General features: G+C 41.9%; 18 protein-coding genes across 34 annotated transcripts; 12 read left to right on the top strand and 6 right to left on the bottom strand.

The window, feature by feature from the left end:
- The first annotated feature begins 2894 nt into the window (after positions 1-2894).
- On the top strand, positions 2895-12449 carry wdtc1 (WD and tetratricopeptide repeats 1). Its single transcript, XM_063488630.1, has 16 exons — positions 2895-3044; positions 3550-3692; positions 3774-3857; positions 3955-4001; positions 4988-5099; positions 7436-7623; positions 7725-7907; positions 8046-8140; positions 8244-8359; positions 8474-8549; positions 8628-8724; positions 8823-8993; positions 9091-9326; positions 9570-9735; positions 10616-10808; positions 10967-12449. Exons 2-16 carry the CDS (start codon positions 3627-3629, stop codon positions 11162-11164), a joined length of 2028 nt encoding a protein of 675 aa, XP_063344700.1. The 5' UTR covers positions 2895-3044; positions 3550-3626; the 3' UTR covers positions 11165-12449.
- Positions 12450-13008: 559 nt separating this feature from the next.
- On the top strand, positions 13009-17262 carry LOC134638017 (transmembrane protein 222). Its single transcript, XM_063488632.1, has 6 exons — positions 13009-13189; positions 13362-13446; positions 13769-13800; positions 13898-13994; positions 14267-14397; positions 17153-17262. The coding sequence occupies exons 1-6, from the start codon at positions 13071-13073 to the stop codon at positions 17238-17240; spliced, it is 552 nt and encodes a 183-aa protein (XP_063344702.1). The 5' UTR covers positions 13009-13070; the 3' UTR covers positions 17241-17262.
- A 1122-nt stretch (positions 17263-18384) lies between these two features.
- Positions 18385-20338, top strand: LOC134638016 (trophoblast glycoprotein-like). The gene is made up of 2 exons (XM_063488631.1): positions 18385-18644; positions 18893-20338. Exons 1-2 carry the CDS (start codon positions 18385-18387, stop codon positions 19854-19856), a joined length of 1224 nt encoding a protein of 407 aa, XP_063344701.1. The 3' UTR covers positions 19857-20338.
- Positions 20339-22639: 2301 nt separating this feature from the next.
- On the top strand, positions 22640-25000 carry kdf1a (keratinocyte differentiation factor 1a). The gene is made up of 3 exons (XM_063488549.1): positions 22640-23651; positions 24067-24141; positions 24915-25000. The coding sequence occupies exons 1-3, from the start codon at positions 22640-22642 to the stop codon at positions 24998-25000; spliced, it is 1173 nt and encodes a 390-aa protein (XP_063344619.1).
- A 3724-nt stretch (positions 25001-28724) lies between these two features.
- Positions 28725-29616, bottom strand: nr0b2a (nuclear receptor subfamily 0, group B, member 2a). Its single transcript, XM_063487837.1, has 2 exons — positions 29082-29616; positions 28725-28966 (listed from the first exon to the last, which is right to left on the bottom strand). The coding sequence occupies exons 1-2, from the start codon at positions 29614-29616 to the stop codon at positions 28725-28727; spliced, it is 777 nt and encodes a 258-aa protein (XP_063343907.1).
- A 7217-nt stretch (positions 29617-36833) lies between these two features.
- Positions 36834-41340, top strand: gpatch3 (G patch domain containing 3). The gene is made up of 7 exons (XM_063486241.1): positions 36834-37258; positions 38299-38759; positions 38918-39092; positions 40301-40360; positions 40441-40562; positions 40652-40779; positions 41123-41340. Exons 1-7 carry the CDS (start codon positions 36844-36846, stop codon positions 41313-41315), a joined length of 1554 nt encoding a protein of 517 aa, XP_063342311.1. The 5' UTR covers positions 36834-36843; the 3' UTR covers positions 41316-41340.
- A 373-nt stretch (positions 41341-41713) lies between these two features.
- gpn2 (GPN-loop GTPase 2) lies at positions 41714-46010 on the top strand. Its single transcript, XM_063486152.1, has 5 exons — positions 41714-42489; positions 42647-42803; positions 43083-43243; positions 44906-45036; positions 45235-46010. Exons 1-5 carry the CDS (start codon positions 42070-42072, stop codon positions 45305-45307), a joined length of 942 nt encoding a protein of 313 aa, XP_063342222.1. The 5' UTR covers positions 41714-42069; the 3' UTR covers positions 45308-46010.
- Positions 46011-48008: 1998 nt separating this feature from the next.
- Positions 48009-65272, top strand: arid1aa (AT-rich interaction domain 1Aa). Of its 2 annotated transcripts, none has more exons than XM_063484633.2 (20): positions 48009-49226; positions 51623-51841; positions 51930-52532; positions 52637-52732; positions 54420-54660; positions 55592-55681; positions 55767-55937; positions 56520-56853; positions 56998-57143; positions 57252-57337; positions 57455-57664; positions 57775-57979; positions 58158-58293; positions 58390-58559; positions 58647-58860; positions 59718-59843; positions 60522-60615; positions 60827-61670; positions 61830-61960; positions 62048-65272. In XM_063484633.2, exons 1-20 carry the CDS (start codon positions 48312-48314, stop codon positions 63902-63904), a joined length of 6888 nt encoding a protein of 2295 aa, XP_063340703.1. In that variant the 5' UTR covers positions 48009-48311; the 3' UTR covers positions 63905-65272. The 2 variants fall into 2 exon arrangements, with proteins under 2 accessions (XP_063340703.1, XP_063340702.1); XM_063484632.2 differs by having other exon boundaries at positions 58140-58293.
- Positions 65273-66253: 981 nt separating this feature from the next.
- pigv (phosphatidylinositol glycan anchor biosynthesis, class V) lies at positions 66254-69282 on the top strand. The gene is made up of 3 exons (XM_063486181.1): positions 66254-66596; positions 66764-67930; positions 68021-69282. The coding sequence occupies exons 1-3, from the start codon at positions 66534-66536 to the stop codon at positions 68300-68302; spliced, it is 1512 nt and encodes a 503-aa protein (XP_063342251.1). The 5' UTR covers positions 66254-66533; the 3' UTR covers positions 68303-69282.
- Positions 69283-70514: 1232 nt separating this feature from the next.
- Positions 70515-78054, top strand: zdhhc18a (zinc finger DHHC-type palmitoyltransferase 18a). Of its 2 annotated transcripts, XM_063486937.1 has the most exons (10): positions 70515-71107; positions 71216-71376; positions 71670-71819; positions 72534-72671; positions 72760-72811; positions 73325-73427; positions 73540-73652; positions 74584-74689; positions 75575-75645; positions 76311-76421. In XM_063486937.1, the coding sequence occupies exons 1-9, from the start codon at positions 70875-70877 to the stop codon at positions 75614-75616; spliced, it is 1098 nt and encodes a 365-aa protein (XP_063343007.1). In that variant the 5' UTR covers positions 70515-70874; the 3' UTR covers positions 75617-75645; positions 76311-76421. The 2 variants fall into 2 exon arrangements, with proteins under 2 accessions (XP_063343007.1, XP_063343006.1); XM_063486936.1 differs by lacking the exon at positions 75575-75645 and having other exon boundaries at positions 76311-78054.
- Positions 78055-90643: 12589 nt separating this feature from the next.
- On the top strand, positions 90644-95802 carry tent5ba (terminal nucleotidyltransferase 5ba). Its single transcript, XM_063485639.1, has 2 exons — positions 90644-91652; positions 93996-95802. The coding sequence occupies exons 1-2, from the start codon at positions 91503-91505 to the stop codon at positions 95022-95024; spliced, it is 1179 nt and encodes a 392-aa protein (XP_063341709.1). The 5' UTR covers positions 90644-91502; the 3' UTR covers positions 95025-95802.
- Positions 95803-116916: 21114 nt separating this feature from the next.
- Positions 116917-128676, top strand: tcea3 (transcription elongation factor A (SII), 3). 8 transcript variants are annotated; one of them, XM_063486582.1, is made up of 14 exons: positions 116917-117135; positions 117876-117938; positions 118033-118138; positions 118270-118375; positions 124932-125003; positions 125125-125181; positions 125278-125340; positions 125462-125536; positions 126547-126707; positions 126816-126877; positions 127041-127190; positions 127299-127445; positions 128088-128159; positions 128270-128676. In XM_063486582.1, the coding sequence occupies exons 1-14, from the start codon at positions 117067-117069 to the stop codon at positions 128276-128278; spliced, it is 1212 nt and encodes a 403-aa protein (XP_063342652.1). In that variant the 5' UTR covers positions 116917-117066; the 3' UTR covers positions 128279-128676. The 8 variants fall into 8 exon arrangements, 7 of the variants coding, with proteins under 7 accessions (XP_063342652.1, XP_063342653.1, XP_063342655.1 ...); XM_063486583.1 differs by lacking the exon at positions 124932-125003 and having other exon boundaries at positions 128270-128675; XM_063486584.1 differs by lacking the exons at positions 116917-117135; positions 117876-117938; positions 118033-118138; positions 118270-118375 and adding exons at positions 123750-124003; positions 124105-124176.
- Positions 128677-155454: 26778 nt separating this feature from the next.
- On the top strand, positions 155455-160309 carry oprd1b (opioid receptor, delta 1b). Its single transcript, XM_063486044.1, has 3 exons — positions 155455-155995; positions 157277-157632; positions 157806-160309. The coding sequence occupies exons 1-3, from the start codon at positions 155784-155786 to the stop codon at positions 158333-158335; spliced, it is 1098 nt and encodes a 365-aa protein (XP_063342114.1). The 5' UTR covers positions 155455-155783; the 3' UTR covers positions 158336-160309.
- A 7784-nt stretch (positions 160310-168093) lies between these two features.
- Positions 168094-174613, bottom strand: rcc1 (regulator of chromosome condensation 1). Its single transcript, XM_063486343.1, has 10 exons — positions 174526-174613; positions 173224-173320; positions 172717-172904; positions 172425-172604; positions 171927-172023; positions 171704-171826; positions 171431-171571; positions 171207-171326; positions 170965-171117; positions 168094-168864 (listed from the first exon to the last, which is right to left on the bottom strand). The coding sequence occupies exons 2-10, from the start codon at positions 173300-173302 to the stop codon at positions 168689-168691; spliced, it is 1257 nt and encodes a 418-aa protein (XP_063342413.1). The 5' UTR covers positions 173303-173320; positions 174526-174613; the 3' UTR covers positions 168094-168688.
- A 1607-nt stretch (positions 174614-176220) lies between these two features.
- phactr4b (phosphatase and actin regulator 4b) lies at positions 176221-201142 on the bottom strand. 6 transcript variants are annotated; one of them, XM_063485469.1, is made up of 16 exons: positions 200987-201142; positions 194462-194576; positions 194160-194204; positions 189295-189465; positions 188095-188175; positions 186420-186926; positions 184810-185130; positions 182349-182480; positions 180805-181330; positions 180186-180487; positions 179866-180064; positions 179628-179683; positions 179299-179360; positions 179070-179207; positions 178791-178867; positions 176222-177821 (listed from the first exon to the last, which is right to left on the bottom strand). In XM_063485469.1, exons 3-16 carry the CDS (start codon positions 194170-194172, stop codon positions 177806-177808), a joined length of 2601 nt encoding a protein of 866 aa, XP_063341539.1. In that variant the 5' UTR covers positions 194173-194204; positions 194462-194576; positions 200987-201142; the 3' UTR covers positions 176222-177805. The 6 variants fall into 6 exon arrangements, with proteins under 6 accessions (XP_063341537.1, XP_063341538.1, XP_063341539.1 ...); XM_063485470.1 differs by lacking the exon at positions 200987-201142 and adding an exon at positions 199992-200097; XM_063485472.1 differs by lacking the exon at positions 182349-182480 and having other exon boundaries at positions 176225-177821.
- Positions 201143-213930: 12788 nt separating this feature from the next.
- LOC134638033 (endothelin-2) lies at positions 213931-216495 on the bottom strand. Of its 2 annotated transcripts, none has more exons than XM_063488661.1 (5): positions 216211-216495; positions 215588-215744; positions 215248-215361; positions 214565-214618; positions 213931-214441 (listed from the first exon to the last, which is right to left on the bottom strand). In XM_063488661.1, exons 1-5 carry the CDS (start codon positions 216428-216430, stop codon positions 214363-214365), a joined length of 624 nt encoding a protein of 207 aa, XP_063344731.1. In that variant the 5' UTR covers positions 216431-216495; the 3' UTR covers positions 213931-214362. The 2 variants fall into 2 exon arrangements, with proteins under 2 accessions (XP_063344731.1, XP_063344733.1); XM_063488663.1 differs by having other exon boundaries at positions 213931-214438.
- A 5768-nt stretch (positions 216496-222263) lies between these two features.
- Positions 222264-259557, bottom strand: LOC134638032 (transcription factor HIVEP3). Of its 2 annotated transcripts, none has more exons than XM_063488659.1 (9): positions 259309-259557; positions 233184-235533; positions 232558-232844; positions 230395-232422; positions 229908-230056; positions 225001-225176; positions 224746-224847; positions 223318-223979; positions 222264-223116 (listed from the first exon to the last, which is right to left on the bottom strand). In XM_063488659.1, the coding sequence occupies exons 2-9, from the start codon at positions 235180-235182 to the stop codon at positions 222457-222459; spliced, it is 6063 nt and encodes a 2020-aa protein (XP_063344729.1). In that variant the 5' UTR covers positions 235183-235533; positions 259309-259557; the 3' UTR covers positions 222264-222456. The 2 variants fall into 2 exon arrangements, with proteins under 2 accessions (XP_063344729.1, XP_063344730.1); XM_063488660.1 differs by lacking the exon at positions 259309-259557 and adding an exon at positions 240880-241002.
- A 4215-nt stretch (positions 259558-263772) lies between these two features.
- On the bottom strand, positions 263773-275109 carry serinc2l (serine incorporator 2, like). The gene is made up of 10 exons (XM_063487665.1): positions 274998-275109; positions 274094-274255; positions 272403-272590; positions 272200-272279; positions 271930-272064; positions 271522-271691; positions 269689-269779; positions 266296-266446; positions 266004-266213; positions 263773-265515 (listed from the first exon to the last, which is right to left on the bottom strand). The coding sequence occupies exons 1-10, from the start codon at positions 275034-275036 to the stop codon at positions 265377-265379; spliced, it is 1365 nt and encodes a 454-aa protein (XP_063343735.1). The 5' UTR covers positions 275037-275109; the 3' UTR covers positions 263773-265376.
- Positions 275110-275619: the final 510 nt, after the last annotated feature.

The following is a 275619-nucleotide window of genomic DNA, read 5'->3' as shown; positions in this document are numbered from 1 at the left end:
CTATAAAAGATAGACATCAAAATTACACGGATCTGTACGTAGGGCAATAAAAACAACAAAAGAAAACGTTACAAAAACATTAAATACAAGCGAACACGCACACACAAACACATACAGTGTAAGTCTATGAAAGTAAAAAGGGTTTTGAGTCTGCTTTTGAATGTAAACACACTTATAATTGACCTCAGGTCAGCGGGCAAATCGTTCCAAAGAACAGGACCACGGTTTCTGAAAGCACACTTTGATGTAATACCAGGAGTAGTTAAAAGATCTGCGCCTGATGACATGAGAGGTCTCACTGGGTTAAACAGAAGGAAGTTAAAGATAATTCAGCGTGGAACTGGGAGCCAATTAAGTTATTTCAATAGATGTTCAAGTTTCCATGTGCGGTTAAGGACTCTGGTAGTGGCTCAATCCACTGATCCTTTGGATAATCTGGTTAACAGAGTGTTACAGATTAACCTGCTTGACATGAATGCATAGACCAATCTGTCAGAGTCAATTTGATATAAAAATGTTCTTATGTTTTATTTTATTTATTTATTTAGTTATTTTTTCAGTAGTTGAAAACAGTTCTGGTGACCTTATTGATACTATACTATTATTTCTTTTTTATATACAGTACTGTGCAAAAGTTTTAGGCAGATGTGAAAAATGCTGTAAACAAAGAATGCTTTCAGAAATATAAATGATGGTTTATTTGCCCCAAATGTATTCTGCAGCAGGACAATGACCCCAAACATACAACCAATGTCATTAAGAACTATCTTCAGCGTGAAGAAGGACAAGAAGTACTGGAAGTGATGGCATAGCCCCAACAGAGCCCTGATCTCAACACCATCGAGTGTGTCTGGGATTACATTAAGAGACAGAAGGAAAATAAATGATTAACACTTCCATTTTTGAAAGCATTTTTTGTTTCCAGCATTTTTCCTCACCTGCCTAAAACAATTGCACAGTACTATAGATACAAAAGTAAAAATAATATACTATACTACATACTGCTAGAACGTGAAATTATCAGTTAACAATCGTGCCAAAACTCTGATTTCTCAAGTGTCAAATTTCAAAAAGAAAATCCTGATTTGCAGCACACGTTACACTATGATGGCAGATGTTGAGTATTACAAATGTCAGTTTCTCAACTTCCTGCAACAAACAAACTCAGCATATGTAACACTTTCACTTCCATTTTTTGAGCCGAGTTTGGTAAGAACTGAAAAAAGAACCATAGTATTGTAGAGTAGAGCAGAATCGAGTATTATTGACCCCTGAAAAAGCACAAGTAATCATTACAAACTTTAAAGACACTATTATTACAGCTGATGACTTTTATGTTCTTTTAGAGTTTCGAAAGTTTCTGAAGAACTCTAATATCTGAATATTAAACTTACTGCTTTGCTGCATCTTTATTTAAGGGTTGTAAAAACACATGCAATGAGATTCAGGCTTAACAATCTTACTATTAAAGAAAAACTAAAACTTGTAACTGTGATCTTTTTTTAAAGTAGTTCAGAAAAGACCTAAAAACAAAAGAAAGCCAAATAACAATAATAATAATAATAATAATAATAATAATAATAATAATAATAATAATTATTATTATTATTATTATTATTATTATTAATTAAATTATTTATTTATTTTAAGATGTAAGAGAGTTTGTATTGTTTTTATTCATACCATAATTCACAAAGTCAGATACTTTATCACTCAATGGGTTGTAAATACCCCAGGTTGTTTTAATTGAACCCAGACTGTTCCACTCATAAACACATAGGTCTGCTTGGTCACTTACAAACTCTGCCCGCCCTCTTAATTTGACTGCTTTTTTGCATAAGGAAACTCTCCTTCCTCATTCACTGTGTGAAGTACATAAAATTACTTTTATTGTTTTCACTCATTAATTTGATGCTGCCTTTAAGGGTCATCACAGCAGATCATCTGGCTCCATCTCACCCTACCCCCAGCATCCTCCTCTGTTAGCCTGACCTTCTACGTCAGCGGTCCCCAACCCCCGGGCCTCGGACCGGTACCGGTCCGTGAGTCGTTTGGTACCGGGCCGCGAGAGTTGAGGCTCAGGTGTGAAATGTATGGTTTTCAGGGTTTTTATCGTTTTTATCGTTAACTCGGTTTTCCTGGGTCTTTTCATGTGTGTTATGAATAAATCTTCTTTTTTTTCGGTACCGGTACTAGTTTTATTTTGTTGTATTTATCCGCGACACCTTAAAGGCCGGTCCGTGAAAATATTGTCGGGCATAAACCGGTCCGTGGCGCAAAAAAGGTTGGGGACCGCTGTTCTACGTGACCTCCTTCACTACATCTATAACCTCCTGTGGGGTCTTTCTATTTTCCTCCTTCCTGGCAGATTTATATTGAACATCCCACTATCCCTCTTCTGCTAACCATCTGAGCCTTGCCTCTCTAACTTTGTCTCCAAACTGCTCACCCCGAGCTGTTCCACTGATATACGTGTTTTTTAATCCTGCCCATCCTGGTCTCTCCCAATGAAAACGTTAACATCCTTAACTCTGCCACCTCCAGCGCCACCTTCTGTCTTTTTGTTAGTGCCACCATCTCCAAACCAGACATCACAGCATCATAGCAGGTCTCACTACCTCATGTAAACCATCCCTATTTTCAAAGTCACGATCCTTACTTACACTTGATTCACCTGCACAACACTATTCACAAATTCCTCCTTCAAGATTACCATCAAATTACAAAATAATACTATGTATTGCTTAAACATTTGGCAAATATATGTTACATTCTTTGATGTAGTGCTCCTTTATTAAACGTTACTTGAAAATGCTTTTATTCTGGAATGCTTTTATTGTGATGTCCAAACAGACCGGAAGAGTTTAGTGTGTTTTTAGCTGGCGGAACAAAGTTGCGTGCTTATGTGCAGTGGGAGGAGGGTTGTGTTCAGGTCTGCGAAGGTATTAGCGAGTATCCTGTCAACAAAGTCACACAGAGTGCAATTTGTGACTTTTACTAAATGGACATTTCTTGACAGAGGCTTCCTTAGCTCGAGGGAAACGGTGAGTTTTGTTTAACGGTTGTAAATTATCACCAAAGCGCTGCAAATGTTAACGTTATATGAAGTGGATGTTTTGTTTAGCTAGCAAGGTAACGCCAGTACGCTAACGCCAGCTTCTTGGTGAACGACAGGTCTCTCAAAGGCCCTGTGCACGGGTCGTTAACCATTCTCGTAGGCTAATGGGGCTTTAGATTTTAAATAATTGTTAGTTTTTTACAAAACTGTCAGTTGTTGTATTCCCAGAGCTGCGTTGCTAACATTAGCCTGGTTAGCTAATGAAGTCGCTTTGTAGGTGACGGGAGCAAATACTATCTGTAGACCAGCTAGCGCTATGTTTTGTGCCTATGTCAGAGGAGCAACAAAAAATCGGTGAATAACTCATATGCCTGAGTATAATGTCGACTTTTTACCTTTTTTTTTAAGCTGACATTGACGCTATACCTGTGTAAGATCTCTGTCTTCTAACAAGTCTCTGCTCTGCCTTAATGCATTTTGCGTTTTTACAGCTTGGTCACAAGGAAAAAAAGAGTAAATGACACCTGACCTCTGACCCTTGGAAACCTCCAGCCTCGGAACCTAATTTATGTTTTGCGGTGAGGCCATGACTACTGCCAACATCTCCAGAGATATCCTGCACAGGCAGATCAGGGTACGTAAGAACAGTCCAGAGCCAGTGTGATCATCCCCGTCTGATGGAGAGTCTGATGGAGATGTGCTCTTTTATCTTTAGGACAAGAGAGCTGCAAGCTTCCAAAGGTTATACCATGTGACCGACCCCTTCATCAAGAGACTTGGACTGGAGGCTGAGCTTCAGGTCACTGATAACATGACATATTTTTCTGTAAACACATTGGGACACTTTTTTTCTTTTGTTATCTTCGTCTGACCCTCAATGTCATTTATTTCAACAGGGCCACACAGGCTGTGTGAACTGTTTGGAGTGGAACGAACGTGGAGAGTAAGTCATCAAACATCTTATCGCGTGATTCACTGTGAACCCTGTATGTACAGTGATTTTCTGTTGTATCTGTCCAGATAAGGTTTGCATCCTGTTCACTTCCCGCTTGGATTTTATATGTCGCACTTTTACTATCAGTGTTGGGTCTAACGTGTTCCAAAGTAATAATATAATCACATTATATTTTATTTTAGTAATGTAATGCGTTACTCACTAATTACAATACAGTTACAGTTATGTTGTTACTTGAATTACAAAGGCTCTTCAGTTATTTGAGCAACTGGCTGCTAGAAAGAAAAAACTTTTTTAATGCTTTTAAGGAGCAGAAATATGGTTATTACTTTTATTTTTATTGCACCAAAGGACAAGAGTGCCATGATGAAATGCAAACTGCATGTAGGACAGAAACATCTGCATTATACACAAAGCTAGACAAGCTTTGAAGACCCTTTCAACTTTGTTTTGTGTTGTTGACTTTGTTTTCATATGTAAAAACTAAAAGAAAGATTGCATTTGTGTCCTCATTAGAGTGAGGTTTTGTGTTGGTGCGTGGAACTGTAACCTCAGTTTTATATTAGTTACCTGGTAATTAATTATGTGACAGTGTGTTTCAGTAATTTTATGTACTACATAAATTTTAAGAAAAGTAACCAGTAATGTTTAATACATTACTTTTTTCCTTGTAACAACCCCAACATTGTCTACTAATTAGTAAAAGTAGTCTCACTCGCCATGTTTATCAGTGGTGTGAGTCTGCTTCTTTCGTAATCTGACACTTTCAGCACACCAGGATGGATCAGTTTAACATAAAAATATTGCATCCATTCTAAAGTGAATCTAGCAACACGGATCCAGCTGCTTATTAGTTAGTTCTAATACCTGTAATATAACGTGTAAATGTAATAAATCAACAAAAAAAAGGTGCATACCTTAAAGAAATGCTGCTTGGCTTCTTTGAATTGTTATTATTTTTTCCTTGTACTCAGTCTGCTGGCTTCAGGCTCGGATGATCAGCATGCCATCATCTGGGATCCATTCAGGCACAAGAAGCTAACAACTATGCACACAGGTCATGCAGCTAACATATTCTCTGTAAAGGTAAGGAGAACACATTCTACAGTGTACTGGATGGTGCCTGAGCTTAGAAACATATTAATACTGCAGTCATTGCACAATTGAGGCTGCCTTGTTGCTCTTCCTCAAGGTTAAATACTAAAATACGGCAGAGAATAATTTTCACTGTGATCTGCAGTAGGGCTGGGCCATATCATACCGTTCACGGTAATACCGGTATAATGTTAGGCAATGATAAGAAAATTAAATATCGCGATAGAATATGGGTAAAATGCGCATGCGCAGTGCCTTTGTTTTTATACGGCGATGGAGAATGAGAAGGGCGAAAGCAGATCATTGAATGAAACAGATGAACCAGAATTGGTTTGTAAAAATGCTGCAACTTCAGTGGTGTGGAACTGGTTTTTGGCTTTCGTCCATCAGATACACACCAAAGAACAATTCTTGGCAGAGCATGCAAGCGGGCCGTCGTTATTACTGTTATTACCGAACCGATTTTATGTGGTACACGGCGCTCAAAAATCTGTCAAAAATGTTTTAGTACGACTTTGCTAAGCTACGAAGCCGCACCGCTTGATGGATTGTCGGAGCATTACGGCTACCGTAGTCGGGAACCTCGCAGAGTGATACGTACTGTGCTTCAACATAATATTACCGCATTGTGTGTGTATAACCTCTTTTTAAGTTTTGTGGATATTATACATGTTATGCTCAGGATCTGTCGGCCAATTTCCACTGGAAATGCCTTTTGGTTAATCTGTCAGCAAGGAATTTGCATTTGCACTGTTAAATTTTTATATAGCTTTAATGCACATAAAAAACAGCTGCTTGTTTATGTGAAAATACATTGATGGGGGTTATTTTTGAACTAATAAAGTTGTAGAGTTGTAAAGTATTTTGTCTCATGTCAATTGTACCGTCAGTTTTATCGTTATCGCAAATTTTCAAATATATATCGTTATAAATATTTTTGGCCATATTGCCCAGCCTTAATCTGCAGTGTGATCAAAGCTCACAGCATGTTGGTGCATTCGTAGCCTGCAGGTTTGTAGACCCACATCTACATGTTGTAACTGTTTACTGTCACTTGGGGTCAGTGTTAGAAATATGTGGGACAATGAGTGTGTTGTGTGGATCACTCTTGTTTGTTTCTGCAGTTCTTTTTTAGCTTAGTACCTGCTGTGAATAAAAAAAAAAAAAAAAAAAATGGTGTAAAAAACACTTTTTAAAAACGTTTTTTTTAACTTCTTTTTTTTTTTTACCGTCACCAGTGGTGGGCCCACATCTCTTAAACGACCGTAACTCTGTTACCGTTTGTACTGGAGACAAAATTCAAACAATTTTGAAAAGAAGAGAAGGCTAGCTTTATGGGGATGTTCAGTGTATCACGGTAGCGCAAAGCATTCTCAAGGTAGCCCCTAGATTTTACCATGTGAGCCTCACATTACCGTGAGGTAACACAAAATTACCATTTTGGGCTACAAATAAAAATCATTGGTTCCTGAAATATGAGAATTAATATGCAACTTTCCCAAAATTACAAAACAAGTCCAGGCATTCTGTATGATGCTTGGATGTAGAGGGGTTATAAAAAGGGGTTAAAAACAAAACTTTCCATTGTAGTCGTTGTCTTTGTATATATATAATATATATATATTTTTTGATGTCTTATTTCCTTTTCTTCCTACTCGTGATGAACTCCACTGGTGTTCGCTTTCCTGTTCGATACATTTTACACACTGTGTCATCTCCGTCAGCTGACATGCTGTTGGCTTTTGTGGAGAACTGCAGCAAGTGTGCCTCTGCACCCTCTGTTTTGGTTGAGTTCCCATAATCCTCTTCTCTGTATAGCCATACAGCTATGTAAACGGATACAAACATTGGACTATGAATTCAGCTTAAGAAGTCTTTGTAAATGCCATAACAATGTCCTGTGTGTGACTATTGACAATTATATCACCATTTATTTCAAAGATAAGCCTTTCTCAAACATTGTGTGTGTATACTTAGTGGGGATGTGCTGTTTGTAAGATTTTGGGTCAGTGCCAGTGTTTACAGCTCAGGTTTTCAAACGGCAGTGTAACAAATTGATCTTCATTATTAATAAATACCTCCTATTTTAAAGTATATCGACCTCTATTTTGTACTTTTAATTGAGTACAGAATCAAACGCAGTCCTTATATCTGTCTCAGATATGAGGACTATTAAACCGAACATGCCCTACAGATGATCGTTGGACTCTGTCAGCTTATTTACTAATCAGCTGGTCGCCTGATGTCAACAGTGCCAATATGAGCCAATAAAGTGTTGCATCTCAGTTCTTATCAGTTCACTTTGGTATTTTTATTTGTCCATGCAGTTCCTGCCTCACTCCGGGGACAGAATTTTGGTAACAGGTGCAGCGGACACAAAAGTCCACGTGCATGACCTGACAGTGAAGGAAACCATCCATATGTTTTCTGATCATACAAACAGAGTTAAACGCATAGCCACAGCACCCATGTGGCCCAACACCTTCTGGAGTGCTGCAGAGGACGGCATCATCAGGTTAGACCAAAGAGATCAATAATGTATTAAAGTCAAATGTTATATTGGTAGTGGGTGGTTTTGCCAAGGTAATATGTGCATGTTGTCCTTGTTCACTGCAGACAGTACGACCTGAGGGAGAACAGTAAACACTCGGAGGTGCTGGTTGACCTCACAGAGTTCTGTGGTCAGCTCGTCGAGGCCAAATGTTTAGCTGTTAACCCACGGGACAACAACTACCTGGCTGTGGGAGCCAATGGGCCTTTTGTACGTCTGTACGACATCAGGATGATACACAACTACAGGTGAGTTTGGCTTTTTCATGCTATTCTGTGGTAGTGAGTACTCGGCAAACTGTCAAATAAAGCGCTTTGTAGTTACTCTGTGGTGCGTTCCAAGTTTTGACAAGGAAGTTCAGAACTTTTTTTTTTTCCCTCACACAGGAAATCTTTGAGTCAAAGCACATCAGCAGCTGTGCACACATTCTGTGAAAGGCAGAAGCCCATCCCAGATGGAGCTGGGCAGTATTATGTTGCAGGTGTGTGTACAGATAAATTGTCTGGAATCAGATTCCTTTAATGGGGTGCATTTATATTCTGGACTGTGGTTTAATACCATTACCATCTGACTGAATGTTTCAGGTCACCTGCCGGTGAAACTCCCTGACTACAATAACCGCCTGAGGGTCCTGGTTGCCACCTATGTTACTTTCAGTCCTGATGGCACCGAGCTGCTTGTTAACATGGGCGGGGAACAGGTAATGCATCACCAAACAAACAGGGAACCATGTGAGAATCGCAGTGGCCTTCTTATGGGATCCTTTTACTGTCTGTGTTAAAATGTTTTCCTTGTGTGTTTATGGTTCTTACAGGTGTATCTGTTTGACTTGACATTTAAACAGAGGCCATATACATTCTTGCTTCCGAAGAAATGCCAATCGTCAACAGGTAGATACTAAACACTGAGTTTCACACTAACTCCAAAGTACGTGAAGGATGCCGATTATTGAATCTCTCGCTTTCCAGGAGATGTGCAGAATGGAAAGACGACAAACGGCGTCTCCAATGGAATTCACCTGCCAGCTGGCCACATTCGCTTTACTGGGGGCAAAATGCAGTCTAGGTAAACGTCGGCTCTTTCCACTAGATGTCTATTGAGTCTTTAAAGGTTATATATTTGAATTTATTTCAAAATATCTGCTTTTCCCTTTTCTCTTTCAGTTCTAATGACCTCCCTCCTCACCTGGAGAAGGTAAAACAACAAGCTAATGATGCCTTTGCACGGCAGCAGTGGACACAGGCCATCCAGCTGTACAGTTTAGGCATTCATCAGGCGAGCAGCAACGCCATGTTGTACGGGAACAGAGCTGCGGCATATATGAAACGCAAGTGGTACGCGTTGTTGTTTCAGTGCAGAGGAATGATGGGTTTTCTTATTCTAAAAGCTTTGGAAACCCTGAGTGTTTATGTTTTTCTATGTGATTCTTAGGGATGGAGACCATTATGATGCCCTCAGGGACTGTCTGAAGGCTCTGAGTCTAAACCCCGGTCATCTGAAAGCACATTTCAGGCTGGCACGGTGTCTGTTTGAGCTAAAATATGTGGCTGAGGCTCTGGAGTGTTTGGACGATTTCAAAGGGAAGTTTCCAGAGCAGGCGCACAGCAGTGCCTGCGATGCCTTAGATAAAGACATCAAGGCTGCTCTTTACTCCAAGTCAGAATCAGGTGGGAAAGAAAGAAATGGCTCTTGGCTAATTTTCAGTAACTCTCAGAGAATTTACACAGATCTTGAAATAAACATTTATATCACACTTCATTGGATAATTGCCATTATTTACAATGATTGTATGCTCACTAAAAAAAACAGCTTTGTAGTACACGTGCCGTTTCTTTGTGTATATTTTAGTTTTAAAATCTGTGTGAATTACAGTAAAAAAAAATAAAAAAAATTTTTATCTTTAACTGCAGAAGATAAAAAGGCCAACAGCTCCATCCGATTCCACTCGTTCAGTCGGAAGGAGTCCATTCCTGAAGATGAGCTGGAGCTGAGAGAGCGCAGCTTTGACTACAAACACAGATACTGCGGTCACTGTAACACCACCACTGACATCAAAGAAGCCAACTTTTTTGGAAGGTGGGTGCATCTCGTTGCCAGGCTGCTGTGTCATCACTAGGGGGCAGTCGTGAGCTCTCAAATGTAATGTGATCTTTATCTAAATGACACACTGTACTGAGCGATTATAAATAAAGCCGAGCCTTTAATAATAACTAGTCAAATCTCTTTTGCAGCAAAATGCTCAAACAGCTTTGAAAGTAGCTACACAGAAGTAAAGTGTTCTTTATTACAAAGCTGCGGAATCTCAGCCATATTTTTAGCATGTGTGAGCAGCTTTTTGGGGTCTGATTAACAGCTTCTCTGTTTTACTACTATTTGGGCTTTTTTTTTTTTTTTTTTACATAATTTTGTTCTACTAGTTTTACACAATCAACAGTACCTCAATCTAAACAAGTTGTTTGTTTAGTTTCTATAGAGTCGTTCGTACTTTTAGGAGATGTTGGCCTATGAAGCAGTTGTTTGTTTTTGCTGTTCAAAAGTGTGACTAAATCGTCTACTTCCCATGACATTATAACAGTCAGAATATATTCTAATCAACACCAACTCACGCTGTGGCTCATTTAGTTTACCTTTAAATAAACACAAATCTTTATGATGTGTTTGATTAGTGAGTGCAGTTCCAACAGCTTAACGAGACTGGTTTTTGATACCATGGGCCAAAAGAGGTACTGTATGCTGAGTGACGGTAGAAAATGGCACGCTGCTGTTGCTTAACCTTCACCTCAACTGTTCTCAGTACTGTACACATCTGCGCAGTGAAGTCGACATTCTATGAAAGAAGTTCAATGTAAAACGATTGCACAATTTTCCAAGTAAATATTTAAATTCCCTGTAAAAGGTTTGTGTCCCAGGAACATGGCTCATCAGGCAGGTCTGAATGGATTCTTTTTCTCCGCAGCAAAGGCCAGTATATTGTAAGTGGCTCGGATGATGGCTCTTTCTTTATCTGGGAAAAAGAAACAACCAATCTTGTGAGGATCCTGCAGGGGGATGAGTCCATAGTCAACTGCCTACAGCCGCACCCCAGCTACTGCTTCCTGGCTACTAGCGGTATCGACCCTGTCGTTCGGTTATGGAACCCCAGGCCAGAGGTAAACAGAGGAAACTCCTCTATGTGCAGACTTGGCAGACTTGGTCTTGACATGCTTTGGGAGTGTGTTAAGGAGATGGCATTAATCAAAAAGATGTGTCATGCTGTTGGAATTATATTTGATCACTTCTTTTGTTTTTTTCTTTTTGAATACTGCAGACAGACAGCGAAAATGGGCGTGTGGTGGAAGACATGGAGGGAGCTGCTCAGGCTAATCAGCGGCGCATGAACGCGGATCCACTGGAGGTCATGCTGCTTAACATGGGCTATCGCATCACAGGCCTGCGCGGTGTCGGTCCAGATGGTTCAGACGATGAAGACAGCTCAGAGGGACAAGTACAGTGCAGGCCCAGCTAAGCAAATAGTCATCCATTCTGCAGAATGGATTTTAGGAAGCAAAGCACTCTACTAGCTCCTGTTTGAATCTGAAATCCCCTCGCCCTCCTCCCCAGCCCCGTCTGACAGAACATTGAGTGAATGTCGTGTCACATCTCTGCACTATGCATCACCCTCCCCTGTCCTGTGAGAGGACTGGTGGAGACCACTTTTGGGAGGAGAGGAATTCATGGAGGGTTGCGACAGCACCCTTCTACCCCTTCGAAGCACCTACAACACCTCAGCCCGTCCCTCCCTCCACCCTGCGGTGGCAGTGGGATGACTTTGAGGAGAGCACCTTCAAACTTCACTCCCCCACTTTCTCACAAAGAAGGAGGAGTTCAGCACGTATCGCTCCTCAGGTTTATGTTGGAGAGGCGCGTATCTGGTGACCTATTTTCAGGTCCGCGTGTGGCCGCGCGGTCAGAATAAGATCTCTGACCCGAAAACGGTGTATTTGTTACAACTCCTGTCTGCTCGGCAGATGGAGCAAAGCGTCACAGTACCCACTCATCTCGGAAAGGCTGCACACCCAAGTTATTTAAGTTAGCCTCAATCCAATTTTCCGTTGGAGTTTTGGCCACTGGAAGGCTAGAATTAACTTGTTAACTCTTTAAGTTGTGAACGCTGCCAGAGTTGCTCTAATGAAATGTATTTATATGCTTTGTTTAGTTTACAACTGTCAGGAGGAAGAAAAAAAAACAAGGGGTTCTTCTGCCAAAGGTTGCCATCTGTCACGTAAACAGCCAAGGATTAATGTTAGACTTCTTTGTTTCACTGAAACATAACTTTGGCTCCTTTTAGTTAAGAGGTTTTCTTACAATAGATTATTGACAGGTCAAAGAAAGCAGCTTTCTAATACAGTTTTTTTTTTCTTCTAGTCCTGTTGATTACACATCATTTGAGATGAAGTGTCAATGTCATTTTTGGGGGGGAGGGGGCAGCGTTAGGGTTCCTGCCTACTAGCTGCGTGGCTCTAGCATTAGTCCTCTGCTGCAGCCAGGTGTTCAGTCCTGCTTGCATGAGGCTTCTCTGAGCATAGATGCAGGGCAATAAAAGAGCACAGCCACAAGCCATCCAGTGCTCGCTGGGTCTTCTTTACCCTTAGATAGGGTAAATATTCATGAATGGAGTCCTCAGCTACATGCATCACTAAGGCTTCCATGCGTTTTCATTTGTTCATTAATTTGAGATGCTCTGTTTTCTTTGAGGAATCCTGTAAGACCTTTGTGGCAAACAGAACAAAGAATAAAAATTATTGAACACCACCTCAGTATCCTTTTGATTCATTGTTTGTTTCATCTGTTTGCCCTTTTTAGCTTGGTTACACAACGCGTACAGTAGCACTTAGTTTTATCTAGGTTAGGAGGATCCCCATTCGTCAGTGTCCGCACTTTTTGCTGACTGTCGGGCAACAAATGTGAGCACGGTACATCACAAGCAAGTTAAGTGAGTATCTCATGCCCCCGTATGCTTCGCAGTAATGAGGTGACCCATCTGTGGGAGAAGCTACTGCAGGTAACTCTGTAGCAGCAACGCTGGGCTGGAAAAGCAGTGTTTTGCAGATGTTTCATTTATGTGGTGAATTAATCGCAGAATCACAAAGCAGTCAGTTTTACAGTAAAATTAGACCATTACGCATGGATATAAAGACTATCGCAATACATGAAAACGACAAAAAATTAATTATTTTTTTTAGATTTGTTATAGAGGTAAACGGCTAGGGCTCTGCAGCTAATATTAATCCCTCCTCGCTGACCGTAAAGGCCGCAATCGACGAACAGATGGCCCGTGCTGCGTTCACGGACCGACAGTTGGAGGAGGTGGCTGCGTACCTCCGCTGCTGTGCGTCACTGCCGTTCATCTCCCTCTGTCACTCCAGGCTGTGATGGCGGAGGCGAACGATACCGACGTAATGATGAGCTACCACGGTGATTTCCCAAAAAACGACAGAAAAAGCAGCCGCTACCCTTTCTGCATTGTCTGGACACCTATTCCCATTTTAACGTAAGGGGCTACTGCAGTATTGATGCTCCTGTGCTGTGGCAGCAGATGAAACGAAGCTATGTTTATCTTATCCGCTAATACTGTTTCCTTTTAATGGTATTGCGTTAGTTGTTTTGCTGGACATTCAGACGTACAGTAATTGCCTCGTGTGTTATTTGCGTTCGTCTTGCAGGTGGGTGCTCCCCTTCATCGGTCACATGGGCATATGCACTTCTGCTGGAGTCATACGAGATTTCGCAGGGTCATATTTTGTCTCGGTGAGCACTGCTTTTACATCGAGTTTATCATATCACCGCACAGAGACTGATATTAAAGTGCTAGACCTTCTCAATAGGAGTCTCAAGGATAGATTCGCATTAGAGGTGGGAAGCAATTTGAATATGGTACTGGTATTGGATCAGTACTACTGTGTTATAAACTATGTTCAGATTTAGTCTTTTTCTACCTTTATAAGTTTAAAGTATCAGTATCGGTGTTGGTATTGTCAATACTGGCCCTGTATTTACTTGGTATTGGATCATACAAAATTTGCATTATCGTACAGCACTAACTCACATGCATGATTTCCGCTCTTTCCAGGAGGATAACATGGGGTTTGGTAGACCCACAAAGTAAGTTTATTGATATTATTGTCTTTTAACAAGTAGGTGGGAGCAGAGATAACACATTAAAGGTAACTCACTGTTTTCTTTTAAAATAATACTGCAGGTATTGGAAGCTTGATGTGGATAAAGTGTGTGGTAATGGTGCAGCTACATGGGACAAAGCTGTGCACGATGCATCAGAGGAGTACAAATGCAGGCCGGTAAGATTGTTTTATTTAGCGTTCTCTTATTAATTAATTAACACATTTCTGGATTGTGTTTATGGAAGGCCTTCAGTGCCAAAATGAATTAAATGTTTGTTTAATTAATTACAATTAAAATATATTTTTAAATATGTAATAATATTTAATTATAGTTTTAATTAATTATATAATGATGTATTTATTTAATTCATTTTGACACTAGTGACCCTCCTTACGCATTAGTGATTTTAATAATAAATACTTATTTATTTATTTACTTTTTGTCGAAGCACAATCTGTGCTTTGATAACTGCCATTCCCACGTTGCCATGGCCCTCAACCTGATGCGCTACAACAACAGCACATCCTGGAACATGGTAAACCTGTGTGTGCTGTCTCTCATTCACGGGAAACACGTAAGGTAAATATTTTGGCCACTTATTCCAGCACTGCAGGAATAAAACACATGTATGAATGATAAGAGCGGCTAGAGACAGATCACTATTCACACTCTCATTCCTACTACAGCCTAACCCAACATGCATGTCTTCGGACTGTGGGAGGAAGTCTGAGTACCCAGAGAGAACACGTGAACTCTACAAAGAAAGGCCCCTGTTGGTGGGTGGAGCAACAGTGCTAAACACTGCTCTGCCCTCCCGCCACTCATACTACATGCTAGCATTTAGAGTCATCCAAGGAAAGCTGGAAACCAAAAATGAACGGGCGTGATCTTTTGGCTTGGTTAACTTTCACATTTGTCAAGCTATTATTAATGCTGAAAGATTTATACAGGTTATGTTTTTTAGTAACATTGTGCAATACAGAAGACATTCTGCACATGCTGCAACAGCATTGCTTCGCAGTGAAAGAACAGAGCTGTGAAACTCGTCTGCCTGCAGTCCAAACATGCCACCCTCCGGACAATATTTAGTGTATTTTTAGGGCCCTTAACTGTTGCACGGGTGAAATCCTCTTTCAAACTTTCAAAAGTTATCAGCTGATCTCCTCAGCTCCCAAACCCTTACACAGTGTTGCTAAAAGAAGAAATGAGGCAACACGGAGGGAATCATACCCCTATCCCACCTCTTTTGAAACATCTAGTTAGAATCAAATTGAGCATGAGCTATTTATATTGTAAGTTTTATTTATATTTTACACAATGTTGCATCTTTTCTGGAAACAGGTTGTATAAAATTAATGATTAATTTGCTAGTGTTTATAGCTCGAGCTATGCTTAACATTCACTGGGCAAATCTTTCAGTTTGGTTTTTCTCCCTGGTTTTGTACATCAGGAGCAATTCTGGCTTTCAAATGTGTGAGTCAAGGGCACTTAAACCTTTTAACACAAGCTGTTTGCCTACCCACTCTACCACTTGACATGTAGTAGCCCCACCGGTGCTTATCTGCAATAAATCCTCTATTGTAAACAGGAAAATTTAAGTTCCAGTCATACTGGTTTTGTTTGAGCCAATTGGTTTAGGTTGTGAAGTTTATTTAGTCAGTTACGACTGTGTAGAATACATTCACCAACTACTTTGGTAGGTACACCTGTTCAAAACAAGCTGCTGAAGTTCAAACCAAACTTCAGGACAGGAAAAACAGGTGACTTAAGTGAATGTGGCGCAGTTCTTAGTGCTGGACAGGCTGCTTCTAAGTATTTCAGAAACTGCTGATCTACACAGTCATCTCTTTACAGCGTTTACAGAGAATAATCTAACAAAGAGAAACTACCCAGTAAGAGACATGTTCTTTGAAGCCAGAGGTCAGAGGACAATGGCCGGACTGCTTTGAGTTTATATAAAGGCAACATACCTTGGTTGTAACTCATTACAGCCAAGGTGTGCAAGAGAGCATCTCTGAATGCACAACATGACGAATCATGAAGCAGATGGGCTACAAGCAGCAGAAGATCACACTGTGTGCCACTCCTGCCAGCTAAAAACAGGAAACACATGCTCCAATTCACACAAGAGCTCACAAAATTTGGACAATAGAAGATTGGAAAAATGTTGCCTGGTCTGATGAGTCTCAATTTCTACTGTGAGATTGGATAGTAAGGTCAGAATTTGGTGTAAACAACATGAATGCATGGATCAATCATGCCTGGTATCAGTGTTCAGGCTGCTGCCTCTTAGTACCAGCTGAGCATCATTTCAACATCATAGCGTACCTGAATATTGTTGCTCCTGTTAGGACCACAGTATGCCCCTCTGCTACTAGCAGGGTAACATGCCATGTCTAAAAGCTAGAATCACGTCAAACCAGTTTCTTAAGCATGACAATGAGTCCACTGTGCTCAAAAGACCTCCACAATCACCAGATCTTAATCCAGTAGAGCACCTTTGGGATGTGGCGGAACAGGAGTGTCACACCACGGGTGTGCAGCTTACAGATCTGCAGCAGCTGTGCTATGCAGTCACATCAACATGGACCAAAATATCTGAGGAATGTTTCCAGCACCTTGTTGAATCTTTGCTGTGACGAATTAAGGCGGCTCTGAAGGCAAAAGGGGTTTCAACCCAATACTACCAAGGTGTACCTAATAAAGTGTCCTGTGAGTGTACTAAACCCTCTATCATGGCAGGTTTCACTCTTTCAGACATAGGTACTACAAAGGGTGATACGAGTAGCTGTGCTAGGATTACAGTTTAACTGAAGGAGAACATTACTGTGCAGCACACCTGAAGCATCTTCATCACAACAGTCTGAACACAGTCTGTTAAATAGCTCTGCTGCTGGATGCTGGAGAGCATTAAGAGACATATGGCTCAGAGATCCTCCCTCATTATTCTCTGCTGACCCACATAGAGATTGCTGGCGTCACAGCTTGTGCTGCCTCTGCTCGTACGATCCTGTGGCACAGGAGTCTTTTAAACAGAAGGGGAGTCGCGCAATTAATCACAGACGGCAGCGCTCCCCTCTGTGTAACAACTGGAGGTCAGTCCTCCGCTGGGGCTCCCCTCACACCGGCTGGGTGGACGGGGACAGTAGGACACAAGCTGGGGCTGTAGACACTATGTTAGATTGCACCATGTTACACCCCGGCACACCTCACATGTCCTTGTCTGCTGAAAGTATACCGGGAAAGAGCGCCCGCCCCCCCGCTCCTCTGCTGCACATCATCAATATCCAGGTGTTGAGAAGTACTCTAATTACTGTGTTTTTCCATCCTCCAGCTGGGCCGCTTTCCTCAAGACCTGGCTGCCCTTCGTCATGCTCAGCGGAGTCCTCGCCACCTTCATCCTCACGTTTAACCTACAGTAGTGCGGCGAGCAGTAGAACCAGCTGACTCAGGCTTTTTGGTTATACTTTATACACAGTCATTGACGTGAGTGGTGCGTTCTGATGGAACATTTGTTTGTGCACAAACTGAGTGACTGCCTCTTCATCTGTTGTGATGCATTTTCTAAGAGTATTAAAGGGCAAAGCCTAACTTTTGTTTTTGTGGGGGGGTGGCAGTTGAAATGAACAATTTGTCCTTCAGTTATCGATATTTTGATTATTTCTTATTGTGTATTATGCTAGCCAGGCACGCTACAGTGTCTGCATTTGTGTTTTTGCTTTATTTCCCTTTGTTAATATTATCATGAAGGAGACGACGTCCAGATTAGACCCAGTAGAGTAATGCATTTCAGTTGCAGAGATGTATTTTTCATGAACGGCAGTGATGAATGTGTTTCCAGCGGGCTAATATATATTTCAGTGACGAATCCATAGAAAACGGATTGCAAAATCTTCAAGCTGGAAGTATTCATCAATTATTTGTCTTAGAAATATGAGCAGCTAGACCAAAGATAGAATGATGGAAACCCACATGTTAAAAATTAGGGTATTGCGCTCCCTCGAATACATTTTCCTCCTGAATAAGACGCTTCTATGTTAACTGACTTCTTTTTTTGTTTGTTTTGGCTTTTCTGCAGTAAGATTTGAATGATTTCCTTTTGTGCATCCTCACACTTGATCCTGCCAAGTTATATAAGCAATATTTGATCACTTGTTTATGCATTATGTTATTTTATTGGATGTTTTTGGTACTTGAATAAGTATTATTTATTATTGTATGTCTGTAACCATTTAATATTTCCATTTTTGTACCTGCATTTTGGATTTGCTGTGTGCAGAGCTCTTTTGTTGTCTCCCCTGGCAGACTGGGATATAGGTGACCGGCTGTGGGTCGTCCTCTGTACCTTTAAGGGGACTGCGTTTTCATCCAGCAGACTCTGTGTGATATGAACTACCATCACTTTACGGGAACCTTTATTCCCACAGTGCAGCAGACGACGACTGAGCGAGCAGTCTTTGCCACCTCTGCAGTGTCCGATCACTTTTAGAAAACAAAGGATAACAGCTAAAGTTTGATTTATGAATACACGTCTGTAGTTTAAACTTTTTTAGCTTTTATTTAGAGATGTGTTTTTCTGCTGTTTTTGTGTTTTTGGGGATTCTTTTCTGCGCTCTGTGCCGCTGCTTGGAGTGTCCTTTTGGCTGTGAGTGTTTCGCTGTGATCCGCACGGTAAAATGTGTTTCTAAAGATCTGCTCACAGCACCAGAAAATATTCCAGGATATGCCAGGACTGTCATTATCACAGGGAATAATATACACCAAATTGGACCCAGTTCGTTTACGGAGCTGGAGAACGTCACTAACATCATTTTAAGCAATAACAGGTGAGAATGTCAGTGTTTTTTATTTGTTTCTTTTTCAGTTTCAACCATGTATATATTAAGCTGTATTTGAATAGTTTATTTCTTTATGTTTACACAATAAATAAATAAAGATCTGTTTCTGTGAGTTTTGTTTTTCTTATTTTTAACCTTGATAGTACAGTGAGATTTCCCAAGGTTTCTTGTTTCCAAGCAGGAGGATATAATCAGATGTCTAAAACCTGATGTTAAAGTGTTAGTCGTCTCCTCAGGTTAACAGAGATGGCGTCCCACACCTTCTCCTCCCTGGTCAACCTGCGCTTCCTGGACCTCAGTGGAAACCAGCTGGCACTCATCCATCCAGAGGCTCTCAGCATACCTGGTAGTCCCCTTCAGGAGCTCAACCTGAGTCAGTCACTCTACAACTTTACTGCCCTTACAGACCTGACCACAGCTCTGCGCTGGGGGGGCCTCGCGGGGCTCCTCCGCCTCGACCTCTCGGGGAACAAGCTTGCGCTGCTTCCCCCGGGCATGTTCTCTCACCTTCCCAATCTGCAGCAGCTTTTCCTCACCAACAACTCTTTGGTAGCAGTCTACAGTGGGACCTTCTCTGGCATGAATCACCTGGAGGTGCTCGACCTGACACACAACACCTTCAGCACATTCAGAGCCGATGCTCTGCTGGAGATGGACAAGCTCGGGTACATCAGAATCCTGCTCGGTAACAACCCCTACACCTGCTCCTGTGAGATCAATGAGTTTGTCGCGTGGCTGAATAAATCGAGAGCTAAGGTTGATGTGGATGCTGTGAGATGTGCCTCACCTGGCGCATTAACTGACGCCCGCCTAAGAGGGCTCAGTATCCAGGATATCGGGTGTGTTGTTCCAGTCCTGGCAGAGGTCGCTGATCTCACCCTGCAGACCTCTTATGTCTTCCTGGGGCTGGTTCTGGGGCTTGTTGGCATGGTTTTTCTCTTTGTGCTCTACCTGAATCGCAAAGGTATGAAGAAGTGGATCAATGAAATGAGAGACGCTTGTCGGGATGTCCTGGAGGGCTATCACTACCGGTACGAGATTGACTCAGACCCTCGGCTGGGGCACATTTCTGCAGACAGCAGAAGGGCACAAAGGCAGTTAGGAATATCTCTGTCCCAGCAGCTGCCCAGTGACACCTCTGTTGCCCCCACAAAAACACAAGTCAAACAGCTGACAACCTCCCCATCTCTAAACTTATGATAAACTGATGATTTGACATATTATGGTGTAGCTGTAAATAGTTTTAGGAGGAAATTTACAATTTTGTCTCGAGCATTCTGTACATATCGGAGTTATAACCTAGAAACCTAAAAAAAAAGTGCCTTTGTGTTGTAGATGCTCTAGATCCTTGTATTTGTAAGTTAGTAAGTGTGTGTTTTTTTTCTTATAGATTTTTATAAGGACCTTACACATAGGCTACTTGGAAATGGATGTCAGCTTTTTCAGTGTGCTTTCTTTACTTTTATATTAGCTTAAATATCTTTCCGGTAAGCAGAAGATAAAGAAAAACATAAATAACATAAATTATAGATGACCAGTGAATGGTAGGGTAGGTCTATTCTACTGTGTTCTTCAGTAAAAAAAGCAAAACCTTTAAATTTACTCAGCCCTATATCTTTATAGGAGTGGTAATAATGCGATTTGTATTATTCGAATGAATATGTCTTGGTATTATATAAAAACCTGTGTTTACCTTAATTAGAAATAAAAAGAAATGATGTAATTAATTTCTTGTGCTGTTTTATTATAAGTGCACTGAGGAAGGCACTGCTACACAGGCTCATGTATATCTCCACGTGAGATTGCCATACTATTTCAATTCAAAGAGTGGGTGATTAAGTGTTTCTATACAAGGAAAAAGTAGGGCAGAATGAATGATATCACCGGGAAATACACCTGCTGGCTCTGCAGCTGTGCACCTCTGTGTCCCTGCCGGAGCTATCTACTTATTGTATGTGCACGTTAAAGAGGATTTATATAGAGAAATTAGAAAAGTGCACTGCTGCAATTTAAAACACAAAAATTCTCTGCTATCCTGCATCACATGGCTGTTTATCAGGGGTGTCAAGCCCACAGCCTAAAGGCCATAACTGGCCACCAAGGGTCCACTGGACAGCTTTGGAAAATGTGAAAGCTGCAAAGACGCTCTCATTCGATTTATCCTTAAGAATGGTCTGAATCATCTGCACTTTTTCGGCCTTCTAGCCAACAAACACGTTGCCTACAATCTGCCCTACAACACCAAATAAAGAAAGTAATAGATACACCGTCAAAAGATAGAAAATGATTTTCCCCCCATAACATTTCTACTCCATTAAATATCAGAAAGGTATCTGTTTTCATTGTAGAAACCACTCACGTGAAGTTTTGCTGGGACTTTCTTTTATTTATTTCTTTAAATTTTCCCCTGAAACTCTGCCTTAAGGCATTGTAAACCTACACAGGTGTTTATGTTTTTATGTTTAGTCTTAAGCACATTCTGCGTAAAGCAGAATATATTAAATAATTAAACTTGCCATTAAAATCCTTTTATTTTTATTGTTTTAATTTTGTTCCCATATTCCTTTCTCCATTATACTTTTCGTGGAGGCTAATGAAATATTCTTCATCAAGCTTCACTCGCTTTTTCGACTCACTATGTGCTTATACACCACTCTGCATTTAATCATTAGTTATTATGAATCTTTGGCTCTCCTCCACAGTGTGTCTGTTATCCTGTCTTCCTTCCCTCATCCCCAACTGGCCACCCTCCCTGAGCCTCATTCTGCCAGACGTTTCTTCCTGTTAAAAGGGAATTTTTCCTTTCCACTTTCACCAAGTGCTTCCTCATACGGGAGTTTTCTGTCTATTATTCTAGAGGGTATTTACTTTAGAGTATAACGCACGTTATAAAATTTTACTGAATAATGATTTCTTGTTGTAATGAATGAACTTTAAACTGAACTACATGTGTAATGTTCAAACTTAAATAAAATGCAACTTTAAGAATATCAATTTCTTTTTTATAGTGGGTCCGCAGTTTTTAAAACAAACAAACAAAACGAATAATAAATAAAATAAAGAATAAAGAAGGAAAATCCAGAATAGGGCATTTTGTGTCTCATTAAATTCCTGTTCTTTAAGAACTCTTTAATAATTCACGAAATGCGTATTTAAACATTTTTAAACTGAAAGAAAGCCGACACATTTTTTATGAAATTAAAAAAAAACATACACGTTATTATGCAATAGTTTCCCCTCGGATCACCCCCCGCCCCCTCTTTCCTCCCCACATCTCTCGTTCCGTCCCCTGCACGTTCAAATCCGCCTCGTGTGACGTCACGACTCACCTGTGGGTGGGTGTAGGATCTGGGATTAGCTGTAGCCGCAGGTAATAGCCAAACATTGGGAGACTCTCGGCAACGCAAGACTGTAAACTTCTTTTCACTGAAAGACAAACGACGCCGATGAGCTGAGCTGTGTTTTTCCCCTCGGACTGCGGGACTCTGTTTTGGGTTTGCAAACTTTGTTGAAGTACACCAACCTAAAAATCTGTAGGCGGTTTTGTTTTCTCCGTTTGGAGCGTTAGCGTAGTTTTTTTTCTCTCTCTCTCTTTCTCTCTAAGACTTCCGCACTTTGCTCGTTGAACAAGTTGTTTGGGATAAAAGTGTTTCCTCTTATGCGGTAAGTGGGCGATTTGCAAGTAAAATGGAAAAACAGTTGGATGTTGAATGAGGTTTGGTCTCACCTTTTCTCCTCCGCGCGCACTATTAGGCAAAAAAAAAAAAAAAAAATCAAGGGTGCGACAAAAGTTATTGTTAAGATAGAAATCAGAACACTCAGCTTTATTTACACTCTCCGAGCTTCATGTTAGGTTACTTTACTGAAAGCTATGTTTTTCCTGCTCCAGCTTTAAATGCAGCTTAGTTTAATGTACTGGGGGGCTATGGAGGTTGTACTAAACTGTCCTCTCCTACTCCTCCAGGTCCCAGGCTTTTTGAGCCATGCCTGGCCACAGCACAGGGGCTCCCCGCCACAAGTACCCCAACTGTAGCTCTAGGGCGGACAACCATCGACCCAACCGGACTATATCCAGGGACAGCACGACCAGCCAAGACTCCTACAAGGATCCTCATGGGGAGCAACTACGTGACCACTCCCGCTATTCAGAGGGCAGGTATGGTCGAGGAAGAAGCCACCCTCGAAACGGCACTGGAAGGGGTTCAGAGACAATAGGATTTATTCCGGGGTCGGCAGACAGCGTGCCGAGCAGCAGGCAGTCCTGTGGCTCCTGTGCCTCCATGGGCTGGAGTAGCTGTAAGGCTCTTATCTGTTGTGTTCTCACCTGTGGATTTTATGGCACCCGGGAGCCCTGCCTCCCCGTTAACGAGAGCTCCACAGACCATACCCCCAAAACGGGCGGTGACCCTCGACCTCCTAACGGCATAGCTGTGAAAAACCCTGGCATGTCTTTGGAGCCCAATAATAAGCAGCCCAAGACCTCCAGATTGCCCCTGAATGACAGTTTCCGTTACCCAGATGTGCACATAGCAGGTCAGAAGGTAAAGTACCCAGTTGCTGACTCCAAACGGGGTCGCACATCAGGTAAAGGGGATAACCAGCGGCCGGTCAGCAACACCAGCCTTCTATCCTACGAGGACTACGACTTGGATGAGCAGAGCGACAAAGACATTGACTCTCTGATCACCAAGAAGCTGCTGGAGCTTTACGCCCTGCATCAGATTGACCAGCTGGCCAAGTGCACCTCTGATTCCTCCTTCTCCCGCAAGACCAACGAGATCAGCGAGCTCATCTACAGCATCGCTCAGGACTACAACCTGGAGGAGCAAGAGGCCGAGTGCAAGCTGGTGCACGGGGTCATCCGCATCAGCACGCGGAAGGGCAAAAGGAACAAGGGCTACCTGTCGACCGGGCAGCGTCCTAATGGCAGGAGTGACAGGACCCTCCCCGACAGTGGCAACGAGACCATGACAAACACCTTCATGAGCAGTGATTGTAAGAATCTTTTCTTTTTCTTTTTCTTTTTTGCTAGAGCTGTATAAATATTTATAATGCACAAGGCAACCTTGCTCACCAGCACCTTGCAGCAACATACCAAATATACCAATCATCTGACCCATCTTTTCTTAATGACTCATAGAGTCTGTTGGAACACCGGCTGTGCTGAAGCTCTTTTGTTTGCCTCGTAGCTGCGAGCTCTAAAACTCCAGGTATTTTACGTGCAGTAGCCTCATAACAATCGCTTAATCTGAGGCAAGTCGATGCAGGTGCGGCGTCTGCTAAACTCAAACACGATAACAGAGATGACCGGATGAATTATAACGTTTGCTGGATCTCTGTTTGTTTTCTCTTGCCTGTGTTCATTTTGTCTTGTCTTTGTTTTTGCTTTGTTTTTTGCCTTTCGCTACAGTTCCAGAGGTGAAGGTGTCGGAGCAGACGCCATCAGACGAGCTGGCGAGAAAGATGAGAAATTACAGCGGGCGAAGTGAGTGCATGCGCGGGGGTGGTGTGTGTGGGGATTTCCCATGAGTCTGTCTTCTTTTGGTTTCATATGGAATTAAGATACTTGGGAGTAAATAAAGTAATTCTGCTTGACTGTGTGGCAGTCCATCCTGGGCATTTGGGTGTAATAACCAGCCTGCTGTCTGTGTGTGTGTGTGTGTGTGTGTGTGTGTGTGTGTGTGTGTGTGTGTGTGTGTGTGTGTGTGTGTGACCCATTGTGCCTGCTGCAGCTGTAGGCATTTTCTCACCTCCTCCTCCACCTTTCAGTCACATCCCACTCTCTTAGCAGTGAAAGCACCGCATTCCTGCACTTTTTCCATTCCCTGCATATTCTTTCACCTAACACCTACCTATCTGCCTGCCCTCCAGCTCCATGGTAATGCTACACCACCTGCTAGATGAGCAGATCAAGTCACATTAAATATATGTCACATAATGTTCCCAGATCTGCTAAGTAATTTCACCAACTTGGGTTACAGATGGATTACGTAAACTAAGCTCCTCTTTTTTCTCTCTCTCTCTCTCGTTGTTCGGTGAAGAGGTTGGTAAAAGGACGGGTGTCCTGTTACATGTCTGTGAATGAGGGTACGCCACACCGTGTTTTCACAACTTTAACACAGTGTTCGGGGAACGTGTCCGGGTCCTGGGTTTGTCCAGGTTTTTTCGCTTAAGGATAAATAAAATTAGAGCTATGCTTTTTAACCTCACTGCATTAAACAGTCCTTCCTTTTTTTTTTTCCTTTCTCTTTTTTGCAGCATATTCCTCCAGCACTACTACGGCCTACTCGGCGTACCACCACGACACTGAAACCTACTCCTCAGGCGCTCCTCTGATTCTCTAAAAGTAAAACAAAAACAATAAGAGATGTAGCCAGTTACATGGGCTATTTCATCCTCCTGCTGTTACCAAGTTGAGCACCTTTTATCCTGGGTGGTTGTACTTCTGCCTTTAAGTGGTCCAGCTACTACCTGCTGTTTTCAAGCATCTTTATGTTTCAAGCAAAAGGCCCACTGAGGAGACTCTCCCCCCCTATTTCCCCTCCCCACACACACACACTAACACACACACACACACGTTAGGAGATGTAGGTTTTTATGTATTTTTCTGTGCAGTGTTTAAAGATGAAAAAAGTGACTCCACTCAACAGGATGCCATAGGAAAGAGGCAGACGTTTGAACAGAGCCGTCCTCATTCTTGTCCTTGTTCTTGTTTTTATCTTAATTTTTTTTTTGCTAGCTGTTGTGCATGTGCCATATGTGTGTATGAGCTTGTCGACCTCCTGCCATTTCCCCAGAACCCTAAGACGTGTGTTTTTTACCTGAAATCTGTATTAGCCATATTTTGTAAATACCCTTCTGTCGATGTTACTTTGTGGTTTTTTTAAACCATATGTGGTGTTTGTCCACATTTTTTTATATATTGTTAGCTACTAAGTCATATTTTTAACAAAATAATAAAAAAAAAACCTTCCATACCTCTTTATGCTTGTGTTTATTCAAAAGTCTAAATCTGTGCCTGGAAATCTTTCTCTCTCTCTGTATATAAAGCAGCTCCATTTGTTTGGCAGCAAATGATTTTGCTCATGTATATCAACAAGTCTTTACCTTCACGAGCTTTTCTGGCACTCTCTCTTCAGCCTATTTTTTTCCTCTTTATCTCTGGGATTATTGTCGTCAGGCTCATCTCCCCGAGGTCACTGTGTTACAGCAGGCAGGCTTTTTCCGCCCTCAGCAAAAGAAGGAACTTGTTTGGCTGGTTCTTACAGAAAGGAAATAAAATCCACGGCTTTGTCTTTGTCATTTATGGCAAAGGCGAAGGAGCAGCGCAGAAAGTCAGCCTAATTTTCTTGAAGCGGTTCAAATTTGGGTTAAACAAATGAAGCTGCATTTGTCAATAATCATTATCTTTTGTTTATTTTAGGAGCCCGTACAGTTGTTTCCAGCTGTGACTTACAGCTTTAAAACGAGGGGCGGGGGGTTAAACCGGTAGCCAAAATTGCACCAAGAAAACGCACAAACAAAGTTACTGAAACAATTTTGTTTTTATTCAGAACCCAGTAAAATCTTGCATGAAGACAATTACACTTCTTAACTATCTGTTCTTCAGCGCCACATGCACAGCTTTTTTTTTTTTTGCTTTTAGGCAAGTTGTTTCTGTGTGTGTTGCATTTGGCCTGTGTAACCCCATTTCCTCTGGCTCACTCCCCCACCAGCACATTCCTGTTTTACCTGTATGTAGGTGTCATGTAAAGGCTCACAGTTTCACAACTAACATACCACAGGACAAGACCAATCGTGAGCTTGCTCCATAAGTGATGCAGCCTGCAGATTTCCAAGAACCAGTCAAGAGTTTCCCGTCGCAGCTGATTTAGCCTTTTAAGTTTTTCCTCGGCTGCTTTCAGGTGCTGACCATTTAAAATCACTCCGAGTGAGGCTTTTGCACTCATAAGGGTTTGCAAACGCAATAAAGTTTAGGCTCAATTTTTATGATTCTCTCTGTTGGGAAAATGTGTGACTTCCACAGTTTTCCATGAGAGGGGGACAGAGAACCATTAGAGAAAAAAGAAAGCACATTACGTAGACTGCGTATAAAACTGTGCTGCTACATTTAAACATAGTGTCTCCGTCCTCAGGTCAAGATACATAACTAATAATAACATGGATATATTTATGACCCCTGATAAATCCTAACAACCGATTAAAAAGAACGTGTTTTTGTTTTTCTAAGCTGTCATCCCCCCACCTATTCTATAATGAATAAATAAATAACTCTGCTTTAGTAATAGTGTTATATCCCCTAAAAGCTCTTTTTTGATTTCCTCCCACCAGTAGAATCATTTTCATGCTCTCCAGAGATTCATGCAGCAATCTAAACTCAGTGATTTTGGTCCACACTGACATAATAACATCACATAGTTGCTGCACATCTGTCTGCTGCACATTCATGATGGAAATCTCCCATTCCACCACATCTCAAAGATGCTCAATATGACTGAGATCTGGTGACTGTGGAGGGGATCTGACTGCGGTGAACTCATTTTCATGTTAAAGAAACCCGTTTGAAATGATGTGAGCTTTGTCACATGGTGCGTTAACCTGCTGGAAGCAGCCGACAGAAGATGGGCACACTGTGGTCAAAAAGGGATGGATGCGGTCAGCAACAATACTCGGGTAAGCTGTGTTTTTTAAACGATGCTCACTGGTATGGGTCCAAAGTGTGCCAAGAGAGTATTCCCCAGACCATCACACCACCACCAGCCTCAGCTCAAAGCTGAATGTTGTTTATGCCAAATTCTGACCCTACTACCTGATTATTGGAGCAAAAATTAAGACCCATCAGACCCCACAACATTTTCTAGTTTTCTATTGTCCAGCTTTGGTGTAGCTTTATTTTCCTGTTCTTAAAAGTGGCACTCCGTGTGGTCTTCTTCTGCTGCTGCTTGTAGCGCTGTCAGAAAAGCTCTTCTGCACAGCTTGGCTGTAATAACTGATTATTTGACTTGCTGTTGCCTTCCTGTCAGATCGAAGCAGTCTGGTCATTCTCCTCTGACCTTTGTTATCAATGGGACATTTTCACACAGAGAACTGAGATATTCTCTGTAAATGCTTTTTTCTTCTATTTTTTGGCTTCATTAAGGTCTTAGATTGTTAAAGCAGTGTAAAATTCTTTATTCCTATTATTTTAATATGTTCAGATACTATTTGTTTTTCTGTAATACAGTTATCTAAACCTATTTTCAAGAAAGTCTTCTAGCAGTTAATTTATTTAAAATCAATAAGCACTCATGTTAAATGTAACATGTAAAACATTTCCTGACATTTTAATGCAGAGGTTATTTAGGTAAAAATGACTTGACAAGTATTTTTCTTAAGGAGGCATCTGGTTGACATGCTAGGCTCACTACTTCCTGGATTAAAGAAGAAATACTACCATAAAAAACAGTTTTCTACTTCATTCCAACGTTTGTTTAAAGACCACCAAAGTCATCCTTTTACTCCCATTTTCAAGGTATTTGCTTTTTAAGAGCTCTGGCAACAACAAGAATTTAATGTGTACATGTTGCTCTGCACATATCACTGATGGGCCTGCCAATGGAGTGCAGGGGTCAAATGTTCAAACCGGACTGTCAGTATCAGATGTTCCAGCTGGTACATATATTACAAACTCAGTGTTTGATTTGGCTTCCCTTTTCAGGTGACTGACACACAATTTCACTCTTCATTCGTGTAAAAAAAATAGATTTATTTGAAAGGTTTTGTAAATGCAAACAATAATTATTTACAACAGAGAGCTCCCGTCATGAGATCAAGCAAATATATGGACAGTAGGTACACTCTGTCCTAATGTAGAAAGTCAAATCCAGTTCAGTTGGACGAAATCTTGTCAGACTGGGCTTCAGTGACCTCGGCATTATTTTCAGTGTAAGCAATTCAAACCCCATCTTCAACAATTCACAGTTTTTGTTTTCTTTGAGTTTTGTTTAATAGTAAATGTGTTTTAGAGCAGCCCACCATCAGGCATTCCTTCATTTCACAAAGACGGAAAAGCTCTAAAATCCACTGCTCCTATCTGCAGAAGAGCATGTCGACCAGCAGCTCCAGCAGGTTCGCCTGTCCTATCACAGGCCGGAAGAAGAGTTCAGCGATGAGGCTGGGGGTGATGCTCTGCAGCACGGAGGCTGTGAGGAGGATTCGAGCAAAGCGGTCCCCATCCCCTGGGTGGAGGAGCTGAACCACCTTGCTTAAGGCCTGCTGAGCTTCCTGTTGCAAGCCTTCCACAAACAGGGCTGCCTTCAAATCTGGTACGTCTGTTGGTGGAAAAACAAAACTGTAAAGTTACATGAATGCTTAATATTGCACACCATTATTAAACCACTGAAAATTGACCAGAGAAAGCTGAAGCTGAACACTTCGAATACATACCTGGATTAAATATCGTGGTCCCTTTGAGGTATGCGTACTCCTTGGGGCTCAAATCCAAACTCCAAAACTTTTTGAGGCAAGACACGAGTTTGCTGACACCGGCCATAGTGGGCTGCTCCCTTTCCACCTCGGGGCTCTCGGGTCTGTTCAGGAGGATCTTTTTCAGCATGCTGTCAGTGGGGATGTCCGTCACCTCAAAGTCCACGTGCTCTTGGGCCAGACCCAGAATGAAGAGTGGCGCCCAGCAGCTTTTCAGAAGGGCGAACTGGTCGTTTGGAGGCAGCTGGTTAAAGGCGGGCAAGTTTTTCATAAAATTTAGGGTTTTTACCAGAACCGCTGAAGCTTCTTTGCAAATCTCCGACGGCCTTTTCAAGCACACTGTCCGTCGCGCCTCACATTTGCATCTGTGAAGCACTGAATTGTAGCTGAAGTTGCCTTGGCTCGGTCTGCTGCCATCCATTTGGCTCAGGATGTTGTACAGGATAGGATTTGAGGTCCTATCACTGCTTGTTGAACAACAACACGCGCTGTCCATTTTAACCGAGTCACAGATTGTGTGGGCAGTTAAATGAATCCTCTCGCAGGATGGGCTCTTCACGAGCGTGTGAGCACAGCTGCTGCTGCTTGGAGTCTCCCTCTATTTATAAGGCCAGCCCAACCTGCTTTAGTGGACCTTGACTTGTCAATACGTTCCATATGAAAAACAACTGTGTGCTCTGCCAGGTGACTGGAACAACCCTGGGAAACTGATAAGCTTTTCTCAATGAAAAGGAGCTGCTGAAGTAAAGTCTGGCTATCAAGAGGGCTGGGTCTTATCTTGTAACCGGTGTCATTAACCCAGGCAGTACCAAGCTACCAAGGACTGCAAAAGTAATCAGCCCCACAGTGAGCCCCTGCTTGCTGCCAGCTCACACCTGTAATACTGGAAACAGGCCAAAGTAGACTTGGGTCACTGACCTGCGAGATAACTTCAAATAAAGTGTTTCATTTTTTTCCCCAAATAAAAGAGTAAAATCCCAGAAGACAGCTGGAATTTTAAAACTCTAATTTAGTGGAAACTGGTTGTAAACAGCCACTTTGGTGTTATTGTCTTTACCTGACAATGTAAAGTGCCCTGAGGCAACTGTTGCTGCGATCTGGCACTATAAAATTAAACCAAATTATTTGGCAAGGAATCTTGACTTTTAAACAAGCTGAGTTATTACTATTTATATTGTGATTTTAGCCAGTGGAAGCTTTATATAAGAGAAGTGTAATTCAGCCACCTCCAGCTCACAAGGGTTGAAAGGCTGGACATGTGTTTGATAGAGCAGACATTTATTTTCAGTGCCACATTGCAATGTAAAGACTACAAGCATCCAGTGAAAACGCAAATTCTGCACAAACCTGTGAAGAAGAGCTAGAAAGCCTTCTTGTGTGCCACAGGACAACCTTGAATATGGTTCTATTTATGGTACAGAAATAGCGTTTCAGCACTATCACAGACTGGTAAATGGACTTTTACTTGCATAGGATCAGTTGAAATCAAATTCAAACTGCTTTCTACAGTCTCACACATCCACACAGCACTATTATCTGTGCCTAAAACACCCGCTCACACTCTGATGGATACATCAGGGGGGACTCAGGATTCAGTATATCACCCAGGAGTACTTTGACACCCAGACTGGTGGATCCGCAGCTGCCCAGTGGTATTTCATGTATTTCATGTTTTGTATTTGTAACGGATGTTCCAATGAAAAGACCGACACCACTAAAAGTCCAGATCACTGGCAGTCTCGAGAATCCCTCCCTCCTGTAAAGATTAATCTGCAGTTTGGGAACAGGCAGAGATAACTGGTTAGTGGATCACAGGTCAAGCTTTGTGAAACACGGGGACTTACTATTAAAGCAGGGTCAGGTGATTATGATGATTCTGAGGCGACTGGAGTGGGTGCGTAGCCGTTTATCTATTAGCTGGAGAATCCACAGCATCTGTACAAAATGACCGCTGAGATATTTCAGCCTACACCCAAGAAGTAGACTGCACCGTACCTGCAGCCCTCCAGCTCTGCTCCATCCACTCAATAAAAAAACAAGAAACTAATGTGTGAGAAACCGCTCTATTGACACAACTGCTACACACATTTTTTTTCTCCCACCACCCCCAAAAACAATTATTTTTCACAATTAAACACAAAACCACCTGCATAAAACTGTTATTTATTGTTTGTTATTGGTTATTTTTTGGGGGATTTGGTTTATTATTTGAGGCTTAAGTGTTTTGTTTTTTTCAGATGTATGTAGGGATTTACTTAAAATTGACCTTGGAAGTTATTCATTTTTAGGGCAAATCTGGAACCAGGAATTTTTAGAAGTGTTCTTTATCATTGTGTGTTGGGATAAAATTGGAAATTGTGTGTCTTATATTTTCACAAATACACACACAACTATTTAAAAAAATATTCTCAAGTCAATATAAAAGAAATCCAGATCAGTCTGGATCGAACTCCTGTGTACTGTGAAGGGAATTTCCAGCCCTGGCTGTGGTGTGCAGACTTTACGGTGATTGCCCTGATACGTGCTGTACTACTGTACTGCGAAAAAATATCTAGTAAACATTTGTACTGGCCTTGGCAAATTATTGTACTCATGAGGTTGATCTTACTTCAGTCTGTGACATTCTTATATCTCTTTATATATCAAACTAACTTTTATGAATTTTCTTTTCAAGTTTATGAAACTTGAAATGAGCACAACAAAATCCTGTACGTGGAGTTCATGGTGTCCGTAACAAGTCGTACACTTTTCCACTTGTCATTTAAATGCATTTATCCTATTTTGTTATCTTCCCCGTACCTGGCACCGAGCTTTGGGGCCGATAAGAAAATGATTTTATTATCGTAAGAAATAAACAAACAACCCAATGTGGAAGACCTCTGGTTTGAACATCCAGTGCCATGAACTATAGACAGTAAAACATTTATGATAGTCAGTGATCCCGGGTGCCACCATATATGATGTACCATCCTCGTTATTTATTGTTATTTAGTGACACATTTGCCAAAAAGCCTGACAAGCCCAGAAGCTTGAAACTGGAAGTTTAAGAGGAAGATCTGAACTGCAGGGTACCTGTGTCAAGGTCAGTCCATAAAGTGAATGACCGTAATAAAGAGATTACACACCAGACACAACTGGCAGCGCCAGTCACCGAATATTTGTTTTACGTTATCAATGCCTTTACTCATTCCTTGAAAGAATACATGAAAAATGTTTAACAGCCCTGTTTTTTTTCCAGGATGATCTCATTATGATGGACAGTATCATATCAATCATATGGGACACGATGTCCGTACTCACAGAAGCCTAATCGAAATGGACCACAGCTTCAAAACATGATAAGACGCACGGGGTTATCTTCAAGAGCGCGCTCCCTTCAGGGAAGTGACCTATAATGCACTCAGCAGCCCTCAGGCTTCATCAAGCATGCTGACAGTTGTAAATGCTTTTGATAAGGCCCGTGTTTATAGAGGTTTGGAGCAGGCACAGACGGGCACGGAGGACAGACGCTTATCTCTGCCAGGACAGTAAAACGAAACGTCCTTCATACTATAAGTAGAACAACCACTGTGTTCGGAGTAAAGGGAAGCAAGATGGTGATGAAGTATGATGTAATAGACAGGAGCTGAAGACTGTTTTCCTAATATTTTCAATATTCATGCACCTTAAAAGAATTTTTTAGGACACTTTACTGTAATTGCATTATTGGATTTGTGGGAATATGTGTCAACAAGTAGCTCAGACTCATCTTCACAGTTTTCCCAAAACACTGACTGACTGCCTGAACTTCCACTGCTTCCAGTTTTTTCAGGCCACTGAACGTTCCGTGCTACCACGTGGGTGCATGATGGACGTCATGTGTTGAACATGACTTTTGGCCTTGACCTACTGCTAATACAGCGGAGGTTCATTTGCCTGGTTCCATTTTAATAAGGTCATCAACCCAAAGATGATTCACACAGGGTGGCCTCATGGGAACATGTACTCAGGAGAAGAAAAAAACAAAACAGAATCACTAAATTAAAATTCAGATTGAAATTGCATTTATATACACACTGAACTTTAATTGCAGTGAAATAAAAAAAACAAAAATTTTAAAGATGTTTTTGAAGATGTTTTTTGTTTTTGAAGCCCTTCAGTCTCAGATGCCATCTGATCGTTATGGGTCTGAGTTGGCACCAGTAACGGCCTTAATTTGGGTCGAGGATCATCCACAGTCAACTGGATCCTCTGGCTCAGTGCTTGTGAAATTTTTTTGGGTCTTCCACTTGACTTTTTTGTTCCATAACCTTCAGGATCTTTTAAGAAATGACTGTCTTACTGCATCCCACCTCAGCAACGATGGCGCACTGCGAGAGACCCCGCTTGTGCAGTTCAACAACCCGACCACGTTCAAAAAGAGAAAGTTTTTTTGCCTTTGCCATCAGAACGTTATGACAGTGTGACTACCTGACAGAAAATGTCAATGAATCCACATTTCTGCACAGATTTGGCCTTTTAAAGGCATGTGGTCCTAAACTTTGATCAGCTGTAAAACAGCTTGTTTCAGTTTAAGCGTTGTTTTCAATAAACGCATGCTCAAAAACATGTTTTATCTCACTCCCATTTCTTCTTGTTGCATGTTGAAGCTCTACTTGGAACCTTGCTAAGATATAAACATCAAAATATGATTTTTTTTTTTTTTGCCATTTTTCAAGTGGTCTTAAGCTTTTGATCGGGACTGTATATAATAGACACCCAGCAAATTCTTTGATTTATAACTGCTTCATGCATTTAAAACGTTTGATTTCTTTTTCTGTGTATTCCTTAATAAATAGACTGAAATACTTTGTTTCATTAATATTTGAAAGGCTGCAGCAGGATATATATGTATATGTGCCAAAGCTTTTATTGCATTGGCAGTGTGTTTGGGATCATTGTCACGCTGAAAAATGAAGCTACTGCCAATCAGATGCTTTTCACGTGTTATTGAATGGTCGTTCAAAATCTGACTATACATGTTCATAATTTCACCAATTGTGAAAAGAGCCCCAACACCACTGAAATTTTAAGGACACACTGCACACCATGCTGAGATATGCCAAGTTTTGAATGGCCTTGTTGGTGCGCAAATACTATTTTATGTATTTCAAATTGTGTTATCTTTGGCATTTTTCATAGGTTTGACTAAACAAGTGGGAACTAATCATGTGTTCTTTGCCACTTAAAATTGGTTCTTTGCTTAGCTGTCTCCTACAACACAGGTTCATCTCTTGAGTTAGGTGGCTGTTTTATGATCTAATCACATATTAACCACATCTACTGTTGTTTAATTTTTATTTATTTTTTTACATCACACACGTTCACACAAGCACATTCTCAAGAATTTCTTTGAACTTCCACTAATCAGGGGGGTGATGACTAATGCACGGTGTGTGTGTGTAATATGATGTGTGACATAATGTCAGAGTCCAGACACCTGAGTCTAGTTTTACTGCCCATTACTATAAAAATACAACAATAAAAGCTGAGGTGAAGGACAAAGCAAGGGTTAACTTTGGGTTAATGAACTCTGACTAGATATATTTCTCAGCTGCCTCTTTCTCTTTTATCCTTTTACTAGTCATGTTAACTTAAACAGTTTTGAACAACTCTTGGTGTATTTCTAATGAAATGAAGAAGGTTTTACTGTGACCATTATTAAAGAGGCGGAATTGGCAACTTATAGTCAGTGTGAAAAGAAATATACCTGTGCAGCCAAGTGAGACATGATTAAACCTGTTGTCTATCAAAGCACATCGATGCCACTTTGATGTGACCTCTTATAATATATACTGTATGAAAACATTAAGACCATGCTTAAGCAGTTTTATTAATCCAATGGTCTATTTACTGAGCTATCGGTATTGGCATGTATAATGGCAGATAAAAGAACATTTTAAAACTAAAGGAAAAATTGGAGAAAGACAGATCAACCATGTAAAGAGTGTTAATTTTAGCAGCATTTGAAGGAATCTGAATGCAACTTCTGTGTTCATAACTTACCTGTTTGGGATGCCACAAACACAGCAACCAGCTGACCTGTGTAGAATCGAGCGGACGGTAAACAACTTAATATAAAATATCATATAACAAATTTGGAATATCAGACTTTTAAAAAACAATAAAGACAAATGAACTTTGTCCTTATGTCAAATGTCAGTATCAGTATTAGTTGGGCTCTATTTTTTTAACTTGATGTTTATGATTTGGGATTTTCCATCATTTTGTTTTCCACAAATTACACAGCACATTTATATACAGACTTTAAACACCAAAAATTCAACCATTAAGACCCAATATGTGATTTTAAGCAATCTGATTATATATATTGAGCAGCACTGGTTACTGGTTGTGTGGATGTCAGGGGGGATTTCACAGTGAAAATATAAAAAGGATCAAGACTGGTGATTGTTTGGATATGGTCTGGATTTTTGTGACGATTGTATTTTGGGTCCCTGCATTAGTTTTATTATTATATTGCTGCTTTTCTTTCTTTAATGTTTATTTGGATTTCTGTTAGTTTCTGTTTTGGACTTTGAATTCAAGCTGATTATGAAAAATGCTTTTTATTTTTTTCTGTCTGTCTGTAGTCAGGTGTTGGTGTCCTGAAAACGGTGACTGACAGACATACACACTAGCTGGTACATGTGAATTTCCACTGTATCTACATTGCACACTAAATAAATAAATGTTTAAATACTGACATTCAAAATTGAGCTAACCGTTTCTGTAGTCCTTCCTTTACTCCACTGCATTTGTCTGACAGCCTTAGTTACTTATTAAATTTTGAGATTACAGTGAAAAACTGTGGATCTCTGGATTCTGTGATTTTGAATTTGATATTTTCTGCTAAACTGAATGAGGACGTGTTCCTTTATGGGTTGAGAGCCTTCTCCTTCTGATATATAAAGAGTTAAAAACGGTCTTGGATTAGCTGTAACAAGCTATGTTCAAAGGTAAACAGGGTTGTTTTCTGAGTCCATAAAAAAGGCTGACTTTTAAGAGCTACCTGGCTTTGACCGGTCAGGGACGCTATAAACGCAGCACTCATATATATTATGATGTATTGATGTATATTAAACTGTACGCACATTATAAAAAAAAAGCGAGCTTAAATGAGCTCAACATTAAACATTTACATCCGTAAAACATAAACAATATAATGCAGCAGTCTCATAAAACCAAAAAAAGCATATGCAATAGTAGAAAGAGAAAAAGTACTTTCAGAAAAGACGTTAGGACGAGAGATATGCTCTCCAGATATCCTAGATTTAATTATGATGGACAATTCAGCAAAAGGGAGTAAAAAGGAGGGATTTCCCGGGCTGATTTTATTTAATCAGATTTGATTAATTAAAATGTTTTGCTCATAACACCTAAAAATTGCGCAGGAAAAAATATTAGTGTTCATTTTGAGATTAAAATCGAATTAAACTATAATATATTCCGACTTTTAGAAAAAAGGTCGAAAAATTATTTTCAGATAATTCTTTCAAATAACTCCCTGAAAAAGTTCCTGCAGGTTTTGCCAAGATGTCTTCTTGCGTTTAAGTTTAATACCTTATGATTTTTTTTAACATGCTTAATAATTGTTATTTGTAATTATTACTAATGAACGTTTATGAAATGATGAGCTTTACTTCGTAACGTCTGCGGAAGCGGATATGACGTCATTTACGAACGTTCCTGAAGATAAACAATCATGGCGGACGCTGAAGCTGACCCTCCGGTGTATTTTGCAATAAGCAACATTCCCGTCGCGTTTCGCTCAGCGGACCTGAGGAATTATTTCAGTCAGTTTATAGAAAGCGGAGGTTTTCATTGTTTTCACTACCGACACAGGCCGGAGGTTCTCAGGGAGTCCGGAGCGCCTGAGAGCTCGGTGTCTGGAGATGACTCGGAGCCCCGTTCCTCATCTTCTGAGTCTGCTGAGCTAACAAAGATCACAGCCGAGCCAAAGCCGGCGGTCAGGTCGTGCTGCTGCATCGTCTCAGTTCGCGCTAAGGACGCTGAGAGGTTCGTGAGGATGTATGCGGGGAACCACTGGATCGACGCGAAGGGAAACTGGCTAGCAAGACGATGTGTTATCAAGAGAGTCAAAGTTTCCTATGACAAAGGTGAATGATGTCATATGCGACGTATTAATGTGGCACATGACACATTAGTCATTGACAGGTCAAGGTGAGGAGTATTAGTTATCATCCAGCGATAAAAGCTGTAGCTCCTGTGCCTCTGCTGTGAGCCTTAGTAGAAAATCACAGCCTGAATTATAAAAATAAGAAATTATTTATTTATCTTATATTTGGGGAAATGCTTTTAAATCAACAAAGCAAAACTGAATTTTAAAAGATGTGGAGGATTATTAAAACGTATTACGTCCAGGATGATTTCCTGGATCTGTCCTTGTGGCAGTGAAGCTGACATGGGTGGTATATTTTGCTGTTAACTGTAAGGTAGCATCTGCCTCTGTCTCCTATCCCTTGAAGAAGATGCAAAGGACAGGATTGAGATGGAGGGAGATGAGCTGTGGTGACCCCCTAAGGAGAGCAGCTGAAAGAAGAAGACAGACATTACAATGTTAAATTGGCTGGGTCTTATATACTTTAACTTTTTTCTTCTACCTGAACACTTGCTGTACTTCCTACAGCTTGTCTCCTTCACCAATTCATAGAAGCACTTTTTAAATTGCTTTCTGTCTAACACTGACACTCTGATGGATGAGAGAAACTTGGTTAGTTGCTGAAGCTGCTCAAAATACAACTGTGTTGGAGAGGGATTCCAAAAGATCCGCCGTGGGCAGCATTTAGTGGAGAGAAGACAGGAAAGCTGGGACAAAGAGCATGGGCAAGACACACAGTAAATGGCCGTGGGGCAGATTTGAACTTAGGCCTCTCTTAGGCAATAGCATTACGGCACACGGGTCTCTTATACTGGTGTCTGAAAGAACTTGATTTTATTTTGAAGAGACCTCCAGCTGAACCAGGCTCAGGCTGGAGCATATAGACAACAAGCAGGACTAAAAAAAGTTAAGATCATGCAGTAGTGGCATATTTAACATATGGGGAGTGAAAAGAGAAGTAAGAGATGCATGAACTTTTCACATCATGTGGTTTTTGTCACTGTTTGTACATGTATTATTATTTTTTCTTTCTTTCAGATGACGGATCTTTCCCCTATAAAACAAAGTATGAACAGCGGCACCGTGTTTCCTTAACAGAGCGATTCACAGAGGCCGACCTCAGAAGCCTCTCCGAACTGAATCCACCTGCTCTGATGCAGAACGGGAATGTGGGAACACCCGTGAAAGTGTTTCTCCAGCTCATCCAAGCCTGTCGCCTGCCTCCACGCCTCATTCGGAAACTGGGGCTCACTTTCCCCAAGACCAGTTCCAACCGTCGCTATGGGAACGTGCCCTTCCAGTACCATGACACTTGCACACTTCCAGCCACAGAAGAGACTGTATTAACAGCTGCTGGACATGAAATATCAGGACCAGGTACTTTGCCTGGTTCATCCTTAGGATCGAGGCAGCTGGGTGATAACACAGAAACCACTGAGGCTGATGAAGCACAGAAGGAAGACACAGAGGAAGAGGATGCGCAGTCGAATGCTGATGATGTAGGTTCAGTTCAGACCTATCAACCAGCTGTCTGTCAGCGTGTTGGATAAATGTGTTGGTTTTAGTTTGTGTCGGCTGTCCACTAGGCGCAGCCTAACTAAAATCATCATCATCCCTTTATTGTAGTTTGCTAATTCCTTCATGTGATTGATTGTAGGATGATGACTGCTGTGAGGAGTGGGAACGCCACGAGGCTTTGCATGACGATGTAACAAGCCAGGAGCGAACCAAAGAGAGACTGTTTGAAGAAGAGATTGAGCTGAAGTGGGAAAAAGGAGGCTCAGGTCTGGTGTTCTACACTGATGCTCAGTACTGGCAAGAGGAAGAAGGAGGTAGGCACCAAAAACACTAATGCACTTTGAAGAAAAAGGCTTGCATACTATACTAAGTTAATAAACGAGCAATGGGGTGTGCAGGTTATTAAGCAAACTTTAGGTAAAATAGGTGTGGAAAGGCAAACTGAAAGTTCTGTATGTGTTAATTAGTATAAGAAATCAATTCAGTCGAGATGCTGACAAACAAATTCCGCTCTACAATAACATACATTAAAAGATAATTGCAAATATACTCACGCTGGCCGCTTTGTTAGATACACCTCTTCAGTAGCTTGCTAATTCAAAAATTCAATCAGCCAATCACATGCCAGCAACTGAATGAGTTTAGGCATGCGAACGTGGTCAGGACGACCTGCTGAAGCTTAAACCAAGCATCAGAATAGGGAAGAAAGATGGTTTAAATAACTTGAAACATAGTTGTTGCTGTCAGACAGTTTGGTCTGAGTATTTCAGAAACTGCTGATCTTCCGGCGTTTTTCGCAAACAACCATCTGTCGGGTTTACAGAAAACGGTCCAAAAACAAGCAAATATAAAGTTAGCAGCAAATTGTGGGTGAAAATGCCTCGTTTGGTGTCAGAGGAGAACAGCCAGACTTCTTTATGAGTGAAAGCTACAGTAGCTCAAATAATCACTCGTTAAAAAAAGGGGGGGCAGAACAGCATCTCTGAATATGTTAAACCTTGAAGCACATGGGCTACAGCAGCAGATGTCTGCTAAGAACAGGAAACTGATGTTCACAAAAGTTCAACAACTCCGGACAAAAGAAGACTGGAAAAAAACGTTGGAAACATTGGAACATCAGAATTAGGAGTAACCAACATGGAAGCATGGATTCATCCTGCCTTGTGTCAACTGCTGGGGTGTGGAATATTTTCTTAGCACACTTTGGGGTTCTTAGTACCAACTGACCATCATTTAAATGTCACAATCTACTTTCATGTTGCTACTCGCCATGAACATCCATCTTTATGACAACAGTGTACCCATTTCCAGCAGGATAACATGCCACGTGAAAACACTGAGATCATCATAAACTGGTTTCTTGAACATGACAATGAGTCCACTGTTCTCAAATGGCACAGTCACCAGATCTCAATTCAATAGAGGGATGTGGTGTAACCAGAGATTTACATCATGAACAAATAGCTAACAAAACAACAGCGACTGTGTGATTACATTCATGTGTGTTTCTCTCATTTTTCAGACTTTGATGAACAAACAGCCGATGACTGGGATGTTGACATGAGTGTTTACTATGATAAAGGTAACTTTTTTTACCCTAATTAACTAAACTGTGCTCTATTAATGCAGAGTCAGATTTCCTATAACCAAGTCCTTTTACAGATGGAGGTGACATGGATGCTCGAGATTACGTCACAATGCGGTATGAAAAGAGGCTGAGGGAGGGTCATGAAGATGGATCGGGGCACAATCAGTCTATTGGCCGCTTTGAGAGGTTCACTAAGGTGAGGAGGTTGCCATCACATATAACTTAATCTAATCTTTTCTCTTGTTACACATCAGATAAATGCACATATATTTTTTCTCTGATTAGGGCTTTGGGCGTCGTGTGATGGAGAAACAGGGCTGGAGGGAAGGTGAAGGCCTGGGAAACAGCCAGATTGGAATTTCTGAAGCACTTGAAAATGAGGGGCAACATCCCAACTGTAAAAGAGGCTTTGGGTGAGCATGAGCACAATCAACGGAAGACTTTGATCGACTTTGCTCTCCAGCTGACGGCAGGTCGCTTGTTCCAGGCTCAAGTGTCAATCAATACTGCTATTCTTCACTCTCATTGGTAGTTGTTTCGATCCTATGGAGGAAGTTAAAAGAAGTTAATTTTACATCCAACCCACTTCCCAACACTATTCCGCCCTTAGTCACTTGAAATTGCAGGATGTCACTCACTTTGCTTCCAGTGTGGTTGCAGCTTAACAGCTAATATATACTAATGTAATTTTAAGCTTTGGTATGTGAGGTAGGTGATGCTGATGCTGTGTTGTTTTTTTCCTTTTATTTTTTGCAGGTATCATGGAGAGAAATTGGTCTTACATCCTATAAAAAAGGCCAGAACAGATTATCATATAACTACAGTGTATGATAAACCCAAAGACATAGACAGAGGCGATACCTTGCTGAGACGGCAGCCGAACACAAGTATGAAGTACAGAGGCTGGCAACCAGGTGGCAGCATTGGCCCACAAAGATCACAAAGATGACTTTAATAAAATTTAATTAAAACCATTTTAACATCATGGAACTCTTTTTTTAAACACACACACACACACACACACACCTATATCTATCTATCTATATATATATATATATATATATATATATATATATATATATATATACGTTAAAATCCTTTTTTCATGTGATTAGTGTCTCTAATTTTTAATCTCACACAAAATCTAGTTTTCCTATATTAACTATACACATGTGTATGAATTGTACCAAGCTATTAATGACGGAATAATGTGGTGTGTGAGCAAGGATGAGATGATTTAGAAAGAAATGTAGTCTGAAATTAGTCCTGCACGTCGCGCCATGTTAACAACCGGCTTTTATTTTGACACGCCAGTTACGTAACTTGGATATACTTCCGAGTAGCGTTAGCATGTGTTAGCGACTTCCATACGCATGTAAATATAACATCAGTAAACGGTAAATATCAGTCAGTATTGCTGTAATTTACAGTAAAAGTCAACATTATATTAAGGACCTGCACATATGTTTTGAGTAGACTTACGATTTATCGTACATAAACATTTAAATAGCTACTTTGTACAAGTCTTGTCTGACCGGAGTGGATGGCAGGTCCAGGTTTATTTAGTGTTTAATGAGTTTTTAATGTAGTTGGTGGAAGAAAAACTGAACTCTTGATACCAAATCCTGTGACCCTGCCAGCCAACACCCCAGTTGGTACCCTGCACAGGACATCCTAGCACCATCTAATGCGAGTCTGAAGCCATGTCCAAGCAGACACAAGTGAAGCCCTCCCTGCGTTTCGGTCAGGTGGTTATTGGGCCCCCGGGTTCTGGGAAAACCACCTACTGCCAAGGGATGCAAGAGTTTCTGACTCACCTGGGACGCAAGGTGGTGGTTGTGAACATGGATCCAGCCAATGAAGGGATACCTTATTCCTGTGCGGTAGATATCTCGGAGCTGGTGACTTTGGACGATGTCATGGAAGGTTTAAAGCTGGGGCCCAATGGTGGACTTCTCTACTGCATGGAATACGTGGAAGCAAATCTGGACTGGTTGGAGGAGAAGCTGAAACAGTACAGTGACTGCTACTTCTTGTTTGACTGTCCTGGACAGGTGGAGCTATACACCCACCAGAACTCAGTGAAGAACATCTTCTCACAGCTGGCCAAGTGGAATTTCAGGGTGAGCTTCATCATTAGATAATTATCATATGTCTGCTGAGCCTTCACAGCTCCTACCTTACCCACACAGCCATCATGTAGACACAGCTTTAACACAACAAGGTGAATTCATATTAACATCATAAGATGAATCTTAGGGCTGATGTCCTCTCTTTTAGCTCACAGCGGTGCACCTCGTGGACTCGCATTACTGTGCTGATCCAGCCAAGTTCATTTCAGTGCTGTGCACCTCGCTGTCTACGATGCTGCATGTCGAGCTTCCCCATGTCAATGTTCTCTCCAAGATGGACTTGATTGAGCAGTATGGCAAGCTGGGTGAGTTAATAAGGGTTTGCTTTAAACAGATTTTACAGGCTGTAGTCAGAGATTATCCGATGAATCACATTGATTTGTGCTGGATAAATGTTCTAAGACAGTGAGATTAAGACATTAAAGGTCTTTTTAGAAATCATATTTCTTTGTTTCCCTTCTAAGAAAGTAGGATGAAAGAAAAAAAACTATACCGGCATTGATTGTCAGCTGAATTGTTGAATTTCACAACTGGTTGCTTTTCATCATCATCCTTGGTAACATTTGTCTTGTATTCTTTTCCAGCCTTCAACCTTGACTTCTACACAGAGGTCATGGACCTGACCTATCTTCTCGATCACTTGGCTGCAGACCCCTTCTTTAAAAAATTCCGCCACCTAAATGAAAAGTTGGCAGAGGTCGTACAAGATTACAGCCTTGTGTCCTTTGTCCCTCTCAATGTACAGGTACCAGCGCTGCTTTTTGGTATTAACTGCAAAAGAAGAGCCAGTAATGTCTGTTTAACTCCCAGTAAATTAGAATATGCTTTGGTGAATTAAATAAATAAAATAAGCTGCTTTCACACATGAAGTTCTGGCAGTTTTGGGAGAATCTAGTGGGGATAATTTCCACAGTTGTCCTTTCTCACAGTCTCAGTCTGCTTCAGATGTGCTTGCCTGCCTTATTCACACATGCCAACATCACACGGGCTTTGCACTGGGGAGTTTGTTGGTTAAAGACCAGTGGAATGTATAATTGCTCTAATGTTGAGTGACTAACAGTATCCAACATTTCCTACACTGATATCCAGAATTGACACCACAGGATTTCAGTTTGGGGGTGGCACTGTCGCCTCACAGCAAAAAGGCTCCTGGTTCCAACCTGACGGCCAGCTGGAGCCTTTCAGTGTGCAGTTTGCATGTTCTCTCTGTGCTCGCGTGGGCTCTCTCTGGGTACTCCAGCTTCCTCCCACAGTCCAAAGATCTACACGTTAGGTTAAACTGGCTATATAGTGTGAGTGATTGTCTGTCTCTGTGTCAGGGACTGGGGACCTGTCCGGGATGTACCCCATCCAATGATAGCTGGGATACGTGCCAGCCCTGACACAACCCTGAATTGGATTAGTGGTTAAGAGAGTGTGTGGATGGATGGATGGATGTGTTCAGTTTGTGTGGACCACTAACAGGTCTAGAGAGTACACATAAAAACAAATGCCATGTCTTGCCAGTGAACTCGACAAATTTTCATTGTTATTACTTAATGTATCTGCGTCATGCTTCTGTGAGATGTTGAGTGCAAAACAAGAGTTCTTTACTTTCTTCTGAAGTAGTCATAAAGCATCCATACTGACCAGACGTCACGGTTCGTTTCCGTTAGCCCTTTAAGTGTTTCTTAAAGTCACATGCCTCATATTTCATTGTTTGAACCGTTAAATCATAAATCGCTTTTAGCGTTTCAAATTGAAGGTTGGATCAATTTTGTGCAGATGGATTGGGGGAGAGGGCTGTCTGCACTCTGCACTCGTTCCCTGACATCGCTTCTTTATAAAGAGTGATTTGATCCTGTGTGTGCACAGAGACAGGAGTCTAGACCATGTGCCATCACTGCATGTGGCACCAGCAAGTTATACGTGAGGCAGGTTGGCACACATGCTTTGTACATGTTCTTAGTTTAAGCAGCCATCAGTTACCTTGGTTACCCACTTATGGTGCCTAAAGCAGCCAAAAATAAAAGAGCTTTCGACTTTGAGAAAGAGCTGCAAAGTGTTAGAGGTCAGCGAAGTTTGAGGATTTATTGCTTTGCATGTGCGTGCTGCTTATGTCATTATGACAACACCTTATAACACACAAAGAAGAATCTGAAAAATCAGTGCTTACACATTTTCAAACAGGCTTTGTCATCCTCTTTCTAAAGTGAATCTCACTTGAGGGGAAAAAGTAAAGAGATTTAGGACACGTGAACCGCATAAGATATAATTAGATTTGTGAATTTTGCTTAGAAGCAATAAATACAAAGATGTTCAAAAATAGCATATAGAGGTTTTGGGCAAACTTGTTTCTTATTTTTCAGTGGGTAGTTTCTCTTTGTGGGAAAGCCCCGGATCAAGCACTTCTCTTTTTGGTTTCCAGGACAAAGAGAGCATGATTCAGGTCTTACGAGCAGTGGACAAGGCCAACGGCTACTGCTTTGGAGACCTGGAGGAGAGGAATCTGCAGGCCATGATGTCAGCTGCTGTGGGGGCAGACTTCCAGTTCAACTCGTATCCTTTCCTGATCGTCGTGGTGACTCACAGTGACTCATCTGGTTTGATGCCAAATATAAAGATTTACAGGAGGTGTCTGAAAATCATAATAGTATCATAGTGTTTACAGTTTTATTGAGAGGATTTCTTATGCCAAGAAATAACAGCCAATTTATGTGTAGTTTGTCAGGTTTTCCTTAACATTTAACCAACCAGTACTCTCGGGGTGCAAGAGAGGTATGTTGAAACCAGTGGAAAGACTGTGGAAGAGGAAATGATGGAGCTGTAAATGGAAAAGCTCAAATAACAGGATGAAAGCGGTCACCCCTTCAGCACCAGTATACGAAGGGGATCCTGGGAACATCCATCTCACTTGGCCTGAATTCTTCTCAGCCTCTCTGCAGAAGCAGTGGAGACATGGGAACTAAATGTGGGTGCTGTAGATGCTTCACGGTCGCACCGCACCTCATGAAAGAATCACAGTGACGAAGACTAAAGAGAGCAAATGTGTGGGCTGAGTAATCTTATTTTTTGTACTGTTTTGTAGGCAAAAAAGAAATGTCTTCTTTACAAATGCATAAAAAATAAAGTCATTCAGTTTTTTGTTTGAGTTTGATACATGCTTGGGAGCCCATGTTTTGCCTTGTAGCCTTGATACGATCATCGAGCTGAAACAACAACGTGACTGTAATGAATATGGCCATTTATTCTTATTATGGGTGCAAAAATTAAATGTTTTGTGTGAATTATGGCAGATACACACAAACTGGAATGATGAGGAAGATGTCTGATAAAGCCTGCATGCATAAAAACATGACACGCAGTGGAATATAATTTCCAGAGCCTCAGCTGCCTCCTAACAGTTGCACGGTTTTCTGCACAGTGAAAAGGGAAGTTTTGAGCAGTGTTTTAGGGTAAAGGAAAAGGTGGATAATCCTATAAACATTTATAAGACAACTGCATATTATCCAGAGATGATTCTTTTATGACAAAGACTGAAATGGTTCAATAAAGCCCTTAAGTAAGGCATCATAAGTAGTTGAGTCCTTGTATATATGGATCTGCTGTTTGACCAGCAGATGGCACATGTGCTCGCAAATGCTTCTCCCTGATCCACAAAAGTCTGCTCCAAGTCTTTCCACCAGCCAGAGCCGAAAAAATTAAGTCAGGCGGGGAGAGGAAGCCACATTAAATCTGTGTTTCTGCACAACTGGCCCTGTGTCTGGTCTCTGGGATGGAAGATCCCTTGTCTTTCGAAATACAACTAAAACTTCTCCCTATTGACTGTCCCTGACTTTGCTGTCCTACTCCCAGTTCACTCCCCCCAGCTCAACATCCCACATTTAAAAAAAAAAAAAAATCGTAACCCTGCCAACTTAAAAAGGAGCCCATAGACGCGGGTCTTAACACGGGGGGGCCTCGGTGTGCCAGCGCTTTCGTGCAAAGTTGGAAGTCAGACTGAAATAAAGCGTGATCCACTTTGAGAGCTCGCATTGGTGTGGGAAATCGCATTAACCCTGTGTGGTGTGACGTGGCTATGAAATTATATGTGTACAGTCCTTGCTTGCAAAGCTCTGTGTCTAAGTGTACGTGTTTGTGTGTGTGTGCATTAGGGGGGTGTGTCAGGCAGAATGTTAAATTGTGTTTCGATGTTTGTACATGTGATCAAGTATGCCGTCTCAGTGGTACTTCCTGTGCCCCCCCCTCTCTCTCTAAGCCCCCTAGAGGTAGATGCGTGTGTGTTTGTGTGAAAGAGAGAGAGAGAGAGAGCAAGAGACAGTTTGCGTGTGTGTCGAGAGTGAGAACAGAAACCGAAAGGCAATGTCGTCCCATTTACAGCCCGATTCTGAACTGTACTCAATACACAGTCCGAACTATTAAATGCCTCGTAAACTGTCTAATAAATTCGCATTTAATTATTACTACCAAAAAACAAAACCACAAAAACTCCCTCAGCCTCGCACACACTCTTTTCATTACCATCCTACCCCTGCTCAACACTGTGCGCAAACACCCTGTGTGTGCCAAAAAAAATGTCTGCTTCATTTGACTGAGCAGAGGACGAACGTTTTTCTAACGCTCGTTTTTCTAACTGTTTGGGAGACTTTGAAACTGTCCATGCATCCTCTTTCTGATAGATAAGGTCTGCCTGATTTTTCCCCCTTCCTCCCTCCTCTGAACGGTGTAGTTCAATGTTAGTGGGGTGAGAGAGGGAAGCTGGAGCCTGCGCGCCCATCCCCCCACACTCGGCAGAGAGTGTTTCTGCTGGAGTGAGAGACAGACAGAGAGGAGAGAGGGGGTGGTAGAAGAGAGCAGAGCAGAGCAAAGCAGGCAGGGGAGGGAATAAGGGAATGTGCGTTGGTAGTCTCGTTTGCTGCAAGGCTTCCTCCTTCTGCTGTGGAAAAACCTGTGCGTGTGCTGCCTTTCTCGCCTAAATACCACTCAGAAACACTGTTTGGGGGGAACACAATTACGCCAAGTGCACAAAGGCGCATTTAAACGAGCTGAATGTTACAGCTTTTTGCTTTTAAAGTCTTAAAAATATAACTGGGTGTGTGGAAGGCAGGCTAAATGAATGCAGTGCAAAGTTTGCAGCATTTATGTATCCTGCTGTGCGTAATAACGCCCTTTACGCGCGCAGCTGTGGCACCCACATATATGCAAATACTTGGAAAAATTATATATTTTTTTACGCATTAATTAGTTTTCCCGGGTACTGATGAGTCCATGAAACCCTCAAACGTATTCACCAAGCCTACAGCCCGTGATCTATATACAGCCTCTTGATTGGCGGCTGGTTTAAAGTGCATTGTTTATGAGTTTGGGCACACATTAAGACTCTCGTCGTGTGCAGAAAATATTCCACCTATGGTGGGGAGAAGGGAAAAAAGATAGAGAGACAACGTGAGGTTTTCTGAAGACAAAAAATCCAGTCCGCGCTGTGACAGCTCCGCTCCGCGTTTTGTGGCCATCTGTGCGGCTCAGTAAAATGGCTGTATCTAGCGGAGCCTCGTGTTGGTTGGGTTCGCTCCCTGCCTCTACCCGGGCTCAGTAACACAACTCCCACAACAATTTCTGTCGCTTTTTTTACGCATTGTATGGAGCCTCCATCATTTCTCTAACCCATTTACGGAACCGGAACCGGGAGGATGGAGGCCGGATTCGGTCCGGTATGAGGGGTGGGAATGCATCGGCAAAAGGATAAATGGTTCTAAACAATTATTTATATTCAATGCTAGCTTTTGATTGTGACTGACTCGCCGAGAGAGGGAGAGAGAGGTGGGGGGTATATCATGGCCGCTCAGGTCGCCAGCGCCGCCACTCTTAACACTAGTCCGCCGTCCGAACTCAAAAAGCCGGATCGAGACGCCAAGGACGAGTCGGTTCCGGGAGAGAAGCAGCCAGACAAAAAGCAACCGGGCTTGGACGGCGGATCGCCGGGAAGGGGGGATCTGCAGGACGGGGCCGACGGTGGAAATGTAGGGGGAGGAGGGGAACCTGAGATGAAGAACGGGAATGGGAACCCGCCCAGGGCTAACAATAATACCCAGAATGACTCTGTCGGACCGGAGGGAAATAACCACCCTGGTTTGGTGCATCACCACGGCGCCGCTTTTCCTCCACCTTCGTACGGATACAGTCAGCACTACGGTCGGGCCCCTTTTCATCAACATGGCGGACAACAAAGCCCTGGCATGGCAGCTGCTGCGGGTCCGGTCGTGCAGTCGAGCAACATGATGGACCCTTATCAACATAATTCACACGACCATGGCTTTTCAAACCACCAGTTCAACAATTATAACCCATTCCCGAACAGGACTCCGTATCCCAGCCAAGCGTACGCAATGAACTCCCCTCGCAGCGCCCAGGCGCCGACAGCTGGGGGGCAACCAGCTAAGCAGCAGCCACCAGCGGGAGGACCCACGGCAATGGCTGGATCTTACAGTAATCAGAGATATAACATTGGAAACCCTCAACCTACATCCACACCGACACTCAACAAGCTCCTAACCTCCCCCAGCTCAACGCGGGGATATCCAAACTATCCGTCTAGCGAATATAGTAGCCAAGAAGGAGCTAGCAAGGGACCAGCAGACATGGGCAGTAGCGGTCAGTATGGAGGGAGCAATCCGGCTTGGCAACAAAGGAGCCATCACCCATCGCCTATGAGCCCTGGAAGTGCTGGGCAGCCGTTAGCAAGAACCCAGGTAAAAGCCATTTTAACAGGAACAAGGCACGAGCTTTAGCACGTCTCCTTCCCTTCTCCTAGCTAGTTCACAACGTAGCAGGCCAGCCATTGTCTGATACTAGTTCGCAAAGACTCTAAAATGGCTGCCTCTTGTGTGTAATTTTTTTCTTTTCACCACACCATTAAATAAGAGTTGTTTTAACGTATTTATAAAGCTGGCTAGCTACAAAGAAGCGTCGCTCGAGGCGGATATAAGTTGTTGAAACGATGTAAAGGACGGTTCAGGGGAAGCCAAGAAGGCCCGACTTTGAAAAGGGGGCGAAAATAGTCGCTGAAGAGCAACGGTTCGTTTTTTCTCTCATAGCTTTGCTTCTCCTTTTACGTGCTGAATTTACAATGAATTTTTGCTGCGAACACATCCGTGTGATGGTGCATAGCTACAGTAACGTGTTCTTATACGTGTGAGTTTGTGGCGGTTGCTCATACCTTCGTGTTTGTGTTGTTTTCTTGTGCGATAAACTGTATTTCGGTGGCCATGACGGAAGGAATGCGTTTCGTGTCGAGCGAGTCTCGCACAGTTGGTTAAAATGGCTCATGTTGGTCTTGTTTAAATTGCGTAAATATCACAGTTTGCTCGCTGGGGAAAGGTTAAAACTGTTAGTTTGGGTCATATATTGATTAAGAAAGAATTTCCCCGTGCTGAAAAGCCGCTCGGCTTCCCTGCATGCACGCCGCCTGTAAACAATCATCCCTGCTTTTTATGAGTGACTTGAATGCAGTCAGCAGATTGCAGTTTGCACTGGGATTTGAATTGTGGAGGTAAAATCCTACTGTCAAAGCCAGGAGATAGTTGGTCTTGGGTTGACATGCTAGCTGAAATCTGATTGGCTCCTCATCCGCTGCTCATGGCCATTTATAATTACATGTGATGCAAGGCAACAGTTGCTGATAAGAGCACATAGCATTAACTCATCACAGGGTCACCAGAGATTTTATTTTTTTGCTGCTTCTCTCCTTCTCTAAGCTCCACTTCTTACTTGCAAAAAAATCCACTGTTGGAGCAGCTCGCACCTGAATGATGTGTGGATTTGTAGTTTTGCTCCCATCATTTGCTAATATTGACCAAAAATGCGAAATGTGTTGCTGTGGGCTCTGGGTGCAGCTTGTTACACCAAAAAGGGGTGTAAGTAGTTTGTTTTAGTGTTTGAATGTAATTCAGACACTATTAACACAGTAAAGTTCACATCATGCGTAAATGGGATCTTATTTACTGATATACCATATTTTTTTAAATTCTCGAGCTAATGCTATAAACACATGGCTGTTTTTTGGTTTGTTTTTTTTAATACACACACGGTAGAATAAAAGATAAATTTGAGCTTTCCCCACGAGGGTGTGTGTGTGTGTGTATGCGCTCTCTTTGCTGCTGTGTCTGGCGTGCCACACAAGTTTAACTGCAGAAAATTTCCCCCCAATCCTCCCCCGAAGCCAATCAGAAGGCAGTCCACCATCTCTCACCCGCCAAGGGAGTTTCCTCTGTCTTATGCAGATTAGCCATGTGCTACTCTTATTCACTTGATTATCTTGGATGTGCAAAGTGTCACATAAGGCTTTTTATTTTTGTTTATTATTTGGACAGAGGAGTTGCCATTGAGTTGAGGATGCTCTTGTCAGCAAGGTGCGCTTGTGGGGATTCACCCAAAGTAGCTCATGGGTCTACATTTATTTGTTTAAGCAGATCATCTTGGGGTGCCTAATTTTTATCATGTGACACAGTTTTGATGGAGCGTGAGGTCACCAGAATGTGACCTCTATTTCCGCCTTTTTTAAAAACTGAATGTGCCAGGTTATAGACTATGTACAACTATACACAGTTTTTACTCTCCACAGCTGTTGTGAAATTACTTCCTTCATTTCTTGTGTCATTCATCCAGAGCCAAACTGCCTTCAATGAAGGGTGGAAGGGGGGGCTACTTGGAACAGACTCAAAACAGGAGCACAGCTGGGATATGTTTAAGATTGGGCAGACTGCCCTCCATTCGAAAGTGTATATATATATATATATATATATATATATATATATATATATATATATATAGCTCTGTTGACTTCCGAAACTATGGCAAAGTGAGGTGAAAAAAAATCAGGGTAATGACCGTGGGAAATAAGTTGGGGGAAAAAACACAGCTTGCCTGTTTGCTGGAGTTTCTTTTTCTTTTCTTTTTTTTCTTTTCAGGTATGGAAATGTAAGACACTGCAGTCAAGTATTTTACAGCTGTAATACTACAATTATCTGTGTGAGGACGCTTGCTTGAAACTTGTAGGATTTGATGACTTGATTTCCTGTGTTGTGCTGTTATCAACTGATTTTTTTTTTTATAACTTTTCTTTGCTTTCTGTTCTTGCCATGTCCAGCCTCCTGGTTCCATGGACCCGATGGGAAAAATGAGGGGTCAGCCATATGGAACAAGCGGCCCATACGGTCAGCAGTCACAGCAAGGGCCTTCAGCAGGTCCACAACCAGGGCCTGGTTACCCTGGACAGGGTTATGCCCCGCCAGGTCCCCAGAGATATCCAGTGGGAATGCAAGGCCGGACCTCTGGAGGCATGGGGGCCATGCCGTATGGTCCACAGGTATTATCTTTCATTCTGAATCTTCAGTTTTATCTCTCATTACTGTTGGTGTGTTTGAGGCCTTAGTGTGTTTGTATATTCTGTTTAGATGGGATCTTATGGCCAGCAGGGAGCAGGAGGCTATGGCTCTCAGGGCCAGGCACCCTATTATGGCCAACCAAGCCAGGCTCCTCACCCAAGTCAGCAACAAACCCCATATTCACAGCCTCCACCTGGACAACCCGGCGGCCAGTCACCATACCCAGGTCAACCCCATCCTCCTCAGACTTCTACTCCACACACCCAGGGAGGGCCACCTTATCAGCAGCCCCACATGCCCCCACAGTCCCAGGGGCCACTGCCAGGCCCATCCCAAGGGCCCCCACAGTCACAGCCCCCTTATACTCAAGCATCAGCCCCACAGTCTGGCCAGTCTCCCTACGCCCAGCAGCAGGGTCCTCCCAGTCAGGCCCAGCAGCAGCCCAACTCCCAGTCTAACCCTGGATCGCAAGGCCAGTCGAGCTACCCAGGATCAATACAGGGGCCCCAGCAGCCACCCTCACAGCAACAGCAATCACAGTCTCATCCACAGCAGCCACCAGGACACAGCCAGCACCCACAAGGGCAGCCTGCAGGTTACCCCCAGAACCCTCAACAGCAGCAAGCACAACAGTCACCTTATCAGCGCTTTCCTCCTCCTCCTCCTCCGCAGGTACCAATCTCAGTCTTGGCTCATATTCATCTTGGTTAATGAGTTTTCTATGTGGTTCTGTATCTCTGGCAGTATACTTAAGCGCACGTTCTTTTGTTTATCAGGAGGTATCCCAGGACTCATTTCAGTCCAATGCGCCTCCATCCACTCAGCCTAAATCTGGTCCAGAGGACGGTCAAGGCCGCCCCTCCAGCCTTCCGGTCAGTTATGCTTCTTATAACACCGCCGGGGCATTGCTTTTTCACAGTTTTGCATCAGATATTTTTTTCTTGCAGCTTTATTATATTTATCATGCTGGTTTTCAAAAACACGGCAGTTTATGGCACATTACATTTAAAATTCATTTCGTATTATTGATGATAATGTAAAAATTTTCCTTTGCTGTGGCTGCTGCGCGTGCTGCTGTTCTTCAGTTGTTGAGACACAGCTCCATGGCTGATGCTTTTTGGAAAAGGGTGCTGTGCAAATGAGACGAGAAATCTGACAATCGAGCACTTGCGCAGATGAAATGGCTGAACCGAGACAATTCGAAAACACGTTTTCAGTCTGCTTCCATGCGTATTCTGTTTTTGTTTGGGCTGTGAAGGCAAATGGACCAAACCGACTGTTTATTTTTTTTAGTGCGAATTCAAAAGTTATGTAAAAAAAACACCTGTGATGGTTCTTGAACTGTTAAGACCGCTTTCTAATCGATGCATTTCCATCTAAAACTGAAAACATTTCAGTACTGAACCTTTTTTTGCGTGCAGTCCTCTTCTTTGCACACGATCGATTTCCAGCCTATAGTAACAACCTCTGGATGGTATTCCCGTTATTTCTTTTGAGCTCTTTTGTGCAACCAGAGAGCATTAAAGTGCACACTGACCTGCTGCCATTCAGCAGAATTTGATTTACCTGTGCGAGCCCTGATGATGCAGGATGACGTCACCTAAACGATGCAGTGAGTGAGTTACCAGTCTGAAAGACTTGATGTTATGCAGACTTGTCCTGTGTTAAAAACAAAAACAAAAAAACTGTGTGAATACGAACCTGACTGTAACTAAAATGCAGCTCTCCCGTCATCCGTCCGGATCAAACTTCCAGGTTTGTAAATGCCCTTCATCTGAACTGAATCTTGGCTGTTTGTTTGTGTATTGAAATCACATGGCAGAGCTGGCGCTACACGCTGACTCGGCTTGCATCCTACAAACCTTGGTAACCATGACAACCCCCGGCACTAATGCACACTCACTTTTTCTTTGAAAAAGATAAATAAGGACAAAGGCCTCCGGGTGTGTGTGTGTGTGTATTTGTATCTCTGCCACTCATGTCTTAACAGCAGAAGGATGAAATTGCAGCGTGCTGATACTACAGCTAATGTACGAAGTAAACATTACAATACTGTAAACCAGAGGGCTCCGTTGGCTTAAATAAGCAAAGGGACACACATCGGATAACAATTAAACATGCTTGCAGGACGCAATGAAAATATTAGCGTAAAGAGAAATCCACTTCAGTTCTTTATCAGCATTTAATCTAGTCTAAGCTTGCAGAGTGTCTGATATGTGCCACCACATACGTCACTGACTGAAAACACATTGCGCTGGAATCAATTTAAATAGCAGCACAGACCCATTGCAGTCATTCGCCTCTAGATTCCTTAGTGCTCTTATTACATTTTTGTGGGTTGTCTTGATTCCTTTTAGGACGCTGTAGGCCGGATGTGGTGGTATTTTTGCCCATGTATGGCTATAAAAAGTTGAGAGAAATCAAGAGAAAGGAGCATCTGTGTCAAAATGCACAAACTGTCTTTTTTTTTTTTTTTTTGCCCTGCTAAATGTTCCTGTCTCTCTGCAGTGCAGTTCCTTTACTCCTTGTTCTTTCTTTTCTCCCTGTATGTGTTCTCAGGACCTGTCGGGGTCCATCGATGACCTGCCTACCGGTACAGAGGGCGCCCTGAGTCCCGGCGTGAGCACGTCAGGGGTGTCGAGCAGCCAGGGCGAGCAGAGCAACCCTGCTCAGTCGCCCTTCTCTCCTCACACGTCCCCACACCTGCCAGGCATCCGAGGGCCTTCACCTTCCCCGGCCGGTTCCCCTGCCAGCGCCAGCACATCCCGCACAGGACCGCTGTCACCTGCCAACATGCCAGGTGGGCCTTCACAGTGAAATTGGGCATATGATTATTAGCGGTCTTCTTACATGTCTGATTGCGACAGCGATGCCAGATTACTGACCAGTGCTGCTTAAATTATTAGAGAAGCTGTTGATTTTTGCATATTTTTGGGAGATTACGTTTACCTTTTTGGTGAATTTTGTTTGAAACCATCTTTGCCATTTTTGGAAATGTTTCCCAAGCCTCGCTGAAGCTATATGTCCTATATTTGGACCCGACAGTAAATGGAAACATTATAGATGGCCTGCAATTGCACATTTCCTCGAAACTCAGCCTGCTGTGTTTAGTTTCCTCGGGCACCTCAGGATCTTTGCTGCACACTAAAATATTAGTTTTGTTTGGTTGTTCACAAAGCATAAATATGTGTGTGTTTGGCATGGTCTGCATATTTAGAATTGTGCACCTTCTAAAGTTTAGCCTGTAAATATGCTCTCTGCTGTTCTGGATTGATTCATCTCTCTTGGATGTTTGGCCTTCACTGTGAGGGCTGATTTTTGTCTCAGAGTTTGACAAATTTTTCTGCTGAAAGTGGAAAGTTTTTCTCACCCCCCGTTAAGAGTCTGAATGGATTTATAACCTCAGAACTAGATCAGAAGGCTTTTCTGGGCCCATAATGGGCAACAGGCAGTGTAGAATCTTGAAGCAGTGGGAGACATTTTTGTATTCTGTGGTTCGACCCAAATACATCAATGTTATTTTCCCTTACTATCCAGTTCTGAATCTCTCTGTGGTGGAAGATGTGTTAATGGCACTTTTAAGAATGTCTAGTAGTGCAAAAAAGTTTTATAGTTTTATGTATCTTTAAGAATGGAAATCACCCTTTGTCTTCAAATTGGAATAAACATAGCAACTACTCGTTGCGCCTTCCCTGAGCTCTCACTAATTTAACTTAATTATTACTGTTTAGGGACCCAAATGCCTCCCAGACCGTCAAGTGTGCAGTCAGATGGGAGCCTACACCCTACAATGAGCCAGTCTCCTATGGCCCAGGACAGAGGTATGTTGCCATCTGAAGTCTGCTTTGAGATTAACATGTCGAGTGTTTGCCGTGGCATCTGAGCCTTTGTCTTTGTCTCTTTTAGGGTTTATGCAGAGAAACCCTCAGATGCCCCCTTATGGCTCCCCCCAATCAGCCTCTGCACTGTCACCACGCCAGTCCTCTGGGGGACAGATGCACCCTGGGATGGGCCCATATCAGCAGAACAACTCTATGGGAGGCTACGGGCAGCAGGGAGGACAATATGGCCCTCAAGGTTTAAACTTTTGGATTGGTTTATCTCAAGAGAGGCTGGGGTTTTTTTTTTTTTTTTTTTTTTTTTTTTTTTAATTATTTGAAATACTGCTAAGACAACTGTCTTCTAAAAATTGATTATATTAAGCCTAAATATTGCTTAATAAAGGCTTTCCACTCCATTTACAACCTGTCTAAAAAGTTTGCTGTTTACAATGTATCAGAAAATCCTTAGGAATATATCTCCCTGCCTCATATGAATACCATGCTATCGCTGGTCCCTCCCTCTGACTCTGTTGCAGCTATTTATAGCTGTGAAGCAGAGAGTCAGCTGACGTAGCAGAGCCTCCTGTCAGTAGAGCTGAAACTGTGACAAAGGCTTGTTGCTCAGGCTGCATAGTGCACTCTCTCTCTTTCTCTGTACTAGCAGTCTGTAAGGAAAAGTCTGCCTCACGCACTCTTTAACAAAAGACTACTTTGAATTATAAAAACCAAGAAACTTCTGGGTGCTGCAGTGAGATTTTTGTTTTTTCAGAGTACTGTTCAGTTGCAACCATGTGATTTACTTGAACCTTTTTTTTTCATCTTATCATTCCCATCTTAGGTTATCCTCGGCAACCTAGCTATGGCAACATGCCTAATGCCAGCTACCCTGGGACTGGCATGGGCTCAATAAATCCCATGGCAAGCCAGGGTGGAGGTCCTCCATATGCTGGCATGCCTCCAGGAAGGATGCCTCCTAATCAAATGGGGGCACGGCCCTATGGCCCCAACATGGGTCCCAATATGGGGCCTAGCATGGGTCCAAACATGCCTCCCAACATGGGCAACATGCCCCCCCAGGTGAGCTCAGGAATGTGTCCTCCACCAGGAATGAACAGAAAGCCCCCGGATCCCTCAGCCATGCAACACCCTGCCACAAACTCCATGCACAACAGGTTGGTTACCAGTGGATCCTCAACTCCCTGCATTTATTCACCAGGCACAAGTCTGCTGGTTATCACTCATGTCTAAATATGAAGTAGCTGCACAGTGCCTCGTCCCACTTGTACATAAGATGACATGTATTTCTCTCTCTCCAGGATGTCTGGGTACCCCAACATGTCTCCAGGCATGATGGGCTCTGGCCCGCCTTACGGCCCTCCAATGAACAGTATGCCTGGAATGATGAACACTCCAGGTGGATCACCCTACCCTATGGGGCCAAACATGGCCAATAACACAAGTGGTAAGTTGTACTGGCATAACCTCATAACTTAGTGTTGTTCTTTTTTTCTGTTTGTTTTCTCTTACGTGGATGCTTCACAGCTAATTCATTCCCCACCATTGTTTCTAGGCATGGCCTCTAGTCCAGAAATGAACAATAAGATGAATAACAAGGTAGATGGGAGTGTGACGCCCAAGCCAGAATCCAAATCAAAGGTAGCCCCTCTATTAAATATAATTATTATTTTTACAAGTCTTTTAAAATCTGTGCACCTCACCTCATGTCCTTTGTCATTTTGAAAATTGGTTTCTTCCTCCTCTCACACTAAACAGAAGTCCAACTCTTCCACCACAACCAGTGAAAAGATAACGCATCTGTACGAGTTAGGACCAGAGCCAGAGAGGAAGATGTGGGTGGACCGTTATTTGGCCTTTATTGAAGAGAAGGCTATGGGCATGACCAACCTGCCTGCTGTAGGACGCAAACCTCTCGACCTCTTTCGGCTGTACATGTCTGTTAAAGAGATCGGAGGCATGACGCAGGTTAATATGGAAGTTTTAAACAACATGAATCCCAGAGTAAATGTTTTGCTTTGTCTTTGTTGAATCCTTTCCTAATATCCCTGTATTTTGTGTATGTGTGTGTATCTCAGGTGAATAAGAATAAGAAATGGCGTGATCTGGCCACTTCCTTGAATGTGGGTACATCCAGCAGTGCTGCTAGTTCTTTAAAGAAACAGTACATCCAGTGTCTGTATGCTTTTGAGTGCAAAATTGAGCGTGGTGAAGACCCCCCACCTGAGATTTTTTCAGACAACAAAAAGAACCAAGCTGCTAAGGTCCAGCCACCCTCTCCAGGTGAGAGCTGTGCTCATGTAACCTTTTCTGATGAGTGTGCCTTTTCAATAATCAACCCCTTTGAACTTTAAAACTGACAAAAATGCCTGACTTGCTCTTTTGCAGTGTTATTAAAGTCATGTACTATATCTATCTGTTCCTCTCTTATTTCAAACTGAAGCGTCCCTCTGCTCCACAGCTGGGTCAGGCTCTCTACAGGGTCCTCAGACTCCTCAGTCTACCAGCAGCTCCATGGCTGAGGGGGGAGACTTAAAACCCCCTACTCCGGCCTCGACTCCTCACGCTCAAATGCCCCCCATGCCGCCCGGGTCCAGGTGACTCTCATTTAAGATTTTAACAGAAGAATCTTTGCTTTCAAGAGTCATTAACATTAGTTATACTAATCCTTCTTCCTTTTGCCTCTTTCCTAGGAGCAGCGTTAACCTGCAGGACCCCTTCTCTGACGGAAGCGACCCTGCATTTCCCCGGAAGAACATGACGCCCAACTCCAACTATCAGTCTGGCATGAACACGCCTGACATGCAGGGTCGAATGGGCCCGTACGAACCAAACAAAGACCCCTTTAGTAACATGCGGAAAGGTGGGCACACTGAACAGTGTTGTTAATCTCAGCTAATTAACCAGTTACACATTTCTAAATGCTTTGTAACTCTAAATATATTTCCAGTTGGGGAGCAGTTTCTACCTGCTAACCAGGGTCCCAACAGCGGGATGGGTGATCAATCACAGCAGCCGCCGCAACAACAACAACCACCACCACAACAACCGCAACAGCAGCAGCAGCAACAACCTCCATTCAACAGGGGACCGCCTGGGGCCATGGGCACGATGCCAATGGGGCCCAGACAGCAGTATCCTTATGGACCAGGCTACGACAGGAGGTAAGGCAGAATTTTAATGGTCCTTCAACACAACTGGTAAAAACAAGTACTTTTATGATTAATCAAACAACAAAAGTCACCATTCACCTCAAAGAAATTGTAATGACTGAGTCGAATATATTTGATATTTAAGAAACTGGCTAGCTTCTTACACACTTAATTAAGCTCTTAGGTTATTTTAATGCTGCCGTTGATTCACATGTTTATATGGTGACAAGAATGAAATGTATCCCTAAAACAAGTGTAATACGAGTAGACATGAGAAGAAAGGTGACGTTGTACAGTCTCCACGGGCAATCCTTTTTCCCCACGATTGTATTATTTTTTGAAATTTTTTTTAAAATTAGTGATACTGCACACTTGCATGGTGGGACCAATATTTCATTTATGCAGTAGCTACTTTGACAGTGACAGTAGTAGTTCATCTTCTGCCTGGAGAAACATTTTGGCGCTAATGTGGGTATACAGGTGTCATAACCTATTGTAGTAACAGCAAAACACTTTCCACCAGCAGTATCTCACTTTCCTTCCCCGGGAATTTTCCTGGTTTGTTAGTTCTTGTATGTGGAGTACTGGCATTTTTGGATTACAGTGTTCCGTCTGAGCCTGTTTTAGTTGCTGCTGTCACTTTTGTTACCATTTTCCTATCAAACTGGATGTTTAAAGTAGGCCATTCAAGATATACTTCCTCACTGTTAGCAGTCATGCACTGAGAGCCACTTATAAATTGTCTTGACCTTGTGCTTTGTAACATTTCCTATTAGTTTTTTCTTTTCTTTTTTGGATGATCTAGCATAATCTCTACGATGCGAAATATGAAACAAACCACACTACGTGTATTGTTCCACTTTTCCCAGGTCAGAGCAAGGAATGGGCCCAGAAGGCAACATGGGATCTGGTGTTCCTCAGCCAAACCCGATGATGCCTGCCAACGCCGACACGGGGATGTATTCGCCAAATCGCTTCCCACCACAGCAGCCACGGTCAGTTCACAAAGCACTTCGTGGCTGGCAGCCTTTTAGATTTTGAAACTACTGTCAATTGGAAGTCATTCTTCATATATAACAAATCTACTGTTTTAGTAAAACTTGAATAACCTTCAACTCTTCAGTCTCGTTACAAAGCCAGTCCTCAATGTCATGAGACACTGTATTTTGATGTAACTTCTATATTTGTCATTTTGACAGTGTGATCGCTTCATTAATGTAAGACTTTTTTTCATCTTTGAGTAAATATTCACTTGGCATTTACTGCTCTTTAGTTTAAGCTTTATCCTGTGTGAATATGAATTTTATACAGTTGCATTGATTTAAACGTATTTTGCCTTAATCCAACACAAATTCTCTGTGGGCTGGTATTTTTCACCAAGTAGTGAGCCATGCAGTTAACAAACACAGGCTTGACATAATAATACAGTAAATGTTTTATAGAAAAATGGATCATGTTGAAGCACCAAAGAGGAGTATAAAGGGTATTAAGTATAATGTAATTCACTGGGACACGGCTAGAGGAATCTACAGCTAAATGCTCTTTGGGTGTGCATTCATCGACGTATGCTGTGATGTATCAGTGGGGCTTGTTGTAACTTGGTGAGAGATGCATAAGATTTTCATGGTCAAACTGAACAGGCATTTGTTTTGTTTTGTTTTTTTTTTTTGCAGGCATGATTCCTATGGTAATCAGTATCCTGGACAGGGAACGCCCCCTACTGGCTCTTACCCAAATCAGCAGCCTGGAATGTACACACAGCAACCGGTAAATGATCCATCTGCACTACACCAACTCCGTGTTCTTAGTGTGTATAGGTCAAACAATGTGAAGGTTATAACTTTTACTTGTGTATTTATCTTTTTTTTTGTCCTTGATGGATTTTTTTACATTTTTGTGAATGACTTTATTCTTTTTACAGTTTGGTTTAAATGGTAAATGATAAATGTGTCTGTCTGCACTTTTGTATTTTCTGTAGAGTTACAAGCGTCCAGGGGAAGGCGGTTACCCACCATCAAAACGTCACGAGACTGACTACAGTGGACCCTTCCCTGGCGGACAGCAGCCACCGCAGCAACCGCAACAGCAAGGAGGCGCCTCTGCACCCTCTTCAGGACAGCAGGAGCCATACAATCAGTACAGCAGCAGCGGGCCCTACCCTGGCGCCGATCGCCGTCCACCCGGCCCCAGCAGTCAGTTCCCCTTTCCCTTTGGTCGTGAACGGATGCAGGGGACAACTGGGCCCAATTCGCAACCTAACATGCCCCCTCAGATGATGCAGTCAGGCCCTCCTGAGGGTCCTCAGGGAGGCATGTGGCAGGGACCTCGAGATATGAACTATCAGAACTACCCCAGCCGACAGGGTGGCCCTGGGGGTCCTCCCCAGGGACCTGGTTACCCCGGCATGAACCGGGCAGAGGAGATGATGCCGTCAGAACAACGCATGAATCACGATGGCCAGTGGGGGGGTCAGATGGGCCCTCGGCAGCCTCCTTACGGTCCAGCCGGGCCTGGCACACCTATGCCTCGCTCGGTACAGTCCAACTACCAGCCCCCTCAGGGGGTGCAGAACCACATTCCACAGGTGCCGAGCCCAGCATCCATGCCCCGCCCCATAGAGAGCAGGACATCGCCTAGCAAGTCTCCCTTTATGCATGGAATGAAGATGCAGAAGGCTGGTCCCCCAGTGCCTGCATCCCACATAGTGCCCCCTCCAGTGCAGTCACCTCTAATAAGGCGAGACATGCCTTTTCCCCCAGGCTCTGTAGAAGCTACCCTTCCTGTCCTGAAGCCACGTCGAAGACTCACCATGAAAGATATTGGTATGAAAAGAAATTCTAGAACTTAAAAGCAGCTTATTACCCTTTATTGTTCACAGTACTGTTTAATACTGCAGCTGTCCTCAGTTGTAAGTTATTGATCAGAGAGTAGTGGTATTCATTAATTTATTTATTTTTTTCTCCTTGATTTTTCTCTTTTAGGAACCCCAGAGGCCTGGAGAGTTATGATGTCATTAAAGTCCGGTTTATTGGCTGAAAGCACGTGGGCCTTAGATACTATCAATATACTTCTCTATGACGACAATAGTATTTCCACCTTTGATCTCAACACGGTGAGATTCAGTATTGAGCCCTAATAATGTTTGTAGCAGTTTGCATGGTGATCATTTCTAATATTTTTCTTTATATTGTTTCTTCAGTTGCCTGGTCTATTAGAGTTGGTGGTTGAGTATTTCCGACGCTGCCTCATTGAAATCTTTGGCATCCTGCGGGAGTATGAGGTCGGCGACCCTGGCCAGAGAACACTACTTGATCCTGAGACCTTGAAACGAGACTGGGATGGCACAGAGGAAGAGGAACCACGGGTGGATGATATGGAACAAGAGGATGAAGATGACGATGAAGAGGAAGAACGAGAAACGGAGGGGTCATCTCATGTCAAAGAGGAGGAAGATCAAAAGCAGTGCTCTCAAGGTCAGGACGAGAAGAGCAAGGGTTCATCATCTGAGCAGACGGGCTCGTTGCACACCCCAACTGCCCACGAGAGACCCAAGCAGGCGAGCAAGTTTGACAAGTTTCCCCTGAAGTTGGTACGAAAGAAAGACCCATTTGCCGCAGCCCAGGCAAATAATCATGGCAAAATTCAAGAGTTTGACAGTGGCTTACTTCACTGGAGCGCAGGAGGGGGAGACTCAACAGAACACATCCAGACCCACTTTGAGCCACGAAAAGACTTCTTGGAACCACGCGAACGAATACCTGTGCCACCGGTTTTACTAAGGCGGAGAGTCCTAGAAGAAGAGATACGGGAAAATGGTTTGCCTGCCGAGGAGGAGAGAAGGAAGCCTCAAGACGAAGAAGAAATGCCAAAAGAGACCTCCTCTTCAGAAAGATCAGCAGTCTCAGAGAAGTCCAGCTCCTTGCTTGGCAGCGAGGAGGAGAGGAAGACAGATTGTGACTCCAAGACGGTTGAGAAAAGCTCTAAAAGTCACCTAGAGAATAATAGACCCATTCCCTCCTCTGGCAGTTTCTTTACCCAGCAGGCACAGCAGAACGGCACCATCCTGGAGGACGAGCCTCACAGTAAGGATGAGGGGCCGCTCGTTGCACTGACTAACTGGCAGGATTCTTTAGCCCGGCGCTGCATTTGCGTCTCAAATATTGTCCGCAGCCTCTCCTTCGTTCCAGGCAATGACCACGAGATGTCCAAGCATTCGGGACTGCTGCTTATACTGGGCCGACTAATCCTGCTCCACCACCGGCACCCGGAGCGCAAACAGGCCCCGCTCACCTACGAAAAGGACGAGGATTCGGATGAGGGCGTGGGCCAAAGGGACGAATGGTGGTGGGACTGCTTGGAGCTGCTGAGGGAGAACACACTGGTCACTTTGGCAAATATTTCAGGCCAGCTGGACCTCTCCATCTACTCCGAAAGCATCTGCTTGCCTCTGTTGGACGGCCTCCTTCACTGGGCTGTGTGCCCCTCAGCAGAAGCCCAGGACCCTTTCCCCACTCTGGGACCCCACGGTTCTTTGTCACCTCAGAGACTTGTCCTGGAAACGCTCAGTAAACTAAGCATCCAAGACAACAATGTGGACCTCATCTTGGCCACTCCACCATTCAGTCGGTTGGAGAAGCTTTACGGGAACCTGGTGCGGCTAATTGGAGACAGGAAGGTTGCGGTCTGTAGGGAGATGGCTGTAGTTCTACTAGCCAACCTGGCCCAGGGTGACACTCTGGCAGCCCGAGCAATCGCTGTTCAGAAGGGCAGCGTGGGCAACCTGCTGGGCTTTCTGGAGGACAGTCTGGCTGCCACACAGCTGCAACAGAGCCAGAGCTCTCTGCTACACCTACAAGGGATGCCCTTTGAACCCACGAGCCCGGACATGATGCGGCGAGCAGCCCGGGCCCTGCACGCCTTAGCTAAGGTGGAGGAGAACCACTCAGAGTTCACACTACACGAGTCCCGACTCCTCGACCTTTCAGTGTCTCCCCTCATGAACTCGCTGGTTTCTCATGTTATCTGTGATGTACTCTTTCTGATCGGCCAGTCATGACAGCTGGAGGGAGCCGTGGCTCCACTTGTTGGGGGTTTTGTCCCCAGTCCCCCTCCTTCCTGGTAACCTTGGCTTATGTGTGTGTAACAGGGCAAAGAAAGTTCAAGTGACTGTCTGTATTTTAATTTATGAAAATCCTTCAGATTCCATTTTCCGTGCCTCCCCATCCTGGGCCAGCCTCACTCGAGGAGACGGAGGAGCAGGGCGGGGGTTAATCACGGAGCGGTGGTGGATCTACAAATCGGAGAGATGCCGACAAAGTGACACTACTTGCAAAGCAAATGCCCACTGGATGACACAGAGCAAAGCACCACGGTTGGGAGACTGTGCTGCACTCGGGTGGGGCGGGCAGGGGGGGGAAAGTACTTTTTAATAAATAATAAATAGCTGAAAAAACAAAAACTGTAACCAAAGTTGCTGTCTCGTTTACAGTGAGTTTGGGAGACACAGTGTGCCCTAGCTCTCCCCTCGAGGGCACAATGAGTCTGTGACTGGTTGATGTTCAGAGGTGAAGCAGACTGATTAAGTGGCCTACTGGTTATAGTTGCTGTAGTTGGATTCTCACCAGTCAGCCCGACAGTAGACAAAGTGCTGTCAATAGACACCTTCACCGGGGAGGCCTGTGCAGTGTGCAGTAGATTGTAGGACATTTTCTGTACCGTACTGCTCTTGAGTGTAAGCATTCTGTAACACACGTTTCCACACAGAAGCTGGCGATGCAGCTCCTCAAGAGTTTCGAGGTCAATTTAGTTTGGTGTTAAAACAGAAAATGGCTTTCTTCCCCAAAGTATCAAGAACCTACAACACCCTTACCTCCTCTTATCCCTTGATTGTATGAATACCCTTATGAAAAGAAATCACCTCTTAGGACTGGTTTTCAACTTCAGATACAGCTTTGCTGTGGTGTATATATAATGTTGTACATTATACTTCCTTTCTGTGTCTGTCTCTCTCGCTCTCTCTCTGTGTCACTATTCTCACACTTGTTTATTGGCGCGGGACGGAGGCTGACGTGAGTTTGGTCCATGACCTTCGGTCCCCTCCGATAAGACCCACATCTCTGGTCTCTCCACAGCTCCGTAGTATGGCAGACATGGCTCAGACCTGTTATCTCCTGGTACAATGAAAATAAACTAGATGAAGAACACGTTTGACAAATTTTCTCCAGTCATGGATTCTGCATATTTGTATTTCAGACTATGTAGCTAAGACATCATGTAAATTCCTCCCTTTCCCTTTTTTGGCTCAATGAATATCATTTATTCAGTATGAAATCTTTATACTATATGTTCCACGTGGTAAGAATAAATGTACATTAAATCTTCGTAAGCTGTTTGATGGTTTTGTTCTTTTGCAATAACGACCTTCTTTTGGGGGGGAAAAAATGAATGAATTCACACAGCACTGTTTAAAGATGCTCTTTAAACCACATGTCCAAGATTACCTGCTCAATAAATGCTTCACTTATATTTAAAGACTCCTAAAACTCCTTAAAAAGGTGTTACAACATGAATGTCAAACTCACTTTACATACACACAGCTCACTTTTATCTGAAGTGGGGCAGATGAGTAAAATGTTTTGTCAGATTATAGATTTTTACTAAACATTTAGTCCCTGGGATATCTTAATATGAGATTAAGACATCACATCTCAGCACATCTCAGTTTTTCTACATGATGAATTTTTTACAATTACAAAAAGTTCTGGTAGCTCACTGTCCAGACTGTCCTGTATTCAGTTTTTGTTTAATCACAGAAAACTTTTTTAAAACTGAAATTTCTGTAGTAGAGAGTGAAAAACAAGAACTTTTGTGTTATCTAGTAACTATTTTCGTATAATACAGATGGCTGTGAGGGAGGTCTTTATCAGCAGGAAAAGCTGTAAGCTGTATTATTTTTATTTTATAGTCTTTTGGTGGGCCGGATTAGATTCTTTGCAGGCCACCTTTGGCTCCCAGGCCTTCTATTTGACACCCCTGTGTTACTAGATTGTCTCATTGTACTTTATGAGGCTGCAAAACACAAAGTTATGGGCTTTCTTTTACACGAACTTAATCTAAATAGTTTCAGGCCATCAAACCCAAATATCAGTGCAGTAAAACAAAATATTCAGAAATGTGTATATCAATAAAAAACTTCTAAATCCTTATAATTCTATTTATATTGAAATGAAATGAAAAGGGGAAACAACAGCGTTTGTGGGCATAAACCAGTCCATGGGGCAGTATCGAGCGCCGCCTGCTGGAGCGGACATGTGTGGCGTGTTAGCGATATTACCGCAACGATGCGAACTTTTATTTTGAAATAACGTTTGCCCTTACGCCGGAAGAGAAAAGTGCCATTCGAAAAGAAGCTGCAGGATGAGGATATGAGGACAAAGAGTTCAGCCGAGCGACAAACAAACGCAGCTCGAAGACCATAAAATATCATTTGTGTTTACTCTTTTCGTTTCGTTTCCTAACTTCAACGCCAAACTTCTAAAAACTAATTCACCGACTACTTATTTTTCCGTTGTAGCTATGTTTTATAGAAAATATGCCGACTCCAGCAGTGAGAGTGTCGTATTGGCGGCAGAGCTGATGCCTGTCGTAACCGGCTTTCTCGGCTTTTGTGTGTCGCATCAGTGACTATGGATGTGAGAGCAGTTTTGGAGTTTGCCACAGTAACCAGGGGCCTCTCTCTGGTTCTGCAGGTAAGTTTGGCATCCTTAAAAGTCTCGAATGAACGAGTCATATTTGACAACAGGACGTTTCTACCTACAGGCTGTAGTGAAAGTCACTGTATACTTTAAAATCATACAGCTGACATGTGTATTTATCACGAATGTGTATTTTAATAATGATAAATGTTTCTTTTCAGGCTGTCTTGAACGCTGCTATCCCTGACCATGACGCCGATGCGTTCAGGCCCCCTCGGACAGACGACTCCCTGTACTTGGACTCGATGGTGGAGTGGTTGTTTGGCGGCCTCTCTCACTGGGATGCTGAGCACTTCCTCTTCATTGCCGAGAGAGGATATCTTTACGAGCACAACTTTGCGTTTTTCCCCCTCTTCCCCGTCATCCTCCGGGGCCTGGCAGAGACGCTGCTGTGGCCCCTGAGCAGCTGGCTGAGTGTGCGGGGGCGGCTGCTGGTTGCTGTGGCCCTGGGAAACAGCGCCCTCTTCCTGTTGAGCGCCGTCGCCTTCCATGCCCTCAGTAGAATAGTTCTCCAGGACAGGCGTCTTGCTCTGCTCTCCAGCCTGCTCTACTGCATCACACCCGCCAATGTTTTCATGACTGCTGGGTACTCAGAGAGCCTGTTTGCTGCTCTCACTTTCGGTGGTCTTTATCTCTTGGAGAAAGGATTCATCTTCCGAGCCTGCCTTGCCCTCAGCATAGCTACCGCAGCACGATCAAATGGCCTTGTCAACATAGGGTTTCTGCTGTATCTTCCATCACTGCATGCCATCTCCCAGATTCGTTTGTATCGCGCCACAACAAAAGGCCACAGTAAAGTCTTCCACTACATCTGGGTCATCATCTGTCTGCTGCTGACCTCCGTCTTGGGAACTGCAATTATTGCCCTACCCTTCTGTGCTTTCCAATACTATGGTTATAGGACGTTTTGCACACCATCCACCTCCTTGGAGAGCATCTCTCCTGCTCTCCTGTCAATAGCTGAACGGAAGGGCTACCGGGTTCCGGATGAAAACGGTCCACCACCCCTCTGGTGTATGAGACCCCTGCCCCTGCTTTATTCTCACATCCAGGATGTATATTGGGATGTGGGCTTCCTCCGTTATTTTGAGCTGAAGCAGATACCCAACTTTCTTCTGGCTCTTCCTATGGCCACCCTTGGAATAATTGCTTGTTATGCATACTTTCAAGCTAATCCAGAGCTGTGTGTGAGACTCGGCCTTTGGGACACAAGTGCAAACAAAGGGCTTGACAAACCCACGCCTGGATTCTTCAACCCTCGAGTGTTCGTGTATGTGGTGCATTCAGCAGTGCTGCTGGTTTTTGGGACATTGTGCATGCATGTGCAGGTAAGGAAGTTGTATAATGAGTGTCTTGCAAAATGTCTTGTTTGAAGCTATTCAAAGCTTCACCCCTCCTCTCTTAATCTGCCTTTGTAGGTACTAACCAGATTCATGGCCTCCTCGTCTCCTGTACCATTCTGGATAAGTGCTCACCTGCTCCTCCTCAATGAGCCACTCCTTCATCGAAGGAAAACATCAAACCCCAACGTGCAGCTGCATTCTAGAAATAGCTGCAAGCACACACCTCAGAATCCTATTGTTGCGCTCCTGCCACACTTAAAAGCCTGTTCTTCTACCACACAGAGCATCCTGGGATACTTCCTCTCTTACTGGCTACTGGGCCTTGCACTGCATTGCAATTTCTTGCCGTGGACTTGACTTAAGACATTGTTTCAAGCTTTACACGCTAAGGTTCTGTGCAGGACTAGGCTGTAAAGTCAGTGTTTCAGCAGGCATCCTTTGGTATTTCAATAATAACCATTAATTGCAATAAAAGGACAGTGATTTTGTCAAAGAGATAATTGTACATATAATGCTACATTTTACATAATTAAATTCACACTTGACAAAAACATAAAGCCAACACAAAGTCCAAATAGTTGTGTCTTACTGGAATGACTTTGCCCGGTCCTGCACAGAGCTTTCTGTGACAAGATTACATTTTTAATGCCAGTTCTTGATCATGATACAGTTGCCAGGTTTCATTTGCACATTTTAGTCAAATGTGTTTTTGTGTTCTTTGAGAACAAATGTAGAATATAACTGAAATTTTAATGGACTCTGGTTGGGTGTAAATATTGGGAGACTACGGTTGTACGTGGGAGGGGAACACTTTTTATTTCATATTCAGTTCTTCCTGAGGCCACTGCTCTTTGAAACCGCCAGCTTATGTCTCGGGACTTGAGTGAGAATAAAAAAACAAAACAGGAACCTTAATTTTTTTCTTCATCTTTTATTTATTTATTTATTTTTTTGTGTAAAGGTAATGGTTCTTTCATGAGGCATTGATGTAAAATTGTCCATAATGTGCAATTTTATTTTAAAGAACATTTGTTGCCAAAGTTGTGTTAACATGTCAGATAACACGCGATAAATCTAAACAAGGATGACATTTGTGCTGAAGACCTTTTCTTTCATGTAAAAGTTTTAAATTCTTTACTGTAGTGCAAAGTAAACTCATGAAACAACTTGGTGCAGAACTGCTACACTTATTTTTATGGAAAAATCCTTACTAACACCACCAACTCAACTGAACCCTGACAGTTATCTTTATATAGTTTCCAAACAAGTGTCCATTCAGTGCAGCCTGACAGCTATTATTCAGCACATGCCACAAGTGAACAATGGATTTCTGTTATTTTAAGCCACTGACACTGTGATGCACACCTAGAATCACTGTCTAGCTGTGGTGTAAAGAGACTAATTCAAAAGGAAAGGAAATATAAGTGCACAGGTGAGAGTTTTGTCAGATTACATTACCCCACTACTGTAGTAAAGCTAAAGGACGTGGATGAGGAACATCAGTTTTCATGTAATGCTGTAGAGCTGTAGCGAGTGGAGCTACGATTTCTTGTTCTTTAAACAGAATTGAATACGAGCTATAAATGTGACTGATCATGCTGACCTCTTTCTGAGGAAAGATGACAGAATATGACATGAGAGCTAAAAGAAGATGAAAAAAATGGAAACACTCTGAATGACATCACAGCTGAAATGACAGAGCAGGTGTACAACTATTTGAAGCAATATGTTTTTTAATCTGTCAACTATCACAACATCCTGTTGACAACTGCAATCAGGTGAGATACTAAAATAGGCTATAACCTATTTTCTCCAGAAAATATGAGGTCAGGCAGAAGTGTTCATGGACTATGATGTTCACAGATGACATTGTGACCTGTAGTGAGAGTAGGGAGCAAGTGGAGGAGAGCCTGGAGAGGTGGAGGTATGCTCTGGAGAGGGGAGAAATTAAAGTCAGTAGAAGCAAGACAGAATATGTGTGTGTGAATGAGAGGGAGACGGGTAGGAAGGAAAACATATAAAGAGTAGAGATAACGAAAGTAGTTAGACAAAGTTAGAGAGGCAGGGCAGAGAAAGGATAGTAGGGGTGGTGGATATACTGGACAAAGGATGTTGAAGATGGAGCTGCTAGGCAGAAGGGCATGAGGAAGATCACAGAGAAGATTTGTGGATCTAGAAGGGCATAATGAGGTGATTAGAGGGTGTTACGGATAAGACAGGGTGAAATGGAGGCACTAAAGGAATATGATTTGCTTTTTTTTGTTAAATACAATTTTCTTTCATTCACCCAATCACAAACACACTGAAACAAAAATGTCATATTTTAAACAAATATTTGTTTAAACAAATTATGCAACATTTTTTTTAATGTTATTTTCGGCACGGGTATATATTAGTATAGAGAAAACACAGCCTGCGTCAATAAAAACAGATTATCATCGCGCCTGCCACTGATCTTCCTGTCATCCCCGTGCAGAGTAGACGCGTTTTCCCCATTATGGATCATCAGGACGTACGTGATGACGTTACGATGACGCCATGACGTACGGTAGCTGACTGTGAAAGAAAAAGGAACTCCCGTGAAGACGTTGGAGTCGAAGCTCCTCTGTGAGGGTTGAATTTTTAATAAAGACTAGTTAATTTGACAGCATGAGCAGTCATATTTCTGTTTGGCTTTAATTTAACTACCAAACATGGTAGTTAACCCCGCGCCAACCTGGGGGTTGATTCAGACTGTGAACTACGGAGAAGAATGCCTTTGTTGGTACGCTAGCTAGTGTTAGCTTTCATGATGGGAAAGTAAGAAGCAAAATATAAAGTTACACTGACTGACCCTTGAGAGGACTGTCGTTTTTTAAAAGAAGAAACACGACGAGAAAAGAGAGGTCTGTCTGTGTGTGCCTTTAGCTACCTCCGAACCGCTTACACGATGAAGAACTGCGAGTACCAGCAGATAGATCCACGGGCACTGTCGGTGACCCCGCTGTCGGCGCAGAATCTCGGGGAGAAGAAGGCGCAGTCGCCCCGGAGGAAATGGGAAGTGTTCCCCGGGAAGAACAGGTTTTTCTGCGATGGGCGACTCATTCTTTCCCGACAGAGCGGTGTCCTTCCTCTGACAATGGGCCTTATTGTTGTCACCTGTGGCCTTTTCTTTGCATTTGAGTGAGTCGAAATGTACGTGTTTATTTTCAAGGGTGTCTTGTGACGTTTGAGTTTATACCCCCCCCCCCCCCCCCCCCCTTTTTTTTTTATGTGAATATACATTTATAGTTGCCCGTTCCTGGTGAGGCACCTGACCGTCTTCATACCTGTGATCGGCGGGGTGCTTTTTGTGTTTGTGGTCATCTCCCTGCTGAGAACCAGCTTTACCGATCCAGGCATTTTACCCAGAGCCACTCCAGATGAAGCTGCAGACATAGAGCGGCAGATAGGTGAGGCATATGTAGTTCCAGCTTACTAGCTGTGGGACAGATGGAATGAAAGAGCTTTTCCATCTGTGTGTGTGGGGTGTGTGTGTGTGGGGTGGGGTGTCTGAGGGACATGTTTGTTGCTGAGCTGCAGACCTAAGCTGATTACTCTGGGTCATGGTTGAAGAGCACAAAGGCCTGGTATAGTTTGATTTCTACTGACTTCCCCATTTTTATGAAGTTACTTGGTTGAGCTGTTTTGCTGAAATGCAAGCACCTTAAAGAAGTGTCTCCCCCTTGTACATGTCTATTTTAAGATACCTCAGGATCCTCTACATACCGCCCTCCTCCGCGGACCAAGGAGATCCTCATCAACCAGCAGGTGGTAAAGCTCAAATACTGCTTCACCTGTAAGATGTTCCGCCCTCCTCGCACCTCCCACTGCAGCCTGTGCGACAACTGTGTGGGTGAGAATTAAACTACACATGGAAACCCAAATCCATCTACCTTAAGTGCGATGTGCAATACTGCTATTATATCCGGTGCCTACCTATGCCATTCTTAAAGCTGCTTTTATTAGGATTATTACCCATTTATTTATGATTGAATAGAACATATTATTTTTTTTTATGACTGTTTCATTCTAATAGTATGACTGTTTATGTTTGCCTCTATGCTTGTGCTTACAATGATAATGAAGCTTGTCTTAGTGGGGAACACTGATGTTTAAATATCAGAATGATAATATATTTCCTTGAGCGTGTTCCAACATTATACTTACAATGGACTGAAACCTCAAATTTACCAAGAGCCTACAAAAAAAAAAAGAAGTGAAACCCATAAACACATGACCTGACATTTGTTTTTTAAAGTAACCAAATCAGTTTAGCCATATATGAAGGATCTATGCCACTGTGTTGATCATTTTGTAGTTTTTTGTTTGTTTGTTTTGTTTTTTTAACCAGCCCTCTCGCTCTCTGCTTACACTTTACATGAATGTGTAAATGTGTAAATGTGATGTGTGAATGCAGATAGAAATCCTGTAAAAGATCCACTAGATTGATCCACGTTCAAGCTCATCTGCTCAGGAGATTTGTAGTGTGTCACTGAAATTAATGACTGTAACTTTATGTATTCTTTGACATTCATTACTTTTTTTTTTGCTTTCTTTTCCTCTCCAGAACGATTTGATCACCACTGTCCATGGGTGGGAAACTGTGTGGGAAAACGCAATTACCGCTTTTTCTACAGCTTCATCGTCTCCCTATCTTTTCTCACGTCTTTTATATTTGGCTGTGTCATCACACACATCACCCTGCGTAAGTACTAAAACACATTTAGTATCTGTCACGTTACCAGCAAAGACTTTAACATGCCTCTGTCTCTGATGTTGATATTTCTCTCCAGGTTCTCAAGAAGGTAAAAGCCTCGTTCAAGCCATTCAAGAGAGCCCTGCAAGATATCCTTTGTGTGTCACTCTGCTGTGTTAGACAGTCGAGGCACTTCCCACTGCTCCTCAGCTTATGCCCACCCTTAATAGGATAAGAGTGTTAGAGGTGCTTTTAGTGTGATTGCTGTCTATTAGTAAGTTTGCTGCCTCATGTCTTGTGAGACAATTATAGACGTAACCATTAGTCACAGTCACAGACGACTGTGGATTGATTTCCACATGCTGTGTATTACATATAAGACATTATGTTATTGCCCTAAACATTTCTGTGTCTAAATAAGAGACATACCTAATATGTTTTTTTTCTGTAAAAACTGACTTATATACTTATAGTAGCTAAGGTATTTGGGATATTTAGATTATTTTGAAGGGAAAAATGTTCCACACAGATTTGAATGTAGCAGTGGGAAGATATTTTCAATTTACAGACATGCATGAATGACAGTTGTTTATCTTTAAACATCATGGATCTTTGGTTACCATTTCAAGAACTGATATTATGCCTTGACTTTCTTTGTGCACTGTGGTGGAGTTGGTGATTTGTTTCTTCTCCATCTGGTCTATTTTGGGCCTCTCAGGCTTTCACACCTACTTAGTAGCTTCTAATCTCACCACAAATGAAGATGTGAGTAGTGCTATTCTGACGTGGCAAAGCTGAATTCACGATTGTTTGATTTTTGTTAAAATACACATAAAATGCTGAAAACTGTGGAGCTCACAGCTTACTTGTCATGCAGATAAAGGGATCCTGGTCAAGTAAAAGGGGTGCAGAGGAGTCTGAAAACCCATACACTTATAACAGCATTATAACTAACTGCTGCGTAACGTTATGCGGCCCCATGCCTCCGAGGTGAGTAAAGACGTCCTCCTCATCACTTCACACATTTTTATCAAGTTCACCCTTGTGTCTCACTAATCACCTTAACGACTCGCAGTCTAGAAACACAAAGCGGCCTCTGACCTTTTTGATGCTTTAGGTCAGATTAAGATTTGGTACCCCGCCGTTGGCCGCATCCCTCCAAACTTGCCCTCTGATTACCAGATGTCTTGTTGTATTCCAGGGAACATGTTCATTCACATCTCGTTTAATATCTGTATGTGCTGATTTAGAGCAGCTTCTGCTACTATAAAATGTGTTTTCATCTTGACATGACTACCTCTTGCTGTGTTTTGGTAGATGGAGAGTTCGCTGGACACTCTGTTTGTTTAACCTGTTGATGCAAATATCTAACAGTCTGTATGGTTTACAGAGAATGGTCCCAAAAAAGAGAAAATATACAGTGAGCGGCAGTCCTGTGGGTGAAAATACCTTGTTGATGCTAGCAGAGAATAGCCAGACTGCTTAAAGCTAGGAAAGCAATAGTAAGTCAAATAGTCATGGAGTTTAAGCAGAAGAGCGTGTCTGAACGCATAAAACGTTGAACCTGACACAGCAGCAACAAACCACACGGGTTGCTGCTTTTGTCAGCTAAAAACAGGAAGCTGAAGTTCACAGAAGTTCAATATTGAACAATAAAAGACTGGAAAAACAGCAGTGACTCTATGACTGAGTGTTCAAAGTCACTGTAAAGATTGGGATTCACTCTTAGGTTCTGACCATAAGTCATTGTATTATTTCAGGCCATTTTTGTATATCTTGCTTTGAATACAGTGGCAGCATGGTGTCTTGTAGTTGTGCATTGTTGCAGCTGTATCATTGCAGAGACTTCATGAACGGTGCTAAAGTACACATGCAGTTCACACCTGGGTGTATCATAACAATCTTGTGTTCTGGTTTCCAGTCTGATCGACAGAAGAGGTTTCCTTCCTCCGGATGAGCCGATCCCTGCTGCTTCTGCCTCAGATTTAGAGCTGCCCCCCTTCAGGGCCAAGAATGATGCAAACATGGTAGGGATTAAAAACCTTGTGATCCCTTCCAAATACTGACTGTCCCATAGTTCCCAATGTGTTGCTCCTCCATCCTTTAAACTTCCAGCTATGGTTCCTCAAATGCAAAGTGGCCAGAGCTGCGCTTTTTATTGTTACCAGAGAGAAGCTGTATCTATTTAGTTTTTTTATTTGAACCGTTACAGGGCTTTTAACGGCAGCTTCACTAGAGCTCAGTTTTTATGGTTCAGAACTGACCCACAACACAGAGCCAGACAGTCACTGCAGAACTGATTAAGGAAACTAAGAAGAAACTAAATCGAAAACTCACCAGTGAAGTTTCTTTTAACTGTTTGGCATCATGACCAGTTAACTATGCGTTAAAATCACCACTGAGTCCTGCGGATGTACATAACGGTTAATTTGTGCTGTTTACACTAAACGCCTTAATATGTGGTTATTTTTGCCAGAGAATTCAACATGTTGTTTTGTCTGCCTCCGTGTTACTCTGCTGCGAGTCTGGTTTTATGCTGTAATGACAGTTGATGGACAGAATTGCTGCTTTCTTTTAAAGTGTTGGGTAAATCGTGCCTTGATTATATTTATGTATTATCTTATCAAATGCAGGTTATCAGCCATTTTTAAAGAAAAAAAAAAATCTTAAAACAATTTCTATTTTTTGCACTCATACAATAACAGTTGTGTTTTTTGTGTATTTAAATAAACAGTATTTTTGTATTTTGAGATTTGTTTACTTTTTATTTTGTGCCTGTCTGTGAGTTTTTTCTTTGGGAATGAGGGGGTTGTGTTGTCCTTCTGAATGAACATGTGTATATATACGCCTGTAACTTTACTTTCTATATAAAAGCGTTAACACTCAGTGTTGTACTGTATCCACCCTGCCAGGAGGAGAACTGTCAGGACTTTTCTTTGTCCTGCACAGCCTGAAGGTCACTGCTGCATATAGATGGTCGATGGTAAGACTAGGGTTGAACCTTAAACCACTCCCATCATCTCTTCACTTGCCTCCGCTGTGTGCCTCCGTCCTTCACATTACAGTTGCAGTTCTGTTTGCGGTAGCTGCCATCTCTGTGGTTTTTAATATAAAGCTAAACAGGAGCAGATATTGTTACTTGTTTGTGGTGATGGTGTGAATAATATTTGTGAATATGCATGCTTCACTACCATTCATTAACATTTGCTTGACTCACCCACCTCTTAACGGTTGATTTTTTTTTTCCTCTTTGCCATGAGATGCACGGAGACGTAGTCGAATACAAGTGTGCGTAATCTTTACCCTCCTCCTTTTTACTCCCAATTCAAGCCAGAAGAAAAGACAGGAAGCAGCTTCTCCGTGCACATCTATAAACCTTTTGCCATATTTGGCTGCCTTCTAATTGCATTTTCTGCTTCGAACTCACGTCCTCCAAGCTTCTCCATCTTATCACAGCACTGCCATCAGAGCTCCATTGCTTTCACTGTTATTATGACTTCCAAACTAATTCTTTAAATCAGATTGCAGAATTTTGTGTACACGCCTGTCCTGTTTTCACTCTCATGCCATTCGCAGCTTGGCTTCTTTTAACACATTTTGCTCCTGCCTTTTTCTGATTTCTCTCTTTTTTTCTTCTTCTTCACACAGTGCACTCAGAGCACAAAGGATGTGCTGGAGAGGGTGGTCCACTCCTCAGACTTTCCTGTCCTTTGCTCCCCCGGGACCCCAAAGACTACCCCTCAGGTCCTGAATGTTTCTAGCCGCGCAGCCCCAACCACAGAGCCTTCGCCGTCTGTTGGCTGCACACAACAGCAAGCTCGCCAGCCAGCGGCCACTGCATGCCCCCCATTCAGCCGAAGCAACAAGAGGGACTCGCTGCACTCGATCAATCCAGCCTTCCGTCTGGCTTCTCCTTCACCCACGCTTAGCCGCACCACACTGATATTAGGGGATGCACCCGACACTGGCTTTAATCCACTGCACTGAGCGGACTCCGGCTGCACTGCTCATCGCTGGTCTGGCTATAACCTCTTTCGTTGTGGTGGTCATGATGCATGTTGCGATTTGTTTCATCAAGACGTCATTGTGAGGAGTTGTGGATTAAGTTGCACCACCAGTGTCACACTGTATGTGTCCTTCAGAATTTAAGTAATTCTTAGTAACACTTGGAAGCACAATATAGAGAGATATTTTTTTAAACACCTTTTTTTAAGACGCCCAGAACATGCCTCCACAACCTCAGCAGAACCTCAGTGTTTAAGTTCCTGCTATTATCTTATGCAAACGGGTATGAAAATCTGGGTTTACGTACATTTCGACTGTGGATGCAAGAAGTTTGGACTTGCCGACCTGGTATGCTCTGGATAGCGAGCCATTTCAGGATTATTTATTAACTATATCAGGATTATCAACTCAAGAGTTGGCCTTATGTCTGATTCGGTTATGTCCTGTCATTTCCTGTCTAGATGTACATGATCGCAGTGTAATCAGGCGGTTTAGCAGTTTGGAGATAAATTAATAATCAGAGCGTGAAGGATGGGCAAGGTACAATTTAGTTGTTTTTTTTTTAATGTCTTTATTTCAGGGGTTTTGTTTTATTTATTAATCACCTCTGCATGTCTTGCATATCAGAAATGACATTTTTCTGGAGGTTCGTCATGTTTATATGGACAGCTATATTCAACCTGGGCAAGGTGAGGTAAATTTGTTTGGGTTTTACCAGGAAATAGCTTCCACATATTATTTTTTTATTCTTCAGTCTGTTGCTCATACTTTAGACATCAAAGTATTTAAATCAAATTTGCTGCTTCCTGCCAGGATATGAATAGTGCTATTTATCACTCTTTTTAGTGTTACTGTGATCTGCTGGGCTGCTTTAGGGACGGGTGAGCATCTGTTCAGTCTTTGCCTAAGGGCAGGAAGACTGTATATTACTGCAGGCACTATTTTAGCAGAACAATGTTTGGATGGATGGATGGATGAGACCTCTTTCATGTCTGTGACCTTCGTCCACATTGACAGCATGAAACCTGCTCCCCTTTCTGTGATGGTGGAGAACAATTTATTTAAAAGAAGAAGGCAGGAGCTTTGTGCCACTAGAGGGCACCATATGAGTACAACAGTTTGAGTGAAACGGTTAGGGAGGGGGAAAAGGCTTTTCTGTGTGTTATTTATTCATTTTGTAACTGAGCTTTGGAGCTGTATGTAGGTTGTGAGTTTGTGAAGAACTACATCGCCATAGTGGGTCATTCATTTATCAAATATCAGTATCAAGACCCATAGGTAGAGTAGGCGACTACAAGCAGCGCTTGTATGAACAAACGTTTGTATTTTGTATGGTGTAGCAGTGCAACTGTAACATTTGATCAATAAATATCATCAGACTTGGTGATTGGGACTCTTTTTTTTTTTCTTTTTTTTTCTTTTTCCCGTCTTCAGTTAAAAAGAAAACCTACACAATGACATTACAATAGCTTTAGGCTAATGTCAAAATCTAATCTAAAAGCAGGTTCAGTCTTTCCTTCACTCAGTTAATGTGATCAGACAGCCAGATATGCAGTAATAAAAAGCATGTGTGTGGTGTGTTTATCAGAAACACACAGCATGTACAACAGCTGACACAGTCCTGCAGTGAAAGACGGATTGGGGGGTTTTGCGTTGGTTTATTTTTTTATTGCTCATATGATAACAGAGCTATAGAGATGTGATAACACAGAGGTGAATGTATTGGTTAAATGAGGAAAAAAAAATCAGACATGGATAACATACTACACTGTCTGGGGAAACAAACATGATGTCTGTACTCAGTCTATCTGAGCTAAAACTCACTCCCACCAAATCTATATCAAATATTTAAACTGCAGCCACGAAGTGGACTGTCATAAAATCCCCCAAGTGCGAAGAAGAAAGTGTTTGTTTGTTTGTTTCTGTTTTTCATGCATTTAAAGAAACTATTTTGTCTGCAATTATTAAAACTGAAATCTGAAATTCAAGAAAAATTGCTTGATGGCTATAAATGGATTCACAATGGATTGACAGTGACAGCCGAGGCCAGAGAATGACAGCACTCAGCTGCCACTGCTGTGCAGATGAGTGCAAATGTTGCTCTGTATACACATGCACATATATTTATATACATACGTATGTGTGTGTATAAATATATGTATATACAGTGTCTGTGACAATTAGTGCTTTCCTGTTTAACCCTTTATGTAGCAAGGAACTGCACGTGATAAGTTGACTTAGAGACTAATGAGAATTTTTGTCACAAAGTAAAAAACAAAAGCTTGTAATATTTGCTGGTAACATCCTCAGGCAGAAAATTTGAATTTCCAATCAGTGATCGCCCTGCAAAGACTTTGGGGTGAAGTAGAAGTGACGAGTTTAAAAAAAGTAATTTTATTTAGGTTTGGGTAAAATTTCAGTGTTTAACATGAAATAATGGGGAGAAATGACCGACTCAATGCATAAAATCATGCTAAAGCACTTGCTGGATAGAGATAAAGGATTTTATACAAATTACAGACTGTTGCAAAACTGAACAACATATTTGCGGTGAAATATGATAGTTTAAATGGATTTCTTGAATTATTTATATACAGTTGAAATATTACCTCATTTGACTTCAAGGGAATTTGGCATGGCAGTACAACAACCTGTATCTTAAGTGGACTTAAAGCAGATGGTCAGACTTGTGGCTCAGTGTCAGGCGGATGGAGAAAGTTAAAGAATCACAGCCTCAGCAGCTGGGTTGCATTTTGACCACAGCCCTCGTGGCGTAGAGGACTGAAAATTGTTTGCAGGAGATGAAAAAATTAAATCAGCATTTGGAAATTAATGTTTAACAAATCTAATGAGGGTACCAGGTCATCAAAGTGTAGCTGGTTTATGTGAGTCCTTGCTGGCTGCAGGTGATTATTCGCTTGCTGGGGTTTATCACGCTCTTTAACCCCAGCTGGTGTGGCACAGAGGCAGGCCACCCAGTTAGCAGTGGTGAATTCCCGATTTTCAGAATAAGAGCATGTGTTTTATTGTTTTGTTTTTTAAAATTGTGCTTTTTGTTTTACTTTATAGAGAAATTAAACTTGTCCTTTTACAACAGTGAGCTGAGATCTGAAGGCTCGACTTTTTCTTAGTTTCCATGAGCAACACCAGGGAAAGTTCGCCCCTTCACTTAAAACTAATAAATTCCAGGTTCTTTAAAGAATTTGTCCACCATGATTTATCTCTGGATGTCCTCCACTACATGATTCACTGTGCCTTGTTCCTCTTCCCTGAGCCAACTTTGGTCCTGTTGTCATGTGCACAGCTGTGTGTCACCCTCTCACAAGCCTTTTTCTCATCGCTCACCGGCCTGACCGAAGCAGAAGTGAAGTATCTCTGTGAACACAACAGGTGATTCACAGTCAGGACTGCTGTCAGCATCACCGCTGAGCTAAAAGTGCATCTCCGCGCTGGGCAGTGAAGCTGGATATAATTAACCCTGCGCTGAGCTGAATAAACCAGGAACGTGCAGCTGCCAACGAGAATAGTTTGTTGCCACTGCAAGTGAAACATGAAACAACCGTATCCAGAGAGTAACAGGCACACGGTGGTTAACATTTCTGAATGCTCGATGTATGCTGCGAAAATGTCTCAAGAAAACTAGGAGCTGTACTACGTCCTAACACATGTTCCAACCATGTGAAGATTTTCCAACTCATGTGTCCTGGCTGACACTAAGTGCTTCTCACATACCTTACATGAGGAGTTTGGTCAGTATTTATTCACGTATTTGTTTACTGGGACTTCCTTTGGGTGTAACAGTGGTGTGTTTGATAATCTGAAGCTTTAGTCTGCTTCACTCAGAAGCTATGCTCAAAGAGTGGAGATGGGTCAAATGGTCAGTACAGGGCTACAGGTATGAATGTACAGTTAGGAGGATGCCTTTATGTCCACTTCACGCTGACTAATGCTTGTTATAGACTGGGCCACATATACAAAAAACAAACAAAGTGTCATTGTCCCAAAACCAATGGTAATTTTTCTCAAATGAAATGATTGGAACGTGATTTTAGTGCAGACTTGGACAGACCTCATGCACATCGCCAAACGCTGTGTTTTCTCCCTTAAGATGCTCTGCCAGGCCTTTTCTTCAACCACTCACAGATAGTGCTTGTTTGTGGGTCTCTCTGCCTTCAGCTTTGACCTCAATAATTGGAAACCTGCTCTGCCGGCTCGAGATCAGGCAAGTAACTGAAGAATATAACACTTCTTTGCCTCGAGAAACTTTGCTGTCTGATCAGTTTTGCAGCATTTGGATGAACCTGAGCAGAGTGCATAGCTCCGCATACTTAAAAATTCACCCTGCTTCTTCTAACAGCAGTTAAATCATCAATAAACACAGGCAGCCCATGGCATAACACTGCCTCCACCATGTTTGACAGATGATGTGATATGCTTCGGATCATGAGTTGTTTCTCTCCTTCTCCAAACTTTCCTCTTCCCAACATTCTGATAAAAAATTAATCTTGCATTCATCTTTAAAAACCTGACCTTGTGTTTCTTTGTTTTCTTTCAGAGTTGTGCAGGCTGTCTGAGATGTTTTCTGGCGAAGTCTAATCTGCACTTCTTGTTCTTGAGCGTGAACAGAGGTTTGCACTTGGTTGTAAAGCCTCTGCATTTCCATTCAGGAGGGTGTCTCTTGATCGACCTTGACATTTACCATTTACATTTACCTCCTTGAGAATGTTTTTAAATTGGTTATATATTGTGAGGTTGTTTCTTGTAACTATGGAAAATAATCCTGTCATTGTGCACTTTAGTTGTGTTTTATGTTATCTGAATTTGCCATTGAATAACCTGGCCAATGACCTCTTTGGCAGTCAATGGACTGAGCCTCTGAGAGTAGGGGGACTGTGTATATAAATGTCCAAAAAACCCTTTGAATTAAACCAGAAAGTCAGCACTACAGTCACATCTTGATTGTTTGATTTAAAATTCACTGTGATGATGTACAGAAGCCAAATTACATAAAAACACCCCAAAACTAATGGACTGTAGCTCTTGATTAAATGCTTCTGTTATCATATCTCACTAAAACCCCTCATCTTTTTTTACCAGGTCTTTTCAATCTTAACATCTGATATTTTATTCTGTGTACAGATTGAAGAAGTGAATAAGTAAAAACACGGGAGACATCATTGCAGAGGAAAAACATCGGCTCTGTGTTGTGAAGTGGAAAAAGCTTCGGCATGGAAACCTGAATATGTGCCATGGAGGTGGATTAGTGTACCAGGGTACCATAGGGTCAGACCTTATCACAGCAGCTCTTATCATAAGGACTGTTTGATATGGCCTCAATCATTGTTGAGAAACGCTTCGGTTGCTTAGTCTTTTTCTTTTTTCTTCACACAACATTAAGGCTCACCGACCAGTAGTTAAACCGGAGGCCAAACTGTTTCTGTAGATAATGTTTGGATGATCTCACTTCATGTCCACACATCAATAACACAGAAAGAAAAGAGAAAAAAACAACCTTTGCTTTTAGGCAACAGACAGAAATGTGTCTATGTTCACATTCCTCGGTACCCATTTGTCCATCAAACACAATGTTAGTGCTAGAACTAAGAATATTTGTAGTGATGTTGAACTATAGGAGGAATGAACAAAGACTGAGTATATCAACTGCCAGGGTACAGTGCCCTTCATATTGGATGATGATGATGATTGCTGCTGTTATTTTACTGTTGAAGCTCTGTGTTAGTCCTAAAGAAGCCAGACAATTTTTAAAAAGTTTATTTGAAAACTACATGGAAAAAAATGGAATCAATATGTAAAGAGAATATTGATTGTTACATATTGCAGTTTTTGCATGCCTTTATTGTATGGAGTTACCTGCTACCTGAAGATAATTACAATATTTACTTAAACTTGAATACTTTTCCTCAACTATTGTAACTTCTTGTGTGTAATATAACATGTAACCGTGCGTTGCCTTCTTATTCATTTATAATTTCACAGTTTAACACTGAGAACATTTTCCTGGTTGAAGTCAAATTCTCAGTGCAGGATTTGTTATTGTATCACATAGTAAAAGAGCTGCCATGCTGTAGAAATGCACTGGGGTCACATAGAGATGAGGGCTGCACAACAACTGGTAAAGGGCAGCTGAACTTTACACTCTTGTTCATGGCCCAGGTTTGTGGAGCAATGACAATAAAGTGACACGGTAGAAAAGGTGGGTCAAGGTGACAGATGGATAGATAGTCACTCAGACAACATGTCCCGACGTATTCCCAGCAGAGTCCAGCACAGCTTAGGAACACCTTCCATGCTCCATATTCCTTATCATGTTTGCCTGTGTAACTTATGTAACAAAGGAAAGGTTACAAAAAAGGATGAAGAGACACAGAGAAATGTTATATATATAAAAATACATGCTGCAGGGGGTTTTAATTGTACCCTATAATGTTTTTGTGACTCTGGGATGAATGGCGAGTGGTTTGTTGATTTAAAACGTGGAGCACAATGTCTGCGCTCCAGTCTATAGCTTGTAACTCGGGACAGCTTTGGGCCAAGTGTGCAACAAGACTGCCTGTCTGCTTTTGGTTACAGCACTGTGTAAATCACCCAGAAAACCTCACACGGAGCTTTAAAACCAACAAACGAACAAGCCAGGTTTGTTTTCGTTCAGACGCTTGTTTTTTTCTCGATATTCATAAACACCTCATAATCTACCAAGCGTACTTTGGCCTTTTGGTCATAAAAGTTCTCGAAACATCCAGCTTGGCCCTCTCTGACCTGAAGAGCAACTTCTTCAAAAGCTTCACTAAGTCAGATCTAGCCTGATGATCTAAGAAACTGCTGCCAACATCATTTTTTATTCGTTTGGGTAACTATATCGACCGTTTGGGTAAAGCTGCTCTGCTGTATCCATATACTGTATCTCCGCTTTGCTTAACCCCAGAGATGAACAGTATGCTGACACAATTTGTCTCTGGCATGCTGTTTTTAAAAAAACAATTAAAAAAAGTCTCCCCTCAACCAGAGTTTGAGTCTGTCAGCTACTGGATAGGGGCACGAGGAGCAGGATTTCTGGGAATGAAATCAGAGCTTGCTGCTAAATAGGGGTTCCCTCTTCCTTCTGGTAAATGCAACCGGGAGTGTAGGCAGCCAGCTCTTTTCCCCTGGTGGCTTTTAATATAAAGCCAGGCACATGTGCTGAGAAAATTACAGAACATGTTTATTTTATATGCTTTTATGGTTTGGGATTTGTTGACTCAGCAGTGGATGTGCATTCTAGGCAGCTGTCGAGTTGTTTCTATGTCCTTCCAGTATAGTTGCTTGTGTTTGATCAGTGGAGAATGATACCAGCCATTCACCATCAGAGAAACTGGGAAGTGAAGTTAAGCAGTGTTTTTTTTCTTTTTCTTTTCTTTTGTAAGGAAAGCTGCATGTGATGAGGACATTTGTAACATTTAGGGACCCAGTCTGTGTGCTGAGGTTGGGACAGGGTGACGGCGATTTAAGTTTCGGTGAAGCTATTTGCACGTCCGAGACACTCGTACATTCCTGCATTTCCACGTGGGCTCCTGCCCGTTCCTACAGTTAACTAGGAATCCATACAAAGCCATCCATATGCTTTTCTCAGACTTTATTACATCACGTAAAGAAGGAAGTTGATTTCCTGGAAAGATTTCAAGTTAAAGGAGTTTCCTGTCTGGCTCTGTTGCTAGCCTCCATGCACCTAATGTTTCCAAACATTGGATGCTGTTTGATTTAGATTTCCCTTTTTTTCTTTTATAGAAGTGCCTGAACCTCCCAACCACTTTATCAGGCTTACCTCGCTTTATCAGAGAGTAACGTGAGACAAGGCTTACATAACACATAGTCCAAGAATATTTCTGACCTCTGAGCTTCAGAGCACTTAAACTATGCAATAACCGCTCCACCAAGTTACATCCTGGACTATGACCAGACAGGACCCATGTGTCAAAGCTGGCCTAAAAGAGGGTTGTGCCCTTTGCAACTTCAAAAGCAAGACATATTCTTGGCAAATGTGAAAGCAAATGTGATTGTAGATGATTGTGAATCATTGGGAGCCCTCTTGTTTTTAAAAAGAAGGTTTTTATTTACTTTATCAACATGTGTAAAATACAGTCAGAATGTCTTTAAATAGTTAAAATGCTGTAAAAATGTAAATAAACCTGAAAGCAAAGATTTTTAAAACTCACAAACCCAAATATTTATTCACAATAGAAAAAGAAAACATATCAAAAAAATGTACAATTTCAAGAAAAAAATTGACATTTTTAGTTTGATGACAATAATGTGTCTCAGAAAAGTTGGTATAGGGCCATGTTTGCTACTGTGTAGCATCCTGTAAACATCTGGACACTGAGGAATGTTGTCCCATCCTTGTCTGATATGTGATTTTAGCTGCTCAACTGTCCTGGGTCTGCTTCATTTCACTCCAAATGTTTTTGCTTGGTCAAAGTTCTGGACTCCATGCAGGTCAATTCAGCAACAGGACTCTTCTACTTTGAAGCCATGCTGTTGTAACAGGTACAGTACGCAGTTTAGCATTGTTTTTCTGAAATATAAAAGGCCTTCACTAAGAAAGATGTCATCTGGATCGAAGCATATGTCGATCTAAATCCTGATTGGTCTGACCACAGAACAGTTTTTCTACTTCCAGCCCATTTTCAATGAGTTTCAGCTCTGAGAAGACAGCAAACTTTCTGGATCATGTTCACATGTTTTGTCCTTATTTGCGTGGTAGAGTTTTAACCTGCGTTTGTGGATGGCACAGCGAACTGTGTTCAAAGACAGCAATTTCTGCAAGTGTTCCTGTTTTCAGTCCAGTACTGCCTGAAGACCCAACGATCAAGGGCATTCAATATTGATTTAAAGCTTGTCCCTCAGATATTATATACTGGAGATGCTGAGATACTCAATGTTTTCACAATTTTACATTGAGCAATATTATCCTAAAACTGTTCCACAATTTGCAGACACAGTTTTTTTGCAGATTGGTGAATCCACCTTTCAAAGATGCTCTTCTTAAAAAAATAGTAAATCATAACTCAATGAACCTAATTAGTTGAAAAATATTCCTCCAGCTGTTTCTTTTTAGAACCACTTGCTTTTTTAACCCCGGTAACACCTTTTCATCAAATTTAAAACGAGATAATATTTTTCCTGAAATAGTAAAATTACTTAGTTTAAACTTTTTATATATTTTCTGTCTTTTATAGGGAATTAGATATTGTTTTTTTTCTTTAGGTTTCATGCCAAAATATTCACCCTAATTCACGAGTTCTCACTGTAAACACAGACGGAGCCCAAATGTAAATCTTTTCTCCAAAAAGGAAAAAAACAGCCTGCTCTTTGCTTCATTTTAACATTTCCAGCTGTAATTATCATTCACAAGTGAAATACTATGACAGTTTAAATAGTGTGTACAACAAAGGTGTTTCATTACTTGTTTAGAGTAATTTGCATTTTTGTTTTAGCAAATAGTGGAAGTTTCTCTGGTCACTTTTGCACTTTAGGGAAACGTTCGCACATTTTGACACATGAAAAATCTAAAATATTTATTGATTACTTATCGAGCAGCTATTCAGTGTATGGTGGATAAAGACTTTCAGATAAGGAGACAACATTAGCCACAAAAATAACTGATTATCACATGGTTGAGAAAAGTGTGGCTTTTTGTTAGCATTACTGCTGGTAGAGGCCATGAGTGCTCCACAGAGCTGCCACGTTAAGCTTGTAAACTGAAGCTTTGATAAGTAAAAATAACAAAAATTGGACTGTACTCTCCCTGCAATGATTGGAGCCCTGCTACTCCATGGTCATTCGTCACAAGTAGTGTTAGGAGTGGGATCCACGCAGCAGAGAAAGAATATGATGACGAGACGGTGAAAGAAGCAGAGTCAAGAGGAAGAACCTGATGATGGAGTAGAGATACCAGCTGACCAGGTTGCCATGGCAGCAGGTAGTCCTCAAGACACACTGGTGGAGCCTTGCTGCTCAATGGCCTATAAAATTTGTGTCTGAGAACTGGTTTCACTCCTGTGTTGATCTCACAGGATCGGTGTGTTGTTCACCATACAGTGTTTGTAGTCCTGACTTATTAAGTACACCAGTGGGAAGACAAGCCTGGTTACAACGAGGCAGTGTAGGTCTGCCACAACAGAAGATGTAAAGTAAAAGGATGTGTTTACTTTTTCAAAGTTTCGCTTTTTCCCTATCTGACAGGTGCGTGTGTGCACAGAGCAGAGAGTGCATGTGCGGCAAAAAGCTCCTTGAATGTATTTTGGCGTGTCTTTATTTTTTCCAGGTGCACTAGAGTTCACTTTAGTACTACTGTAATCAATCAAGCAGGCAACAGAGGGAGCCTGACGTCAGCAGCACGGCCGCTTGCGTAACCTTGCTCCGCAGTGCCATAGATTTTTTCATATGGAGCAATCTGGAAAAGTAAACTTGCTCTTATCACACATTCCCTCTATCTCAGGTAGGTCCCGGTGTCCGGCTTGACTGGTCAGCTCAACCAGGTTGTATAGGCAGGTTATCTGCCACTGTGGCAGGTTGATCTTAGAGGAAAACCTAAACGGAAACTGGGTGAATTCATTTGCAACAATCCAAGCAGATTTTGATTCAAAATCACACTTGCAGTGTCATGTCACACACGCAACAGCTGCATCGCTTTTTTTAGCCACACTGTCCAAAGTTACATGTGATGCCCTCTCTAATAATAGCAGACACTTGGTGATCTTGTATAACACGTCTGAATGTGCTCAGTGTTAAATGAGAAAAAGAAATCTCCTATGGGGGAAATAATTCACTTAGACTTTGGGGGCCCTGACAGACACAATTCATCCACTGTGACAGGCACACTGTTATCTGTGTTCACACACAACTGATCACTGTGGCAACATCAGTTTCCAGCCGCTTCTTACGACATCCTGTGACGTCCAAACGTGTCCCATTCACTTGAGACGAGCTCACTCCGCTGCACTGTTCATCTTCTACTCGCTGAGGCCTTTGACAACAACAGCAGCCGCTATCTGATGCCTCTTAGGATGGAAGTAATTAAGGATAAAAAATCACAAATATCTTGAATAGAGTTTCATTTAAATTCTAATAATGTGCACTCATGCCTGCCAGATTTCCTAGTAATGTTTGATTGTGGTTTAAAGTGGAAAATACACCTGTCTTATGTGTCATTTGTTTAAGGTGTGTTTAAATACAGGCTATCTCACCACGCCTACAAGACTCACAGTCTCAGTTGCCGTAGTTCCACCAGGATGTCAAACTTGTGTGCAAGTGCAGGCTCCAATAACAATAACACAGACATGAATGAACAAAAGGTGAGGTAGGAAATAAAAGCTGCTGTACAGATACAGGGGGTTTGTGTAAGATGTGCTTTTGTTCCACTGCATTAAAGTCCTTTCTTCTCATCCAGAAAAGGCTCCCCCCACTGACACAGGGCTGTGAGGGAACCTGAGAATGTCAGGTGAACTGACATTTATCTGCCTTCATTGTTCACTCGTCGCCAAGTGTTTCACATTCAGGGGGGATGCTGGCTCCGCTCCCAGGATGCACAGCTGCCGCACGGTGGGCTATTTATAGACGCATGACGCAGATGTCTCACCTCAGTACCCGGCAAACACCCTCAGCTGGGGACGCTTCTGCCCAGATGTCGACATCACGATGTGTTAAATGAATGAGCCCGACTCCCGCTTTGACCTCTGGGAGCTTTTGTGAGGCAGGGCTGCGCATCTACTTCCGGCTGTGCATCTGCTGGCAACACCCGAGTAGTGGTCGAACCCAAACACAAGTACACATACGTCTTGGGAAGACGTTTTAATGTGCGTGCCTGCCTGCGCGTGTTTCCAGCCATCCTGTTTTTTTACTGCTTCATTACTAAAAACACATTCAGGTCGATCCTGAAATGAACTTTACTCTCTTGTAAACATTTTACAGGTGCACAAACAACCCGAGTTGACAGACAATGTGACGTGTGGGATTTTATAAATGATGATATATCTTAAAAAGAGGAAATTGCAAAACTTATTGCCTGTATTGTTCACTGACAAATTATATACCCAGAAAATCTGAGGGCCTTCACTGAGAGAGTAACGTCTGCTATTGTGCGTAATGTCTACATTTGCGTGAGGACTCTCATTAAAGGTTATTTAGTGCATTTAAACACATAATAGGCTGCATGCAAAACAGGATATACAGTTAAAGGCAACAATAATGTGGCAGTTGTCCACACCAGTAAAAAGCGGAAGAGTTTGTGGATGGTCTTGACTAGCGCAGAGAGCATTAGGCATGAAAGACTGCAAATGTTCTGCTGAGATCAGTGGGATAACTCTGTATCTGTACCAAATCACATAAAAACCCAATCAGCACAGCATGGAAGGAGACTATAGTAGAAAGCAATGGAACTGAAAAGCCTGATGGAAATCTAAAAAGATCATTGGGGTTATCTGAGTCTTTTCATAAACACCAGCACAGCCATGAGCAAATTAAATGGGTGAATGAGTAAATGACTCTGATATCAAGTCTCCACTTTAAACTTTCTCTAAAAGCGATAACAGCAATAAATAAATGGGTGCCGAGCAAGCAAGAACTTTGAGTGTTCACAGCCTGCTGTTAGAGTTCAAATACTAACAAGCAGCCTCTGGATTTCAAAAAAAAAAAAAAAAAAAAATAGATTAACATGTTTTATCAACAAATTCTTGGATGGAAAAAAGTATTTTTGTTGGCTATAGCAGAGGCCTGGGTGAAGAAGACTCACAACTATGTGAGAAGACTGTAGACTTATGTCAGAAACAAAATCTAAAAAATGTGTTACAGTCTTTTGCCTTGTCTTCCTCTCCTCAATAACAAACCGGTTGCACACATAGCTGGCCTTCCCTGAGCCTGGCTCTGCTGGAGGTTCCTTCCTTTTAAAAGGGCGTTTTTCCTTGCCACTGTCACCAAGTGCATGCTCATAAGGGGGTTGGCTGATTGGTGGGGTTTTCTCTGTATTACTGTAGGGCCTCGACCTTATAGTATAATGCCTGGAGTTGTTAGGATTTGACCCTATATAAATAAACTTGAATTGAATTGAACTGAATTGAACTCTTAGGAATTAGGAGGGTAAGCAGCAACCAGGTGGTGCAGATTAAATGAACTCTGTTAACTGATCATCAGCAAGTGTGAGCACCTCTACAAATGCAGACGTGTTCACAGTTTTCTGGTCTGGAACATTCACAGTTTTCCCAGTTGTGGATGACTCAGAATAGGTCAGAGAAACCTCAAAAAAATCCATAAGCTCATCTCAGACTCTACGGGCCTCAGCTAGCAAGTTAAATGTCAAAGTTCATGACAGCACAATGACAAAAAAACGGTTGTTTGGAAGGGTTGCCAGGGTGTTGGCAGGGGTGGTGGAGGGGCGATAATTTGGGCTTGTTTTGTGTCCACAGGATCTGGGCACCTTGCAGTCACTAAGTTGACCAGCTCCTCTATATACCAAAGTACTCTGGAGTCAAATGTGAGGCTGATGCTGTGTCACACAGCATGGCAATGATCTTAACCACAGCAGCAATTCCACAACAGAATGGCTGAAAAGGGAAAATATTCAAGGTGCGATTATGACCCGGTCAGATTTCAGATCTTAACCTGAATGAAATAATGTGGCAGACCTTAAGAGAAAGCAAATGTCTGCTAACCTCAATGAACTGAAGCAATGTTGTGAAGAACAGTTTGCAAAGATGATGCAAGAAACTGATAAAGTCACACAGAAAATGACTATTTTTAAGTTGTTGCTGATAAATGTGCCTCTACAAGCTGCTGAATAATGGATGTAGTTTGTCACGTTTTTCCCAAATTGGGAACTGGAAGTAAGAATTTGCAACATAAAAAATTAATTTTGCGCTCCTTCTATTGTTTGTAAATTACTACTTTTTTTTGTTTAGACAAAGCACAAAAGAGTAAGAGCTACTAGAAGATATACAACTGCTGACAGCTAGACTCGAGGTTGTTTTAAAGGACCACAAGCCAAGAAGGAATGAGTATGAGAGTGCTTTTATCACTGCAAAGATACAAAGCTGAGTCCGCAGAGCTTCCAGGAAAATCTCAGACTTTGTTCTGTTTTTATGGTTGCTCTTAAGGCTTGCATGATCATTAATTGCATGATTAATTGCACAATATAGACGCAAGCATACAGGAAAAACATCCTGTATGCTCTGCAAATATTTCCCCATGAAGAAATTTGAAAAAGTTGTAAGGTGAAATGCGTGTGCCGTGTTTGCACAACTGTAATCTAATCTATGACATGTCACTAATAGCTGTTATTTCTAGCAGCACCGGAGCTGAAGCGATGCAGATCACAGGAGTGTTGGTTTGAAGGAAAACCCTGATGGTATGCGGGGTTGCACCGCAGATGGAGCAGAACTCACCGAGCTGTCAAGTACGTCACATGAAGGGTGTTCCCTGCGGGCAGGGCAGGGCATCCATAATCAATGACCAAACACAGCAGCCAATCACAGGGCTCATGCTAATGAGGAGCCTTTAAACCCTCTGGACCTCTGCAGACTGACCGGATTTCAGCAGCACGCACAGAGAAAGGAGGAAACTGCAGCTCCCACTGAAACCTCCACATCTGAGAAGAAACTTTTTTTCCCCCTCTTTCTTTCTTCCTCTCCGCTCTTTTGCCTCCAGTAATAATATCCGGATCTGCTCACTGCTCACACAGGAATTATCGCACTTTGAAGACACCGAGCTGAGCTGGGAGGAAGCGCTGATTCACACTCTGCTGATTTCTTTCTCGGGGTGGGGGGGGACTTAAAAGTTCACAACGCCATGTCTGGTGAGTCGGATCACAGTCGGCGGTTCTGCGTGCTGTCTTGGGATCAGGTGCAGCGCTTGGACTCGATCCTGGGCGAGGCTATCCCCATCCACGGCCGAGGAAACTTCCCCACGCTCTCCGTACAGCCCCGCCAGATTGTCCAGGTACCAAGAGAGAATTAAGAAAAAATTAAATAAAAAAATAATAAAATGTTTCACTTTTAAATTGACAGTTCAATTTGAGCCAAATTTATGATATTTAAATTATTAATATCAATCAGGACCTCTCAGTCAAGCAACGTCTTTTTAAAAAAAAAAACAAAAAACAAAAAAACATATAGTATTTTCGTCTCTCTAGTTTCATGTGAAATACTAATGGCACAATAAACTACCACAAAGCAAACAGTGCTGTACTCTGTTGAACACTGGAAACCCCTCATCGTCCTCTGGTGGCCTACTGATCCATTCAGGATGTAACCCTCTCGGTTCCTTGGCTCCTTCCTTGCTTAATTGTATTTCCATAACATAATTTTGTTTGCTTTGTTTCCTCATTCTGGGGCTAACTTTGAGTTTCCATTTGGAGCAGTGCTGTTTATTCCTTAGCAGATTACTGTGTCAAACGTTCTAAAAGTTTCCTGCATGTCTGCTTACTTCATCCTTTTGCTTTGTAGCATTTAATGTTGATTTACTGGCACATAAAAAGTAAAAATGCAGCGTTGGTTTCCATCATATTCAAACAGCAGACAGGGGGAAATCTGTTATATGCTGGCTTTAGCATGGCCCCGAACGCCTTCCACATTTCCAGCCTCTTATGCATTGTGGCTGGATCACGTTTCACTTCCCCTGTGGTGTCTCTGGGCTTGTTGGCAATGCATTAAAGTGCTGAGAAAATCCCATGCTAGAGTTTCAAAATGTACATACAGCTGTTAAAGAATCCCCCCCCCCCCCCTTTTCTGTAATTTACTCACTGACATATTCTAGATGACCTCAGCAAACATGCGAGCCCAGGAGCTTCATGGTTGTGGTTGTGGAAAAGATGAATGCTCCATTTAACATGCAGAAAGGCCTAAATGCAGGTTTGAAACCCAGATGAGGGGACTCTCAGGCTTGCTCTGGATTCATGGAAACCCCGTAGAATGCATCTATGAGTCATGTAGGGAAAGCTAATGAACCTCCTGGCAAGATGTATAGAGTAAGGCTATTTATCCTTGATGTATTTTTAATTGATCTGGGTGAGTGCCTTTTATGCTATGCATCACACAAGGCACAAGTGAGTGTGGGGCTTCGTCTAGGTGCGGGGTTGGAGGTATAAACATTCTGTGTCCGATACAGCATCATGAAGCCCTGCAGGAGTTAGAGTCCTGCATCAATTAGGATAACAGCATATGCTCTTATGAATAAACAACACACATTTTCACATGCCCTTTCTTCATTATTATTTTAAGAAGAGAGACAGACTAGTTCAGATAGAGCTGGAGTCTTCTTTCTGGAAGGATTTGATCCTAAGCCAGCAGAGTAATACCTGGGCTTCCAGGGGAAGCGAGGGGATCTTAACTACTCACCTGCATCCAAGCATGTAGGAGCGAAGGAAGGAGTTCAGTGTGGGGCTGAGTGAATTTTGCTCTGTGTGATCTGGCAGATCAGGTAGGTCACAGAAGAAACTAGAAACATTATCATTGCTTCTGATTGGAATTTGAACCCAATTGGAGCTTCTTTATGGCCAAACAACTGCAACGCTTCTAGGTTTCAGTTATAATTTTGTTCCTCCGCCGTGTGATGGGATGACTTGTCTTCAAGTGTTTGTCAGTCTGTAGCCTGACCCAGTATGTATAAATAGCACTGTCATGTTATCTGATCACCATGGGAGGGATTGTCAACAGACACTAATCTGACAGGTTAGTGCCGGTAGGAAGATTTAGGATTGCATGCGAGGCGTAACAACTAATTTGTGTAGCGGGTTTGGCTGTTTCAGTTCCCAAAATGCCGTGGCGTCCAAGTGCAGCTAACACATTTAGTCAGCTAGGCACATATTTACACTCTCTTATCCTAATCATCTCTAGCGTCTGCTGTGCATATGCCTAATTAAAGTGACAAACTTCCCAAATAGACTTACGGATATAACAAGGAAGCTGCAGCTCTTACCACTCGACTCTTTAAATATTTCCAAATGTTTGAGAACAGAATGTTTTATGGCGCATGTGGGGTATCATTTCCCTTTGGGCATGTAAGCTGAATCAATCTTTGATGACTTATTTGAGGACTCCGACCCTTCCCTTCGCACCTAATAGCGATGATGTAGATGATCCTTTTCAGATGTGGCTACACAAAGAGAAGATGCCTCTGTTTAAATATCGTGCTGATCACTTAATTGACCCTTAATGCCAGCTATTGATTTGACTTGAGTCTTTTTAGATGACATTTTTGATCCTGTGAAGCAATTACTTTTGCCTCCTGTTCAAGGAACCTGTATGTTATTAATAAGATTGTATTTGTCTTGTCCCTGTCCAGGTTGTGCGAGCGAGGCTGGAGGAAAGAGGTGTGCATGTTAAGGATGTGAGGTTGAACGGCTCGGCTGCCAGCCACGTGCTCCATCAGGACACGGGACTGGGCTACAAGGACCTCGACCTGATCTTTGGTGTGTCGCTGAAAGATGACCAGGCCTTCCGTCTGGTGAAAGACGTCGTGCTGGACTGCCTGTTGGACTTCTTGCCAGCCGGGGTCTCTAAGGAGCGCATCACAGCACTGACCCTTAAAGAGGCCTATGTGCAGAAACTTGTGAAAGTCTGCAATGACACGGACCGTTGGAGCCTCATCTCGCTGTCCAACAACACAGGCAAGAACGTGGAGCTTAAGTTTGTGGACTCTTTACGGCGGCAGTTTGAGTTCAGTGTAGACTCCTTCCAGATTTGCCTTGATTCTCTGCTCTTGTTTGACCGCTGCTCTGAGACGCCCATGTCTGAGAGCTTTCACCCCACCGTAATTGGCGAAAGCGTGTATGGGGACTTCAAAGAAGCTATGGAACATCTGTGTCAGAGGACCATAGCTACTCGCACCCCTGAAGAAATCAGAGGGGGTGGCTTGTTGAAGTACTGCCACTTGCTCGTGCGAGGCTTCAGACCCTCGTCAGAGGCGGACATGAAACAGATGCAGCGCTACATGTGCTCGCGCTTCTTCATTGACTTCCCCGACATAGGTGAGCAGCAGAGAAAGCTCGAGGCTTACCTGCAGAACCACTTCGCCGGGATGGAGCACAAGCGGTACGAGTGCCTCATGACTCTGCACCAAGTAGTGAACGAGAGCACCGTGTGTCTGATGGGCCACGAGCGGCGCCAGACGCTCAGCCTCATCTCCATGCTGGCGCTGAAGGTGCTGGCCGAGCAGAATGCTATCCCCACGGTAACCAATGTGACCTGTTACTACCAGCCAGCGCCGTATGTGCAGGACATAAACTTCAGCAATTATTATATTGCACACGTGCAGCCGCCACAGGTCGCTGCGTGCAGTGCTTCATATCAGACGTGGCTGCCCTGCAGTTGAGCTGGTGTCAGGGCGCGGAGGTCACTGTGTCTCCACTGCATCGCTCTGTCCAGGATGTGGACTGAAAACAAACAATAAAGAAACCCATTTGCCAAATGTGACTTGATGAAAACAATCCTGTACTGCTGTACATCTGATTGAGCCGACAAGTTTTGTTTTTTTTTTCTTTTCACTTGTTTTCTCTTGCAAGACGTCTGTAAGATTGCTGGTCATTTCTGAGATGTAGTATAATATCTTATTTAAATATTAAAAAAAACAACTTTATGTCAGGTGTGCATTTTTGAGGAAGCAGACAATGAAGCTGGTGGTGTTTTCATACCCTGGCTTTTATTTTGTTTTATTTTTTAAATTGCATACGGACCAAAGATGTGTGGTTTTTCTTTTTTTTTTTTTTTTTTTCTTCCTTTTTTTTGGTTCTTTGTTCTGAAAGGGAATGTAATCACACTTCCAAGTGCCTTAAAAAACCAAACAAAAAAACCCACAATGTTCTGAAAAAGTCTGTAAAGTGAGAATTGTGCATCCAGTGTTTTCTAGATTACTCTGTTTCTCTTTTCAAGAACAGAAGCATTCATTTTTGTGAGTTTTTTTCCCTTCTTTTGTATTGTGGTTATTTTCTGCTGGCCTGTAATGATTGTTGATATTTTAATCTTTGGTTTTTAGGGCTGCAGTTAGTTCAAACTGGTCATTGTCTGAGCTGCTTCAAAATTCACACAGTCGAGTTTTTATATTGTTACGTGTCCACAATAAACAGTGTGCTTTGGCCAAGACGTGACACACACAGTGACTCAAAAGTCTGTCCTCTTTTCCTCTCGATGTTTGTCCCACGCTTAATAAACTGATGAGTTGGTTCATTTGCAGTAACCAGGACCATTGAAATGCATACACTGTTGGCCGGAGTCACTTGCATTTGTTAAACTGGGGCTGAGGATCCATTACAATCTGAGGACATGAACCATAAGGAGGCTTTTCTAAAGCACAATGGCTGCTCTCTGTGATACTAAAGCTTTATAACAAAGGCTGGCTTGTTCTCCCAACCCATGTTACTGCTGGAAACGCAGCCCAGTTTGCTTGACTGATACTATATCCATGTCATTTTGTCTCAGTCAAAATCAAAAATCCTTAAACACGGGTCTTTTTTTTTTTAAACACTGAGTGACGGAGCCCGTATAGATTCATAGCAGACCACTGATCTTCTTATTTGGGCCAATAATTACGTCTACTCAGAAAACTGAGAACAAAAAACATCATTTTGCCATATGTGACTCTCACACACATGTGTTCTTTTTAAACAGAACTACTCACGCTGATGCTGAAAGGCAGAATTAGACATGTGGTATTATTAAAGCGATGCACAGCCCTGTCTTTGCAAAAATCTGTTAAATGCAGGGTATTGGTCTTGGTCACAGAGTCAGGTCGCTGTGGAGTAACAGTGCTGGAGCCAAGATAAAGTACAGTTAGCCTGATAATTTTTGTAATATGAAATTCTTTTACTTGTGTCTTATTCTCTTTCACACATGGCCAGAATAGCCTGTTTAGAGACTGTGGACTCCCAGTGCCTTCAAATCCTTAGAAAGTCTTGAAGTTCTTTTCCACTCTGCATTTAATCATTAGTTATTTATCTCTGACTTTTTTTTTTTTTTTTTTTGTACCGTCTTCCTTCCATCATCCCGAACTGGTTGCGGTAGAGGTCATCACCCACTGGTTTGTGGTCTCGCAACTATGGTGGTCCTGAGAGGTCAAACACTCCATCTTAATAAAAAACTGACCAATAGACAAATGGAACAGAAGTGTTTCTGGGGGCACAATAAGGTGATGGAGCAGCTGCAGAGGTAGAAACCAAAACATGCAAAAGATAACACTGAAAAAGAAGTGTAAGATTCATTGCTGTTGTGACCGAGAAAAAGACACAGGTAGTGTGTGTTTTAATCACATGATTCATTTAATCGTCTACATACATCTTTGCTTTTAGCCACTTACTGTTAGCTCTTCCACCTCCAACATTTGGTCTATTTTTGTTTCGTTTTGTTTTGTTTTGAGCTCTCAGGGCCACCATACCCATCTCTCTTTCTTGAAAGCAAGAAATGACAAATGAGAAGTGAGAAACCGACTCTCAGTCACAATGCAGAAAAAACTGTTTAATGGTACATTTGACTCTAAAATATCATTTTCCACAAGATTTTTTTTTTTTTTTTTTTTAGCTCTGAGTGACTTGAGCGTAAAATCACTTACAAAATGTTTCCTGGTGTAATAAAGTTTGACATTTAGGGGTTAAAAAAGTCTCCTTAATTAAAATTATGATGCTACTTAAAAGACAAAATATAACATTGAGTTTCTCACAGATCTGATCTGTGTATAGTTAGACACCGCCAACCAGATTTCTTCCTGTTAAACGGGAGTTTTTCCTTCTCACTGTTGACAAGTGCTCGCTCAGAGGTGGTCGTCTGATTGTTGGGGTTTCTCTCTATTATTGTAGGGTCTTTACCTTACAATGTCACGCACCTTGAGGCGACTGTTGTTGTGACTATATAAATAAAATGGAATTTAATTGAATTCAGTCATTTTACAATAAGGGCAGGGGTAATACAGTCATGTTTCCTTGATTTTCATTGGTAGACGAAGGATTTAAGAGTTGAGTAAGAGATGAAGGTTACAGGGGAAACATGATGCTGTCATGGTTCGCACTATGCCTCAATGCAAAAAGACCCTGGGTTTGAATGCACCAGTCAGCTGAATTCTTTGTGTATGTACTTTGCATATAGGTACTCCAGCTTCCTCCCACACTGTGAAGACATGCATGTCATGTTGCCTGTGGTCCTTGTTAGCCCTGCAACAGACTGACTCCAGCGCAGCCGCCACCCTGAGTAGAATAAGTGGAAGAAAATGGATCGTTACGGTGTTATACCATCGCAGGTTGCTAGAGGGTTGCGTCCTCTCAAAGGTGCACATAAATAACCTGTTTTTAAAAACCTACACTCTTCATTCATTGTCTTTTCTGCATTCAACCCTGAACATGATTATCTTTTCTTACGCTCTATAAAATGAGAGCTTCAGGAACATTGAAATTTAAGAGCCACAGAGCTACATTGGGTGTAAATAGCAACAAGGAAATGATTTCTTGCTGGTTTGAACCCCTCTCCAATGACAATCCCCATTAATCTGTCATGATCACTGGCCCTGCTTGCTCTGGAACACTGTGTGCTCTCTTTTTCTTTTTTTTGTTACCCACGAGTGATTCACCGCACGTCCCAAAGTGTGTGTTCATTTCCCATTCCTATAATGTTTGCACACTAGTCAAGCGGCAACACAATCGTTCAGTGGTTCTAAGGTCAACATTAATCCTTGTGTGAAGATATTGTCAATGGCTTCTAGCTAAAATACTGACCTATTATGGTATTATCATATGAAACATTAGGATTCAAAGAAAGGAAAAGTGAGCTACGTTGCTGATAGATTTATAATAATAGTGGCAGTAGTTGAAATGAAACAGTTGATTTATCAGCTGTCAGAGGACAAGGGAAGACATTTTATCATAGAAATAATAAAGCGATTTCTGTGAGAGATTTAATTCAGGCTTTAATTAGGAGTTTGTGTGTGGGCTGAGGTTCTGTGCACGCCTGTGTGAAACCAGGGTGAGGACAGGACAGAGACGCAGTAATGACAGAGATTTCGCAAATTTCTTGCCACAACACAAATCAAACTCACCCTGTCCTGGTATGTGTGCTATTATCTCGCCCAAGAAAGGGTTTATTCGCCCAAGGGAGCGATTATGAAGTCCCACTAACCCATTATCCGCAGGAAGTTTCTCACTCTGTACCTCTTTCTGTTGTTGTTGTGTACTTTTCCCTTCATGTTAGCTCTCTGATGCAAAACAAAAATTTAAGAGAGGGTCACACTGACCTGACTCAGGGATGTGGATATGTTTTAAATTAAGCTGTACTTGGGGAGCACATGACTCTGTGGATGTGACATCATCCTCAGGGTGCAAAAGGGAAACACATGTCTCAGTTGAACTGGATGATTGGAGCACACTGACAGTGCAGCTTCAGCTGGTGGAGCTATGTGTTGCGATCTGTGTGTTGCTGGTTGCTGGGGTACAGTGCTGAGAAATCCATGAGCTCAACAAAAGTTCTGCACGAGGTGAATTTGTCCGAGCGGCTCTGATCTCTGCATCCCATTTAACGCACTTTAAAGTGCCATCCGGTTACGACTTTAAGCATGTTGCTGTTGCTTCCAAAATGACAAGTTTCAGACATGTGGGTGGTTTACTCTCTGCTTAGAAAGTGTTTTATGAGCATATTTCAGAAAAGTTGGGATGCTGTGTAAAGTGTAAATAAAAACAGAATGCACTTTCAAATCTCATAAAGACCCCGTATTTTATTCACAGCAGAACATAGAAAGCACATCAAATGTTTAAGCTGAGAAAATGTATCATATTAAGAAAATATTAGCTCAGTTTCTATTTGATGGCAGCCACATGTGACAAAAAAGTTAGGACATTATCATGGTACATCTGTGCACCCTGTCAGTAAACATCTGGGAACTGAGGAGACCAGCTGCTGGACTTCTGGAGAGAAATGCCATTCTGGTCCTAAAGGATTTTTAGCTGCTCAACAGTGCTGGGTCTGCTTTCTCACGTTTTTCATCTCCAATGTTTTTTATTGGGTAAAAGTTGTCGACTGCAGGCCAGTTCAGCACCCTGACTCCTCTAACATGAAGCTATGCTGTTGCAATAAATGCAGTATGTGATTTAGCATCATCTCGCTGAAATATGAAAGGCCATACCTGAAAAAGACATAGCCTGGATAGGAAACCTGTATTTGCCTTTCAGCATTGATGGTGCCTCTTCAGATGTGCAAGCTGTCAGTTCCATCGGCACTGACGCGCCCCAATACTTTCAGAGATTGAGTCGTTTGAACTGAGTGCTGATAAAAAGCTGGATGGTCCTTCTGCTCTGTAGTCCAGATGACATGGGATCCGTGCTTTCCAAAAATAATGACAGATTTTGATTCATCCGACCACAGAACAGTTTCCTGCTTTGCCTCAGTCCATTTTAAAGCTAATGAGCTAATGAGCTACGTAGCAGAAACGGCAGCATTTCTGGATCATGTTCGCATACAGCTTCTTTGCAATGGCAGAGCTTTAATCTGCATTTGTGGATGGCACGGTGTTCACAGGAAGTTATCCTTACTTCATGCAGTGATTTACATCACAGAATCATTGCTGTTTATAACGCAGTGCTGCCAGACGGCCTCAAGGCTGATTTTTGACATTATCCCTATGGCGCAGTGATTTCTCCAGATTCTCTGAGTCTTTTGATGATATTTTGAATGCAGATGATTATATATTCATTCTTGACAATTTTTTGTTGTTGAACATTATTTTGAAATTGTCCCACATTTTAAAGATGCAACCTTTCTTTTCTTTTTCTTTCTTTCTTTCTTTTTTTTTTTTTTTTACAGATCTGCCCATCTTTACTTCTGAGAAACTCTCTCTAAGATGCTCTCGAGCCAATCATGTTACTGACCTGCTGCCAATTAACCTAATCAGCTGCATAATGTTCCTCCAGCTGTTTCTTTTATAGCCTTTTGTTGCCCTCATCCTTTGGGGTTTTTTTTGACATGTTGCTGGCATCAAAATCAAAATGAGCTAATATTTTTTATGAAATAGTTTAAACATTTCAAATGTTTTTATGGTCTAATGTGAATAAAATATGGGGTTATGAGCAAATCTCTTCTTTTTATTTTCATTTTACACAACGTTCCAACTTTTTTGTGTGTGGATTTAGTTTCTTTTTTAGATTTTATGCCAGAATGAATGAATAAATAAATGAATAAATAGCAAGCTTGCAATTATTAAGTTGCCAGATCTGGAAACACAAGGTTTTCACAATAAGAAGATGAAGAAATGACAGTCTGCCCTGAGTATTTATTGATTTCTTTTATTTATTTTTAACCCAGACTAAAGTTTTTCACAGCTGACTAGGTATCCTTAATAACTTCAAATTGCTCTTAAACTCCCCAACACAGACTTTCGAAGGAGAGAAGCAAGATGTGGATTCAGGACACTACTTTGACCAAAGCTGTGAATCATCAGAGTGGCCTGAACGATCGTGTACATCTGTATGTGCATTCGTTTAGAGAGTGATGTCATTATGGGCTGGTGGAACAAACTAGAAAAGCCAATGCAGAGTTTAAAGTGAACAGTCTGGGTTAGCCGGCTAAAGGATGGGCTAATCTGAAGGAGCGTGTTGAGGTACAAAGATAGCTCACAGGAGAGGAATAGACTCTATGATTTCACCTCAGGGTTCAGGGAGCATGAGTTGTCACCACAGCTGCTGGAGAGGCAGAAGTGTGAGAGACACTCACACACACAGGGGGAGGCAGCCCTGAGCATTCCTGGCATTACAGCCCACTGACAAACAATCCTAACTTTATCCAGTGAGCCGGTCCAACTGAATGGCTGCAGTGTGTAGAGTTTACCCACTGAGAGGGGCAACGCAAGGGCCGATCCTCCACTCTGTCCCCATCCGAACATTATGATGTCTCAGGTGGGACTGTCAACTCATTTTATTATCAGCAATTGATAAGCATTTAGTAGGCTAAATTACTACAATCACTGCTAAAATCCTCTTTCAAAATTGTATTTAGTTTTTGCAAATAAATCTCCTGTGTCCTGAGATTTAGTGCACAAATCTTTAAAGAGATTTATGCACTAAATCACATTCATAAATCCCAAGAGAAACAAATAAGCACATGACTGTGTCTATAAAAATAATATTATAATAAAAAAAAGTTCTGTCAGCAGGAATTTAAAAGATTTGAAAGCAAACGTTACCACTTGTTTCATTCAGCTATAAAAATGATTTTATGAGAACACAAAGACACAACACCCTTCAGTATGAGGCAAACTATCGCCTGTTATTTTGCAATCACATGCCCAGTCGCACACACACAAACACGCACACGAAAAAATCCACACTACAAGGATGCCGCATAATTTATACTGACGCTGGGATAAAATGTTACATGTTACTAGTAAAATAAGCAAATACTGTAAGATTATCTGCATTTTTTTAATAATATTTGTAATATTATATTTGGAACAAAGGGTCTGAAGGCCAAAGACTACATACAAAAAAACAAAGTGATCTCACAGGACCTCGCGCTGAGGAGTGGTGATTTGAATCATCCTGCAACAGGCTACAAAGTAATAGTGTAGAAATAGTTAAGATGAAATCAGTGTTTCACAACAAACTGTGATGTGCCAAAAGACAAAACTTGACAAAATCACAGGGTTTTGGTAATATTTACCCACTTCAATAGCTCATCTTTGACCCATCATCAATGTCACATTTCCTCTACCTTTTATAAGTATGCACCACCTACTGCTCTTACTGGACTAAAAAGGATGACACGTTTGTTGTAATTCGAGTTATGGCTGATACTTAATGGCACAGGATCATTGATGTGTTTGTCACAGCCAACTTTCAAACCTGACAGTTTTTTTAAGCAGAGGTAAAAATGTTAATTTTGTGATTTTCTCCAGTGTCTGTTACCCCCCGTGTTAGTCATCTTTGGTCCGTTCAGTCTTACTGGATGAATTTGGGAGGCTTTTTAAGATGGAAATTTTCAGCCTGGGAAAAGGTCTATAATCTCAGAAATAATATTAATTTTGACAACTACTATTTAAAAGCAACTGGGCGAACTTCCATCTTCTGTGGAAGTTCACATGATGAGATCAACAGCTCTAGACGAGCCACCAAATGGAGCTTGTGGTGGCAGTTTTTCTAAAATTTATATTTCCAAGATTTTTCATGTGAGAGCCCATCAAGAAAGCTCCTTTCACTGGTGTCCCCCTTCCCGCATTCCCAAAGCAGGACAGGAAGTGAAATGTTGACAGAAGGGCTTTGTCGCACTCTTCATCAACGCTAGCCGAACATCCTCGCAGGAGGGGGTTTCCAGGAGAGGCGGGTGACGCATGTGTACCTGGGTCCAAACTGTTGTGGATTTGTTTACCCACAGCCCAATAAAAGTCATTGTTCCACATTTCAAGTTTTCCACATCTCAAAGCAGTTCTGTATTCCCAACCACCGCCGCTGTCTGGCTGCTCAACCCCCACAATCTGCCTCCTGCTGCGAGTGGCTGGAGTTTTTTGGCTACCAGTTTGCTGAGCACATCAGCCTGATCTGGTTATAATAATTCCATGGCTTTGTGTTGATATTAATGTGAGCAAAATCATTAAACGCTCCACGTCTTGGTGTTGCTCCAAGGTCATTGGAGAACGTCTGAGGATGGCAGTTTCCCCACTCAAACCAACATTTCTATCAAACTGCGTTTCTTCTCCATCTAAAGCTGAGATCAGATGGAAAACGAGGCCTCATCAAAACACATAAATCAGACATTTGTTTTGGCAATGCGCATTTTACTTTTACTTTTTTTGTTCCAACCATGTCCATCTGTAACACGGATCAACATCAGTATCGGGACTCTCAAATATATCATGTGAGTTTAAAAAAACTAAATTGTAAGTTTTCTTTGATTTGACATGTGAATGACAATGTTTTGAAATCTAGTGGGACATTGGTTTTCACTGATTTAGATCAGATTTGGAAACGTTTCTTGACAAACTGTATTTTTTTTTTAAATTAAAAAATAAAACTCTATCCATCTTCACTACCGAGTATAAATTTCATAAATGGCAGAGGCTGTCAGAGGAAGAAATGATTCCAGATGCATTTAAGAAATCACACAATTCACTTGAATTAATTTTAAGAAAACAATATAAAAATGAGTTTGAATGAGACATTTAATGCTGAGAAATCTGTTCCTGGTGACACAGAGTGATGACTCCCAAGATAAACCTTTTCTGGTCCCTGGGATGAACACGACGGATTTTCCATTTTATTACTTGAACGCTTTTCGAAACATCCAGCCACACTTGTTAAACAGTCAAAGGGGAGTGAGTTATGAGCATGTAATAGCCATTGTGTGTTCCAGCTGTTTTGTTGATAATTTTAATTCTTGTACTGTCGAGCAGTTTTTATAGTGAGATATAAAACCGAGCAGTTCTCTTTCTCATGAAATCATTTTGTCTCGCCACCAAAAAGGTTTAAAGTTCATCGTTAAAAGCTGTGACATGAGCAGGAGAACCCCAAGAAAAATAACTATTCGAAAACACAATTTTCCTTTATGCGATATGGTCTGTAACTCATCATTAGCTGCTTTTTCAAATACCCAGCTGACACAGTGTTTCCTTATTCATAAGAGGATTTAATATTTGAGTTATCCAGTATGCTCTGTTGACTTTGGTCAGTCTGTTGAGTGCTTTGGATGCTGTGTTTTCCAGTGCTTAGATATTTATCTCCCTGGCAGGAAGTGAGGACCAGAAACACAGATATGAAAACAACTTTCTTCATTCACTGGTATCAGACTCATTGGATACAAGACTGTAGAGACTAATACCATCAGATCTGGACAGAGTAAGGACACGGGGCACATGAGGATTCAGTCGTGCTTTCGCTGGATAGTATTAGCATGTCCAGTATTGCTGTTTTCCCCCCAGATGGCTTTATTTTAATGGCTCTCCTCCACAGTATGTTGTTTGTTCTATCTCTCTCCCATCACCCCCAGCAGGTCGCAGCAGATGGTCAACCCTCCCTGAGCCTGGTTCTGCCTGAGGTTTCTTCCAGTTGAAAGGGTTTTTTTCCTTCCCACTGTCACCAAGTGCTTGCTCATAGGGGGTAATCTGATTGATGGGGTTTTCTCTGTATTATTGTAGGGTCTTTACCTTATAATATAAAGTGCCTTAAAGAAGCCGTTCTTGTGATTTGCCACCATATAAATGAAATTGAATTGAACTTGCCTAAACTGAATTGACAGAAAAAAGACCTTTCTGATTGTATCTACCTGCTACTTCCTCCTGTGTTGTGCACCAAGTTCTCTTAGAACCCTGTTAATTTGCTATCTACATGCTTCTGTGAGCCAACTATAGAAGCTATAGAAAGTGTCAGTAAATGCATTACTGACTACCTGATAGATGGGCCACAGTATAATTCTGATTTGGCGATGGGCCGCGCACAGGAGATCCACAAGAAACTGTCTCCATTTCTGTCCACCTCGTACACCTTAGACCATGCCAGCTATAGAAATACTAAATTAGATGATTTTGCAGTGGATGGATGTATCAGTGATGCACTGGTGGATGATTTTGTGGAGTTGTTTGGGAGGAATCTACTGCTTCTGAATGTGAGTAAGACCAGAGAGATGGAAGAAGGAAGAGGATAGTCGCAAGGCTCATGTCTGTTGTGGGAAAGGATGCAGTGGAGTGCAGTTACCTGGGTCCTCTGAACTGGAATACAAACACAGGGGCTGCAAAACAAAAATGACGAGGGAAGAGCAGGATTGATTTCCTAAGGAAGGGGACAAATGTACAGCTAAATGTTAGAGATTTTCTGTCAGTCACTTGTGGTGAGCTCAGGGAGCAGCATCAGATATGGTGACACCAGGAAACCAAAGAAAGTGATTAGGAAGGTTAGCTCTGTGAAATGTTTGTTGCAATTCAAACATTGAATCCTTACTGGTACAAATAACTGACCTGAAATGAGGTTTGTCCACCAGTTACTGGTGAAACTGATGTGATTCTCCTACAATTTATTTTTGTTTTCATTGCATTTAACAGCCTTCTCTTAAACAGCTAAGTAACAAATAACTACATTTACACCAAAGTTTTCAAAGTCATTTAAAGTTACAGGGCGAGTAACACAGCCCTGCTAAAGCATGCTGTGGCAGACTTATGGTATCCTTTGGCCTTCAGCCAAGTGATGTAACCCAATAACCTGGTTTCCCCAGCTCTGCAGACACAGATACATTAATGGTTTGATTGGATAACATTGCTTTTCCTTGTCTTAATAATCTTTTTGTTTTCCTGTTGCTTCACTGTGTCCTCCTGAGGACGAACAGATATCCTGTATCTGTCTTCATGCATTCTTAATAATCCAAGTAAGGAAATCCCTGAAAGTTGTTCATCTGGACATTACTTTGTCTCTCTTCAGTATGTGTACATATATATATATATATATATATATATATATATATATATATATATATATATATATATATATATATTAGGGCTGGGCGATATGGCCTAAAATCCATATCGCAATATAATTTGAAGCACTTGCGGTAACGATGTATATCACGATATATTCTTTTCTTCTGTATAACGTATTTTCCACACTATAAGGCACACTTAAAATCCTTTAATTTTCTCAAAAATCGAGAGTGTGCCTTATGTATGAATTCTGGTTGTGCTTACTGACCTCGAAACGATTTTGGCGTGCAGAAATCTGTTAAAAATGTTTTAGTACAACTTTGGTAAGCCGCACTGCTTGATGGATTGTCAGAGCATTACGGCTGCCGTAGTGAGGAGCTTCCTGGAGTAATCCGGGTCCAAAACTCCGTCCCCTTCAGGTCCCAAAGTCAAATGAATACTGAGAGTTAAAAACGGTCTAAATTCTTTCATCTTTAATAAAATCATCAGCGTTGCTGCTTTACCATGTGTAACAATTAAGTTTAACATACAGGCATCCATGAAAACAGAATTTATTAAATTTAACAGAGTTACAAGTTAACAGGAAGTTGGCTCGCTAGTTTCCATCTAAACATGACATACCATGTTCTGACTGAGAGATTTTTGAAACCAATTAAAACGTACAGCTCTGCTACCACTTCCAACATAAATGAAGACAGAAAACTAAACAGCAGTGACGTTTGCAGGGTTACTGAAGTTGGGCTAGCTGGTATGTAATGTTGTGCTACGTGATTGCTAGCGACACAGCTATGTTAGCATAACATTAGCACAGTGAAGCTGGAGGATGAACACCAACTTTTTTTCCCACTCGATAAAAGTTAACGTGAGGGATTCTGTATGGACAAATGCAATCGCATAACAGGATGCTATACACGGGCCAAACTTCAGTCAGGAGAACTGAGATTATTCATCCACAATACAAAGTTAGTTATTAATATACTGCAACAATATCGGAATAGAACAGCTGCGAGAGAATTCAACATTAATGAATCAATGGTAGGGAAGTGGAGGAAGCGCAGTGTTTGGCTTTCCCCATATTTCAAAAGTGCTTCATCTCTTTGCTATGACTGTCGCCCGGCATAATTTGCAGATGATAATGGTTGTAGCCGCTGCCATGCTTTCGACCAAAACAGGCGCAGCTTGATGACATCATCAACATGCGCTATCGCGATAGAGCGGTATAGTCAAAATCTCTATCGTTGGCCAAATTTATATCGTTTCTATCGTATATCGTTTCTATCGCCCACCCCTAATATATATATATATGTATATGTACACAAAACATACAGAAACACAGCCCTGGCATACATGTACTCTCCGTCACACACACGCACCATTTTTTCAAGTTAGCTTAACCCAGGTTAACCTTGGGGTGACCTCTAAGGCCATTAGAAGGCTATTTTTTTCCTCAGTTTTTTCCTCAAGTTCATTGGACAAAATTCCCTTTCCTCTGGGCAGCTGAGTCTCATGTGGAAACAATAAATCCACCACAGACTTGAAATAAGCTAAGCCAAAAGATGTTTGGATAACTAAGCTCATTTTCTTCATCTTTTTCTTTTCCATATCATATCCTGATTTTCTTGCTTTTGGATGTTAGTTTTTGTCCTGTTAGTTTTTTCTCTCCACAAAGCAGTGGAGAGAAGAAGTTCACGTTAAATAGTCAGTGTAGAAAATATATTGTGACATGTCAGTATGGTGCATTTACTAAGCTACCGTGTAACGTTTCAATTAAGAAGACAGAGAAAAGTTTTAAAACAGTTTTCATTTTAACAGCTAAGACAAAGCAACCTGGCAGATGAAGCAATGAAGCTAAAAGAACAAACAGTGTAATAAGAGACCAGATAAACCCCCAAGGAGAGGAAAAAAACTCTCATACCCTGAGAGCAAATATACAAAGTTTAAGGGGTAATTGGTTTAAATAATGTTGTCACAACTGTGAATGATATCATTAGTCAGTGTTTTGTTTCAGCCAGTCTCAGATTGAGGCTGTTCATTATCTTTTGATCAAATGTTTTTTTCATTATTTTCACACATCTTTTCCCCCCAGTTAAGCGCGAAAGGCCTAGTGACTAAACCACTGTCTTTTTTTCTTTTTTCTTTTTTTGCTTTTAGTCATTTTTGCATTTCTTTCCTTAACGCTTGGAGAAACTTATATGTTTCACAAACATGCAGGAGCACAAAGTTCTTGCTGTAGCAGCTTCTTTCCATGCAGCAGATCCTGAAGATCCATTAGGGTTAAGTAATTGGAGACTCAACTCTTCTGGACATTATGTATGATTTTCCACAGGTTTACCTGTACTCACTCTGACCTGCTAACTGACATTAAAGAATTAATGTGGATTTCTGTAAATGGGCATATTCAGTAAGAGAGCACATGTATGCAAGCTGCGTCAGAAAATTGATTCTTCTTGTTCTTCTGGCTATTATTCAATTCAATTTCAATTCAGTTTTAATTATATAGTAACAAATCACAACAGCAGTTGTCTCTAGGCGCCTTATATTGTAAGAGAAAGACCGTGCAATATTACAGAGAAGACAGAACCAACCCCAACAATCAGATGGCACCCTTATGAGCAAGTGCTTTGGTGACAGTGGGAAGGAAAAACTCCCTTTCAACAGGAAGAAACCTCCAACAGAACCCAGCTCAGGAAAGACAGCCATCTGCTGTGACTGGTTGTGGGTGAGGCGAAGAAGACAGGACAAATTACTTTGGAAGAGAGCCACAGATGAAGAGGTAATGATGATGAGGGACATCACAGCAGATGATCTGCCTCCATCTCATCTTAACCCTCTCATACTCTTCACTCATACCAACATCCATGAACTTTCTCTGTGGTCCTGTTTTCCTCCTACCTGGCAGCTTCATCTTCAGCTATGGCAGCTATGAAGCCACAGACCCCCCCCTCGTGGCTTCATAAACCAGTGTGCTCTTATTGCCTGTCCTAAGCAGTGATGGGAATAACGGCGTTACAAGTAACGGCGTTACTAACGGCGTTACTTTTTTCAGTAACGAGTAATCTAACTAATTACTATTCCTATCCTTACAACGCCGTTACAGTTACTAACAAGGAAACGCGGTCCGTTACTATTTTTCAACAAACAGACGGTTGAAGCTGTGTTCAGCTTACCGCATCTTATATCAGTTGCACGGAAGTAGCTGACTACGTAAGTACAGCTTTAAGCAGCTGCGCGCTCCCGCGGACGGTAATCACGATCACTGTCTAGCACAACACCTGGAGCTAAGGGGGCAAAACAATCGCATGAGTGCTGCTGTTTGACTGAAGCAGAAGAATAAAGTAGTCGTGGTAAGCCAATCACATGACCACTTAAAGACAAAGCAACAAGGTGATATATACCAGTTTATAAATTGTGTTGATAGGCCACGTAAAACCAGAGTCATGATAAACAATATATACGCGGCGTTTTTTCCTCAATAGTTTCGTCACGTTAGCGCTAGCAAGCACTCTCTGCTTATGATCAAAAAAAACAAAAACACAAAGCACAGCGGAAGTTTTAGGAGTGACGGAGAGAGAGAGAGAGAGCAGAAAAAGAGAGAGAGCGAGTTTTGAGATGTGAGAGATTTGTGACGTTTAGCGTGTTTGGAGTGTGTAGTTCATGTGTTGTCTTGTGTAGTTAGTGTGTAGTGTTGTGTTTTGTGTTGTGTGTCAGAACAATGAGGTGACTGCTGTCTCCAGGTAGAAACAGGAGTGATACACCTGCTGCTGTCAGACCTGCAGGTATCAGGCTGTGATGTTCTCCCTTATAGCGGACAGAAATTATTTTTTTGGAGTGGCACAAATAATTTGTGTGGCATCTTATTGAAGAACAGCTGATTGTTCTGTAAATAGTTTGAAATGGTTATTTAAAAAATCAAGGTAAAAGGTAAATGGATGCAAATAACTTTGTTGTTTGCAAAACTTGTGCATAGGATTTTAAAATTGACAATTTATATTTGCATTTAAAGTTATGAAATATGATTCAATAAACATGTTTGTGGTTGTTACGGTAAAATATATAACTTTTTCTACTCTGATTTTATGGTTTGTCTGATTTTAGATCAATTGTGTTAACACAGTATGTCAACATGAAAACATAACTGTAAATTCAGACACGTGAGGTTGTGCTGAAAAGGATGATACCAAACAAAGCAAAGTAAATAGTTTTTAAAGGTAAAATGTGGAGGGAAAATCAAAAGTAGTTAAAAATTGCCAGTTATACCCTGGACCCCAGAGGGTTAAACGTTTTTTTTTTGTTTTTTTTTTAAAGTAACGCAATAGTTACTTTTCCAGTAATTAATTACTTTTAGAATATTGTAACTCAGTTACTAACTCAGTTACTTTTTTGAAGAAGTAACTAGTAACTATAATTGAATTACTTTTTCAAAGTAACTTGCCCAACACTGGTCCTAAGCCTGGATAAATGGGGAAGGTTGTGTCAGGAAGGGCATCCGGAGTAAAATCATTGCCAAATAAAAACATGAGCTGCTTGATTAGGCTGATGGATAAAAGACATCCTCTCTCAGATCTGTTAACTGTCAGTCACAAATGAGGAAGTCCAGTCCAGACATCAGCAACTGCACTCATGTTATGGGAAACTTTTTTAAAATTTGTATCTAGTTGCATTAATCAGCTGATAAAGGTCTGCCTTTCAGCTCTGCTGATAACTTACGCTCTGGATGTTTAAACAAAGCCAGATGTGCTATTGTGTATAGCAGGAAGAGATACTGCACAAAGTTTCCATTCCAGCTTCTCTTAAAACACAGTAGAAGGAGAGTTCAACAGAAAGTTCGGCAATAGCTGCAAATACAGGAGGAAAGGTGTAATAGATTTTGTAGCTTTTGAACTATGGTGCAGTAACTGGATTAGTGAGCATTTGAAAAGGAAATGAGACTAAGAAGGGATTTACACACTAACACAATTTAGCCTGCTAGCATGGGAACTCAGCTTTGTCAGTTTCACAGGTTCATCTAAAGGGCTCATGCATTGGGATGTTTGCAAACAGCCAGGTTCTCCGGCACCGAGAGTGGGGATCGAATCCCACCATAGAGATATTCAGCTCCAATAACTGCAGCATCCGTCTAAGCTGTGCTTCCATTCACGACTAACTGATTTGTTTCTGTGTTTTGAAGGACTTTCCCCATCCCTCTTTCAGTCTACAGTGAGAGGCTTTATGAACTTGTTTGTCAGCATAAAGCAGAAGCTCAAACACAAACGAAAAAGAGCTCAGAGATCAAATCGCAGCCTTTGGAAGAACCACAGGATCTTTTTGCAGACACACTATACAAATGACTCAGTGTCTGTCCAGAGTGCCAGTGTGTAATTGATGGTTCTGGATAAGTTATAGTACATATTTTACATATCCCTTTCCAGTTTTTTTTCTGTCTTTGAAGGCATCTTTGGAGTATTGACCCTACTTCAATTGCAGACTGAAAGATTTCTTTATAATCTGCACATGAAATAATGCTACATTTTGTTCTCAGAAATTGGGTCAGTCATCTCCTTCTCCTTCTAGTTTATTCACTCATTTGGTTATTTTGGCTGGATTGTGTCTAGCAGTGGCACCACCAGTTATTTTGGTCAAAGGTAGCCTGAAACTGCTGCACCTGCCAAAATAGTGTTGGATATGGCAGATTTGGTGTGTGTGTGTGTGTGGCGGTAAATAGAGACTTACACACAGCTGAAGGTACAAGGATGTTCTTAAAGTCTTTGGGTGGTCCAACCTCTCAGGGAGCTTGAGCCTACTCTTTGCGAGTGCCGCCACTGAACACTGGTCATTATTAACAGACAAACCAGCCTCACCAGCCTGGGATTACCTTCCAGCCAACTGCAGATGTGGACGCCTAAACATTTCTGCCACTTTGTTTTGACATGCTCTATTATAGGTTCTGCATCCTACAGCAGATCCAGAAAAAAAATTGACAGCTAAATGAAATCATTCATTTTCTGGTCTGATGTCATCCAAAAATTGCCATAATTGCCCAGGCCTGGCGTCTCTGGTCTGTGACTGGCAAAGACACCAGTGCTGGGCGAGGTGCACGGAGAGGAAAGCAGACTGGTGGATGTTCCCTGTTGGATCTGTGGTGACTCTTTGTCTATTTAAACACAAGTGCAGTTATACACTGCACTTTCTTCCATCTGCTCGAAAACTGACATCTCACTTGTCTCCACCAGCTCCTTTGGGTGGGTGGGGGTTCCAATGTGTACCTAAGCCTAAGGGATGTAATCTCTCCTGTGTGTCCTGCATCTGCTCCAGGGCAAAAACCCCCATCCCTAAACGCAGTCAGTAACAGCTCCACAACTGGAAGACTAAGCTGAACAACACAGGGCCCTATGGATAAGAATAACTCTCCTCACCTGGCCACAGTTTTCATTTTTGCTTCCACCACATTGAAAACTGTACATTAGAAGCTTGATTAAAGGCTCACAACAACAAACCAGAAACCACTTTTGGTAAATATTGTCAGATTTGACCCAGAACAAAATTTCCCTCATATCAAATTTTGAAATACAGATCTATTTAGAATATATAAGTAGATATACATTGATGAAAAGAAGGGGTGTATTTACTGGGTTTTGGAGAAAAATGTCTTCTTTTGAACAACACAATGTTCTTTTTTACGTAAGACATGAAAATATGGCAGGCATAATGATTTCATTATATTTTATTAAGAGGGAAATGAAAAGCGCATTCTGGAACTGCTGGGATTTATTATATGACCACATATAACCACTAAAACCATTTAACACTATCCTCATTCATGTATCATAATTGTTAATTTAATATTCATCAACACTTAGAGCACAAAAAATACATATTCCAGGCTAGTCTGTGCATTCAAAGCACTGATAGGAAATGTTGCTTGTGTGGGATTTGATGGTTTCCCGCACTCACTGAAATGGCAGCACAGGTGCCGTAATAATATTAGGACTTCTCTAACCATTCCTTTGATCTCATTTTTTATTCTCAGTTGGATCAGAATAAATAAACAATTAAATTACAAATAATTTGTTCATTGTTAGAATATTTTCTTGCACAGTGGGTTCTTGTACTTGTAATGTATTTGCTACTCAAAGCACTTTTAACTGCAAGTTACTTTTTAATCATACATTCATGCAGCAGTACCTCACAAGTGTGGCAATTAACCCGTGACATTGCTCCAGACTGTGGGGGAAGCCCAAATACCTGTAGGAAACCCACTCCAGGCACTCTAGCATACTTGCAAATTCCACACAGAAAGGTCCCACTCATGATTTGTTAGGCAGTGCCACCATGCCACCCTTTTTCAGATGTCATGTCTGTGTCAAGGCACCCTCTGACCTCTGTTTCTTATGTGTGCCATAAACCATCGCTCCTGTGCTGTTTTACTGTTAAGCTGTTTGGATATTCCCCCATGATCCTTTAAAGAGCAGCAGGTGCCTGTGTCTGTGGGAACCTGGGCTAATGTGGTGGGAACACAAACATTTACCTTGACAGTAACAAGGTTCTCCTTGAACTCTATCACTATTGTCCCATAAAAAAGCACACACGCACACACACACACACACACACACACACACATCACACATCACACATCACACATACAGTTTTACAGTTTCAAATTCTCTGAAATCATCATTTTTTCCTTGACCCACACTGGTGGATTTAAAATGCATCTGAACAGATACGGGATAAAATTTGACCTAGAACGGCTTAAGTGTATAAACATCTGCAACAGCTGCACAACAAGGGTTTTAATTTTTAAAAAAAAAATGTTTTCATGTTTATAAATTTTGGGTATATGTAAGAAAAAACATCAAATTTCCAGGTAAAAAGAAATAAATTTAGGGTATTTTTACAGATTTGAACTGAACAGTATGTAAGGGTTAAAATAGATGAGTTTAAAGTTTATTGTTTGAAGTTTAAAATTTGCCTGTTTTATAAAGATTTAAATCCAAAACTGGAACACCTCAACGTTATTTGCTACAGATGAAGAGAAAATGCATCCAGTATGCTGCAGTATTTCTAATGCATGTTTATGGAGGCAGAAGAGCTGTCCACGGTTAAAATGATTATAACTTATTATACTTGTTATAACAGTTTCAACCTATTTTCAACCCGTCTGGTATTCATTAATTTTCCATCAACACCTCCTCATTACTGCCCTCACTTGTTCTTGGTCCTGCTTGTGTCAATTCACTTTGCATTTTCCAAATTTATCATAGGTGCACAGAAAAGCAAACAACAGAAGATCTGAAACACGGCTTAACTCTAGTGCTCAATTTGCTGCTGGAGACCAGGCGGATGTTAAGAAAGTAATATTTAGCGCATTTGCCTAATTTAAGGTTTAAGAAAAAGGCTAAAGGAACAAGGAGAACGTTGGACTTTTCCTAAGAATGAAGAGATCAGAAAGTTCATTTAAGTCAACCATCTGAGAAAGGGGTCAGCACATCCACCTTTCGTTTCCACCACCCCAAAAGTGAACCATTTAGTGCTTGGAGTTAAAGGATGTTGCTTGATCACTGCTTCTTCCTCTTGGCCTGCTTCCTCTGTTACCTCACAGTGAGCTGTCCCACTTCTCGACTTGGCCGCCTCGGTCGTTACCTGCCAGACAGATTGCTGTCTTGAGGCACGGAGGCAGGGGTGGGTTGTACTCTCAGCCTGTTGTGTAAGAGCTCTGTAAGGAGATAATGAGCTCTTAGGCTGTACTTTCACCTGCGGTCATTAACACAGTTATCTTAAAATCCCAGCGCTACAAACAAGGCCGTCACACTTTGCTTCTGGATTAATGGGCCCTTCATATTTTATACTTCATATACTTTATATTTGAAAACATAAAAAAAACAAAAAAAACAACAACCCCCGAATGGTTAGACTTTATCTTTAGGCAGGCGTTTCAGTTTTTCAACCATTGCTGTTCTGTAATGATATACAATTAAGTCGGCACTGGTGTCTACATAAACTGTGTCCCTATAAACTGCTGGCTATGAATATATTTTGGATGAGAGGCAGAGAGATCCAAACTATCTGACTTTCTTCATCCCTCTGATATTTAATCTAACTTCTAAAACTAACTGATGCATGCATATTGTGTGTCATGCCTTTGCTTCCCACAGTAGTGGAGGGGGGGACACATCTCTAGGATCTTAATTGTATCTGGTCTCAGTGTCTGTTGGACTGTGGGAGTATCTGGCTATTCTCTTTCCCTCTGAAAGAAATAGTGATTGCTATCACAAGCTGTCAGAGCAGGAGATACAAAGACAAGGATATAAAGAAATCCCTCGCTCAAGTAATTTCTTCGACTTTAACAATATAAATTTAGATCAATATTGTGCTAATATAATTTCACTAATTGTGTCTCTGGAGTTCTTGGAAAATGTATTTGGCATTCACCCTTTAAATCAGGGGTGTCAAACATAAGGCCAGGGTCCCAGAATCGACCGGGCATAGACATAAAATATCCCTCCGGACAGCTTTGGAAAATGTGAAGGAGGGCATAAATTTTGGAAACATTTTTTTCACTGCTATCGAATCTAACATAATGAAATGTAATTTTACACATTTAGATTTTTTTGATGACAGATTTCTTACAGTTACCGCAACGGCATTTCTTTATCGTGTAGAACAACTGAGATGCCCTGTTGAAAGTTTTTAAAAATTGTTCTTCATTTTTTGTTCTACTATGTGTTTTATTCTATTGTTAAGTGTCCCTGGGTGTCTTGAAAGGTGCTTTTAAAAAATGTATTCTTCTGCTTCTTCTTCTTATTATTATAAATTTGTACTTATTTTTCTTATATTAAATGGCCTTAAATGTGTAGTTAAACACCTTCAGACTGACAGAAAGACAATTTTCTCTGGTTCTACGCAATAAGATCAAAGTAAAGGTCAAAGGAGTAAAATGAGTTTGACTCTCTGCTAACGTCCACAAATGTTTTCTCATAAGAAAAAAAAGGATGAAAACCTTCATTTTTCTCATAAGATTGATATGCCTTATCCACTATTTATTTTTTTAACACAATATAACTATAGAAAGTCAATGCTTATCGAATTAGCATTATTTTTTTTAAAGGCGAGCACGCAGTGTGAGACATAGGCTGTTACTTTTATAAAACATGTATAAATGTAAAGGCTGACTATTCGGTTCAATTGGAACCGAATTGGAAGCTTTTCTGTTTCTTTCTCGCTTCCTCGAGAAGAAGAAGAAGAAAAAACTATCAGATCTTAATGTTAGGTCCACTGCAAGACAAACAGAAGCAAACACGAAGGTTCGTGGCTTTCAGTGCAAAACGAAAGTTAAAGTTCGACTTATATCACACCACCCTCTGGTGGCCGTGACATAGACACACTTTTCAGGACGTGTTTTTTCCCCATTTTGTGAGAGAAAGTGAAATTGTTGTCTGATTTAGTGTTCGAGGTGCCCTTGTTCCGTGTTACACAAAACGAAGTAACTAACAAAGAAACAAAGAAAGAAACAGGCTGTAAACGGTGACTTAGTGTCGGGCTGCTCTTTGGCACAGCAGCAGCTGCCCGAGTTCTGCCTTCAGTGTAGGAAAGATTAATCATTACACAGTGACCTCGTTTTTGCTGGAAAATCTTAAAGAGAGATCATTTTGTGATATAATCCGTCCAGGGTGTAGAGAAATCTAAGGAGCCACAGGAGAGCAAAGCATGATAAGACAAAATAAAGTTGATTTTTTAAAAAGTAAAAAAAGTATTTTTTAAAATCTCTCACACTAAACTTCAGTCATCCCTGTTGTCCACGGGTCTACAACTGTGTCTATATTTAGTTTGTCATTTGTGGAGCAGGTCAGCTGGGACCCCTCCGCAGGACACGCCTCTCGGCTGAATGGAGTGCGCCGCGCGTAAAGTCCGACCTGTGGCAGATAAAAACTTTTCTGTTTCTCGGGAGTTTTTTTCTTTTTTAAAATAAGTATCCATTTGGCGCAACCGATCGGTCTTTAGACGACTAAATGCAGCGATGACTCGAGAGGAAGATCTCATCCGGATTGCAAAAAAACTGGACAAGATGGTGTCTAGAAATAACACGGTGAGACTATATTTTGACACCCACAGGTGGCGCGTTGTCCCGCCACCTCGCGCTGCGCAGAAGGCCTGCGAGAGACTTTTCCATAAATTAAAATGGGTTCCTCTTCTTTTCTGTTAAACACGAGTTTGATTCCTACTGACTCGGTGTGTTTGGAAAGCGTGCAGAAGTGAAGTGCGAGCTTGACCGTAACAAACGATCAACAGGTGTTCGTGGGTTTGCGTGTATTTCTCTTGCAGGACCGTTTCAGTGCCAGTGTGCAGCTCTGCTGTGTAGCCCAGCTCTTTTGTGTTTGTCAAAAGCTTTTTTTCTCTCTCTTTCTGAAAATGCTTAGCGAGTTTAACTGACATGGAAGTGCGCAGAACAGAAAGTAAACACCGCGGCCTGTGGGCGTAAGGCCGTGCTTGTGTTGTGACTGAATCTGCAAACACGACATTGTTCGCGTCGCTCCTGCACAGTTAGGGGGCTGCACAAGATAATGCCACCAGCTGTAATCGGAGTAAACAGCCGTGCAAAACAGTGGATCTAATGTTGTAAAAATGCCATCGAGTGCTAATGAAAAAAATAATAATAAAGAAGTGAAACTGTTCTTGTTTGCTAACCACATTGCGCTTTCTTTTTTGAAACGTTAACACATTCTTGTTGCCAGATCTGTGCTTTACACTGTTATTACGCATTTCTAAATGAACCCTTTCAAGAGTTAGGGGGTTGCGAGTAACGATGTCACTGTTTGGTGAATACAGGAGGGCGCCATTGACCTGCTGAAGGAGCTGAAAGGCGTCAATATGACTCTCAAACTTCTACAGGTGGGTTAAATTGTAATTTTGCTGATCATCCTGGAATCCTGGGGAAATGTGGAAAAAAGAAAATAATTAACCCGTGTGTCTATGTTGGCTTTAGGAAACGAGAATTGGAATGTCTGTTAATGGTATCAGGAAGCACTGCACAGATGAAGAAGTGATTGCTTTGGCAAAAGTCCTCATTAAAGACTGGAAAAGACTTCTGGGTACACACACTGATTTACATGCATACTACAGTGTTTTCACAGCGGTGAAATGGTTGCTTGTGCAGTAAATACATCAGCATGGAGTCTGATTTGCTGATATGATTTCTCCTCCAAAACACGCACTCATGCAGACTCTGGCCGCTCTCATCCCGAGAAATCGTCTGAGACCAAGAATGGTTTGAACTCCAGCAAAACGGCAGCTTCTCCAAATAGGTCTCCCTCGGAGACGCAGAGCAGGTCAGTGGTTTCACAGCGGTTACACAGAAACTACACAGGTACACTTAACGTGACATTTAATACAAAGAGCACGCACACATTATGAAGTGAAGTTCTGGTTAATGTCCGCATACCTGCTGTGCCTGCCTGCTGTCAGGTCCGTAATGATGTGTGTGCGTGGCTTTACAGTGCACTGGAACAAAAGTATTTTCTTCGCATTCATAAAAACACCTTGAAAAATAACTCTCTGCTAAAAGTGACAACAGCTTTGTAAAAAAAGGCATTGAAATGTTTAAAGTTCAAATAAAATTTCAAGGTAATCTACTGCTTGGCTGATCTACATTCAGACGATTTAATTCAGTTGTATTTGTATAGTGCTGAATCACAACTGGAGCTGCCTCAAAACCCTACAATAAGACAACAGTCAAATGACCCCTTTGACAAACACTTGGCAATTGTGGGAAAGAAAAACTCCCTTTTAACAGGAAGAAACCTCCAGCAGAACCAGGCTCAGTGAGGGGCAGCTATTTGCTGCAAACAGTTTGGGGTGTTTAATGACATTAAGGACAGAACAGACTTGTGAGCCACTGTAATGTCACATTTTATCATTTAAGTAGCATCATAACTTTAAATAGGGAGACTTCTTTTAACCCCTGAATGATAAACTGCACATAAAAGCCTGTTTGAAAGTATGTTAAACCTTCTGTTACAACAATTCTCTTAAGAAGTGAAACAGAGTAGGGAGCTCCAACATGTTCATTTTACTTGCAAGGAAGCAAAAGCAGGGCAGTCCCTTGAGTTTCATTTATACACTTTTTCCAATGTTATCCACTTTTTTTTTTTTATTGTTAACAGTTACTTGGCGTCCTTGTACTGAGCATGATTCTGTCTGCTTTGGATAACAGATAGCAGAGTAGCCACAACAAAGCCTGAGAAGAGCACAGATGGAGAGAGACATTGAGAGATACACTCTTCAGCTTACTGCAAAGCGTGTTACATAACTTTAATCATTTTTCTATCACTGTCATTCTTTCTAACAGCCAGCAGGGGGCGACTCCAGAAGTCTGTGGGACGATTTATTACCCCAGGATATATTTTCCAAATTATTTTATGTTCTCAGTAACAAGTTAAAATCTCATGAATTGGACTCTGCCTTTCTCTTTTTTTTGGACTGTCTCTCTCTCCCATCATCCCCAGCAGGTCCCTTTTCCTTTTTCCTTCCCACTGTTGGCAAGTGCTTACTCATAGGAGATGATTTGATTGTTGGGATTTTCCATGCATTATTGTAGTTTCTTTACCTTACCATATAAAGTGCACTGGGGTGTCAGTTGTTGTGAATAGACACTACTGAATCAGGTTATTCTGCATTGTGACTGACAGATTGATACCATATTAGCATGCAGACTCACCAACAAGAAAGAAAGATGGGTATGGTGCTCCTGAGAGTTCCAACGAACAAATTAAGAAAACAACAGCTAATAAAAAAAAATGCTACGAAAGCACACAAAACACAACAGCAAATATGTATCTAAAGTATTACATGAATAATGTGATTAAAAAACACATTACCTGCGTCTTTGTCTCCCTCACAACAGCGATGAATCCTCTACTTCTTTAAGCGTCTCTCACTGCGATCCTTCACACGTTTTGGTTTCTACTTCTGCAGCTGGTCCGTCATGTTATTGTGCCCCCAGAAACACTTCAATTGTGGATTTTCTTCCCCAATTCTGCTGTGTTTTGTCTGCTTTTCCAGCATTTTTCTGTTAGCTGGTGTTTTCTTAAGTTGCGGTGGGTTTGACCTCTCAGGGCCACTGTAGATGGGAGACCACAAATCAGTGGATGATGATGATGTCTTAAGGGCTACATGTCATTTCTATTCCGTAATTCAGTTTAGTGTCAGGTAGGTTCTTGTTTGGTTTTGCTTGTTTCACTTTCACTGAAGATGTTTTAATCCTGGGTTATCGTTAGTGTTTTTAAATATCACAATATGGTGGGTCCATGGTGTAGTGGTTACGTGTGAAGGATCCCTGTTTTGAGACCCAGTCTCAGGCAAACACAGGCTAGCGTACTTGTTGTACCAGTCTAAAATCCTGGATAGATGGCAGGGTTGTGTCAGGAAGGATATCTGGTGTAAAAAAGTTGTGCTAAATTAAACAAGGGAAATCAGCCAAATGCACCTGCTGCCAGTGGATATTTGTTAGAGTCCAAATTTAGGAAGTTCAGGTTCAGGTTTATTCATTTATATAGCACATTTACAAACAACAGGGTTGATCAAAGTGCTTAATAATCAGCAAAAAAAACCAACAAAAAAAACCCAGCAAGAGATTAAAAGTTAACAAACAAACAACAAACATCAGAGGTGACAGACATAAAACAGGCCTGATGATAGTTAAAACTAATTTGATCCAAAAGCCAAAGTAAAAAAATGAGTTTTAAGACGCGATTTAAAAGAATGTATAGACTCAGAAGTGCGAATAGAAGCGGGGAGACTATTCCAGAGTCTAGGTGCTGGAATCGCAAAAGCCCGATCACCTCTGGACTTCAGCCGGGATCTAGGTTGTTCTAAGAGCATCTGGCAAGATGATCTTAGTGCCCTCCTGGGGTTATACAAGCGGAGGAGTTCAGTCAGGTAACTGGGTGCCAAATTGTTTAAAATTTTAAAAGTAAGCAAAAGAATTTTAAAATCTATACGGTGTTTGACAGGGAGCCAGTGCAAATTAGCTAGAACTGGGGTGATATGATCATACTTTCTAGTACCTGTCAGAAAGCGTGCAGCAGCATTTTGAACTAACTGCAAGCGGTAGAGGGAGGATTGTTGGAGGCCCAGGTATAAAGAGTTACAATAGTCCAGTCTAGAGGTGACAAATGCATGAAGAAGTTTTTCAAGTACTTTTAAAGGAATATAGGGCTTCGCCTTTGATATCAAACGCAACTGATAAAAGCTAGTTTTTACCACTGAGGACACTTGCTTCTCCAATTTAAGAGAGCTATCCAAAAACACTCCAAGGTTTCTTACCGTGGGAGAGAGATGGCTGGCAAGAGGACCAAGGGTGTCTGTTAACTGACCCAGAGGGGTATGACTATCAAAGACAATTACTTCAGTTTTATTTTTTCTTTCAGAACAGGTATAATAATACAAACCTTACTCTTTGTGAGGGCAGGTGACTCACAGTTATACAGACATCCTGTGTCTAAGTAAACGTGTCCATGAAAGCCTCGCTTGATGTTAATAATGATCAGTAATCGTCAGCGACGTCTGTGTTAGGTAAAGCTTCAGCGTTGCTCAGACGTCCTTATTAGACTGAAGAATCTCAGCTCAGGAGTGACTAAGACTCAAGGTTTTACCCCTACTGTTTCTGTTGAGCTAATTGACTTCATGCTTAACAAGTCCCATTCCCGGGCTCCTGATGCTGCTTAGGACCTAACAGTGAACCTAGGACTTCCAAGTTCACCATGTAAAAAGCATCAACTTTTCTTTAAAAACAGGTTTTGGTAATATTGTCTGTGTATGTGGAGAAGACGTCACAATCACGTACTAACCAAATGAGTTGTTGTTAAAGAGAAAACAAAGACAGATGTATTAATCCGATCTATATATGTTTTACTTTGTAAGAGATGGTCGGACCTGTATTGTACTTGTGAACAACATCAACATCCGCCTGCTTGCTGTTCAGTTTTTGGTGTCATGATTAATTTTGAGAAGGGAGATGACGCTGGGGTGTCAATCATGTTTGCTGGGATGTGACCCAACTGACTAAAACTAAAAATATTTCCTCCTTTGTTTCTCTTTAGTTAGTTTTTTTTTTTTTTGACATCGGGCAGGATGATGGTCCGGTGGTTAGCACTATTGCCACACAGCAAGAAGGTCCTGGGTTCGACTCCACTGTGTGGTCCGACCCAACTGTGTGGAGTTTGCATGTTCTCACTGTGTTTGGGTGGGTTCTCTCTCATTTCCTCCCACAGTGATTTCCCCAATTTTAGTGATTTACTCATAGGTGTGAATGGTTGTTTGTCTCTTTGTGTTAGTCCTGTGGTCGGCTAGTGACCTGTCCCTATGCCTTTCACCGTGTGACAGCTGGAATAGGCACAAGCCTGACCGTGAGACCCCACCTGCTCACCCTGGTGACCCAGAATTGAATAAGAAGATGGATAGTTTCCTAAGTACACTATAGCAAATCAGTTAGTTTGATTTTTTTTTTCAAGAGTCTACTTTTAATTAATTTAATTTTTTTTTCCAAACCATTTTATAGTCTTTAGTTTACCTCTATAATAACCTTGCTACATATATCTTTTAAAGTCTATGCTTAAAGCTATTTTTCCATGTTAGATGGGATAGATTATCAGCACAGTGATGTTGTTCTGTTCTGCAAGGCAACACTGTTTACAAGTGCATATGTAGGGTAAAAGCTGAGACGCTATGAAGTGTCCTTCACTGTTTAACTGCATGAAAAGCACTGACTTCTTCAGTGCTTGTCAGTGATTTAAATCATGTTCATGTTAATATATTTGCCATTTTTTCAACCCACTTCCACCTCTAACACTCACTGTGGTAATTCTTGCATAGAGGTAAAAACAGTGCTTCTCTTTTTTCTCTCTTAGTCACGGCGAGCAGGAAGTCAAACTAAAACAAGACTCCAATCATGACATAAAACACGCTAATACAATCAGGAAAGACAAACACAATGATGGCCATAAAATCAAAAAGAGACATGCTGACGACCTCATGGAAGAAAAGCACCTGGAGGACCTTGGAAATGCAAAACATCTGCAGGAAATCAGGAAAGAGAAACAAGCACCCCCAGAAAATCCCAAAGTGGAGGTCGATAACAAGAAGCCGAAGCCTGTGCAAGACCCACGGGGTGAGAAGCACAAGTCGGAGTCGAGAAGAGGGAGACCATTAGAGGAACCAAAAAAGACGAGGCACGTGGAAGAGCTCAAAAAAGAGAAAAACCCCACGGAGCTCAAGAAGTACAGCTCTGCAGATGAAATGAGGAAGGACAAACAGAGAGAAGAAAACAACCACGAAAGGCTCACCAGCACACCTCAGAGAGAGAGACCTCTGAGCGAGCCTCAGAGAGAGAGACCTCTGAGCGAGCCTCAGAGAGAGAGACCCACTGACCCCCACAAGCCCTTGTTTGAAAGGTGAGAATGTAGAGGCTCAGAAAAACGCACGGCACTTCCCAGAAAGATCCAGCACAGCTTCAGACTCTGTTGTATATTTCAGGAGAGGTGTGCTGGACAGCAGTGTGCTCTATCCCACCCGATTCCCCTCTCCTCCTCGACCCGCTCGGCCTCCTCCTCCCATCAAACGCCCCGCCATGGATTTTATGAAAGACAGGTTTGGACTCTCGTGCTGCCTGAGCTGTAGAGCACGCGGTTGCTGCTAATGACTTAACATGCATCAGTGTTTTCCACGTGGCCTAACAGGATTCCTGCTGTGCATGGTGCATGCTGACAAGAGTCACTCAGGTGTGTTTTTGTGGGCTTGAACAGCATGCCACATCGTCAGGTGGGCTTTTGACCTCTGCTGTTGTGACATATGTCCAGGAAGGATGGCAAAGACTCTTCCTCCCGACCTCCTCGCCCTCACGCTCCCCGACCTCCTTCTCCACCGACTAAACGACCTCCCGTGGAAGTAAAGAAGGAGAGGTCAGATGTGGTTTGGTGCATGTTTCTGAAGTTCTTGAGTGACGTTAGACAGAAAACAGCGAGAGAGTTTTAAAAAATCTCAAACAAGTGCTGATTTTCAGGAAAGTTCCGTTGGATCCAAACGCTCCGATTGCTCCTCTTCCTCTTCACCTACATCCTCCTCCTCCCTTAAGGTCAGGCTCTGCATGCCTACTTTCTTTGCAGTGCCGTAAAGATTTTCTGTCATTATTCACTCTGTTTATGAAGTGATTCATCTGAGCTCAGAGGTGTCTTTTCATTTAGAAAAGAGCCTCCTGACCCCAACGCTCCTCTTCCTCCGCTTCCTCTTCACCTTCACCCTCCTCCTCCTACAAAGCGGCCCTCTCTAGATGGAATGAAGGAGAGAGACAGGTCTGAATCAGACGAGTTACAGACGGGAAAAAATTTTTGGGGAAAAAAAACAATATAATTCGGACTCAGAATTTGAATCTGTTTTTTATTTGCTAAAGCAGGAAGGAGTCAGACTCTAAGCTGCTTCCTCCACAGAAAAAGACGTCAGATCATGTGAAGAAAGACAGGTCTGGGATCTGGGAATGGTTCTGTTTCTCATTCATGTATAAAAAAACAAGTTGGCTGCAGTCTCTGGATGATCAGTGGCCTCAAGAAATCTGTTTCTTTGGTTTTACATGAAACACTGGTGTTCAGTGTTGGTACCAAAGTTGTGTTCTTTTTGCAGGAAAGACTCAGTGGATACTAAAATGTCTAGAAAACATTCAGATGAAACCAAAAGAGAAAGGTTTGCAAGTCATCTGCATGAAAATATCTGTTCATTCCCTGTGTGAAGACTGTTGAATTTTAGAGCAAAGGGAGATGGATGCATTCTCGTTTTATTGTTCACAGACGGGTTTGGTTAAAAAAAAATACACACACAAACTCTTCCTCTTGTCAGGAAAGATTCATCAGACTCTAAATCGCCCCCTCCCAAAAAGCCCGCCTTGGAGGCCAAAAAAGACAAACACAGGTGTGCAGGAGCCAGGAAATAAGTTTGAGAATACAACATAAACGTGTGTGTGTGTGTGTCTGTGTGTGTGCAGTCATCTTATATGCAATGTGATGCTAGTGATGCTAATCCTTTGTTGCAGAAAGGACTCCTGTGAGTCAAAGCCTGGCCAACCTGTGAAACGTCATTCAGCTGACAGGTATCAGTTCTGTTCACCAGTTTAAATCTCACCAGTACTTAAATGTGAAATCCAAATCATTAAACCCAGACTGACTGAAAGTGTTTCACTGCTTAGACGGGAATCGACTGACTCAAAGACGAGCAGCTCGCCAGCAGCAAAGAAGCTAACAGGAGAAAGGTAAATAACAGCGACCAGTGCTGATTAACTACAAGTTCACCAAACTATCGACTCTCAGGTGTTAAAGTTTTGTGTACTTCTGCATGTGAAAAACATAAATGACCTTGAGTTTGAATTACAGGAGAGAGTCTCAGAGCTCTAAGGCTCCTCAGCTTGGACCTCTACAGAGGAAGCCCTCTACTGACAGCATCGAAAGGTATTTAATTATGTTTCTCAGGTTCTTAGGATGATTTTATCTTCGATCTTGCTGGGTACAAAATAAGGTAAGGATGGCTATTCACTGTAGATTTACAGTACTGTGCAAAAGTCTTGTGCCACCCCTCAATTATTTATATTGTTAGGAAAATGGAAAATTCAAACATTCAGAGAACTACAGCATATAAAGAATATATGATTCTATATGATTCTAGCTAGCTTGAAAGTAAATATTTGGTCTGATCACCTTTATTCTTGAACACAGCATGAACTCTCTGAGGCAGCATTCTTCTCATTTCTTTAACTAGTATTCAGAGTTGTTCTTCAGGCTTCTTGAAGGACATTGAAAGCTCTTTTTTGGATGTTAAGTGCCTTTTGTTCTGTTTTCTGCTAAGATGATCCCACACTGCTTTAGTAATGTTGAGGCTCGGGCCCTGGGGAGGCCTTGTGTGTTTTTCTATCTACATATGTTTCGACATTGTGCTTGGGGTCATTGTCATGCTGGAAAATGAAGCCGTTGGTATGGTATCGCACAGTGGATCAAAATCTGATATAGTCTAAAATTGGTCCACAACGATGGTTCATCTCTTGAGTTAGGTGCATTTTTAAATGCTTGAATGATTCATTGGTCAGTGTTGAGTAGCTTAACAAACAAAAAAAAAAGTAGAGTAGAGTAGTGGCTCAAGACTTTTGCACAGCACTGTATGCTTATTATTTTGGCACTCCTGTTTGACAAGCTGCCAGTTCGTGGGAGGACTCAGTGGGTGGCAACAAGCAACTCTAAATAGCCTCTTTATCAGTGTTGACATTCATCATTCTTTAATATTTTTTCAAGGACTGATGAGTCAGAGTGTTTCAGGATGGGTTCTTTACATGATGGATGTTAGTAAATGAATTATTGCTAAAGGTTAAAGCTGCACTTGTGTGGCTGGTGTGCAGCACCGACAACGTTTTGATCCGTATTTAATGAATTTGACACTAAAAATCTTTGGGTATTTTTTTTTTTTACAGAAAGAGTAAATCCGAGGCTCCCAAAACTCCCACTACCCCGACCAGCCCCATGTCGCCCAGCTTCAGTTCTCCTGGGGGTCCGCTGTCCCCTCATCTGGCCACTGGAGACTCCATCAGAGACAAGTGCATTGAGATGCTGGCAGCTGCCCTGCGCACAGATAGTGAGGCTTAGGCTGCACGTTATCATTGCTGCAGTTTTAATATTCACATTAAGACGCGCTGCAGACTGCCTGCTGACTTACATGAAATGTAATTTCTGAACTTCACAGATGATTACAAGGAATTTGGAGCTAACTGTGAGAGCATGGCAGCAGAGATTGAAGATCATATCCTTCAGAGTTGATAATTCTCCACTATGCTTGCTTTGATTAATTAAACTGCAGTTCTTTCAATGTTGAACCAAAGGGAAAGCATCTTGTTTCAACATTATAGCTGTTATGAAGCATGCTACTCAGTGGAATTAGTTTGCCTTTGACAGCGTGATCGCACATATCTACCAGGAGATAAAAGCCACTGATATGAAGTATAAGAACCGAGTGAGGAGCCGCATCAGCAACTTGAAGGACCCGAAGAACCCAGGCCTTCGCAAAAATGTGCTCGCAGGAAGCATCGAGTTACGCCGCATCGCCACCATGTCTGCTGAGGTACAACAGTCCTGCAAGTTCACCTCTCCTCAGCAATGAGCAACACTTTGCACATTCCTGCCTTTTCTTTCCTCTTTCGTTATCACACATCATGTCGTCTTTATTAAGGAAATGGCCAGCGACGAGCTGAAACAGCTGAGGAACGTGCTCACCCAGGAGGCCATCAGGGAACACCAGATGGCTAAAACTGGTGGCACCACCACCGACCTGCTGCAGTGCGGCAAGTGCAAGAAGAAAAACTGCACCTATAACCAGGTACACACACGTGTCAGAGCAAAGCAGATAATAGGACTAATAGGGCTCTAATGGTGGTATTAAGGCGAGTGAGCGTGTGAAACTGATGTGTTTCCAGAGTGAAGCAGGCTGTGATTTTTGTGCCTTTTTCACAGAGAGAGGTGGTGTTGTAATAGGGCAGTTATTTCTCCAGCTGTTTGCTTTTAGTTATCACATAATAATGAGAAATCTTTTGCTGTTTCACACGATGTGACCGCACTGAGTCGGCTATTTACTGCTGTTGTTTGTGATGTTCTGAAAAGCCTGCAGAGTAACTGTTTCTCTTTTAAATGCTACAGAAAAACAGGAAAGCTGCGGGACTGTATTAGAGCTGGGGCTTAAATCAGCTTCAGCGATGCTATTTGATAATTTGGGGAGTTATATGGGAACATAGTGGCTCAAATAAATATAATGAGATTGATGTATTTCAGTCACAGAGTGGGGGATATACACTCTACTAGTGAGGAAGGAGTGTTTCAGCTTCATTCGGCCCCACTGTAGATCGTATAAACCGCTTCCTTTCAGTTTGGTGTTTTGTTTACAGTTAAACTTGCTGTGTGTGTGTGTGTGTGTGTGTGTGTGTGTGTGTGTGTGTGTGTGTGTGTGTGTGTGTGTGTGTTTTAGGTGCAGACACGCAGTGCTGATGAGCCAATGACCACATTTGTTCTGTGCAATGAGTGTGGCAACCGCTGGAAGGTAAGACTTTTCCTGAACGTGAACAGCTCTGCTCTGACACTATTTCATGCTCTGTTAAATAACTTTAAAGAGATTTTTAATGCTTTTTATTGTTCTTCTCTAAATTTCAGTTCTGCTGATGCCATCAAAGGTCACCCCACTTTTTTTTTCTGAGCAAACTGAGAAGCTTATTTTCTATAATGGGATGGGAATGGAGTTTATAAACTGTTGCAGCTAGTGATTTAAAGTGATGATGTTGTTCTTAAGATTTCCATTTTATCTTTTTTTTTTTTTTTTTAGATTTATAAGCATGTGCTAATAATCAGAGTTTGCTTTATGCAGCTTTGAGAACTAAGAGTGTATGACAGTTTGATGACTGAGTCATTAAATCAACCTAGCTGTAACTTAACAATAATAATCATGGTGCTGTCATGATGGAGAGAATCATAATCCATTTAATAAGCTGTGACATATTACGACTGCTCACTTTGTACATATCTAAAGCCAATAAAACTGCATCAATCAACGTTATGGTTGCTTTAAAAACTGTTAAGATGTTCTATAGTCTTCCTCTTCTGGTCCGCCCTGTCACCCTATTCATAGCACCTACTTGTGTCGGACCCACTGCATGTCCTCCTTCACTACATCAGCATCATTCAACATCCTTTGTCCAACATGTCCACATGCCCAAACTCTCTCAGCCTCCATATCTGTCTCCAGACATTATTGTATAAGATTATTATGTATGTAAATCCGTCCGTCCGTCCATCCAAATAACAGCGCCAAATATCGTGTAAGGGAAAGACCCCACATAAATACAGAGAAAATCTCAGCAATCAGATGATCCCCTTTGAGCAAGCACTTGGCGATAATGGGAAGGAAAAACTCCCCTTTAACAGGAAGAGACCTTCAGCAGATCCAGATTTAGGGAGGGGCAGCCATCTGCACTGACTGATCGGGGGTGAGGGGAGAGAAACAGGACAAAAGAATTGCTGTGGAAGAGAGCAAGGGATTCATCCACCTCTTGATTGATTCTCTTATTCCTTTCAGGGTTGTGGGAGGGGGCCGTAGCCTGCCCCAGGGCTTGTGATTTATACATTAAATTATATTCATACGTATTACAAATGTATTAAGACTCATAATGTTGGGCAAAAAGTTGGAGTGCATGTGCAATTTGCTAATATTCAAGAGGGTTAAGATGTAACAGACAAATGATTCACCTGTTATACCTTTGTTCATACATTCAGCACATTTGAATGGTAATGGTGCAATGGTAGTTTTCCTGTTGCACATCTGAAAGCAAACAGTAGATGGCAACAATTCACCAAAACACATTCAGCGCAGTTCACAGATTTCCACTGTTCTATTGAGAGGTTACTGACCTTAGGTTAGAGGCTTGCAGGTTAGTGTCAGATTGACAGGTTGCTAAAGCTGGAGGAAGTTGCTGCTGAGTTCTTAATGGGATCATATTAAAGCCATTCAGCACCATTTCTGATCAGGAAACAAGCCTATGATGAATAATAAATAACAGGCTGCATTTGTGCCTGGAGCGATGACATCCCATCATTCCCCCATGAAGGTGTTTGTTGTTATTGTTGGAGATGCAGTCTGTATTTCAGCAGAAAAGAATCACGGGAACAGCTTTCCGGCTACCCTCGGCTGAGTATGGACCATCTGATTTTCCTGTGAGTTTAAACCTAATTCATTTACTTCTTCTGCATCAGTTGCTCCATTAAAGTCTCCTCTAATGTGCAGGCAGAGATGGGAAAGCATAACCACTCATCTTTTTATTCTGTCACACTACACTTGTGTTGACGTTGCTTTGTGAGCTTAAAATCTACACCTAGCCATGAAATGTTACTTGGACATAATCCTGAAATGAAGCCTAAATTAAAAACACTCATGAGGCATTATATTGTGTTCTGGAAATACTCTCTCTAGCAAATAAAACTAATAATCAGTGCAAAGCCCCCAATTTTCTCTGTAATAATTTGTTAATGGATTCTGCGACATCATTCCCATCTTTTCATTTAATGACAGCTGCTCAGCTCTGTGACCTCTGTGTCTCTGACAGCTGGTGACTTCTGGTGTGGGAAAAACCCCAAACACAAAACTGTTGAAATCATCTCGAAACTCTATTCCAAACACCTAAATGCTTTGCAAGGAAGGGCTAATTGTTACCTTGCAAATATAAAAGCAAAAAAACAGCCTTTTGACTTAAGTGGATGCTTTTATCATTAGCAGTTCTAGACTTTTCTAAAGCCTTATAAGCGTTTCCTGCAGTAATAATACACAGCAGTTGTTTTATGTCAGTTTTGGTCACTACATTCATTGACTACATCAACCTTTAATTTACATCCACATAGAAAAGTCTTCACACTGATTTAAAAGTGTTCAGTTTTTAATCTAAATATTGAGTCCTTTGTGCTTTAGATGTGATACACTGAGCAGCAAACAGATGCTCTGAGCCATTTCTCAAAATAAAGGCAATTTTTAAATTTTAAATTCACCCGATATAGATCATAAAATCCTGCAAAATCATAAATTCCTTCAGATCGTCTGCGTGTTTAATTTTCTTGCAGGCTTAATTTAAACGAATAACTGTTGGTATCCATCAGTCTTCCTATCGTTTTTCAACTGTTTATCGGGGTCCAAGCCATGGGGCTCTACAGCAGCTCTGACTGAGCTCCTACCACATCTCTGAGGGTGAGCCCCAGAGGAAACTCATTCCTGCTGCTAGAACCTCTGATCTTATTCTTTCGGTCACTGCCCACAGCTCAATACCATAGCTGAGTGTTGCAAACGTAGATCGACCAGTAAATCGACAGCTTCACCTTTACGCTGAGCTTTCTATTTACCACAACGGAGCAGTGCAGTGTCCGCCAGTTTGCCTTTCAGTATCCCGCTCTTCTCTTACCCCGCTCATGAACAAGACCCTGAGATACTTGAACTCCTCCACTTGAGGCAGCAGCTCATCTTGGAGTGGGCACTTTACCGTTTTGTCTCTGGGAAACAATGGCCTTGCTTCTGTAAACACTCAATAGCCAAATCCCCACAATGAAAAACTGAATGTTTATGCAAATTCATTGCACAACTTGACAAGAGATTTAATCTGCTGTGATGCTGTTTGCTTTAATTATTCTTGAGATAAATCTAGAGCTTGATTGTGATACGTGTATGCAATGCACCTGTTCACACAAAGTCCCACAAATCACACTGAATGCCATGCAGAACTCAAGAAATTAGGTTTCAGTAACTCTCTGCAGACCTCACAGAGCAAAGGTGGTGGCACAGTGGCCTTCACAAAGAAGCCCGGATTGATCAGGACTTGAAGGGTTGAACAAAGCTCCCTGACCAAGAATCAGTTTAGAAATCGTTTGCAGAGGTGGGGGAAGCTGTTAAAAGCATCACTTCATCAGTCAGTACTTTAAGGTCGAGAAGCTACGTGGGAGGCACGTTAAAGATAAGACATGAGACAGTCCACTCGGAGTTTTTCAGATAGCATTTAACTCTGAGACCATGACCATAAAGATTCTTTTATATAATGAGATGGAAAATGGAGCTTTTTGGGTCAGAACTCCAAGCTGTGCTCATATGTCACTAATATAACCCTGTACATGCTGACTGATATGACAACAGACAAATCTGTCCTTCAGTTGTTGTGTCTAAGCTCATACTTAGATCAGTATTTTCATTCTTTTCATTATGGCTTATCAAGTGCAGATTTGATGGCCCCAATGGGAACACTGGGCTCACTTTGAAAGGTTTATGCAGTGACCTGCTCATTTATTGTTCACGTGGTTTGTGGTGAGATTTTTAGTTGACTTCAATTATGCTGCACACAACTACTTTATGTCTTTCCTTCTGACATGACCCATAATGCAAGTCTTTGCACGTGTGACATGAAACGCATGTCAGGTAAATTAAAGACCCACTGTGATGTACATGCAGTATTAATGTCAAAGTTGCTCCTGGGAGCATTTCTGCCAATTCCACTCCTGTCCAATCAGATGACTCCCTGTGGATCGTAAGAGCCAGACCTCAGGGGGTCAACGTGGCTGTCATTCGGAATGAGTTTATTTCACCGCTCAGTGGAACATTTTTGTCATAATTGCATCTCTGTCAGAGGAAAACAAGCATTACAGGAATGTCTGGGACCTTTTTTTTTTTTTAAACCAGCCTTGTTAATAGCCGATAAAAAGCTGCATAATTCAGTCTGCTTTGTCTTGAGGAGCTCAAAATTGAACTCTTATGAGAGTCACTGATCCTGTTAATATATTCACACCGCCTGTTATCATGTTGCATACATGGTTCATAGTGGCTGTGGCCTATTTTTGAAAGCTTATTTCCCTTCTGACTCTGTATGAAATTTTTCTCTGAAGTGAAGTGATGAATTTGTAACACTGTCCTTTGTTGTTGCTGCATGCAGCCTCTCTATAAATGGAATCAGATGAGACTTGGTAGGCACGCAGTTTCCCCCACATAACATAATCATGCAGGCGATTAAAGATTGTACTGAACACTGGACCTTAGAGGTATGAATGTATGTTGAACAGTATCTTTATGATTCAGCAGCTGATAATTCTGACATGATATTATAGTCATTTAGGTTTTAGTGTGTTTACGTGAGTTTAGTGTGTTAAGTGTGTTTTAGTTACGTTCACTGAGTGCAGATGTGTCTCAGCCGACAGACAGCATTGTCATCAGAGTTATTATGCCGCTGGTGGGGCTAAAAAAAGTGAAAGAATTATGGTGCAAACATTATATAACAGCTCCATCCTCAAAGCTCAGTATATCTGCCTTCATGTGTACCTGCAGCTAATACAGGTTTAACTTTTAAGTTTTAGCCTATCCCAGGTCTCAGAGGGCAAGAGTCACACTCTCAGATCAAAACGCTCTGGCCAACTTAGAAGCAGGCTACTCCAGAACCTTCATTTAGCTTTTTTTCTTAAACAAATCCATTCATAGGTGCACTTGCTCGTGTGTTTCAGATTGTGGTCAATCTGCATAATCCAAGATTTTCTGGTATAGAGCTGAATTCATGGTTCCATCAATTACAGCAAATCCTCCATGTCATGACCCACTGGCCAGTTGCAGACACACTGCTGGCCCTGTGCTGGCCCAGAACAGTTTCAGCTCTGGCCCAGATGTCAGCCTAATGTGTACCGTAATCAAACTATGTAATAACAACATGTGCCGGAACATAATAGTGCAAAAGAAACATGATGAAACTGTGTTCAGACTGATTCTTATACAGCGCTTTTCTACTCTCCCAGATTACTCAAAGTACTCAACATGCCACATTCACCCAATCACACACTTTCTCTAAACTGAGTGCTTCCTAACTACATTCATACTCTCGACACGTAGACTGGAGGAGTCAGGGATCAAACCACTAACCTTCCGATCAGTAGGTGACCTGCTCTACCTTCTGAGCTACAGCCACCTGGTGGTAAACATGAGTAAACCCTCACTAGGTTTACAAACCTTTCAAACCTGCATTTAAAACGCTGGCTACCATAGCAGTATAGTATTGCAACATGGCATTTGGGTCTTCTAACAAAAATAGGAAAATAGGAACATAAATAGTGCCATCATTGCTGGTTGACATACACCAGTCAGTCAGAAGTGCCAGGTTGATGCCGGATCCAGGCCAGACCTGTTTTCTATGAGCCTGGGCCACATAAACCAAACCACAATCGGGCCAGATGTGGCATGCCATCACATAAACAGTGCCATCTACTCCAGGCCTGGCCCATATCTGGATGACATACCACTTATCATGCCAGAAGTCAGCCAGCAGTGCCGGTTTGACACCAGATCCAGGCCAGACCTGTCTGCTATGTGGGGAGGTGGCAAAGCAGCTCCAGACCATCACACTACCACCACCATGTTTGAGTGTTGCTATGATTTCCCTTTTCTGAAATGCTTTTAGTTTTACTTTAGATGTAATGGGACTTCAACCTTCCAAAAAGTTCAGCTTTTGTCTTGTCAGTCCACAGAATATTTTCCCAAAACATCTTGAAGATCATCAAGATGGGGTTTTTTTTTTTTTTTGGTTTTTTTTTTCCACAAATGTGAGATTTGTGTTCTTTTTGGTAGTGGTTTTCACCTTGGCACTGTACCTAACAAACTGACAGGAACAAATTAAATCCAGATGTAGATGAAAGAAAAGACAGGATTACAGCTGTTACACACATTTTAATCAGATGTTGGAAGTATCTTAGGGCTGGGTATCGATTTCGATTTCTATAACTGATTCGATTCAATTCAATTTTTAGTCAGTCAGAAATATTATAATTCTGATCATTTATCAGTACATATCTATATTTTTATATCTATGAATAAAAACAAAGCTGACACTTGTGAGACTTCATCAGAGGTGTGAGCATCACAGCAGATGCCTTTGTGTCAAAGTAACTGAGGATAAAACACAGAAAAATATGAAGGAGATTTTCCTGGCCTGGCTTTTTATAGCAGTTAACCTTAAAAATAATCTGCAGTAAAACAATAACAGAAGAAAAGCATGAATCAACATATGAACATTACCTGATGCTGCTGAAGTGACGCAGAGCAAAGTTACAGAGGTTTTATTAGAGTCACAGCTAAGCGTTTTGCAATTTGGCATAATTTTAAAAGTTTACATTTCTTTGGTATTGAATAGCAGACATGAGGCTTTCTTGTTGGAGGTCAAAAGGTGTGAGATGAAAAACAAACAAACAAACAAACAAAAACAGCCGCCGACAGCGCTGTACACAACGGTAGACTGGTGTGTAATAAGCAAGCAAATAATAAAGAAAACAGAGATTTTTGTTGGGAAAATAAGCAAGCAAATAATAAAGAAAACAGAGATTTTTGTTGGGAAACTGTTCTTGAAGTACACTGAGAGAGAGAGAAAGAGCTGTGCAGGAAGTGTGATTTTATTGTGGTGGAAGCAAAATTGCCAAAGTAAGTTTATCAAATGTGAAGCGTAGTTTTCATCTTCTTTGGCTGCTGGTTCAGTGAATTTTGGTCAGAGTGACGAAACCTGCTGCTTCAGAATCTGTGATATGTCGGCTTCCAGCACGCGATGGCATGTCTGTGTACGAATCCGTTTACCTCCTCTCATTTGCTGTTTTAGCTGGGAAGGGGGAAAACCAAGGTATCTGAAGGAAACCCACAAGTTCAATGTTAGAAAGGGAAGGCTGGAATGTTAAATAAAAGGCCAAAGGTGAAACCGAGACTTGACTAAACTGGGCAAACTAAAGCAAAGCTAAGACACCAAAACACAGGGAAACCGGAACATGAGACCTGGACGAGGGAACTGGAACATGATGCGAGGAACACAGACAAGCCGACAAAGGACAAAAGAAAACAGACACAATATAAGCACATGAGGGTCATTAGGGAGAGAGGAAACACATGGGAACACTGCTGGGATGAATAGACCTAACGACACAGAGGAAGCAAAATTAAACACACTGAACACAGGACCGACACTGTCAAAGTAAAACAGGAAACACTAAGATGCAGACTAATACACTCAACTTGACACAGGAGCCAGGAGGAAAGAATGCTCAGGGAAACTAGACGTGCTAGTCACAAAGAGTGGAAACGCAGAAACAGTTAAGGGAGATGAGACACAGTGAGAGGGGGAGCAAGGGACATGGAGAAAGAGAGAGAGACATGACGGGCTGGGGACAACATACATGCAAGCACGGACGGAAGACACGGAGTGATAACACAAGGGGAATATGTAAATGGGAAAGGGAGGTGAGACATGAAGGAGACACTGTATAACTTAAGAGACATACACAGAGGACAGACTAACACAGGGAATCGACAAGAAAACACAGATCATAAAATTATCTAAATTTAACACTTAAACATTTCCCCAAAACACCAAAAAGAAATCTAAATGACAGAAGACAGTCAAAATGCTTGGTCAACAACCCAGCACCCTGACAAAAAACCATCCTTTGGAAGCAATATTGACTTATAAAATGTTACAAACACAGTTAAACGCGCAAAATAATGTAATAATCGATCCGCCATCTTTTGTCCTTTTGTTTAGTAAGCCCTGAAGTTTATTACGTAAAATATCTTTTATTTTAAAATACCCAGTGGGAACTTCTGTTATTCTCTTATTTTATTGTACATTTCATGTGTTGTTAGTGCACATGTTCAGGAACTGAAAATGAATTCCCATATTCAGAAGAATTACATATCAAATGCTGCAAACTCACAAGAGGCACCATCTGTATTGTGAAGTGCTATTTTCTGTTGCATAGTTTTGAAAAGAGTAAGTGACTCAGTTTTTGCCTAGAAGAGACAAGCGTTCAGGAAAGCAACGGCCTTGAGTTTGAGTCCCTGCAATATCAGTTTTCCTCCTGCCTCTAATGCATCTTGAAAGTGATGTTATACCAACCTGCTGCCAGGAAACATTATCTCCCTATGAAACTTTTCAATTTGGAACATCTGCAGTTTCTAAAGCATCCAAACTGTCTTCACACTTTGAAACGGTGCCATTAATGCACTCCAGCACCCTGCTGATCTCTCACAACCTCTGCAACTGTTTCATCTGCTGAGAAGCCTGTGATGCTCTAAAATTACACTTCCAAACATACTGAGATTTTTTCATGTTGCTGCCTCAGGTATTGTGTATTTGGATTTTGGACTAGTCAAACAGCAGGCCGGCACAAGCTGTCACTGCGTCACCTGAGTCACTGCTAACTAAAATTAAAGGAAAATGCACTTGCAGAAGTAGAAGCAGGAATGTTTCAGCAAGCTTTATGCCTCGTGTTTTGAGTCTTCCTTGTTAAACCTGGGCATAAAGTTTCCAGTGTTCACCTTTATGACTGTTGTGTCTGAGAGAAGACTCTTTGAACAGCACAGACTCAATGATCTGTAACTCTGTACTGCAACTGCCTCATCTTCCAGCTCTCGAGTGCCGTTTTGCTGCCTTTGCTCATGAGTTGTTAAACGAAATGCATTTGATGTTGAGAGCTGTCAGACCCTGGTGTGATATTCATGTCTTGGATATACACCTACCTCTTTGATATAGAATCCATTTAATTAGGAATTGCAAAGCAAACTTCACCTCGACCAGCTTCCTTCTGATGGGTAAATAATCACGTAGATCAGGGGTGCCCAATCCCAGTCCTCGAGAGCTACTGTCCTGCAGCTTTTAGATGCAGCCCTACTCCAACACAGCTGAATCAAATGGTTTGATTGCCTCTTCAGCATGCCATCAAGTTTGGCAAATGCCTGATAACAAGCCATTCATTTGATTCAGGTGTGTCGGAACAAGGATCCATCTAAAAGCTGCAGGACGGTAGCTCTCGAGGACTGGGATTGGGCACCCCTGACGTAGATTATACAGTTCAGAGGAAGGGAAGCCTGGAGCCGTGGCTGTTCTTAAATCTGGTGAGAACTCGCCCAACTCTTCCTGATTAAGTTGTTTAAAGTGATTCGACACCAGATGTCTCGCGTGTGGAAGTCCAGACTGGCGGCTCCAAAACAATGTCACCTGTCTCCTTCGATTGCCGCTACCATAATAAATAATACTGTTTTCATTTTAAGGTTACTTTCTCAAACAGCTGCTTGCACAAAAGACCTATGAGGCTGCTTTACACTCTCACTTGATTACATACAACTTAGCAGATGTTTGGAAAAAGTCGTGTTTGTCAGAAAAGGGAGCCAGGGGAATGGCATTCAGACAGTACCAGATATTACATGCATGGTTGCTTATGTCTATGTGAAATGACCCAGACCAGAAAGAGACACAGTAATGTGCTTGAGAGCACTGGAGGACAGAATACAGGATTCTGTTTGGATCTTAAAAAGCTATTTCAGAGCTGCTCCTAAAAGACAGTTTGATAAACTACTGCAAACAAATGTAGTAACAAAAGTACCCACTGTATAAACTTTATAATGGTTGCTTAAACCAATATATCTTTTCAGCTTTGCTATTTCTCTCAAGCTATTAAGGTGGGATGTTGGGAAAAATGAATTTATCTTTATGCAAGCTGTCTGCAGTGGTCTATAAACAGAAATGTGCAAACTGTAGACCTCAGAGTTTATACAAAGATGTCCGATCAAAGGAGACTTAAAACAAAAACGCAATAATGACACAGCAGGAAGATTTGTTACAAATCAAAACCAGCAGAATGACTTTGCTGTCTAATTCAGGAGTGCTGAATAATAGCTCCAAAAGCATTTTAATATTAATGATAATAATAATACTGATACTACTGCTACTACTACTACTACTACTACTAATAACAATAATAATAATAATAATAATAATAATAATGAATATTCACATGTTCCTCCTTAAACGGTGGCCAAAGTGTCTCCTCCATTTCAGACAGTCCTCACAAACAAAATTATCAAGTGTAATGAGGCTGAAGCCATTCTCATGGAAATTTAGCTCTCCTTGCCTCTCCTATTCAATGAGCCTTGTGGGAACTCAAAATTAGTGGAAAAACTCAGACTTTTCACCAAAGCAGGAGGAGGGAACTTATATAAAAAACACCAGCTTTTATTAAAAATATGTAAAAAGAGAAAGAAATGCACAGATGTTTAACCTCCTAAGACCCGAACTCTTCCACGGCATGCATTTTTAATTTCTCTATGATATTTGGGCATATTGGGTCCCAATGAATGTAAAAATAAAGAATTACCAGATTTTTTTCTTTACCTTATTTTTGTTTTCAGAAAAATGAGAGCCACATATGAGGGTATTCGTTTAAAATTTTGATGGAACAGCAGCAGTATAATGTCCTCGTAAGTGGATATCAGGCCCTTGTAGAGCAGAATTGAGTATTTTGGTCTAAATAACCCAAAATGTGATGTCCACATATGTGGACGCCAGGTCCTCGGAGGTTAACAACAGCACTTCTACGGAATAATGCATGTCTTTTATCCTGTCTTCCTTCTCTCACCCTAAATGGTCGCGGCAGATGGCCCCGCCCCTCCCTGAGCCTGGTTCTGCTGGAGGTTTCTTCCTGTTAAAAGGGAGTTTTTCCTTCCCGCTGTTGCCAAAGTGCTTGCTCATAGGGGCCATATGATTGTTGAGGTTTTCTCTGTATGTATTATTGTAGGGTCTACCTAACCATATAAAGCGCCTTGAGGTGACTGTTGTTGTGATTTGGCGCTGTATAAATAAAATTGAATTGAATTGAATTAATGAAGCTCTCGCTTACTATTTCTCCTTGTTTGTATATTTATAATTTCTCAGTGGCCTTGTAGGACATGATATGCAGTCAGACATAAAAATATCCCTGTAGGTATATGTGGTAAACATTATATATAATATATAATACATAACGTGATATAATTTTTTTAAATGCTTTAAAAACATAATTTCAGGTCTCTTCAAAAGCTCACACCCTTAGTCACTCCACCCTCACAAGTAAAAAAGGCCTTGCCTTCTTTACCTTTCAGAATAAAATGAACCAGATGTTCTTTCTAATGACACAAGAACTATTACTGTGTACCCTCTCAGTTAAACATCGCTGATAGGATCTTGTTTATGGCTCTATTTCCACAATCAGATAACACATCTCAGTTGCACTGAGCCAACAAAACCGTGATCCATTTGGAGGTCGATGAGAGCCGGCTGCTATTAGGAAGGCACTGTTCCTCACTGTCTTCTGATGGGTGAGAGGAGGGAGCTACAGTATTCACCGTCACATCTGTTTTCTTGGATGACTAATCTCGCTACAGGGTTTCTGAGTAACTCTGTCCAGCACGCCGTTTCTCAATAAGGACCTAATGAGGACTTTGGTTTGCAGTCGGCCTTTTCCTATCGAGCTCCTTTGAAGGAAAACAGGAAGCTCGCAATTAGCTGTCCAATTGCCTGCTTTTTAAATCTTCATTCATTCAGCAACTCATTCCATTTTGTGGTTACAATACGGTTATTCTCTGGGTAGAATTAAAAATGTAAAATGTTTGAAGGAGCCTCTGCAACCCTGTCTTCATTGTAAGTTCATTTATTCATTTCTTCTATTTGCTGCTAATGCAGAATTTGTGTTTTGGTATATTTTCAAGCCAGAAATGATTAATGTCTTCTTGCCTACATTGTGCTGCTGACATTTCTGAGATAAAACTTTAATTCAAACAAGTTTCTGTTTATAATGTAACAAATCCATAATAAGGGTTTGTCATTATCATCATTGTATAACATTCTGTCAGTCCTACACTTACAGAACCTTGACCACATAATCCTCCTCATCAATCCAGTCCTGGGAAAGGCTTCCCACATTGGGTCCCATCCTGCTTTAAGCCTTTGGTCATAATCCTACAGACCACGTGTTTGAGCCACAGAGGACTCTTAACCTATTCCTTTTAGTTTAAATAATCTTTGGAAGAAACCCTGAGCTGCTGAGGGGGCCAGTGATGCAACGATGTCATGCACTTTAGATCAACAGAAACGATACAGCACAGGATCACTCAGTGTACAGGAATTAGCCATGCTGTGTTTTAGGGAGACAAGGTTAAGGTGGAATGATGCCATTGCCTTTAGCCAGCTGTAAATGTCAGTGGCGATCAGGAGCTACTAACACAAATGCAACCATGCAGCGAGAACCATAAACAAGTCCTCCGCTTCCAGAGAGTGAAGGTCTGAATAGCAACAAGTTGTTGAGTTGATGTAATGCCTTCAACCCCTGTTCAGAAAACCAAACACATCATCTGTCTTGTATGTATGGTATTTATAATATTTATATTTCTGTTTTTTCTCCCACTGATGATGATTATGCTTGTCTGGGTTTATAGACTGTGTTATGGAAAGATATGAAAAATAATATTGCTTTTCTGTTTATCTTTTACTATTGACATTCCTCACTGGCTATGGTCACCTTCTGCTCAGCTACTTTATCACAGCTGTGAGCAGTGACAGCTCTTTTCTTCCTTTAATAACATTCGAAAACATTGTTTAACAAATACGAACGTAGATGGGCTGCAGACGCCTCCTTCTGCCCTGCCAGCGCCACAGTGGCTCTCTCTCTCTCTCTCTCGCTGACAAATTATACCTTATAGCTGCACCATATTCACAATGATGAGTGAATTGGAGAAGCCAAACCATTTTTGTCCTATAATAACATCTTCCTTTAGTCAGCTGAGTGATTTGATTCCCATGGGTTCTGTAGTCATCTGTTGAAGGAATAATTTCACATTTTTGAGGTAAATTTACTTTCTTTCATACCAACAGTTACCAAAGATGATTTTTACCTCTATTGTTATGTAAGGAAGGCTAAATATGAAACTACTGCAATGCTGAAATCATACCCAGTGTGTCCTTGAGCTTAATAGAAACTCCCACTCGTCAAATGGACATCCTATCTTTTTACACTTTGGTTGATTTTTACTGATTATACAAATATAAACAGGCAGAGAGAACAAGTTTAGCTATCTTGACATTCCTTCTTTCTACTTAGCTAAGGCTTGAGTCACACAGGCCAACCTGTGAGGCCGTTCAGTGACTCCCTGGTTGGTGAGTGGCTGAAGGTTGTTGGCAGTTGCTGGATGAATACCAATTCCAATACCAATGCTGGTACTGGCATTCAGTGGGCCGGACTGGAGTCATCACAAGGCTGATTCTGGCCCCCGGGCCTTATGTCTGTCACCCCTGCTCTAGTGTGGCTGAGCCAGATGACCATCATTAGCATAATGCCGTGAGAGTAGTCGAATGTTTACAATTGAAAACTTGGATTTCAAACAACTTTCAATAGTTACAATTACAGACATTTAAGTTGCCCATTACAAGCTTACAGACCTCTGACCCCATATTAATGACCTCATTACTCAAAAGCAGTTCTTAATAATGACAATGGACAGACCTTTGACTGAGTGATTTGTTAACATTTCATAACAAGAACATTAGCTATAACTTGTAAACACTTTATAAAGGGTCATTGTAATTGGAGCCACTCTGAAGTGCAGGTTGAACCCCAGCTCTAAGCCACCCACTGCACAATCAAAGGGAACTATAAAGGAGAACCATAGACTACGTAAAGATACCTGTTTATCATGTTTATATATGTATGGGTTTGTATACATACATAGATTTTGGAGAACATACAGTTCTCCACAACTAGGAGCTAATCCGACCCTCCCCCCTCTCTTGGGATTGCACTGCCATCTGCAAACACTGTTGACCATATGAGCATCTGAAGGGAACGAACGCAGTCTGGTGGTGCTTCCACAGCTGTCGAAAACACAAGTCTCAACCACTGCAGCAGAACTGAAAAGCTCCAAGTTATCAAAAAAAGATAAAAATACACCACAAATGCCTTTGAATGATAAGTCTTAATAAACACAGGAGTGTGGTTTCTCAGACTCACTGGTCTCAACGGTTTTCAGCCAGTGCTCATGTTTATAAATTTGGACCAAAAACAAAATATCACCAGCACTGATGTGTGTCATCACGGTGCCGTAATATCACTTAGTAAATAGCTTTTAAAAAATGCCCAGAAGTGTGGAGAACCTCTGTAACCGTCACCCTCTAATAGCTACAGCTGCCAGTGGGAAAACTGGCAGGTTATATTTGCAAAGCTGCTTCTGTAAAACAACCAAAATGTCCTATTGATTTGCAGATAGAAACTAAGCACTGAAAAGCAATTTGCAGCAAGTAAACCTTATGCATTTCACCTAAAAAAATCAGTGAGAAATTTCATAGAGACCAGGTAATTACATGAAATTGCAGGAAATGTGCAAAATAAGCTTCCTCAATGAATGCTTTTGTAATCTAATTTATGGGAGAGAGCAGAAATCAGAGAAAGGATGATTTAAGCTGTCAATAGTTAAATTTAAAATGGATTTGGCTTTATAGTCTGGATTTTATCTCTTTCCACTTACAGGACAAAGTAACCTTTCACTCACTTGTCAGCTAAAATTAACGTCTAACACCGTGGATCCACTCGACAACTTTTCTTACTACTCCACAGAAATTATCCTTGTTTACTATTTTCTAATTACTTTCCTGTAAAAGCTTTCATTTTTTTCATTGTTTTCCTTTAGGCAGCTCTCAGTTGGTTTTCAGCTAAACCTCAGTTTCTATTTCCGCATATTCATCATTCAGCGTCCTTTCTGGCCAAATGCAGATATAAACTTCTCAGTATGTGTCACTGCCCTCGAATGTCGCAGGGAGGTTAGCGGGGCTTCCAGAGGACAGCAAAAGGCAGAATTGTAGAAGCGCTCTCTCGTTCTCTTTCAGGGAGAATACATATGGAGATAGTGCCACTGTTTCCCTGACAACTGCATTTTACCATCTTCGATTTTTTCGTCTTTTTTTTGGGGGGGGGGCAGTGCTCACTGAAGTCCTCCAAATCAGACTTTCTCTTCTCTCATTTCCACCCAATATAAATGCATACTTTTCTGTCACTCTTCTTTTTTTCTATGCTCCTAAATTCGCCTCTCAGGGCTGTTTTTTTGTAAAATCTATTCACTCCATCTCGTTCTGTAATTTTTTCCCCTCTCATCCAGAGCCAGTTTGGTATATTTTTCTGTTTCTGTCACCCTTGGATTATCTATGGTGGCCCTGAGAGCTCAATGAACTGCAGATGAAGAAAAACAAGCAAAAAAAAAAAAAGGAAAAAAGAAAAGCAGTAGCTGCGAGTCACACTGACGACAGTGTCTTTGCTTCTAGGGAACACAATAAAGTGATGGACTCAGCTGGGACATGCTTGTTGTTTATTGCTTTTGTAACCTTGGAAGTCATTTACTGTCTGTGATGCTCTATTTTGACATTACATTGGTGTTACATGATTCATGCATTCATGATTCATACAGCCTTTTCCTTATTCGCCAGCTTACGTATTTCAAATACTCTGAAAGAACACACACTGTTAAGTGTAAACTGCTGTATTCATTTCGACAATATCTTGCAGATGAACTAAGACAGTCCTAGAGATTTGTTTTAAGTTTAATTAAATTCAACTCCTGAGACCTAGTGGCACCACTGGTATATTCACTTCTTACATCATAAACACTTTAAAAACTATTGTTTACATATTTGGAGCTGTGACTTTGTTTTGCATGACAAAAGCCAAAAACCATTGCTGTAGAACTTGACCTCAGCTTCTACAGATGGATGTACTCTGTGGTATCAAGGGATATAACAGTCAAATGCTTTTCTCAACCTTTTAGCAGGTTTCCTTTTAACAGAGAAAGCTGATGAGCCCCTGCCACAGAAACAGTCATGTGTATAATAAAATTCTGTCTCATCCGGCTGTTACATAAGCCTTTTCCTCTCTCCCCTCATGTAATTTTTGATTTTTCTAATAACAGTTTTTGTACATTTTTGCAAGCTCTGTGTCTGTGCCTTACACTCCTGCAATTGCTAGAGAAGTACCTTGTGCTTTCTTCCATCTCATTTCCCACCTGACACCCATTTTCATACTGCACCGTCACTACAATTTAGCGCAGATATCCAGCGACCCTCAAGGAAATTGTCCAGTGAGAGCAGGAGTAAGGATAGTCAATGGAAGAAAATAACGTGTGTGTGTGTGTGCGTATAAACATAATTAGTGTAAAAACCTTCAGGTAAAGAGGCATTAAAGATTTATTGCTGAAATATTGCAGGCCATTTGGAGTGTGTGTTACAGACATGCTCCATTAAACAAACACTTGTCAATTAACAAAAGAGCAGTTCAATTACAAAACCATTTATTATTCCTTTTTCAAACCATTACTCAGGCATATGTTAACAGCCCAGAATCACCATCTGTGCTGCAGAAGTCAGAAGTGCCTTAATGTCCTGGCAAAGGACCTAAATGCATGATTTAAAAGGCAGGCAGAGTTACATTTTATTCAGATTGTGGAGGAGTCGAATGAGAAACACAAAGCAGCAATTCTAATTCCAAAATTCTTCAAAAGTGGCCCAAAAACGTCGAATAAACGACAGGGAGGAAAGCAAAGGGAAACAAACAGGTATATAAGGAGCTTCCAAAGCAAAAGACAAAAGGGAAACTAAAAGAAACAAACATGATTTATTGAAGTACAGAGTTTGAGTAATAAACCATTTGTTGTTTAGACTGTGAGGAAGCTACATAGCAGAGCAGAGTCCAAGAGCAGAGCAGGATGGGAAGTAGGACAGAGCTATTCTGCCAAGAGGAGTGCTCAAATATGCAGCCAGAGGTGTAAAGGATCACAGGTGAGGCAGGACTTACTCAGACGGTTCAGTGCATTTATTCACAGTGCCAAAACTGTTCAAACAGAAGATAAACTCTAGGGAAGATCCAGGGCTTCCGTACGACAGGGATAATCCACAAATCCACACAGATCCAAAGCTTCAGTCACAAGAACACAAAACAGCTCACTGCTCTTTAGCCAGGGTGTACTCCAGAATCTGCTGACAAGGAAACAGGTAAGCACCAACACAGAGATAAAAGCGCCAGATCACACCAGCTGCTCTCTTTACACCATCCACCAAAGACTGAAGGTCTTCCACCGCCTTAACTAGTGGCCACAGATGAGGACAGCAGGAACAGGTGTGTGACTGCATCATGTGTGTGGAAGTAAAAGGTGGGAAATTGAGGAAGGCCCCGTTTCAGCATCAAAACCAAAACACACACACGAGCGAGAGGAAATGGACAAAAGGTGGTGAGCCAGCATGGCGAGGACAGAGGGATCGTGACAAGAAGATTGTTGGTGGCTACTAAGTCATTGAAGGTGTATCCTGTACAATTATTCAATCTGTGAACAAAAACAGTTCAAAGGAATCATTAAAAGTCCACAAAACACCACGACGTTCATGCCCGTGATGAATTTATGCAAACTTTTGGCAACGACTTGATACGACAGATGCCCAAGGCCAGTCGGGAGGAGTCAACACAACAGGGGCGAATACAGAGAGCAACAGGAGCTGAAACTATTTTAAACCAACATCGTATTGTCAACCTAAATTTCACTGAATCAATATTATATTACTAATACACTTACCACTTTTCAAATTCAACGTCAAATTCTGTCATTGATTATTGATTGATTAATACTGAAGCAGATACATCACAAAAGAAGATTAACAGAGCCTCAGTGGTATTTCAGCAAAGTACCAAAGTAACATTAGGCTTGATGTAACATGTAAATGACAACAGACAACTTCAAGTCAGTTAAAAACACAAGTCTATTTCATCTTTTTAACGTCACATTCGGTGAATTCGCTCCTACATCTTGTACTGCCTCCACCCGGTCTGGATCGAAGCTGTGAACTGCCAGGGGAAACTGCCAATTTGCTGAGTCAGAAGACATAAAGGAAAAAAACTGAATAAGCACGTGAAAAAAATATGATAGGACCACACTTTGCTCAGATTTTCCAATTTGTATATATCTTTCTGTCTATTTCCCTAATTCATCCTAGCAAACATAATCATTCTAGGTTCTATCAGTTACGTTAGCAAGTAAACTTCACTAAATGACATTTTAGAAGTATCTGATAGTGACCACTCTGACAGTCATAAATATAATGTGTGTTTTACAATACGCATACAAAATAAGATAAGATAAGCTTTGCTGTCATTAAGCACAAGCATACAATTAAATTACTGCTATACTTGGTATACTTGCATATAAACAAATATGAACAGTCAGACCATTAGAATTAAAGGGCAATAAAAAACAATATGTCCCGTTCTATTATAGATAAAAACAAGAGATATGTAGGTAATAATCCTGACGATAGCAGCTTTAATGGCATAGGCAGGCAGTGATGGATATTACTGATTAAATAAATACATTATTAACTCTGATGTATTCACAGAGGAGATTTATGGAGTATGGTAATATTGTCTACCACGAGATCATCTCCCGGGCAACTATAAATCAGTGACTTGTCAATCTCATCATTGTCACCTGATCCGCTATCACTTATGAGCAGGACTATGAATCAATGTCGTTCCTGTCACACTGCCAGGTTTCATCAGTATTTTAATGTTGATCCGACATTTATTTAGCAGTGAGATTTCAATCTCAGCCATAATAACGATTCAGATGAGAACAATTTTTTGGAGCTGTCTTCCTATCTGTGAGTGTTTAACAGGTGAGGACAATAGGATCAAGGGGAGGAACAAGAAGACTAATGGAAGTGAACAGGTAACTGGATAAACACAGAATAGAAAACACAAATAAAAAGACACGGAGCAGACAAATCCAGGATAAAAGCCCAAAAGCACTCAAGGAACTAAGTAAACAACATAAAACAGGAAATAGCTAAATAAACACTGAAGTCGGGCTTGTCACATAACCCCGAGTGAATAATGTTTTTCCAGAAGGAGAGCTGCTCCAGAATTTGAACCTTTAAAAAAAGATATATTTAAAAAAAATGCCTGAGAATGCCTCTTTGGTTTGCTGTGTTGCCTCTGGTCACGCAGCATTACAACAAATCATGTCCCCCTAAATTTTAGGCTCTAGCATCGCTCTCACCGTAAAAGACAACAAAGCTTGACTACAAAGCTCACGTTAATGGCTGACACAACGTGTGCTGCAAGCATTTTAAATTAGCACATGCTGCCTGGGTCTTGTCAAATCTACATTGTGCGGGCTGTCTCTTCCCGGTGGAAATCAGAAAACCTCATCAAGTCCTAGACCCAAACAAATCACTGTTGCATAATTATCAACAGAAACTGCTGAAACTCATTATCCATTATTACTAAATATGGCTGTGAATGGAAAAACACACACACTCAGAAGAAAACAGCATCTTGTGGATTTTCATTTAGCTTGTCCATATTCAGACAGAGGATTGTCAGTCACAGCTATCATGTCAGGGGAGACGTTCTCTTTACATAAGAAAATATTATTACCTCAGTATTGTTAAGAAAGGGGAAAAAACACTGAATGGATTTGGCACCAATGCTTTCATTATTGTTTGAAGTGATAGCTCGAATTAATCCGAATAATTAATTTTGTGCACACCAGTCGACCAAGTCTAAACTCTGTATTCATAAGACATGAGGTTGGAATTTAATAATGGAGGGAAATATATTTGACTATGTGTTCTCTGTCTGTATTTATGCCCACTATTTATCAAGTTATGAAGGAAAAGACCACAGACATAAAACGAAGGAGAAGACTAAACCTCTCCAAGGACGCTATAGCACAAATAATATTCTTCAATATCCTGAAAATGACTACCAGGCTGTGCTGACAGCTCAGTAGTTTACAGGCTCATAAAAATCGTGAGCAGCTAACTTCTGTGGTAGTTCATTTCAGATTTGACTGTCAAATTATAATCATAAAATCGTTGTGGAAGAAGGCGAAAGAACATTCAAATTAATATAGCAGTAAGTGAGGCTGAATTTTACATATTGTATTTGGAAAACTGACAATTGACAGCAAAATTGACAGCATTATTAATATTTTCACTCATTGTCATGTTGAAAACAAATAGTTTGAGATTATTTGAGTTTAGAGAAATGTTATACTGCAGAAAGCAGCCATCCATAGATGACTGTGGTCATAAGGGATGGATATCATCAGCAACAACACTCAACCAGGCTCTGGTGCTTAAACGATGCTTAGTTGGTATTAAACAGTCCAGAGTGTGCCAAGAAAACATCCCTCTCACCAGAGTTGACAAAAGTACAGACAAAAGTCCAACAGCTAGCAACACACTGTGTGACAGACTGCCCACAATCACTTTGTGTGTTTGCTGATACTTGTTGAGCTGATAAAAACACTGAAATTACCCGAAACTTAAAAAATATTACTCCCTTTATGCTTGTTCCTCTTCTGTAGCGCTAGTTGCGATTCATGGACACCTGCAGTCCTTCTGGTGTTGTGACAAAAACAAAGCAAACAAAGAAAATTAATCTTTTAAATCCTGACTCATCCTGTTTTATGCGACATCCTCTGGTGATTAATAAACGAACAGGCCTGCCTTTCCTGTGGTTCTGTTTAGGCTCAAGTCTGTTTGATGTTTGGAGGCGAAATAATAACTCCCCTCAAATACGTTAAACCAAAAGTAGGTTTTTGAAAACGTACTGAAGTAAAGTACCTGAAAATTGTACTTAAGTACAGTAACAAACTATTGGTACTTCTTTGCTTCCCAACTCTGCCTCTCACCCATTACACCACCATCACTATCCTGAACTCATACAGTGAGGTCCATATATATTTGCACACTGACACAAGTTTTTTTTTTTTTTAAATCTGTTTACTGAAACGCCTTCAAATTTCCCACACGTGGGACTAATAAAGGTTATCTTATCTGATCTTATCTTAATTGTAGTTATATAATAAACATGGACAGACTGTTAGCTTTTATTTGAGGGTATCCACTTTTAAATTGGATGAAGAGTTTAGGAATTTCAGCTCCTTAACATGTGCCACCCTCTCTTTAAAGGGGCCAAAAGTAATTGACTCAAAGTGTCTTTCATGGGCAGGTGTGGGCAGTTCCTTCGTTATGTCATCAATTAAGCAGATAAAAGGCCTGGAGTTGATTTGAGGTGTGGTGCTTCCATTTGGAAGACTTTGCTGTGAACAGACAACGTGCGGTCAAAGGATCGCTCTGTGTAGGTGAAACAAGTCGTCCTTAAACTGCGAAAACAGAAAAGTCCGTCCAAGAAACTGCTACAATATGGCAGAGCATTAAAAAGAAGGAAAGCCAGCGTCTGCTGATGTCCATGAGTTCAAGACTTCAGGCTGTCATTGTCAAAGGGTTTTCAACCAAGTATTAGAAATGAACAATTTATTTTCAGTTATTTAATTTGTCCAATTTTGAGCCGCTGAAAAGGAGGGATTGAATTAAAAAATCCTTAGCTTCTCACCATTTTCTGCAATCTTTTTGTTCAGCCCACTGAATTAAAGCTGAACGTCTGCTGAAATGGTAATGTACAGAACAAAAATTAGAAAAAAGTTTTCTCTGTCCAACTATTTCTGGACCTCACTGTACACGGCAGGTTCAGTCAGGTTTTCCTGTTGATTATATAATTCAGATCCTACCATCTGCATGTCACAGCAGAAACTGAGACTCATCAGACCAGGCGATGTTTTTCCAATCTTCTGTTGTCCAGTTTTGGTGAACCTTTGTGAACCATAGCCTCAGTTTCCTGTTTCTACTGGCAGAAATGCCACCCAGTGTGGTCAGCTTGCAGCCCATCTGCTTCAAGATTCACTGTGTTGTACACTCAGAGAACTGCTACTCACTGGATATTTTCCCCCCTTTGAATCGTTTTCTTTAAATCCTACAGATGGTTGTTTGGGAAAATACCAGCAGTTTAGCAGTTTTTTAAATATTCAGACCAGCTGTCAATCATGGCATGCTCAAAGCCACTATCATCACCTTTCTTCCTCTGTCTGATACTTGATTTGAACTTCAGCAGGTCATCTTGATTATGTCTGAATGCACTAAATTGCTACAGTGTGATTGGCTGATTAGATAATTGTTAATAATATGATGGCTAGTGAGTATGTGATTATAACAGACATATTTAGGGACATAGTGCAAGTACAGGAAGCAACTAAGTGAACCTTCTTCAGTGCAAACTCCTTTGGTGCTGTTTGACTTGAGCACAGCATTTTTCCTCCCCACTGCATTCAATTAAATATATTGAAACACTTTCTGTTTAAATTCAAAAAACTGAGCAAATACACCCTTTGCTAAGCTCCTCGCCATTATCAATTATTTCTTACACCCCAAATCATAAATATTAAAACTACAAACCTCTGACTTGCCCTACCTTCATTACAACCATCAACTATTATTAATCTGTGTTCAGTATAATATCATATAAACATGGTGTGCTTATCCATATCTTTCTCAAACGTGATTTAAAGATGTTCTGTTTAGTTTTAAACTCCGGTGCTAAAGCAGAATAAACAGGTGTGAGATGATTTGTAGACCAGAGCAGCTTTGCTGTGCACCATGACTGAATGAAAGCACAGCAGGGTGTCTGTGTACTTCCCTGCAAATTAAAAATGTTGGCCATAAGCACTGTCACTGCAACGAGGGAAATGCATTTTTAGCTGGCACATGTAAAAGATAAAAAGTGTGTATTCCTGTTCAATTTTCAGTTGCCTATTTATGCAAATGTCTCCTCTGGCAGCAACTCATTGCATTTCGGTATACAGACATGGTAAAGATAACCTGCTGAAGTTCGAACTGTGCTTGAGAATGGGGAAGTGACTTTGAACACAGGATCTTGAATATGAAAATGAGTTCACTGTACACAAATTACCTCCACAGTCACCAGAAATCAATCCAACAGACTACCTTTGGGATGATTCGAGAGATTCCAAGATAACAACTCTGCAGCACGTGTCGGATGCTATCCCGGCAATATGGACCAATGTTGTTGCCGAGCAATGTTTCCAGAACCCTTTAATTAAAACAGGTCTGAAGGCAAAAGGATGTTTAATCAGATAATAACACAAGGTGTAACTAACAAAAATGTCCTTTAATCTTACAGCCAAGACAGAGCATGGGTGATTGCTTCCACTGTCCTTCAGCTCTGACAGATTCAGAACGTACGGCTAAATGATAATATTATTTTAAAAAGCCTCCATATATTTTCTTTTTAGTTTCTCATCCATGTAATAACAGAAGAGAAACTCACAACGTGAGGAAATAAAATGTCAAGCCATGTACTTTATTCTCTGACCTTTAAGAAGTTAAAGTATTAAAGGCTCACATCAGAACTGCTGTTGTGTGCACGAAACAAGGGACTAATTCCACACAATACAATGTGAAAATGCAATGTATAGACACTGAAAAGTTAATCTATTTAAAATTATTCATTAAAACTAAACAATCTGTCGGGAGCTTACAGGAGTCTGCCTGTCTTATGTGATCATTATGAAATCAAATATGCAACATCATCGTTGTATCTTTATGCAAAAACCCAACGAGTTCACTTTCATTTGCCCGTACTCTGTATTCCCTGCTATGAATGTGATGGGTTCAGGAAAGCAGCATAATGTTTCCCAAGGTTTCCATTGGGCTGATGAGTGATGCGGGTAATCACACTGCCTGTACACACTAATCATGAGTGATTCTCCCCGAGGAGCGAGGAGAATATAAACAAGAGCAACAGCAGCATTTTGTTCCTGCTGGTGACTCTACGTCCAGACCCATTTCTGTCTCCTTTGCAGCATATTTCCACCAGTTATAACAACTGTCTACAGAGAAACATGCATCTCAACATGCACACTCTTTCATTATAGGAAGCACCTGCACAGAACTAACACACTACAGTATTTTTAGTCCTATTCATTAACAGAGTAGATAGTCCTCCAACGTAACCTCTGTGGCATACATTGTTCTCCCACCCAGAAATTAAATGGAGTGAGTTTTGTTTCTGAACTGCTGAGTAAGTCATTTAACGCTGGTGGGATGTGCTGTCCCACTTGAACTATTGTTTTTGAGATTGATTGCTGTGATCAGGGCCGCCAGAGGTGTGTAAGTATATAAGCTAGATATACACAGAGCCCTCAGCAGGGCTTGTGGGCTGAATTTAATGAAATGTTTGAAGGAAAATGTCTGTGTGACAGTAACTGTGACCTCTCCACCTACGCGCCTCCTTCCTATCAGCTTACGCTCACTTTTGAGGCACTTTTATATCAGCACATGACCCTCTTAGCACGGTACTCTGTTGAGAATGACAAAGCTGTAGTGCTTTCTAACTTTGTTTATACGAGCCATTTAATCATGAAAGTTGGGCATGAAAATAAAGATTGTGCAGAATTACTCATTTTTAATATACAGCACAAAAATACCACAAGATAACTATCCCACAATGCAATTCTCTACATTTTATTGATGTTAAAATGGTCATTACAGCCACCAAGAACAGGAGGAGGCCTAGTTATGGTGCAGGTGCCACTGGCAGTGCAGAACCAGGCCAACGAGATGGCTGACCCTCCCTGAGCCTGGAACTGCCAGAGGTGTCTTCCTGTTAAAAGGGAGTTTTTCCTTCCCACTGTTGCCAAGTGGTTGCTCATAGGGGTTTGTCTGTTTGTTGGTGTTTTCTATGTATGATTGTGGGGTCTTTATCTTATAATATAAAGCACCTTGAGGCAACTGTTGCTGTGAATTGGTTCCATGTAAATTGAATTGAATTGGAATTGAGTAGTGTGAGTCTTAGCATATATCAGCATATATCTGTGACAGTTAATATTTCCCAGTTAGCATCTTTCTCCTTCTGCTCCATTATACTTTGGATGCAAATATTTTACTTTCTGTTTGTTTAAAACCCTAAGTTACTTTTCAGATTTTAATATATTAGTCTACTATTCATTTTTCCACATTATTATAGATAAAGTTGCACCACATAATAAAGATTATTCAAATGCTCTGTAACAGCAACATTAAAGTGATGTACATGTGAATAAATCCCTACTGTTAAAGCCTATTTTAAAAATCCCAGAAAAGCACCTGTTTGATACTCTCAGCTTACATTTTCCAGGGTTTGTTGTTTAGCCTTGTGTTGCAGGAGTTGGTTTGAGTTTCATGGGAAGGAATGAAAATAGTGAGGTAGCCTTAGTGTGACTCTTGTGTCAGAAGCCTAACTTTGGTCCCAGCAGTTCTCTTGTTTTTGCCACCTTCACCACTAAATTGAATTGTGCAGCTGTGTTAGACAGAGCGTGTCAGTTTTAAAGAGTACAAAAAAGACAATGGGAAATCTCACAGAGATTTTATAGGAAAAGAACAGCAAGCTGGAAAATGATGGAAAGGTAAAGGATCACTAAAAGTCAGAATCAACAGACATTTGACTGAACATCAGAAATGTTAACCTGGCTGTTCTCAAGGAACAGTCCTCTTCACCAGACTTCATAGCACTCAAACCAAAACACTGAACAACTGGTAGATCAGTCGAATACAAAACACAAGCTTGTGAAATCTAAAAATGCTCTTTTCTTAGGGAGACACAAATAGTCTATTTCAAAGGCACTGCAAAGGCATTAAAGTGTTACCTGTTATGGCTTACCAGAGATTATGGCTCTTTCATTAACTGGAGGTGATGGTTTGATCATTGCCTGTCTGTATGGCAGAGTTTCCATGGGCAAGATACTGAAAACCTAACATGTTCTCCAGCATGTCCATTGGTATGTAATAGGACAAATGCTGTATGTACAGCACAAAAACACTGTGTGAATGTTCCTAGTAAGTAAGCACTATATAAATGCAGTCCATTTACCATTTAAATGCTGCCGGTTCACTGCTTTGTGCTGCGCTGATGGCCGTTCCTTAAAGGTCAGTCTGCAGAGTGCATAGATTATTGCAATTTTAATACAGCCACAGGAGAATTTGTATCTGTGCATGTTAAAAAAAAAAAAAACCCCACATGTTAGAGAAAGACTCAAATGCATGACACACTCAATTTCAGGAGACATAAAGCATTACATGCTGCAGCCTGTTTGTAATGGTTTCTGATGTCCAGGTTAATGGAAAGGCAGCTACAGATAAATGAATGCTTTCATTAAAATTGGAAAAAGATGTCTGCTTGGCACTCTCAGAAAAAGAGTAATGAAGGACCTATATGATCTGCTGCCAGCCGTACATGTTAGGCTGAGTTGTTACTTCAGTAAATCTAATGTTAGTAAACAAATTAAATGTTCTAATAAATAAAAACAAAACAGTGATACAGTGATATCCAGGGACAAGAAAGGCTTCAAACACATTTATATTACTAAAAAATGGCCCTCACTTATTAAATATTCACCCAGAGTAAATACACAGTTCTCAAATGGAGGCGCATATGTATTTGTAGGCTTGCGTCAGTGTGTTTGCTCATATAGCTGTGATCAGTACTGTGAGGGTCATAAGCCGGTAATTTGGGACATTAGGGTTTTACAACTTCAAACTAAACATTTGCAACCCATCGCTAAACAGTTATTGGCTGATCTGCCATAACTAGGATGGATGACAGGAACAGCAGGAAAACCACAGGTTTACAGAGTGTGTTTGGCGAGATCTATTTAGGCAAAATTACTAAATTAGGGTACAAAGGTCACTGATAGGATTCATGAGTGAAATGATAAACTGGTTTAACCATTAAAAAAACAGCTAACATAATTGAGTTGTTAATAAAGCTGGTAATCTGGTGCCTCATTTTACCCTAATACATCATTAATGTGTAAAGTTCTTAAAGTGTTTCACTTGGCAGCATGTTTTTTCTTTCAAAAATATCAAAATCAATAAAAAGTTATCAAAGTATCACTTAAGATCTGCAGACTTCAATGGGGTTTTCACAACGACCTCCCAAAGGCGGTTCCAAATCACATGACTTCATTTGTAATTCCCTCTAACATCCACGCACTTGCTGCTATGCAGTAATGCTATCAAAAGCAAGCTAAATGTTTCACGAGCCTTGGTGCTGTCAGGTAGTAACGTGATGGTGACCGCCCGGTGAGAAGAGTCAGGCTGTAGAACATGTTATGGCAGCTTGGTTATGACTGGCAATCGTTTGATGATGAAGCATTTTTAATTCACGCGTTCTGAAAAAAAGTCTCTTTAGACAAGGTAAGAACTTGTCAGGGAAACGGTCTGCTTGTTCTTTGTGCGCCAGTGCGCAGAGACGCACGCGCCACTCACACGCGGGCGGGCGAGACGCAGAGGCACAGCTCTCACATCCTCCGAGCGCCCGATGACTTAATTTGTCGCACAGTTTTCGTGCGCTCGTACTTCTCGAATTATTTCGCTCTGTTCGCACCTGGATCCCCGCAATGGAGTTTTCCACTCTTCTCCCGGACTATTTCAACTCGGTCTCAGTAACTCCTTTCAATGTTACGCGCTCTGAGGATCTGCTTTCCATTCCTGGCAACGAGGCCAACAAGGACAGAAGACTTGTCATCCACGTTTGCATCACGGCTCTCTACTCTCTCATCTGCGTGGTGGGACTGGTGGGAAACGTGCTTGTAATGTACGGGGTGGTCAGGTAAGAAGGACACGCTATTCAGATAACGATAACGCAAAGGGAATGTGTTGAAAGGAAGACTAAATAATTTACTTGCTCGACACATTTTAATAGGTGAAAAGCGACACACTCATGCACATATGACAGAAACCCCAATATGGATAGGATAAATATGTTTTTATGTGATCAGGGTTTATTTTAAATTACCATAAAGTACTCTGTATGTTACGTATTAAAATGTAGCAGAACAATTTCACATATTTCTATTCGAGGGAAATCCATTTTCACTCTCGTACTTTATTTGTGATGGTCCCCTTTGTAACTGCCCACAGTGCCAGTTGCGCCTGAGAGCCGCTCTCCATCACATCCACCCACACACAACACACGCACACACACAAACACACACACCTCCCACATGTAAGAAGAGGATGGAGCGTAATCTACAGTTTGGCCCTGAAATTATTTAATTGCACCAATTATCCCTGTAAGAGAGTGGGGTTGTGAATTGAGATGATAAACCAAAGCTCAACCTTCAAATGCGATACTGTGTCGATATGATGTATTCTCGATTTCGGGGATTTTTTTTTGATTTTTGAAAAAGAAATGAAGAAAACTTAAATATATCACTCACACTCCCAGGCAAAGCAGTTACACACAGGATGAGATCAGTGTGCTGTAATACATAGATGTCTTTATACCTGGGAATAAGATGTGTCTCCCTCAATCCTTGCAGAGTCTGATATTTTACAGCAAAACACTTCAGAAACATAATTTAATCAAATGTGACCCACAGAGTGTCATGTTGTGGGCTGATGTGGAGCAATCCATATTAAAAGAGCCAGGCAAATGTTAAGCTGGCACTCAGAAAACACACACACACACACACACACACACAAAATAATTTTACTCTGAAATCAAGTAGGAGTTTGGAGGGCTTTGAGCTATAATCAATTCATTACATGGAAATGTGTTTTAATGGAGGCTCCAGAGAAGCTCATGAGCTGCTGTGCATTTAGTGTAGTGCTCTAATGACATTATGCACCTAAAAAAATCTTGTTTATATTTATAATATAGGAAATAGCAGATTATTGGTTTTATGGTTAAATGAATTAAATAAAACTTTGTAACTTTTAGACATTTTAATGGAAGTCGTGAGTCAGCCACACGAGACATCCTCTTTGCGTTATAGCAACAGCCAGACCTGGGAAGAAATCCAGTCTCCTCCAGCTGACAATTGTTGCCATCCGCTGTGTGTCACAATCTGTTTAAAGTGTGCTCTGCACTTTTCTTCCCACCAAACAGGTACACGAAGATGAAGACAGCCACAAACATTTACATCTTCAACTTGGCTCTGGCCGACGCTCTCGCCACCAGTACCCTTCCTTTCCAGAGTGCCAAGTACCTGATGAGCACGTGGCCGTTTGGGGAGCTCCTGTGTAAAGTGGTGATAGCCATCGACTACTACAACATGTTCACCAGCATCTTCACGCTCACCATGATGAGCGTGGATCGCTACATCGCTGTGTGTCATCCGGTGAAGGCCCTGGACTTCCGCACGCCCGCCAAAGCCAAGCTCATCAACGTCGCCATCTGGATCCTCTCCTCTGCTATCGGAGTCCCCGTGATGATCATGGCTGTTACCAAGGTGACAGAAGAAGGTGAGGGAATTTTCATTGCTGCAAAAAAAAAAGAGATGCTGGAAAATACTATCGCTCTGTGAAAACATACTGGCTGTTTAAAAGGAAAAATAAAACAGACTTTTGAGTTGTGTTATTCATTTTAGTTAGCTTCTCCTCCTCTTATTAAACTTGCAATTGTTTTACCTCCTCAGGAGTCACTTCGTGCTCTCTTGGATTTCCTAAACCGGAAAGGTACTGGGACACGGTGACAAAAATCTGTGTATTTATTTTTGCTTTTGTGGTGCCCGTCCTGGTCATCACCATTTGCTATGGGCTGATGATCCTGCGTCTTAAGAGTGTCCGTCTGCTTTCTGGCTCCAAAGAGAAGGACAAGAACCTGCGGCGGATCACCCGGATGGTCCTGGTTGTCGTGGCGGTTTTCATAATCTGCTGGACTCCCATTCACATCTTCGTCATTGTCAAGACCGCTGTGAAAATTGACCGCGAGAATCTCCTGACCATGGCCTGCTGGCATATTTGCATAGCTCTGGGCTACACCAACAGCAGTCTGAACCCTGTGCTGTATGCCTTGATGGATGAGAACTTCAAAAGGTGCTTCAGGGATTTCTGCCTGCCCTATCGCTCCCGCCCGGAGCAGAGCAGCTTCTCCAGAGTCCGCAACAGCATGCGGGAGCCCGCGTCCGTTTGTGCCCCTGCGCCGACAGCGAAGCCGCCCGCCTGACTAGGTATGGATCAGCTGGGTGGGAGAGCAGTGCATGATGACCTCCAGACTGAAGTCACTCAGTTCTCCACCACAGGAGTCTGAATTTAAACATGCAGGCTTCTGAGCTGCTGTTTAAATGAATGATTGATTGTTTTTTCCGTTTCATATAATGAAACTTTTATGTGTCACTAGGTTCTGGGGTGGGGGTTATTTCAGGACAATCACAAACATCCCCGTGTGTCCCTGTGTATGATAATATGTATTTAAAAATGCATATAAATTATTGCAGTGTTAAAAAAATACACACCAATAATGCACCTATCTCAACAGTACATGCGCACTGGAAAGCCAAAAAGCTGACTTTTAGCTTTAACTATGTTTGTGGGATTTCACATCCATATTAGGTAAACAATGGGAGTCATTGCCCCATGTGTGCTCAGTCCATAAATTAGCAGGATTTCCAGCAGGACATTGATCCTAAGCATACAGACATTGCCAGCAAGGTGTCTTTTTATGGCCAAGCGGTGGCGATTGTATGATTGGCCGAGTCAGTCAGCTGACCACAATCCAAAAAGATCATATGTTTTCCTTACTGAAAACCAGACCGACTGATGATGCCAGTCGTTGCTGGCAGAGCAAACACTGCTGTCTCCTCACATCTGTGGAGCACAGACTTTCACTGATTTACAGACAAATATCAGACCTGAGAACTTTATTGATTGACGCTTGTTATTCATCTAACACTAAAATTGTGGGATCGTTTCATAAAAGGGCTACCAATCTGTTAATCTTACACACAAACCGGTTTCACCCCGAAGGTTGATTTGATAAAGCTCTTTCAAAGCTGGTGACCGTTTTAGCCAATGTGCACTCTGCCACGTTAACTGGCCATGTCATCAGAGTGAGGTAGAGGTTCCTTTTTCTTTGGCGTTTTTGTTGGAAGTCTACTAAAAAGTGTCTCAACAACTGTTCAGCACTAGTTTTCTAACATCTTATTTTTTCATTTACAAATGTTTATTCTTGCAATTTAACAATTAGAAATTGCATGTTTATTCTCTTTCGTTAGCTCTGTTAGCTAGTAAAACCTCCACTATCTTATTGCTGTTGAGGTGAGTGATAGTTCTCCGTGGGCTGGTCACTAAAAGCAGATTCTTTCATGTCAACACGTTTAAAAACTCACTAATATCATGAATGTTAGGTTGAGGCTTTATTTGCTTTCTGTCGGTGATATTTGAACTAGCAGATGTTTTGCATAAGGAAAGATGCCGGTTAAAGAGATATCAAAAAACATGACAATACTGCCTTCGTGATTAAGCAGCGATGACTGTTTGGCTGACTCAATGTTTCCGCTCCTGTAGCAGTTAGGCAATAACCAAAAAGCTGTTCAGCTGGCAGATGGGTGACAAGCTGAAGGGGACAGTGGAAATGCAGTGGAAATGCTGTTTCAAGTCAGCGATAGATCACTAAATAGCCTCAAATTGACCTGGAGGAAAATCTGAATTAGATCAAATGCATTAGTGGGCAGGAAGAATCTTCCTAAACATATTAAACCTAATGGACAATTTTCCAGTGATGATTGCTGGACATTTACACAAGAGAGAGAATCCAAATTGATGCCTCTCATTTTGATAGTGCAGCAATGTAGTGTTGCTTTGGCAGTATTGTGTATATACACGAGTACGAACTATGTCAGATGTGTACATAATATCACGGTGTAATGATATTTTTCAGTATTTTCAATGTGATTTATTTTATTTCAGTGTGCTGTTTAGCTGTCGTACCATCGAGTCAAATCTGATATAACTATATACACATAGTTAAAATGTGAGGAGAAGTATTCCAGATCTTGAAAGGAAATAGGTCTCTGTCTCCTGTCTGGACAATCTCTAACTGGGTTTTTTATAGGCACAGTAAAAATGTCCTGCAGTGTGGATGATAGTATTTTCAGCTGAATGAAAGTAAGTAATGCCTTTTTCAACTTGTGTTTCAGTGTTTTTGCAGACAGATGTTTGACTGTCTGTGCTTGATCTTTAAAATCTGTTTATATTCTGCAGTATTTAAAGTACTTTAATGTGCATATGTAATAACTGCTTTTGTTTTTGAAAAAAAAAGGAGCCTCACTGTCATACAGACTAGTATAAGTTGTATCTTGGACTTTTATTTTGAAATATTGTTGATTATTATCACTGTTTCAATAAAACATCCACCTTTATGTGATCATTATTACAGATCCTGTTAAAAATTACTGACACTGTGGAAGTTTCACATGTGATCTCTTGGTTGGATTGAGTATAATGAGCAGGCAATGCAGATGGGACATAGTGTCATCTGGTGGCCTGAGCGTAGGGCGTTGGGGTAGGCAGAACACATTTAAAGTCCATCTTTAAATTAAGCACAATTTGAAATAAGTGTGGAATAATCCTGTGATCCTTGTATGAATGGAAGGCTGAGGCTGGTAATCTCCTGTACAGCACTGTGCAAAAGTCTCGAGACACCACTCACTTCTTTATATTTTGCTAGGAAAATGGGAATTTATTGGGAAAATTGTATGGGATATGTATTGAAACACACGTGAACATTTGCAGTTATTTATTCTGTTCTGTGAAAATTAATAGCCAGCTCTTGTTCCCACTGATGCAAATTACAATTTCATGCCGTGAAGTCATAACAACAACCGGTTAAAACTGGTTTGTTGTCTGGATTTTGATATTTAATTCTACCTTTTTATATTTATTTAGGTTAACTGTCTAATCATATTATGATTATTAAAAATAATCTACTTTTCTTGTCACATAATAAAAAGGCATACAATTCTGTATTCACACAAGTTATACACTTCAAATGTAAATGAAGGTGTAATACACTGATTACAAATCATTTCGCTGTACCTCATTATGTAATGACTGTAGCTGTTGTCGGTCTGTATATCTCCTCCTAGACAAGTGGACCAATTTTGATGAAACTTTGCTCAAAGACTACTAACTTCTGCATTTTATAGAAATTCCACAATCAAATATATTTGTACATTTGACTGCTCAACCCTGCACCAAATGAAACTGAACGCCAGCATTCACTCATGCTCTGGAATATCAGATAAGAACAGTGTGTCAACTCAAACACATTTCTGAAAGACTTTGTTCATGTGGGATATTTATTTGATAGCTATATCAACAAGCCTTTCCACAGCCTACCTTTAAGCTGGTTTGAATGCTGTCCTTTTGCAGGGGCAGCATATGAAGCGTGGTTTGTTCACAGTCGTGAACAGTGGTAACACCTGGTGTGCAGTGGGAAATGGACTGGTTCTTATATAGTTTTTATTCTGCACTATACTGACGCATTCACCAACTTATACAAGCACTTTTATATAGTTTATATGGTTTTAGTTTCATGTACTTTTAAAAACTAAACATTTCACTTACAGGCTACCACGGCTAACGCTGCAATGCATTCTGGGTAGCTAGTTCAAATGGGTTGCACTCAGAATCCTGAATTGAAGAATTCAGAAGAAACTTCTACCATCAGTTTTGCTCAACTTCAAAGCCACAGCACTGATGACAGATCCACAATGTGTGAATTCATGTCCAGTGCTCTTACATTCAGTCAGCTGGCTACAGCGGCCGTCTACGCCTTCAAATTACATTCTGGTTTCTACAAGTCCTGCTTAAAAACCAGAGTTTATGTTCCTAACTTGTATTTCTTTTCAGAGACCTTTGCATTCTTAAGCTCTTAACCGCTGCTCCATCTCAAAGCAGCCTTTCCATTACGTCCCATGACGTAATGCGTCATTCGGTTATGTTGCAGAGACTTTCATTTCAGTGGAAATGCTAGACATTAGTCTGCATGATTTTGTGAATCAAAGGTACTGCTATCCACTGCTTCTGCATGAGATTCGTGTCATTTTAAAACAGATGTTTGTGGCTCTTACTGCTCTGAAGAGCATTGCTATGATGCATGCAGACATTAAACCCGACAATATAATGCTATTAAATCAATCTCAATAGCCGTTTAAAGTTAAACTTATTGATTTTGGTAATGCCACTCGTCCTTCAAACATTCCATGTGGCAAGGTAATTCAGGCCCTTGGTTACAGGGCCCCTGAGGTCATGTTGGGCATTCCTGTCAATGAATCTGCAGATATGTGGGCTCTTGGTGGTGTCGCAGCTTTTCTATATTTGGGCAAACACCTGTGTGCCACCAGGTGTATGAGATGTATGAGATGATGCAAATTTTTGTTCAGATGCTTGGTCAGCCTAATGAAAGCATATTAGAGAGTGGGAAGCACACCAAGAAATATTTCTGGAAGAGAAAAGAGGTAATGAAACACACATGGGTACTGAAGACCAGTTCAGTATTCAGTATCTACAGGCACTTTGATCAAACACAGTAAAACAATCACAGACAAATGCATAGAAGATTTACTCAAACACCACCTACAGCCAAACACAGAATCCAAAGTGGAAGACACACTGGCATTTTTAAGCCTGCTCAAGTGGATGCTGGGTTTGGATCCTGTAAAAAGAATCACACCTGTAGAGGGTCTGAGACATCGTTTTATTACAATGAAACATCTTCCCAAGGACCCTGCAGTAGATTGCTACGTGGAGTCATCCCGCATGAGCATGAAAGTGTGCCCACCCCTCAGTCCAGAAAATGAAATCGAAAACTTTGTTACCTCAAGTGAAATCATAAAAAACAGAAAACAAAGCAGTCGAGAATCTAAACTGTCATCCACTTCTGACAACCGTGCGATTGCAGCTGAAATCCCAAGAAACCGACAAAATAGAGCAGCTGCACGCAACAGGATCAGCCCGCATTTAGAAGGCTTGTATGGCATGCAGAAGATGACATGTCTTGGGGTAAAAAGGTCAAACCACTCCCTGCAGATAAATCAGATCAGCAGAGGCTGGGTGTCAAACCTGGGATAACCCCCCCAAAAATCTGGTAGAATCCAGTGATTCTAGCATGGAAAGTACAAGTACCTGTACAAGTACAGACAGCAGAGAAGGAACAGTCAATAGAGATCCTGCTAAACGTCGGATTTCATTACGGAAAAGGGTCAAAAACTTTTTCTTAAGGCTGTTTGGCTTTTCTTCAAAAATTGAAGAAACTTAACTTCTTTACCATCAACCCTCCCCAACCGGTCATGGCAGATGGCCGCCCCTTCCGGAGCCTGGTTCTGTCACAGGTTTCTTCCTGTTAAAAGGGAGTTTTTTCCTGTCCACTGTTGCCAAAGTGCTTGCTCACAGGGGATCATCAGATTGTTGGGGTTTCTTTCTTATATTGTGGGGTCTTTACTCTACAGTATAAAACGCCTTGATGCAACTGTTTTTTGTTAATTTTTTAAAATGTAAAAAATAAAATGTAATCAACTCTTACTTTCAAGGTGTTTTTTGTTTTGTCACTGGTGTCACTGTCTCTGGGTCTGCCAGTTTTTGATAAGTGTTAACCTGATCTTTATTCTTCAACACAGCCTGAACGTCATTTCTTTAAGCAGTCTTCAGGAATAGTTCTCCAGGCTTCTTGAAGGACATTCAGAGCTCTTCTTGGGATGTTGGCTGCCTTTTGCTCTGATCTCTGTTAAGGTGATCTTACACTGCTTCACTAATACTGAGGTCGAGGCTTCGGGGAGGCCAATCCATGATTTGATGGTGGTCCATCATGCGTTTTTCCATCCAGGTATGTTTTTTACTGCATTGCCAGTGAGTCTGGGATCACTATCATGCTGAAAATGTAAGCTTCTAGATGATATTGCATGATGTATCAAATCCAGATCTGATGAAACTTTTCTGCGTTCATAATTCCATCAATCTTGACAAGATCTGTCCCTCTGCTCTTGTTTCAGGTCTTTGCTGGATTTTTTTCCTTTTTCTTAAGGACATGACTTTCAGATACTGTTCATATGCTGTAGACAGTTGTTTAGGCCTACCATTTCTTATTTTGTCCTCCATTTGTCTAGTTTCAATCAATCAAGTTTTTTGGGGGGAAAAAATACTATTTTATAGCTGTCGAACTGTGTTTTATTCTGCATTTTTAAATAGATTTAACTAAAGAAATGGGAACAAATGATCTGTTTTTGTGACATGTGGCTAGTAACACAGAGGCTAATGATGCTATTTAGAATTTGTTCTGTTATCTCTGTTATGTGTAGACACAACACTGGTTCATCCCTTTAGTTAGGTGCCTTTCTATGCTTCAGTGATTCATAGGTCAGTGTTAAATCTTGTTAAGTAAACAAACAACAACAACAAAAATCACTCTACTGCAAATAAGTGAAAACACCTAGATTTACAGCACTGCCACAACTGTGACATTTGCTTAATTTTTTCATTGTTTCACATTTTCTATAAAACAAGTACAGTCAAACACTGAGATGCTGTGGTCTAGCTGCAGAGTGACACACGCTTAATGAAGTGCTTTGGTGTTTTAACCCTCGCCCACGGCGGCTCATATGCTCGTATTCAACAGAACGGAGAACAGAGGGAATCTCACTGAAGCATTCACAACAGCGCTGCATTGTGTATGTCCCTGCTTACATCGCTTTGCTGGGAGCAAAAGCTCAGATTTGTTGTTTGGCTTAATAAAAGACAATTATCTTGTTTGGGAGACTGGGATAAATACACAACTTGAGCTCCATTATATCGTGATGATGCAGTCATGTAAATCTTTCAGTATAAAACACATAACAGACATCTCTGCATGGCTGACAGCGGGTTTTCACTTACAATCTCATCTAGGCTGACAATGCAGAACAGGGCAGAATGCTGTGAATCAGTTCTCTTACTGCTTCACGCTACAGTAGATTTGTATTGTAGATGGTCAGGTAGAGATTAAACATAAGATTGAATGAACAAACCCAATTCTGTTCCAGCTGTTTCTTTTCCAGGCTTTTGTTGTCTTATTCCAATGTTTTTTTATGAGCTCTCTCTTTTTTTCTTTTCTTTTTTTAAAGAAACTGTTAAATGTCTCAGTTTAAACATCAGATAGTTTTTGTGTGCAGTGAATAAAATCTGGATTTATGGGATTTCCAAATCAATGCATTATGTTTTTATTTACATTTTACACAGTGGTTTGTATATAAGTCATTGAATCAGGGACCTATCCTACATAGGAGGCCTGGCTGGATGGTGTAGGTACTAGAATGAAGAGGATACAGTCGTGAAACTTTACAAGTAACCAGTTCAGGTCAGAATAACAGTTTAAAGATGTGGTTTGAACCTTAATTACTCAATTCCGTCACGAGACTGTCTCAGTTTCCCTCTTCCCTGCTGTCAGTTAGCTGCTGTCCATCAAGGTGACTTAAACCCAGTGCTAAACACAGTCCATAAGACAGATACATCACATCCTGTTGAAGTGATGTGTTGGATACAATTGTGCTTTGCTAGTGTTTAATGTGTTGTGTTATACTATCAAGACAACACGTCTTTTAAAAAAAGCATTATTTTCAAAAGATGTTGCCTTCTTTTAAGCCTCTGCGCAGCTCTTGAGTCACTGCTGTGGGCTTCAGGAGATCCCCTCAAACCAGTGGAGCAGTTCAATCTATCAAGTCAGTCACTAATAACTCCTAGCATGGATCACAGAGGACGGAGGACCAGCAGCTTAACAGCAAGAGAGTCATTTATTCACTAATAAGATCTGATTTTGGTTTGTCAGTGCACATGCTCTCAGGCATGTTTTCGCCAAGTGAGCCCTCCTCCTATTAAAGCCTGACACCAAACAACATCCTAACATGAATCATGTGCCTGCTTAAAGACAATATCTGCACCTACTGAATGTTTAAGTAGTTTGTAATATATTGTTGCATATCAGGATTTGCCATTGTCTCTTTCCACTTGCTAAATGCAAGTTATTAAGCAGTGCATCTTTAAAGTGCTTTAAAAACACACATCAGTGTGAAGTGTGCCGTTTGGTCGATATCAGTGTTTCTGAGGCTGCTCCTTCTTCTCCTCTCTACATTTAACCTGCCTAAACACACATTCAGAGGCATATTATCCAAACTGTGTTAATTCTATATGAGGCAGAAATTCGATATAAAGACTGACTGATTTGGACAACTGCTTTCTGCTGCACGCATTTAACAGATTCTTACCAGCAAATGAAAGAAACTCGGAGAAAAGCCTCTCCAAAGAATTCAAGTCATCAGCCCACTTTGGATTTTCATGATTAGGTCACACTTGAGAAATAGCACTCAAGACTTTATGAAATTGCATGTTAATTAAAAAAGCAGCGGGGTAATTCAAGAGCTGCTACATCCCAGATTGATGCAGAGCTACATGATGCTAAATTTGTGATGTTTTCTTCTTTTTTTTTTTTAAGCGTGATGCTGCTCATGAAGAGTCTGTCAGAGGTGTGTAGTCTAAAGCCCTGCAGAGTGGTACCCAAATATGAGCCTATGAGAGACGTATGTAGATCTCTGAGTGACTGTGCACGTGTGCAGGTGTGTGAGAGTAGCTGATCTCCTCTTTTATTTGTGAAATGAAGAGGATCAGAGCCCACAAGCACTATGAGAAACCCAAATTTTTTACTTTCCAAAAGTGAAAGGAACTAATGGCAGGATGTCACTGCCGAATTCCTGTATGAATGTGAGTCTTTGTGCCGAGAAGCTTTTGGACTATAATAAGACTGAATGCTTCAGTATGTGGAAAGCTGATAAAAGCATCAGTCCTTGACATCTCCTGGCAACCTTTCCAAACCCTGCAGATTCAATCTCTAACATTTAGCCCACTGATGCCCTGAAGGTGCATCAAAGGAACACTATATTTTTTACAGAATCAAGGATCTTTATGTGATCTAGACTGGAGGTTCTATAACAAGTAAAATAAATAATTAATGGTTATTTAATTAGAAATAACATCACACACAGAATAAATGTTTCAGGTCTTACATTGGATTAACGAAGTAAGGAAACAGTGATACTGATGGGGTTACTTATCAGAAAAACCACTGCAGAACTGTGCAATGCTTTTGTATTTTAAAGGCTTTGTTCACCCACAGGGACTTTATTAGCTACACGTGTCCAACATCTCCTTAATGCAAATATCTAATCAGCCAATTACTTGGCAGCAACAAGGGGAAGATGACCTCAAGTTGAAACCAAACATTAGAATGAGGGAGAAAAGTGATTTAAGTGACTTCCCGCACAAATATAAGTATAAACAAAAAATCTATCCTATGAGCGGCAGTTCTCTGGGGAAAAAAAATACCTTGATGAAGTCAGAGGAGAAAGGCCAGACTGCTTCAAGGTGATAGAAAGGCAACAGTAACTCGTAGCGACATGAAAACATAGATCCATCCTGCCTTGTATCATCAATTCAGGCTGCTGCTGCTGGTGGTGTTGTAATGGTGTGGGGAACATTTTATATCGCGTATCCATCTGCTGAAGGCTGCTTGAGTTCACTGTACTTGAATGGCCTCCACAGTCACCAGATCTCAATCCAGTAAAGCAACTTTGGGATGCGTTGGAAACGCAGATTCTCATCATGAATGTACAATTTACAAATCTGCAGTAACTGTGTGATGCTGTCATGTCAACATGGACTAAAATCTCTTAGCAATGTTTCCAGCATTGTGTTGCACGAGTATTCAACAATAAACAGCTCAGTGAGTGGGCCTCTATTTGCCTTTTCTGCAGCAAAAAGTAGCACAAACACACACACGCACACAGAAATGTTCTTTTTACAGTTAAAGAAAAGCAGCAAGGGTTTACTATCAAAAAGCTGTAATCGGGATCTTATTAATACACAGTAAATGAAATGAAGTAAATGTGTCTTGTATTTTCCTTAAAAAAGAAATCAGCTTTATTTTTCAGACAGGAAATGCAACAAAATACAGGATACAGTATGATGTGTTACCAAATGTCCAAACAGTTACAACAAATTTGTGTGCACTGGGTAAAACGAACAGTAGTCGCACATGTTAAACTCACCAGGCGTACAGGTCCTGTCTGACAAAGGTCTAATCTACTTATTGCTTTAAAGAAAACATTAAAAAGACTATTTTTATGTCCTTAAACATCCTGCACTGCCATTTCCTTTATGTACATGCACAGTCATAAACATCACATTTAACATCTTAGAGTCATACAAATGACCAGATGAAAAGACTTTAAAGGACTGTCAAAAACTAGCTTTAAAAAAAATAGTCTTTCATTTGTCATGATCTACCAAAAACATCACAACACATTCCCCAATGCCAAGGGCAGAGGAGCTTCCATAAAAGAGGACAACCCTCAACTCTCCCCTCTATCATGCACGTCTCACACTCCCTCGGCTCAGCATAGGAAGACACATTCATCAACACCCTTCCCCTGATTTAGGCACCCTGAACATGGCCCCACCTTGAAGCGCCCACTTCACTCTCTGTCAGTGCAGGACATCAGCTCTCCTGCTTGTCTTTGACCAAAAGGACGGTGTGCTGCCCTCCACTGGAGGCCATCAGTACTTTACGGTTCTCCAGCTGTTTGCCTGTCATCTTCACAGGACTCCACTCATCATCTTCCTCTCCAGTGCCAAGCTGCAGGTTGGTGCCCATGCCCCAGGCATACACAGATCCTGGAGTAGGAAAAAGTGACAGTAAGGAGAGCGAGCAACCTTTTATTCTCTAAGGGTGTCGACTGTGTGAAAACCCAGGAGTGAAAGTTTAGTACTTCTTGCACTGTGAGCGATGGCTCTGATAAGAATCCTGCTTCACAATTTTGTGTCAATCAGACAGTCAGTCACACATTTACTGAAGACTTTTTTTCCATATCTAAAAACTGTCTAACCATTAAAGAATAAGTTTGGACACATTATTGAATGTTTTTTCTTTATTTGTACTAGTTTTTACATTATAGATACAAACTGAAGACATCAAATATATGAGGCAAGATATAGAATTATTTTGCAAAGAAAAAAATGATAAATAATTCTAAATATGTTTTATATTTCAGATTCCTCAAAGTAGCCACTTTTTGCTTTGTTAACAGTGTTGCAAACTCTTGGCCTTCTCTCAATGAGCTTCATGATGTAGCCACCTGAAATGGTTTTTACTTCACAGTTGTGCCTTGTTAGGGTTCATTTCTGAAATGTCTTGCTTTCTTAACAGGGCTGGGACCATCAGTTGTGTTGTGCAGAAGTCAGGTTGGTATACAACTGACAGCCCTATTTGGCAACTGTTAGAATTCATGTTATGGCAAGAACCAATCAGCTAAATAAAGAGAAACGACAGTCCATCATTACTTTAAGAACTAAAGGTCAGTCAGTCCAGAAAATTGCAAAAACTCTGAATGTGTCCCCAAAGTCCAATCGCAAAAACCATCAAGAACTATGACAAAACTGGTTCATATGAGGTCTGCCCCAGGAAAGGAAGACCAAGAGTCACCTCTGCTGCTGAGGATAAATTCATCTGAGTCACCAGCCTCAGAAATCGCAAGTTAACAGCACCTCAGATTAGAGCCCAGATAAATGCCACACAGAGTTCCAGTAGCAGACACATCTCTACATCAACTGTTCAGAGGAGACGAATCAGGCCTTTATGGTCAAATAGCTGCTAAGAAACCACGACTAAGCAAAAACAACAAGAAACATAAGGAATGGACATTAGACCAGTGGAAATCTGTGCTTTGGGTCTGATGAGTCCAAATTTGAGATCTTTGCTTCCACCCGTTGTGTCTTTGTGTGATGCAGAAAAGGTGAAGGGATGGTGTCTACATGCATGGTTCCCATGGTGTGATGGTGCTTTGCTGGTGACACTGTTGGGGATTTATTCAAAACTGAACCAGCATGGCTACCACAGCATCCTGCAGCGACATGCCATCCCATCCAGTTTGCGATTAGTTGGACCCAATTATTCTTCAACAGGACAATGACCGAAAACACACCTCCAGGGGGTGTAAGGGCTATTTGACCAAGAAGGAGAGTGATGGAGTGCTGCATCAGATGGCCTGGCCTCCACAGTCACCTGACCTAAACCCAACCAAGATGGTGTGGGATGAGATGGACCGCAGGGTGAAGGCAAAAGTGCCAACAAGCGCTCAGCATCTCTGGGAACTCCTTCAATACTGTTGAAGGAGACTGTTCAAGGTGACTACCTCATGAAGCTCATCGAGAGAACGGCAAGATAACTGTGATCTCCTGCTAATAAACCCCACATAACTTTCTCTTCATGCCTAAAGTTGGATTAAACTTGCTGCTATCTCACTGTCACCAGCAGCAATGTCTAAACAAACAGGAAATGAGGGGTCATGTGTTTGTAAGATAAATTTAAAGCTAGAAAGACTTAAATGGTAAAAATGGTAAACGGCCTGCATTTGTATAGCGCTTTACTCAGTCCCTAAGGACCCCAAAGCGCTTTACACTACATTCAGTCATTCACACACACATTCACACACTGGCAATGGCAAGCTACATTGTAGCCACAGCTGCCCTGGGGCGCACTGACAGAGGCGAGGCTGCCGGACACTGGCGCCACCGGGCCCTCTGACCACCACCAGTAGGCAAACATGGGGTTAGTATCTTGCCCAAGGATATTTGGCATGCAGCCAGGAGGCAGCTTAAGGAAAAGTATAGCGTCTCATTACACTTCAATGCTTCAGAAGAAAAAAATAACAAAAAAAAGGCTGCAAACAGACTCAGTTGTTTTACTCTTCCCATCCCGATTGTCTTGGTTCTCACCTTCTCTGGTAACTGCATAGCTGACAGACGCCCCACACGACACTCCTTTAGCCGGCTCTATCCCCATGACAGGTGTGGGCTCGCTCTTCTCTTCAGCCCCTTCTCCCAGACCAAGACGACCATACTCTGCTCTTCCCAGGCTATATACCTGCCCTGAAAGACAAGAGTGCAACACTCCAGCTGACTTGAGTGCTAACAGATGATGCGTAACATCTGCATGCGATTACACACAGCCAGCTTACCTTCAGCATCAAGGCAAAGTGTGTGATGCTGTCCTCCAGAGAAGTCTACCCAGGCGGTGGTCGAGTTCTTGAAACATGTAAGCTTTACAGGGACAAAACACATCTTGGTGCTTTTGGTGCCTAAAAAGATTCATTTGAAATGATACAGTCACTGTCGCAGTCACAAATAGTACATGGCAGTTGAGTTTACAGAGGATAACGCAGGAGTGATGAGTCACACTGACCCAGCTGGTGATAGTTTGAGAGGCCAAATCCATACACATGGCCCTCTTTTGACACAGCAAAGGTGAAGTACGCTCCACAGAAGGCGTCAATGAAGTGAACTTTCCCTTTCACTTTTACCATCTGTGGAACCAGCAGCCGCTCTGAGATCACAAAAATAAACAGGAGTGATGTATAGTACATTAAAGACACTATAAAAAAGAAACGTTTATGTAATCAGATATTAACATAAAGTTTTTGATCCACCAAAAACAGAAAAGGTGTGTGCTACATACCAAGGCCTTTCCTGCCTCCTCTGTTTGAAAAGTGTTCAGGCACTCTTCCCAGCTGCCCCTGCTCAGCTGAGCCGGACGTGTATAGATTTCCTTCCAGCGTCACCATTACCATGTGATCGTTACCTAGTAAAGAAATCAGTTACACAAATATCCCAGTTAGAAACTCATTTATAGTGTGCACACAGTAACATAAAGCACTAAACAAAAACTTTTTCTTTTTTACCTGAAACTATTTTAACAACGTGTTCTGTTAAAGGGACTTTAACTGGTAGAGCACACGTTTTCATCGGCTCCAGAAGACCAATAACTCCATTATTATCCTAAGAAAACAGGGTAATATGTAGACAACATTTTAGACAGCCAAAACATTAAACAAGCAGTTGCAATTTCAAAGTCTTTTCCCTACATTGTGTAGAATTACAAGAAGGTTATGATTTTATTCATTAAAATTAAATGCTTTCTGATTCCACTGCATACATACTACAATATACTAAAATAGTTTTTATACATTTATTTTACAGCGTTAATAAATGTTTAGGAACAACATTTAGGTTTTGGATAATAATATAGTGCTGAAGGCAAAATGATTTGAAACTTTTGAAGACATAGTAAAGTAACAAAGAACAAAAACAATTACATAGAAAGTAATGGAAGGGTGATAAAAATAGTTGCTGAAACAGCAAACAGGACCAGATTGCTCCCTAACTAGCAGTTCACTAACCCTGAAAGAGCCCCAGATGTACACCGATCCATCCTCTGTGAGTGCGGCTGTGTGGCTGTCCCCTGCCGATACCTGGACCACCTTCTCATTCAGCGTCACCTTTCCCGGGATCATCTCAGACCCCTCCTCTGATGTGTCCCGACCAAGAGCCCCTTCGTCATTACAGCCAAACGTGTAAATCTAAACAAAGAAAACAGTTTACATGAGGAACTAAGAAGCTCTTTGTTAAACGCTACAAAGAGGTTGCCATTACATTTTTTTGAAGTGAGAAATAAGACCGATGTTTGCTTACATTTCCAGTTTCGCTGAGGCACACGGTGTGCATGCCTCCAGCTGTCACCTGCACAATTTTCTCTGGCAGGGAGAGAAGTGCTGGCTTCTTCCTTTCAATGACATCTTCCCCTAAACCCAACTGTCCAACATCACCTTGGCCCAAAACAAGAACCTGCCCCACCTCTTTGAAATGACTCCTGTGTGAAACTGAAACACATATACAACCAGTTTCATAGTGAGCACTGAATTTTATTGGTTTGATGGAAAATACATGGAAAATGATGAAATTAGTAAAAAGTTAGTAAAAACACTGACAATGCAGTGTGATACACTTGGGAGTCAAAAGCCTTCCTTTCACATATGTGCATAATACTTGCTTAACAGAAATATCTTACTTCAGCAAACTCAAACAGAAGTGGTGTACATGTTTAAATGCAATGCCACTTTTTAGCTGGACTATCAGTTGTTCAAACTGAATCTGGTTACCCCTCTATAAACTCCTGTTTTGAAAAAGGAAGTGACTTACCTTTCACCTTTTTGGAGTCTTTATCATCTTCCACAATAGCAGCAGACTTTCTCTTGGTGGTTGTCTTTTTGGCAGGCATGATAGCAACACTTTTGGACTTTAAGAAAACATAAGGTTGTGTGTAAATTGGGTAAGTTTCTTAACTAAATGGATAATGTGAGTTAAACAGTACAACAAAGTAATTTAAACTACGCTAGAATTCTTACACCACACAAAATAAAAGAAACAAAAAAGGCTAAACAGGATAGTTATTAGATACGACAAATGTCTCAAATTTACAACGCAAGGCAGAAAATTAAGTACATGAACAGCCGACATTTAACCTACAATTTGCATGTCTACCCTGGGGATGAGTAAAGTATACATCTCTCTCTATATATTACTTACTGACACTCATGATGAGTATTTTAATTGCAGACAGAAAAGCAACGTTGACCACAATAACAAAACATTAGTGTAACCTGGAGAAAACCAGGCTACACTAGTATGATCTCTCTAAATACAAAAGCGTTTATAGACCACAATCACCCCCAAACCAGAGTCCAGGCCACAGTGGTCCTGACTCTTAGACAGCACTACAGTCTAGCCAGCAGACCAACATAATACACAAAAAGCCTTTTATTGTTGTTCTAAGACTGCCCAGCAGTTCTTAGGGTTCAACAGCTGTCGGAGCCTAACTTCAATGGTTCTTTCACCCCACAAACAGCTGCGCTTCCTTCACCCCTGCTTCTCATGCTGATAAGAGACCACTGCCCACAAAAATAAGGACACGTGGTACAGTTTGAAATGAGAGTCAGTTTTAGCTTTTGGTCCCCACTATAGATCGTACGACAGACGCTGGGATTTCATAAGGAAGTGCTTGGATAGTGCTATCATCTCCTTTACAGCGCTGGACAGTTTAAATTAAGCTGCGTGATCTAACGCTGGCAGTGCCCATGTGCCCTTGCTAACATTCAGTTAACTTGGCTGCTGAACGAGTTGTATGTGGTGTAAAAACTTGACTGTAAATAATCGTGTCACAACGAGCAACGAACACAGCGAGAAAGCAAGATAGAAAATATAAGTTGTTACAGCTTAACCAAAGTTAGTTGGCCGGCATTGAAAGTAAAGCTTTTCAGCCTAACGCCGGCTAACTGTTTGCTAGCCAATGCTAGCTGGCTAGCTAGGGTGTTAGCGTGACATTGAATGAATGAAACCGAGAAACATAATTTAACAATGTAACTGCGTGCGATTCAGTGGTGCAGCATTTCTCGATACTTGTTTAATCCATCTGTAAAGTGTAGGAGGTGATAACTTACTGACCTGTGAAATGTTGAAGAGTGCAGTTTGAAGTGAACGTGCACAGCCTGGTTCCCGGTCTCGAGACGTGCAACGTTACGTTCTGTAGAACCTTTGGAACGCCCGCCTCCTTAAAGAGACAGTAACACTCAGAGCCACAGGAGGATGGACACAGACAGCTGTTCACATGTATATGTGTATATATGTATATCTATCTATCTAGGATAAAGTGCATCCGGCGAAGCCATGTATCTGCGTAAATTAAGCAATACTTGGTGCTGGAGGAAGTACTCCTATCATCTTTCTCAGAACTGGGACAGGTAGCTCTGGTGAATGAAACGGGCTACAGATCAGTTATATATGTAAAAGTACTAACGTCTGGTGGAACACTCAGTTTTTATTATAACCAAAGATATGAGAGTATTTTCTACTCCTCCTTCTTCTTATTTTGGCTGTTTCCTTTAGGGGTCACCACAGCAGATCATCTGGCTCCATCTCACCCTCAGTAGCTCAAGTACTTCAAAAAGTGCAGAATTTAAGTAAAGGTACACGTCAATAGCTGTAATAGGGCAGTGTATTATTGTTAACAAACAAAAAAACCCAACAACAACAATGTAAAAGTAGTGGTATTTTCATCTAAAGTTGAATGTGTAATATGAAACCTTTACCTTATATAGTTAATATTTCTGTTATCTTGTACAGCTCAATAATTAAGCAAGATGTATGTAATGTAAAGAAAATGCTGACCAGCTGATATTAACACAGAGAATGTTGGGAATCTTTTGATTTTCACCTTCATCCATCTTGTATCACTTTTATGTCTCTAATGGACATTAAGAGATAAAAATCTATCAGTAACCTACAAACCTTTTTTTTTTTTTAGGTTGTCCCTTATCTGTTGTATATTTTGTAACTAGATTTCCTTTTGTCCAACCCAGACCTTAAAGATCTGTGAACATATTTTACCTTCAGTCTTATCTTTCTTCCTTTAGCTGATGCTAAAGCTACTAGCAAAACTCTGAAGACCTTTACCTACACATTTAATCCCAATAATATGAAAAGTGCAATTTCAACTATACCTCTCGGTTTTTTGTACACGATGAAGACATACTGCTGTAGTAAATGAAAGAAATCTATTAGCACAAATAAATAAACAAGTAAAATTACAGAAAAGGTTCTGGCAGCTAACTGTCCAGACTTTTCAGTAATTACAAAATTGAAAGATGTTGGTAATTCACAGAAGATTAATTTTTCATTGTTATAATTATTTACTTATTTTTACTGTGGGCCAATTGTAAAAAGAAATGACTATAGTCCATATGAAAAAGCAGGAACTTTTGATTATTTATCTATGGCTTAATTACTCCCATATGGGAGATTTTATCAGTAGGAAAAGCTGTAAAAGTTCTAAAAAATATAGTTAAAAGTTTAAAATCTATTCCCTCCTTCACATATTCCAAAACCACCATCAAGTGGCCCAGATTGGAGTCTTTGCAGGAACAAATCTGGCCCCCGGGGGCTCATGTTTAACACCCCCACCCATTGGTGTCACCTTTTCCAATAATCTAAAATATAACCTATTACCTAAAATATATTTTAAATTACACTAAAGGGCCTTAAACCAGCAATTTTTTTTTTATCAACAGACAGTGCAAAAACTTAAATCGCCACCAGGTGTTGCTGCAAATCCACTGTTTCTTTAGACGTTCCAGCTTAGACAAAAGACTCAACCTGAACACAGTCATTAGATAAGAGAGGTCTACTGGACCTCAGTTGCAGAGTTGTTTCACGAAAAGGTTTGAGGAATTGCAAGATTTTTAATTAGATCCAGACTATTTACAATTAAAAAGAAGACTGTCAGCTCATACAGCTCCACATTCAATTAAAAATGAACTCAGATTTACAGAAAGGTGCACTTTCATATTCCCATTCTTGTAGCATTTAATCATAAACTCATGTTCTGCTTAAAAAAATAGCAACCTATAATACTTTTATATTTAAAATTTCTTTTCAAATAAAAGGAAGACAAGATATACAGAAGCATCAGATAAACCTATATCAACTTATACACACAGCACTGAGAACCCTGTAAGCTACTGGCCAGACAACAAGACAAGGTAAAACACTTCTGCAGTTTCAAAAAGTTCCAGCCAAACTGAGTTTCTGTTGACCGATTATACGTTTTCAGGTGTGGTTTTTTCTTTTTTTTTTGTGATAAATCCCTGATCTACACTTGAAGCAACTTACATTTAACTCTTAGTTTAGACACTATCGTAACGACCTTATTTTAAATGGCTACAGAATGTATTGCATGTTCAATCTTTAAAGGGAAGTACAAAAACTTACAAAAGAAAAAAGTATAAATGAAGAGAGATTATCCAGACGCGGTGGCACTGGATTTTGTAATGGCTCATGCAGTGGATTGCAGAAATCAGTGATATGAAAACCAGTATTGGGTGTGTTGGCACGCATTAAAACACCAACAGCCTCCTGACCTTTTCCTATAGCTATTAAAAGGCCGACTCACATCACAACCACAAACACAGGCAAGCCAAATAATAATAATAATAATAATAATAATAATAATAAAGAAGGCTCAAAGAAAAGCTGTCACTACCCTTGTGATCAAAATTGTAATAGAAAATATTTTGTGCATTACAGAATATTTTGCAATGAGATCTCTTCCAGTTTCACTCTAACGTATCACAGCAGCAGTCTGTAGAGTGGATAACAAACACACAATATCCCAGAGATGTCCAGTTCTAAAACAGAATATCCCAGTCTTCAGCCAACTCCTGACCGTTTGTGTCTATTATTACTGTGTGAAGTGTTATAGGTCATCATTATTGTTACCATTTTTATTCTACGTTATTACATTAGCAAAGATGAGTTAGCTTTTCCATATACAGTAAAGAAGAAGAAAAAAGAAAAAGGCAACACAGGACGAGGCCGCATTAAAGGTTGTAACTATATCCGAGTCCCTGAGGGGCACCACACAACAGCAGAGTGAGAGTAAGCCCTGTAGGTCCTTTGCCACTTCTCCACTTTATTGGCACGTGGTTCCCCCTGCCGTCTGGGAGAAATACTGCATCTGGTCTCCACCCACCAACACCTCGGTTCAGTGAAAGCAATGTAGTGAGAGGGCGATGGAGGACAAGCAAGAAGCATTCTCGTGTGGAGTCGGTTCCAGGCTTTCCCTGATAACAGTACATTCAAGAGACGCAAAAGGGCGATCTGTCTGCATAGGGAGCAGCTGCTTCTTTGCCGGAGATCTTAAGTGCTTCTTTATCCGGAAGCAGGGATGTTAAGGCCGATGGAACCTAAAGAAAACAAACAGCTCTCATGAGGCAAGATCACACCTTCGTAATCCTTAAGCTTTTAATGCAGGGAAATTCATTATATTGCTATTTAAGGTACAGATTTTTCTCTAAAAGTCTTCTTCTGCCCATTGTTAGTGCTGGATTCTGCCATTCAACCAGGCATGCATAAGAAAGATGACCAATCAATCAGTTTCTACATGGATGTTTACTGGTCATAACTCTATTAATGTAGTAGCAGATCACCACTGCTGCTAATTCATATTTAAAGTGTTTAGGTGCAAGCAACACAAGATGGCTTTAAGTGTAAAGCAATCACAGGACACACAGTGCATGTGTAGCCAAGGCAGCCGATGTCTACAGACTAAAATAAGTGACATCCTGAAGACTGTTAAACAGTAGGTTGTTAACAATTGAGGGAGTATGAAATAAACACTGTTGACACAGTAGCAAGGTAACAAACTCCTTTAGCTAAAACCTGCTGTTGGGGGGAGATGTCTTCAGGGTGAGCGCCAAGGTTGGCTGCAAATGGCAGGAAGTGTTCAAAGATGCATCACTCTCAAGTGTGCATTACATATTTCATTGTTTCCCTGACACAACCAGGAGAAATAAATAACAACAAAAACAAAACTGTGTGGTGTTTGCATGGCTTCCCTGTGCTCCAGGTACCCGTCTTCCTCCCACAGTCCTAGGTTTTGGGTGGTCATGCATGTTAGCTTAATGGGTGATTCTAAATTGGCCGTAGATGTGAACGTGAGTGTGAGTGGTTCATCTGTCTCTCCTTTAGCTCTGCGATGGACTCATGAGCTGTCCAGAGTGTACCCAGTTTCTCGGTTTATAACAGCTGAGATAGACTCCATACCCCACCAACATGAAGGAGTGGTGTAGAAAAACAAATCAGCAAAACACAGTACCTCACTCATTTGACCAAAGCAATCAATCAGCCAGTCAAGTTTCAACTAAAAGGTATACCTTGTGTAAATTCTGCTCTCTTCATGAACCTCCATTTCAGTGCTCTTATAATCATTGAGCTCCTTCCGGATGGCCGCCTAGACAAAACAGCAATTCGGTTAAACATGAACTCAGAAAGAAAACGAGACAATATACTGCTAAAAAATTACATTAACCTGAAGGAGTTGCATGTGTTTAACATTTAAAATGCATATGTTTGTAACACTGTCTTGGACATTTTGTAAAGTGCTGTATCAGAAAGCGGTTGTGCCGATAAAGCCTTTATATGCAGCTGATTACCTTGTCGGCAGGAGTAAGCTTAGTCCACGGCTTGTCTGCTCTTCTATCGTAGTCCTGGGCATCTGTGACTTCCACATACTCGTGGAATCGCAAGATTTTTCTTGCCTGTAGTTCTGCAACCGTGGGTCTTTGACTCAGCTACAATAAAGAGGTTTTTTTTTTTATGTCAGTTTAATATCAGGTAAATATATGGTGTAACACTGGGATGTTTGCAGGTGTGCTGCTTCACCTTTCTGGTCAGCCGTCGCTTGATCTCTCGAACTTCGGCTTGTCTGTCAGCCTGATTTTTAGCTGAGGGAAGAACAAAGATGGGAGAAAGAATAGAAGAGCCAAATTTAGACTTTGGCATAAAAGGCTTGGTTTGATGGCAGGTTTAAAAGCAATTTCTAAAATTAGATATGTGCTTGTTGTTAACAGATGTGAAATGTACTTTGTTGACAAATGCTGAGGCAAAAGCATCAGACGAAAGAATGAGGAGTGGTTTTGCTAAAACCCAGAAACAAAGCAGTCCAAACAAGTCAAGGATCATGAACAAAGACAGAGAGAGTTAATACTAACGCTGGAGGATGTTTCTTTGCTCAAGTTCCTCAGCAGTGGGTCTCTGGCTTAGTCGCCTGAAATAAAAAAAAAAGAAAAGAAAAAAGAAAAATGGAGTCCTATTTTTACACATTTACTTCACTTGGACATTCAGGTAATAAGCAGGTCAAGGATCTATTAAAAATTGGTCTAATTTCTTCAGGAAATGCACTTTCACTGCTGTCATTTTAAACAATACAATGATACTGCTCATCTTTACCTCGTGAGTGCAGTGCCGATTTGTGTGCGAATGGCTTCCCACTGCTCTCTGCTCTGCCAGGTGAGGCCGGTCTGTCCTGGAGGGTGGTCATCTCGGCTGCTTCTCTCCTGCGTAAACCTATCCCTGTCAGGAGCAGAGGGACGGCTGCTCAGCTTCAGAGCCAGGGTGTCCTTTCTCTTCACCCTGCTGGCCAGTACGCCTGGATAAAAGCCAAGCGGAGAGATGCAGTAAGCTGAGAAGGAGCAGCAAAACACTGTACAGGTTTACAAAGAGTCCGGAAAAGCCACTAAATGACCTCCGAATCAGTTTGTTATGCTTACTCATCGGGGGCTCATCCTCCTCATCTTCATCTGAGTCTTCATCTTTATGAGGCACAGGACCATCTGAATCACTGTCCTCCCCGTGCATGTCGTGTTCGCCTTCCTCATCCTCATCCTCCTCATCTTCTTCCTCGTCGTCATCATTGCTGTTTCCCCGTGGGATGACACAAATGCCAGCGTCACCGACCAAGCACCGGCGACTCCTTGGCTCCAGCTCTGGCTGTGGAATCTCCCCATCATACTCCTCCTCTTCCTCATCATCTTCTTCCTCTTCTTCTTCCTCTGAGTAGTCATCCTCAGATCTAACAGGAAAAAAATACATGCATATAAAATATTTTTTCGGGTTTCTTTGGGCTAATCCTGAAGACGTGTTTTTCAATGAATTTAACTGAAATATGTCCCTCCAGCTATGTCTGACTTTACAATGATGAAGACTGGACTTTTTTTCAGCTTGAAATGGATATACAAGTAAGTACAAAGTGTACACAGCTTAGAAAATGGATGAAAAAGATCCGAAAGCTACATGCAAAGACAGATCACGTGCAGACTCCATACTTCTTCACCATGTACTGTCTTTGTATACACTGATTCACAGACTTTTCTGTGCAGAGAAACTTACAGTTTTAGTGGTTGAATGCTGACAGGCAGAGGGCGACCTCCTCCTTGGTACTCTAGAGGTGTTTCGAAAAGCAGTGTGTGTGCCCGCTGCGACCCATCTGGATGTGGCTGAGCCGGGCCGGGACTGGACAGGGCTCGCTGGATCATGATGTGCAGCGGTACGGGAGCCGGGCGCTGGGGAGACTCATTGGTCGGGCTCGGTGGGTCGAAAAGCATTGGTATGGGTTGGGGCAGCGGATGGGGGTAGGAGTGCTGATGGTGGAGGTGGTGGGTCTGTATGTGTTGGCGGGGTGGAGAAGGTGGTATGTGAGTCGGCAGGGGTGGGGACGGAGGAGGGGGAGGCAGCTGGAAGCCCACGGGGAGGCTGCTGTGTTCCTCCAGAGAAAGTGGTGAGGGGATGATGGGATGGCTTGAAGCAGAGTCCTCTGTGTTGCGTTTGGTGACTGGGGTGGTCCTCTTAGGAGGCATTGGAGGAGAGGGTTTGGCCGGAACAAGGCTAGCGCCCCCTGTTGCTTGGGTGAAGTCACCTGCAAAAGGAAAAAGAGCTAATCCAACCATAACTGCTAAAGAAAAACAGCTACAGCTTAGGCGTGTGATTTGCTAGCAAGTGCTTTACTTTTGAATCTAGTTTGTCACTGTGACGCAAGTGCACAAGCATCAGTCACACATGTATAACATACCCGGTATGACAGAAGACACACGAATGCTGGGATTACATGTCTGACTGAGCATTACTGCATCCGTACAGCAAGTTGGTTCACATGACGGCCATGAACGCACACTTTGCTCTAAAAGACCAGTGTGCAGCGAGTGCTCCAGTTCACAGAGACAAAAAAGATGCATCCATGCTCTTCACAGCCAGACTCTAACCCCGCACCGACACTTTTTCTATTAGCGTAGTAAAGCTCCTGAAGCTCCTAAACAAAAAGCTCAAATGCAAACCTTCCAGTTTTGCATGCACATTTGCATATTTGCTATTTGGCTCTTAAGACTTCAGAGGACAGCTTTAAGGCAACATTTCTGTTAAAAGCAGACATAATAAGTGAACAGTGCTGACAGACTTACAACATGCAGTAACCTACACTGTAATGGACTTCCTGTCTATATTAAGCCCTTATGTTAGAATTTTGCCTTTTTATTCTTCAACCCATTCAGTCATCCATTCAAGTCCACCCATCCATCCCATTTGAGTGAGAGCTGAGTGGATTAGAGACATAAAATTCATTTGATGCATAGCAGAACACAGCTGGAACCCGCTAAAGGCCCTCCCTTATTCAGAGGCAAAATACACTCAACTGCACTCACACAGAAGTTGTCTCCTGCATACAGTAAGCACACTCATTATCAGCTTGTTATATGCATGCGGCTCTTATATACCAGGTCCAAAGAAAAGCAATGAAGGCCGGTGAACAAGTTAAAGGCTTTTCAGAAGACATATGTTGGCAGCAAGAAAGGATGCGACATGATGAAGTGTGCAGACTCTGAAGAGGGCATTCCAGAAATTGGCACCCCAGCCAAAGAAATACCAGGGGGGCATCCTTTTACCTGAGCGCAGGCCTCCGGCCCGCCGGCACAGGTAGACAGGCAGGGACAGGTAGACATCATAGTCGCACTCTCGCTTCCAGCAGGACCAGTAGAGAGGAAGCTGAGCGTTTTCTCCCCCCTGCAGGGCGGAGACTAACAGGGACGAGATGGAGGCCTTCAGCTTGTATGTTTAATGAATGCAGCTACTTTCTGGTGTTGTGTAAGTTGTTGATTTCATAAGTTACGGCTGTGGTCAGAAGTTTACATCAACTCATCGTGGCCATGAATTTCATAGTAATTCTGGGCATTTAATGATTTCTTTGAACTGTTTCAACTTTTCTTTTTCCAGGGTGGAATGATTGTGCAGCAAACATCTTTAATGAGTTAAAAAAAGAATTTGGTGCACACAACTGAAATTATTTTGGGCTTCCTCTAATCCACACAGAGTGACGGATCCGACTTTTAAGTGTAGTCCACAGATTTTCCTGACTGAGGTCGGGTCTTTGGAAAGGCCATTCGAGAAGCTTAATGTTATCCTGCTTTATCCATCCCAAAACCAGTTTTGATGTGTGTTGGGATCATTGTCTTGTTGGAATTTCAACCATCTAGCTGCTGATTTGAGGTGAAGTTGAAGAATTTGGAGGTAGTCATTCTTCTTCATTATTCCATCCACTTTATGCGATGTACCAGTACCCCTGACAGCAAAACAGCCCCAGAGCATGATGCTACCAACACCATGCTCGACAGTACAATGTTCCTAGGTCTTGTCTGACTACAAAACTTTTGTCTAGAAGGAATTTGGTTTGTCCATGTGGGCAGCTGAAAATTTCAGTCGAGCTTCAAGGTGTCGGTTTTTTCTTTGTCGGTATCCTCTCAGTCCAGTAAAACCAATTTACCGCCATTCATATCATATTCGGTCACCTTTCTCACTCAACATGTGTTAATAGACCTCTCTGCTGAGTCATACCTTTTATTAATCTCTGGCTGTCTTCCACAGCATGTCTTTATCCTGTCTTCCTTTTCTCACCCCAACCGGTCACAGCAGATGGCCGCCCCTCCCTGAGCTGGAGGTTTCTTCCTGTTAAAAGGGAGTTTTTCCTTCCCACTGTCGCCAAAGTGCTTGCTCATAGGGGGTCATATGATTGTTGGGGTTTTTTCTCTGTATGTATTATTGTAGGGTCTACCTTACAATATAAAGAGCCTTGAGGCAACTGTTGTTGTGATTTGGCGCTATATAAATAAAATTGAATTGAATTGACAGTTTCGGTCTTTTTCCAAAACTTGGCAAAGTAGTTACATATCCATATAACATGATCTTATGTAAGTAAAGTGTCTGGTTGAGGTGTAACTTGCTGAGGAACATTTATCCAAACATTAGTGGGGGTGAGTGTATATATTTGAGCCTGTATGTATACTTCTGATCGAGTGGATCGAGAAAACCCAGAATAAATTCAAACTTGTGCCCCAAATTCGTGTTTTTAAAGTCATTACACATGTACGCTCTACGATCATTCCACCCTGGAAAAAGAACAGTTTAAAATGATCATGACGATGCCAGTGATGAGTGGATGTAATCTTTTGAACACAACTGTATATAAACAGAGTTGCACTATGAGGGAATGGTACTGTTTCCCGAAATGATAATCACTAAAACAAACACATAGGTAAGAACATCATTACTATCCTTGTAACTGTAACAGTATTCGCTTCACGGTGTGTTTTATTAACACCTTTTGTCTCAGTTGTTCTTTGTGCATAAACTTGGCCACAAAGCAAAGAAGCCTCCTGGCTTTTAAAATACAGTCACTTCATAGTAAACTGTCAACAAGTGTACTGAGAAATTAGATTTCGAGGAGCTCTCTGTAGTGTAAATGTTAACCTGAAACTAGTGTAAGTTTCTAACTGACTCATTTTGTATTCTATTTGTGTCAAGAACAACAATTAGTATAATAAACTGATGACAAATGGGGCATTTTGTAATACCACCCCCCCCCCCCCCCGAGCTGTCACACAAGAATCTGACGACAGATCAGAACAAGTGGAAATGTACCAAATTCATAAGATGTCCTGGAAAAAAATGAGCCAAAGTAGACAGCCTTGCCTTACTGGGAATTAAAACACGATCCCAGATGAGGCAAAACCACAGAACCGCTACACTGTATCTGTGGAAGCAGTGGCCCACAGCCACGGGAGTCCCTGCTATCCTCATAGCGTAAAATGCTGGAGACGTTTCTGCTACAATAATCCAGGCATAATAAGTAATTAACTGGGGAAAAGCAGCTCGTGCTGTTAAGATAGTATCGTATACAGGATGTTGTGCTGAAGAGTTTACCATCAGTAGTGCACTGACGCATAAATGTACATACTGTATACACCAGCTGGAAAACTACACGCTAACTGAGCAGGCATTTGATTGTTGATGTATGCTTCCTCTCCCTGCAACATCTGTTAACCTAAGAAGCTACTGTTAGTAAAGGCTTACCCAGCATGGCCGCATTGCCCCTGTTCACAGGCTTGGGTGGAGGCAGAGGGGGCTGCTTGGCGGGCTGAGAAGTGGAGGTAAGGGCAGCAGCAGACTGCTGAGTGTTGGAACACGCAGAAGACACCGATCGAACAGGTTTGGACGTCACAGCCGACGGAGAAGAGAACTGGCTCGTGGGGTGGTTGGATGGAGTTCGAGGTGGACACTCACTGCCAGGTTCAGGGGTGGAGCTCACCAGCCATTTTGGAGGCATGATCACCTGTTTGGGTGGCAGAGGTTCACGTAGGGTGTCCAGGTCAGGAGCAAAATGGCTGTCTGATTCTAAAAAAAAAGAAAAAGGGAAAAGTAGCCAACCATATAGTTTTATATCATAACATGGAATTCTGCTTATATAATTTTAAAAGTTACAGCACGTCAACCAAGACTGTAGTGCATATACTGTATTCTATTTATGCATGATCATAACAAATACACTTCAATGAATTAGCAAAATCTCACCAAATATCCCAGTGGATTGCTATAAATGTTTCAGCTCAGAGACTCAGCGATGAGCCATTTTTCTACAGCTCTAAGCACTCCAAGCACTCTCTGTGATAGCACTTGTTTGAGAATGGCATTATCTAGGGATCAGCTGTGAAGATAAACAGAGTAGGCGGCTGCAATTACCACCAAAAAAACCCCACCTCCCTATGCCCACCCCACTATACCCGCGAGCCGGCCCCCACACTGTTCCCACCGCTGCGCCCACGCCATTCCTGCCGCTCTCAGGTTCAGGGCTATTTATTTACAGAAGTGTTATCAGTGTGATGCCATGTAATCAAAGAGGAACTAATCCAGAGGAAAGCAGGAAGTCAGACTGAAGAACAGAGAGAGAGGAAGCAGGAGATGTGATAAAGATAGAAAGCGAGTGGGAGAGGTAAAAAAAAAAGTAGCATCACAAAAAAGAAAAAAGAAAAAAACAAGGTAAGATGAAAAGAAGAGCAGAGCAATGACACATGAAGGAAAGTGGACAAAATTTTACTTTCTTTCTTCTTTGCTGCAATGACGTGCTATAGTGTTTACATACTTTTCAACTCCTAACATGTTTACACATCGGCACAGAATAACCTGTCACGTGAGCGATAACCACACAGCTGAGATCTAAAAACAGAGCTAAACACCATTATTTTTGAACAAATTCTATTTTTCTGGGAAATCAATTAGCTGTGGCACTTTACCAATTATCACTGAGCTCACTGTGCTAGCCTTAAAGGGCAATAATGAGTATAGCGATCGCGCCACATTAATTAGGAGAGGAGAAGAGAGGACGAGCTATTCCCTCATGTTCCTGAATAAGAAGCATAGCTGGAGCAGGCCTCCCGGGAGCTGACAGAAGCCCGTCTATATCTGGGAGGACAGCATATAAGCAGAAAAGTGACAGCAAAAGGGAGGGGATAAGGTACCCAAGAATCACCGACTTTTCGAATATGAAGGAGGTTAAGGTGTAAAAGGTGTGCACTTTATCTGTTATGGCCTTACACTGACAACAGCAGTGCTGCTATGATTGCAACTTGTAAAAATTGGTGGAAAAATTCAGATTGCAGGGAGGAAAACTACTGGAAGTGACTCACCTCTCCGGGCCCTCCCCTCCTCAGCAGATGCATGCCGAGGGAGTGTAGGCTTCCAATCTCCTTCTGCAGGCCGACTCCTCCTGCCATCCTCGGATGGGGCCTTCTGCAGTCCTGGCCTCTTTTGCCCGTCGTCAGGGTGAAGCCTGCCACCATGTCTGCTCTCTTCCATTTGTCCGTGAATGTGGCCCTGCCAGGCCATATTAGACTTCCACTCGCCCTCCCCTTGCGCCCGTGCCCCAATCCCTGCACTTCTCCGTCCATCGTCATGCAGTCCTGTGCCCCTGGAGCCCAAAGCTCCACGGCGGTCTCCATCTGAGGGAGAACAACGGCCCCTTCGGTCATCTGGCTGGGCGAGCCATGCAGGGTTCATCCTAAAATCTGAATCTGAGGGGAGTTGGCCCTGGTTGCATGGGCTCCTGCCACCGCTGATGACTCCTCCTCCTCCTCCAACAGGCAGAGTGTGGCCATTCTTTACATACGACTGCTTCACATTTTGTGCTTCTCCATCTAAAAAGATTGGTCAAAAACACTTGGTGAATACTCAAACAAATACATTAGAAGACTGAATGATATTCTGATATATTGAGAAAGTGCAGAAGGACATTATATGCTAAATATTTGATACACAACAAGATTTTATATTGATACATTTTTTAAAGTTTTACATACTGGTAGTGCCGTGTTCAATATTCTACAATTAACCTGATGCATGGCAAGATAACTGATAACTATCCAACTGAGCCATAACACTGTTAAACATACTTTTTGCTGCTTATTTCTTCTTTAAATCTGGATTTCAGATACAATCAATCAATCTTTATTTATAAAGCACTTTTCATACAGAAAAGTAGCACAAAGTGCTTTACATGGTTAAAAGCAGCCCACCCCACCCCGCCCTCCAACTCACTCCCCACACTCTCATTAACATAATGGATACATACACACACATCCCCCCCCCCCCCACACACACACACACACTTAAAAAGTAAAAATTGGGCTGGGCACACATGAGCCAGGTGAGGAAACACTATCACAGGGAGCTGTCTGCACCGGGAGCCGGTCACAGACCGCAGCCTCCAGGCTGGGCACACAGCAGGACGGAGGCACAGAAGCCCCCCAGCCAGGCTGAGAGGCTGAGATACAGTGAGGAGTGATTTTGGGGGAGATTTTAAAGACTACAGAATCAATACAGAAACTGTTCAAAAATAATTGCTATTTGCAGTTTTTTTCCCCCACAGTAATAAAAGGAATGTGCCCTTAACTCAAGCCCCATGGACAGTCAGTGTTTGCCGTGATGAAGAAGCTGCTGTAGATTTAATAAATGGGCTTCTGCAACAGCGGGACCAGCAGAACGTTTGCACACACCCTTTCTAAGCTATTTTGCTGCAAGGCACAATTTGTTCCACTTTTCCTCAGCTCTGGAGAGTGGCAAGTAATTTTAAACAGACATTGCATTACTTTGAGAAACAGCAAGGTGAAAGCAGTTTTTTCTCAAATTTGCTTTTCTAAATTTGTCTCAGGCACCTGCTGCATGGGAAGACAGCGTTCCTGCTATCATGTGCTGAAGACTTAACTGTACCGTCTGAGTGGGCGTTACTGCCTCGGGGCTGCTGCTGTCAGACGCAGACAAAGCTTTGCAAAGATATCACATGTTGAATCACACAAGTCCCCTCACCACTGTCCGGGACCTCCTTCAGCACCCCCTGTTCTATAAGCTCCTGTCGGGTGCGCCTTGTCGACATCTGCCTCTCTAGTTCTGTCAAGAGCAAAAGGAAATGACATTTTACAGACCAAATTTTCACTGTGATCTCATGCACCAGAAGCAATATATATAGACATATATATATGTTGAGCTAATTCGAGTTACTGAACTGGACCTCTTCACCATGCTTTCTGGTTGGTGGTCTGTGGTACAGATCTGGTAAGTTTCCCATATTATTCAGTAACACTTAGAACCAGATAGCAAGTATCTTTATATATATAGCATACTCTATATAACATGTGGGTGTAGCTTCTAGGCCTGAAAAGTGAAGCCAATTCAGAGGTGTCTTAAACCAGTATACTTTTTAATGACCAGCAAGGGCAACTCTACTGGTTGCAGAAAGAAGTCAGATTGTACAAAAGTACATAGTACTCTACAAAGGGATAAACACCCTGTAACTGTCAAGTTTCTGCGATACTTTGCCCTCGGTTTTTCGCACAGATGCAGCGGTCTCTTATCAAGTCCGGCATCAAACCATCGAGGAGACAGCCAAAAGTCTAGAACTTCAGTAACCAGCAGGTGTCACAGTAAAAACATCCATCTTTCATATACAGTCTATGGACTTTCCTGTCCTGCAGGTTTTAGATGTGTCCTTGATCCAACACAGCTGATTCAAATGGCTAAATTACCTCCTCAACATGTCTTGAAGTTCTCCAGAGGCCTGGTAATGAACTAATCATTTGATTCAGGTGTGTTGACACAGGGTGCTATCTAAAACCTGCAGGACAATGGCACTCAAGGCCGGGAGTTGCCTACCCCTGCATTAGATGATATGTTAGAACTCCGCCCTCTAAATATTCACAGTAGCCAAAAAACAAGATGGCATGTGCCACACTGCTAAAGAGACGATTAATTAGCAAAAAAAGACGCTTCAAAACCCAAAGTCACCATGATATACACACTATGGTTTAGACGTCATCTCTTAACGAGACATCTTGTATTCATCTTATTGTATTATGTGCACTGAAAATAGCGAGAGACAAACTTGCTTGTAACATTTGGGCGGAAACATGTTCACTGAGGAATTTTAATGACATTTGAATACAACTGATACGGCCGCTGGGGTGAAAGGAGAGGTGGCATTCGCAAAGAGAACAAGTTTGCAGCACAAACCTTCAGAAGTTTCTTTGAACTTCTCACTGCTTTTTTTCTTCCTCCACTTCCACGGCTTGAAGATCTTGCCAAGGGTCGAGAACTTGCCCTTGCGCTTCGGGGGAGGGGTGCTGTCCCCGGTGCTGCCTCCCTCTCCCACCATTGTGCTGTGGTGCTGCTCAGCTTCATCATCTAAAACAGAAAGCACAAATTTAAAACAAATACAATAGAACTTATAACATAAAATTATAGACACCCCACTCAGCAGCGGCGCTTTCAATTTTAACTGAGCTCATCTGCTGCTTTTTAAAGAGGGCCAGGCTCATTATGGCGGTTATTATCTTTAGCTGTTAGTTCTCGGGGACCGAGCGTGCTTTGGCAGGGTGATGCTGAGAGCTCACGGACTCCTCCACGTATCCACAGCTAACAGGAGAAGCCTAACACTGGCTCTGAGCCAGGATTTCTCGCTGTCAAGTACTCACATTCCTTAACTGGATGGAGTCTAGTGCCTTATCAGCCTTTCGGCCCTCGCTGCTCCCATAGATAAGAGGGGCACACACGAATGCAGACATAAGCAGCATTAAAAGGTTGTCAGTCATTCTGCATACATATATAAAATATATACACATGTACACACCCACACATACAGGTAACAAGAAGCAAAAGCTCTTTAAAAACCACTAATTATCATTAGGTGTCACCAAGGCTTCAAGAACTCAACTAAAAAGGAATCTGCAGACATGGCTACATACTCTGGGTCACATGACTGACAGGCCAACTGACAGCGCGCTGAGCTTGGAGAGACTTTCAAACAGGCTGCAGCTGCTGTATTCAGCAGACATAATATTTACCAGCAGAGAGAGAACAGAGTCCGATGTAAAACATCCAGTCTCGGGCTCACACAGGATGTCTTGGCGACAGTAATGCCCTGCAGTCTGATTCCCACAACAATATCCTCTCACACAATACTGATGTGGCTTACTTAGCAGTCCAGGGAACACTAAAACAACAAAACGTTATTCCTGGATAGAAACTTTTTCTTTATTTGAGACACACACACACACTGATACGCATACATCAAGATCAGCTAGTTGCAGTCCAGCACCCCTGGAGCTGGCAGGGTTTCAGTTTCTTGCTAAGTGACACTACAGAAAGGCAAATGGTTGCTGACACAAGATTCAAACCCATTTTTTGCAGCTGAAGGACAGGCACATTAACTCCACATTGCTGGCGGTGTAAAATTTGAGTTGAGTGTTTCCACAGACCTCAGAAGCCTGACAGACTATAAACCTCGGATAGGAAAACAGTTTTAATCACAATACTTCAACTTCATACCCTACTGTGAGTTTAAAAATGGCATTTTTGACAAGTAGTTAAAAAGCAGACACTAATCTACCTTGAAGAGGGGTGTTAAGTGTCCAGCTTGCATGGTGGTGGGACTTAAAACAGCACGCCATGAGGACGCAGGGACCATTCAGCAACCAAAAATCTACTGTCCTGTGTATATCCCAGCATCAAATCACAGATGACGAAAACGCAGGAGACCAAGTTGCAGAGAGTTGACGGAAACTACAGTAGAGAGTCCGGAGTCGAGAGACATGTCCACGCTGTGGAAATCCAGCTTATCTCTGCGAGGTAGAAATCTGAGGATTCAGACCAGCTGCCATAACATCCAGATTAAGCATTGCTTAAGGCAGCTTCTCCGCGATCCAGAACTGAGGTTCTCACACACAGCAGACCGTTCTGTCAGAGACGCCTCTGCCACAGTGGCTCAGCTGAAGCCAGTGAAGCAGGATAAGAGCTGGCTGTGCCAGGCCTGCACACTCCAAAGCACTGCAGAGATGACGATGGCAGAGGACTCAGCCCATGCAGCAGGCATCTATTTGAAAGATACGACTGACCATATCCTCAGCGGTCTTTTCCGTTAGCCAGTGAAGCTCGATTATAAAAGGTGCCAATCCACTAGTACAAAAAAAAAGTCCTCAAAAAAGAAACAAGTACAGAAGACCCAAATCAGCTGTCACATTCAAGAGAGCTTGTAGATCCACTCCAAATTATTCTTCACAGATACAAAAACTCTCCAACATGCCATTGTTTCAGCTGTAGTGTGAAGAGGTCTGGTATGTTGTGACACTATAGCTGAGTGTGACTGTGGGTTTTGGAATGGGAGTAGAGGGTAAAAAAAGGGCTACAAAGAGAGAAAAAGTACAGACATAATGTGGCGGGCTGGGATGGGGGGGCTGGAAACACAGTCACAGAATCAGGGTGGAGTGCCGTTTCCTCCCAGAGAACAAAGGCAGCCTCTTCCCCTCATATTCAATAACATAGTCCACTGTACAGCTCATGGAAACACTATGCTCGAAGGTACAACAGGGAAACTAATGAATGATGATATATAAAAAAAAATACCTCCATTCATAACAGAGCTACATTCTTAATAGTGTTACTCTAATGAGAAAGTCTGCCCAGATAAGCCACAGCAGACAGGAAACACGGGAGTGTGTGACTGTGCTGGTGTCTTCCTATGACATAGCCATATCCAAAAGGCACACCTACTACTCCCCCATACAACTGGCCAGATTTCCCTCTAACCTCATGATTCACTGAGTCATGGCAGGCTGGTCAGGTGAGCATGTGGGTAAAGGAGATTGTTGCTGTAAAGGGGCGTGCTATCCCGATCGCTAACACAAAAACCAAAAGTCCAGGCGGATAAATGTTAGGAAATACCTCCAACATCAGTGTAATAGTTACCTTTGTCAGGGCCGATTATGACATTTAATCCACTTATAAATACTTACGAGCACTGACTGTTTCCTGTGAAAAAATGTGTTCCCTAACATTTTCAACAATTTAAGATCCAGCAGAAATAAATGTCATTACATGACACTGTAATATGAGTAACATTTTACTGGTGTACATATCTTTTTACTCACTACTTGTATAAAATGCACGATCATATAACATCGTGTGGCGCTTAGAAACTTGGAATAATTGGTGCGGTACAAAATTATGTAAAACCTCTGAGCCAAACAACATATGCAATCTGATGTTCCTGTGCAGTGTAACATAAGAAAATAAGTGCACAAGTCATGCATGAGTGTGTAAAAACACTGTAGAGAATTAGCCACATGATCCCAGTGATTTAGCATTCCTTGTGGTGGTAAAAATGAATGAGGGGCAGAATTAGGGGGGAGGCTACGCAACATTTGTGCAAAGTTTATTACACAATCACCAATCCTCAGCTCTGCTCTATCCTCTATCCTTGAAAACTAGTAAACGAGAAAATAGTTTTATGTTGTTGATGTTAGCGATGGAGGAAACCACAGCTGTGTAAAGTACACCAAGAATGTAAGCCCAGAAACTCACCACTGCGGCTATGTTGTTGTTGTTGTGGGTCCTGAGCTGAGATCTCCACACGGAGGCTCTGTCCCATGATCCAGCCCCTGAGGGGCCCCTACCTGTCCTGCACCTTTAAGTGTGTGCCTTACACGATACAGATCAACTCCTTCACCTGCCGTGCTTCTTCTGCGACAAAGTCCCCGTATGCCCTAAGATCTTTTATGCTTCTCTGTGTCTGTCATCTAGCCGCCTTCTGTGCCTTTTCTTCAATCCTTCCCCCATCCCTCCCTCGCACAATATCCTCAGACCTCCCCTCCCTCCCTCCTGGAGTTGGACTCCCCCTTCCTTGCTGACCCTCCCTCCTTGGCTCATAGCACAGGTCAGCATTCACTGAAAGATGCCTACCATTCCAGGGAAAAGACAAGTTTTGTTTTCAATATGGCGCGTGTTGTAGTATGCGGTGCAGTGCGTGTACTCAGTAATATCCGTACAATGTAAAATATTCCTTTATAGTGAATTAAAAAGAGTTAACCAACACAGAAGACACTAGACCTGAAGCTGCAGGTCTCAGACCACAACACACAAGATACAGTTATATACACACCTATAATGCAACTATAGTAATGTAATTTCAATCAGTACCCTTGACCAGTAGAAATGCTTTGCAAGATCAGATGCATTACTGTTTCTGAGGAAAGGTCCAGTATGCTCTCATCACCATCAACAGAATGACACTAAACAGGTTGGGTGGACAGTTTGATCAGAGAAATAAACATTGCACTTTCTATACAGGGTTTGCACGCTAACATTAACTGACTCCTGCTCAGTAACCTAATGTTAGTGCAGGGTGTTTATCATGCTGCTCGCCTCCTTTAATGTCTCCAGGCACCATTTTATACACTTCTTTAACTCTCTTATATCACATTTTAAAAAGACTTGGAAGCATTAGCATGACTTTGAAATATGTTTGCCAAGAAGCACAGTCTTGTATCAAGCTTGAAAATAGAGAGGAGCAGGAAAGAAAAAGAGAGCACTTTCTGTAAATGAGAAGAAAAGCGGGAGTGGACCCCCTGAATTAGTGCTTTGATTTCTTTTGACGTTTGAGTGTCTTTAGAAGAAAAAAAATCTCGTCTGAGCCTCAGAGGAATCCAGACCACTGTGCTGTGTCATTATGCCTGGATAGATCAGAGCTTTGTGAGCATTTGGCTGCATCTCGAGCTGTTTCTAAAGATGGAGAGCTAGTGTGTTCGGCAGCGTTCCTTTTCTCTTCCTGTGCCCCACATAAAGCCACCACGCCGGGCTGGCTTCCAGCGAGAACTGAGCCAATCCGCATGAGTCCAGAACCTGTTGGCCTGACCTGGATAACAGACTGGGACAGGCTACTTCAGCAGGGAGGGAGACTAAGTCAGGTACGCACATATGTACATAAACATCCCCAGCCCTGTCTGACAAGAGTGTGCAATGAGTCATTCACGATGGGGGAATAAAGTGAAACACAGCATTAACACTGCATTTAAAAAAAACACAACGCGTAACTTGGTACTCACCACGATTTTCCATTACAGAGTTTGAGGCACACCAATCAACATCTCCTGAAAAACACAAGTTTAATACATGAGCAGACACATTCTCAGCTCTACATTTGTTTCATTTTATACTTTTATATAATTCATTTTCTTCTGTTATTTCAATTTATAGTTTTTAATGCAATTTTTCCCTTTTATGTATTAGGTATAACACTTTAGATTGCCTTCAGATATAAAGCATATGATATATAAATAAAACTCCTGTGCATTGACTTCTGTATATTTAATTGGATTTGTGCAACTGCAAAAAGTCGTACACATACACTACACAAAGTCATGGGAGGGGTGTGGGTGGTCGGGGTTCTCGGCAACAGTACAGCAGTATTTTTTCAGGTCTCTAGCATGTTGACGATGCCACCTCCAACCATCCTATCCACTCTGAAAGAAAGAAAAAAAAGGTCGATCACATCACAGTCTGACATAAAACACACAACTAGGAGATCCACATATTCCCAGAAATTTCCCGATAAGACTGTGAAGAGAAGCCGATTACACCTGGGCGTGAAAATACAGGCACACCGAATAAAAGTCACAGCCAGACAAATAATACTCCATATCTCAGAGCTTGAACCTGTTTGTGTCTCACGATCATCATTTTTGTTTTCTAAGACAATAAATGTCCGGCAAAGATGTATCTATGAGTTTGGATGAAGCAAAAAAAGTAATTTCTAATACCAGACTGAATCTATTGTGTATTTGAAGGAGCGTGCTGTAGGAGAAAGAAAGCAGAAGGAAATACTACAAAGGCCTTTAGAAGCCCCTGTGTAACAACAACTGATACAATTTGGTCAGACTTTACAGAGCTTAAAGCAGACTATAGCTCCAGTCCACTAAATCACAAAAGGTCTGATGCCACAGTCATCACTGAGTAAGTAACTGGAGTTTGTATCCACTGATGTATACATGGTGACGGTAATGAGTAAATGGCTTTCTGGCATTCATTCAAATCAGAGTCATGTGTAAAATGACACTTCAGTTATGTAAGCGCTCATGGACAAGCTCACAAATAACAATTTTATGTACTCAAAGTGGTGCACCGTTCATTCTTTGCAATAGAAAAGCTGGAAAACATAAGCAAAATCACAATACAAAAGCTTTGATAATTAAGGCAGCAAAGAAAACCAAGCAGAAATATTTACTTTTGCAGTACTGACTCATTAACAAGTATAACTGCTGTATAATTAGAAGTAAAAATACAATGTCAATGATATAGTGTTGATGCACATCTAGCTAAGCTTTGTAGCACATTCAGTCAACAGTATGTTTTTGGGAATCGTCCTTCATTTGGTCCATCTTCTGTCATGTTGCCTTCAAATACTAACACAAGACTGCAAAGACTTTACAACCACAATGGTTTGGACCAATCTACTGCAGTTTTAAGCAAATGGATTAAATCAATCATACACATACTGGGTATATTATTTAAAGCAGCGGTCCGCAACCCCCGGGCCATGGACCGGTACAGGTCTGCAAGTCATTTGGTACCGGGCCGTGAGAGTTGAAGCTCGTGTGTGAAATTTATGGTTTTCAGGGTTTTTATCGTTAACTCGGTTTCCCTGGGTCTTTTCCCGTGTTGTAATTGTGTGTCTTATTTTGAAATAAATATTTACGCGTTACCATAGCAACCAGAGAGGATTAAGGGGCAGAGAGGAGGATGTTACTCTCAATGTTGTTGGCACATTTCAGGAGGACGCTGCTAATAAAGTTACACAATTACACAGTGAATTCGCGTTTATTATTATATTTACAAAATACCACAGTTTCTGTCTTGGTCGTATCATTTTATTTTGTTGTATTTATCCGCGACACATTAAAGGCCGGTCCGTGAAAATATTGTCTGACATTAAAGCGGTCCGTGGAGCAAAAAAGGTTGGGGACCGCTGATTTAAAGTATGTAAACTGTTGGGAATTTTGGGGGGGACCAGGTGTTGATGTCATGCACACTTTGCTTGAGATTTGTTTGCCATCTTGGACGTGTCATAATGACCAGTTGCTATGGAAAAATGTGTATTTGACTGTAGTTTTTCATGTTTGTCTGTAAACACTCGCTAACAACCACTTCCATGCAAACCCTGGGTGACTGCAGCAATATGCTAGCAACCAAAGCAAGCACAAGGAGGTTTTTGCCAACCAGTAAGGGAATACAGATTTTGTGTGACTGGGGATATAGTAACCACTTTCCTAGCATATGCCAACAACCTCCAAATTGGCTGACAAGTTAATGTCACATGCTTAGTGGAATGATAATATCAAAGGGCTAGGTATAGATTAAAGCGTGTTAGTGAGATGAGACAGAATGAACTAACGCAGAACTCCACCCTCTCAAATCTAATGTGTTGGTGGGTTTCTTAGTCATATACTGCAGGAATCATATACTTTCTTTGCACATGACGACATGTGAATGGTGGGGAATTATTTCATAAATTTCTGACATTTCTAGAAAGTTAAACTATAAATAAAACAATATTATGAGTCTGTTATGGCATCTTTAAAGCTCCTTCAGGTGACTATTGTTGTGATTTTGCACAATATTAATACAATTAAACTGAAATGATTTAAAGTTTCAGCTATAAAGAAAATAATTTGTTATTTTCTAATTAATTCATTAGTTCTAGTCCCAGCTAAACCTGATTAATAATTCAAGACAGTGTGTTTGTTGATTGTTTAAATGGTTCAATGACAGAACAAGACATGCAAGCATCATTGTACAGCAGAGCGCAAATTAGACATTCTTAGCAATAAAATAGCTGAAATGCTATGGAAGCCACATCTTTTAGAGAAAATCAGGCACAAATGTTTTCTGTAGTGAGAAAACCACAAGCAATCTGATGTGAAAAAACCAAACAAAAACGCTGGTTATAATTGTCAGTGTACGAAGTGGCCCAAACCCAAACCATAAAGTTTGGGTTTGGGCCACAAAATTCCTTCTCGCTCTTAAATATTACTGATGAGCTTCACTGCAAGGCAAAATTCTGGTTTTAATGGCCTTCATATCATCTTACATTTGAGTAAATTACTGGTCTAGGCAAACTGCAGCTTTATTGCCTTGAAATCTAATGGTTTTGCCAGTGAGGGATATATTAAGAGAAAGTGTGCTGGCTGATGTTACCGGAGGCCCTTGACTAGATCATTAACATTATCACTGGCCAATGTCCTACCCTGAAGGTAAGCTCTGTCAGTCTAAGGAAGCTGTGATCGTATTGCAAAGTAATTCAAATATCACATATATAAACGCAAACAGTTCACTACATATTTAATTCTGGATATTCAGTTTGGCATTCTTCTCTATTTCTCCTCTAGGGCAATTTTCTGGCAGGTCAGAGGTCAGCTTCCCTTTGAAAAGAAGAAGTGTAAGTAACAGCACTTGCACATCAAACAGGCCAAACAGCACTGCCTGAAAACCTGAAATTACTGTAGCCTTCGTAGTGCAGCCATTCGCATACAGACTCACACAGACTGGATGAGAACCCTAACACCACTGAGACGAGGCAGATGCATTTGTGGTCAGAGATGAAATTTTTTACACTCCCGCCCAGTGCCACAGCCTTGGCTAGATGACTCAAAATAATCGAGCTGTGCGGTGAGTGTTCCACGGAAAGAGAAAATATCTCTAGGTTCTCAAAGTACGAGTGGATTAAAGGCAGGGGGTGGAAATTAAAATACTGGGACTTTTCCATATATATCTATACATAGAAACAGGATTATTCTACTACACTACACTTCAGGCTTTTCATAAATAAAGAACTGGCTTGAGGAGATACGTTCCACAGTAAAATATTGTTCTGTTTCACTTGCTGTTGTCACGCTCACAGCCAGTCACAGATAAAAAAAAGGGATGTTCATGGCCTAGTTCCTTATTGAGTTGTTAACCCTGTACCTGCCTTTTGATTGTATAGAACAGATCGATATGAAAGTAATGTGTTTATCGAAACTGTGCAGGACCTCTGAGTTTTAACCACAAAAGATACCTTCTCAGAGGCCCCTAACAGCTGCCATATATCGCTTCACACAGCTGGGCAAGCAGATCGAAGAAAACGGGATGCACACAATCAATTAATGACACAAACTCTTAATTCGAGCTGAACTCTTCGGAGAGAAGAATACATAAAAAAGCCTAACTTACCTGCCCACCTTATCAATCACTAATCACAAACTACATCCCTGCATGGCCGATTATTTCAGCCTGGCTTTCAAATCCCAAATGCACCAACCAGGTATGTGAAAGTGACTGTTAAAGACCGCCTAGAGGTCCCGACTGTGTAATCTTCTGCGGAGTGCACACACCCTCACTGGCGCAGTCTACTAGTGTTGATTCAATTACGATGGGAGCGGAAATGGCAGCAGCTGGCTGAGTTATGCCATCTTTAAATAGCAGTCTGCTTCTCACTCCAGGGTTCTGGGCACAAAAAGCCGCCAAATCACTGGAAGAGAGTAATTAACTCAACGCTTAAGTCCTAACAAGGTAGACTCTTACAAACTGAACACAACGAGCAACTGTTTGAATACAAGTTATTATCTGCAGCAGGTAGGCTGAGCTGAGGCATACTTACAGGCCAATTCCAGTGAGGTATCAAAAAGAAATAAGGATTGTAAAACAGAACATGGCGATCGAACCCCTGTTGCTGTGTCTACGCTTGGACCTTTCTGTAGGTGTCGGACCCGGGCTGCACAGTTTCTACACCTCTTTCCGAAATGGATGGACGAGGGTGTCTGTTCCCAATCTGTGCTGGGAGAGCGTCATCACTGAGCCTGCCCCAGAAAAGTGCCTCTCACCACAGGGACCAGTGCCCCACTTTTACAAGGAGCCCAAAAAGCTCCTCGCCTTTGCTAAACTTTTCTTCTGTAGTGTCCTTCCACCTGCGTGAAGGCTGCACTGCAGGGGAACCAAGCATAACTTAAGTGAAGTTATTTGATTATCGGTGACAAGCTCTGCCACGGCGCACATGTATGTTTACACACCGGAGCAGGCCGCCCACTTCTGCTCCCTGCCAGCGGCTGCCCTGTGAACGAGGATTGATCTGAGACATTCAGCAAAGAGCTTTTAAGGAATGTGATGCTCAGACTAGTCTCATCTGCGCGGTTTAACCAAATGAATCAGGCAGTCGACAGCTTAACCATTGTGGTTCTCCTCTTAATGGTCCATTAAAGAGGAGGCTTCCAGTGGGAAGTGGAAAGAGCCCGAACACAAGACATGAGGCATCTTTTTTTTCTGCAAGAGCACATTAACTTCAAGAGTTATTATGGTGGATGGAACCACAGGAAATGGATTTCATTGCATGTTTAAGGAGAGAAAACACCTGATGAGACCATTAGCCAAGTTTTATCATGTGTCAGATTCAGTAGCTTCACAACGCATTGAAAAGAAATTGAGACAATAAAACAATAGCCTTATTATAAACACATTTTTATTCCTTTCCATCAGGAGGCTCTCTGAGATGGAAGTTTATCAGCCTGGTCTGGAGTAAAGCTGAATAATTTACTTCACTCTAATTTCCTCATGGCAGTATAGCTTATAACGTCCTTGAAGAAGTATGCACTCTCCATAATAATGGGCTGCGATGAATCCGTATAAGAAAAAAAATGATAATAAATAAAAATTGCCCTGCCAGACTGCCATTTCTCCAATCACACTTTGATGTCAGACACATGCACATATCGCGTCTTCCATCTCTGCCCTAACAATCCATGTCCTAATTAGACCTACACGGACAGCGGATTTCTAATTGTATCGCCGAGATTAAACGGACTCTTACTTAACCGGTTTTCATTCCCGAGGCAAAAATACAAAATTACCTGAGAGGTTGAATCGGGCAATGTCGTAAAAAAAGCATCAAATTAAACAGCTGCTACTCCCCGGCACCAGGAGAGGAAAAACGGGAGCCCGTGCGAGAAGGCTCGCGGCACCGACCTGCCCTCTCTCTCTCTCTCTCTCTCTCTCTCTCTCTCCCCGCGAGCGGATCTCGCGCCAGTGGAGTCAAGATGCTGCTGAGTGAACGAGAGACCGGAGTCAAGTCAGCCACGCAGCGAAAACGGCGACTTCCGGTGTCACACCTCAAAATAAAAACTCTGCCGGTAGACACATTTTATGAAAGCTAAAGAAACAAATAAACATAAATAGAGTGGGGTCTGTTATCCCCCGATTTGTCATTGTTCCTGACATTTCCGCCATGCCGTGATTTATCACGCCTACAGATGCAGGCCCTGAGGCAATGTATTACCCTTTTAAGTGTGCTAATTATTACTGTGAGCTGAAGATGGGCCTATAGGTGTTACACCCCACCTTAAATGCATCACATGTCCTTAAAAAGTAACCGAAAGCCGTGTTTTTTTCTTCTTCTTTTGCACACCAGCACCAACACTTACACAGAGATAAGACAGATACAGGGACAATCGTTTTGGCCATCTCTCTTTCTCAGTATATATAGTTTAGATGTAGCATATATGGCACAATATGACGCGGATAAATAACCGGTCTGCGGACCTTCCTACGACATTCATCGGCACACACCATGCACATCCTGATCATCCCGATCCTTTGTTGTGCACGGTCTCCTGAGCAGAGCATAAGCGGGGAAAATGGAGTTCCAGGGTGGAAACAATTGCAGCAGGAGCAAAGATGTGTGCTGACCCTGTGGCACTCGCTTTGTGCCGAAACACAGCACTTTCACGCGCAGCATCGCACTGTGAACGTGCAAATCGCTTTCTGAAAACGGCTGCTTCGCACCGACCAACTTGAGAGCGCAACTTGCAGGTTATTGTCTGTGCAGACATCTCTGCAGCAAACTCACCGTGTCGTACTCGCTGCTCGGGAATCAGCAGCCCTACATCCCTCCTGACGAACGTCCCTCCTCCGCCGCCTCCTCTTTTGAAAGTACTTTTACAGCCGACTTAAAAATAGCAGCCCGGTCATTTCCTCACCTCACACTTTCCCCTTATTCCAGTGCCCGGTCCAAACATTTTGCGCACTTACCGGAAACCATCCCGAGCTGCGCATCTCGGTACCGGTAGTTCTCAGTGGGAGCGACAGCGCCGCATTAGCCGTTGAGAATACGGCTTCTCTCTTTGTTGTGAAGACTTCAATACCCACCAGGCTTTGCAGTCCATAGCTCTGGGGTGGGAAGGGGGTGGAGGGGCATACCGTTATGTTGTCCAGCTTCACACTCTCAGGATGAAGACCCTCTCTTCCCTTCCTTAAAAATAACAAAATAATAAAGGCAGCCCTGACGTACAGATTGAGCCTGCTATCATTTTAACCCCCATATGACATTTTATTAAACACACACCCTGAGTTATAACGCTGTAAGAATGAGACTGATGCCGAAAATAAAATACAACAATTTAAACATTTAATAATAATAACAGTGACAACAAAAACAACAATAATAATAATAATAAACTACATTAAGTTATTGATGGGATTGTTGTAAAGCAATAATCTCAGTGTATTATATGCTCTGTGAAATTCTGTATTGTTCTTGTTTTTCCAGTATCTCTTCATAGAGACCATTCTCACTAAATCGATTGGCTGCTTCCATTTTTGGGGCGCTTATGTTTGATGCTTTTTGAATTATTTAATGATTTGTCACAAAAAAAATATCAAAAATCTTTCTTTAGTTGAGTAAATGGGAGGAGTAGAGCGGACCAATTAACCAACAGCGTGGGAAAAAAATCTTCAAAATTTTACTTCCAAGTCATAAGAAAAGAAAAGAAAACTAAAGAAAAGAGCATTCTTTAAACAATGTATTCCTCTGAGCTAAAAGATGTATCCTTTTTATTCCTACTCTTTTGGCCCCATAGTGAAAACTCAGAATCAACTTTACTTAACTCTGTTTCAGCAGTAATAAGGATATGAAACTACAGTCAATTCTCTACTGAAAACGGGGGACTGTGTATAAAAATGACAGTAAATAAACACTTCATTCAAAATTCATGTCAAGTTCCTTAAATAAAAACTTAAAGTCTTCACTTTGCTCAAATATTGATTGTTTGATCAGTTGTGAAGAGAGTCCAGCAAATTATGGACCCAGCTGAATGGCAGTCTGACAGCAGCTGTTCAAACTCTGAAACAATGACGCCTGCATCATGCAGAGGAACTGGACACACTCTTTCAATTTCAAGGATTTATCAGGAAATTTAAAAAAAAAAAAAGATTTAAAAGTTTGTAGATCCACCCTAAGCAGCAATAACCTGAAGTAACTGCAAAGTTGCTATTGTCTTTCCTCCTTGTTGATGACCAGTTAATTAAACATTTAATTAGAAGCACCTGGCTGCTACTTTCCCTCTTAATTACTATGGGAGCAATAAGGGTACCCTTCATTTTCCACACACTGCTTTTCAGCTTAGTTTTTATAAAATAAATAATGATATGGTGCAACACATCACATGCATTTACTTTCAACATCAGATTATTTTTTATGTCCTGATAAGTAAAACCTTAGAATTGAAAGCAGCTATACTTTCTTTTTCACATGACTTCATACACATTTAGATATAAAACAGCAGGCATGTTGAGTGATGAAAAAAGTTCTGGGAATGGGAACATTTTCTTCCAGTATTGAAAAATGGCCGTTCCACCTTTGAGACTAGGTGGGATTCTAGTTTCTCAGGCATCTGGGGAAGTCCTGTTCTCTGACTGCAATTTTACCACAGACCTCAAACTACACAAAGAGAATAAACATCAATTTCTGCTCATGGAGAAGTGAAAAAGGCTTACCATATATGTCATTGCTAATAAAGTGTCCATGAGAGGATCTAGATCAGTTGACCTGTCAGTGTCATTAAAACTGTAATTGCTAACTTTCATGCATTCCATCTGGATAAACTTTGAATTGCATTTAAAAATCAGAAAAGATGGCAGGGTAACACCTGCTCATGGCACACCCACCAATCTAAGGGTAGAGAAGGCTGTTAATGGATATAACAACACCTCATCATTTGCTGGCAGCAGTAAACACACAGCATGGGTCATTTAAACAGCTTCCCCAGAATTTCCACAAACTGTCTTTTTCAAACCTTTGAGTATCACGGGTTACATCCCCAGATCAAATCTCTATCTGAGTGAATGGACTAACATGTTCTGCTGACAGTGAATCAGACGAGAACACTGTTGTTCCCCTAGAGGAGGCACCAAGTTCACAAACTACCCTCAAACAGAAAGTTAAACATGAGATTGCGCTCAGCTGCTCAACTGTAACTGAATAAGTACACTTGGCAGATGTATGTGCATTTGTTCTCTTTTGAATGTAGCTAGTGCAACATATGTACAGATAGGTCCACACAGCCACAGCATAATGCAGTCTGGGCCCTCATGCTAACTGTCTGATGAAAACATATAAATTTACACTCTAGCTCAAGAGGGCACTTACATATATCACAAGAGAACTAAACGAAACTTATCACGCCCACCAACAGATCCTTGACTCTAGTAGTGAATTCGAGAATTAATTCCTTAACAAATCTTTCAGTTTTAACTGTTTATGTACTGTGTATAAAAGCTGTCTGTGTAATGGGAGCATTTTAGTATATAGTGCATATATATTTCTCAAGGTGGGACAGAACTGTTATCAGTTATCTCTTAACATCCACAACCTCACCAATACAGTTGCTTTAGCTACTTGTTAAGGACATTTTTTTCTTTTAAAAAACTACATACTTTTACCTTTAAAAAATGCTCTGAAATCTTTATATTAATGGGACCTTTAACTTCTTTTGTTTTGTTTTGTTTTTCATTTTGGGTGTGCCAAATGGATAAACATAAACCTACCCTTAACCATAAACCCTTAACCTCTAACAATGCTTCTCTAACATATGGGGTCCCACAAGGGTTAGTTTTGGGACCATTATTATTTTCTTGCTTGCTTGCTTCCATTAGCTGTCATTATTTATTGTTTTAATGACATTTCTTACCAGTTATATGCCGATGACATTCAGTTGTATATGTCTTTTAAGTGTCATAAGCTGGATAGGCTGTTGACCCTAGTCCACTAAAAATCCAGGTTACTAACTGGATCTGTTACCTTTTTTCACCAAGATGGAGACCATGGTGGTAGCTCCTCTTGAACTCCCAAAAAGCTGATTCTGTTCATCTGGACGTAGCGTTTTTAGTGGGAGAAACATTGCGTCACTCATCCAACTGACTTCTTCAGTCTCAGCTGACTGCAGGTTTCCTCAGCCTTATAAATAGTACGTTTGCACAATGAATGAAACTAACACCACTGATGAACAATGCGCTGGAAGGTCAGTTTCTTGATCATTAATATGCAAACTGTCATGACGATTGATCATAGTCCTACCCTGGAACACCACCAAGTCATTGGTTCAGGTATGTGGATAACACCTGGGTGAAAATCAGATCTCAGGATGTACCACTATTCACTATTCACATTAACTCGGTGGACCGACACATCAAATTCACAGGGAGGATATGAAAAGTGGCAGGTTAGCCTTCTTAGACTGTGAGATTTCCATCAGTAATGGGGCACATTTAAAAGTTGATGTTCACGGTAAACCTATGGGTGTCATTAGTACGCTACAACACAGAGTGAACACCATCCCCACAGATACAGCGACCAGGGAAGCAGAAGAACATCATGTCAAGAAGGCCCTGAGTAAATGTGGTTATCCCAGCTTTGTCAAAGCTAGGAAGGCACCTACAGAAAGCTCCAGACAATCCAGGAGAGAAGGACAACTGTTGTTTAAGCGAAAACCCTTAGCGATCCCTTATGTGTCAGGAGTATCGGAACAGCTGAGACGTATTTTTCTCTAAACACAGAGTCTCTGTGGCTTTTAAACCCCAAAGCACATTGAGTCAAACATTGGTCCACCCCAAGGATCGGGTCTCCTGGCACAAACAGAGTAATGTAGTGTACGCTGTTAACTGCCAGAAGGATTGCCAGGATTTATACATCTGGGAACCTAAACAACCTTTGGCGAAGCGTATGACACAACACAGAAGAGCTAACTCGTCAGGCCAGGACTCCACAGTCTATTCACACCTACAGGCCAGTGGACACTCTTTCAATGACGAGGATGTACACATCCTGGACAGGGAGGAGCGCTGGTTTGAGCGCGGAGTCAAGGAGGCCATTTAGGTGAAAAGGGAAAGACCATCTCTGAATCGAGGAGGGGGCTTAAGGGTACATCTTTCACCATCTTACAATGCTGTGATTGCAGCCATTCCCCAACTCTCTGTGAATCAATAGTCTTTGATCAGTGGTTGTTGATCAATGGTCATGACATTTTGCATATTAATGATCAAGAAACTGCCTTCACAGCCCATTGCTTGCCAGTGATCTGGTTTCAGTCATTGTGTAATGTACTGTTTATAACGTTGGGGAAACCTGCAGTCAGCTGAGACTGAAGAAGTCACTTGGATGAGTGACGAAATGTTTCTCCCACCAAAAATTCTACATCCAGATGAACAGAATCAACTTTTTGGGATTTCTTTACCTGGATGATTGAGCATGCATCAAGACACTCCTCTTGAACTATATCCTAAATCAATAAGGGTCTTGCTTCTTTTTCTTCAAAAGCTAAATCCAGCCATCAAAAAAGAATATTTAATTCTTCTCTAGAGTCTCCTCAGCTGAACTGGAAAAATTTCATGTTTTTTATTTAAATAAGCTAAAATTGATACTTTGAGCCTAGTTACAATTAACATTGAATATAAATTCTAAAACTTAATATACTGCATAATGTTACCCTGCCCCCCAGCCCCATTAAAAAAATGTTGAACCCATAGCATCCAAAGCTGCTTTATTTCTTGTTTTCATAACAAACCAACACCTATAATTGTGCCAGAGCACATTTTGAATCAGTCATGGGCACTTCAGGTTTCAACACAGGTTTTGATTGTTACAATGACCAAATGCCATGAAGGTGTGTGCTATTAATGTTCAATGTTAAAAATTATGTTGAAAAATAAATTCATTTGTTCATGACAGAGCAGATTTCTGACATTTTGTGTATGTAACAATCTGATTATTTCTTAAAATGAGCCACTTCATGTTGTGTTGTTTTCTGGATTTTATTTAACTAAAATGTTTAATTATTCAGGCTAAATCCATTAGGAATCATACAGACAATTACTACATGCAACATACATATACTTGCTGCATTTGATGCATTTTAACCATATAGAGTACATATTACAGAATGTAACACCTGCATATGTGTAAAGAACTGGCTTTGATTTTGCCACCCCACCTGAGATCCATGCCACCCGAAGAAGATTCCTCTAGAGCCGCCCCTGCTCCCAATAGATTTTAGGAATCATTTCAATTTCTTTTTTAAATTTTAATATCCAGAGCACCAGATGATTTATCTCAGGTTCTTACAAAACACACTGCTGCTCACTGCTGCTCTTTGTTCACAGGCTCAGAATTTGTCAGTTGTTCCTCAAACCTGACTAAAGACCAGGGAAGACAGAGCTTTTTAGTCTGTGACACCAAAGCTCTGGGACAGTATACCAGTACATTCAGCTGACTTTGATAATAAACAGTTTAAAACCTTTTTGATTAAACAGACTTTCTGTTGAGAATTTTTATTGAATTATTTATTTATTAATTTTAAAAATTATATCTTCAATATGAATCAAATTATCAGCCTGTGTGTCCTGGCAGTGTTCAAATACTCTAAATGTTTGGGGTTTGGCAGTTTTTTGTTTTGTTTTGTTTTAATGACAAACTTTTCCAGATTTACGTTCCCCTGTTTTTAATTGAAAGCACAAGCTTTAAGTCTGAGCAGCAAGTCAATAGTAAGTACCTTTTTCTTATTATTTTCTCAAGTGAAACAATGATAACCAGAGGCCATCTACTGGTCAACTGCAGTGATGACATGCTTCTTCACTTCAGGGCAGGGATTTTCACTCCAAGCAACAAATACACAGTTTCACTTTCACTAAAACACTCTATAACTTTATAATCACAATGCAACTTGGTTTCCTTGAGCGTATTTTGATGTCTATTTTGTAAAAGCGTGCCAATAATTTAATAACATAACAACAGCACGGTTCAAGGCTGTTATGAACAACAACAAAAATAACTATATAACTATATTATTATAAATGTCTTAAATCCTCGTTCAGTTGTTTATCTAGTGCGTGCAATCAGCAAAATCCTCACTGTGTAAGATAAGAAAGAAAATGAAAATGAAAATGTGAACAGTTTATTGTGCAGGAAGGCTTTTGTAGTCAAAGAACTAGGAGGGGAGTATATGAGGTGTTATCTCTAATTAATATAACCCCAGCACTGCACACTTTGTGTGGAAAGTCTGACTGGATACCACTGTGGTCACATCAGCAAATTCTGAACTGTTTATACATCCCAAACACAGGTATTTATGACATCATGATTGCTTTAGATGTTTTAGCTGTACCTAGTTAAGGGAGTGCTGAGGGCATATCTACAGCAATAAAGCCTATCAAGAAACAGATGACTAAGAAAAGCCACATTCTGTAATGTTCAAATTATCACTGAGAGATTTCTCAATGTTTTTCAATGAGAAATCTCTTTAGAGCCTCTGTAGAGGTTTTAATCAGCTAATGTTGCTAAGGTCTGATATCACTGATAAACTGAGCATAAAATAACCAATGGATAGCCTTCCTTGAAAATGGCTTTTCTTGGATTTACCCTGAGCACATTTCTGATTCCATAAAGGATTAGTTTAGCCTTCTCTCAAACAGGTCTTTGCATTTTGTCCTCTATCCTAATTTTTTGCTGATTTCTCTAAGCCAAGTTTAAAAAAAACCAGCTAGGTACTGCACAGTGTGGAATCCTCCACGGGTTAAGTGGTGCATATGTTGATGTGAATGGGACAGGCAGCTGTTTCAGCCAAAATACAGAAAAATGATCCTGTGCTCTGGTGGTAAAGAATGACTGCAGTGCACAGGGTAAAACTTGATTTACTGTAAAGGTTATTTTGTGTTTTTGATCGCAAGATTCAGTAAACAGACCGTCTGGAAATAAAAACTAAAAAAACCCCAAAACCAACCCTTATAAAGGGACAGCTGTGTGCATATATGAGTATGATGTGTTTGTGTCTGTACTGTATGTGGCTAACACACTGGGCTATTGCTGTGTATTTTATATATATATGCAAATTGTGCTTTAATGTACTTTTTCCCTGTTTTTAAATATATTCTTCTTCTTCTTCTTCTTCTTCTTCTTCTTCTTCTTCTTCTTCTTCTTCTTCTTCTTCTTCTTCTTATTATTATTATTATTATTATTATTATTAGTAGTAGTAGTAGTAGTAGTAGTAGTAGTAGTAGTAGTATTAATGTATTTTTCCTTTTTATTCTCTCCTTAATGTTAAGCACTTTGGTCAGTGCTTGCTGTTTCAAAGCTGTTTATAAATAAAGTTGGCTTGACTTGGCTACATACCCAGAGAACAGTTGTGTATGTGACAACATCAGTCTGTAGTTGTTGATAAGAAATTTTATGAATACCTAATACAGTCCTGTTTAAAAACAACAACAAAAAAACACAATGCAGTTATTTGTAAAATTGTTTAAACTCCAGATTTAATTGAAAAGTGTACAAAAGCAACATATTAAAAGTTGAAACCAAGAAAAACAAGAATATACTCATTCTGAATTTGATGCCTGCAACACATTAAGAACTTGAGATGGTATACTTGCTATACAATACTTAGTAATGCTTAACAAGCTGGAGTATGTGAAAACTAAGTTATTTAATAATATGATCTGAGAGGGAGTGTATCAGATGAAAAGATGGGAAGAGGTTCACCAAACTGTGAAAGAATTCACGCATGAGTGGTTCAGCAATTAACAATAACATTTCTCAGTGCTATTTGAAATTGGTGCTTGGGGTCGGAAATACTTCTAAAAATGATTTCTGAATACAGTTCTTGCAAGGTGAAATGCTACTTTGCAGATACATTTTTTAAAATAAGGTTTAAGCAAGAATATAACATGCCAACTTTTGTGTAACAGAGACCATTTAAAGTGGACTGAAGTCCTGTGGTCCAACCAATTAAATTCTGATTTTCTCCTGAAAATGAAGGAGACTGTGTCCTCTAGACTAAAGAGAAGGGCCATGTGGTGTGTTATTCGCAAACAGGTTTAAAGCAAACATCTGCAACAGTATTATAGTGAAAGATTTTTACAGGTTTTGAGGCATCATACAGTAAGCTTTAACACGTTCCACATCACCAGCATGGCTCAGTCATAAAAAAGTTTAGGAGCTAAAGCAGTCAACCATTGACAAAGTATGACAGAAGAAACTTGCTACAAGAAGATTTGATGCAACACAGTGATAAACATGCTCCTCTGCCAGCTTTTTTCAAGTGATGCATTCTTTCCAAAGTGAAAAATGTCTTATTTTCAACATCTGCCATCAGCACACAGTTCAGCTTGTTATGTTGTATTTTCAAAGAGTCTTTAAATGATTTGCAGATGACTACATTCTGTTTTTATTTACACTTTAAACAGAACCCTAGCCTTCTCTTTCTTTAAATCAAACTGACAAGGTTGCACTCCTTTATAGTAGCAAACACCATTAAACGCACTTAATGGTGCCCAGGATGAACAGAAGGAGGACAAAGGGCTTTTCAATTCCTATGCAATTATCTTACACATTTAACATGTCCACATTTTCTTGATTTACTGCTGATCTTTTATTCTTGGTTAAGGATGGGGGATACAGCAGGCTATTTTAAGAGAGGGAACATGCTGTTAACGATCCTGATCAATGCCAGTTGGCTGTGACCCAGAAAATGCCTTTTGAAGTAAAGCGGAGTGCAGAAAGCCAAAGCATTTCAGGAATGTTTACAGAGTGTGCTGAATCAGTAGGGGCTGTGTGTTATGTTATGTGATAATTTGAAGCTAATTAAACTCCAGGGTCACTGCCGGTGCGGTAAATGAGTCATTTGGAGAATTCAGTGTTGTGCAACTGCATCATGCTTACAATATGAATAAACAGGATGGATTTTCAGGAAACCGATGTTGGCTGTATGATGTCTGCCTAGCTGTGAAATATACACAGACAGGTATGAAATATTTCAGCTGACAGGTCAGCGTCTGTGTTTGCTGAGAAAACAGCTCTCACGTTACAAAAGCATGAACCCAAACACAATCTGTCACTTACATAACTCATATTAGGAGAGCTGTTGGCTGAAAGTATTGATATTAGGAGAACACAAGTAATAATTATGACTACAGAGGGGTTTAACTGCTTCGTCACATACCTGCAGGTGAATAAATGCTCTGTATCCCAGACATGCATTCATTCTGATCAGTTATTGAGTCATCATTGAATATTCCATGATTTACAGTTCCTCATCAAAAATCTGCATCCCGTGAAAGATGATTAAAGGAATAGGCAGGAAATTATATCTGTGGAAAACTATGGCTCTGAGAGTTATTTATGTCAAACCTGAATTCTGCTGTACATTGCGTGTTAGTGGAAGGAGCAGCTTCATAGACAAACTGGCTTTTCAGAAAGAAGCACACTGTATAAACTATTTGATCTACCAAGATCTTGGTAGTCTGTATTGTATATCTCTGTGCACAGCATAATCATGACCAGTAAGTCACAATAAAGACAGAAGAACTGGCGATAAAATACACGATACTGCCAACATTTTTCCCTGACCCATCCAGTTCTTTGAATTCAGGTGTTCCAATCACTTCCATGGTCACAAGTGTAATAAAAGCAAGCAACTAAGCATGCAGGCTGCTTCTACAAACATTTGTGAATGGGTCGCTCTCAGGAGCTTAGTGAATTCAAGCGTGGTACCGTGATAGGATGCAACAAGTCCAGTCATGAAATTTCTTCACCACTAAATATTCCACAGTCAGTTGTTAGTGGTATTATAGCAAAATGGAAGCAACTGGGAACAACAGCAACAAAGCAGTAGTCCACGGAAAAATCACAGAGCCAGCTGCAGTGAGATGTGTTCTCTGGCCTTGAGGCAACTCTTATTGTAATTTGGCAAGATATAAATAAAACTGAATTGAACGGAACTGGAACAACGAATCACACTGGCAATCCAGGGTTTGGTGGTTGCAGGGGGACAGTATTTGTCTAACTGCACTGTGCCAAGTATAAAGTTTGGTGGAAGGGGGATTATGGTGTGAGCTTGTATTTTAGGAGTTGGGCTTGGCCCCTTAGTTCCAGTGAAAGGAACTCTTAATGTTTCAGCGTACCAAGACATTTGGGATGGCCCCTTCCTGTTCCAACATGACTGCGCACCAGTGCACAAAGTCCATAAAGACATGGATGACCAAGTTTGGTGTGAAAGAACTTCACAGAGTGCTGACCTGATGGAACAGCTTTGGGACGAATTAGAGCAGCGAATCTCGTTCAACATCAGCGTCTGACCTCACAAACAGACTTCTGGAAGCATGGTCAGAAATTTCCATAAACACTCCTGCACAGTGAGAAGCTTTCCTTGAACAGTTTAGGCTGTTATAACTGCAAAGGGGTGAACATCATAATAAGCCCAGTGGATTAAGAATGGAATGCACATCAAGTTCATATGTGTAGATGAGCAATGGCAATATAGTGTATTTGCCCAGTGCAGTTGTATTGTTATTACCTATAATTTGATTGATTGTAGATGAATTGTTTCTTCTTCTGCCACAGCTTTAACCACTTTATCTATTTTATTTTAAAATATTCATAAAATAATTGGAAATGAAGGGCAATCTACCTGCTCACCATTATTAATCCCTGTAGTGTGGCTTTATAGAACTGAAAAAACAGCATCCTGATGTGGTTACAAGTGCAGTGACACTGTACTAAGACACTGAAGTTGCAGAACAGCTACACAACCACTACAAAGTCTCATTAAATCAAAGGTCAGGTGATAGAAAATTTCTATGTAGACTGACTATTTGTACATCAACACATGATTCCTTTTTAATCGTCATTTGACACAAAGTTGGAGAAACATTGTTATTGTATTATTATTGTACAGCCACTTGCCTATAACACCTCCCACAAGATATCTGTAAGACTGGCAGACACACCACTGAAACATAACAGCTACACCCAAACAGCTTTTGTCTTTGTGGAAACCAATTAAACACAAAATTGGCAAGTGCATAAAATTTAGTTTAATGTTTGTCAGACTTTTTTTTTTTTTAGATCAAGAGATAACTCACTCAAGTGCAATTCAGGGCATAGTGCATGTCCACTGTTTTGGATTTTTCCAGCCTGTTTTCATACACACATTTCAATTTTACACCTTAATTTACTAACTTTTTTATTTTATGCACCATGCTTTTATTTTCTGTATCTGAATGTAATTGGAAAGCAATTTATATTGAAGGACAAAAGCTGATCATTTAGAAAAGGCCGGAGTAGCGCTCTCTCTACTGGCAAAGGAGAAATATTACCAGAGTGTTGGTGGAAACCAGTAAAGCTCATCCATCAGCATTAACGTGGTTTACTAGAGCCTCTCCCGTTCCAGCACCATGGACAGAGTTCTGCCACTGAGACAGCCCGTGCTTTCTCACAGCTTAGCTGGCAAAGTCATGTTTCTTTGTATCAGTTAATTATTAATCATTTGAATGTTTTTTAAAAAATCATCTTTATCTCTGTATTGCTTTACAGCAGAGTCATTACAGTTGTTTATTACTGCTGTTGGTCCCTCTTGGCAAGCAGAATGAGGAAATGCCCTAATTTAAAATGCATGACCACAACATCAACCCCGAATGAACGTATATAGACTTCCTGCCATTTCCCCGCTCTCACTTCTTCTTTCATGTGTTGCAGGTAGCTTGTAAGGCAAGGATAAAGGAGAATATCAGAACTGTGTGAAGCGTTGTGAAACCGCGTCTGAAGATGTCTGCTATTACTGTGTCCACTGTGGATTCAGGCAGTCTGTTTGTGAGGAAAAGCTGAGACTGTGTTCAGGCCTGTTTGGAAAAGTGGGCTGCAGGGGGTCTCCCCAGAAAGCGTTGAAGGGAAGTTATGACCTGAAAAGAAATGCAGTCAAGCAGGAAATCCTACTCCAGAAATAAAAAGGCATACTATCACTTGCGTGCAGCTGTTAGTGTTTTTTGATTAGAAAGTGAGGGCAGGTCAGTTTTCTTCCACTTTATCCATTTGATGACAGATAAATCATCTCTGATAATTGCTTCCTTTGGGACTTTGACGCTCATCCGCCCTCTTACATATTCACGTGTGAACGGAGAGTATGTGCAGTTCAAACAGTCGGTAAGGAACACGGAGCGAGTGGGAATTTCAAAGCGTGTTCTCACCCTCTGGTTTACAAAAACATGCATTCTTTCCATAGATTCTTATGAAAACAAAGCCTGTGCTGCCTTTGAACAGCAGGTAAACTTATAACTGATGTGAAGCGCAAATTCCTGAACCATTCACCCATGTCAGGCCTCTGTTTGATCTCTGAAAATATGTTTGATCCACACACAATTGAATAGCAACAGCTGCTAAGTATGGTTTAGTTTCCCTCAGATTAATTTTCCCATATGATTTATTAAGAGTAATCACCTCTCTGCTTTCCTGAAGCAAACACAGGACGTAACAAAGTGAAACGTAAGAGACATAACATAAGACAACGCACACAACGTCATGTGCATTTTCTTTATTGTTTGATTAAAAGAACTGACAGCTTCATAAATGTATTTACTTTTACACACAATACGCTTTTTGTACAGAAATCTTGTAATATCCCTGAAAAAAAAACTTCATTTAACAAAGTCAAAAACCCCCAATGATAGTGAAAAAGTTAATTTTATAAGCTGTAATATTAGAGCTCTAAAATATATGAAATAGAGTCTTATGCAATAGCAAAAATATGACTTGTACATACAAAATACAAGTCTCTTCTTCCTCTTTCTGTCTTCTTAGTCGGTGCTGGCCTGGCCTGTCTGCACAGTCACACAGCTCTGACACACCAAAAGGCAAAAGTCACACATGACCTGATAACTCATATCAGCTGCGATCCTCTTCTTCTGCTTCCATTATGCCTGCAGAACTGGCGTCACATTTTCCGCCCTCTAATTGCAGGTACGAACAGATGATCTTTTTGGCGCTTTGGCTTTTCTCCATGGCCTTCCTGTGTGGGACTCATCTCTCTGCCCTTTGTTTCCCCTCCTCTGTATCAAAGGAGGGTAATTTGTTCAGGTGCTCACCGCTCTCTCTCTCTCATTTTCATCCTGCTCCAGTAGCTCCACTGTTTAGCCAGCGCGCTTCATCTGAGCCCACGGAGACTTGCCTCTGTCTGAATCATGTGCACCCTGTGCCCTTTTCACTCTGCTGGCCCGCACACACACACAAAAAAGACAAACGTCAGCCACTAACTTCAAATATCAACATAATCATCATAATATAACTTATATATAGGTTTTTAAAAGCATTTTAAAAACTTTCACAGCTCACCTGAGAATGCTGAGTGAGTGCCGTTTTTGTCTTTGTAGAGATTTGATTTCAGGGCTGCAGAGAAAGAACCAATAAAGCACCAATAGTCATGCTTAAGCTGAAGCTTGTCACTTTAAAAACTTTTATTGATCATGATCCAGCGCTGCTTATTTTTTAGCACTCTGTGTTAACCTAAAAGACTCTTATCTTTACAGGCTCACTAAATGTTTTATGTTCCAGGCCCACAATCAGCGGTTATCGTTTCTGTCAAGGTTTTAAGAATGCTGCCATTCAACCATGCCTCTTCTTGTTTTCTCTGTTTAGCGCTGTCACTGATATCCAGATCCAGATATATAAATCACAGGACAGGGACCAGGCGGCGATATTACACGATCTGCGTAATCTGCACATCTAAGCCGATCAAAAACAACCTGCATGAACTTTGTGCGCTTAGATTACTCCACTCCCTCAGCTCCAGCTGCATTGTTTTGACAGTCACACCCTTGGACAAGTGGGACTCAGTGAAAACACATTTAGGCTAATAATAGCATGAGCTGTTTCCTTATACCTACTTCTCCCTGTCATCCTCAAAGGGAAATATTACCTGCCTTTACCTACAGTGAGCTAAACATATATTCTCAGCTCATCTTTGCCTTTAATCTAGTGCTTTACATTGAGGCTTTGAGGCTGTATGAGGTGCTCACCTGAGATAGCAGAATTTGGTGCAGGGTTGGTCATCGCGGTTGGCACATGTGCAGCGGCCAGTGGATCGTCTGCGTCGAGAGAAAGCACCACCTAGACCATAAACTGTCGTCTTGCTGTAGAGAGAAATACAAAGTCAGTGCCTTGCTCGTGATATAACCAGCCTGCAGACTTTGCTCTTTGATATCTCACTGCTGCCGACTACAGTGATAATGACAGCAAAGTTGTTCTGCAGTGTCTGGGCTGCAGAGCTGTGAGATGTGTCACTACTATACAGGAAAATATGCTCAGAGCCTTCAGGCATGTTTAAAATCGCTCCACGGCGCTTCCTTTTAAGCTCACCTGGGTGTGTTGATCCATATGATATCCAGGTGGCAGAAATAGTGACACTCTGAGTCCAGCGGGTTAGAGCAGGCACAGCGTTTGGTCCTCAATCGATGTGTTGGGACTCTTTCTTGAACCTCCACCTCCATCTGGTTCATCACTGGAAGACCTAAACCTAGTCAGAGATGAGAAGGGTTAACCAAACACAACATCAGCTCCAGCTAAGTAACAATACCTGTCAGTAGTCTGGCCCACCTTCATTATTTTCCACATATTTAAAAAGATATATATATATATATATAGAGAGAGAGAGATACCGATCTAGATTCAAGAGTTCTAGTTTTCAGCTCTAAAACTGATACTGATCATTTACAATGACCAAGCTAATGATTCTATGAATTCTTTGGCTATGGCATAATAAAGACTCACAAACACTCCAGTTTCTCTTTGTGATTTTAGGTTTAAAAACAGCAGCAGCTTTAAAGGTGTTAAAAACAAGCTGCTGTATGTTGCATATTTTACATGTCACTGCGCACAGTGTGGCTGTGATTAATGCCAGTGTAAATATTTGATTGTAGGCTGCTGTCTTACAAAAAACTGTGCCATGAACACCCCATTGAAAAAGCATATATAGCACTTACCATCTTGCACTGAAGCCCAAAGAGTGACGAGAAGCAGAATGCTGCTCTGAGCAGACATAGTGGACGGATGGAGCTCTGCAGAGACTGTTATCCATACAGTTGCAACTGTATTCTTCATGTGCTGCCAATGTCTGGTCTGAAGCTGTCTGAACTGTGCCACTCTTTTTATACATCTCCTCGCCCCTCTCACTTGATGACACATTGAAAGCTCCACCCACATCTGCCTGTCATGGAGTTTCAGTGTAGGACCCCAGGATGTGTGAGCTTGTGGCACATTTTCCAAGTATCTGCTGCTCTGGAAGTCATCTGTAACAGAGGTAAATGTCATTTAGAGATTACATTTGAATGACATTTATGATACCGGTCTGATTTTGAATGAGGGATTGCCTGGCTTTGTGCTGGTGGATAAGGTGAGAGGTGGAAGAAGGGGATGGAGGAAGACGTGAGGTCTGAAGAGTTGTTTATCTAATAAAGCGGAAACACGGGGAGGAGGAACAAGACAATGGATCACTATGACCACTGTGGGAGGGGAGATGCTGCGATATGCTGGTATGCAATGGAGACATTTTAAATTAAACTAACTTTGTCTTCTCAGTAACAGTTTCTGTATTGTATCAAATGATCAATAGAATAAAGGTTAATTGATTTCCAGAATCCCAGCACAATGCTTTTTGTTCCCAAAGATTAACATGCAGATATATCAGAGACACTGTGACCCTTTTTCTTCAGTAATCAAGGCTGTAACCCTAACCCAAAGAAGTATAACATGAAACCGTGGGTGTGCTTTGAAAACTTTCCCATGTGACACCAGATCAAAATCACGCCCCTCCATCCTCAATCCGTGGTGAAGTTGAGCACACAGATAGTGTGGCTCATCCCTGCCCACATGCACTTGGTCTCTCGGTCAAGTCAAGCCAAGGCAGGTCAGCCGTGCCAGAGTCACGCAGATAGCCAAATGGCCGCCTTTAAACATGTAAATACATTAAATACATGCTGGATTATCACTATTGCGCTTCATTGCTGTCATTTCCCAAATGCTCATCAGCTATCTGATAGGAAAATGAAGTAATGAATAGCAAAATTTTGAGTACGTCAAGCTGTTATGATGAAACAATACATTTTAGCCATTGTTTTTTACCTCCACTCTAATGACAGAGTAAGCATGCGAAGCTGCCAGTGACAGATGGACATGAGAGGAGGACAGAATCGACTGTTTGTTTGCTATAAGAGCTGATGAAAGCTTACACATGAACGTGCAGAACAAGCAGGGAGCAGACAGCACTTTTCCTCTTTAGGGCAGGCATGCCTGGAAAACACTTGGATATGGAAAGTATGCTGGAAAAACAACAAGACAGCGACTTAAACATAAATTAGGAAGAGGTGAAGAACCGCATATGGATCCTGGTGGTTTTTTAATACTTAAAAAAGAAAAACCAAACAAATTTATGAGTCCACTGTGCTGTGGTTAATTTTAGGCCCATTAGTAATGATAATAATAATAATGGATTGCATTTATATAGCGCTTTTCTAGACACTCAAAGCGCTTTACAATTCCACTATTCATTCACGCTCACATTCACACACTGGTCGAGGCAAGCTACAGTTGTAGCCACAGCTGCCCTGGGCAGACTGACAGAAGCGAGGCTGCCATATCGCGCCAACACCAGTAGGCGGTAGGTGAAGTGTCTTGCCCAAGGACACAAGGACCAGGACAGACAGAGAAGGGGATCGAACCAGCAACCTTCCGGTTACAAGACGAACTTCCCAACCCTCTGAACCACAGTCGCCCCAATACGTAGTGCACTCTACGGCTCAGCCTCTTTTACACCAACTTGGCACAAGTCTATCAAGTGTCTAGATGTAATCTGACAGTCTTGCTTACGGGAGGGGAACACATTTTCCTCTTACATAAAATTGTGGGGATTGTGTGATGTGGTGTGACTGCTATCACTGCTGCTTTGTGATTGGGTCAATTCTTCACATTTGTCTCCCAGAGGTTAGTAGTTCAGCTCCCTGAGAAACACAGATGTGTCCTCCTAAAGCACACCCCCGGGGATCGACGTGTCACATTAGGCAGCCCTCTGCATCACTGTACGCAAAGCAGTGGAAAAGACAGCAAGCAAGAGGAATAGCCAGAGAGTGTTTTTATACTAAACCACACCCTGATGTCTTTGCAGGCTTCTGTCCTGGAAGCTGTTTACTTTTAATTAAAAATCCACCCTCCTTAGTTGACTCCTTGATAAAACTTCCTACTATCCCAGCAGGGCTCCGTAAGGCGTTGGCATCTGCAATGTTCCGGAGGAGGAAGAAGAATCTGTTGCTTCAGACTGCTTTTGATGGACTAAGTGTCTAAAAATAAAAGTGCCCCACTGCTGCCTGTTTGTAACACTTTCTGTGCAACATTTTATTCACACCAGCTCTCAGGTTTTTGGCTCCTCGTCAAAAAAACTGGCGTGTAACGGCTGAGTAAGCTTTACGCAATCTCTTTCTGGCTGTGTGGTTAAACATTGCTGTGCAAACTAAAAGTAAGAGTGGATCAAAAACGCCGGATGGCCTGAGACGCGATGGGAGAGATACTGTTTATCTGAATATTGCCCTGTGTGTTGATCTTGTTTTACACTGCCCGACGCACACTGAGAGTTGCGTGTGCCAGCGTGATCAGAAGATTGTGAGGCTTGATAAAGCTGATCTTCATAGTCTCAAACTAATTCTTTAGAAGTGATAAATATATGCACCTTCATAATAAAAAATGGGAGTAACAGAATGACACATATAGACAGTCACAGTTCTTGGAACTTATAACTTCTGGTTAAGAATTAGAAGGTGTGTGTCACCTGCTGACCCCAATGAAATCTAAAGCCAGTGAGACCAGAAAGCAGACTTGCTCCAGTGGTTCTGAGCTGAGGCTTAGGAGTACGCCCTGATTCTAGCATAGCAGCTTCATGGAAGAGAAATATATTTTTCATCTGAAACTGGTGACATCTAGTGGGGGTGCTGAAGCTGTACAGCTGCCTGGCTCGCTGACAGAAACACAGTTTGATTGTGATTACTGTGCTTGCTGCTTTACAGGCATGAGAGCTCAAAGGATAATCTGCACGAACATGTTGTGAACAAACCCTAGAGCTTAACACACCTTAACACATATTGAACTGTGCAAAAGTCTTGAGCTTTCTGAAGGTTTTTTCAGTGGTTTTCTTTGGAAGTTGGCTGCTTTTTCACTCATTTTCAGTTTTAAATATAATCTTTACCTGTTAATAGGGGACTGTCATAAAAAAAAACATAATTTGTTCAGCACGGTGTGCTCCATAGAAAACTGAGGAAACTTGATAAGTGCAGGGCAAACACGGGTTTCAGGTCTAAAAAACAACCTACAGCAGATGAACAGTATCTTAAGTCATGTCATAATAAAACAGAAGAAAACTGGAGGAGATCCTAAGCGGGCCAGACCAGTGAAATTTCCCTTTCTGTCAGTATAAAAATGTTTAACTACACATTTACTCACCACATCCTCATCTAAGTTTGACTGCATTTCTAATACATAATGGCACATGGTTTGAGCACAGATTAAAAATGCAGTTTGGGGAAGGCCAGGCAGATCCCCATGTACTAAAGAGAGGTGAATGAATGTTTATTTAAAAAAGGAGGTAGGGTAGGGCATAAAAACGAGAACAAACGGCTAGTGGTGCAGGGGACATGCATGAGGTGTGGGCCTTCTGTCTGACACCCCTGGTCTAAAGCATCTGTACTGAAGGTCTATGCTCTATACTTACAGAAATTACAAGCTTGCCTAAGAGCGTCCAGCATGTCTTGATGAATAAAGGCTGGGATTGTAAAAGCTCTGTTTGTGCCTCATGCACTGTATTTCAATGTTTCAATAAATCACTGCACCCATTTCCCATTTTCCCATCAAAATAACTTCAATTGCATTTTATTTATATAGCGCCAAATGACAACAACAGTCACCTCAAGGCGCTTTTGTATTGTAAGGTAAAGACCCTACAATAGTACAAAGCAAACTGAAATCCCAGACAATCATATGACCCCCTCTGAGTAAGCACTTTGGCAACAGTAGATATTTATCATATGATTTTAACGTTTTGTCCGCTTTTCAAGTGAATGGTCTCCTTCTGGAGAGCCAATGCTGATAATATTAAGAAATCATCAAATGTGTGAAAACAATTTGTCCTAAACTTGACAAACTGTTCTGTTCAAACTGTTCCGCTAAGGCCAAATAGAAGAAAGTCACGACCTCAAGAGAGTCTGGTGCATTTTTTGTTTTTATTTCTTTAATGACTAGAAATTTTGCTGTGTGAAATCCGCAGGGCACTTGATCTTCTGGTACCAGCCAACGACTCGGCGTCTTAACTTTTTGTCACCAGTTCAAGATACAAGAACATCATGAAAAAGACACACAGATGTAATAAAAAGTTTCTTTCCCCCCCCTCAATAACAAAAAGTTTAAAAAACAAAGAAACAAAAAACCTTGAAACAATAATAATTATCATCAAAGAATAATAAATAAGAAGCACTCTTCCCTGTACAGACATATATTCTAGTCTAAAATCTCTTGTAATAAAAATAACTTCAGTGCATTTCCTTTGACACATTTCTGCTGCCCCTTCAGCACGTCTGCAATACAACTCTTAGTTATCCTGGCATTAAAGCAATGGCCTTTAGAAAAGAAACAATCAAAGGACAAAGTATTAACCCTCCAGAAGAACATTTTAAAAAAAGCTGATATAAAATTTCACAGCCTTCTCTTTACTATACATCTCAAAAACACAAACCTGGACATAAAAGGCACAAGTAACTACAATTTTCAGTAATACTGGACAAACAAAAATGGAATTCTTTTTGATGAACAATTTTGGTCATTTACAAATGTATTACTATTCCTTTCACATTGACAGCCCTGTTTCCAACAAAGTCAGGACCTGGATCAAAATGTGCATAAAAACAGAGTGCAGTTAAATGTGCACGTTTTGTACCCTAATATGAGAATAGCAAAACTTTTATTACTTTATATTCTTACTGTGGTTTTTGTTATGCTAGATAAAAGAAATCAACACACAGACAGGCAACCATATAGGTAACCGTCAACACTTCTAAATGACCTTAAATCAAAAGTGATTTGGAGAATCTAGAGAAAGCTCTTTAAACTGTCATGTGAAAAGGTGAAAATACATAGAAAACACTACAGCCTGAGATTGTTGTAGGACTGCAGTGACGTGAAAAACTGGTCCTATGGTTCGAATAATCAAAAACTTCTTTAAATTCTTCTGTAAATCATGGATGCTGTGTCCTGCAGGCTAAAGAGATATACATCTGGCTTGTGCTAAATCAGGTTTAGGATCAGCATGTGCTGCTATGTGGATTGTCTTTTTTAGGCAAGGTCTTGCTTATTTTAGCAACAAAACTACATTCTGCATATCACCATGAAGGCACCGAGGCTCCATCCAGGTGCCAGCACTGCCCGCCTCTCACTCAGACTGCTGCAAATATTTTTCTTAAGAAATATAGGAATAAATATAGCAAAATGATCCCAAAATGTTCTGAGTATTAAAATTGTGTTTAAAGCAAAACTAAGAAAAAAAGGTGCTCTCAGAGTTATAGAACGTGGTGTCCTCCTTTCCACAACACTTGGTGTTTTAAAGGGTTGTGCTGCTGTCCCGAAGTTCTTTAAAGAAGGTGCTTAACATGACTTCAACTTGAAAATGTGCATATACAATTCAAGAAATTAATGTTTCTACTTTCAACATTTGCTATATTGTTATCATCCAATTTTCAGTTTAATGTGAGATTTAAATCATTTGCAAATCACTGTATTCTGTTTTTATTTTACATTTTACAAAGTGTCAAAGTGTACCAGCTTCCTTTGGAAACAGGGTTGTATTTACATTATTACTATATATATATATATATATATATATATATATATATATATATATATATATATATATATATATATATATATATATATATATATATATATATATATATATATATATATATATATATATATATATATATATATATATATGCACAAACATTGTTTTCATAAAGAAAAAAGTGCATCTTTATAACAAACCTGAATATTGCCAAAGAGCAAACATTTAAATTAACAATAGTATTGAAAATGTATATAAAAAAATCCCCAAAGCAATTAAAAAAACCAAAAAAAAACAGACTAGTGTAGCAAACAATAAAGCAAAATGGGATGCACAATGCATCGAAGTGTAGACGCTGTCAAGTTCTCTGGTCTCCTGTGGCGGAGTCTCCTTTAGCTCCTCCCTCCACCATATCACTACCAGATGTTCGTTCCTCCCTCTCTGGCTGTTGTCCGATGACGCTCGAGGCTACCGGGGGCGTTAGACTAGGGGGTGCTCTTGAACGGTCGTCACTGGCGCAGTGCTCAGTGGTCTCAGTAGAGGACCCGTGGGTGTGGACGGAGCTGTGCGAGCTGCCATATTGCTTTGAGTCTGTGGCCTCCAACTCTGGTTTGGAAAATGTTAGTGCTGTGCTAAGACCTTGCTGCCCTGACTGGCTGGTTCCTGCTGTCTGGTGCTCTGACCAGTGGTCTCCAGGAGTCCTAAGCCCTTGAGTCCTGGGGGGCCCGCCCCAGTATGTTTCAAACCTGGCCAGTGATGGCCCCTCCATTGGGGGTGATGTTGGGGACGAGGGGGTAGTAGCGTGGGACCTTGGTCTTGCCTGTACAATTTGGATCCCTCCTATTGGGATCATCAGATAAGGGACCTTGGCTTGCTGGGAGTGCATGGGAAGATGGCTGAAGATGTTGTCTGTTGTCTGGTGGCCAGGATAACCCGCACAAGTGGAAATGCGAAAAGCAGGTGGAAACAGGCTGGTGTCTGACCATGTTGGCCCTTCTCCTGCTGTTCTGCTTTTCTCCTGTAGGTGGAGCAAAGACTATGTTATTGCTAGCTCATGAGCCTGCTCCACTAGTACACAAAGTCCTGTACCCTGAGAGCTTTTTCAGAGACAGTGTAGAGAAGACATATGGATTGCTTAATGTTTCTCTGGTTGAAAGTGCAGCCACATATCTGTGACTCATCTATGAACATGTGTGCTGTAATTAGAAAATAGACTTACCACTTTGATGTGACTACCTGATGTACCAGGGTTCTCCCACGGTAAGTACCCAGGGGTTCTGTGCTGCATCCCCAGGGGCGAGGGAGGTGTTGGAACCTGTGACGACCGGTAGCAGCTGGGTGAAAGGGGAAGGAGAGGAGAAAGGGGTCTGATGGGAGAAGGTCCTCGTTCGGGGGAAGGTGAGACATGTCGGCTGGGCGAGGGGAGCTCTGTCCTCGGAGAGAGGCTCTGGATGGGTGACGAATACTCCAGGCGGGGGGAGAGGCTGCGGCTGGGGGAACAGCTCTCACTGCTTGGGGAGAAGGCTCTTGGAGATCCTTTCCAGCCTCGCCGGGAGAACACTGCTCTCCTGCTCCCCGGCGAGGCCGCTCTTCTGCCGGGCCAAACTCCACGTGGGGAGGGCTCCTGGCTGGTGCAGGGAATGGGACCCAGAGGCTCGGGGTCAGGAGTGCCTTGCTTAGAGTGCCTGCTGGAGCTTGAACGGCCCCCTGTTGATGGGTGGGTGTCAGACGATACAGAGGACGGTGGGTCCTCGTGGGACGTGGACTCCTCTTCCTCTTCTTCGTCATCGTCGTCGTCTTCGTCGTCATCTGACTCCTCCACGTCAGAAAACTGATGCTCCTCCTGTTCCTCCGAGCCGCACACACGCTCTTCACTCCCTGCTGTTTGTGCAGACACAGAAAAACACGCAGACTTTAGATATCTATTCATGCCAACACCATGGACCCAAAAAACTCATGTACTGGATGTGCAGTCGTGCAATAAATCCTCACACAAAAGTTACAAAACAGCGATTTACAGGAACAAGCACAAAGCGTGAGGACAGTCAAAGCAAAGGACAAACCAAACCCGGCACCCTTCAAGCGCACGTTATAAATAGACTGAGAATGAAAAGGGTGGAATTTAATTGAAAAGCACCATGCCTCTATTCACAAACTATCTCAGCAGCCTTGTGAATGGAAAGACAGTTTAAATGGCGCATCCTTGGCTGTGATGAGTGTAGTCTGTTGGCAAGAAAGAGACAGCAAGAGAGAGGAGGGGTTGCAGAGGAAGGTTAGGGAGGAGATCGTGAAGGCTTTGAGGCTTTTTTCTGGTTTTGACGGGGAGGTGTCAGCTGTGGCAAAAGCGCTCAGCTTTGTTTCGTTATATACCAAGAACACATCCTTAAGGACAGGTTACAGCAGCCAGACTGTTGCAACAACATCAGGACGCTGTGGCATGTTCTGTATTCTTCATTTATTTATCTTATACTTTTTCAAATTTCTTATGCAAGGCCAGAGGGAGGAGAATAGAACATCGTGTTGCATAAGCTGTCAGTGCTGAACAGCTACTATTCTTCACAGGCAGGAGTTCATCCAGCTGTGTACAAATATTTCTCCACAGGGGGGAAGGCAAGTATGTGAGATTCATCCCCACCACCTGAAGTACCTGTTTCCTCGCTCTCCGGCTCATCCAATGATGACTCAGATACACCCATTGCCTGGCATTTTTTCCCATGAGCCTTTGACTTCATGTGTTTTGTAAGGTTTCCTAGGAAGAGAAAAAGGAGAGTTTAAGACAAATGAGATTATCATTTTAGCAGCACAGCCAATAATGTGATCACTGGGCAAAAACAGCATTTTTACATTTAGGACCAAAGAGCTCATCACGTTTTAATAAGCAGAACCCAAATTTTCCATTCACCTTTGGTTTTGAAGGCAAAGTTGCAGTGTTTGCAAATGTATGGACGGACATCGGTGTGCGTTCTGATGTGCTTTTTCAGCATGCTTGGCTTCTTGCAGCGGATGCCGCACTCTCCGCATATGTACTTTCCCCTGCCGCGACCTCTCACGTAAACATACTCCTCATTGGACTTATACCTACGAGAAACAGACAGGTAAGAGATCAGAGACAGCAACTTTAAGGCTGCATTTATTAGATTTTAGGTCACTTGAGGAAAACCGGAACAAGCTGTAAGCACAACATCCACATTACCCCATTTGCAAATTTATCACGGTTATGGTGAGCAGATGCAGGGCAATATTAGGATTCCTTTATTGTTGTTCTTTTTAAGGGCAACTCCTGATTTTAAGTCCAGTAATACCTCCTCTTTCTGATTTTATGTCTCTGTCCCATCTCGAAAAAACATTTTCCTCTTTATCTCCTAAACTGGTGCAGTCCCTGAATGTGTCACTTGATGTGAAAGCTACAAGACCGGTTATTTCTGTACTGAAAACAGCACCACTATAAGCATACATTCACTGAATGAGTGTGTGTGTGTTACTGCTACAAATACTCATAAAGCGAACTTGAGACCAGAACCAACCGAGGCAGATGCAAAATAATCAAACAGGAAGTCGACTTGTTTAGATGTTTGCTTCGACAGTCACACTCTGATAGACAGAAAACACTTAAGCATGGAAGAAATTAATGAGTGAATGAGGCATATTGCATAAAGCGCTATATAAGAATCACTTCATTTATTATTTGCCATTACATAACAACTGGGGACTAAGTAATCAGTGATGAGAGCCATTCTTTCTGAAACTGTGTCCAAATGTTCAGGCATGGCTACAATATATACAAAGGTCCGCTAAGCAGGCAGGTGATGGGTGTGAAAGCATAACAGAAAACAATTATTAGCAAAAATATGAGAATGAGAAGGGTTAGATTAGAATCAGCAGTTAACCTAACCCCACTAACTGCATGTTGTTGAAGTGTGGGAGTACCCGGAGAGCCCAGGTCACACGGTGGATTCAAATCAGGACCTTCTTGCTACGAGGCAACAGTGCTAACCACCGCACGACAGTGCTGCTGCTATTCGAGCAAACAAATAATAAATAAGACCAGCTTGGCAAGAGTTACGACTGTGGCCTCACAGCAAGAAATACCCATCTTCAAACCTTCTGCTCAGCGTTCAGTTTGTGTGTTTTTCCTTCCTGTGTGATTTTAAAAAGCTTTTTTGATTTTTATGTCAATAGAATTCAGCTTTGATCGTTGTTCATTAACACTTAAAAAACATAAAAACTTCAGACTGTGTATTTTTTTTAACCTTTTAAAGTCGATTTGGCACTTAGTTGTGATGTTTTAGCTTTGCGGTATGGGCCTTGAGATTGCAACAGGGCAAGGAATGTATTCACAATGACAACCCATTCAGCACAGAGCAGAACGGCCAACCTGAGGAAAACAAAGGTAATAGAAAACCGCAGACAAAATATGAGACCCGCTCATCCAGATAACCTCAAATTTGGCACTGCACTTACTCGTGTCCTCGGCAGCGCACCTGCCAAGTTTAAAGTGGATCTGATGAATGTTTGACGAGATAGGATGAGATAAGACAGCCAGACGCGCATACACATATTTCTTGATTTATCTGAGAGACAGAGCATTATGTTCGCCAGCTAGTTTTCAGTTAAACCCTGAAAACAGCTGCTAGGAGCCCAGAAGGTGATAATGAAAGCAGCAAACCCCAAAGCCCAAAATATGCACTCAAAGATACTTGGAGGATTACTGCAGAGTGCAGTCATCATTCTTTCTTCTTTCACATTGCACAGCGAGCAAATTCAGTGATAATAACAAAGATAACTGTGGAAGTTAGTGATTGCAGCACAGATACATGCACAAACACACACACACACAAAACTGAGAAACAAGGCTTTCTTTATGGTGCAGGTTGGGGAAGCCCCACCAAAACCCCTTCAGCACTGAGTCCCTCCAGTACACCCTGGTGCAAAGAATAGCAGCTATTCTGCTCTGAACGGGTGGCCCTGCCAACAACAGCAGCGGCTAAAGAGAGGGAAGGGAAGCCTGGCTATGGCCACCAACCTAAAATAGATACTACATATAAAAATCAAGCAACACATTTAGGTCTACTCTATAAAAAACATTGTTTATGCACAAGCTTCATGTTTACCGAAAGGCTATTTGTAGACACGGCGTGGCACAGAGGTCTTATATTTGAATGAATTGTCCTCTATGAAAAATCCACTACTCATGGGGAAACTCACAAATCATTCTGAATTGTAAATATCCAATCTGTGCCGACTGTGTCTAATTACAGGATGTCACGACATCTACGAGAGACCAGGCTGTGAATGTTCCCCGTTGTATAACAGAACCAGTAACGGCAAATCATAACAAATTGTTACACAACTGTAAAATAGCCTCAACAGTGAGATTGTGTTGTGTTCATTCAGGAGCTGGCTACTGTTTACCTGGCGAGTATTTCTTGCTACTGCTAAAAATATCCACCCACATCTCCGAAAAGAAAAAAAAAAGTAAAGTAAGAGAACGGCAGAAGTTTCACTTCAGTTATCTAGCATTAAATCAGCAGCATATCTCTCGGTAAATTCAGTCAAAAATCATGTTTTAGCTTTATGAAAGCCTTGTTGGATGGTGGGAAGAATAATGCTTCTAACCAAAAGGAGCTACTAAAGATGATTAAAACATATTTAATCCTCATTTGACCAGAAAGAAACAGCATAAACTAATATTTTTGTCCTCAGTCTGGCTGAGTGGCATGGTTAAAGTGTTACAGAGTGTAACAAAACATGCACGGTTAACCATTTGCACCAGAGAAACCAATCATGTTTTTCACTGAATCAGTTCAGCTGCTACCCACATAAACTTCCCCAGACTTTCACCACGACTAGTAAAAAGCATTTATTGTTGCCCATTTCCTGAAATCTATTATGGAGATGACAGTGTGGTGCTATTAAACTCCAGAGAAGCCTGGAAGCAGATAAAATCTGGCAAGCCACTGGAACGTAAACAAAGCTGCATGATGCATATTCATAAAAGACTGCTTTCTAGAATGAAATGAGTGGCACACAGCTATGATTTCAAAGTCTTGACAAAAGGGAGACAGGGATAATGAGTCAGGATGAAAAGCATTCTGTTCTCTTCAAGATTGAGTAGCTGTGGCCATTTGCATGCATGGTGGAAACGCAGGAGAACATCAAGGAGCGGGGATGAGAGACAGGAAGGACACAGAGGAGGTTTTGGAGGGAATGAAAACAAAATAATGTGCAGGTAAGTGAAACTGGAAGAGCTGCCAGAGAGAAATGGGCAACACCTCTGGGGTTTTTTTGTGGATGAAAGTGCACTTCCTGAAGTTCAGTGCCTTATCTACTGTTACGCGGACAGCTTCTTTACACCTGACATTCATGCACCTAAGCAGGAAATGCAGGGTTTGCCAAGTGTTAACACTCTGGAAGAGAAAAACTCAAAAATAGAAAATTTACCAAAACCAAACCATACCAAAAAGAATACCAGTATCATAGGAAATTATCTACGTAAGGCAACATTGTACACCTTCCTTTTATTCTTTTCTAATTCTACTCAATTCAAATTTTAAAAAACCCACGTTTTTCAAAGTGCTGTACAGAAAACAACAGGGGAATAGATAAGAAGTACATAGATATGAGATATAGTGGGTGCTAAACATGCAGTCAGTAGTCAAAAAAAGCACAGGAGACACAGTGAGCAATTAGGCAGACTCGAATGACATTATGTAAAAACAAGTTTTAACCTCCTAGGACCTGCCGTCCACATATGTGGACATCACATTTTTGGTTATTTTGACCAAAATACTCAATTTTGCTCTACATGGGCCTGATATCCACTTACGAGGACATTATACTGCTACTGTTCTATCAAAATTTTAAATGAATATCCTCATTTGTGGCCCTCATTTTTCTTAAAAACAAAAATAAGGTTAAAAAAAAAATCTGGAAATTCTTTGTTTTTATATTCATCTGGCCCCAATATGCCCAAATATCAAAGAGAAATTAAAAATGCATGTCGTGGAAGAGTTCGGGTCTTAGGAGGTTAAGTCTAGTTTTCAAAATCTCAATGGAGGGAGCAGATTTGACTGCACAGTTTGGGGGCAAACACAGAAAATTCCCAGACTCCTCTGAGTTTAAATCTAGACCGAGGGACGGTCATCAGCTGACTGGGGGGACCTGAAAGCTGAATAGGAGTGTAAGGAACGAGTCAAACCATGAAAGGCTTAGTGGACAAACAGGAGGAAATCATAAAATAAAGATTTAATCAGATACATTTAATGGGGAAACTTTAGCTCGGAATACTCAAACCTCGGGAATAAAGCACTTGGTACTGGAGGAAAAATCATTTCTTCCATTTGTGGAAAGCATTTATGTGTTACCCTGATCTGGTCTGTAGACAAATATGACAGCCTCGACTGTGACTCTGACTGCTTGCAGACTGCTTCATACTGTGCCTCCGTGTGACTTTTTATAGCCATAAAAATATTAATGAGAGTCTCACAAAGTTGGAGACAACCTTTTCCCCCCTCTCACACACACAAACCCACACATACACACACAGACGCTGCTAGCTCTCCAAATTAACACCTCTAAAACACAGACATTCGTGCCAGCAGTGAGAGGAAAAAGCTTGGCTACAGGTACAAATGAAGTCCCTCTGGACTCGTGGCCTCCCATCTGTTATTGTATTTTCTCCATGCACTCTTGTCAGCTCTCCATAGGCTGTTTTGCAGTCAGCGGGCATTGGTTTATGAAGAAGTTGGGGGGGAAAAGTGTAATGAAGAGCTGCCATATTTTGAAACTATAGAATTAAACAATTCTTACCCTCCTTCAAAGATGCAAACCCGAGAAGGCTCGCTCTGCTTGGAGGTGGATGGTCTCTCCACTTCTCGCATCTCTTTATTTTCTTCCTTCTTTTCAGGCTGCTGCTGTTCCTTTACTTCAGTGAGGGTGCTGGGTGGGGTGGCATGTACCTACACTCAAGACACACGTGGGAAAAAAATTCAAAACAACTTATAATAAAATGTTAAGTGCTGTTAAAGCAGGATTCAGTATAATTCCAGTTGTTAAAAGGGTATCTCACTGATTTATCATTATGTTTTTCTAATGGCACAATTGGTGACCATGTTAGAAAATACTAGCATAGTATGCTACTATGCTAGCAACCTAAAGAGATGAAGACTGCAGAGCTTTGACTTCTAAGATGTAGAAGTATTCAAGAGCAAAACAGACCATGAAATGTTCTGATGTAAGCAAATTAAACATGGTCAACATTTAAGTGGAAATGTATGTTTATTGTGTTTATGTTTACCTCTGACACATGTGGCGTCCTGCTGTTTTCAGGGGCCACTTTGCCTTCGGCTGGAGTAGGGGCCGTAGCCATGGTATAAATCTCAGAAGTGTGCTTCTGTTTAGAGCAGAGCAGAGACAGGGCGACCTTTGTGCTGATGCCTGGCAAGTTGGGGTTGTGAGCGCTGACGCTCCAGGTTGAATAAACTGAAGTGCGGGGGTCCCTCTGGGCAGATGGGTTGGGTTTGACATACTTCTGGTAGCACCAGTTGACTGAGGTTGAAGTGTGGAGGCTGGGGAACGAAGATGCGCTTGCACCCACCTCCACAGCTGACACAGCTTCCTTTTTTTGGGTGATCTTCTCAGTTGTTTCCTTCTCTTCCACCTTTTCTTCCCTGTCATTTTTCCTTGGCTGCTCTTCTGGCTGCCCCTGCACATCCACACTCGTTACTTCTAATGTATCCGATTTCTTCTTTTCCTTTTCCAGCTTTTTCCCAGTTGCCTTCCTTTCTTCTTCCTGTACTACCTTTGGTTCCACACGGCCCTCCTCCTCTTCTTCCTTATGGTGCTCCTCCTCCTCCTCCTCTTCCTCCTCTTTAACTCTTTTCTGGTGACGCTGGGCTTCTGTGCTGAGCTCAAGACTGGCTGCAGGGGACAGCATGCGCTTACTTCCTCCTGCCCCTAGTGGACCGTATCCATCTCCAGATCCTGAGGCCAGCTCTGATGACAGAGACAGAGGAAGAAGGCTCTTGACATCTGGAGAGGGGACCTTCAAGTAGCTCCTTTGCAGTGTCTCCCGTTCCACCTGGCCCATGATGACCATAGCCGTGCAAGAAACTGGTTCCTGTGAGCGGGTGGAAACCAGAATCTGGGAAAGTGTGGTATACATTGCACTGGCATATGTAGGTATATGAGTCTGGAGGCGTACTGGCACCACAAGAGACACTACTGGTGCAAGCTGTGCCAGGCATGTGGCGATGACCGGCCTCGGGTGGTGGTAGGAGATTGTCACAAGGGATTCCTGAGTCAGTGAAGAAGACACAGAAGAAATGGGGGGTCTGCTTTCTGTAGTTTGAGGAGAAGAAATGTGTGTGGTAAATCTTGGAGGAACGGGCAAGTACATGGCCTGGCTAGATGTATTCCTGGAAGAAAAGTGGCGAGGAAAAAGGGGAGGAAGCTGATGGAGGGGTATTCCCAACCTTTCAGCCATGTGGATTTGTGCTGGATGTATCTGTACAGGCGGAGATTCTGTGTGTGACTGTAGATATGCTCTTTGAATGATTTGGGTGGATAGTACTTCCGATATGGCTGTGGTGACGGGGAGGAGCTGGGACAAAGACCCTGGGTGGAATGCTTGATGCCCTCTGGGGTGCAAAGGAAGCACCTCCTGAGAGGATAAAGAGATTTGTGGCTGTAACAGCTGCAAAGCCTTTCCAGTGGCATCGAGGCTAAACTGGGAGCTTACTCCAGTGGAGTACAGAGGAGAAAGATTAGAGTAGGAAGGACCAGGTTGCGGACTCTCTGCTCTGGGCAGCTGACTAGTTCTGCCTCCTACTTCCTGTTCTGGTTCCCCTAAGGGAGCATGCTTCACTAGAAGACACTTTCTCCTTTCCTTCCAGGAGGACGCAGACTGCTGAGGAGACAGGGATCCATAGTCAAAGGACTTACTTCTGGTCTCTGGGATCTGCTCTGTTTGTTGTGGACTAGCTGGGGCCTGCTCTGAGGCTGAGCGCCTCATCTCCTTGTGGCTTTGGTGGTGTTGGTGAGAAGCAGATGGCACCATCAACATCTGGGAACTTTGGCTACTGGGAGCTCGGGCAGCTTGCTCTGATTGTGCTGCATCCTCAAAAGAAACAGAAAAGTTTGAAATGTTGCTTTCTTGACTGGGGCTGCGAGGCAAAGACATAGACTCAAAGCTGGACTCTCCAGAGGACTGGGCAGCTTCTGCCAGCCTGAGTCTTTTCTTCTTTGGTGGCAGCTTCTCTGCAGGGAGCTGGGCCAATGTCTGACTTCGCTGAGGCCAGTGGAACTCCTCTACTCTCTCTGCCTCCTAGGACAGATACATTTTTTTTTTATAAATTTAGTATTTAAGTCAATGGTAATGATGCTAACTTGGACAAACACATTGTATAAAGACTGTAAACAAGCAAAAAAAAAAAAACATAATTCAAAAAGGTACATTTACCTTTGATGAAGATGCTGTCAGCGGGGGTGACACAGGTGGCATTTCAGCATCGGGCTCCACAGTAACAAGTATCTCCGGCACTTGAATATTTGGCTGGCGGATGAGGCGAGATGTAGAGGGTGATGGTTTTGGCTCAGGTTGTGTTTGCTGACTCTCTCTGAGGTCTGGATCTTGACTTTCCATAGATATACTCTCTTGCTTCTCAAAAGAGCTAGTGTGTTGGATGACAGACACACCCTTCCTGTCCTGCTGCTGCTGTTGGTTTGGTTCAGTCTGTAAGGAAACACCTAGACACAAACAGTAGAACAATTAGCTCCCATTATAGGACATCAGTATTGTGCTTTTGAGTGATGCAACTTAGCATTTCGTGGATTCTATTCCCATCTACTGTACAGTGCTACAGGTTACATGGTAGTAGTTTTTCCCACTTTCTGTTTAACTATGTTAAGACAGTGATGTAGTTTTAGATATTCACTGCTTTAACTTTTAGGTATATGATAATCTGCATGTCTCAGATGCTAAAATGGCATAGAAAAGGACTTCAAGAGAATAGCTGTATCGATTATGCAACTTAACATAATGATTTTAGCTACAAAACATATATTTTGTATGTATGAGAGACAAACCTGAGAGGGCCTGCTTTTGCTCTGGTCTGCGTGGTACTGGAATGAGGCCTCCAGAGCTGCTGGACACAGCTACAGATCCAGGACTGGGAGGATCCTCCTCCAGACTCTCCTCTTTCCTCCGCTTCCTCACAGCCATGGCTAATGCTCGAAACTTATAGTGCATCATCAGCGGGCGATCTCCACTGCACGCTTTACTTGCATCCCTGCTCTCTTGCTCCTGCCCTGGGCAGATGCTTCTGTGGGCCTCGAAGACTTCACTTTCTTGAAAGCGGGCCCCACATGTTCCACATTCAAACACGGCGGGACTCTTTTGCTGTTGTTGTTGTTGCTGTGGCTGTCTGGGTAGTTCGGTGCCTCTTGTTGAGGAGGAGGAGGATGTGGTGGGACTGGGCTCCTCCAACATTGACTCGGCTCCCAGGGGAACCTCTATGGCAGGCTGGCGCTTGAGCATACGCTGCGCATGGCCGATCCTCATCTCTGCGACCACTGCTTGCTGCTCATCAAAAGATTGGCAGAGGCGGTAACCTCTGGGTGACATGGTGCCAGAGGTAAAGGGCTCTCCTTGGCTGGTTGATATTGGCATTGAGTGGCTTCTAAGCAGAGGCACTGCTGACTGGTCCTGCGTACCCGGTGGATCAGCGTCAGGATTATGGATGTGCCTCAAACCACTGGGGCCTGCGGCTTCTCCTTTGGGATCAAAGGCATAGGGGTCTTTGGGGGCAGTAAACTTGGGTGACTCCATGCTGCTCTTCCGTGACAGGGAGGAACGTCGAGGCTTAACGCTGTCAATCTCACTCGTGTCTACTACTGCTTCATTGATAGTGATGAGCTTGGTAATGTGTTCTATTACTTGGGTTTTGGGTACGGCGAAGGAGATGTTCTTCTCCTCGGTTCCTGAGGATGAGGAATGTGAGGGATGAGGCTGCTGCTGGTGGGGACTCCGCTGCTGCCCTCCCAGCCTTCCATATTTCCCTAAAATAATTTCTGCGTAGGTTTTGGCACTGGAACTTGGAGGGCTAACTTGGCATATGTCAGTACTGCCTGATCCAGAGAAGTAGCCCGACTCTGTGCTGCCTTTACTGCCAGGCCCAATAGAAGAAGATGATGTGGAGAGGGAAGAGGGTGGGTCATCTGGAGAAGCCATGGGCCCACGTTTTCTCTCACTAAGCCTCAGTGCAAGTCTTTGCTTGACAGCGTGGGAGTCTTCAGGCCTCTGGCTCTCCTCTGAGCTTCCCAGGCGCTCCTTACCTCCTTTCCTATGCTGCCCCAGCATCTCTTTAGAGGATTTTCTGTGCTGGCCTGTCTCTTCCTCAGACTCAGTGCTTTCTCCTTCTGTGTGTTCCTCAGGGTCTTCTCCAGCGCCACTGCCTTCTGCACCACTCAAACTGGGCTCATCTCGACTGGATGCCAGACCCGCTTTAATACGATGGGCATGGGACTTGCGGTGTTTGTATAAGTTGCTCTTGGTCTTAAAGGAAAACCCACAGGGCGCACATGGGTAGGGTCTTTCTCCTGTATGCGATCGTATGTGTTTCTGAAGAACGCTTGGCTTGGCACATGGACGGCCACAGTAAGTGCACACATATTTCCCTGGTTTTTGTGGTTTCTTCTCCCCTTTCCTGGGTGAGCTAACCCCTTCTAGGCCCTGTTGACTGGAGTGAGTTGGAACGCCGTGAGCATGCTCACCCTGGGTGGAGGACGTAGAGGGGAGGGATAAGGTTGAGGAGGAGCTTGTAGAGAAGAAGCTGCCTCCTGAGGGACCTGGGGTATCTGAACGCTGCCATGCTACTGCTTGCTGCTGCTGTAACCGAAGCAGATCAGTGCGCTTGGGTTGGCGGTTTTGTAGGCGGCCCAAGGCTCTGTGTACAGGACGAGGATTAGAAGGCTGCTGGGGTTGCTGAGGTGGACAAGAGCCCAATGAAGATTCAGATGTCACATGCTGCTGCGCTTGCCTTCCAGAGCGCTCCCCATCAGCCGGATGGCTGGGCTCAGCCTCCATAGAGTGGGGAGGAGACCTCACAGACTCGTAACGAAAGGCTCTCGGAGCCTCATTGGTCTAACCGCATGGCAGCAGAGAGGTCAGAGGCATAGGAACATTGACAGACTAAGTTGTAAATCAAAATGGAGCACCTTTTTCAGAGTGGGCCAAAAGTTATGCAAGAGGACAAAATGAGGCATCATTAAAAGGTGCCCTGGAGCCGCATGGATGCAGGTAAACATGGATCATTTCTCCGTTCAAAGCAGCTCTGCTTCTATCTAGCCTCAGCCATTTTAAAAGTCCTCCCAAGGTCTTTTTTGCATCTTCTTTGTTCGTTGGCAAGACTGTTAGTTGTTCGTCTTTTAAATGGGTCTAGAGAAACAGAAAAAGCAAAGGAAGCAATGAAAGCACTGAATGAGAAAAAGGAAAATTAATCAATCATCAAGCAGATTTTTTTCAAAAAAGGTCCATGTGAAAATACTGTAAACATAACATTTCCCTTCTTCACTTTCCAGCAAAGTTCCTCTAAATAAAACCAACAAAACAAGACAAAGTAGCAATTAAGGTCCTGCTGTTTTGACTGCAGTCAAAAGTAAGAAATCAACAGATCATATTTAGAAACAGAAAACACAGTGGGCCCTGTGAGGAAGACTTAGTGTGCTTTTAAAAACCAAAAGAGTTACACCAATAAAGGGGAAGGTCAAAATCATTAGTGTCTTATTAGCAAATGTCATATTAAAATATACTTCCACATATCATATTATGAGAAATTGGGCTACCTTTCTTGCTACTGAATGGGGTCAGTGTTGTCATGACGACACTGACAAGGTAAGTGCATCAATAAGTTATTGCTCTCATCTATCCTCACCTAAACTCTTATTAAGATAGTGGGTACTGCAAATCTATATTAAAATGCAAGGTCAAGCTGTTCTACACGGGAAACTGAACATGTGCTCATCTGATGTATGCACACAACCCCAAGGTGTGTGTTACAGCTCTTGATTTCCTTAGACTGTGACAAATTATAAATTAAGACTTCTACTCCAAACAGTGGAATCACAATCATATCTAACTGACGGCTTGCGTACTCGGCAGGAGTCTGAGGAGCCCGGGGCCAGAAAGTCAACATCCAAACTACAGGCACCAGAAAAGGAGACCGCAGTGTCAGGGCAAAGAGTCAAAACAAATGTTCGAAATATAGTCCATGCATATCTGATCTGGCACCGAAGCTCAAGGGTGTAAATGAAGGGGGCTGTTTTCTAGTGGAGAAGAAGAACTTGACAGCAGCTGGGTGTCAGTGTTAGCCTCTCGCACTACACTGCCACCAGGGTGCAGTGTTTATGAGTAGTGTCTTCGCACAGAGTCTACAGTGACACGGTCCTGTAAGACCTTTCATCTGCTCTTTCACACTTACACTTTCACACTTACACTACTAAAAAGCTGTGTTTATGAGGAGCCAAGTATAGCTCATCAGAGAGTCAGAGATGAGCCTATGATGAAATTTCATATTTTATCAAGATGTATGTACTGCAATATTTCCCCACTTACTGCCAAGCCTGCACTCCATCTCAACTCAAGACACGGGATTCTTGTACCAAAGCCAATCAAAACACACTGTGGGAATGGATTGGGTCAATCATAACATTATTGCTGAGCAGCCGTGCCCAACTGCTTACAGTCCCAGCACAGTCACGTCCAGAGTATCATTCACCATCTAAGACGCTGATAGTACTTACAACTCCCTGTGTCGGAATCTGCGCTTCAGTGCTCATTGAAGGAGAACGCCACGTGTGTTCACTTCACAGCTGCAGACCTCTGCAACAGTGCAGACAGCATGCACCTAATGCGCCGCACAGATACCGACTGAAAGGGGGTGAAAATGTACCTATTTCCTATTATACATGCATATAAAGTACTAGGAAGGAGAGAGCTGAGGAATGAGGAAGAGAGAAAAGACTGAATCAGTGATCCAGTGGCTGAATAAACAGACCCTGCAGAAGACTGCGGCTTAAGGTGCAAGGGGTGGCAAGGCAGCAATGACAGTTCTTTATAACGAGCTACGCTTTTACTCTCTCCATATGTCTAGAAAAACACAGCACAGTCAGCCTTCATTAGAGCCAGTTTAAAGTGGAATAAAAAGAAAGTGAATCACTCTTCCTCCTGGAAAAAAAGCTCGCCAGATTCTCAGCTCCATTTCCACGTTTCCACACATCTGCTAAGGGCCCATCATCTATCTGTACAGTGTGTGTTTCTCTAAGCAGACTAGTGCTTTGATTACAGCAGACTTTCACCATCAACACTCAGCAATTACACGACATAACAAACCAAAACAGCATTAAAATTCTCCATCTTCACTTTTCTGGCTTCCGTATTCTCAGTTTTACGCGAGGACTTTGTCTACGGTTCAGCAATAGCTTTTCTGTGTTAAGGCATGGGGACACATTACTCCCCAGGCCTAAATTAAGATGAGTTAGACTGTGAGGAAATGAAGAGTTGACAGACTGAAGGGTAAATACCGACACACTTAAGAAAAGAAAAGAAAAATGACAAACAAATACAGTGGGTTAAAGAAAAGAGAGAAAGAAAAGGACAAGGAAAAATGTAGCCAGACAGACAGTTAAAAAGAAAGTGTGTAGAAGGACGATTCTGTGCACTGAGCATGAGAAAAGCAGACAAATAGCTTTCCTTAACCCTGCCGTAATAAATGTCTCTCTTCATGTAGTCGGCTATCAGGGTGTAATTTTAATGATCCCAAGCATAGCTGTTGATGCAGCCCTTAAACAGGGCAATTAGAAGGCTTTAAGGTTGGGAAGAGCACTGCTTACATTATTCATGGCAGTCTAGACTGCCAGGTTTGAATGGGGAAGCACACAGTCAAGGCCTTCCCAGGAAGACGAGGGAAAGGAATGCAAAAGTCTAGGCGACATTAAACCCTAACACACACACACACAGACGCATAGACTCTTCCATTTACAGAGTACATACAGTGAACAGCACTACCCTCCTCACAGCAATACCTTATAATACTCAGTAGCCCCAAATCCACTCTGACAGATCTGACCGACCAATCAGCCGCAGCGCCCCGAGGTGACCTACCCCCGTCAACCGATCCTCCTGTAGTTCGATGAGGGGTTTTCCTTCCTCATAATCCTAATACACACACTAGTGTACTTAACAAAAAAAGATCACATTAAGACCTTGTATCATACTGATGAGGGTGAAGCAAGGTCGTTCTTTGCTCTATTTCTAGACTGAGGTGCAAGCAGGAAGTCGCCAGCGCAGCTGTCATACAGTGTTATATTCTTTTTATCGGTGATGTCAGATCAAACCCCACCCCCCGAAAAAAAAAAAAAAAGATTTCATGTGTCCTGAGCCATGTAGCAGCCTTATGGTGCATTCAGAGATTTGTGGCGTGAACTATTTTTTTTATATCTGCTCCAAAAATGTGATAACCAACCAGCTCAAAAAGACGAGAGGGCAGAATGAGTGAGCAACGAGTGCAGAGTGTGTGCGTGCGCGTGTGTGTACATGCAAAAGGGGCTTTGTCAGCAGAAACAGACGTTACTGCAGGTACCCAAGGGAGCCCTGACACACGGAAGAGCTCACACTCCATCTCTTTCACACACACACCCACGTGCTGTCACACACCGTCACACCCTGTCTCCACTCATCATCTCTGCCCAGCAGTTATACTTCTAAAACTGTAAAGCCCTCACCAGAAAATGCATGTACTTAGCTGTGGTTATACATTGCAGCTTTACCTTTTTTATCTATATATAAGTAAATGCTAAAATTCCAGAGAAAAACATTATTTCAGATATCTTGTCTTTCAAATAACAGTAAATATCTGCAAAATAATATGTTTGGCCTTTAATTACTTTTTTTTTTTCCTGCACCGGTTTCGATTAACATGTACAACAACGCAACTAACTTTCATTCTGACTTTCAGTACATCTGTCACTTAGCTCAATAACCACCACAGGAGCTTAGTCAAAAGTTCAAACTTGACCCACGAGGAGGGTTTTGTGTTCCTTCGTCATATCCTCATCAAGACTGACGTATTCATGTAGCTGGTTATGACGGATAAGATTAATGTATAGGAATACTTTGCACTCTGATAACTAATAAACCTTTTTACGTGCTGTCTAAAAAAATCTGCTGTCATACCCTTCAAACACACAAACACAAACACACAGATCTCACCCCATCCCATTCTTTCTTACTGGCAGCAGCCTGGTGCAGGTTCCCATGGAAACCAGCCTACTCTGAGCAATGGCAGATGGAGAGGGAGCTGGAGGTCTAAATTTATCTCCCAGCATCCTCTCTGACTACAGACGCACACTGGCAGCAGGAAGTGAGGAGAGGTACTGCTTGGCCTGTGCACGCACTGACAAGTTGGCATGACCCTTGACATCTAACTCCACCCCCCCCCCACCCCTGACCCACCTCTTTTTAGTGACAGCTTGAACTAATAATTGATCATTTTCAGCATTCGCAGAAGTTTTACTGCATTCCTAAAATTGTAAGGTAACTGGAAAATGAGAAAAGTCCTAATACCCCTGCCATCATCGCCAGAAACTGTCCATCAAACTTGGACCCAAATGCTACAATAACCTGAACCGCAGAACCGTAGGCAGGAATAGTTTGATTTGATAGACAGGAGGGGGGAAAAAAACCACGGATGCTGAAAATCACACTCGCCAAGGGATATCAGTGCTGTCAGTCGCGTGCTAAGGAGAACGCTGTCTGACAAAACACCACATACCAGAGTCCTCACTCACTCACTCTCTCTCTCGCTGAGCTCTTTGCGGGACGCGCTGGGATCGCCGTACCTCTGGGTGTAAAGAAGGATTTCGCAGGGCTTCAACAAGACTGGCAGTTCACAAACTGTAGCCGTGTTCATTTTGATTAAACACAAGCCAGCGAACTGCAGGTCAATACCGGTCTTTAAATCAAACAAGGGAGAGCTCAGCTGGGTAATGCACACCTCCGTGTTTGAATTACATCTCTGGCAGCACAAAATCTGCCGCTCTGGTCACAAAAATCAACCACAACAATTAACTGACTACAACTTGGGCTTAATTGCAGGCTGCCAGGTTTTCATTGTTTTATTTATGGCTGACACCTTCTCGGATTTAAATCATCTCTTTCTTTTGTAGCGACTTAGTTTTAATTATAACCCAGAATTTGACTCAGAAGTCTTCACCTTTAATTGGCGACAACCTACACTTACATCCACTTTTCCACAAAACTTCCTCAAAGACTCGGATGGTGAGGGAGACTCTGACATTAACTAAATCTGTAACTTGTATCGTAATGTCTGCATACTGTAATTTCCTCAGTTTCTCATTAATGTCCTTTAACCACAGAAAAAGACTTACTGACAACTACTTGAATCCTTCAACTAAAAAAAAAATACTCTTCTGGTTATTGATTGCTCAAAAATAAGAAACTAAACTTTTAAATTTGCAATAAAAAATATTTCAAACACAATAACCAACAATGTGACTCTTAATAACTAACTAGCCTGTTTACTGTGGCTAACAAGTACACTAAAGTAATGATGAGGGAAAGAGAAGGTGAAACGAGGAAGATTAAATGGATTAGATGGATCAAAATAAGAGAGGAAGGCTGGAAGAAAAAGACAAGGTGAGCGGGGTGCAAATAGAGAAAGAGAGAGAGCGTGAGAGGGAAAGAAACAGACAGAGTTTAGATTACCTGACAGAGCAGTCTGGTCTTCCCCCTTAGAGACGCTTCACAGGCACTGTGAGACAAGCTGGGAGAGCCAGAGAGTGAGAGCGGATATGACTGTTTGAGTGGGTGTATTGCAGTGAGAGACGGAGAGAGAGAGAGGGAGAGAGGGAGAGAGAGAGGCTTGGGGTGAAGCAAAAAAAGGAGAGATGGAGAAAGAGGGAGCGAGAAAGACACTAAATGAATGTTTCCACTGTACAAATGCAAAGGGAGGAGGAAAAAGATGTGGCGAGAAGAAACTAAAGGCGACTCACACTCACAGAGCATCTGAAAAAAAAAAATCGCCTCATTGCAGTAACATCATTAATTGTCACATTTCTTAGTGCCAACAGAACCGTCACAGTGAAACCAAAACCCTCCGGCTTACACGATCAGGACAGGATCGTCGGCTGCTGTTTCTTTAACTCGTCACATTGCGCGGCTGTGGCACACCGCCGACAGACAGGATTACAAACAGGTCTTGCACGGGGTTTTCCCCTGCAACACAGAACCCTGGAGGCGATTCCTTGCAATTATCGCCTCCTTATCTACAAACTTATCTTATTGTAGTGGCAACTGCGCCACAGCAGCAGCCTTCGTTCCTAAGTGACAAATCTTTTGCTGACATGGACGTGTCTCGTTTACATAAACCTTCCAGTTCCAGCCAGAGTGCCACTGTGCCGCATCTGTAAATGAATTCCAGAGTGGCATCCATTCAAGCAAGCCCCCGCATTACGCAGAACTCGGGCTAGGCCTATCAGCAGTGCAACACGAGGGAGAGAGAGAAACAGAAAGAGAAAGAGAGAATTTAGAATGAACGGAGGTCCTGCTGTTCCACAGAGCTTTGCCTCACTGGCAGAGCACAGGAAGTGTGAGTCACACACTCTAAAATAAACACACTCGCACGGCGTCGAGCCGGCACACAGAACGAGCGGATGGCTGGCCCGCTGATCAGAAGGCAGGCAGAGAGAACATGGATCCATACAGGCCAGCAACACGTGCTGACCTGGTTGGGATTCACAGCCTGGTGACAGGAGGAATCAAAAGGAAAAAGATGACTGTCTCCAGCTCTAATTGCTCTCCATATTTCTTTTTATGCTTTTCTTTTCAACCTTCTCTGCCACACACCATCTTTTTATTCCCCTCCTTCACGTTTTTTTTTTTTTTGCTTACGTCACCTCTTCCACATGCACCACGGCTGGATTGTCCACATGTCTCCCCATTCTTCCTCCTCTGGTTCGTGTTTCCTCTCTTGTTTTATTTGGTCGCATTCAATAGGAGTTTTGTTCAGGACTTGGTGATTACCCCTGGCTCTGTGCGGCTGACTGCTGTAGGGGGACTGTGCTGGCCTGATGCTGGGCTACTCTCACAGGCTGCTGGCCGAGGCACTGTATTGTGTCTCCCTGAATGTGCTCATTGTCACCATTTACAGCACGCACCTTCTATACTGTACTTCCCTGTGAGGGACCTTCACCCATCCGTCATCCCTTTGTCCTCTGTTCCTAAGACTGAAGACTTCTGACGGGAAGGTGGGGATGGCGTGGGTGGAGGCTGACGCCCGGGAACAAAACTGCCACTATGGCAGTGATTGACAGGGAAGTCGCTTTACGCAGACCTAACGATTAGCGAGGCCAGGGAACGAGCAGCAGATAAACAGTCGGATTTGGAGCAAGAAAGAAAGCTAGGATGGCTTAAGGAGTACAGGCGAGATCATATTTTGAAAAGTGAATTAAAATGGGAAGTGCAGCAACTGTGAAGGTGGGACATAAAGCTTTCATTATGCTATAATAAATGGTAACTGTATACTACCCACTGGCCCAAAGCAAGCGAGACTTACAGTATGCAAAGCTGCGCTCATTTACAGTAAATGGAAACAAAGGTTCCCCTGTGGTACGGTCACACGAGGCAGCTTCATGTGTACTGCAGACACCTTCATATATAACATAATGCAGGGACAAGCAACACCTAAAATGCAAACATTGTGCTTTATAAGAAACACTGTGCCGTTTTGAAGCGGCCGCAGACTATAATTTAGACCAAATGAGTGGTTTGCGCATTTACAGACAACCATACAGATGACATATTTTTGGACTTTCACCTCATAAACTGCAGACATAGGCAGTAAAGTGGGCAAATACGGTAGTATGTAGAGAGGGTTCTCTCTGTTCCATGGGCAGATTATTTCAGACGTGTGGTCTTCCAGTAAACTGACCCCCTCTGTCCATAAAGCTGTGGTATTATGATAGAAATAAGAGCCATTTAAAGAGGGAGCGTATCTAGTCTACAAAAGCTGCAGTGGCTCGGTGTTGATATGTTTATATTTGGAAGACAAAAAACAAAACAAAGAAGAAGAGTGTCTTTTGAGAACTGAACCACTAAATCTGGTCATTAGTCAAAAAAATACACTCTGACTGTGTCACTGTTTCATGCTCAGCCTCCACTTCAGAATATAAACTTTGTATGACAAGTTTAATCACAGCAATATCTCTGACAGGCCACACGTCAGGTTATACTCCTGACTGTAGGACTCCAATAAACAGTGAGCACTGCTCAGCTGAGGTCAAATGGAGTCATTTTAAAAGGAAAAAGGATTGCTGGACAATCCCTTGGCTTAGTGTAAACATGCATCCATTCTCTGAACTGCTTATCCCACTAAGGTGGCAGGGGAGTTAAAGCCTTTCCCAGCTGATGATGGGCCAGGGGTTGGGTACCTCCTGGGCAACGAACACTGGCTCATTATAGAGCAACACAGTCATTCAGGCTTACATCCACGCATATGGCCGATTTAGAATCTTCAATTAACCTGTGTTAAATAATGTTATACATGCTTTGTGATGATAATCTGCTGCCTGGCCTGTTCACTGCTCTGACATTCAGGGCTGCATGCAGCGAAAGTAACCTGCATGCCATTAAGTTGGAGGGAAGCAAAGGAAACTGTACCTGGAGAAACTCCACATGCAAAGGCTCCAGCAGTTAATGTGATACCCAAAGTTTAAAATGCACTGTCCAACATCCATTTCTAAATGTCCATCCATCCATCTCAAACTAAGATGCTGATGCGATATTATTCGGATGTCGAGGACAGGTTGTAGGCACTTTCTGAAAACGTGAAATTGCTACATTTTAGCACATTTGGACCACAGTACTATTTTTCAGAAGATGGGCCAATCAAACAGTTTGCATCTACACTAACAGTTCAGTTGGAGATTTGTGTGCCTTCCACCAGTGGCTGCTAATGTAGCCTGAAGCAGCAAAATAAATGTGTGGTTTAAATCAATAAATATCTGATCGATGAAAAATATCCATAAATCTAAAACAAACTGTCAGCATAAGTATTTTGGAGATGTTTTTCCCGAGGGTACCTGCTTATTGGCATTCAACAGGATTAAGAAAATAAACTGTATTGACAGAAGTGCTGCTCTACCTACATGCTATAGGAGCATGGAAAGTCACGCCATGAAGCTCCCTGCACTCAGAGCTCTGGAAGTCAGCAGTTACGGAGATGGCAAAGCATTTGTAACGTTTACGCACTCAGTGAACGCCGCTCTGTAATTTTGCAGGATCGGTCACTTTGTAGCCGAGTTGCTGCAATTCCTAAATGATTCTAATTAAAAATATACCACAAATTTCACAAGCTGACTTGTCGCAACTATGGCAAAAGAACAACAAACGCTACATAAATATTGAGAACTCTTGCAGAAATAGCAACTAAAGTCCAAAAAGATCTACACTTATGTTTTGATTATGTGAAGGCCTTTGACACCATCAGCCATAAACATTTGATCAAGCTATTATTAGCTTTGAACGATGATGGAAAAGACCTCAGAATTATGGAGAAGTTTTACTAGGAACAAAGTCCGCCAATCAGAAGCAACAATGAAATTGGAGAATTTGTCAACATCAGAAGAGGTGTACGGCAAGGGTGTGTGCTGTCACCTGGCCTATTTTCTCTGTACAGTGAGTACATCATGTGCAAGATTGAATGAAGCCAGGAATTGTGGTCAGTGGTGCCTCAATAATAACCTGAGGTATGCAGACGACGCTGTAATCATTTCAACATCTACAGAAAACTTGAAGAAAATGATCAGTTTTATGCCACCAATGAACAGAATTGAATCCAATGAGCTCTTTAGATTGACCTATCCTTTCACAAATGTTTGTAAAGACACTCAGTGGCAATGGGACTGAAAACACCTGACTTCAAAGATTAATAGCTGTACTTTTGTCCATATAGTGTAGCAAAGCCAAATTTACAAATCCAAAGTATCAAAAAACCCCAAACCCCCATTGATCTTATAATGAGCAGTTACAGAAAGGGAACCAAGTGGCCAGCTAATGGAGTTGAACATGCAAGTCTTTTGTTAATGCCGATCGATACATACCCTGAGCAGATGTGATATCTGACCCTGCAGAGCATTCATAGCCATTTTTTCCCCACTTAGCACCTCTGCAATTTATTTTTTTAATAAATAATCTAAATATTAAATAATATAATACTAAATCCCTTTCTTGATGGCTATTCCTCTAACTTTTCTGAGAAACAAAAGAAGGTAAATTCTTTCGATATGTTAGTTCTCAACTTTAGCCACGCACAGCATACTCATTATCTTTTTCTTTACCACGCTGCTGTAGCATCATTAAGTGCCTGTGTCTATATATCTGACAAAGTAAGCTTTATATTGTGAGGACAGCTACCAGGAAATCGCGTCCGCATGGCTGCAGAGGGTAGTGATTATGGAAAATAGCTTGGTGCTGAGCAAAGCCCCTCATTGGTAAGTGTTACCATATATAGAGGCAATATATCATTTGCAATTTCTAGTGTAATGGCTAAACCCGGTTATTATATATCTGCACAGTATTAGTAAAAGTCTTCTGAGATCATTTTGACTCACACTTCAAAGGCAAAAAGGGTCTTCTGACATGTAACAACTTCACAGTGAGCAAACGCATTGTAGCTGAATGGGGAGTTACTGTAACAGAAGTGAAACAAACGGAAAAAAAACAAAACCTGTCTTCGGACAGCTCAGTGCCACACATCTGAATGCATAACTTGCAGCATGCAAATGACATAAAAGAGTGACAAAGCATTGTGGAGGGACGCAGGGAGGGAGGGAGGGGTTAGCTTGAGCAGATAAATATAGAAAGAGGAACTGACATTTTCAAAAGCTGTCCTCCCTGCGCTCACAAGTTTCAGTGATGCGTAGATGTCAAGATCACAGTGCACAGTCTCCCACGCAGCCCACTGTACCTGCCGTTCACACTTGGCTGCTTTATATTTGCTCTCTTAGTCGTGGTGCGAACTGAAAAGTGTTGGCTCGAGGCAAACCTGCGATGAGATGAAGGTGTCCAGTTAATTGAAAGGAAAGGGGACAAAGATGCAGCTCTTGGTACTAAAGCCATGTGACGAGCACGTGAAAAGCATCCACCTTAATCTCTTGGCAGGTTACCTGTATAAAAAGGTTAGAAAGTTCTCAAATTACCCAACAATGAGGGGGGAAATATGCTATAGTCAAAGAGTACCCTGACTGCGTTTATAGATTCCCACATCTAGCGATTTGTTATCTTGTGACAGCGATCCCTTGGTGCGGTTACTTTTGTTTTTGCTGAATTGATCTATTTTTCTCGATGAAGTCACCCAAGTGGATTGCTCCCCAGCGATGGAAAAGCCTGTGCTAGTTCCTCTTTTTGCAGCTGCTGTACTGCATCCTGTGTGAAGCTGCAACAGGTACAACTTAGCGCTGGCTGCTTGGTGCGTGATCCGGCGTCAAGCTTTATCTGCACATCTAAGTAAGGGGTTATTTTGTTAATTCACGCCGCCATGCTGGAGCTGCTCGTGCTTTTACTGAGGCCTACGCAAACACAGACACGGGGGAAGAGTCAACAGGTGGACGCTCACCCTGAGTGTGTTCAAACATGACAGTCGGCCTACAGAAAGTATCAACACAGCAAACCTCGGTCCCCACCTTCCTCTTGCTGGGTTGGCAGAAGGGCATTCTTCTGATCAGGGAGTTTACTCAAAGCTAGCCCAAGCCAAGTAATTGCTACCCACAGTGACAAACAACTCCATTCAGTCTAAGTGTCGGTTTACAGTTTACTCTCCCTCCTCCACTGCGAGGCCCTGCTGACCATTCTGCTTGGTGCCACGCTGCATTAGTGGCCTGTCAACAGAGCCTCTCCTGACGCATCAACGCCTCGTCAGCCTCCAGACCCGATGCGCTTATATACAAATGCCGTGTGCCATAACCCGTCTGTTTGTGTGTTTATTTCTCTGAAAGTGGAGGTGTGTGTTATGGAGAGAGAAGGAAAGAGTGCGAGACGCAGAATAACAAGACAGAGAAGAACAGAATGTGCAAATGCGTAGGAGAAAGGCAGGGATGGAGAGAGAGAGAAGGCTCTTGCATGTGGTCATTTCATGTTTTCGGAAAGTGCCTACAACCTGTCCTCAATGATCTATTTGCCATCTGAGACCAACTTTAAAAGGCTGTCAAATGCATTTACAATATTCAGCCTCTGTGTCTTGAGACCAATGCCCCCGGTCTGAATGAAACAGTCAATCACGCACGGAAATCGAGACAAAAAGTCAAACTGCACGTTTTCTGTGTGGAGTCATGAAATGCTGAATCTGCTGAATGTACAGATGCAGAAAAGTGTTATAAGTTTTTACTTTTCCCTTAAGTAATTATGAATGACAGTGATGAGATTTTTAATTTTCCCAGCTCCGTGAGCATTAACGCTGTCAGCATTGCACCCCATCCTCAACATCTGAGATCAAATGCCACAAACCACCTTTCCAAAACCTGGAAACTGAACGATGCCCACAAACATCCATCAGTCCATCCAGCTTCAGCGTATCCAATTTAAGGTCCGAGGGAGGGTAAAGTTATCATAGGGCAGGACCTTGGGACAGGTTGCCAATCTGTCGCACTCCTTCCACACTAGCAAGGTGAAAAACAATTGTCACAATGAATAAATACAGAAATATTTGACCACCATTGCAGTGAAAGTAAAGAAATATATTCAGATTGTATTTAAACCAAACCAGAGCATCAAATAAAGCATCTACCTGCCCTGATATGTTTTTATCTCACTATACTGTAAGTTTTCAACTGGAAAGCTTGTCGTTTTTGCTTGATGAAATCATATCCAGTCTGATAACACAAGACAGATGGAATATGGATATACTGAAGGTTTAATGAGAACAAACGTGAATAATCATCGTGCTGCTTTCCCTTCGTTCATCTCGTCTTTCCAACTGAAAACCCTAGAGAGCTAAAGAAACATAGCTTTACTGTACTGTAAACACGTGGTAGGAAGAATTAAGATGTCAAGATGAGTGTGTCAACACTTGCACGCTGCTTAGAAACAAAGTGCCAGCAATGAGCAAACACTTGCACTTGTCTCTCATTCCAATACCAAAACCCGAGTGCTACTTTACGGAGGTAATTTGCTATTAACAAGTGTGTGAGAGATCCAGAATTTATGTGTGATGCCTTTGTTTACGCTTTAGATGAACCATGGCAAAAACTACTGCAAACCAAATGCCCCAGACAGACAGAAATGTGTCACTGGCTACACTCACTCTCGCTGGGATGTACAGTCTAGTTTGGCCGTTTGGGATGGCCACACATGGTAACGCTGCCGTATCACTACAAAGACACGCTGCTTCTGAGTGTGAAGTGTCATATTGTGCGTTTACGGTATGTGACACACTCGCTGTAGATGAGCATTATTCTCTCTCCTGACCACCCAAACTAGAGGTAATTGAGCCCAAAGGTCATGTGACCCGCTTTAGGGGTATTAACTGTGCATTCCTCCATTTGTTATCGGCCCGTAAAGATCTACTCTAAGGGAAACCTGACTCCAAAAGCCAACTCGCCACCTCTTCTCCCTCCATCCCTCCCATCTCCAGAGTTGCATCCTTCTGCCTGCGAGCCTGATCATTTGAATACAAAGCAGAGAAACAAAGGTGTCCTTAAAATAGAGATGCTGTCTGCAGTGTGCTTTCAAAGAACCACACTGCAGAGAGAGCGAGAAAATAGAGAGAGGATGAGAGGGGGGAAAAAAGGGAAAGAACAAGAAGGAGAGAAAGACAGCAAGAACAACAGGCATATGGTGAGCAAATGAGACACTGTATTGATGTAGGATAGGTGGACAGACACATTGATTTCCTGCTAGTTCTTCTCTGGTTATGTACGGCTGATTTGTCATCCAATCCAGGTTGAAGCACGGTCTCTGAACTTGCCCTAAGCCGGGCTTCACAGGCTTCTCTGTCTGAGTATACACACAGCGGATCATTATGTTACCGCTCAGAATGTTTTCTGTGAGAATCGAGCATGATAGAGTGCATGACGAAGCAAAAGTATCAATTCTATCACCAATTAATTAAATGCTATCCTTACTGCAGTTTAACACAGTCACAACAACACCTGAAAACAACACCTTGACAATGCAAGTCACAAAACTCAGACTCTTACATCTCCCTGTTTAAATGTGGTACTCCGGTTCCACTGGAGAATTTGGCAGAAACGAGCTGCCTGGCACCATTTGCTTTGCGTACCGTGCACCTTTTAAATAAGTACATAGATACTTAGTGGCATGAACACAGAGGCTTTTCCAACCCTGCAGATTAAATCAAAGTGTTTAGGGACAAAGTCCTATAAATAGCAACCCATCAGAGATCCCCTTGGAGTTTCACAGACCAGGTGAAAGCGCAAAGCTCTGTGCAGCATAAACTGTAGAGACAGCAGTGAGAAATGAAGCAAATAAGGTGGTTAAAATCATCACTGGATGATGGGGAAATCCTGCACGCTCAACAATAATTGGATGGCAGGCTAACTGAGAGGTGAAGCTCAGCGTGATAAGCTGACAGGTGTCTTCCAGACTAAACATGTGGTTAAAGCGGTTTCAGGGAACATGACACCACGCTCATATCTAACCATTGAACATGAGGCTACAGCTTAAAGCCAATCAGCTTAAAAGGGTACAAAGGTCAGATGGGCTGTTTCAGTTTCAGCACCTCTCACGAAGCTCATGAGGTATCTCCTTAAAACAGTGATTTGTTTAACCTGTTTAAAAATCAGGCAGGTTTTATTACTGGACAGAACTGTGACTGATTGTGTGTCTGTATTATACTAAAGCATTTTACCATAACAAACGACTCCGACTTTAAATATCCACTGAAGGCTCATAAGTGTGTTTCCAAACTGCTGAACTGCTCTTCTAAGGAAAAGAAAACCTCTAACTGGATGGCTTCCATGTAACAAGCTTACATGCTAAGCTTTTATATCATAGTTGGACAGGAGGAGATGCCTTTTCATGCACGCTGGACAGATTGTCTGATTTAATTTTCCCCATTCCAATTCACACTGCTGGACCCAGAGAGCACTTTTAGATAAACCTCTTAGAAAACTCAACAAACTCTAAATTTACAAAACAAATCTGTGCCCTTGATTTGAGGAGGAGCTATTTTTGTTATTAGATTTAGATCAACTTTTTTTTTAGTCATCATGCAGCCTTGAAGGTTTACTGCATGGTGTGAAGGTTACTCTTCTAGCTGAATAAAGTATTTACGTATAATGCAGGAAGGCGGTGTTTGCCAGAGTGTCAATATTGTGAGGTAGGAGAACATGGAACAAAGATTAAAAGATACAGCCTTGATTTTCTGTCTTCTTTTCAGTCTGTAACGCAGACAAGTGCAAGTGTTTGCATTCACACTACAAGCTAAACAATCAATAAGTCACTAAAGTCTGTTCATTTTCTAGAAAGCTGAAAGATAAGGGAAACCCTGATGAAGAGCATGTTTGATTCATTGATTTTTATGGTCAGCTTCTACAGATCCAGTCTAGTTTCAACTAAAAGAAAGCACATAAATTGAGAACAGCACCAGAGTTAAATTAAATGCATTTTTTTAAAACAAATCAGTTCAACTAAAATAAGGTTTATTTTGGTTGAACTGGACCCGAGTGTCTAATGTCATCGTGAAAAGAGTAAAAGATGAAAATGGGCCGTGTACTCCTGTAACAGATAGACAGAGTTTTCTAAAAGTACGGAAACTTGTTTAGAGACCATGTAAAAAGCTGATGAGCAAGTCATAAGTCTGAACCCACAAAATTCAAACAAATGGCAAGATGTGCCCTCCAGTGAGCAGCTAAACTGAGAGTGAAAATCTAATCTAAAGACAGAAAATCGAATCTGCCGACTCTCAGATAGGATAACTTTCATTACTGTAGCAGTCTGACTCAAAAAAAAAAACATCGACTGTGCATACCGTCGAAGTAAAACAGTTTCTCTGCAAAAACGGCGAAATCAAGGAGGCTCTGATTGAGAAGATGGAGCGAAAGACAAGTGGACGAGTGACGACTGATTGAAAGTCAGTGAGAACACTTCCTGTACTGATACCATAAACATAAACTGATAGATTAAAAAAATGAAAATCAGACATGTTTGCAGACCTGCCCAGCCTGTGAGTACAGCAACTGTGGTTTGGCATGTGTTGTCAGCTTCGGCATGAATCTTAACTTTCTAAAAAATTTGAAAAAGATTACTGAATTGGACGGTTTCAGTAACAGGGTGTTAAGCAGTTACAGTAGAGTGTTACTGCACTCCCACCCATAGAAGAACCTGCTGCATTTTACAACCTTTGGCTTTAAAATGATAACGTCGCTATTTGGGCGCGTTTCGATGACACACAGTCAGCAGGCCTTGGCAAATGAGAGGCAGAATACAATGCAGCACACTATTCACCATGAAAAACTGCACTGGGGATAATCTGATAACACTGTAGTTACACAGAAAAGCAATAAACTGTGCATTACATAGATTGATGGGGTAAAACACCGGTACCCTCAACAAAACAAACCGCAGCTCCTGGGTTTAGTGCTTCATGAGCAAAAAAAAAAAAAAAGGAAGAAAGAAAGAAGAAAAAGTTGAGGAGAAGAAAAAAACGTTTTCAACTTCTTGATGAAAACAGCAGTTAACCTATGACACGTGTTTTGCCATGCTCACCGTGAACAATAGTTACAACTGTAACCAGTGAAAGGGAGTTTCTATCCTTGCAACACGCACAGCTCGCACTCATAAGACCATGCACTTAACCATCGAATCCTGCAGAGCAATTTCAGTCCGGGTTTACAATCTCAGTGGAGAATGCAGTTCTCCATTCTACACCCTCCAGCCCCCGTCCTCTCCCAAACCCTCACTAGGGTTTCTCCTGATCTCCTTCTTCTGTGTTATTTAGGCACTCCCACAGTAATGGACACTCTACTTAGGGGGCTGCGAGTGGGAATCCAGCCCCTGCCACTCCAGCTCGTGAATATCAGCTTCTCAGATTTGCTGTGAGCATCCACTAAAACCTGGAGGCTGTTGAGAGAGTGCGAAACAGAGACTGGGCCTGGCGAAACAAAGAGAAAAGGACTCTGGACCCTCTGTCTTTAACTTCAACGCATGCTTCCAGCCATGCATCTCAAGCGCTCTCTGTGGAAGCTGGTGTCAGACTGAAATATGGCATGAATCCAACTGAGCCAGAGGACCCCTGTGACAGTGTAAGACTGCTTTAATGACCCAACTTTTCCTTTAACTCTGGCCTCTTTCCTGGCTGGGAAACCTGTCATTAAGCTGACATAGAAGGCACGGGGAGGAGGAGGTGGGGGTCCTCAGAGGAAAAGGGCACTACCATTAAGCATATTAGAGTTGCAGAATGTTGATGAGAAGAAAAAAAAAACAGCGTTTGCAGTGACTAAGCTGGGGCTGCTCCCTAGCACTGTGCTGACAGAGCAAAGCTGGGAGAAAAAACAGGGAGGAGGTGGGGGACTACCTGGGTGCAAACATTGGGACTGCTGACTGTTTGAGGTTGTTGAGGACAGCAGGATTACATAATAAAAACCACTGTAACATCTCAGACTTAGGAAGAGCTTCCTACTGCAATCTCTGTCTTTTCCCTCCAAAAATAAACGCTCTCATGTCTCCCGCAGTCGTCTGCTTTTGTTATGGTGGCAAATCCTTAATTATGACTTGACTTATAACACCCAGTTAATTTAATTTCACCGCTGCGTGCCGCTAGCTGAATAGTACTGCAAATCCTTTAAAAGGGATGAATGAGAAATGGATGGATAGATTTATTTTGCAGGATTTTTAGCCTCCACAGTTTGCCCTGTGTTTTGGGAGGGGTCTCCTCCCAACTTTACCCACATCTCATTCATCTTAGCTCCCGGGAAAGCCAAGACTTTTAGCATCCAGTTGTGGATAAACATCCACATGCTTTTTTTTTCCATTTTTTATCATCTGTTTATTTTCCCAATTACGCTGGGTGAGTCTGTGTCAGCAGCTCTGGGGTTTTGCACTGGCAGGAGGCGGAGAGAGGGAAGGGAGTATCCTCTCCCAGGGTGAGGAAGTTTCTAGAGGAAGCATGGTACAGACAGTTGGGTGTGTGTGTGTGTGATTGTGTGTGTGACAAATACCTCGTGGTCATTATGATAAGTGCAGAAAGAAATATATTTACAATTGTGTAACAAAGAAAGAGCCAAAATATAAAAGACACAGTTTTCTTCCTTCTTTCCACACCTCCCCTAATAATGGGGCTCGTGCTTTGCCTGCTGATCCACTCAGATTGTGTCACAAATGTGTCATGAGATTACTTCACTAAGGCCACAGCATGTTGTGGACATCCTTCACATACTTCCAGGCCTTCTGGTTAATTCTGAGGCTGACGGATAAACTCGTCTCAGTAAGGATTTATGAGGCTTTTCACACAGACAACTAAAAAAAGCAAACGTGGTTTTGAGACCTGAAATTTAAAATTTAAACTTAAAAAAAAAAAAAACAAACAAACAAGAAACTAAAACATTATTTCAGGCTAAGGAGACAAACAGATTTCTGTCACAGCCCAAGGTTTTGAGGGGCCAAACTGCACCCGTCTGCTTCTAAAATGAGGCAACAAAATGCAAGCAGTTAGACAATCAGAGTGTCAGAAAGCCCACTGTTTAGCTCCCTCTTCATTTAGAGGCCAAGCCAGAAAGTGAAGCACACCTATAATAACACTAATTCCTCAATAAACAGGAAAACACAGGTCTGTGGACTGGTGGAATTTTACAATGACAGCGAGGGTGATAATTTTTCTGTTTGCCTGTGAAAAACACGGGTTTGTTGATCAGATGGAGCTATTTTAAAAGCTTAACTCGACTTAGATTGACTATTAAAAACAGTGACTCAAAGCTGTGCTACAAAAACAAGAGTTTTGTTTTTACATTTTTCTGGATTTATTTCATTTAAAGCCTGACAAAAAAACGACATCAGATTAGGGAGACTGCCACAAGTTTGCTGAATTATCCAGGTGAAAAAAAAAGTTCCTCTGAATCAGTTCCTGAACATATTTAACAAAATAACCTATAATCTTTGCAAATTTTAGACCTTGCCTAAATAAATCAAACCTGTTCGACAAAATCAAACCAGGAAGATTCCCCCCCCTCCTATCTCCTGCAATTATTGCAAGCAAGGAAAGACCTTTTGCTTTGGAACGGCACCAATGTAGCGTGAAGAGATACATCTGACAGTGCTAGACTGGAATATGACAGGCACTTTGATTTTATTGAAGTACAGCAGTCGCTCTGTCTTCTGTCTAGGCCAAGCTAGGAAAGTTGTCTGTAGGAATGCTCATGCAAATATTGACCTTCAATTAGGTGAAAAAGACACCCTCGCTTAGGGGCTGCAATATGGAGACATCAGCAAAAACATCGTACAGGCAAACAAGTACAGAATATATCTAAGTGTGCAGAGTGTATGTAAACACATCGTGTGTCAATACGCCTCCTTTTAATGCCAGTGTACTGACAACTGCAAAATCTGAAGACTTATAAAGGTAGTTTTAACCTCAAACAGGATGTCAACAAAGCATCTGCAGCATCACAAAACCACAAAAAACACGAGCTATTTGGTGCTAACACAGAACAAACACAGACCAAAATGTGGGGAGTTTCATGACCTTTAATGTATAAAGAGAGAATGGCCTTCCCAGCTGATACCAGTTGACCACACTCTTGCATAATTAACAGCATCTAAAGTGAGGTGTTCTTTACATGACCTTACCTGACAACGTGAGGGCATAGCTTGCCTAGAAAGACTGTGAGAAACAGCAAATACATGCACGTGTGCAGCCCACAGCCCACATGTGCAAACGCATTTTTCGGTTTAATTATATTTTTAATACAGCATCGTATTCACCGGTTCGACCGATATATTGGATCACACTGCAGGGCATGGCAAATATATGTAAAGAAATAAATAAATAAGGGCATGCCCCGGAGTTCCCCGTAAGCCAACACAGCTCACATCATGTAAGGCACAGCAAGTAAGAAAGAACGGCGCACTCTCCCTCCCTCCCCACTTCAGTGACAGTGACATGGCTGGGGAGGATTGTGCTGGAGCATCGCCTGCTGTCTTGATTTGCTCGGCAGATCCACGGCAGGGTTGGAAGGATTCTCCCCTCCCAAAGCCCTCTTACCCTCCTGCGGAGCAGAAATCCCCTCCAATCCTCACTTACTGCTCCTGCAGGAGTGCCTTACTCACTGAGACAAAGGACTCCATTAGAGGAGAGGAGAGAAATCAGCTCTAAAGAGAGGAGGGAAAGCTAGTATGAGGACATGCACACACACATATAAATATATAAATATATATATAAGTGTTCAGCACTGTGTCTGCATCGCCTGCATAGTTTACACACTCTCATGGGACTGATATAAGATGAGACAGATTGAGAGCCTGCATCTGAGGACGCAGCAATAGGATTTCAGAGGAGTTAAAGCAGAGGTAAACAGTAGTTATCTTTGCAGGTGTCAGTTAATGAACATAGATTAGAGCGGTGAACAGGCATCATCTGGAGATTGCAATCTGTGCAGATGCATTGCACGCTGAGGGGTGTGGTCAGAGTGGTGTCTTGGGAGTCGGCGAGTGAAAGCGAGAGATTTGGAAAGTGGTGGAGATATCTGGTAGTGAAATATAAGAACTTGCCTGCACCATCGATCAATACGCACACCGGGTGCGTTCTCTTTCTTTCAAGGCAACAGATGGAAAAAAAAAACCAAACTGGAGGATTATATGCCTGACCTCCAAAAAGTGCGATTTAATTCTTTCACATAACTGCTAACTCTAAAGCTGAAACTTTATCGTGCGTGTTATCACTTTTGCTTTTGTGTTTTTTCAAGCAGTGATCAGCCTCACCCCCAGTATTACACAAAGCTCAGCAGTGATATCCTGGCGGAGCCCCCTTTCAGACATACCTGTGGTGTGGAGCACAGAGGCTTACAATCATACTACAACAATAAGTATTGCAAAATGCCGGCCGCTGCAGACAGCGAACCCTGTGCACAAAAATGCCCTCCGTGTTGATATAAGGAGAAAACACACAGATTGTTGCATATCCTAAAGAAGACAACAGAAAATACAAATCTGGACAGAATGGCAATTTATTGGGTCTCGAGAAAGTTGGGAGTTAGGATGTAATCAACTTGTCGCCTATTTTCGAAGAAGGATTGTCATTACGTGCAGCAAACCCCTCGACATTCCACTTGGCTACCAATGGTGCTCGAGTGGGTAATGATTAACGCTTACGGAGGGAGTGTTCGAGCGAGTAACCACTTTGTTGCGCTTTCTCTTCCTGCAAGAACCTTCACTGCCTGCACGGACATCACCGTCCAAGATTATCATTGCATAACCTGGACGAGCACACGTGGGAGCGGGCCAGGTGGCTGCACTAACACACATACGGCACAGACTCTGGTCCCTGCCTGGCAAACACAAAGAAACTCTATCTCCATTTGAAGGGGCCAGCCAATACACAGGCCCGGGTAGGAGGCTGAGTGGAGGCCAGACACTGATAAACAACTGTAACCCCAGCAAACAAACACACACACACACACACTGACCTAAATGACACCAAAGCAGAGTCATGCACTACACAGAAGGCCACAAGGCTAGATAAGTGAAGAAAATGCTTTTTAATATTCAGAATGCATTACAGTGTTACTGAATGCCTGCAAAAGGATTATTGGGCTACTGGGGCATTTGTGAAGTTGCCAGATTGGCACTCCTGGCCTCCATTTTACTCGGTGTGCATTCGTGCAATTTGTGTATCCAAGACTTGTTCCTGGTTTACTGTTTACTGCCTCTGAGCGCTACAGTGCATCTATTCTTCTCCAGTGCCTCGGAGGAACAGGATTAGTGACCAGCCACAGAGAGATGAAAGATGTGCCCTCTTACCACACATCTTCAACATGTGTTCTTTTTTTCCCATGAAGATCCCAATAAAACCCCTCTTTAACATTCTCTCGAAGAAAACAAGACTTAAACCCACTCGCACACACCAGCAGCACCAGAGCCAACACTCGGTTTGAATTTTTGTAGAAAGGTATGACACCATCCATGAAACATTTCGCGTTAAAGGTCCAGTCTAAACTGCCAAACTCGCTTTGAAAAAACCACACATGCTCCCTGACCTTCCTGCTCCGGTGCTACAGTGCTTATCAGACCTTGCTGTCTGCAGGGGATGCATCTGAAGGTCTGAGGAGGAACTCGACAAGACCCCTCGCTGCCAATGGCATTTCATGCAGTAAATTAACACGTTGCCACCTGCAAGGTTGAGTGAGAGTGCGAGAGCTGGAGAGGGTATGCCAGGTGACTGTGGGTGCATGTGAAAGTAGGGATATGGGGTATAAGCTGTTATTAATTGACCAGAACTGGCCTGTTTTCTCAAGTGGTACTTGTGCCAGTGGGAGAGATACCAAGACACAGAGCAGAGTCGAAGTTCTTTAGTAATCACTGTTACTCCTGACACTTATATTTGCTCTTATTGTGCCTGATCAAACTTATTGCTCAACTCTTCAGCTACGACACTGAATATTTTTTATATAGTGAACTGGCATTGCTAATCCGTTGACTTGTGTATACACACACACACACACACACACACACACACACACACACACACACACACATATATACATATATATATATATATAAAACAGGTTCTGCAAGACCTTCGTTTCCAACTTTAAGACGTAGTAATTATCCATAACAAGCTGCCTTCTGACTTTTGATTGTTGTGAAAACATCAAAGCCTTGAATCTCGCCTTTTATCCCCGTCCATGTCAAAACTATTAATGACAGTAATCTCTGACAGCAGGTATTTTGTCCAATGACCAAATCCTCCACGACGCGAACAGTCTTGGAATTCTGCAAGGAAATGGAGCGGCGCTCTCCTCAGGTGCCTGCTGAGCTAGCGCCTTCCTTCAGCCAGCAACACCACAAACTGGTCTTGATTCAGGCCAGAGTGGAGCACCGTAAGGCCGCCACTTTCTGCTGATTCACTAAGAAATAATTGCATATTGGCCTCTCTCCATTTTCACCCCACCCCACCTTTACCACTATGGTCTGACATCTTACTGTATCTTTGTGCTGGGACTTAAAAGAGTACAGCTGGCAGACGTCGCCAAGGACGCCGCAGCATAGAGGCTGCTGTGTTTGTTTGCTTTTCAAATGCTTGCACTGATGAGGTACTGAACCTCATCTCCTATGTAAAACACAACAAAACAAACAAAAACGTGACAGCATCAGCTGGCTGTGGTCTTCATCTACACAGAACAACAGATTTCAAGTGCTATCCATATCTCACTTCCTGTAAAAGTAACATCAGAGGTGCAAAACCATGACTTTGCCTTATGCCAACTTCTGATTTTACACAGATAGATAGAGTTACACTAAAACTCAATGACACAACTTCAAGTAGATGAAAAGACCACCAAAAAAACCTGTTTTGTTAACTGAGCCCATCTATCATATAAAAGCAGATCAACAGAGTACAAAAGCATGATGTCATCGTCCAAAAATCTGGCAAGTGTAGGTGTAGCCCATTACAAATAACTTCACAGGCTTGATCGTGAATCGCGTGTTTATGCGTAGCGTGCGTGTGCTAGCCCCCCCACCCCACCACCACCACCACCACCACCACCACCACTCCTGCTCTCCTCAGCCGGTTAGCTATTGAGGACAGCCGGGGTGAATGAAGGTGCATGATGAAGCATATGCTGTCAGCTGTATATGTGCAGCGCCCCTGCCGCTACTTCAGCGTACAGTACTTTGGTGCCCCCCCCCCCCCAAAGAAAAGAAAAAAAAGAAAAACCTCGCTCTGCTGCTCGGGTCCGCTACACGCAACACATCTTTAATCATTTATCACCAAAACGCATCGCTCAACTTCATATCACACTCACGCTTTTTAAAATAAATAAACACCAAAAATAAAATAAAATAAAATACGGCCGGGATCAGCTGTCAACTTCACACCGTTTACCCCTCCCCTCTCTCTTTCTTTCTGACGAGCGCCACAAGCCAAATGAAAGTAAGTAACAAACAGCCGACACGGTTCATATTTACCAGCTTGCTACAGTGCTGGCGCTGCAGCCATTTATCCCGTTGCGAAGGGGCCAGAAGTCCGCATTTCCTGGATTGTGATGCGCCGGGATCAGCTGCTGTGCGCCCGGGTTTCTGTGCAGGGAGGACCGGAGGGGCTGGTTGTGCTTCCCACTGTTGTGTCAGACCGGACAGCGATGCCACGTTCAGCTGATCGCCACAAAAAAACAACATCTCGCCCTACGCAAGACACACTCCGCGGTTCCGCACCACCCCGCGCGGTAGGTCCGGTGGGCACCGCCCTCCCGTCAGCCTCCACCAGTGGGCTGGCGCGCTGAGCCCCGCCTCATGAATAATCATAAGCTGTAGAAGGACGCCATTGGTTGAGAGGAGCGGTTCCTGGTTAATACTGTTAATTCTAATTAGCTAGACAAGCTCGCGCAGTGAGAGTGAGAGTTCTGGAGTCAAACTGAGCCGTTTATCCACTTTATTTTCATCCGTGGACCTACACCATCACCGCACACCTCCATCCTGTACCACAACAGTCTACTTGAAAGAGCGACTGAGATGACATCACACAAAAGATCTTAACAATGATTTGTTATGAGCTGAAACCATAAATGAATTAACTTCCCCTGCTCAAGGGTGCTGTGCCATTCTGCAGTTTTAGGATCCGATACCAAGTAAATACAGGGCCAATGTAACGATATCCCTAAGGATACTTTTAACCTTTAAAGCAGGGGTGGGCAACTCCAGGCCTCGAGGGCCGGTGTCCTACAGGTTTTAGATCTCACCCAGGGTCAAAACACCTGAATCAAATGATTAGTTCATTACCAGGCCTCTGGAAAACTACAAGACATTTAAATCAGCTGTGTTGGATCAAGGACACATCTAAAACCTGCAGGACACCGGCCCTCGATGCCTGGAGTTGCCCACCCCTGCTTTAAAGGGAGCTTATGTAGGGAACTGTGTTATGTTTTATGAGATGAATGATCATCAGTTAGCCAAAGTTGAACCCATTTTAATGGCCAATTGATTACTGATTTTTACTTTCCACAATAATTGCTTAATATAACAATATAACAGGCCTGGTATGTAAATGTGTCTGTCTCTAAATCATATTGGGTGCTACAGGCTATAAATGAAGACATTTTTCATACTGAGGTATAATATTTCTTAAAAAATACACACACACACACATAACACAAGTCACTGGGCTACATATTCGAAGTACAGTATAAAAACAAAGTGTTAAGCCTATCCTGCTATCGTGCTAGTATCGTTCCAATACCAATACCAGTTTAGGGATGGACACTATCGATATTTGGATCGATCTGCCCGCTTCTAGTTTGCAGTTTTTGGCAGACACCCGGCTGCACTGGGTGCTGATCTGTTGACCATGGCTCTCTGACCTTTTCCTGTTTGAGGGCCCATAAGTAGGGACTTATGGGAGGTAGATGCAAAAGGTCAATGAGAAAGGCATTCCTGGAGATCAAATGGTAATCAAAGGCCAGTGGACATCAGAGTGCACGAGTTGTGGTAACTGGCAGCCGGAGCTTATCTCTTCACCTGACTCACCCATCGTCACTGCCAAGGCATCCAGCAACTGAATTGCACATGTCCTGATGTTTCACTGGAGAATGCACTTGTGAGCGTACCTTTAGTCCTGCTCTTTTGTGTCTCATATTTTCTGAGCTGTCTGTGCATCTGCATCCAGCACGCAAACTCTTTGTTCTCGTGGCTGAGAACAGCTCTGCAGCGGAGAGGGGGAAAGGGAAGGAAAGAAAAAGTGCGAGGGAGGTTGAGAGGGAGGGGTGGATGCGAGGAGAGGTGTAGAAAGGAGAGGATGGGAAAGCAAAGAAAAACGGCGTTAGGAAGTGAGAGACGGAGGAAGAGACAGTGAAAGGAGCGGGGACATGCTGTGGTGTGAGCGCTCCGGAGTGCTACAATATGACTCTGACGAGCTTATGTAACCAGACCGGCCTGGCATTTGGCTCACAGCAGACGCCGGCTGCACTAACTATTATATAACTGCATTAGCTGCTCCTCTGAGCTGAGGGAGAGCATGCGCACACACTCAGACTTGTAGACTTCCAGCTTAGAGCAGAGCGACTGCTTTGCACTGTAGCCTGTGCTGTGCGAGTGCGAGAACGTGGAAATACAGAGGAAGTTCATCAGTTCAACAGGAACGAGCAGAGCTGTTAGTGGACCATACATACTTAGTGGAGAGAAACTGCACAACGCAGTCTGTCGGGCATCAGCATCTTCCCATCATCCCGCAACAAGTTTCCAATCCCGAAAAGCCTAATTGGGGCTTAATGTTGGGTAAATGTTTCCAGTGCTCGTGCAGTATGCCAGCAGGGTCCAAACTCAATTAGCTCCCCTGCATGCAGTGCATAATTTAATGGGCCTGGATTCCACTCTTAAAATCCAATTACACCTCAGACAGGCATTTCCAGTCATTCCGTCAAAGAGGTGGTCAGGGATGCATAACCCCTAACAAAAACGGTACTTATCTAAATCAGCATCAGGAGAAGTCAATACCGCTCACTGTTCAATATTTGCAATATGAAAGTGCGAAACAAAACTGAAATAGTCTTATGCTTTAGTGCGGAGGCGGAACTCGTTCTTGACTAAAATGCGGCCAAACACTGACATTTGCAAGCCGAGATTAAGGTCAGGGCTAACACTGCAAGTGATAACGATTGTCTGAATCAATCTAAAATTAAAAATCCCAGCAGGCCTAACTAAGCATGGCTGCAGAGCTACACTAAGTGGCTCATAATCAGCACATTACAGCTCCTGATTATTGCGGCGACAAATTGCATCTGATGATAACAGAGGAAATGAAAGTGAGATTTATGACGCTGGAGCCAATGGCCGAAGACGAGGAGAGTCTTAAATCTACTCTATGAGAAAACCAGATCTCACATTTGTACACCTGATGATAGCAGGGGAAATAAAAGTGAAATTTATGACGCCTGGCTAATTTGTTCTCGGGTGCTGGTGCTGCCTGAATTCAGAGGCTGTTACATTTCAGATGGGGCTAATGAAAGAAGAGTGTTTGTTTAATAAGTCTGATTGTTTTATAATGTAAACGCTCCAGTCAGTGAGGGAGAAATGAAGAAATAGGAGATAAAACAGTTTTGTGGGGTCAAAGCGTCAGAGATTTGGAGGATGTGCTGCAAGCCTGCTCCTGTCAGAGGACAGACATGGCTTCTTTCAGTTTTGGTAGTTTACTACAAATGCCTGTGCGTTTGACAGTGATTACACAAGACTCGACATGCACCCTGTTCCGTGCGTCTGATCCACGAAGTGAAGTCACATGTCAGGCACAAGTATGCGGACAAAAACTGCAAAAAGCCAAAAGGAAAGGCTGGCAAACATGCATGCAATGCGCAGTGTTCCAGCATCACCACATCACAACAAGCCACATGCAGAAACAGAGCATTGGATATCACGCCTGCAACTGCAGTTGCAGTAAAGTCCTTTACGCAGATGTTGCAGCGCACACAACTGCTGTCCTCCCCTGTGGCAGTTGTGTTTTCCCGGCTTGTCCAAATTTAAATCTGTTGAGTAGTCGTAATTTCACAGTTTTGGACTTTTTTTTTTTTAAACACTCCTTACTATTTTCATAGCTGTTTTCTTTAAGGATTTAGTGAAGCGTTGTCATCTTCACTACAGTGTTTAGGAAGTCTTTGTTTCCTCAGCTTAAAGTGAAATAAATCAGATTTCAGTCTGTCAAACAGGCACAATCCATCAACTCAGGATTGAAATGGATAGGCTGATGGAGGGGTGTTGCTGCGGGAGGGTGGAGGTCCACAGGAGGCAGTATGTCCTGAATATTTCCACATTCAGTGCCGACTGGATTGAGTGAGTGCAGCAGCCAAAACCAACATGTCCTGTCTACCAGCCAGGCAAGGAGGAAATAACACAGTGGAGATTGGCACACACTGTGCTGTCTCTGTACCAGCAGAGAGGAGCGATAGCACACATTTTGCTGCTTTGATTTCGAGCTAAGAACAAATGTGTAAAACATGGTGAGAGCTGAACCCTTTTATAAACTGGAAATGGTTCACTTTCAGTTTAGCGTTGTACTCGTGTGACAACAAGATAACTACAAGTACAATCAGCAAAAGCATTAGCAGCTGATGAGTGTCCCCCAATCACACAACTGATGGACAGATAAAAATCAGCACATTAGTGCCTGTGAGCTCCTCCTCAGTCCCAGACTCTGGTGCGACCACTTTAATCTACATGTTAGGAAAAGAGTGCAATCAGCCTGCGTCCACCATTAGCACCCATAAGCATTAAGGATTTATGTCCAATCTATAACAAGAAACCTGAACAACCCTACAATGGCAAAGCCACCAAAGAAACAAGCACAGCTCTGCCCACAAACAGGTTTTGGTGTAAAACTCCACGTTTGTAGTTGTGATTTATTTACTTAATCCAAAGTTTTTATTGAGACTCATTTAAAACAATGAGTGGAGATGCGTTTCATCTTTATTAAAAACTGAGTCTATACATAAATTACATTTACAGTTTATGTTACAGACCAGTGCTTTATGGCATGCAATGACCAGATTGCCACGATGTAAGGCAAGGTGTAATAAGCACATCAGCATTAGTGATCTATTAGGATACTTTTTGAAAAGTGGAACTACAGAAAGGCACTTAATAGTGTTATGAAATTTTAAATTATGATCCAACACATGAAATTTATCTGTAATATTCCCCTTAATGTGACAAAATATATAAACAACATTAAAAAAAAGTTAAATCAATCAGAAAACTTTTGAAAAACTGCATTCACTACACTCATATGCAGCCAAAGAAACACAACATCTGATTCATGTGTGTGTCCAGCGAAATGTCTGAAAACGACAACTGCAAATCAGGATTGTACCAAAAACTTTTTCCACAATTACAAAATATACTCATCTTATTTCAACTCATTCCAGTCATACTGAAATTGAGGTAACAACTATATAATGCATATGTAAGAGTACTGTATCACCATTACAGCCATCGAATCACTACGAAAGTCAATACCAGCAATAAAAATCAATAACAGCAATTTGAAAATGCATTATTATCGTTTTGTACATTGAGACATTTAAAAATCCAGTTTTTAGCCCAATAATTCACTGTGCAACCTCCTTACTATAATGGCATTTATAAATGCAGGTAGTGTGGGATTTATGCTTCACCTCCTGAACCATACCACTGCATGATGCTGACTGCTACGGATCAATACACGTCTACTTGCTGCAAACAGTTTGCTATACATGACATAAACACTGTTGTCCGTGGCTGTCAGAGGCATGGAAAAGCTTAGCACCGGAGAAAAATCATCTTAGCTTGGAGCAGACGAGGAAGAGCTGAGATTAGACTGGCTGTCTATTAGGACACTCTTGCTCAAGGTGCAATCACATGGATTTGCTTGCAGCCTAGTAGCTGCGGGGAAGCCCTGTTATGATCTGAAGGGCGTGCCATATTAGTCTTATCTAGTTTTCACAGTCACCTCATTCTGAGGCTCCCGATCAGGGCTCTCCTCGGTGCCCCCTGCAGTAAAGGAGTACAGCTAATCAGGGGTATTCCAGATCGAGCCAATCAGAGCGCTCTGATCTGAAAGACCTTTAAAAGGAAATCTAACTGAAATGTCTGAGGTATTGAGAAAGTGCCTTGTTGCTGAGTCGTTGTTATGGAATTTAAAACTTAGAACGGAGATACTGGTGCTTATATGCTCACACTACAGAAGGTAGGGGGGTAAGTCTATTAATGTGAGTCACTGGAAAATGGAAAATTCCCATGGGTAAGTATAGACTCTATAAACTTACCAAACATTTAAAATCTTCTTAAACAATATCTGTAGTAATTATTACACCAAATAAGCCAACCAAGAGGTGTAAACCAACACAAACACAATAACAACACATACAAATGTAAAAACAAAAACAAAACAGAAATGTCAAGAAATGAAAATTCTTAATAACATTCTTTCTGTTTCCTTCTTAGCAACTTGACTTCACCAGGCCCCCCAAAAACAGAAAACAAATAATCAAATATAAGTGAAAGATGATGTACGCTCAGCTGAAATCCCTGTCAGGGAAAATAAGAGGGGCAATGAGGGTCCAAAGGTAGAGCCCGAGGCCCAGCCAGCTGGAACTCATCTTCACCCAAACAGCTGGCATAGTGCTCTGCATGACCTGGGTGTTGGTTTCTGGTCTGTTGGAGGACACAGAGGGAAAAGTAGCAATTTAGTTAATACCAACTCAACTTACCACATGTTTGGAAATTCATTCACACTTCCTCTAGATACATGAATTGGTCACAAAAGAAAGAAAAAACAAAGATACTGTGGTGGTGGGTGAGGTTCATCTAAACCGAGATGATTCATGAGGCTGACATTCAATCTGTGCTGAAAGAATGAAGAACTTTCAGGTGAACTAGTGTGCCCCCTGGTGGTTCAATTGGAGGGTGTCAGAACTTTAAACCACCACATAAACAATGAAACATGTTTTATCCTTTGTTTTGTTTTTTTATCTTTAAATGTTTTACCAAGGAGCTCCACTGCTACTGTGCCGCGATCACAAGTAGCTGTATGTAAGTAACTGATAAAGGTGAAAATTATGGATTTTAAATTCACCGTCAGGGTCAAAAGTCTCATATCATACCTGTTGCTTCATGTCTGTCAGTCTGCTGTGAGTACTTACTTGTACCAGTTGGTAAGAGTCATCATGATGTACAGAGAGGCCAGACAGAGGTGGAAATGGAAAAAGGAGTAGCTGTAAGTGACACTCTCCTCTTCATTGTCAACAGCCCTGCGGATACCATCCTCTCCAACCACACCCTCTCCACCTGACCCTCCCCCCTCCTCTGTCTGCATCAGCTTGTTTACCTGGGTGTTGCTGGATGAACGGATACTGAGGGAGAGACAGAATGAGGAAGTTTAACAAAAGTAAATAAAACAGAACATATATTATTTGCCGGCACTGCTAATCTTACCTGGCATAGAGAGTACAAAAGAGGAAGATGATCAATCCCACGATGCCCTGAGCATCCCACCACTGCACCTGTCCTGGGGAGCTGCCACCAGATGGTTGAGTGGTGTTGACGTTTGACACTAGACTCAACAGGCTGGGGTTACACTTACGATCTATAAGAGGCAAAGTGCACAGAAGACCACGAAGAAATTGTACACACAAATTATAAAATGTTTTGAAAAGCACATTATTATACAGTGAGAAGGTCTGCAAATTGACATGTTAATGAATTCAAGGATCTGACTTCCATCTTGACTATAATGGCAATACACATTTTTTCATGTTTTTTTCTCTTCTGTAACTTACAGCACTGAAGATCCAACTTTAAAGTATCAAAAATCCATGAATACACCTTTGTCCCTTTACTGTTAAACTTCTAACATTTAAACGTTTAATTATTTATTCAATCTTTTTCATCTTAACAGTGTCTTTCACATTAGTGCTTCACTGGTGTGAAAGTTGCTTCACAACTCAACTTCAATTTTATTTATATAGTAGCAAATCACAAGAGTCAGGCACTTTAATATTGTAAGTGCCTGACTCTTGTGGTGGGGGAGGTTGTCACATCGTGCAGGAGCTTTCCTCTCTTCAGGAACTCTCTCTGCAGGAGGGGGAGATACAGGAGTGGTGGAGGAAGATCTCAGCCTGGGCGTCTATTGTCTTGTGTAGTCTGGAAGATGAGTGGATGATGGGGTGGGTGCAGTTTTCTCTGTGGTGGGGTCAGGTGAATTGTCCCGGGCTCTGTGGGGCCGGGGGGCGCTGCTGCACTGGGCCCCGGTCCGGATGGGCCTGGGCCCCCTTTCCCTGGCGGGTTGCACAGCATGGGGGTGCCTACTGGGGTCAGCGGGGGAGCTGGCCCCAGGGAGGGGTCACTTGCCCCTCCCTTCCTTCCCTCCCCATCTCCAGCGGCCTCCCTCTTCCCGCTCCACCACAATCACCCACACATGCAGGGCCTTGGGGTAGGGGTGTGTCACCAGGGTGCAGAGGAGACATCCCCCCCCTCTGTCCCCTTCTGGCTGCCTCTGCCTCAATTTTATCCCACAACTTAGACATTCACATTACTCACACTCTCATTACACATACATATAGGATCTTGGAGGTGGGCACGCTACACGGATTCCAAACTACCATCAGGGTGTACACCTCACCCCTGGCGTCGTTGCCCACCTCTCAATTTTAAATACATGTAGACATTGAGGGCTAGCAGGAGGGGCTATATGCTTACCTGCTGCTCTGGCAGGTGGCTCCATGCCCTCCTGGGTTTTAAATGCACCTTAGAACACACATACATCAACAGTACATATGAGCGGGTGGAGGGAGGTTTGGAGTCTTCCTACACCCCCGTTCTCTGCGGCCTGCTGGAGCAGGGGGGCTAGGAGGAGGAGTTGGCCGTCCGACTGGGGTCTGGTGTATGGGGCCTCCCTGCTGCTGCGGAGTCGGGGCGGTCTGCTTCTCCCCACCGCAGGGAAAAGGGTTACACCACCTGAGTCTGGGTGCAGTTTCCCCCTCCAGGGGCAAGGGTACCTAGACTCGGGGCTTAGAGTACGCTTGGGGAGTGTGATTGTGTGTACAGCGTCTCTCTATGTCTGTCTCCACGTTGGGTGAGTGTTGGGCCTCCAAGGTTTGGAGGCCCATCTCCCCCCACCACTTCCCCTGCCGGTGGCGGACGCCCTCAGACATCGGTGCGTTGGTGGTTCTCTGTCTCCGGGGGTGGGCGCCCAGGTACCCACCGGCTCACTCCTTGGCGGCTGCTTATTGGGGCCTGGAGCCTGGGGCTCGCTCGGGCCACTTTGGGGATGGGGTGCCCTCGGCCTCACGGCCCGGGGCTCGGCCACTCAGGCACAGCTGGCTGCCGGCGGAGCTCACGGGCACGTCACTGCAACCCCCCCTGGCTTCTGCTCCGCGGCTGCTGAGTGACCCCTCATCTGGGACTCTCCTCAGCTCTTTCTGGGATAGTGGCGCGGCTGCCCCTCTGTTGGTCTTCCTTGGTCTCTTGTGTTCTGGGGGCCTCTGGATGTCTGGAGTCTTGATCTCCTCCATACCTGCTTCATGCCCTGGAGGTCGGGGCAGTGGCCCCCCACACCCTCTAGCAGATCATTACATGAAGGAACCTTTTAAAAACAAGCGCGTTCATGCTCACAGGTGTACACACGGGTGATCACACACACAAATTACACCCTTTTTGGCTCCTACCTCAAAGCACACTGTGCGCTGTCGATCTCACGTGCTGCACAATAATGTTTAATATTTAGTATTTACTGTCATATTCTCATATATCATTGTGATCTTGTTTATTACTCTCGTTTTCTTCTGCTTGCTTTCTTTTTTCTTTCTCAACAGGTGATCCAGGTGATCGATATATGTATTTTTTGTCTGCTTATTCTGTTGGTTTTTGTTTTTTGCCCTTTTTCCCCGTCCCTCTTCTCAGGTTTTTTTCTTTCCCTCTTTCTTTCTCCACATTCTCTCCTCCAGTCAAGTCTGTCCCGTATTCAGCAAGTGAAAATAAAATAAACAATAAAAAGTTGAATCAAATGGACCATTACGGCAAGGCTGGGATGGTCCATTTGGTAAAGTAAATCCGTTGGGCATCTTTCTTCGCCTTTAGACAATAATTCTGATGGCAAAAGAACCAAACGGGACAGGTTAAAAAAAAAAAAAAAAAAAAAAAAAAAAATATTGTGAGTTAAAGACTCTACAATATTAGAGAGAAAACCTCAACAATCACACAAACTCCTATAAGCAAGCACTTGGCAACAGTAGGAATGAAAAACTCCCTTTTAACAGGAAGACACCTCCAGCAGAACCACGCTCAGGGATGAGCAGCCATTTGCCAGTACTGATAAAGTGTGATCAGAACAATAGGGGAAAAAAACCTGACCTCTGACCTTGAGGTTGAAGTCACTGACATTCAAACTCGTCTGAGATTTTTAGCAAATACACCTATCGTATTAATTTGAAAATCTGATGTCACCTCGTTCTCCAGTTATTGTATTCACTAAATTGGTCGTCCACAGCTTTGAGATGACGAGTCATTACATCTTCAGTGTCACGTCAGTGGGACTAAGATGACTATATCTTAACATGATTGTAACTAGTCAGAACAACACTGCCCAATGTGACTACTCACAGGGGACATGCAACTCACATGAAAATGAGACACAGAGGGTGTGCTAACTATTAGCAAAAAGCAGCTCCTTGTTTATTTAGAGTCACAGGGAAAAACTCACCTTTCAAATAAAAATGCTGCGGCAAATAAACAGCAAGTACATATAAATTAAAACAGTCAGGAAACAGGAAAAAAAGCATGCAAGTAAAACCTATGGTAGACTTAGGATTAAGAAGTCAGAAGACTCACTGGGATTGTTGGTCATCGCAGACCAGGTGACATACATGGTGTAGAGGGAAATAATAGAAGCCTGAAGCAGACCAGAGTATGGTTGAGCTGCCTGTAAATAGAAAAAGTAAAAATATTTAACAAAATAATAATAAAATAAAATGTTCAGCTGCTTTGAAAGGAAGGTTTATTTAACAGTGCTTGAATGTACTGCTTGTTTGCATCACAAACTCAACAGAGCCTATGAAAAATTACTCATTCATAAAGTTTTGGGGAAGAATATTGACAAAACTTTCAGAAAACCTGATCTCTGACCTTGAGGTTTAGGTCACAGAGACTTGAACTCATCTGAGACTGGAATGAATATCATAGTTTGATCTACCAACAAAGTCCTACATTGCATGTTTTTTGAGTTATCACATTTACAATCTTTTGGGTCCACGCCGTTCGCCCGCCCATAGGTTGACAATACCCCATCAACCTTTTACGGTTGAGTGGTAAAAAGTACTTAAAAGGATTTAAAGGTACCTAAAACTAAAAAGTACTTAAACCATCAAAAGTTAACTAAAGCCATTAACAGAATGCAAAGAAACAACTGCCATGAGTTTCTATACAAAACATGGGGGAAAAGAAAATGAGAAATAAAAAAGAGACATTAAGTGAACTTAAAAATAGGTGTAGAGTGTGCTTTTGTGATACACCAATTTGTATCACAAGATAGTGTAGCAACCAGTTTGCCCTAAGTCCAATGTGAGAGGAAGAGGAAATGCTGATGGCAAGGCAGATATGAAAGGTTTTAGTTATCAGGGCAGCAAACATTGCCTGAAGGACCTGGAAAGCAGCCCTTATTACTACCAGCACTAATTCCTGGAAAGAAACCAGAGAAAAAAAATACAAACAGCAGCAAAACGCAAACATCCGGGTTTCTTTCAAGCACTGGTATCTGCCAGAAAACAAGTTCAGTCCGCTGACTGCGACAGGGAGGGTGGCAGGCTTTCTGCTGCAGCCGATTAATGTACTGCTGTCTGTTAGCTATGAAGCTAAAGTGTATGAAACAAATGAAGTAGCTGCATAGGTACAGCTGCCATGTCGCTGCCAACCCAGGAGGTGAGAGAAAAGGAGATCAGTTAGAGAGCACTGAATAATACTTACAATGAGTTCACACACAGCCTACTGTAATTAATTAGGAAATTAGGTATTAGGTTGGCTGAACAGGTTATTACAATTTTCTTAGAGCTTCTCAGATTTTCTAAGCTGTTTACATTAAAAGTTACACTTTTTGACTATAAAAATAAAAAAACTCACTCTGCTTAAGCTAATAATAACAATGTGTTTGCTGTATGTGAATAATAGCTATGTACCAAATCATTAACCAGGGTATTGTTGTTTGCATTTACCTACCTCCTCCATATGAGGAGGCTGTATTCTATTCCAACTGTAAGAGTAACAGACGAGGTACTTCTGAGCAGGTCACATGTGTGTCACACAGGGATAACACTGAGACAGACCACCATTTACTGTCACATCCACACCTAAGACTAATTTGGACACACCAGTTAACCTAACAAACACGTTTTTGTACTGTGATTACTGTTACTGCAGAACATTGCAAACTACACTCAGAAAGCCAGCCGACCAGGAAGTTGTTGCACTGCCCCAAACTTACCGTAGACGACATTCAGTTTTTCTGTTTCTGGTAAGAGAGTTGGGCTACAACACAAAACATTTGCCTAGTTCTGGTAGACACTGTTCCCTAGTGGTTAACATTTTACAAATCCAGTAAATACCTTTAACCTCTTGCAATCACTCTTGTGCAGTATCCAACATTAAGCAATACAGTTTCCATGTTTGTACCTGTATCTTTGGTAAGATGGAAACAATGGAGACGATGACGCAGAAGATAAGGTTGAGGCTGATGAAGACTTTGTGCTCTGTGCAGTCATCTGGCATTGTATAGTAAATGTAGAAAAGCACCACAGCAGCGATAGCCAGTGCATAGTGGAGGACAGTGAAAGACAGCAGCCCTGGAATTGAAATGAATATACGATAACATTAATGATGGTACAACAGAATTATTATTTTAAGAAAAATGATGAAATTGACTCGGGCAGCAGAGAAGCTCTGCTTCATCCTGTGTCAATGCCAGAAATGTCACATACCAATATAACTCAATACTAAAACAGATTTTGTGTACTATCATTATTAAAAAAGTCAATACAGTATCAAATATGGAGTCTATCACGAAACTCTTGAATACGTTACCTGCAAACCAGCATTTGTTCCCATTTTCAGCATTTTCTACCCAGGCTTTGTTCCAGGAGTGGGCAAAGTCAATGAGGAGGATGAGTTGGATTATAATGAAGATAAAGGATCCCACCAATCCGAAGTAAAACCACACTGTGAAATGAAAAGGAAAAGATACAGCATCCTCAATCTGCTGAACAGGTATGTGTATATTCTCATTATCATTTCTCAAGAAAAGGATATAGTACAGTTGCTTTTTCTTGTAATTCAGCAAACAGATATTCATACCATCGTGAAATGTCCCATCAGGGATGAAAAAGGCTCCCACTGTAATCCCGACCAGGATCAGAAACTTAAAGAACCAGAACCTGAAGATTTACAAACTTACCATTAGTACAGAAGAAACACAGAAGTAGTACAGTACACATACCTCCCTCCCTGAATCCATTCTTCTGCAATTAAAAGAAAAGGAAAAAAAAAAAGGTTCTCACCCATTTTGAATAGCTGCACGTGGGTCTTTACTGCTACGAACACGAATCATGATGACACAGAACAGAAAGAAGAAGCAGGTCATGGCAAAGCACATTCGATACACAGACTTGTACCCCACGATGACATTACAGTCAACCTGGTTTTTAATACCAGGTATTGAAGTTCCGCCCTTGCAAAATCCTGGGATCTGTGGAACAGATGAAAGTCAAATCAAACAAGCTTGCAATTAAACTTATCTAAAAAAGTAAACCATGTATCAAATAGCAATTCAATTACTACTGGTTTTCAGAGGTACTGCAATACAAGTCCTGACTTAGACGTATCACTGTTTCCAGCTTTAATTGTTACAAAAAACATAATGTTACTGTATTTTGAAAAAACAACAACAACAAAAAAAAAAAAAACAGTGAATACTGTCCAGCAAAGTTAGCAAAGGTCCTGCCAGTTGTAGGAATACAGGCTTTCAAATAAAGGTGCTGCTTTATTTTAGTAGAAGTCAGGACAAAACTGAATGTATAACATACAGGGAGACAATCACTAAGAAAGGGCACACTGACTACTTTATAGTGAATCCATGGTTAGCGTTTAGCTAAATGCTTGATGAAGGGGATTCATAATGAGTGAAATATCATAGTTCATTTTCTAATTCGCTAACACCTGTTCAACAATATACAATGACCTTTTCTATTTTTCTAGTTTGTAACAACACTGTAAAAGCTGTTGTTGCAGCTAATTTTGTGCACTACAATCAGGATATGACTTCTCAGGTAACATTACTTAAATGGAGATATGAGAACTTTACAATAAATTATTTAGAGATAAAGTAGCTACAAGAAAAGGATCCAACAATAGATCTGCATCATTTTACATACTTGAGTAAGGCTTTGGTCACATAAACCCAGAGATTGGTTGGTAACCCACCTGGCAACCTCCAGTCACTAGAAAAAAAAGTGCTTTTCCCAGCAGGTTACTGAGTGGTTGTTGGAAGTTTCTGGGTGTTGCCAGGTGAAGTCAGTCGTCAAGAGGGTGCTGCAAAAACTTTCTTGTGACTATGTTGTTTGCTACCAGATTGTCACGGTCACCCATAGTCTGCATGGGTGCAATGATTTGCCTGCAAACACTTTTCTACTGTGGTGAAACTTGAAAAGTGTGACGCTAACCAGAAACTTCTCCTTTGAAGGCAAATGTGCTGTCTTTCTTGTTTGCATCATTTTTCAGTTTCACTACCACTGTGACAGCAGTTGATGAGTATAGACAAGTCGTCTTTCAAACAAATTATGCGCGACTGCGCCAATCGGCTGACGACCAAAGCAATCTCAAGGTTTTCGGTGCAGCACCATAAACCCCTTTCCGTCCAGTTTCATACCAGCAACCACTGGCCACAAACACTTTTTCCTAGCCACTTATCTTTACCAGGGGGTTACTGACTGGTCTCCAGATCTGCAGGAACAGAGATTTAGCAATCACAGCAAATCTCGGGACCAGTTGTTGCCAGATGGGTGCTAACAGGTATCTAGAACTACAGAGGCCTAAGTTTCCAGTCACACCTCATTTTGTAATATTATTATTATTATGATCATTACTACGATTATTATTATGACTATATGGTGTATATTATGAGTAGTTGTATGTTAAATACTATTGCATATCATTATATACATAAATATGACAATAAGAACAAAGGTCTTACCTTGCGAAGCTGCGTTTCCATTCCAGGAAGGATCATGATGACAGACACAAAGGTTCCCATCAGCAAGAAGAAGGAGAAAACCAAGCGGGTGATGGTGGAGTTATTTGAAGAGGGACAGCAACCACACAAAAGACATGGTGCTGAGCCACACAGACATGAGGCCTGCCAAGGATGGAGGGGTAGGAGGAGAGAGCGATAAAGAGTGTGAGAGTTGAAGCTGAAGACAGCCACAAAAATATATCACCTGCTTAGGTGTGATGGCACTCATAAATAGGTTATCTGAACTACTGTGGTGGTAAATTATTAAACATGGCAGTTCCAAGGGTTGATGTTTAGATACAAGTAACATGAAATTCGCGCCTCTCACTTAAATGCTTAATTAAAAAAAAAAAAAAAAAAACATTAGAGCGTAAAGTTCCTCCATGTATTTTATTTCATCAACAAAAAACACTCAACCTTTACCGATACCCTAGTTCCCATATGTAAACGGTTGAACACACCCTGCACTTGTTAAGCCGGTCTAAAAATGAGCTGGTTTCCTACGAAGGCAATCAAAATCACATGCCTTACATCTGGTGTCAGTAACTCGTCAACTTTAAACACCAAACGTCACTAACTTTTCATTTTATTAACAACGCGATGAAAATGGCCTGTTCACTTCTGACTAGCTTGCTACGCTAACTTCCCTAAATTTAACGTCGGGTATTGGTAGATTTCCCAAGTAACAGTAATTATCGGCTATTTATAAATGGTATCACATTTGTTGAAGCTATCACATGCCTAACGTCACAACTAACACTTAAACCTGACACCAATTACTAATGTTATCCTTAGTTTAACGGTGGGAGAATAAACAAAAGCCTTCCGGAAATATCTAAAACAGACATTCATATGCGATACTTACACAGCTGGCTAAAGAGCACAAAGCCAAGCAAGCCCCCATTTTCGCATAAATGTGATGAAATGTATGTATTTATGTTCCGACGCCTTTCGTGTTCCTTCACTAACCCGTTAAAAGCTGCTACGTCTAACACTCGGAAGTTACTGGAGAGTTTTTCAAAATAAAAGCCTACTTCAAACGTCATCAATCAACCCCATAGCTACAGACTACGCTATGTTCTCTATATAAAAAACCCCAAATCATAGATTCTTAGTGTGAGAAGAAGACTTTATATATAGTCTGAAGCATTTTGAAGAGTTCTGTCAATCCAGAAACATTTTGCAGAGCAGAACCAGACAGTAAATACAGGGACTCTGAAACCTACCATCTGTCCTCTCCCTCAGCAAGAGATCATTATCTGCTGTTTAAAAGTAGATGCAAAAAGAGGGCCAGTCAGGTGCTGGCAGAAGAAGCCTCGTTCAAGTCCCTGCTGTTGTCGTATTGTTAGTTCATGAGCACAGTAGGGAGCCAACAGGGATGGGGTTATTAATAGTCCTTTTAATATAACCTGCAACGTGGAAAATATCAGTGCCAAAAACTTAATGAAATCTATTACAATTTTGATTACTGAGAAATAGAAGATGTT

This window comes from Pelmatolapia mariae, linkage group LG10_11 (genome assembly GCF_036321145.2).
Source record: "Pelmatolapia mariae isolate MD_Pm_ZW linkage group LG10_11, Pm_UMD_F_2, whole genome shotgun sequence".
Lineage (NCBI taxonomy): Eukaryota > Metazoa > Chordata > Actinopteri > Cichliformes > Cichlidae > Pelmatolapia > Pelmatolapia mariae.
The sequence above is the reverse complement of the archived record's forward strand: the minus strand, read 5'-3'. Positions and strand labels throughout refer to the sequence as shown.

Excerpts from the sequence above, each read along its gene's own strand:
- wdtc1 (XM_063488630.1), top strand. The coding sequence starts at position 3,627 with ATGTTTTGCGGTGAGGCCATGACTACTGCCAACATCTCCAGAGATATC. Across the intron at positions 8,360-8,473 it reads TTAACATGGGCGGGGAACAG|GTGTATCTGTTTGACTTGAC; the intron begins GTAATGCATCAC and ends TGGTTCTTACAG. Across the intron at positions 8,994-9,090 it reads GCATATATGAAACGCAAGTG|GGATGGAGACCATTATGATG; the intron begins GTACGCGTTGTT and ends TGTGATTCTTAG.
- LOC134638017 (XM_063488632.1), top strand. The coding sequence starts at position 13,071 with ATGGCGGAGGCGAACGATACCGACGTAATGATGAGCTACCACGGTGAT. Across the intron at positions 13,447-13,768 it reads CAGGGTCATATTTTGTCTCG|GAGGATAACATGGGGTTTGG; the intron begins GTGAGCACTGCT and ends CGCTCTTTCCAG. Across the intron at positions 14,398-17,152 it reads ATTCACGGGAAACACGTAAG|CTGGGCCGCTTTCCTCAAGA; the intron begins GTAAATATTTTG and ends TCCATCCTCCAG.
- LOC134638016 (XM_063488631.1), top strand. The coding sequence starts at position 18,385 with ATGTGTTTTTCTGCTGTTTTTGTGTTTTTGGGGATTCTTTTCTGCGCT. Across the intron at positions 18,645-18,892 it reads ATCATTTTAAGCAATAACAG|GTTAACAGAGATGGCGTCCC; the intron begins GTGAGAATGTCA and ends TCGTCTCCTCAG.
- kdf1a (XM_063488549.1), top strand. The coding sequence starts at position 22,640 with ATGCCTGGCCACAGCACAGGGGCTCCCCGCCACAAGTACCCCAACTGT. Across the intron at positions 23,652-24,066 it reads CACCTTCATGAGCAGTGATT|TTCCAGAGGTGAAGGTGTCG; the intron begins GTAAGAATCTTT and ends CTTTCGCTACAG. Across the intron at positions 24,142-24,914 it reads GAGAAATTACAGCGGGCGAA|CATATTCCTCCAGCACTACT; the intron begins GTGAGTGCATGC and ends TCTTTTTTGCAG.
- nr0b2a (XM_063487837.1), bottom strand. The coding sequence starts at position 29,616 with ATGGACAGCGCGTGTTGTTGTTCAACAAGCAGTGATAGGACCTCAAAT. Across the intron at positions 28,967-29,081 it reads GACCACGATATTTAATCCAG|ACGTACCAGATTTGAAGGCA; the intron begins GTATGTATTCGA and ends TTCCACCAACAG.
- gpatch3 (XM_063486241.1), top strand. The coding sequence starts at position 36,844 with ATGGCGGACGCTGAAGCTGACCCTCCGGTGTATTTTGCAATAAGCAAC. Across the intron at positions 38,760-38,917 it reads CGCAGTCGAATGCTGATGAT|GATGATGACTGCTGTGAGGA; the intron begins GTAGGTTCAGTT and ends GATTGATTGTAG. Across the intron at positions 39,093-40,300 it reads CTGGCAAGAGGAAGAAGGAG|ACTTTGATGAACAAACAGCC; the intron begins GTAGGCACCAAA and ends CTCATTTTTCAG.
- gpn2 (XM_063486152.1), top strand. The coding sequence starts at position 42,070 with ATGTCCAAGCAGACACAAGTGAAGCCCTCCCTGCGTTTCGGTCAGGTG. Across the intron at positions 42,490-42,646 it reads TGGCCAAGTGGAATTTCAGG|CTCACAGCGGTGCACCTCGT; the intron begins GTGAGCTTCATC and ends CCTCTCTTTTAG. Across the intron at positions 42,804-43,082 it reads TGAGCAGTATGGCAAGCTGG|CCTTCAACCTTGACTTCTAC; the intron begins GTGAGTTAATAA and ends ATTCTTTTCCAG.
- arid1aa (XM_063484632.2), top strand. The coding sequence starts at position 48,312 with ATGGCCGCTCAGGTCGCCAGCGCCGCCACTCTTAACACTAGTCCGCCG. Across the intron at positions 51,842-51,929 it reads CCATGCCGTATGGTCCACAG|ATGGGATCTTATGGCCAGCA; the intron begins GTATTATCTTTC and ends TATTCTGTTTAG. Across the intron at positions 57,980-58,139 it reads GGTCCAGCCACCCTCTCCAG|CGTCCCTCTGCTCCACAGCT; the intron begins GTGAGAGCTGTG and ends TTCAAACTGAAG.
- pigv (XM_063486181.1), top strand. The coding sequence starts at position 66,534 with ATGGATGTGAGAGCAGTTTTGGAGTTTGCCACAGTAACCAGGGGCCTC. Across the intron at positions 66,597-66,763 it reads GCCTCTCTCTGGTTCTGCAG|GCTGTCTTGAACGCTGCTAT; the intron begins GTAAGTTTGGCA and ends GTTTCTTTTCAG. Across the intron at positions 67,931-68,020 it reads CATTGTGCATGCATGTGCAG|GTACTAACCAGATTCATGGC; the intron begins GTAAGGAAGTTG and ends CTGCCTTTGTAG.
- zdhhc18a (XM_063486936.1), top strand. The coding sequence starts at position 70,875 with ATGAAGAACTGCGAGTACCAGCAGATAGATCCACGGGCACTGTCGGTG. Across the intron at positions 73,428-73,539 it reads ATCTCACCACAAATGAAGAT|ATAAAGGGATCCTGGTCAAG; the intron begins GTGAGTAGTGCT and ends CTTGTCATGCAG. Across the intron at positions 73,653-74,583 it reads TGCGGCCCCATGCCTCCGAG|TCTGATCGACAGAAGAGGTT; the intron begins GTGAGTAAAGAC and ends TCTGGTTTCCAG.
- tent5ba (XM_063485639.1), top strand. The coding sequence starts at position 91,503 with ATGTCTGGTGAGTCGGATCACAGTCGGCGGTTCTGCGTGCTGTCTTGG. Across the intron at positions 91,653-93,995 it reads AGCCCCGCCAGATTGTCCAG|GTTGTGCGAGCGAGGCTGGA; the intron begins GTACCAAGAGAG and ends GTCCCTGTCCAG.
- tcea3 (XM_063486582.1), top strand. The coding sequence starts at position 117,067 with ATGACTCGAGAGGAAGATCTCATCCGGATTGCAAAAAAACTGGACAAG. Across the intron at positions 117,136-117,875 it reads TGGTGTCTAGAAATAACACG|GAGGGCGCCATTGACCTGCT; the intron begins GTGAGACTATAT and ends TGGTGAATACAG. Across the intron at positions 118,376-124,931 it reads CCCTCGGAGACGCAGAGCAG|GAAAGATTCATCAGACTCTA; the intron begins GTCAGTGGTTTC and ends TCCTCTTGTCAG.
- oprd1b (XM_063486044.1), top strand. The coding sequence starts at position 155,784 with ATGGAGTTTTCCACTCTTCTCCCGGACTATTTCAACTCGGTCTCAGTA. Across the intron at positions 155,996-157,276 it reads GTAATGTACGGGGTGGTCAG|GTACACGAAGATGAAGACAG; the intron begins GTAAGAAGGACA and ends CCCACCAAACAG. Across the intron at positions 157,633-157,805 it reads TACCAAGGTGACAGAAGAAG|GAGTCACTTCGTGCTCTCTT; the intron begins GTGAGGGAATTT and ends TTACCTCCTCAG.
- rcc1 (XM_063486343.1), bottom strand. The coding sequence starts at position 173,302 with ATGCCTGCCAAAAAGACAACCACCAAGAGAAAGTCTGCTGCTATTGTG. Across the intron at positions 171,827-171,926 it reads CGTTGTTAAAATAGTTTCAG|GTAACGATCACATGGTAATG; the intron begins GTAAAAAAGAAA and ends TTTCTTTACTAG. Across the intron at positions 171,572-171,703 it reads AGGAGGCAGGAAAGGCCTTG|AGCGGCTGCTGGTTCCACAG; the intron begins GTATGTAGCACA and ends TTGTGATCTCAG.
- phactr4b (XM_063485467.1), bottom strand. The coding sequence starts at position 192,706 with ATGGGACAGAGCCTCCGTGTGGAGATCTCAGCTCAGGACCCACAACAA. Across the intron at positions 185,131-186,419 it reads GGAGGGGAGGGCCCGGAGAG|AATCAGACAGCCATTTTGCT; the intron begins GTGAGTCACTTC and ends CTTTTTTTTTAG. Across the intron at positions 180,488-180,804 it reads AGCATTCAACCACTAAAACT|ATCTGAGGATGACTACTCAG; the intron begins GTAAGTTTCTCT and ends TTTTCCTGTTAG.
- LOC134638033 (XM_063488661.1), bottom strand. The coding sequence starts at position 216,430 with ATGTGGGTGGAGCTTTCAATGTGTCATCAAGTGAGAGGGGCGAGGAGA. Across the intron at positions 215,745-216,210 it reads TTGGGCTTCAGTGCAAGATG|GTTTAGGTCTTCCAGTGATG; the intron begins GTAAGTGCTATA and ends ATCTCTGACTAG. Across the intron at positions 214,442-214,564 it reads CACTCACTCAGCATTCTCAG|CAGAGTGAAAAGGGCACAGG; the intron begins GTGAGCTGTGAA and ends TGTGCGGGCCAG.
- LOC134638032 (XM_063488659.1), bottom strand. The coding sequence starts at position 235,182 with ATGGAGGCTGAGCCCAGCCATCCGGCTGATGGGGAGCGCTCTGGAAGG. Across the intron at positions 232,845-233,183 it reads GCAAAAGCAGGCCCTCTCAG|GTGTTTCCTTACAGACTGAA; the intron begins GTTTGTCTCTCA and ends GTTTGTGTCTAG. Across the intron at positions 230,057-230,394 it reads GGACGCCACATGTGTCAGAG|GTACATGCCACCCCACCCAG; the intron begins GTAAACATAAAC and ends TCTTGAGTGTAG.
- serinc2l (XM_063487665.1), bottom strand. The coding sequence starts at position 275,036 with ATGGGGGCTTGCTTGGCTTTGTGCTCTTTAGCCAGCTGT. Across the intron at positions 272,065-272,199 it reads TGATGGGACATTTCACGATG|TGTGGTTTTACTTCGGATTG; the intron begins GTATGAATATCT and ends TTCATTTCACAG. Across the intron at positions 266,447-269,688 it reads TGCGATGACCAACAATCCCA|ATCGTAAGTGTAACCCCAGC; the intron begins GTGAGTCTTCTG and ends TGCCTCTTATAG.